Below are 288,358 nucleotides of genomic sequence, written 5' to 3'. Positions count from 1 at the left end.
CCAGGGAGGGCTGAGACTGGATCCCTGGAGGCGGGGGAGCCAGAGGCATGTCTGGGCCAGGGGGGAGGAGTGGCGGGGTGAGGGGGTAGAGGGGGGACTGGCAAAGACTTGGCCTCAGGGGGCTCCCAGGACCCCAGATCCCAGAGCCAGACCGAGCGGGCTGGGTGCAGGGATGGCAGGGCCAGGACTTGGGGTACCCCAGACTCACTGTGTGATGTGACCTTAGGCAAGTCCCACTCATGGGCCTCAGTTTCTTCATTTGCAAAGTCAAAAGATGGTTTAGATGAATCAAAGATCCTTCTAACCCTTTTGGTTCAGATCCTGGTTGGCACTGCCTCGGGTGAGGCTGGGTGGGGTGGGGTGAGAGGTTTGTTGGAGTCATTTGGGCATCAGCACTCACCGCCCCTTTGTCATACTTCTGTGACAACCTGGGGAGGTGAAGCCATCTCTTTCTTAGTAAGAATGCTGAGCGTTAAGAGCAGAGGCTTTGCAGATGGACAGACCTGGGTTCTCATGTTGGCTCTGTCTTCTTATTAGTTGGGTGAATTTGGGCAAATCACTTAATCTCTCTGAGCCTCAGTTATCTCGTCTGGGAAATGGGAATAAAATCACCTATCTCCTAGAGCTCTTATGAAGATTATGTGGGAATAACTTCTATAAAATTCAGGCAATATGGGGGAGTTCTTACTGTGAACTGGGTGCTGCACAAGGAATGGGCTTTTGAGGCTCTCTGTCATCAGGACGGGAGGCTCAGGTGAAAGGAAGGGTGGGGACAGAGCCCACAGTCCTGCACTTGTCATCATGCACAGGCTTCCAAGAAAGGGCCCCGGTTTCCCGCATCCTCTTCCTGCTGTGCACTGGCTAGGGGCTTCAGGAGTTTGAACTCAGCTGGTTTTTGTCACAGGGCCTGTGGAGGTGCCAGCTCAACCACAGGGGGGCTGCAGGCAGAGTGTGGGGCTGCTGGAGAGAACAGCGAGGTTCACAGAACGCTTCTGGTGAGGAGGGGGATACAAGCCGGATGGGTGACAGCCTTCCATGCGTTAGTTGTGAAGAAAGGGCGGTAAAATGTGGTCTTGGAGAAAAGGCATCGCCACTCACCGGGGTGTGTTAGGTGAGGGGCACCACAGCATGAGGCACTGCAGGAGGCCGTAGGGTTCATCTTATCGAGTCCCTGACTTTGATTATGGGGAAACTGAGACTCAGAGAGGGAGAGAACCTTGCCCGGTATCACCCATCATGTTAGCGCCAGAGCTGGGGCTGTGCCTGCACTCGTGGACCCTCCTCCGCTCTCCCCGTTAAGCACCAAGCAGATATCTTCCAGCCCTTCTGCCATCAGACCTCAAAGAAGGATGCCTTGACTGCAGCAGAAAGGACGTGGGTCACTGACGGGAAGAAACCTCTTGACCTGGCACTGAGGTCATCAAGTCTGACATTCCCATTTTGCAGATGAGAACACTGAGGTCCAAGAAAATGAAAAGACTAGCAGAAGGTTGCCCAGTGTCTGAGCCCAGAGCTCTTCTAGTTACGCCGCTTCCATGCAGCTTCTCTGGGGTCAGACACGCTATGTGGCCACGGGATAAAGGCAAATGCGCTTGAGAAAGGAACAGAGGACGGAAAGACAAAGCAGAAGAACGAAAGACAGAACTGTTACTCCCAGGACCGTGATTTTCCTTCTAGGCTTTCTTTCTTGACGTGTCTGTCGTCCGCTGCTTGGAGCTGTTCTGCTGACAGCCTGCCTTGCCCTCCCTGAGGAAGGAGACAATAGCCAGATCCGTTGGTCTCAGTTCCACTGGCAAGGCTGAGTGAAAGAAAGTCAATATTTGCCCAGTGGCAAAGGACAGGAAATAAGTCTGACTTGGGATGAGGGTTGTGGGGGGGGGGGGGGGGGGGGGGAAGTGATTCTGAAAAGGAAGGTTGCAGAGTATTGGGCCTCCCGTGTGAGCACTTGACTTCTAAAGGAGCCTTTGGGTTTACTGCATTAAATAACCCTTTGTATCTCGGACAGCTTCCGGCCCCATCCGCAGGCACTGTCCTCCTGGCAGCGCTGATCCCTAATAAATTTCCCCTATTGTTTGCAGCTGACGCCTCCCCAGCTTTCGGCTCCCTGGAGAAATGGGACTTTTAAAGCTTTTGCAGAGAGGCCTCGGAGCAGATGGCCCATTGAGCAAAGCTCAGGCAGAGAGCCGCGCAGAAGCTGCGAGAAAGGCTCGCTTCCTTATCTGGGCCCCTGAGCCCAGGGAAAGATGTGGAAAAAGTCCTTGGCAGGTCAGGAGAGGCTGTGAATGATTCCCCCTCACCCCCCATGCCTTTGTTTTGTTATCTTTCCTTTTTATTTTTTTCCTCTGCCTCCTGCTTCCTCTGGGTCCTGAAGTTGAGTAGGGGCTGGGGGGAGGAGGGCTGAAGCCCCCAGCCTTTCCTCAACTGAAATGAAATTCTTGAACCCGCGGCAGCTGCCGGCTGCTTTAATGGCTTTTGTGATTGCTGTGTTGCTCATGGAGTCGCATCTTAGGGATTTAACAAAGGGTGCATTTGCAAGCAGAAGGCTCCCCGTCTGAGGCGACGGGGCTATACTGCAGCAGGAAGGGCTCATGTAAGGTGTGAGGTACAAGGGAGGACTTCCCATGCTGGGGACTCACCAGCCCTCGGTGAATCTGCTAGGGGGAGACAGCGGGGGTGGGGGGGGGCGGGTGGATCCATCCAGCTCACTCCCCACTCTGGGAGTGAGCTAGCTTTCTTACCTGCCGCCGAAGAGGCTTCCTGGACTAAACATGGTGCCATGGCTCCCAAACTGATCAGCAGGACTGGTAGTCCCTGGAGACCATAGAGCCAGCGTGACCTCCCATCCCAGGGTGGCCAGCTCTGCCGGCAGCTGTGGGCTTGGGGCTGAGTGACTGAGCCTGGGTGGGGGGTGGTGGGGGAGAGAAGGAGGGTCCTGGGCTTCTACCCAGCCAGCCCCACACCCACAGGGGATACTGCAGTATTATAAGCAGCTAGGAGGCAGGAGAGTCCCTCCCAGCTGCTGCTCACCGTGGGGCCGGCCAGGGCTCCCAGCTCCCAGCCTGCCTTCAGCCTGCTCCCTACTGCTTGGCTGGGGCTGGGACTCAGCTGCTCAGAGACAGATTGCAGCCTGTCCCCAGCCCCCTCCTCCCCCCCAGCACACGGCCCCTGGGCAAGAGCACAGCCCAGCTTCCCTGCAGCGGATTTCCTGCAACTATGCTCCGTCTTGAGCAGACTTTCTGAGCCTGCCGTGGACCTTAGCCCATCTTTTTAGGTGGACTTGGAGCATATAGTTCCTCGTACCCCATAGATACTTGGCACTGTTGTGCAGTGGTCGAGAGCTCAGGTGCCAGGGTGCCAGGTTGCCTGGGTTCAAATCCCAACTCCACTGGGATCTTGTTGTTTAAACACCTGGTACTCAATTTCTTCATCTTTAACATGGAGTTAAATTCGTTGGTATGCCTTAGGGTTGATATAAGGATTGAGTGTATTAATATTTATATTAAAAGCTCTAAGAATAGTGAGTACCTGGCATGCGGTGCTAATAAAGATTTAGCTATTGTTGGGGAGCTTGGGTGGCTCAGTCCGTTAAGCATCCGGCTCTTAATTTCCGGCTCAGGTCATGATCTCACAGTCTGAGATCGAGCCCCGCATCGGGCTCTGCGAGGACAGTGCAGAGCCTGCTTGGGATTCTCTCTCTGCCCCTCTCTCTCTCTGTCTGCCCCCTCCTCAGAATAAATAAACATTAAAAAAAAGATTTAGCTATTGTTATGGTGTTTCTTAAAACTGAACGGGGCAATTTGTAGAAAAAGAAATGTAACACTGGAGCTAGGGGTGGGGTGAGGCAGGGGTGTAACTGTATTTGAATAGAAGGATCTGGAATCCAGCGAATTCACTGCTAAATTGGTCCCATTTGAAAATGTGGAGAAGGATGACTGTCCCTGTCACCTTTTCCAAGTCATCCTGGGAAGTGAGGTGGGTGATGATAGTCTGAAAAAACCAGTCGGCCTGGAGGATGCACACATCGGTGTCTTCCTGTCACCGTGTAGGACACATGCATGTGGGACATGTGGGACACATGCAGGCTTCCTGGCTGAGGCTCTGGCCTGTTGGACCTTCTACAAATGGCACCAAACCCAGTGGGCCGCTCTCCCAGGGAGGCCCCTCGGACTCCGGGTGACTCTGGGCTGAATCTGGTCTCTCTGTGTCTGCTCTTTTCCATTTGGCCGGGAAAAGGGGTGGTGGTTTTGTGTCTCCACAAGCTTCTTAGCGGTGGGGCAGGAGTGTTTCTAGACACAGGCCATAGTTGTGCAAGCAGAGAACAGGAGGGCTGGAGAGAACATCTCCTTGAAGCCGGAACACCCTGGCCAGGAACCCCAGACAGACCGTGGTGATGCCTTCCCTTGGGGGGGCCAAAGCAGGCAGCTCTTCCTCCTCCTACCCTCGGCCAGGCTATCTGCAGGGCAGAGCAGGCAGGGAAGGGGGCTGCCTGGAAGCAGGGCATCGACTCGACGTCACATTCAGTACCTGTCCTGCCAAGTAAGTCAGGGACCCTGGTTGATAGCGCTTTTGTCCCCTCCCTCATCTGTCTCCTTCCCAGCGTGGGACATGGTGCCCGCCTGACCTGCTGATAGTACTGGGTTGATGATTAGGCCAGGGGTCTCAGGTGTTGTCACCAGAGTTCTCTGCTGAAGACCACAGGGATCCCAGGCCAGCTGCTGAGTGATGCCCTCAGTCCTCCCGGGCTGGTCATCTGGGGTGAGTGGCAGGTATGGAGAGGGGAGGCCACTTTATTTCAGAATTACTCAGGGCCTTGGAAATGTCGCCTCTGGAGCCCTCCTCAGAGCTTCTTTCCAAATATCATTTTACCAAGAGCCCCAGAGATGAGGTTGCTTTGCCAAGGTCACCTCCAAAGTCAGCCGTGAGCTCATGCCTCAGAGTCCACTGTATTTCATCTGCTCCATTTTCCCCAGGCTTCCTAAAGAAGGCATTGGGCATTGGCTAGAAATGCAGGGTCCCAGCCTGGTGCCTATCTCCTGTGACCTTGGCCTTGACCTCAAATTTCCCTGTACCTCATACCTCTGGAAGTTGGAAGGACTTAGATTAGATAGCAAAGAGAATTTGCTGAGTAGCCTTGCCAGGGGTGGGAATGGAAGATTTTCCCAAGACATTTGGGAGTCCAGGCTGGATTAGGTCTTAGCAGAAGCTTCAGGAAAGAGCCCTGGACTTGGAGTCCAATAACACAAAGCCCGAAGTCAGATCCTGCAACCTGCTAGCCGTACTGGGGCAGGTGCTGGATCTCTTTGAACCTCATCGCCCTCCCTCCCCAAATGTGATCAGACACTCCTTACTTTATAGGGGGCATATCTATTTTTTACTTAAAAAAGAAAAGATGTATCGAGATATTCACATACCACACAATTCACCCCTTTAAAGTGCACGATTCGGTGGTTTTTAGTACAGTCACAGAGTTGTGCAAACTGCCACCACAATCTAATTTCAGAACATTTTTTTTCCCACCTCAAAGAGAAAAACTGTACACATTAGCAGTCATTCCCCTATTCTTCCTTTCCTCAAGCCTTAACCAAATGATAATCTATTGCCTGCCTCTATACATCTGTCTCTTTGGAACATTTCGTATAAATAGAATCGTATAATATACGTTCTTTTGTGTCTGGCTTCTTTTCCTTACATCATGTGGTCAGGGCTCCTCCGTGGTGCACCAGGCATCACTATCTCCTTTCTATTTACTGCTGAATAATATTCTGTTGTATGGATGTACCACAGCGAGTTATCCTTTTATCAGTTGATGGACCTTTGGGTTGGATTTTGACTATTATGAACTATTACAAGTGCGATGAACATTCATGTAAAGGTTTTGTTTTGTTTTGTTTTTTAAGTAATCTCTACACCCAACGTGGGGCTTGAACTTACAACCCTGAGATCAAGAGTTGCACGCTGTACTCACGGACCCAGCCAGGCGCCTTTCATGTAAAGACTTTTGAGAGAACATATATTTTCATTTCTCTTGGGTACGTACCGAGGAGTGGAATTGCTGGGTCAAATGGTATAGTTTTTTGTTTTGTTTTTTTTCATTCAAAATAAGTTTTATATCTTAGGTAGCCTTTATTTATTTTTTTTCTGCCAAATTTTTCTTTAAATCCTAGTTAGTTCACATACAGTGCAATATTGGGTTCAGGAGTAGAACTCAGTGATTCATCAATTCAAATGGTGTACTTATTTTGAAAGCTCACTTTTATCAGACCCTGTTCTAAGTATTTTATATGGATTATCTCCTTATACTCTATAAAGTAGGTACAATTATTAGCCTCATGTTACAGAATGAGGTTCAGAGACATCAAATAACTTGTCCAAGGACACTCAGCTAACAGAGCCAGGACTTGAGCCGGACAGTCTGGTGGTAGCTCTTTTACCACCTTGCTTCTATATGCGAGTAAACGGGATAACGTACGAGAGTGTTGCCAGTAGATACTCAATAAGTGTTGCATCCTGGGAAAGATGACCAGACGCCCCGCATTCCTCTGTCTGACCTGTTGTGTGGCTGTAGGAACCTCTGTGTCCCTTTGAGCCTCTGTCCAGTTCCTCCCAGTATATAAAGCGTTTCAGTGTGGAATTTAAGAGGCAGGGTCAGGGTGTGGGAAGTGCAGTGTAGTGGAAAGTGTCCTGGATTCTAGCTCTGACTCTCTCACGGACTTGAAAGCAATCTCCCTTCTCTGGGCCTTGGTTTCCCCATTGTTCAGTGAGGGGCTGGAGTAATTGACCCTGAGGTGCCTTGCAGCTCTTGTGTCCTATGTAAGTTCCATCCTGTCTCCTCAGCAGTCCTAGCCCCCCCCCCCCCGGGGGGGGGGGCGGGAAGTGAAGCCTGGAGTACAAGTCCAGGGTCTCAGGTCACTGTGGGTGCTCAGACTTCCCCCACTCAGTGTGTTAACAGGCCAGGTTGGGGGCTGAGTCAGGTGGTGGGCGAGACCTCCCACCCCCTTCATCATAGAGCCCTTGTCGTGGGCCGGGGACCTTCTCCTATGATCCAAGCCAGGAAAGAGCCATTTGACCTCCATACCTCCCCACCTCCTTCTTGGTTACCCTTCTCCGGACTCCTGCACTTCTGAAATCCGGCTCCCTAGGGTCAACGCGGCCCTCGCACCTGTCAACTACCCAGCTGGCTTCTGGTGCTTGGCCCCACCTCCCGGTTTGGGAGTGTTTATGGCAAAGTGCTGAGCACGTGGTAAGTGCCCTGTGTCAGTTGACTCTGAATCTGGTTCCCCTGGTCTTGCGCCTTTTTCAGTGAGAGCGTTAATTGTGTTTTCCAAGCCCAATCTGGCACCACTGAGCAAGGCAGCCGCAGTTATTCTGCGTCCTCCATCCAGCGCCACCACCTTTCCCAGGCCTTCCCTTTACTCCTCATTCCCCGCTTCCTGGAACCTGCTGGTCAGAGGTCCTGCTGCAGCCCCAGTACGTAATGGATAGTGCATTTAACTCTATGCGGTGGGGACCAGTGGCATTTCTATCTCGTGAAAGAGGAGCCCGGTCCAGGATAGGGGAGTGCCTTCTCCGAGGTCACCATGCTGGCAGGTGGCAGCGGGAGGGTTTGAGCAAAGGCTGTCTAGTCCCAAAGCCTGCACAGCAGGCTAATAAGAGACCTTTGGTATAAAGGCCTTTGGAGGGATGCACAGATCCAGGGAAACCAAGTAGAGTATCTCTGAGCAGGTGGCCTCTGAATTCCTCCAGGGCAGGCATGTGTCAGTGTGTCTTATCTTTTTTTACCTCTGCCAGGAGCTCAGTGATCCTCCGGGCCTCACCTTCTCCTGGCCCAGCGGGGCGTGGCATCTCCGACAGGGTCCCGCCCCTAGCTTACCCAGAGAATTCGGGTGATGGCTGAGCAGCCTTCCTTACACTGGCGATGGCTTCAGCGTCTCCAGGGTTTGCTGTCCCTGCCTTTGGTGTGCCGAGCTGGAGTTTCGGTCCCCAGCGCCCCTCCCCCCAATGCCTGCATGCCTCACTATTTTTAAGCTCCGTGGGCTTAATGAGCTGCCTGCCATGACACGTCTTCAGCATTCACCTTTTTCTCTAATGAACCTCAGAGAGCTAAGCTGGCTCCCTTTTCACTTGACAACCACCCCCAACTGGGAGGCCAGAGCTGGGCTGTTGCCCACCTGGGTCCAGGCTCCACTCACGAGGACTCACCCTGCGGTGTGCCCCTAAACTCCCCTGGTGGTGGCAACATCGGAATCCAGCACCCCCGCCCCCCCACCCCCGGACCTGGCCTCTTCCAGATGTGCTGTCCTTTGTCCTGTGTTCCCCCCATCCTACCCCAACCCCTGTCAAAAACCCAGAAACGGCAAAATTTAAACCGCCAAACCATTAAATAGTATTTAGCAAGGGTTTATGATGCATTTAAGAACAGTTCGTGAACTGAGAGCTCTTAAATTCAAATACTGGCAAGAAGCTCAGGGACAGGACAGCACAGGACGGCTTATCAAATGGGAAGGAAATACTTTACTCTTTACCTCAAGTGCTTATTACCGTGGGGGTTTCCGCTTGGCAGGGGCTTGGTTAAAGATGATTATCTTATACCATTTTTAGGAAGAACGACTTGGTTTTGTGTTGTTGTTTTTTTTTTTTATGATTATCAGAGGCATTCACAAGAACTAATCTAAGTTAAAATTTGCTTGTGTTCATGAAATAAGCTAGATTCAGTTTTGCTGATGTGGCCTAAATGGTCTTGTCTGCTCAGGGAATTCTCGAGTCCGGTCTCCATTTTGTATTTAATTTCAGCATCCCCGAGCCATCCCTACACGAGTGTGGCGTGTTATAAAGAGGACTGTTGAGCTCCCCCATGGACTTGGATGGTGGCCTTCCTTGGGGACGAAGTGCCTGGAGAGCTGGCAGGGCCTGGACGAATGAGGCCAATTGACAGTGAGGGGTGGGACGGAGGGGTCAGAGATTTGGAGACTCACAAGGTTGGAGACGGGACCTTGAACTTCATCTAGGCCGACGCTGTGTCCCCTGTCTATGGCCTCCCTTCTAGTGGTTCCTAATCTCAGCCTGAACACCCTTTGTGACGGGGCACTTGTTACCTCACGGAACATCCTGTCAGGATTTTTGGCAGCGCTATGTAGAACTCCTCCCTCATTTTGAGGCTGAATCTGTTCTCCCCACCATGAGATGGGGGAGCCCCCAGCAGAGGAAGAGCTCAGCTTCTGCTCCAGCCACACTGCTGGAGTCGGAGAGAGGAAGTGGAAGGTCCGCGGCGCGGGGTCCGGGGCACGGGCTGAAGGAACTGCGCTGTGGTCCTCACCTTGGAGGTGACGTTGCTCGGGGGAGCGGGCACCAAGAAGAGGCGAGAGGGCTGGTAGAGAAAACTGAAGTCAGATGCCTGAAGCCCTTCCTGCTTCAGGTGTGTGGCATCTTGAATATGTGGCAGAAAATTAGAAATACCGAAACAGACCAGCTCCATATGGGGAAAAGATTAAATGCTGCCTCCCGCGCCAGGGACCGGGGGTCTGATGGGAGCCACACCAGGAGTTCCAGTTAAAGCTTTAACCTGGGGCCACCCCGCAGGGAGACCGAAACCCCTGGAAACTCTCCGACCAAGCCCGAGGATGTCACTGGCTTAGAAGACCACGGAACTGGGAATGAACTCTGTGGCCGTGGGCAAGTCACTTCCTCCCTCTGGCTCTCAGCGTCTTCTGCTGTGACATGTGTTGCGTGTGGACCTTCAGAAATGATGCGGGCGGCTGGGCGCCGAGGTTGCAGGATGCTGTGCATGAGGGCGGCTGGGCTTCATCCAGGCCCGCGCTCTGCGGGGCTCGGTGCCACCGGTTGTATGAAGGGGAGGATCCTCTGTCCGCTTCCTTCCGGCCTCGGGCAGAGAGCTGGACACCTGTGCATTGTATACCTGGCTACCGCAGGGCCCATTCTCCGTGTGCTTGGCAATGGTGAGTGTAGAGCGATGCTTCAGCTCCCGTGAGAGAAAGCCTAGAGGCCTCTGGTGTCCTGGGCCAGGGAGGCTGTCCTGCCCCAGGTCTGGCTCTGTGGAGTACGTCCCAGAAGGCGGGGTCTCTCGAGGCGCCTGGGCGGCTCAGTTGCCTAAGTGTCCGACTTCGGCTCAGGTCATGATCTCACGGTTCGTGGGTTCGAGCCCCGCGTGGGGCTCTGTGCTGACAGCTTGGAGCCTGGAGCCTGCTTTGGATTCTGTGTCTCCCGCTTTCTCTCTGCCCCTCCCCCACTTGTGCACATGCTCTTTCTCTCTGAAATATGAATAAAGTTAAAACGTAACATTAAAAAAAAAAAAAAAAAAAAAAAAAGAAGGTGGGGTCTCTCAAGCCAAGGGCAGTGTCGTGCTGTACCACCTACCTACCAGCCAAGGTCAGCTGTCATTCCAGCACCTTCCAGGGTCATGGTGGTGAGTGGTCCCACCCTGTCTTACAGTTGTCAGAAACCCACCCCGGCCCTCTCTGCCAGATTTCTTGCCTAGAACTGTCCAGCCCTTTCTAAGCCCACCCCCATATCCCCGGCTCAGGGTTCCTTTCCAGGAAGCCTCCCCAGAGTGGTGCTTCTTGGCTCTTTATGCCTTCGCTCCACGGTCTCTCAGCAGGATCACCTGCACCTCACGGGGGAAGCAGGTGGGCCACCTGGTGCCCGGTGCCCTGGGCAGGGCCCACGGTAGCTCCCACAGCAGCCGTCTAGTCAAGCTCTTGCGGACCAAAGGGAGCACGTAAATGCCGGGCTGGAGCACCGACCACAGGCAGATCAGCTCGGAGAGCTTTCTCTTCTGCCCATTCTTAGTTCTGTTTGATCGCAGTATAGTTTAGATTCAATAGCGCGCACGACTTACTGGTACGTTCTCCTGCACAAGCACCCCAAAAGCCGCCTGTGTCCCCTGCCCTGTCACTGCCCACCACTGTCTCACCTCTGTCACCACAGGTTAGTTTTCTCTTCTTCCTGGCTGTCCTTCCACCCTTGGCTGTTCTTCATGATGCCTTGCATTTCACCTTTTCCTGCGAATCCTCTGAATGTTGATGTTCCCCAGAGCCTGTCTCTGGTTTCCTTCTCCCCGGGAGACTGTTCTCCCGCCGCCATCCCCCTGCACCCTGCCCGGCCACCTGTGCTAATGACTCCCAGACATCACTTCTCCCTATAGCCCCCATTCTGAGCAGCACACCGGCCCACCAGCCACCTGCGGGACGTCACGGCCACTTGGTGGCCCAGTGGCATGGCTAGGATGCGGCTGGGATGTCCTTGGGCATCAGTACGACCTTGCCTCGTTGCCTCCGAGCTCTGTCACTGCAGAATGGGAGTGGTGGCCGGAGGAAGAAGAGCCTGACTCTTCTAGCTTCTGTGGGGAGAACCCTGTCAGACCCCGCACAGAAGAATTTGAAAACTTGAGCAAACAAAATGGAGCCCCAGTGGGCCCAGTCCGAGAGGTGGGCCGATGCTGAGTGATGGACAGCGTGAGCGTGTGTGAGGGCGGGTTGGAGGTGGGGTGGGGGGGCTCGTCTGGACACAGGACAGTGCAGTGGCTCAGAGACAGGAATCAGCCCAGAGATGGCCTTAAAAGGCTGGCTGGGCTGGAGTTGAGGGTACAGGACGGGGAAGCATGGTTTATTAAGAGAGGCCTGGCTGCCAGCACAGAGGCCTGCAGTCTCCAGGAAGTACAGAGAAGGGTGCTGAGCTCAACCTGGGCCACAGTATGGTGTTTAGGAGAAGCCCACCCGCCCCCTAGAGCTACCCCTGTGTGCTCCTTGTGGCTCCCAGCCCCTGAGGAACAGGCTATGCGCACAATAACTTGCTTTACGTTCATCGTCTCCGAGCCTCACAAGCCTATGAGGCAGGTACTGTTCTCATTCTCACTTTACAGATGGAGGAGCAAGACCCAGAGAGGTTAAGCTACCTGCCCAAGTTCACAGGGCTGCAAGCGGCAGAGCTGAGACTCGAAGCCAGGTCTGTCGGACCCAGGGGCCAGGCGCTCATCTGCGCCACGTGGCTGCCCCCCAGGCTTGACCTGGCTCCCGTTTCCTCGCTGGTTCTGCCTCCCAGGTTTGGATCCACAGAGAATCCAAGTTGGACTTTCCAACTTGGAATTTTCCCGTATCTCTTCCCTCCTCCAGCCTGTTGGCATTTTGAGGACATGGCTTGCCCCTGTGGGCCGCTGTTTCCCATGTCTGTTCTGGCTCCCAGGTCAGGCAGGAGAAAGTTGGCTTCTTTGGGGAATATAATTGTGCCCCCGGGATTTGCATGACCCACTTTAGTTTGTGGAGACCATGAGCTGTCAGAGGTGTTGGCGGTAATGGGCATCTTCATTGGAAAAGTGAAGGGCACATCTTTTTCCCCAAGGGCCTGTCCGGCCTCTGGGAGGAAGGAGGCATTTGTGGAAATGGGGGGAACAGACTGCATCCGCCTTGGCTGAGCCCCTCCCGGGTGCTGGTTCCCATCTCCCACTGAGGGCACACTGGGCTCCCCAGACTTCTGACTGTCCCAGCTCCCTCCTTGGCCCCAGATGAAATACTCTGCTACCTGAGGGTATAGTTCTTTCCATCCTGTGGGGAAGAGGAAACTGGACACAGTGTGAGTAAGCAACCTCTCTTACCCCGCTTAGCCTCGGTTTCCTCATCTATAAAATGGGAATAATAGTATCTACCTTACACGACTGAGCATGAAATGAAATTCAGTGAGGCATTTACTAGAACCTCAGGGAAGGTTTCCTTCCTTTCTCTTGGCACACACCCCCACCCCGTGGGCCCAGGGCCTTCGGGATATCTCTCCCCCACAATGAGTCCCGTGATACAGGGCTGTTTGTTAGGAAGGAAAGAGCCCTGGGCTGGATGCCAGGAAGTCAAGGTTCAAGTTCACAGTGAGTGCTTGGGTAAGTTGATTTCTGAGCCTCAGTGGTCTCTTGTCATGGGGAGGATCCCATCTGCTCCCTGAGAAGGCCTGAGTTTGTCCTCTTCCTCGAGGACAGGGCTGAGTTCTAGTCATCTCGTGTTCCCAGCACTTAGCGCTGACAGGGTTGGATGTGAGGGCTGACTTCTGTCTGGCCCGCAAAAGTGAGAGAAGTAATCTTCAGGCCCTTCCCCGGCCCTAGACTCTCGGGAGGTCTGAACCGCAAGGGACTCCCTTTCCCAAGGAAGAAGCCCCAGGGAACAGTCTGCCCAAAGGCTGCCGTCGTCTTGTCCTTGTTGAACAGTCCATGCCAGCAGGCTTGCCCACCCCAGACCAATGACCGTTCGGGCCCCGGGGTGGGGGGTCTGGCCTTGACAGGCACGCCCCCAGCTTCCGTGTCTCTCTCCTCCCTTCTGAAGAAGGGGGGCTTGATGGACGTGGTTGCTGGAGGGGAGGGTGCAGTACCTGGTGAGACCCCCACCTTCTCAGTTCCCTGCTGCCAAGCTCAGGGCTCAGGGCCGGTGGGGCCTGGCAGGAAATACAGAGGCAGACAAGACACGTTCCACCTATAGCCCTCACCATCCACAGGGAGCCAAGCCGCTCACGCAAGTAAGTCTGGCACGGGCAGGAGTGGTGCAGTGTCTCTGGGAGGAGAATCCCCAGGGCCTCAGGCTCTCCGGCCTCATGCCCTCCAAAGTGCCCCTCGCTTCCTGGCTGGTGTCGCAGCCTCCTTCCCGGGACGTGAGGCCTGACCTTGTGCCCCTCAGCCAGCCCCACTGAGGAGAAGCGAGGAGAAAAACCACATGTGTCCAGGGCACATTGTGACTGATTTCATTCTCACGGTGCTCTGGGGGGACAGGCACCCTGCCCTGTCTTTGTAGCTGAGGAAATGATACCTGAAGCCCAAGCCCATCTCCCAGGGTTGCTGAGCTCTGGGCACCAGGTTCCAACTCAGCCTGTGTTCCAAAGTCCACGTTCTCCTCACCACACTGGCACCCCTCGTGAGGCTCACGCTCAGAGGCTGAGTCTTCGAGCATCTCAGAAGGTCCCCAGACCACTCTGGGAGGTGCAAAGGCACTTTCCAAAGCGTGGAAGTGTCGAAGGGGAGAGGCACCAGGTCTCCTGATGCCTCCTTCGGGTCCTACACCCCGCCAGGAAGCAGGGGACTGACAAGAGGTGACCGTGATGCTGTGGGGGGCGGGGGGTTGCTGGGGGCCTGCCGTCTCTCCCGCCTCCAAGGCTCTGTGGCCCTTCAAGGTGACCCACGCTGGAGTCTGTCCCCGCTCGCTATTAAGTACGGGGTCTTCACATGTCACCCCCCAGTTCCTGGACAAGCGGTGTGGTCTGACACCCCCAGTTCCCTCTTCCCAGGGCTTCTCGCGTCCCTGCAGGTGGCTCTGTGGCACACACATTTGCTCGCTTGTGTAGACACACGTTCACAGTGCCGTGCAAGTGTGTTAGCAGTCACAACACACACGTGCACACACGCAGAACCTTCCCGGCACCCCCTTCCCTATCCTGTTCCTTCACTGGCTGCTGTCGCCCCAGTCGCCTGGGCCTGAGAGATGCAGAAACTCTCTCCTCTTACAGCCGCTGAGCAAACACGGCCGTGCCGCGGTTCCGCTCCATCACTCGGCTAATGGAGCCTTCTGCCAGTTGCCCACCTCCTCCTTTCCAGGCCGTGAGCGTTGACTGGGGCCTAGGAGGCAGTCATCCTGGGCTGGGGGGAGCCCACTTCCCTGCCGGGGCGAAGATGGGGCCATGGCAGGCTGCAGGCTCCTGGACAGACAGGAGCCCTGTCAGCCAGGCCCCAGGGAGGAGGCTCCTGGGTCTCTAAACTTCTCCCTCGGGGGCCACCTAGGACCCCTGCCACCCTGCTGTGGCTCCCCGCCCCTGCCTGCTCCTTCTCTCCCCCGCCACCCCCACCACCCCCACCACACACTCACATTTGCACGCTCACCCCCTCCGACACTCTCAGAAACACATCACACGCACTCACCCCACACCTCCACACTCACACACTCCAATTAAAAGACTTTTGCGTTCAGCCTGAGCCTCTCACCCCCGGTCCCTTAGCGGGGCTCCCTTAGCGGGGCCGTGCTTAGCAGAGCTAGTGTGTTCAAAGATTGTAACATTTAGTCGGGAAGAAGATGCATCAATTTTTAATGGTTTTCAGCTCAAAATGAAGATGTGCATTCGCCACGAAGGATAACAGGGGACCGTGCTGGAAAGGACGGTGCCGGTCACATGCGGCACAGCAGGGATCCCATTGATTTGTGTCAGATCATCACTGCTGAGCCGCAAGGGCTCCTCTTCCCTGAGCGTGCTGCGCAAAGCAGCGGCCCCCTCCCTGGCCTGGGTCCCGCCCTTGTGCCCCACACTCACGGCACACTCGAAGTCTCCATGACACTTTGGGGGGCAGGCCTCTGCACCCCCTCTGCACCAGGCAGCCTGGGGCCCTGCTGGTCCCTAAGCTTTCGTGTATATTCCCACTCAGTCACCCGTCCAGGATCCCCCCACCCTTCCTGGCCTGTTCCCAAGTATCCTGACACCCAACCCATGGAAGACCTCTCCTCCGCCCCAGGAGAGCTGCCCACAGGTTTGGGAGACACTGTCGGGTGCTGGGCAGTGGGGGTTCTGGATGAAGGCCCAGGATTCTGAGTCTTGGGAGAAGGGCCCCGTAGGCCGCCCTGGGCTGGCCAGAGTGGCCGGAGGTGACTCAGCAGCTTTTCCCCCTGCTGGAGTGAGCTGCTATAGTCTTCACTCCCTGCGGGAAGTCTGGACTCTTCCCCCAATGCGGGGGTCCCCTGTCCTGGTCCCGGCTGGGGTCTTGGCGGGGGTGGCAGAGGGAAGTGGGACCCCAGGGGCCTGGCCTGATGGGGGGGGGCATCCCTGCCCTCCACCGCCGCACCCCCTGCACCCGGCTATCGGCTGTCGTTAACCAAAGATGAACTGGAACCCGTGGGCTTGCAGGGGGTGGAGGGAGGGGGGCACCAAGAGCAGGGAGTCAGGGACTGGACGGCTCACGCCGCTCTGCCCCCACTTGCCGCGATACTTGTGAGACATGAGATAACTCACGTCCCTTTGGGGCCTGTTTCCTCATTGTTCAGATGGGGGGTTTGGGCTGCATTGTCAGCCGGGTGCCCTCAGCGCTCACAGTCCAGGGCTTAATTCATCTGTGATGGAAGAATATCCCCGCCCTGAGTCTAGGTTCAGAGACAAGTACCCTGTGGGCGGGTGTGCAGGGCTGCAGCGTTCCAGGGGCCTCACACAGGAGCCCCCTGCCTTCGTCATCACAGGCCAGCAGAGTGGGGTGGTTGACTTACGGATGTGCCAGGAGACCGGCCCAAGGTCACGCACAGCGATTGAGTGCTGGAATGAGGACTCAGTCCCGGCCGTCACATCCTGTGCTTCAGAGCTATGACCTCTGCCCAGGGCCTCCTCTCAGTGGACTGGGATTTACTGATCTCAGCCTAGGGGCAAAAGAAAGAAAACGAGCGTCATTGCAGCGGGAGAGATTGAAGTCAGACACTGGGAAGGACTTTTCTAGCTCTCCGGAACTGTGGAGTGGGTAGCTGCCCCGGAGCTAGTCAAGAGCAGGCCCTGCCTCGCTCTACCAGCAGTGACAACCTTGTTCCAAAGTGCAGGTGCATGTGGCCCGACCCGGGAAGGCTCATCAGGCCTTGGTACACAAGGAGCTCACAGACATGGGTAATTTATTTTCCCAATGAGCTAGAAAAATAATTCATTAAAACTTTATCCTCTGCCTCCCGGGACCAAATGTCGGACTGGAGCCTGGGTTCAAAAAACAAAGAAATGCACTTACCCTTAGGCATTGATCTTTTTAGCCTGCTAGCTTTGGTGAGAGGCATCTTGCTGGTTAACCTATTTCCATCTCATTACTTTGGTTTCCGCAACTACAACATGAGGAGAGATTAAGTAAGTTAGCTCCCCATTATCTGTATTAATGGAGGCCAGGCCTGAGTGTGATAATCTGCAGAAGTGTATGGTCCCCAGATCATATTGACTTGGTTTGGAGTGGGAGTTGGTAGCGAGTGTGTGTGTGTGTGTGTGTGTGTGTGTGCGTGCACATGCACACACATGCACATGTGCTTTTGGTGAGGGGTGGGGATCAAACTTACTCATGTTTGTTGTGGGGTCAGAATCCGATTTTTTTTTTTTAACTTTTTTTTTTAATGTGTATTTATTTTTGAGACAGAGAGAGACCGAGCATGAACGGGGGAGGGTCAGAGAGAGAGAGAGACACAGAATCTGAAACAGGCTCCAGGCTCTGAGCTGTCAGCACAGAGCCCGACGCGGGGCTCGAACTCGCGGACTGAGAGATCACGACCTGAGCCGAAGTCGGACGCTTAACCGACTGAGCCACCCAGGCGCCCCCCGATTTTTTTTTTTAAGGTGGTATCTGATATGAAGTGCTGGGATAGTTGAAAGGGCAGAAATTACCTTTTTTTTGGTATTTTTATGTAATTTATTTTTTAATTTGCCTCCAAGTTAGTTAGCATATAGTGCAACAATGATTTCAGGAGTAGATTCCTTAAAGGGCAGAAATTACTTTTTTTTTTTTTTAATTTTTTTTTTTTCAACGTTTATTTATTTTTGGGACAGAGAGAGACAGAGCATGAACGGGGGAGGGGCAGAGAGAGAGGGAGACACAGAATCGGAAACAGGCTCCAGGCTCTGAGCTGTCAGCACAGAGCCCGACGCGGGGCTCGAACTCGCGGACTGAGAGATCACGACCTGAGCCGAAGTCGGACGCTTAACCGACTGAGCCACCCAGGCGCCCCCCGATTTTTTTTTTTTAAGGTGGTATCTGATATGAAGTGCTGGGATAGTTGAAAGGGCAGAAATTACCTTTTTTTTGGTATTTTTATGTAATTTATTTTTTAATTTGCCTCCAAGTTAGTTAGCATATAGTGCAACAATGATTTCAGGAGTAGATTCCTTAAAGGGCAGAAATTACTTTTTTTTTTTTTTAATTTTTTTTTTTCAACGTTTATTTATTTTTGGGACAGAGAGAGACAGAGCATGAACGGGGGAGGGGCAGAGAGAGAGGGAGACACAGAATCGGAAACAGGCTCCAGGCTCTGAGCAGTCAGCACAGAGCCCGACGCGGGGCTCGAACTCACGGACCGCGAGATCGTGACCTGGCTGAAGTCGGACGCTTAACCGACTGCGCCACCCAGGCGCCCCAGAAATTACTTTTAAAAAAAAAAATGTTTATTCATTTTTGAGAGAGAGAGAGAGAGAGTGAGCGGGCACAGGCATGAGTGGGGGGGGGGGCAGAGAGAGGCGGGTGACAGAGGGTCCCAAGCAGGCTCTGCACTGATAGCAGAGAGCCTGATGCGGGGCTCAAACTCACAAGCCATTAGCTTATGACCTGAGCCAGAGTTGGACTCTGAACAGACTGGGCCACCCAGGCGCCCCAAGTATCTGATTTAAAAAAAAATTTTTTTAATGTTTATTTATTTTTGAGAGAGACAGAGCACAAGTGGGGGAGGGGCAGAGAGAAAGGGAGACACGGAATCCGAAGCAGGCTCCAGGCTCTCAACTGTCAGCACAGAGCCCGACGCGGGGCTTGAACTCACGACCTGTGAGATCATGACCTGAGCCGAAGTCGGACGCTCAACCGACTGAGCCACCCAGGCGCCCCAAACCCCAAGAATCTGATTTTGAAGGGAGTCTCATCTGGGAGGATATCAGTGGAACCCAGAAGCCAGCTGGAGGCGAGTGTGGGGCTTTAGAGCTCCTGACCCATTCTAGGGCACAGGAGAAGCAGGGTGAGGAAGCAGGGTGGCCTCTGGGCAAGGCAGGGAATGTCTTGACGATGCCTCCCAGTCTGGGGCAAGTTAGGCGACTCCTGGCTGAGCTGCATAAGCCCCTCATTTGTTCTCTCTCTTGTGAGGCTGGGAACTGGGCTCCTGATTCCGAAGCACCGCGGGGAGGGGGAGGGGACAGGCAGATATATTTGTGTGGTTCGAAATCACAGAAATACAGAAGGGTTCGCAGTGAAATATGTGCCAACTACTCCTTCCCAACTCCCCTCCCCTGGAGCAACAGCCAATGTCACCAGCTCCCTGTGCGTCTTTCCAGAGCCAGTCTGTGAATATCTCAGCACGTATATACACACAGCTCCCCCCTTTCCCCACAGATATTATGCTTAACTCGTGTGCATATTCATTTTTTGGTTAACATTCTCTTGAGATCATTCCACATCAGCACCCAGAGAGTAAAGCCCTGGAGCACCTCCACGATGCTCCCGCATCAGCTGACCACGAGCAGAGCAAAGGTCCTAAAAGCAGAGCATCCGGGAGCTTATGGGAGTGGGTGGGAGGCCGGCTCACGCCACCTTCTGCAACTAGTCTAACCCCCTTCCATCCTACCTGACAGGTTATGGTCAATGGTGTCTCCCTTTAGACACAAGGATTACCGCTCGGCTCTGAGCAACCTCTCGGTGTTTGGAGTCAAGGGGATGCAGCCTCCAGACACAGGCTGTTTTCATTTGTTAGGACGCCCTGCCTGGGTGTACCCCAAGGCTCTCGGTGCATATGACCCTTTTAAAACCCACCGGTGGGCCTGCTTCCTGCCCTGCTTCAGGCCTCTTCCTCTGGGTTGGTCCTATGGTGACAGAGAGAAAAAGGGATAAGATAAAGGATTCAATCAGGTCGTCGCTAGCCCTCCACCTCCTGCCCCGCCACCAGGCCAAACGTGGCCGTTCCCCCTGCCAGAGGGGGCCAGAGGCAGCTAGCTAGTGCTCGGAGATCCCAGCGTGATCCCAAGCGTGTAAGGATCCTTAGACCACACACACCACCTCTCCTGGCCCTGTTCACCCGAGCCCGGCCCCTCCTGGTGCAGCCACTTCCAACAGCCAGGGTGTTCAGCAAAGCTTGGCTGAAATGGCCGTATCGTTGCTTTTCTCAGTGACGGTGCAGGGGTGAGGGAGGACGGTAAAGCCTAAAGCCGGGGGAGGACGTCGGGGAGGGGTACGTGCAGGGGGGGAGGGCTAGGTGAGTGGTGGCTGCAGCCCAGAGTGGGACTGACTTCCCCTGAGGAGAGACGCAGAGGCCAGGGCACCCAGAACTGTCACAGGAGCCAAGTGGTCACCCTGGACAGACAGACAGGTGGATGGCAGCCAGAGGGCTAGGGGAGGAGGTCCTGCATGGACTCTCCGCTCTAGCTACCTCCCTAGCTTCCGCTCCACCCCTGCTCCTCACTGGGGGAGACCCTGCCTTCCTGAGCCACCCCAGAGGCCTGTCCCCCAGCCCCACCCCCGGGGGGGGGGTGGGATAGGGATCCGGAGAGCAGGAGACTTGGCCTCAGGCAAACTTAGGCTCCAGTCTTGATGCTGACTGTCCAGCAGGCACTTAGCTGAGCGGAATGTGCCTTGTCTCTGAATTGGAGCTCACAACGGTGCCCTCCCAGACGGATTAACCGAGAACAAGAACAGAGACTTAACTGATTATTAAGTGTGTCGCACCTGTGGTTTCCTTCTGCGGCCTTTGCTGGGAGCCAGGTGGAGGGCACTGTCCAGGTGCACAGAGCCTTCAAGGCTTAGTTTACTTCCAACCACTGGTCTTGGACTTTTGCTTCCCCTGGCAAGTCTTTCTGACTTCTTAGAACCTCGTTTTCCAGTGTGGCTACTGACCACCTGCATCAACGTGAGCCAGGGTGCTTGTTGTTAACCTGCGGGTTCCCCGGGCCACACTTCCAACCCGCTGAGCGAGGCTTTGAGGGCGAGGTGTTGTGGGGGGGGTGGTCTGCACTTCGACAAGCTTCCCAGGGGCTCCCCAGGAACGAGACCCTGCCTCATCCCTTCCCCTGTCTGTCTGCTCCTTGCTGGGTCTCCCGGCCCCTCCCCCCCTTCAGACCTTGACCCCTCCCGCTGCAGGCGCAAAAAAGGCGCCCCCCCCCCGCGCCCCCCCCCCCCCCGGCCTGTCTCCCAGGTGTCCTGGTTTTGGTGTCACGGCACCTTGCAGCCGTCCCTGCCTGATGATGCCATTTCATGCTTTCCTGCTCGGGTGATTCTGACCAGACAGAGGAGTTCAGTCTGTGCCGGGAGCCCCTGGAGCCTCAAATCATTTATCATCCTCAACCCTTCCAGCTGGCTGCCTTCCCCAGGACTGCAGCCTGAGCCACCAGAGAGGCCAAGACAGCTGTAAATCCCTGAGGATTTGACTTTTCCTCCTTGCCATGCTTGTCTCCACTTGTGCTCCGACGCAGGAAGCCTGCATTCTAGCGTGGGGAAGAGTCCTGGAGACGGAGGAGGCAGCTGTGCTGCAGGGGAAGGAACTGGATGGGGTTCCAGAGACTTAGATTCTGCCCCCAGCGCTGCCAGCAGCCCGGGCTGTGTGGCCTTGGACGAGGCACTTCACCTCTCTGGGCCTCTGTTTTCCGCAGGAGTCTTGGGAACTGGTGCCAAGTTTTCAACAGCTTGTTTCCTTAGCTTCCGGTGGACTGAGGAGGGAAGAAGAAACTGGCCCCTTGGGCTTACCCAAGAGGGAACATAAAAGTCGTTTTTATTTATTTATTTATTTATTTATTTATTTATTTATTTTTTAATCTTTTTTTAAATGTTTATTTATTTTCGAGACAGAGAGAGACAGAGCATGAACGGGGGAGGGTCAGAGAGAGGGAGACACAGAATCTGAAAGAGGCTCCAGGCTCTGAGTTGCCAGCACAGAGCCCGACGCGGGGCTCGAACTCACGGACCGCGAGATCGTGACCTGAGCTGAAGTCGGACGCTTAACCGACTGAGCCACCCAGGCGCCCCAAAAGTTGTTTTTAGAAACGCTTAGGAAATGGTTGGTGATGTCACAAGCATTCACAACTGCACGAGGTCTGAGGCACGATAGCCCAGGCATCGCGGACGTGAGGGGTGCGCGACTCATCCATTTCCCGAGGATATTTTTTGAGAGCCTGCTGTGTGCTAGTCAGAAATGCCTACATTCGTGAGTCTTAAAGTCGAGTGAGTGGAGACACAGATAAAATGTGTGGTGTGTCTGTTGGTGATAAGTGCTGTGCAGAAGACGAAATAAAGGGGGGCTGAGATGCCAGTGGTTGGTGGGAGTTTGCCTTTTCAAAAATGGTCATCACGATGACCTCGCTGCGCTGAACACACAGCTGTGTGGAGGCCTGCAGGGAAGAGTGTTTCAGGCCGAGGGAACAGCAGGTGCCAAGGCTCTGAGTTAAGGGTGTGCTTGGCATGAGTGAAGATCTGGAAGGAGGCCAGCGAGGCAGAGGAGGGAAGGAAGAGAACCAGGGGGGAGGAGCGAGGGCACGGGGCTGACTGTGCAGGGCCTTGAAAACTTCTGTGAGGACTGGGTACTTTGAGGGAAGTAAGCCGCTGTAGGGTTTTGTTTTAGTAATAGGACTGCTCTGCCTGCTGGGCTGAAAACAGACTTGAGACAGACAAGAGGGAAAGAGGAAAGACCGGCTAGGAGCCTCCCATCATCCTTGTCCTGATAGAAAGGCCCCCTGAGAATGGTGGGCCGCAGAAGGCCCCAGGGTGGTTCAGAGGGGCAGAAGGGCTTGGAGGGTTCTCTGGAGGGCACCGTGGGGTCTTGAGGTGGGGGGAAAAGGGCTTGCTCGGCTTTCTCTCTTTTTACATTTTTTAAACTCCCTCGACTCTGGAAAAGATGCAGAAGAGCTAAGGGATAAGGGTCATTGAGTCACATCGGAGGGAGCGTCTCCCGAGAAGAAATGCCCAAAGGGCAGCCTTGGAAAGATGAGAAGCACTTCTCAATGCTCTGGGCAGGTTCGGGCCGTGGAAAGGGCACTCACCATCCCCATTCACCTTAGCCTCAGCTGAAGGCGTTAGGAATGCAGACTCCGTTTGACAGTTCAGCGGTCTAAGATTAGAGAGGTAAAAGAAACCATCCAGGGTCCAACGGCTCATAAGGGAATGTGCCTGACCCCGTAGCACGAGAAGCCGGCTGCAAAGGCAGAGGGTGGATGGACGGCTCGCGGAACCGTGGACACCGCCACTCACTGGTGCCGACTTTGGAGTCTCATCACGCACACGCACGGGTGCACACACGCACATGCTCCCCAGGCCTCGCGGGGAGCGCCCTGGACCCAGCCTGGTGACTTGGAGCGGCTAGATCGAGTCTTAACAAGCCTGTGGAAAGAGCCCTGGGTCCGAGTCCTAGGCATTAATGCACCGGGTGGCCCTGGAAGGATGGGCTCCAGTGTCATCTGCAAAATGACATAACGTGTCCAGTGGTCTAGAGTCTGTGTCCTGCTCATTCCTTTTTTCATCACATACCACATGTTTACTGAATGCCTCTCATATGTCAGACAGTCTGGTATCTGCTAGGGCAGGGTCAGCAAAATTTTTCTTCAAGGGCCAGACAGTAAAGACACGAGGCTTTTCAGGCCATACAACGTCGGTCACACCTAGTCAACTCTGTTGTTGTAGCGCAAAAGCAGCCAGAGAGAATGTGTCAAGGGATGAGTGTGGCTGTGTTCCAATATAACTTTATTTACAAAAATCAGGCCGTGGGCCCCATGGGGCCCGTGGGTCATAGTTTGCCAACCCCTGTGCCAGGGCCACGGCAGTAAACAACGCACGTGTGGTCTCTGCTTAAATACAATCACAAGCTGTGTAAGTGCTGTGAAGGTAAGGACAGAGCTATGAAAACATATCAGGCCTCAATCTGGGGGCGGTGGTGGCAGGAGGCACGAGTGGGAGGAGGGGCCGTTTGAGCTGAGCCGAGCAAGACGTGCAGGCATTAGCTCAGTGAAGTTGGGGGGTGGGCCGCAGCATGTACCAAGGCCCTGTAGCGTGTGTGTTGGTGGGAGCAGAACATCTGTATTAGAAGAGAGAAAAAAAGCCATGTGTGGTTGGTATTTGAGACTCAGGGCAGGGGAAGAGGAAATGATGATGCTGGATACAGGACACGAGGGCCTGGTAGGCCACCTTCAGGATTGTGGCTTATGTCCCTGGGATGGCTTTTACCCATAGTGACATGATCAGATTCATGTTTTAGGAAGATTGCTTTGGTGGCACCTGCAGAACTGATTGGAGGTGAGCAGGAGGAAACAGAGTATGGGTAGAATGGGTATATCGAGGGCCCAGCTGGACCTCTGGGCCTGGAGCTCAGGAGTGAGTCGGGCTTTGGCAGCCCTCAGAATGGGGATGTGGCTGAGGCCAGGGTGTGCAAGAAGTCACCCGGGGGGGGGGGGGGGGGGGGGACTTGGCCTGGGAAGAGAAGCCTTGGGGGCAAACCTTGAGGCAAGCGATGGAATCCGAATTATGATGAAAATCAGGAGTGGTTGGAAGTGAACATGAGAGAAGTCAAAAACAACCAAACGAAAAGCTCTGCTGGGTTTAGTGAGTGACCCTGACGACTGTGCAGAGAGCCACTTCAGTGGAGTGATGAGGCAGAAGTCACAGTGTGGGCGCTGAGGAGAGAGAGTTGGGGGCGAGGAAATGGAGACCATTGGTGGAGTGTGACCCTGAAGGGAAGAGGAGACTGATGCAGCTGAATGAGGAGGGGTGGGGAGGCTCTTCATTGCTTGGCTGGTGGTATTTTAAAATGGGAAGAACTTGGGGCGCCTGGGTGGCGCAGTCGGTTAAGCGTCCGACTTCAGCCAGGTCACGATCTCGCGGTCCGTGAGTTCGAGCCCCGCGTCAGGCTCTGGGCTGATGGCTCAGAGCCTGGAGCCTGTTTCCGATTCTGTGTCTCCCTCTCTCTCTGCCCCTCCCCCGTTCATGCTCTGTCTCTCTCTGTCCCAAAAATAAATAAACGTTGAAAAAAAATTTTTTTTAAAAATAAATAAATAAAATGGGAAGAACTGAGCAGAGGGAACCTTTCTGATGCCCAACCTTTCCTGTTCCTGTCTTTGTTTGTTTGTTATTTGCACATTTCAGTCGTTTTGTATCACTCAATAACTGCCAACTCGTAAAAATATGGTAGTGGCTCAGATGAAAACATTCACTGTTCTAAAATAATCACTGAGCATACAAACAACTTTTCATAAAAGTGTGTCCTCTACCATCTGAGAGGTTGTGTGGTCTAGAGGAAAATCGCACTGGGCAGGCATTAGGAGACCCGGTTACCAGTCCCAATATGCTATAGGTCAACCAGTCCCTAATAGGATTTCTCCAGGAGCGGTGTTTTGCCAGGTGAGTGATGGTGCCTCCGGGAGGTCAAGGAGATTTCTGGAGGAAGAACAGTCTAGGCTGTAAATGCAAAAGCTGTGAGTTTGTTCGGTGAGCCTGTGACTGGCAGCAAGAAGGCCAACATGGCAGGAGCTGAGCGGCTGAGAGCAGAAGTGTTAGGAAATGCATTTGGGGGGCTAGCCAGGGGCCAGAGGCCAGACCATGCAGAGATTTTATCTAAGTGTGATGAGAAGCCATTGGAGGGTTTAAAATAAATGGATCTGGCTGCAGTGCAGAGATTAGACTAAGCAGAGGAGAGTGGAAAGCTTCCAGATAGGTGGCTATTGTAAGACTTCAGGTAGAGGGGTGGGAAGTGGCTGAATTTGGAAAACATTGCGAGTGGAGCTGAGAAGTTTGCAGATGCCTTGCAGGTGGGGGTGATGGCAGGAGAGAAGCTTAGGATGACCCCAAATACTTTCTAGATGTGTAGCTGAGCAGGTGGGCCCTGAATCTATAGACCCCATCCATCTCTGGGCACATGGCCCTGAACCTGCCTTTTTAAAAAACATTTATTTATTTTTGAGAGACAGAGAGAGACAGAGCATGAGTGGGGAGGGGCAGAGAGAGAGGGAGACACAGAATCCGAAGCAGGCTCCAGGCTCTGAGCTGTCAGCACAGAGCCCGATGCAGGGCTCGAACTCACAAACCATGAGATCATGACCTGAGATGAAGTTGGACTCTTAACCGACTGAGCCACCCAGGCAGCCCTGAACCTGCCTTTTATCAAGAGCCACGTTCTCAAGCATCTTCGTTATTCCCCTGCTATCTGGGCAGCTTTGTCCTCATGTCTTATGTTAGTGGTGGATTTAAAAGGGCCTTCCAGGCACCAGGCCCTGGAAAAGCCACTGATCTGTGCCGCTGCTTTATTAACAGCCCTATGTTCCCTCCGAGTAGCTGTATGTCATTCCCCTCTGGTGATTCCCCTGGAACACTGGAGAATCTTTCATGGGAACTTGGGGATGACAAGACATCCATTATTGACTGTTTTAAACTCTTTCCCCTTCCCTCTGGAGTCATGGTGCATTCTAGGCTTTTCCTCACTGCCACCGAAGTGCAATTTTCAAGATGTAAATTTGTACACATTACCTGCATCCTTAAAACCCTCTGACAGCTTCCCATTTCTCTTTGGGTAAAGACAAAACTCTTTGCCATGGCCTGTGAGGTTATGTGCCTGGGCCAATCTGGCCCACTCTGCCAGCCCCATTTTGACCCATGCTCCTTTCACTCTGGTCTCCTTTTAAGGTTCTGTACTAATCATACTGCTTCCCACCTCAGGGACTTTGCACATGCTGTTCTCTCTGTTTAGGCTGCTTATTCCTCTCTTCCTCGCCTGGATACTTCCCAGTATCCTTCAGGTCTCAGTCCGTTCCTCAGGAAAGCAATTTTTCTCTCCCAGATTAGGTCGCATATGCCCCATTATAAACTCATACCGCCAAAGATACCAAAGAATCTCTCCTTTTTGGCATTTCTCAGAATTACAATCTTACATTCACTTATGTGCAGTTATTTAATCCACTTTATGGTAAGTTCCACAAGGGAAGCATATGAGTTCAATAAATTTGTTGAATGAATGAATGAATGAATGGCTGTCACATTTGCCCTCTCTCCTCCGTCCCCTACATTCCTATTCTCATCTGGGTCCGTGTCATCTCTGGCTGGTCTGTTGAACCAGCCCCCTCCTGGCCCCCAGCCCCAGCCCCACCTCCTCCAATGCCTGTGGAGCTATCTTCCCATAGCTCTACTTTTAACAGAGCAGGCCACTCCTCTGCCTTAAATGAATGCTACCACAGTAATATTTTTTACTAGCAAAAACTTGGAAACCATCTAAGTGTTTAATAGCAGAATATTAAACAAATATGGTACTTCCTTGTAATGGGTATTATTTAGCTATTCAATAATAAAGGAAATTTTTAGTGATAAAGGAGAAGACTGATAAAATCTTATGTTAACAAAAGGTAGAATGTCGAATTACATGTAATCTGGTCTCAACATGTAAAGCACACTCTGAAAATCTGTTATAAAATGCTAACCCGAGTTATCTCTGGATGGTAAAATTATGGGCAGCTTGTCTTTCAACCTCTTTTCCTCTGTTTTCCAGAGATGTTGATGTAGATTGGAGGCAGGGATGATGACAGCCGGAATGTGATAGAGACATGCAGAGAATCTAGGCAGAGTGAGGTCATGGAAGAAGTTAAGGAAAAGAGAGGCTCGAGAAAGAGTCTTTGATAGTAGAATATTGCCTCCTTCCTGGAGTTGTGCAGTTGGATTTAAACGAGATATATGAAAGTGATTAGGTTTACAGGCTTTGGAGTCAGGCTGACTGGCTTAAATGTCTAAATGACCTTGGGAACCTCCATTTCCATATCTGTTAAATGGGAATAATAATCAAACATTAGGCTGTTGTTTGGATTAGAGGCGATCATGCACAGTGGCTGGCACATATAAGTACTAACTTAATGATAACTGTTATTGTTGTTTTACCACAGTTGTTAATATTATGTTATTATATTATGTTAATATTATGAGAAATATCTTTGAATTATAATGGGATTCTTAATAGTCTTTAGCTTTTGAAGAGTGTTCCCCAGTCCTTTGGGCAGAGCTTTCTGCACTTGGACCTCTGGGTTGTTCATCTGCTCCCATCATCCCCTCTCATCTGCAGTGATCCCCTCTGCCGCCATGAGGAACATCTTCAAGAGGAACCAGGAGCCCATTGTGGCTCCTGCCACCACCACCGCCACAATGTCAACTGGGCTCTTAGACAACTCTACCGAGAGTGGGGGCGCTGGGGAGAGTAAGGAGGACATGTTTGCCAAGCTGAAGGAGAAATTCTTCAATGAAATCCAGAAGATCCCCTGTGAGTGTCCCAGGTGGCTGAGAGGGCAGGGCAAGGCCAGGGTCAGTGCAAGGCCTTATGGGCAGGGCAGAGCTGAGGAAGGGTGGGGAACACCCCTGAGATGTGATTGGCTGAATGTTTGGATTCCAGGATGGATTATTTGGGGAGCCCCTTCAGGAATGGGGGGTGCCTGGCACTAATAAGGGGAACAAGGAGGCTTTTGTGCCCCCGTCTCCTAAGGGGGAAGAAAGTTCTTACAACTTAGAAAACTGTCAAAATATGAAACCGAAAGAAGATGAAAAATTAGGAAACAGAAGCCATTGTTGAAGTTTCCCAGTCACACTTTGAAACTACCTTAGTTTGGAAGACAGAAAATATGCCCCCCACCCCTGCTTTCTGAATTCTTGGCAGTGGCTGTTTAGGAGTCACCAGACATTAAGGGGAGCAGCCCTATCAGTGGGAGATGGTTCTTCAGGACCATGGAGAGCAGCCAGGGCCCATCCCCAATTATTTGAGCTCTGCAAAGCCAAGCTGTCTAGGTCCTTAAGGAGCTGGCCTTCTGGCTTAGGTCAGCCCTCTCAAGCCTGGGCATAAGGAATGGGTCAAAGGAGCTCTTCCTACACCTGGGTCAGATAAGGACCATCCCATTCTTTCCAATATAAGCCAGTTTTCCGTAGATCAAATGAGTCAAAACCCAATAGAGCCAAACTGACGTTCTTCCTTGTTATACACCTGACTGCTACCTCTCAGTTAGTAGGCTGTATCCATAAGGACGGTAGGCTCAGGAGAGAACAAGTATTAACGAAAAGGCATGCAAAGTATAGGCAAGTTGCATGTAAATCACTCATGGGTGTGTGGTTAAAAAATGTAGAGTGTGGACATTGGGGTTCATCTCTCCCCCCCATTTTTGCTGATGCTTTGGGGTCAGGGACTATAAGGCAGAGCACTGCTGACTTCTGGGGTCCTCTCTGTGGGCAGTACCACCCTGGGCACTGATCGCCATTGCTGTGGTCGCTGGCCTCCTGCTCCTCACCTGCTGCTTCTGTATCTGTAAGAAGTGCTGCTGTAAGAAGAAGAAGAACAAGAAGGAGAAGGGCAAGGGCATGAAGAATGCCATGAATATGAAGGACATGAAAGGGGGCCAGGTAGGAGAAGACAGTGGTGGGGGGAACTGAGAGGGGCCCAGCCCAGGCATTCCAGGTGCTGAAAGGTGAAGCAAAGGCTTCTGGGCTGTTCTACAGCCAAACCGGCTTCCCTCCTTAGAATGCCACATGACCCTCCCTATTGGCTACATCCCTAGTAAAATGTTGTCTACCCATCCCACAGTGGAAAGGGGGGGGGCTTTTTCATGTGTGATCATGGATGCATCCTTGAAAAGACAGAGGAAGAGCATAATATACTGACTCCCCCGCCAAAGAGGCTATTGGGACAAAATGTTGGAAAGAGAGACCCTCCAACCTGCCAGGAAGTCACCATGGGAGTGACCCTGTGTTTTCCTGCCAGAGACTAGAGGACAAAATCTCACTGGAGGCACCTATTTGGTTGGGGTGGGTGGGGAATCAGATGGGGTAAAAGAATGGTCCTGAGGCACCAAGACCAGGGCCAAGGGGAATCCATCTCTTGTCATGTAATAATTTGGTTTATTTACCCCTGTTTTGGGGGTGTTAATCGGACTGGAAAAGTCCTTTGATAAACCCAAGTGCTTCCTTCTTAATGTTTAAGTTTACAAAGGCTTCTCTGTGCTTCTCTTTTGCCCACATCTGTTCTGAGAGTGACTAGGAGAAGTCTCTTGCTCAAGGAATCAATATGGAGGATGGCAGGAAGGGTCTGATCTCAAGAAGTCAACCAGAGATTAAAATGGCCTTTGAGTGCTGTGTGTGTGTGTGTGTGTGTGTGTGTGTGTGTGCCTGAAGCCTGCAGTGCAAAGTCAGGGAAGGGGGACCCCCAAGAACGATCTGGGTGTAGCCCGACCTGGTCTCACCAGGTGGCTGTGACTTCAGGGGCTGGTCTGAGATGTAGGATGTTTTCTTACATCACTTTCTTCCTTCTCTTCTTACCTCTGGGGACTCACCCTGCTCCTGAATTCCTGGAATGCACTTCTGGTAAGTCTAGCCTAGAATGGGTGGGGCCTGAGCTGGGGGAACTTTTGGGGAGGAGCTAACAAGGGAAGCACCCCTCCCCCACCTCAAGAAGTCTAGAGCATTGGTGCAGCACCTGGTCTCATAGCACTGTGTCTTGAAGGGAGAGAGGCACACCAAAACCAGAACTGGGTCTTCCAGACACGGTCTGGGGTTCTGAGGGGCTGTCTGGGGGCTTTGAGGAGCTGTGCAGAATCAAGCCCCTGCACAGTGCCACATTCCTTCCTGTTGCCCTGCACCAGCTCTGAGTCAGGGTCTGCACAGGTGGGCTGGCTTCCTGATGCCCCTGCGCCAAGCCACGTGGCTCCATTCTCTCTTAACTCGCCCCTCCTTTCCTCCAGCCTTCACAGGATGACGACGATGCAGAGACAGGCCTGACTGAGGGAGAAGGTGAAGGAGAGGAGGAGAAAGAGCCAGAGAATCTGGGAAAACTGCAGTTTTCCCTGGACTATGATTTCCAGGCCAACCAGGTGTGAGGGTGGGGCTTGGCGGCAAAGTGGGGGATGGGACAGAGGGCTGGGTGGGAGGGAGATAGAAACAACTCCACACTCCCACAGCCCTCACCCCCACTTTGGCCCATAGGCATTTCTCCTTTCCATGGAGTGGGGTGGGCTGGAAACCGCAGGCAGGTACCCCTGAACATTGACTCTGCCTTGGCCACCAGCCTGCTCTAGAGAAGGTTCCCTGGCCCAGATTGGCATCCACCAACCTTGGGCAAATCAGTTGCCCTTTAAGCTACTGCTTCTCCTGATGTCATTCCAGATTCCTGGGGGTGGAGATGGAGACCAGTCTTGCTCTCTAGCACCAGCCTGTTCCCACCTCCCCAGCTGCCCACCTCTGGTGGTGGTGGTGGGGGAGTTGGTGGGTGCTGGGTCTAGGGCCAGGGCTGGTGTTAGAGCAGTCCTGAGACTCAAGGCCCTCCCTCACTCTCTCCACAGCTTACCGTCGGCGTTCTGCAGGCTGCTGAATTGCCTGCCCTGGACATGGGAGGCACCTCAGACCCTTATGTCAAAGTCTTCCTTCTTCCAGACAAGAAGAAGAAATATGAGACCAAAGTCCATCGGAAGACATTGAACCCTGCCTTCAATGAAACCTTCACCTTCAAGGTGATGTGGGCTGGAAGGATAATGCCACGTCCCTCCCTGATCCCAATTCTGCTGAGAGTTCTACAGACCTTTCCTTGGTTCTTAGCTGTGGCTAAGGCCCTGGAATGAGCTCAGGCTGGAACAATGGCAGGCTGGACTGTGGGCTTATGTGTGAGGTCACTGCTCAGCCTCCTGTAGGACTGGGACATTCCCCTCCCCCCCATCCAGTCTGCTCCCCCAGAGCCTGAGGTCTTCTCTCTGTCTCTACAGACTCACCAGGAGTCCTGCAGGGTAGTAGGAGCAGAGCTCTAACCAAAGGATCTGCCCACAGAAGCCTCTGGAGGTGCATGAGTTGGCTTTGACCCCTGTCTGATCTTGCTTGTGCCCTTCAGGTGCCATACCAGGAGCTAGGAGGCAAAACCCTGGTGATGGCCATCTACGACTTTGACCGCTTCTCCAAACATGACATCATTGGCGAGGTTAAGGTGCCTATGAACACCGTGGACCTTGGCCAGCCCATCGAGGAGTGGAGAGACCTGCAGGGCGGGGAGAAGGAAGAGGTGAGAGCAGAGACCGTGTGGAAGATAAGTGTGGCTGCCCACCTGGGCCGCCACCTATTGGCACGAGATGGTAGGCTTTAGAGTTGGGTGAACTGGGTTAGGACCCTAGCTCCACAACCCCACCTGTGTGACCCTGGGCACATCACTTAATCTCTTTAGATCTAGATTGTCTCCTGTAGTGTTTTTGCAGATGAGAATTACTTATCTCTGTAATGCACCTGGCATCCAGTAGGTGTTCAAGTAAAGGAGAACACCATTATTATTTTTACTCCTAAGTTTCTGCTGTCACTTAGGGCCACCAGTTTGTGACTTCGTGCCTCAGTTTACCCACAAGGAAAGCCCACATTTATCTTAAAAGATTCTCAGCATGGGGGCTTGTCCTCCCAACAACCGCTACGGCTTCAAGCACTTACCCAACACTTATTGGGCACCTACTGTGTGCCAAATATTCCATTTTAGCCACTGCTCCTTCCAAGCATCGGTCATGTGTCTTGGCCAAGCCCCTGCTGTGTGGCCAGCTCAGTACCAGGTGGTAATGGAGGGGGCGAGAAGGGACGCTGAAGTCACCCTTCCTTACCTTGGGGCTCATGCTGTGTGAAAGCAGGGCTGGCACACTCGAGCCGGGATATTGGCCTGAGCGACCTGGTCTCTGAGAAGCTTGACTCTGGCATGATGTGGGCAGAGCTCTTAGAAACCAGGAGTCCAGCAGGTTTCGTCCTGCCCCCAGGGCTAAATTGTTGTGGGACTTTGTGGGAGTCTCACTGGTCACAAAGAACCCTTGCCTTATCTCCATGAAGGTGTTGCACTGACAGCACATAAGAGAAGGGACACACTGTGCTTTGAAGACCACAGGTCACACTGCGAGTGGAATGGTCGACAGGGGGCTATCGAAAGGGTTGGGAGTAATCAGGGAGGAAGGCTTCCGAGATACTCGCTTTCCCAGTGTCCTTGGAAATGAACCCTTGGGTACCATGCCCAGCCTCCTTTCCATCTCCCCTTGGCCTGGGGTGGGAGCCCGACCATGCCCCGCGTGTGTCCAGATCCATCCAGAAGTCACTCGCACATTCCTGCCCACAGCCTGTACTCTGCTCCCCTCACTCCTAAGGGCATGGCTCCTGCAGCATCACTCTCAGGGGCTTTGTTGAACTGCAGCAGGAGGCCCTGCGACCTTCTCCAACATCACAGATGTGGGGACTGGGGACTGAGAGGGCTGGGGATACACCACCGCCTTGCTAGTCTTGACAAGATGGGGGTCCGCCGTACTAGAGGCAGTGGGCTGGCTAAGATGACCCTGGGTCCTGCTCTTCCCCCTGGACAGCCAGAGAAGTTGGGCGACATCTGCACCTCCCTGCGCTACGTGCCCACGGCTGGGAAGCTCACTGTCTGTATCCTGGAGGCCAAGAACCTGAAGAAGATGGACGTAGGTGGCCTTTCAGGTACATGCAGAACTTCTGGCTGCCATTGGGTGGCACCAGCGAGCCGGTCACTGGCCTGAGTTCTCTGTTCACATACCCGTTGTAAGAGCACTTTCCGGCCCTGGGATACAGAGAGTATCTCCGAGCAGCTGTGGGTCTGAGCGCAGGACTGTGGAGCCGGAGATGTCTGACTTTCCCTCCTTTCTCCACGGGTCCCCTGCCCCCACTCTGATCTGCTGGGCAGTATAAGCCATGGAGAGAAGGACCAGAGAAACTTGTGTAGGAAAGCTTGCCTCTGTCACGTGCCACAGTCCGGAACACTTCTCCGGGAGGCGCTCTGCTGGCCCTACCCTGGAAGGGGACTTGGGGGGTGGAGGAGCACACGGAGCGGGGCCAGCCCACAGCACAGGGTTCTGGTGGGACAGCGGAGCACGCACTTTCCCGAGAATCAGGCCTGTGCCTGGGCTTCAACTGGTGGGGCTGGCTGCCGGCTCTGTCACTGATCCGCTGTGTGACTGGGGGCACATCACTTCACTTCTGTGAGCCTGGGTTGCTCATCTGCGAGGTCAGGAGGATTGGATTGAATCGGGGATGGCAGATGTGTGTGGTGCCTTCAGCACTCCTCTGTCCCCTGCGTAGGACAGATATCACCAAGCGACCCCCTCACTCTTTCTAGACAAGGCCTTACTTAGTCTCAGGAATGTCCCCAGTGTAATGCTCCAGGCGTTACACGAGGCCACAACCAATCAGCCCGAGGTGGTCCTTGAAGCGAAACCTTTTTGCCGCCCCTGAACTGGACGCTTACTCTGCTGCTTTTGGACTCAGCGGCCCATGCCTTAGGGCTTGCTGGGTGCCTGGCCTTGGTGGGGTGGGTGCTCTAAGTACGTTCGGTGGGAGGGTGGGGCACTAAGGGTGCCTTTCCGGGGCCGGGATTCTCCCTGCACAGACCCCTACGTGAAGATCCACCTGATGCAGAATGGGAAGAGGCTCAAGAAGAAGAAGACGACGGTGAAGAAGAAGACCCTGAACCCCTACTTCAACGAGTCCTTCAGCTTTGAGATCCCCTTCGAGCAGATTCAGGTGCTCGGGTTTGTGGGCCTGGGGGCACAGCAGTGGGGGCATGAGGGAACTCACCCAGACGCCTCGAGCCACCTCGCTCGCCCTGGTGGGAAGGGCTCTGACTCTCATGGTGCCGTCCTGGGTCCTCCTTCCCGGGGCCCCTGCCAGAAAGGGCTTCCCCCTTTTCTGAGATGAACAAGAACCACTCCAAGCCATCCTACCCATCATTCCTTGGGAACTGCGAGGTACACGGGCGTTCAGTGGGCCTGTGAGGTTGGAGCTGCCGGGGAGGTAGGGGTATAGCCTCGTCCTCTTCCCGCTCCTCCTGGTGCAGCCGCTTCCTGCCTTGGCCAGCCTTCTCCCACTTCTGCTGCCCCCTGGGTCTGCTCCCAGGTACCCCTCTGCCCCCTTCCTCTCTCCTCTTCCCCTCCATCCTTCCCTTCTCTACTGTCTCCTTCCTTCCTCCTACCAGCAAGCTCGGTAAGTGTTGGAGGTGAGGTCTGTTTTTCACCATGAGGGGGCATGAGTGAGATCTGAATGTGGCAGGACCAGACACCCACCGAGCTGTCTGGAATTGCAGAGTGCTGGATCCTCTTGGAGTCTTGGACCCTCCCTCTTTGGAGTGAGCTGCTCCTTCCTCCCTTCCTCTCCCTCCCTTCCCCCCCCACCCCCCCCCCCAGCCCCCAGGACTGGGAGGCGAAGGTGTCAAGGGAATCTCAACGATAATGTTAGACCAAGAGAAGTCCTTGTGGAAAACTTAAGATAGACATGAAGTGTACTGGCCAGGAGTTTCAAGTTCAACACGCCAAAAGCCAACATCATGATCTTCCCCAAACCCCTTCCCCTTCCCCCGCCCACACCCCAAACCTGCTTCGTCTGCATTCTCTTTTCAAGTGACAAACCTCGGCATCATCTTAGACCCCCTACCCTTTTTCCTTTCTCATTTACCCAACATGCTTTGCTGAGCATTCCCTAAGCGCCTCCCTAGGAACTGGCTAGGTGCTGGAGAAGCATGTGCAGAAGACATAGTCCTTGCTCTCGAGGGCGTCACCGTCGCGAGGGGGAGCAGGGACAGGCCATTGAAACAGGTGAGGCTTCCTGGACAAGCTTGGTCCTAAAGGTGGAGCTTGAGTAGCCTGAGTGGGCTGTGGGGCAGGATGAAGAAAGGTCCCGAGTGTCACCTCGGCCAGTCCAACTGACACCAAGTCCTTTTGATTCTCTCCCCTCAGTGCCTCTCCAGCCTGGCCCCTGCTTTCATTCCCACCGCCCCACCTTGGTTCAGGCATTCACTACCCAGCCCCCACAGCTCCCCCCTCGGCCCCCAGCCGGCCTCCCCACCTGTCAGTCCCCATCCTCCTCCAGTGAATCTCCCGCCTCGATGTGAGGGGTCTCTTCCTGAAATATCCATGCCACTCCTCCCAGGAGTCTTTGGGAGCTCCCTGTTGCTTGCCTGAAGAACAAAAGGCACACTCCTTAGCTGACCCCACCCTGCACAGCCCACCCTGCTGACCCCATTTCCTGCCTGGTTCTTCTCACACTCAACCTCAGTGACTCTGAACTTCTTCTGTTTCCAAGATACCAAGTGCACACTTCTATTTCTATGCCTCCGCCCAGGCTCCTCTTGCTTCTTGGGATTCTCTTCTGTCTCTGCCTAGAGAAGTCCTCAGCCTTCACCTTCCAGTTTCTATGTCACCTCCTTGGTGAAGCCTTTCTTGATTGACCCGAGGAGGACTGTCGCCTCGCCTGAGTTCCTATAGTACCTTGTGCTTACCTCTCTAGCAGAACCTGCATCACTTTGTGTTGTAAATTTCTGAGTATGGGTCTACTGCTTTCGTTAAGGTGAAGTACTCCTCTTCCCTTGTCTTCACCGCCCTCCACTTCCAGGCACTCAACAGTGGCTGGAGCACAGCACGTGCTGGGTAAGTGCCTACTGGTAGGGAGAAAGGCTGTTTCCAGAACGTGCAGCCTTTGCCTCCCTTTAAGTTCAGTCTTGGAAGTAAGTTCAGAGATAGAAGCAAGCCGCCCTGGGAGGCCTCTCCTTGCGGGGCATTTGGAGTAGAGGATAGAGGAGGAGAAGTTTGGTCACGGGATCGTGCGTTTCCACCTGCCAACTCCCTCCCTCCCTCCTCTGTTTCCCCGCAGAAAGTCCAGGTGGTGGTCACTGTGCTGGACTATGACAAGCTGGGCAAGAACGAAGCCATTGGCAAGATCTTCGTGGGCAGCAACGCCACGGGCACAGAGCTGCGGCACTGGTCTGACATGCTGGCCAACCCCCGGAGGCCCATCGCCCAGTGGCACTCGCTCAAGCCCGAGGAAGAGGTGGACGCGCTTCTGGGCAAGAACAAGTAGGCAGCAGTGGCCGGGATCCTGCGCCGTTACAGACACTGACAAGATCCAGAGCTATCAATACCTCAGTTATGCAACCTTAGAGGTTTTCTTTCTCATTTGTTTGTGGTTGTGTCCTTGTTTTTCCTTCCTTTATCTCTTTTGAGAGACCAACTTCCCTCTGATGGCTGTGTGAGGAGAGTCCCCTAACAGGTGAAAGAGAAGCCTGGCTCTTTTCATCATCCCAGGAGCTGTCCTTGCTGCATGCCCTGTCACGTTTCCCTCTCACTCTTTCAAAGCTTCACTTGAACCTCACCCTGAGTGAGGCCCTGTTTCAGCAGAGAGTCACAGCACTTCCTGTGTTTTGAGTGTTCTGGACCAACAAAATGGCAGCACATCCTGTTTCCTGACAGGGAAGGCAACACAGTGGCCTATGATGTGTGTGTGTGTGTGTGTGTGTGTGTGCGTGTGTGTGTGTGTGTTGGAGCATCTCTCTGCATTCCTGGGATGAACCACGGACAGTGAAGTTGTGTGGGAAGAGAAGGCTCTTCGGGGACCCTGAAGTGAAGAGACGTCCACTGTCTAAGTGGGAGATCTTCCGTCAGCTCGTGGAGAGGGCTCAGGATCCTGGTCGGGTGCCAGAAGCTTCCATACTCTTTGTGGGTGGCTATTTGGGAGGCAAGATGTGGAGACTGGACTTGTCCAGAACTAGGACCAAAAACCTGATGCCGTCATAGACTTCCTCTCGTCAGGCCTTGTTTCCCCACAAGTGTGGTGTCTGGGACATTCGTGGACATGAACTATTCACTAGATTGGTTAGACTCTAACAGGGACCATCAGTCCTGGGACCTCACTGTTGTTGACAGTTAAACGTCAAACTATGAAGAAAGAAGACCCATTACCTAGAAAGACCAAATGAAACTCCTGGATCTTCTTTACCCCCTTCCAGTGGGAAACACAGATGCTTTCTCCCTTTCCAGCATATAAGCTCTGCGGTTCATTTGCATTTTTCCCCCATCATGCTTTTGCTTCTGTTTTCTCTTTTAATCTAAGTGGAGCAACACTATCTGAAGACTGTTTTCTGTACAGAGCCAGAGACTCTAAAAAGAAGGTTTGAATTCTTGTCCCCCTGAGGTCCAGGTAAGAAGGGGGAGGATGGTGGAGAGACGGCAGAGATTTCCCGGATGAGATAGGTGGGGGTGCTGAGATCCGTGCCCCCCCGGCTCCCACTCCTCTGCCTTCCATGCCAGATAGTTGTGGGTAGCTGACGTGGCCCAGGGAGACCTGTGGGGAGGCCCCATCCTACTATTCCTTGGGGAGGCGTCTCTCTATGAATGCCAAGAAGCAGGACATCCATTCCAAATGGGTGGTGGAGGACACCTGCCGGGGTTTCTACCCCACGCTCGGTTGTGTCCCTTTCCCTCTTCACCTTTTGTCCCCAGCATTGATAAAAAGCCATATATACGTTAGTCAAGTTTGCACTGAGCCTCCTTCCAAACCTTCAGCCTGGGCAGGAGAGTCAGGTCCCACATGACCTAAGGCCGGCACCACTTCCTTTCACCCCTTTCTCCCACCCTTGCCTCCCTTCCTTCAGCCTCTCTCTTCCATCCATGAAGCCCTCAGGCCCTTGCCATTTCTTCGCCACAGAATACTCATAGCTTCCCCAAAGCTTGGGGATCTCTCTCTTTCCCAGCAAAAATGGCAGCACTTCCTGTCCTGTCACATCGGGACCACCTCAGTTTTCTATAGGTACCTGAGACAGACGGACAGTGTTAGAGAGACTCAGGGTTTGAGGGTCCAGAGCATTTTTTTATTTTATTAAAAGAAAGGAAATGGGTTTTTTTTTTTTGTTTCTGCTGTGCCATGTGTTTTGATTAGAGCAAGGAATGAGGGAACACCTCCGCCAGAAACAGACTGGGAAGCAGGGCTGAACCTTGCCCATCTCTCAGAGACCCTTCTCCTCCTTGCTAGTGGCCCTTGGCACATGGGAGGTCGTATTTTACTGGAGCCTGTGTGAGTTTGGGTGTGTACTTAATGATGAGAAGGTAAGACTCTGACAAGGACTATGAGCTTTGGTCCTCGGGACCAGAGTTGTGGTCCTGGTGGAGAGTTGTAGGAAAATGGGGTGCCTTCAGAACCCAGCTGACTGCAGAGTAGGATGTCCTGCTATGGGCATCAGGAGTCACTGGGCTCTTCTCCAGTCTCCAGAGCTGTGAGGTTTTGGTGCTTTCTCAGGGTCTCTCTCCCCACCATATCCCACAAACCTTGCTCAGAGGATTGTCCATCTTGTTTTCCTTACCTTCATTCTTTTGCCCTTTCCCGATGGGCTTCCTACCGCCTGAGATTCTTCTCAGCCCATGAACCTGATTCAGCCCTTCCAGAGCCCGAGATTTGCCACTCTCCTGATGGGGAGGAAAAGAAATGGTGGGCACCCCTAGGTGGTGTGGGTGTCCATGTGCCAAGAGACAGGGGCTGGATTTTGTTACTCTGGGCCCACCTCTAGTGAGCAGGTGGGGACAGGTTGCTGAGAGACTGAGTGTTGTTGGCATTGGTGTAGAGCCAGGGCGAGACCTGTGTGTGGGCAATCATTCCCCCACCCCTGCACCCCACCTAGGTTCTGGCTGGTCCTGAAATGGGTGCTTGGCCCAAATGAGCCATCCTAGTCAAGGCATCTATCCAGCTCCGTGAACTAGGCAGGTAAACTTAGAGTCGTGAGTTTTCTACACCTGAGGGCTGATGTTACTCTAACTCTGGAGCATCATTCTGAACCCTCATTGCCATGCAGGTTTATTTCTGGAGACGTTAGGGTGGGCTGTAGGCCCTAATTAGGAGCTAGGGTTTGACTAGAGAAGGGTTCTGGAGGCCTCTGTGGTTATGAGTTTCCCGTCTATTCCAGGCAGGAAATAGCGTAGAAGAGATTTTTTTTCCAAAGGGACTGAGACCACAAAGACTCAAACCCAATCCCACCCGGAAATGGGGTGAAGCCAGAAAACTCGGGCTTCTTTCTCCTTGAATAATCATCCCAGAGGGGAAACTAACTCCGCCAGAGCCACAGGCAGATTGTTGGTCTTTGAAAGTGGAAGCTGAGGCCTGGGGACAGCCGGGTAGAGAACCCTCGGGCAGCCCCAGACAGTGAGCGAGCAGATGCTTGGCGTGAACGAGAAATGACTTGGCAGGGGTCCCTCAGGTGGAGGACGGGACAGCAGGGATTAGAGCACAGTCTCAGGTGATGATCTTTTTTTTTCTTCCCAGGCAACCATACATGGTTGTGTTTCTGCAGAATCAGTTTGGGATGATTTTGCTGGCCCAGGGCTTCAGCGAGAGAGGAGAGAGGGGTTGCCTCAGTCCCTCCTGTGGGTAAAACCAGCTCCCTGACAAACCTGCCTCCATGCAGCGGGGTGGTGGTGGGTGAGCAGAGAGGTTAAGAAACTCCCCTGGGGTCGCAAGTGAGAGATTCCACGATCCTTTAATGTATGCTAACTCTCGGTCTCACCCAACCATATACAGAGAGAGGCTGTCTTTTGGTGTCCCCCCCACCCCCATAAAGGTAGGAAGAAATCGAGCCAAGACCTGCCCTCCCACCCTCCACTCTGTCCCTTCTACCCTCCCCCTTCCCACCTCAGGCTGGTCGGGGGCCCTGTCTCCGAGCCCTGCATGGTGGCAGGCAGCAAAGGATCCCAAGGCCTGGTCTTGGTGGCCCAGAGCCCCATGACATGGTTGTCAGATTGGGCAAACAAAAATACAAGATACCCAGTTAAATTTGAATTTCGGGTAAACAGAAAATAATTTTAAGGCTAAGTATGGCCTAGGCAGAATTTGGGACATACTACGCCAAAAGTGATGTGTTGTTTACCCGGGGTTCAAATGCAACTGGCCGTCCTGTGTTTTATCTGGCACCCCTATTCTATGACCATTTGTCCCCTCTGCTCCCCCCCCACTCAGTCCCAGGGGGCCAGAGACTGGTCACCAAGGATCTTACTGCTTTTCGAGCTGCAACATTGAGAAGGGGACACTGTGACTTGAAGACACACGAATATACTTTATTTTTGAAGCGACAACAAAACAAGACCCTTCTGAAGCCATTCGAGCCTCATCTGACCCCTTCCGTGTGCATTTAGTTATCTATAAAAGACGATAGTGACCTATAAACATATGAACCGAGTCTTGTCTACTCAACATGCATGTCTCTTTCTGTAAATAGCCGCATGGCCGTGCCCCTAACCCCTAACCCCTAACCCCTGACCTCAGACCCATTTCACACCACTCGTTGAGGCTGCCCCTTCGATTTTATGTCACGTAAAGTCTTTGTCCCCAAGCCCCACCCGGTCTCACCCCATCGGGAATCCCCCAGTGGGAGCCGTCGGCGGTGGGGGGGAGTCGGCTTCCGGCTCTGGCACCAGCCCTGCCTTCAGGGACGTGGGACGACCACCGGTGCCCTGAAGGCCCGTCCGTCCCCACTGCCCGCCGCACATCTGCCTGCAGAGCTGACCCTCCGTGTACCGTGCACCGTGTCCAGCCGGGTGTCTGGTGTCCCGGTGGCTTCCGTGTCCTGCGTGTGTGTGTGTGTGGTGTGCCCCTTCCTCCCACTGTTTGAATTAACTGAAAAGCCATAAAGGGGGCCTCCTGCTGGAGACCGCCCTCGGTTCCTCCCAGGAGCCCCCCGTGTCCCTCTGACTGGCTCCCCACAGAACACTTGTGAAGGGCTCACCTGTTGTCACCCCTCCTGCTCTCTCAGCCCCACGTCATGAGGACGGATGGTGTCCGGGGGTTCCGGCAGGGCCCCAGGAGACGTCCCCCCTGACCCTGCCCGAGCGGGCTCCCTCCACCTGGGTTTGACAGTCCAACTCCGTTTCCCCCCTGCGCGTGGACAGGGCAGTGGTGGGGACGCCATAGTTTTGGGTACCTTTCCTAAGGGCGCCGAGGAGGCAACCAGGATTTTCAGAAGCAGCTAGTCAGCGGCTCGGGTTCCCATTACCATCTGGCTTTGACAGACCCAGCCCCGCGTATGTGACACCGCGGGGTCGGGGTGTGTGGGTGGCGAGGGAGGAGGGTCTCTTGGGGGGACACCGGAGAACGCCGTGGGTTATGCCCTTCCCGCCGTGTCCCCTCCCTCAGGCTGACAGAGAGCGCCCCAGAGTGGGCAGCTGAGGGTTGCCAGGGCTCCTTTGAGAGTGGTGGGCAGGTCTGGCCCCCCCAGACCCTCCTGTCAGCTCCCCAGGGCAGCCCCAGCCAGGAGCACCCAGTGGTAAGAGGTGCTGAGAGGGACGTGCAGCTCCCGGCCCCCGGGGCGCCGATGAGGGCAGACGACTCGTGGGAATAATGCCAGGAGGCCTCAGGCATGGCGACTAGTAAGCACGAGGAAGAAGAGAGACGGGAACAGGAGGAGGACAAGGCCAAAGGCTGCGAGGTGACTGTGTATGCTCCAGCGTGCAGAAGCCCCAGGGATCTTTGCGCTGGGGACCATCTCCGGGTGGGCTGGGATCAGGAGCTTGGAGGGGTGGAGGGACGAAGTGTCTAACCTCTTTCTGGCTCTCTCCGGGACCCTCCCACTGTTCACACCCACAATGCAGGCAAGAATTGAGGGGATCTGGCCTGGGGAGGTGGCAGAGAAGTGTGCGTGGGGCCGGAGAGGGGGTCTCTCCATCCAGCCCTCCTCAGCCATCAGGACTCGAGGAGGACCCTCTTCAAAGAAGCCTGGCTAGAAGTTCTGCCCTGACTCCTCCCCATCTAAGGACTGGATTTGCTGCTTTCTGAAATCCCAGGGATCTGAAAACTTCAAAACCAGGGTGGGCAGACCCTCGTCTGCCCCAGGTCGCCCCTGGAATGCATCGGCCCCACCAGGAACACTGCCTTTGTCTTCATAGGAAGGACTCATGTACAGCCCTGCCCCCTCTCCGCCCGCCGTCCCCGCCCTATGCTTGGCAATGCTCTCCACACCCCCCCTTATGTGGACTCTGTTCTTGTCCGATCTCTTGTCAAATTGTTATTTTGTAATGAGCTGCGTCTCCTTATTAAAGAAATGAGCTGAAAGAAACCTGGGGGTGGGGGCTGTCTCTAGTTTTTGCTGGGCTGGGGGGAGGGGGCAGGCAGGAGCTGCCTCATGAGGGTGGGTGAGGGTGAGGGTCTGGCCTCTAGCCCAGCATCTTCCTTCAGGGAAGCAGTACAAGAGGCCTGAGACCCATTCTCTTCTTGGGGACGCACCCCATGATGGGTGGTGGGGCACACATACCCTCACGACAGCTTTCTGGGGGCAGGACTGTGGTGCTGGGGAATGCATTGTGGGAGGTTGAGGGATGGACCAGGCCCTTGATTTCTTTCCATGGGGCCTGGGCTTGGGGAACAGCCACAGTCTGAGCGCTACACAAGGAAGCTGGGCCTGGGGAAGGGGAATTTGAAGAGTGAGAATGTTTTTTTTTAATGTGTTTATTTTTGAAAGAGAGAGTGTGAGCGTGAGCGGGGGAGGGGCAGAGAGAGAGGGAGACGTGGAATCGGAAGCAGGCTCCAGGCTCTGAGCTGTCAGCACAGAGCCCGACTCGGGGCTCGAACTCACAAACCGTGAGGTCATGACCTGAGCGGAAGTCGGACGCTTAACCGACTGAGCCACGCAGGCGCCCCAGGAAAATCTGTTTTGCAGAGTGTCCAGTTATCAAGAATGAGGACGCAGCAGGCCCGTGTTCACTCATATGCCTCTGCCTAGTTCAGTAGTTCAGTTCCGGTTTTTAAAAGAATGAAGTTTCAGTCCCCAAAACGAGTCTCTCAAGGTTTTACACAGGCTCACCACCCCCCAAGAGCCGGAAAGGGTTAAGCTCCTTCCTCAGTTCCCTCCACAGCCCGTGGCCCTGTCTCCTGGTCTTGAAGACAGGCGAGCCTCTGCCATTTTGTGAGCTTAGCCCAGGCTGAGATCCCAGCTCTGTGTAACGACAGCCAGGTGGGAGTGGGGCCTCCGGGCCCAGGCTGGGGCTGGCCGGTAAGGTCCAGGCACAGATCTGGTCTTGCTGCTTTAGTTCCTGAGCAGGGTAGGCTGGGTGGCCCAGTAAGGTGAGGGGCAGGAGCCTGCTCAGCCCAGGGACTGGGGATTTGTCCAAGGCGACTCTCCTGAGAACGTGAGCTCTCCGCCGTGGGCCCGTCCCCTCTGAAGACTGGACCACTTGGCCGCTAGGGGATACTCCAGCTCTGCCTACCTCAGGTCCAGCAGGGGTGGGGTGGGGGGAGGGGTGGGGGCAGGAATCCAGAAAGAGAGAGGACACTTGCTGTTTAGAAGGCCCTCGCATCACACACGCTGCTTTGCCTCTGTTTCGGGCCCCAGGGCAGGTCTGAACTCTTCAACCATGACATCATGTGTGTTCTGTTGCTGCTTGGGCTACAAGCAGCTGGGTGACAGCAAGGGAAAAGAATCTTTCCTCCCCGACTCCCTGTGCTTGCGCCAAGTCAGTGACCAGGGATTTCTGCTTGGCAGAATGCACAGGGCTGAGAAAGCCAGAGGCAGGGCTTGCTGGATGGAGAAACCAGACCCGAACGTTGGCCGAGCGAGGTCAGACCTGGCCTCCCACCTGCCAAGGCTGCCAGCGGGCCTGAGCAGCCTCCTCCCTTTGCATGGCTCCTTTGTTGGGAGCTTGGATTTAACCTCCGATAACCCCCAAGTTAGCTACCTTTGTAGTCTGAAGCTACAGAGTGGTTTTGGCTCTTTTGAGTCAAACAGTGACCTAGGGAGGGCCATTATGTATATGGCAGAGAGCTAAGGGTGAGAGCCGGGAGACCTCCAGGAGCCCAAGAAAGCTACCGCCTCTCTAGCCCTCTTTTGTCCATACGCAAGAGTGCATTAGTGTCCATCTAGCCTGCCTCCACACCTGTCAGTGAGCCTTGCTCTCTTTAAAGAAATAACCATATTTCTAGTCACTCGACACTGGGAATCTTGATTTCTTCTAATGGTTCTTTTGAACCTCCAATCTAGGCTTTTCCTGGGCCCGACTCCAGAGACCCTGCTCTCAAGGACAGTGATTCACTTGCGGCTCTTCCTGGGACAGAGGCAGGAGGGGGAAGCCCCCAAGTATTGGAAGGGGCTGCCCCAGATGGGAGATTCTATAAACCCATTTCCTGAACTGTGCAGACGTAGTCACAAAGTTAAAACACGGTTTTATTTACTCATTTATAAATATGGTTGTGTTTACAGGCATCATATAGATGTGAATATTATTATTCCCAAACTTTCAAACACAGAATACTTAATACTATATAATAACAACCAGTAAAACAAAATCATTCATCTCAGGGTTGAAAGGCCACTCAAAATTGCATAAAAATACATTCAATTCACAAAGCGAATCTGGCTCCCCTCCCTAAATGCCCCTAGCCCGCCCCAGGTGTATTTACAAGGGACTGAAATTAATCCACACAACTCAGCTGGAAACGTTACTTCTGGCGCTTGAACTGCGGTGGAAGTGAGGTCGGGAGTGAAGAGTGGAGTGAGTGGAGAAGACACAAAATTCAACCCTGAAAATGGGAGAGGCATGAAGACCCCAGAGTGGTTCTTATAAGCTCTTCTCGCCCCTATCTGATCAAGGTCAAGGCAGAGGGAAGAACGGAGGGAGGGAAGCCATAAAGACAAAGACTGAGTCTGAATGGCGTAAGTCCGTACATTCTCCGAGAGCAGGGAGTGCATGGGCAAAACATGTTCCCTCCCTCTTCAGGGAGATGATGGCCCTACTTAGGTGCCAGCTAGGTGGCAGGCCCGATCGTTCAAGGGCTCAAGGGACACTAACTAGAAGCAGAGTTATTGTGGATTTGTGCATCCTTCCAGAACCCTCTCCTACCCCTGCTGGTGTTCTGTGCTTGAGCCCCTACGTCCTTCTTCCTCTAATGGCTCATTATTTGGCCTTCTTCACCAGAGGACACACTGGGATCTGTCCCAGGCTTCAGTGGTGTGGGAGGGAGAAAAGGCAAGGTCAGATATGTTAAGGTGAGAGTCTAGTAAATGCTGACATCACATGTCCCTGTTCAGGATCTGCACTCATCCCCCAACTCTGGTTTTGTGGGACTTCAGAGGCTCATACAGGCTCACTGCAGTCACTGTGCCTTTCCTGAATCTTCTCCTGCAAGGCAGCAATGGGCTGAAGTTTTCTTCTGAGAAGACACTCTGTCTCTAGCTGGAAATAGTCAAAACTCTCAGAACAAAAACTAGACATGGCTACCCATGGTCTCTCTGGCCAGTCTGTGGAGAAGTCGAACAGGCCCGCCATTCAAACCTCATTTCCGAGAGGCCATTAGCACAGCCAGGCACCTCTGAAACTAGAAGAGGGTGGTGGTGGTGGTGGTAGTAGTTGTTGGCGTATGGAACTCCTCCAGGAATCATGGCTGATTTGTGGAAAACCTCCTCCCCTAAGTACCATCAGCTCCAAGTGAGAAAAGCAAAGAACAAAGAATGGAGGAAGCTGAGAGAGGAAGGGTGAATGGTATGTTTTCCCGGGGGGAGGGGGAGAAGGACATAAGAGCACCCTCATGTTACTTTAAGGGGACACCCAAGAAGTTTATTGGAAGCATGAGGGGGAAATTTGGAGAAATAACGGAAAGTATCACTCTGGAAGAATCACAGTCCAAAATGATAAGCAGATGGGAGAATGGCTCAGGGAGAAGTCCTTTAGGGGACTGGAAGGGCAGGGGGAAAGCAAAATATAAGAATGAACAGGACAATACACTTGGATAAAACTGGTTCATCAAGAATATGCCAGACTTCCTTCTGAAAGCTCTGTGCTAGCAAATGTGCATGTGTATGCACACAGGCTAGAAGCCAGAGTGCTCTCCAAATTGTTAAACCTCTTTAGGTAAGATCATTCGTCAATTCATCACTCATCGGTGGTGCCTGTCTGTAAACACAGCCTCTTATTACAGTTCTTCCTGAGGAGGGGCTTCCGGGACACTGGGTTGCAAGCCACACTAGGTACAATTTGACGCTCACCCACAAATCTCAAAGGACAAGTGAATGCGTCTCTTCCCCTGTAGTCGTTGGCAGGCTAGTCAAGATTCTCGATTTGGTTTTTCTCCGTCCCCAGAGACCACCTCCTTCCTGAGTAGCTGTGACAATAACAGTTCCTGGGCAGCAGCGAAGTTGATCTGTTTTCCAATCTAATCAGAACACAAGCGATCAATAGCTGTTCCCTGATAGGGTCCACTGCTCCCAAGCAATGTCGATACCCATTAGGGAAGCTGATTAAAATCTGCGCTCCGCTGGGGGCCAAAGGATGAGGGCACCAGAGAGCCAGCACTCATTCCCCTGCATGCGGCTCCGCGGCTCAGTGACCCCTTCCTCTGCGGCTGGCGGCCTCCACACTGCTCTTTGTTCTGCCTTCTTCCCACCTTCCCACTGCAGCTCATGGCCACCTCCCCTTTCAGGGTCTCTGTCCTTCCACTCTGCTCACACCCGGTCCTGCAGGAGGCTTGTCAGGGCTCAGTGCTGTTCTATGCAATACGACTGTGTGGACTTAGGGTCTAAAGCTTTTACTGCCCTGGTAGAGTGCTCCTGCAGACCTGCTTAAAGGAAGGACCATCGTGAACAGCACTGGAACGTCCTACTTCTAGTCCAGAATCCAGAGGAGCTCAACAGAACTAAAGGCTGAGGTTCTCACTGAGGAAAATTCTCTTGCTGCTACAGGGCAGAATTTAAGACTATGAGCAAGCTGGTGCTAAGCAGAAAGGCAATGTCTGCTCTTTGGATGCGAACGGCCATGTAGACCACATTCGAGAAGGTGGAGGAAATCTATGAAGGAGCAGCTCTATTTCCTATTAAAACAATTTGTCCAAAGGCTGCCTGCCACAAATTGCTTTCTATCCATTTCCCCATGAGCTCCAATTTCCACCTCTGCAGGTTTTAATATTCTTACCCAGCCATTAGGAGGGAAAGCAATTGCCAACACCATTCAATTACCCTCAGTATTAAATTCACTTTCTAACAAGGATGAGAAGCCAACCTTGACTTGCTGATGTTAAAACAGTTTGAATCCAGAAGAAACCAAGAATTTTTGCCCTTGGAAAGAGCAAAAATTCTGAGTGTAAGAAATATTCTGAAATTCCTAGGTATAAACAAATCACGGAATCCGAAGCCTAGAAGGGATCTCAAGGATCATCAGTCCAACCGCCATTTGCAGACAGGGAAGGTGCCTTTCCCAAGGTCCCAAGAGTTGGCCCTCGAATCCGATGTTCTGACTCCTAGGGGCTTATCCCTTCATGTTGCCTTATTCTGCCCTCAAAGCTGTCTTGCTTATTGGGTCAGAAGAATCACATCCTTTGATGGGTTGAAATCTGCCTTAAAAACCAGCATGGAGGGGCGCCTGGGTGGCTCAGTCGGTTAAGTGTCCGACTTCGGCTCAGGTCATGATCTTGCAGTCCGTGAGTTCAAGCCCCGCGTCGGGCTCTGTGCTGACAACTCAGAGCCTGGAGCCTGTTTCAGATTCTGTGTCACCCTCTCTCTCTGACCCTCCCCCATTCATGCTCTGTCTCTCTCTGTCTCAAAAATAAATAAACGTTAAAAAAAAAAATAAAAAAAAAACCAGCATGAAGACCAAGATCTGCAGTTACAGTTGGGCCTAGATTTGGGCAGGGACCACCAATAATTGACAACTGTGTGTCTAAAGTTAGGTGCAGTGTTAGCACAAACAACGGCCCCTGAGAATGGCTGGAAGAGGAGGACACCAGCCGGGGTCCATGTAGTGTGACGTCCTTAAGCTCTAGTGGAAATGGTGGCTCACTGGGTGGGGTGGAATTAGGTGTCCCCCCTGCCTATTGGCTCAGTTGCCGAATCCTTTACACACTTTCCCTTTTGTGGTGCAAAGCAGCCTGGAGGCCGAATAGCTGACAACACATTAAATAGCTCTCTCATGTCCATGCCGCTTCTGCTCACCTTGCACCCACCACCGCACACGGAGGGCACCCGCGTCGCCAGGACCTTCTCCTGTGCCAGCGGCCGGGGTTGAAACGCTGGCCATTCTCGGAGGGGAGGCAGTGTATCTGTCTGTCTGGTGAGGAGAGGCTGCACTGGGGCCAGAAATCCAGAGACCGAACCAATTGCATGGCCTTGAGAGTTTCTTTTCTCATCTCTGGCTCAGTTAAAAGCCCCTGATAGCAAAACAGTTCACACACATTTTTGTGGGATTCATAGGCTGATACGTGGGGTTTCAGCCTTCTTGGAACTGCCCAATAAGCACGTTTTGTTTTGGGCAGGGAAAGCATGTGAAATGATCCAAACCAGAGATCTGAAGCCTCCTTCCACCAGTGGCCTCAGACAGCAATGCATGCATCTTGGTCTCAAACATGGAATGGGGGACAGGAAGGCCCAGAAGAGAAGAGAACACATCCTGCTGTTGGATAGGACACGGCAGGGAGGTTCCAGGAAATTTCAAGTGAGACTGCCCAAAAGAGAATTCAGTGCACTGAATAAGCCCAGGGCAGGTCTATTCTTTAGATTCTTTCAAGGCAACACCCCAAGATTTGCATAACCCTGTTGCACTAGAGACCGGGACTGGGGTCAGAGGCCATCATGCCCAAGAGCTATCTGGAAAAGAATAAGCAGCCCTTGAAAGACAAATAGGCAACGCAGTGAAACTTCAGCCAGAGAATCTCTGGAATGGCCAAACCATTACTCCCAAAGGTGTGGCTTGGTTTTGAAAAATATCAAATTAATGAGAACAGAGGATATAAAGCTGTACTGAGAACCTTCTCTTCGTCATTCTGATATTTCATGTAAAGACTAAAGTGACACAGCCGGGCCCCAAATTGTTGGCCAGACCGGCAGTGTTCATGCAGCTTTGAGCTACCTGGGGTGCTCACGGGCATCCAAACCAGCAGGTTGAGGACAGAAGTTCTGTGGCCACCAGAGGGACCAACAGCACAAGAGAAGGGAGGCCTGCTGTGGCTGGCACCCAGGGTGCACAGCTGGTCATCAGGTCTCTAACCATCACTCCTGGGGCTTCCAGTCAATCCAACTGTGAAGAAAGGGTGTTTTATTTTCTGGAAAGGGACCAGAATTCAGAGTCTATCTGTCTAATAAAATTAATTGCATAAGAGAGAGTGCCTGAAATTACCTAGCGTGGTTTACACTTTCATGAGCTCTTGGCCATAGAATTCAATATTCCTGAGATTGAGAAGCTTGTTAATTTTTCATCACAAGGAAAACTTTTCTGGCAAGAAAAGGCATCTTTAATGTGAAAGGGCTGTGTGAAGCAGCAGGGGCATAACACCACCCTAAGAGTTTTTAGATTCTGTCCCACGCTTTTGAAAGACACAAACAGATCTGAGGGAACTCTCTGTAACCCCCTTTACCCTGTCTATCTAACGGAAGAGGGTCAAAATGTTTTCCTAATAATTCTTTTTCTGAGAAGGAGGCAGCAACCACCCCCATCCCTTGCCCAACGTCCAGGATGTGCCAGGAGAACCAATTACTCAACACCTTGTGTTGATTTCCCCTCTCCCTAGAATGAAGGAGATGTTTATAGTGGAAGCGAGGAAACATTTTACTCTAATTTAGCATTCCCTGAGAACTGAGTGCACAGCGCTCCCATGATCATACAAAATCCTAATCAGTAGCAGCTTCTCTTGGAAAATAGTTGGAAATGGAAGAGAGACTTCTGTATACTCTAAAAATGGGGTTTTGCCAGGGGAGACATATTTCCTATTTTGGAATTAGGATCTTGAATTATAGCCTCTGGTTTAAAGAGCATGTAATGTTTCAAAGAGCCATGGAGAACTATATTGTCATTTTCTGGAAAGAAATAAAAAATGGACAGAGGTAGTATATGTTAAGAGAATGGATCACTCAAAGCGCTGAATATCACGGGCAGCTCTAAAATGAGGAGAATTTAAATGACTTGCACACTCAAAATAAACGAACCAAGGGAGAATACCAATAAAGAGCAAATACGTTGAGTATTAATATTGGGTCATCACCAAGGACCAATGGTTTAATTTTGTGCTAATGGAGTATCTGTCCAGGTCTGGGCATATTTTAAAAGGCTGTTTTTTTCCAAGAGACGACAGACGAGATGTGACAGACAGGAAAAGTATGCCATGTGGGGAGTGCCCCAAAGGACTGGGGAAACATCAGCTGGAAGTAAGGTTAAGGGGAGATCCCCGCCTCCACATATCTGAAGGGTTGTCACATCAAAGGGCAGTACTGTACAACGTGGAGAATCCACAGGCAGACCTTAACTCATGTTAGGAAAAACTTTCTGGTTATCAGAGTTGCCCAACTTCCAAGGATTAAGTGCACAGCCACCAGGGAACACCTGACCGTGGTATGTGTGTGTGTGTGTGTGCGGGGGGGGGGGGGTCCCTGTGACACAACAACCAAAAGCTCCATCATACGATCTCTGGGCTTTGCCAAAGATTCCATGACTCTCATGAATGGGTTGGAAGGATCTCATCACTTTCAACCTCTGTTAAGAAGTCATTGTTCCTGCTGGCTTCTAAGGAAACAAAGGTCTCTCCCCTAAATCTAGCCCCCAGAAACAGTCGCATTCACCACCATTATCACAGCACGATGGGCTGCCATCTTGTACCTTCTTTGTCACGAGGTTGCAAGTGTCCCCAGCTACTCTACTTTACACCATATATGTCTTTCCAACCTGCTTTCACTCCCTAGTCTACCTCCCATCAATCTACCCTCCTCAGCTCCCATGCCTCCTTGCGAGGACTTCCTTTTTCATTAGGAGCAGGTGCCAGAGTGAAGAGAGGAAAACAAGGTCAAAAGGAGGTGAGGCGGAATGGGATGTTCAGAGCCCAGATTTTCTACTAAAGAAACTCACTGTGTAGGGAAAACACGTAGGAGATGAGAACAGTGGGCTGACGTTTATGCCATGGTCTGGCTTTTCAGTGAGAAGGCCGGTGGTGCTGCCACCAAGGCAATTCTTCTGGTCTCCAGAGTGCCCCAGGAGAAATGACCTTCCGTAATGGCCAAAGGCAAGGGAGGTCAGATGCTCCGTTCTAGCTTTTACACCATGTGGTGAGGTGGTGGAGGGGAGACAGAAAGAAAAATAAAAGGATAGGAAGGAAAGGAATAAATGAAGCCAGGGTCATCTGAGCCCTGGGGAAGGGGACGAGGCATGAGGGAGGAGTAGGAGTTAAGACTAGTCAGGGATGTTACTGGGTTGTTGATAGAAAAAGTAACAGTAACACCAGCAAGGAGTTAGAGAAAAGTCAGTTCCTGAGGTGAAGACTAGCAGAGACCTTCAATGCAGAGTCACTGTCACCTTGAATCTAATGGAAACACAGCTCCAGAAGCTGTCGGATAATTTTGCCAACATCCTGTTTCTCTTGGCATCCCAGACAGGATCCTGGAGTGGCCACCATAAGACTCACCTATATCAGAGGACACTGGAAGACGTGAAAGGCTGTGGGGTACTGGTTTGGGTAGAGGCCTTACATGTTTGGACCAAATCCAATGTGGACAAGTAGCTGAGCAGCAGGAAGTTGGGGTCCACAGCTGAGCCTGGTGTACTCCCCAAGGCCTTCTCCAGATGGCTCGAATGGCTCCAATTATCACAATCATGCTTCAATTAAAACTGTCATAAAACTCAGGGGGTGGGGGTATAGGAGGAACAGGGCACTGAGAGTGCAGAGGAAATGTACAGTGCAGAGAAGGTGACTGGAAGAGGGGCAGAAAGAAGTGGTCCTTCCACCAAAACATTCACTTCTTTTGGTTGGAAGACAATGGCTGGAAAAGAGGCATGGGGGCAGCAAATGCCGTCCTATCCCTCCTAAATCTGGAGCCTAGTCTATTTGGACAGTTTGCTGATGACTCTGATGAGGGCACCATTTTCATCTTTCAGCCTCTGGTTGTCGGATTTCAGTTCTGTTAACACCTGTAGGTGACAGAGGGAAAGGTGTGTTAGAGCTTGGCATGATCAACTCCTCTACCCTCCCTGACCAGACCAGGCCAGCCCAGTGGGCGGGGCCTTTGGAGGCAGCTGATACAGTGAAGTGTCACCATGCCTTCTCCCAGGGATGAACTTCCCCTGAAGCTTCCTACTTATTGAGTTGGTGATGCTCATATTAAGGGAGACCACAGCCCCTCCATCTTTTGAACTAGCATATTTAGCAGTATCTTATTTCTTTGTATGCAGGCTTCATGTTCCGCACCACGTATCCTTTCATTCTCCTGAATCAGTAACTGTTTTCATTGGTTCGTGCCCTTGAACTCACTTCAAGTCTGGAGAAACTGGGGAGAATGCCAAAGTGAGCTGCTAGGGGCACAGGGAAGAAATTTAGAAAGGAGCATTGGGTCAACTAAAAGAGTCAAAGACAGACACTGCTCCACACCGCATCAAAAATAGGAATGCAGGGGAGAGGGGGCACAGCTCGGCTTTCTGTCACACCCACAAGTTGATTTAAGGTCCTCCTTCTAGTGCCTTCTGTGATAAAAGCCACCAAAATTCTTGCTGGTCATACTACACACATCCACTTTCAACCACTAAACCCAGGGGGCTTACAGATTTGGCCATCACAGAGCTGTGAAGCACAATGAGTGGTGGGTGTATGTTTAATAATCCTTGCCCAAAGCTCCCCAGTGGTAGTTACCAAGGGATACCAGGGTGCCTTATTAGCAATTTTAGGGAATGGTGTTACAAATCCAGGAAACAGGTGCTTTGGGGGATGGGGGAATAGAGGTTTCAATTCTATTGCAAAACAAAGAAAAATAGCAGCCTTAGTTTTCAATCTTTGCAAAACAAAAGCAAAGTAGCAGCCCCAAGCCCCAGTCTGGATATCCAAGTCTTTATATTGTAAACAGGCACTCTGACAGGTATGTGCCGCATCTAAAAACCATAATGGGATGTTGATGAGGATGTAGTTTATGTGCGGGCCCTGGTGGCAGTTTAGGGAGACTTAGGTTAGAGGGTAAGCACATCTTCACTGTGAAGGCTACAAAAATCCACATCTATTCGATACAAAAGTGCTTTGATGGATTCGTCATCAAACCAGTGGGACTCCTGCAGCAGGTGAGGTCTCTAGTAAAGGATGGCCTGGGCTCAGGTGTCATGAGGCCAGTTTCATTCTAGTTCTGGCTCTGCTATTAACCGCTTAGGGGATCTGACTGTACCTCAAGAAATAGAATTTTCGTTTCTTCAATCTCTTACGGAGGATGTAGATTAAATGATACAAATACATATGTGTATGCGCACATGTTTGTATCACAGAGACGAAAGGATTTGTATTAATGGAACAAAAAGAAAACAGTATTGAATATCCATACTGTGGAAGGCACTGGACCAGAGGCTCTCACTCCCATGGTCTCATTAGTACCTCATGAGTCTGTGATACAGTTGCTATCCTTATGTCTACAAATGAGGAAATGAAGAATTTTGTAACTAGTCCAAAGTACCCAGCTATTAAATGGCAAAGCTGATACTGAGCCCCTGTGTGCCTGATTCCGAAGATTATTCTTTCATAACAGAGGTCACGTGGGGGTGGAAAACAAAACACCAGAAGCCCAGAAATTCCAGCACTGTCACTGTCATTAACAATCTCTATTACTTTAAGCAAACTCAATTTCTCTGAGTTTCCAGTTTTGTGTCTAAAAAGAATAATCATTTCTGCCCCAGTCGCTCATCAAGCAGGGACTCTGTGAGGGCCCCAGGAGGTCCTGGATGTGAAGTGTGCTGATATACATAATGTGCTCTGCGGCACTCAGGACTCCAACTACCATATGAGTCCTCCCGCGAGAATGGGATGGCAAACAGCTAAACTACAAATCTTACTAAAAAGACTTTCATCCAGAAAATATCAAAATAAAGTTTTGGTCCTCTGACCCTACCTCTTCAACCTCCAACCTAATCAAAGCTGCCCTGGCTGCTCTCCTCCGTGCCTCTATCCCTGTGGCCTTGACTACCAGAACTCAGTGCTAGCAAACTCATTCCAAGAAGACTTTTAGAAAAAATCAGCCAGGATGGCCTCACAATGCTTTACCTTCCCATCTGCTCTCCAATGGCCCCATCCTGGGTCCTGCAGCCTGCAGACTCTGAAAGTCATATTTCCATAATAGGATTCCATAGGTGGGGGTGGGGGTAGGGAGGGTACGGGGAGAAGCTATACATGTCAATAGATTTCATTTCCCTGCCAGCAGCCCATCAAATCAGAACTGAGCTGACCCCTCCCTGCTTTTTAAATGTATAAACAACTCGTTGAACCTTGATGATTTATTTCCGCGTGAAGAACTCAATTCTTTAAAAAAAAAAAAAAATTGGACAAGGCAATTTCCCAGCTGCAATATACTACAACTGACATCTTGAGGGAGTGTCAAAAAGTCCAAGAAGTGGAATGTAGAAATCAAGGCGGGGGGGGGGGGGGGAGTCTCATAAACTTGACTCTCAAAAGAGAGAGGAGGAAATGAGCAGTGTTATCTGATATTCACTTGAAGTTAAAGAATGATTAAATAAGAACACATGTGGAAGCACTGTACAAGTATGAGGTTTAACAAAGCTTTATCATTTCAACCCCCTGGATGTCAGCTTTCTTAATTTCTTTTTTTCTTTCCTCTTTCTTTCTTTCTTTCTTTCTTTCTTTCTTTCTCTCTTTCTTTCTCTTTCTTTCTTCCTTCCTTCCTTCCTTCCTTCCTTCCTTCCTTCCTTCCTTCCTTCCTTTCTTTCTTTCTCTTTTCTTTCTTTCTTTTAATTTACATCCAAGTTAGCATATAGTGCAACAATGATTTCAGGGGTAGATTCCTGAATGCCCCTTACCCATTTAGCCCATCCCCCCTCCCACAACCCCTCCAGTAACCCTCTGTTTGTTCTCCATATTTAAGAGGCTCTTATGTTTTGTCCCCGTCCTGTTTTTACATTATTTTTGCTTCCCTTCCCTATGTTCGTCTGTTTTGTCTTTTAAAGCCCTCATATGAGTGAAGTGATATGATATTTGCCTTTCTCTGATTTTGCTTCACATAATACCCTCTAGTTCCATCTACCAGCTTTCTAATTTCTAAATTTCCAGTTTATCATAGTTTGACGGTAAGTTATCCTGGGCAAATAAAATTATGTACATGTGTTTTCCCAAATATTACTTCATACAGCCTTCGATGAGGAATGTGTTGAAGAGGGAGAGGATATAAGGGTCTGAGACCCAGGGCAAGGCTAGCTGAAGGCTGACGGGGGCTCAGAAGGCGCTGTGCCCAGGCTGCTTTGCTTCTGACTACTCGGGAAGTGGGAAGGAAGTCCGTCCCACTGCTCACATTCTGTTGGAAGTAGCCTGTACTGCACACCGAAGCAAGATGATTTCCCTAGTGGATTATTAACAAAACAAAACAAAAACAAAAAACAAAAAAAGGCAGGGCCAACTCTCTGGACCACACTGTCAGTTTGGCTGAGTTATCCAATCTTTCCTTCTGGTAGGGGTCGGCAAGCGTTTTCTGTAAAGGTCCAGATAATAAATATCTCAGGGTTTGCAAGCCACATGGTCTCTGCTCCAACTATTCAACTCTGCTCTTGTAGCACAAAAGTACTTATGAACATAAGGTTAAGATATAAACAAATGAGCATGGCTCAGGTCCAATGAAACTATTTTTGGACACCAAGATTTGATTCCATGTATTTTCATGTGTCGTGAAATATTATCCTTTTTCTTTTTTCCGCCAAGTGTTTGTATGGCTCACGGGCATACTGATGGGCCACAGTCTGCTGACCTGTTACAGAAGGTCATATACTATGTAACAGTTCCTTTACGCGGTGAAAGCTTTTGGGAGGTAAATGGCTGTTTGGAAGTGAACCTCCACCAGGGAAGTCAAGAGTGCTGAGGAAGCAGAATGTCCTTCATCCTTTAGCTGCAATGGTGGGGCCACACTGTCGTTGTTTAATAGACTCTTGCACTGTTTAGGCCATATGCTTAACAAATGGCTAAAACTCTGTGCCAAATATGCAGACAGCTAATGTCACAGTGGTTGAGGGCTTGGGTTCTGGAACTGACCTATTTGGTTTGAACTTTGAGGGACTCTGGGCAGGTTATTCAAACTATAACTCGTTTTTCCCCCATATGTAAAATGATTGTTCTGGGGAACAAGTGAGAAAAAGCATATAAAGTGCTATGCATGGGCCTTAACAAATGACAAATGTTAACTTTACTCACTGCTGAAAGCACAGATCTAGTTTTGCCCTATATCCTATACTATCTTGCACAAAGAAGGAACTAAAAATAACTGGGACATCTTCTGTGGGTCCCTTGTTCACCCCCATCAAATTTTCCCATAATCCTGAGGCTTATCTTAAAGCACGGAGTTTGGACCTTACAGGGCACTCAGTAAGTAGGGTAACTAAGCCGCTTGGTGTGCCAGGCCGTGGTGTCCCTGCCCTTTCAATTTCTTTGTGTGTGTGACAGCAGCTACAGCAGGATATTAGCCCAGCCCTTATGGCAGTTTGGGTGCTGCAGATCTAGTGGGTATTAGTTGCCAGCTACTGACCCTGAAGGCACAAGTGAATAGGCAGAGAAAAGAACAGGCGTTGGTCAGGACTAATTAGACTGTTGCTGAAAATTAAAAACTCATCTCAGGGGGTGAAACTGCTCAGCAGTGGTGACCCCATCACACCATCGCTGGGTAGGAAAACAAGTGATCTGTGAGCTTGTCTTTCAGACCGACATCCAGAGAAAGGCTCCAGTTTACCAAACAAATTTTTTTGGTTCTCGGTTGAAAATAAATCCCCGCTCTCTGCTCCACTGACTGTCATCAACTTTGCAAAGCTACCCCCATTAGGGAAGGTCTTGCTGTGTGAGGGTCTCATTTATAAAAGCTGTGTTCTGCTTCACAGCCCACACACTGGCTAGGGGTGGGGTTGAGGGACACATCCCTAAGGCACCGAGATTTGTGGCAGGGATCAGAGTGCTGCCTCCCGAGAGGGGGAAGAAAGCAAAGATTACTGCAGAAGGGAGGCAAAGAATGCCTAACCAGTTCTACTCAAATGGTGGGATGGGCGGTGATTTTGCTGGTCATGGAGCTCTAGCCTTCAGTGCTAGTCGTCCCCATCCAGCATGCTGTCAGATGCAAAGACTTAGTTCTGTCTGGTATCCAAAGGGCCATTTTCAATCCTGGTTTCACAAAAGAATCAACAGTGGAGGCTTGAAAAAATATTGATGCCTGGGTCTCAACCTGGACCGCTGATTTTTGGGGGTGTGGGGGTGGTGGGCCCAGACACTACACACAGCAAAACTCCCAGCCGAGGTTGAGAGCGCCTGCCTTTGCTTACCCCAGGCCCAGCTACATTTGGGAGTCTAGGACCAACCCCAACTGCTCTAGTGATCAGGTTGCACTTGGGCTGCTGCTGAGAAAGTTCAATCTCAATTTGGCAATGACCCCACCAAAGAAATCTGTATATACACACAGGTACGTGCATACGTATGTGTATATCTATGTGTAGCCAAGTAAGCGAATCCATATTCAGTCTCCAGGGGAGGAAAAGGTGATGTGGTGATCTTACCAAAAGGACCACCAGCCCAGGCAAGGTTTCCCCCACTGCCTCCCTTGACCTCGGCTATTACGTCCCACTCTGTTTCTCAGTCCTGGCTCTTTCCATTTCCAGATGACCGACCTTTGTAGGCACTCGCATATGGAGGCTTGGATGGAGGGGGATGAGCACAGGGCTTCTGGGCCCAACAAGAAGACTGAACGTGCCTGGAGTGGTGGAGGAGGAAAGTGAGGTGGAGAAGAGGGGTAAGAACTAGAGCTCCTGGGTTTCCGAGGACTCGACGGACTCCGAGAGTCGGGCCACAACTCGGGTCAGGGCCCTGTTCTCAGCCTGCAGTTGCTCGTTCATCTGCTTCAAGGTTTGAATCTGTTTTAGCTGGTGGAGGTTCTGTAGAGTGAAACATGGAGGGGACAGACACACAAGAGAGAGAGAGAGACAAGACAGACCAGAGGAGATAAAAGTAGGACAAAGAAATCACGTGACTTTTTGTTTTTGTTTTTAGTTGGCATGCAAGAAAGGAAATGAGAAAGGCAGGAGTAATGGTGGGGGTGGGAGGAGGGATAATGGAGAGAAGCACCAACGAGGGGGAGAGCCGGGCCTATGATTCCTGGCTAAGGTCTCACTATGCTGAAGATCAGCCATCTGAATACAACCACCAGGCTCTCAAATAGCACACCTGGATGGCTTTTGAGAAGGACAGCCCACCATGTGGCTTGGGGCCTTCTCAACAGGTTTAACATGGCTGAGCCATGGCCTTGGGGCCCCTTCTTCATCATCATTGGGACCTGGAGTTCAGGACTCGGTGTGTTCCCAAATCCAGCTACTGCCCTTTTCTTTCTCCCTCCTCTTATCTTGGCCCCCTACTCCTACTTGTTCTCTTTCTGGGTCCTTCTCTTACCTCATTTATTTTTTAATTTAAGAAATAAAACAAGGAAAATAAAAGAGGGGCTGTTGTTCAAGAGTTTTCTGTACAAGGCATGTACTGTTTAGGAGGGTGAAGTGGCACATAAACCAGCAGCTGTCAGGTGGTCCTCTAACCTGTTTTGTGGGATGCTTCACTAACCCTGCTAGCTCTCCACTGCAGTCTGGAAGCTTGTTCCAGGACCCAAGAACTGCCAACCCACCTTTGACCTGCTGTACAACTACCTGCAACACGAAATTCACAGCTAACTGTGCTCTCTTTGTCCCAGCTCATGAAGAGGCTGGGAGCTGCTTCAAAGTGTTCACATACAGATTCATCCTCTGAAAATCACAGCTGTGCACAAAAGTTGGAGAAATCATAAATGCCCACGATAACGGAATTGGTTGGACTGATGTACTAGTCCAGACTTCACTATTTGTAAGTGTTGCAAATGGAACAGAACAACCAGCCCCCAGATATTTTTCCTAACACCTCATATCCTCTAAAGGACCTAAAGACTTCAATAAATGGCATTATATCATAGGCCTGCTTACTGTCACTTGTCCTTTCCTAAGTGGTCATCTGGACTGACCCTGTAACTGAGACCATGAGCTCTTTGGGAGGAGGAAAATGATTTCATTATGCAAATGGAGCTTCACAGAGGAAGGTGAAAAATCCTGTGGGTTACAGTGACTACGAACCAGAGAGAAGTCTCTCGTACCCACACAGATGCGAAGGACAGAAATGAAGGATTAGTGGAGTTATAGTTGGAAGTGAAGAAGCAAGAAAATGAAAGGTAGCATGAAGGGGAAAAAACAGTGAAAAGGAAAAACAAGCAGAGACAAACTGCTCAATAGCTCTTTCCCCAAAGAGGGAGAATGAGCACCTTGGAAAAAAGGTTGAGCAGCCAAACACTTCCACGTAGCCATTGAAGGGCAGGGACCAAGCAATGCTCTTTACCCTCTGCAAGCATCTCGGCCACGAAGAGGACTGAGATCAGAGGAGATCATGGTGCAGCATATGGAAATATTTAAAGAAATGGGCAGGGACCAAACATAAGAACCAATGGAAAGTCCCTGGCTCTCACCCTTCTTTGGTGTTGACATTGGACCAAAGCTTTCAACATAATCATTGTCATTATATAAAGTGGTCCTTGCCTCCTAGGGAATAATATTAAAGACATAAACTATGAAAATTATTCAATCTAACATGTGAGTACAAGCAGATCGAGGTGGAAGGATTTGGAAGTTATCAGCATGAGGGAGAGAGGCAGGAAACAATCTTGTGGAATGTTCCATAGGAAAGAGTACTGAAAACAAGGCACGGCAAGTAGGAGGGAAGGGCAGGGCACAGACCAGGGTGGGCAAGGGCAGGATCAGCTAGTGATATTTCTAGAGTGAGTAAAAATAAAAATTCCAAGACCAATCTAAAAGGGCAGTGGCTGCTGGGCCCCTCATGCAAGGACCTGGGAAAGGGAAGAGAAGGTCTGGAAAGGAGGCTGATGCTGAATGGAGGATGCAGTAGAAAAGTCCTTGGGTCTGATGTGGGCAAGACCAAGTGCAGCCTAGCACAGCTCACGCTGACATGCACGCCTGTCAGAGGCTGGCATATAATCCTACTCCATCCCAGGATCTGAGTGGAGTTTGTCCTGGGAAGAATTCATAAATACTTACCTTTCAAGTATGGCCAGAAAGGCACAACCCGTGTCACAAGCACAGAGCCTCACATACACCTGGATGAGCCCCTCTCATGGTTCATTTCACCTGGCCTTTGTACTTTATTTGCCAGAGTCACAAAAACAGGCACCAGAGTCACTTTCTGTCCTCGAGCACCTACTTTATCTTCAGGGTTCACTGGAGGTCAATTCTCAACCTGCTCCCTACTGATTGCTCCAAGAGGTTTGAGCATCTGTATGAACCAAATATGCAACAGGCATGGGGTCTAACTGGTCCTTAGTTCAACTGGGCCCCAGATTCGACAAGACAGTTACCTGTGCTGTTGCCTGACTACCTAGAACACACAGATTTTGCCCACTGATCATTCCCAAGATGTTGATTACCATAAACTGTAGCCTGGATGAAGAAGGACTTGAAGGCTAACCAAGCAGCTTCTTAGACTCCTTTAAGGCCAGTGATACCAATTTTATGATGTCTGTATCTATATATCTGAAGTTTTTGCCTATCTGAAGGTACAAACACAAGCATCCTGAAATTGGTGCTGACTGCGAGGCTTGTATGTCCCTCCCCTTTTGTCCTCTAGGGGGAGCTGGACGATTTGTAAACCTGGTATTAGGCTTTGATGTAAGCAAAGGGTATTTAGGGGCTTTAGAACTTGCAGGTGTTTCTTCATTTGACTTTGCAACTGGTAATAAAGAATAATGGAAACTGACTGGATTGATTTTTTTAACTAAAAAAACAAACAAAAAGCAGTTTCAAATTGGTGTACCTATTGGCCTGAGGTCTAAATAATCAGGATCTGGCTCCACTTGATGATTTAAACTGAATTTGAAGCTGGCTGGCAAGTAACTCATGGCTGAGAGTGCCAACGCTTTCTTTCTTTCTCTCTCTCTCTTCCTTCCTTCCTTTTTTTTTTTTTTTTTTTTTTTAAATGTAGGCTTCATGCCCAGTGTGGAGCCCAATGTGGGGCTTCAACTCCCGACCCTGAGATCAAGACTTGAGCTGAGATCAAGAGTAGGACGCTTACTCGACTGAGCCACCCGGGCACCCTTGGAGCAAACGCTTTCATGTATTATGATCTCTACTGAGGAAAGAAAGGAACTTGTGGCCTAGTTTAGGAAATCATAGCCTGATAGGATAGGGAGAAAGAAATACGTAAGCCTGTCTCAACCCATAGGACTGAGAGCAAATAGAACCACTGAAGGGGCTCTCATACTTGGCAATTAGAATTGGAATGGAGATAAAGAAGGGCCTCCACTGCCCCAATTTGGGACTTTCTGGGTCTTTGTGTGTGGGCCTGGGTGGATGTGGTGCAGAGTTCTGTGACTAGTGGGTATGGGCTGGTTTTGGGCTCCTGGGTACTCATTAGAAGGCACCAGCTTTGGCCTCGTTTACATGTTCCTGATCAGCATTTAGGCTATTCTTTAATGAGTACCACTGACAGCTGCTTAACAGCAGAGTACAGATGGCATAGCTCAAGGGGTTTCAAAAATGGTGGAGCCCCCAGTGCAACCAAGAGCTGTGGACATTCGTTCATCAAGAACTGTTTAGCTTTACTAACATACTGCTCTAGATGGGAGAGAATACTTATGTGTGGTAGGTGAGGTAAGTCTGGAAAAAGCAGAAGATGGAGAAGCTAATGGTGTTGGATCATCCTGTTTTTAGCATCTCAGGAGAATCATTTCTTATTTAAGTGCCACTTTTTGGAGATATAAGTAGGTATTGTTTGAAATTCTATGTGAATGTGATCAATTATAGCCTTGGAATGGCAACAACAGAACTCAAGGGCAAGGCTTGCCACATCTCCTTCATTCTGGAATTATAAAGAGTTACAGGACTATCGGCACTGCATCTTGTGTAAACTTTTACCTTGTCAGGTCCTGAGAAGTTTTCAGTAAATAATCAACTTTTTTGGCCATTGGAATAATAAACGTCTCTCCTAAAGCGCTCCAATTGTATATTAGGGATGCTTGCTCACAGAAAGGGATTTGGGGGTCTGCCTCATTATTACCCCAGTGCTTCTGGTTCCCAGGTTAGAAAAAAACAACCAAATAAACCCCTGTGTTTCACCAGATGAATGCTTTGTATCACACGTCATAAAATAAGATCCTTGAAGGAAAAAAAAAAAAAAGCCAAGCAAGCGCTAGGTGATTATGGGCATGTGGCATCACGCCCCCACAGGGCTCAGATGCTCCCAAATCATAGCCAGGTGGCTACCCCGAGCAGCTCTATATTCCCTGCTGCTCTACATCCCCTTTTCAAGGCAGCGAATTGACTCTTCTGGGTAGGTTACCAGTTCTTAGCACTCAAAACTGCCTATGATGGCAGTTGCTCGTTAAAGTGGCTAATGGAGATGATGGTCACTGTAGGTCATGGCGAAGAGAGAGAGGAAAGCAGTGAGCCATGAAGTGTCGCTGGTGGCATGAGCTAATTCTAGTGGGAGAATCCCGAATATTACTGAATGTTGCAGGGGAAATGGACCGGGGCAGAAAATCGACATGCAAATTAATCTGCATTCCACTGCAGAATGTCTCAAACTGTGTTCCTTCCAGCAAAGGGCTGAGACAGGGAGGGACACCAGGCAGGAGAGTCTCTGGCCATGTTGAGCCTTCCCTAGGCACCTAGTGTGAGGCCTGGGAAGCTGGAAACCTTGTTTTAGCCTTTGTACCCAGCCCCTTGAGGGGCAAGTTATTGCTTGGAAAACCTTAGAAGTTCAACTTAATTTTGTCTCCAGCCTGCCAGACACCTCTCCTTCAACCAAAGGCAGCACTGGCTCCCAGAAGGGCCTTGAGGTGTCCACAGTGGATGCTGCGTGAACCGAGAGAGTCTACGAAATGGCTGAGGAGAGGTGCTCGGCAACTCTACACATCGTCTCTTCTTGAGGGGGTTGAGGGGTGGCCCTATGCTCAACCACCCAGTCCTGGCAGGCACTCAGAGAAGGGGCACACAAAGGGAGAAAGGAGAGTTCTCCATACCTTCATCTCCTCCTCCATCTCGGACATTTTCCGCTCCAAGGCTCTCCTCTCCTGTTTAGAAACAACGAAACTGTTGAACATCTACTGGGCTTAGAAGGGAGTCAAAATGCTGCCTTCCAGCTACCACGTGATCAGCAGCGTCATGTCTCAGGCAAACTTCAGGCAGGAGACTAAGCACTGTCTGATCCGTGGATGAAACTACTTCACTGAGAGAAATCACACGATCTAAATCTCCCATCAGACGATTAGAAGATATACAAATGGTAGAACCAGGGTACTCAGGGCTATTCTGTGGAAGCTGAAGATTTTGTGGAATTTCAAATGACTGCAAGTGACCAAGACCCTTGCTCTCTAATAACATAAAGTCATCATTATTTTCAGCAACTCTCCCTCAAATTCCTAAGAAACTGCTTCTACCATGATGGGGAGCAGATGGTGAGTGGGGAAGTAGCCATCATTGTCTATGAAGAAATAGCACCCCTCCCCCTAACCCATTTCTTTCCCAGCAACTGACTCCTGATTTAGCTTCAACTTGATGAAGATTCCTTGATTAGATGAGATAGCAAGGAGGTTTTGTTACAGGCCAAGGAAATAAAATATAAAACTTTGCTGCTTTCCAAATTAAACAGGAGAGATGGGAACATATTATACCCTTAGGGTCACGTCACAGCTAGGGTTCATCAATAAATCTGAGTTTTCCCAATCCAAGAATGTCAAATACTAGAAAAATATTCTGAATGCAGTCGGGAGGAGGTCAGCAATTGAACCAGAACCCCCCCACCCCCACCCTCAGAGAATGTAAAAGATTCTGCCAGCTCATATTTCAAGTTATAAAACCTAAATCAATGGCAGAGGGTCCTGCTGAAACTTCCTTTCTGTTCAAGGCGATGGGAAGGGTAAAGAGACCTTGGTCCTGGGTGTGTACATGTGTGCTGATTTACAGTAAACCAAAATACACTGTAGGGGTGTGTGTGTGTGTGTGTGTGTGTGTGTGTGTGTTCATGTGTGTGTCCGGTCCTGTCTATACGCCAAACCAATGCATGAAATGACCTTCCGAGGACCCTTTCCACTCCAAGACTCTAATACGTGAAAAGTACTGACCATCTGAAGAAGCCAAAAGGACTAGCAATCAAATTGCTGTCCAGAGTCATACAAAAAGAATTTATTATCAAGCTGGGAATGGAATGTGGCAGAACTCCCGCCTTCTTAAGATGAACTTTTTCCACTGGCATGAACAACAAAGTCAGAGAAACTGAGATGAAACAGAGGGGAGAGAAACACACACGTACCCGTTTCTCCATCTCCAGCATCGACGATCGGTCAGAGGTCTTTTCTTGTTTCTGCTAGTGCAAATTGAAGAAAAACAGTGGTCACTTAGGTTGTCTCAGGGTCACTAGGAAGCCCAGTCTGGTTCGGCTTCACCATTGGACATCCAGATATAGATGCCAGGGCTTTGGGCTCTCACTGTGACTGAGGCCCCTAGTAGACAGATTCTGGTAGATCTCGAAGCCTAACGTTATCGCCTCTCTGAAGTTTACAGGATTCCCACTGGGGAGCGGAAAGCAGCAGTAGTGTTCCTTGAAACTTAACACTGCCACAAATGCAAAGACATTACCAAAACACACACACAAACACTTGCTAGGTCTTCAACACAACTATCTTCTTATACCTCACCACCCCCTCCCTTCCTCTTTTCTGTGAGTCATCTTACGACCCAGGGGAAATGAAAAGTGGCTTTTCTTCTTTGAAAGCTAGACACTCATGAGCTTGAGTGTCTAAGCCCTATGGCACTCTTCTTCCTTTTTTTTTTTTTTTTTTAAATATTTATTTATTTTTGAGATGGAGGTTTAACCGACTGAGCCACCCAGGAGGCCCTCGCATGGCACTCTTCTAAGCAATGCCTTTGCACTCTATTCTTTCTGCTTTGGGCACTGAGGCTGTTTTTCTTTTAAAGTCGTGGTTTTCACGTGTGGGTGGGCCTCCAGGGCTTCCAAGGAGCCCACTCATGGAACCGCCCTGCTTTGAACTCCACAGTTCCACTCTTATCTGTTTTGTATATTGAGCTTCCAGGTAAGGTAAGATTTTATCTGAACAAAAGATTAGAACATCTTATTGTTATTATTTCAGAACGTCTTTGACTGTCATTATAAATTTTACAGAAATGCTAAAAGATTTAGCCACCGTAGCTAAACAGTAGAATAACTTCAGGTAGTGAGTGACTCTTAAACGAGGAATGGAAATGAACCCTTACGTTCCTTTTGGCCTTAGCATTATAAGATTTCCTATAATTAAGAAACACAGGTGATTATTTTTATTTTGTCTAGTACTATGCACAGACAATATTTAACAAATATAGAAAGTATGCTGGTCTTCTTGCAGAAACTTCTTAGTAACTTTCAAAATACTAAGGAGTAGCTAGAACTAACAGTAAAACTCTTGCTTCCTGGCTCCTGTCCTGGGCTTTCACCTTCTGTTCTGAAGGTCATGGCTGTCTGCCTTGACACTGAATCTACTATGAAGCGGAAGGAAAAGCAAAAAGGCAAAAGTAGATGCTGGAGCTCGTTTATATCCTCGTCAGCCTGTGAAGCACAGAAGCCGTACTGATTTCACTATTTCATTTAGTTCACTTCTACAAAGAACTAGGTTTTTTTTGTTTTTTAAATCTCAACCCCCTTAGAGTTAGGGTGGAACTTTTATGTAAAACGTCATGTGTGTCCATGTGGTAACTGTCTCCCTACAATGTGCGAGGCTGACAGGCCCTCCTCCTCTCTGTCCTGCCAAACGGCTCCATTTGCGGTAAACAGCAGAGACCTGGTTTGCAGCACCATTATTTCTTCCGAATTTCAATAACTTGTATTTGGCAAAACTAAGTATATTCTGACACACCCAGCAAAGCAGTTGGCTAGAAAGTAAATCATTTTCCCCAGTGACTGGAAGGGCTGGTTTTATTTTCAGTGTCCTCTGTGCAAGTCAGTGTCAGCAGCTTGTTAGACTGCTCACTGCTCTGAAGCGCAAGCTGGTGGAAAAGCCAAGAACCCCTAAAGGTCAAGAAATGTGCTGTCAGAAGAGGGCTTCTGGACAGAGTGGGGAGCCGGTGACAGTGGGTCCTCCTGTGGTTCCTCACATGACTGCTCCCCAGTTTTCTGTAAAATAGCCCCAGTAATTCCTGATCAGAAGCAGCATACAATCTGTATTAATTAATCATTGCTAATTGGTGGCACTCTTCAGAGTAAAAGTCAGTCCTGGGAATCTTCTGAGGGTGTACAGTGAATGAGACGTTTTGCCTGGCTCAGTAATGTTGGGGTCAAAATACACCCTTGAGGTTTATTTAGTTCTGTCCCCCTGCCTCGTGTGTGTGTGTGTGTGTGTTTCCTTTTGGATGGAGACCCACTTTTCTTGTCCTACTAAACCACTTTATGCCCAGCTGTCATCTGTGCTGCAGTTGGTCTTACAAATCCCCAGCACAAGAGGCATGCTCAGCTATTATAACCAGGCAGAGGGGGTGCCTCTTCCAAACTGACAGGTGGCTCACAGGCCAGGCCATTCGTTGTGCACCTGACCAAACCCTTCTCTGGAAAATGTGGGTGCGTGGCTGTCCTGTTGAAATTCCAAGCAGTTCCGTGATGCTGGCTTCCAAGTGCTGGCTCGTCCCGCTCCGGAGGAATTGCAACAGGATGTTCAGAGGGCACTGAACCACCCCTGCCCCCACACCCTACGTATCCAGTATGGTACAATCCTAGCGTTTTAGTCTTTGCTTTTGGATTATATCAGAACTACAAGCCATCTCTGGTTTTCATTTATGCTTTCCCAGTAAAGAGTCGGTTTTTACCTCAGTTCAGCTTTCAAAATTCTTAGTCCTGGGCATTCCAGGAGGGCAATAACTCAATAGGTTTCCTGTTAACTCAGCAATAACCCAAGATAGCACTTGTTTCAGCTTTCAGCTGCGGCGTCGGCCACACTGTTGATGAGGTTATTGCCTCCAGTGCCCTCCAGAGTGTCACCTAATTAAGTCAGGCCTGGCAGTAAAAGGAAAGGGTTTATCTGGTCTGTTTGCCACTAATATTCCTTATTCCTCGGCTGGAAAACACTGGTGACTCGAGGAGGTAACATATACTTTGGGACCTGGTCGCGTGTTCTAACAACACTTGTGTCCTTGATTTCTTATATGACCTACGCAAGCCACTTATTTGTCTAGGCCTAATTTGCTACCTCTCTGTACTGGGTTTAATGGTGTCTTCTTCATTCCTCTCTAGGAGGTGACTGTAGATAAACTGGACTGAAACATGATGATCAAGACAGGAGACCCTGTCTAGGACTAATCTTGTGATGCTGACTGATACTTTTCTACTAAGAAATCAATCAGTAGATAGTCCATAATATTAATTATTAGCATTCAGGCCATTAGGAATTGTTAGTGCAGGAATTTTCCATTTTAAGTTAAATGCTGATTGAACCCTGAAATCAAATTAGAATCTAAGAGGCTTCTGTCTCCCTGTCTCTGAGGAGGGTCAATCTTAGTTCTGTATTACTCCCCACCTCTAGCCCCCTAGGTTACTTTGCCTCCTCATACTCACCCCTGCCGCCCAATCTTTTTCTTCTTCTTCTCCCTTACCTGGGCCATCTTCTCAAGCTTGGACTTTATATCTGCTAGCTCTAGCTGGGCCTCTTGAAGTTTTGTTTTCAGTTTTTGGTTTTCGGTTAGGGCACTCTCGTAGAGCTGAGGGGAGGGAAAGAGAATCGGGTCACCTACTAGGCACGCCTCCCAGAATTAGAACCCACTCAGTTTCATCATATGAGAAACCCCCCAAACCATCACTGTGGGGCAGATGGAGAAAATCTAGGAAACAGAATACATTCAGCCAACTGGTTTCTTGCTTCATAACACTGAAGTCCCAGGTCCCGAACACAAATACAATGGCTTCAATAATGTTAGTCTCTGGGGGAAAAATAGCCATTGTGGTTCCCCATACAAAGAGAATTATTTTTTTTAGAGCTGGCCTAGCGTGTATATTGATTTCAGTCAGGTTCTGCTTAACACAACATTAACAAAACAAACATTTCTAACAAAAATGGTTTTCTCCTCTGGTATCTAAGCACTTGAAAGGGAAGGTTTTAAAGTCTGCCCTGGGTGCTAGGTACTCTTCTGCAAGAACCAAAGGAAATGAACTGTAAAGTGTTTTAAACCCCCTCCAAACCAGATTACCATGTACTGTCATCAAGAAGTATTCGGTTTGGCATTCACAGGACCTCATGAAAAGCATGTGTTCGTTAATAGTACCAGAGTCTACCAAATGATTCTCTGGGGCTCAGACACACAGCATGACTTTTATTTCCCCTTTCTACAATTGTCAATCTTCACTTTTTCCTACACCTCAACATATCTGATTCTAGGCATATATTTACTGCACTAAAAACAATACACGGAGTGGTCTTTAGGAAGCTGGTGGAGAGGTGGAGCAAACCGAGAACCTGAAAGGAATTAGATGCTACTGTTTGTCATGTAAACACCTTTTCTTCTGCCTCATCAGAACTACACTCATTTTTCTACATTGGGGAAAAGGCCAAAAGGTCTGCACGTCGTAACCGAAGAACAGACAAGTTGACAAGGGATCCTACTTTTTTATAATCCCTGTTGGTGTCCTCTTCCGCGCGGCTGCTCAAGCTGGCGAGGCGGGCCTCCCGTGCCTCCCGTCGGGCTCTTGCTGAAGCCCGGTCACGGTCACCATAAGAATCGCTGCTGGTAGGGTTGCTACCTCCTGATTCCAACCTGTGGGAGACACGTTAAAGGTAAACATTGGTTTTGAGAACAAAGAAATCGGATGAAGATAATGCTTAAGGGTAGTTTAACCCCCTTTCTAAGAAGCACTTGAATGCTCTGGCTGGAAACAACGCATGTTCCTTCCCTGAACCTCCCTCCTGTTCTCGGACTTCGGGGCTAAGCTGCGACAGCTTGGAGGAGGCTGTCATTTGCCAAGAATGGAGCTTACTTGAAAAGTCGGTGGTTTGGACCCATGTGCTGGCTTAAATCTTAGAGCTTTTCAAATTAGTTTAGGGTTGAACGGCTTTCCTCAAGAGTGAGCTTTTAAAAGCAGAAGTTTCTTGGATCTCAATGGCTCTTAGAAAATGATTCCAATGAACTTTCAATGAGTCAGAAACATATGGCCCCGGAGTTCTGAGCTGGAGGGTGGATGGGGGAGGAACGGAAACGAGGGCATGGTACGTACATTTTGTGAGGTGCACTGCAGGTTTGTTGGAATCTCAAGCATTTCAGGGTACCACCACCGTGCCCAAACAGCTGTTTTCTACCCTCCATTCTATATTCCACATTGAGACTGTTGGGCTATGATGAGGATTTCTACATCTTGCAGCAACTGAGCTCTGAGAGTGGATGGTAGTTCATTTTCAGTAGTGGTAAGTGCATGAAGGGCAGGGTCTGTCAGCTGATTATCCATTTAAGTGCACAACTATCATCCTGATTCTTCGCACTGGCTTACGTTTTTCTCAGACTCTGTTCTTGCCAAATGAAAATGTGGCACACAAGACTGCTATGTACAAACCAGCCCTGGAGAGCTCTATATCCCCAAACGGGGACGGTCTGAACAGTCACGGCTGGGGAACTTCCATCTGAGGTCTCTGTCCTGTGGTAGCTATTGCCAAAGTTGGGGCTGGGGGAGCTGAAATAAGTATTAAAAGAAGTAGACGAGCAATAAGGAGGACACAGTGGGGAGAGGCAAAGCTCCTAATGACATTAATGATCGCTCTGTCTTACAGAGATGGTAAGCCCTACACCATTCTTCACAACTTTGTTGCTTCTTATGCTTCATTAAAAAAAAAAAAAATGTAAATAGAAACCTCCTTACTGACTTTTCTGATTATAAAAGCAATACATGCTTGTAGAAAAATTTAAGTAGTACCAAAGTATCTAACATAGGAAGTGAAAGTCACTCCATAATCCTGCCTAAGAAATAACCCACTATTAACAGTTTACTTCGTATCCGTGCAAAAGGTTAAACACATAAATATGTTACAATATATATTGCTGTAAATAAAATCACATAATACATACAGTTGTCTAACTTTCTTTCTCCTCCCTACACTGATCATTATTCCTGGAAGCATCTTACTGTGTAAGTAAACATACATCTGCCTCATTAAAAACAAAATGACTGCACAGTCTTCCACCGTACTGCTGTATGATCATTTAATTCTCTACTGATAGACATCTAGATTATTTTGATGATGCTGTAGTGAGAAGACTGGTCTATAAATCTTAGTGCATTTGTCCATTTATTTTCTTTGGATAAAATTTTAGAAGTGAAACTCTTTAATCAAGGGGTAAGTATATTTTCCCACTTTTTATTTCTGTTTATGGCACCTTTTACTAGCAGAGATTTTAAATTTCATGTAACTAAATTTGACAATTTTTACCTGCCTGGGAGTGTCTCTCCTATATAAAGATTATAAATATTCTCTTCTACTGTTTTTGTAGTAAAATCTTTGTCTCTTAAAAACTGTAATCCATCTGGAATCTGGTTTTGTTTTTGTTTATTTGGTATGGCTTCAGGGAAGGATCTACTTTCCCAAACAGAGAGTCAATTGTCCCAATGATTACTTATTAGATAACTCTTCCCCTGCTGAACTGGAAAATCACCTGATGCACAATGACTCTGGGGGGGCTACCTGCTGTGTTCCATTAATATCTTTGTTTATTCTTGAACTAGTACCTCACTGTCTTAACCATTATTTTTATAGCACATGTTGAGGTCTGTAGGGAAAGTCTCTTTTCATGAATGGCCATTATAATGTACCAGAATTCACAAAAAAATTAACTATAGCAAAATACTATTCCGCACCAATTTTACAAAACTAATTTTCTGCTAGGTTAGATGTAAATTATTTATCTTCAGTTGGTGCCTGGTGAGAGGGTAAGCAGGAGCAGAATGCATGCAAGCTGATACATTTTGAAATACACTATTAAGGTAGAACCAGCTCAATTATCAAACAAATCAAGACTCATTTGCTCTATGCTATCCCATAAATACATCTTCTCTCAGTCTCTTCTTAATTTCTCTATCAGAGGAGCAGTGGAAAAAGAGAGATTCATACTTTTGGCTCTACAGTCTTTATTCTTTTTCGTTTTGTACTTCAGGAAGATGAGTTTTGTACCCTTAGATGCTAGGTGAAAAATTACAGAGGATCATGCCTCAAACTCTGATAGGCTTCCTTAAGATTTCAGCAATTGCAAAACAGCTCTTTAGTTCATTCAATAAATTATTACTGAGCACCATCTAGGTACAAGGAATTGTGTTAGATCCACTATTAAATGACAGTATCTAATAATCTCAATTCAGGCATCTCCCCTGCAAGCACCATGAACTACCAGATTAGGTTAATAGCCTCTTCTCTCTGTTCCTAATACCTGTCCATACTTCTATCTTGGCCCTCATGAAAGGTGAGGATAGCATTTTATTCATGTTGTTACCCCCACACAGGGCCTGGTAGGTGCTTTAGGAAAATTAACATAGTGGAAATATACAAAATGAAGTGGAAGTAGGAGAATATGAAGGAGGAGGTGAGTTGAAAAGGCACTGCATTAACTTAGGCAGGAAATAATAAAAGTATGAACTACTTTGGTGGCTGAGGAAATGAAGAGGAAGGAAAGGATGTGAGAAATACAACTACACTATATAAAGCTAAGTTTAATTAGACATGCACTTCTCACAAGTATTAAGCATGCATATAAAATAGGGAAAGGTCTTACCTAGAAAGTCTTTCATGCTAGAGAAAGGAAGAGACAAAACAAAAACAAAACCAGCATTAGAAAGGGACTGATAATTATTATTTCCATTTATAAATGCACTTTTCAAATCAGACGTCTCAACTTCACAGTTGCAGATAGGGGTGCAATTTAAGAAAAGCAATTCAACTGACTGCACAAAAGGCTACTTAGCTCACTAGATTTGAGACTTTGGGGGAGAGCATCTTTTTTAACTGGAAGTCAGCAAACTGTCAACTGACCAAAAACTACACTGTCTACCCCTATCCACCACATGACCAGCATCCTTGTGTTCTAGGAGGGACCAATTTTCTATATGGCATTTAACCTCTCTGGATATCAATATCCATTCTGTTAACTTCCTTCAGTTCACCAACCTCCAACCCTGCCCTGAGTGAATACTGCAGTCTAGAAATATTAAAACTCAGGACAGTTCCTGGCTTTATCCTACATCTCTAGTAAAAGAAGATGAGTGAGAGGGTGCAGGGAGGGGGAAATCCCATCCTTGTCCCTAGGATGTTGGTTAAAAATTGAAAAGAATAAGAGAGTACTCTGAAGTCTCAGAAGAAAGGAATTTTAGGGGCGCCTGGGTGGCTCAGTCGGTTAAGCGTCCGACTTCGGCTCAGGTCATGATCTCACGGTCTGTGAGTTCGAGCCCCGCGTCGGGCTCTGTGCTGACCACTCAGAGTCTGGAGCCTGTTTCAGATTCTGTGTCTCCCTCTCTCTCTGCCCGTCCCCTGTTCATGCTCTGTCTCTCTCTGTCTCAAAAATAAATAAACATTAAAAAAAAAAAATTAAAAAAAAAAAGAAGAAAGGAATTTTATAGATGCAAACTCTCAGCTTGGTTATCTATCTACGGTCACTGTAAATAACAAGAAATGATTATGTTGATATGTTACATTTTTAAAAATCATAGATGACTGTGACACTCGTTTCCACTTTTTTTTTTTTTTTTTTGAGGAACTCAGGCAAGTAAAAACTCAGTTGATTTGAATATATTTACTTATTTCCTCTTTGGAGGTACGGAGGAACAACCAAGTCCTCAAGCACACACAAAAGAAGGAAGAAGAGAAACAAAGGCCTGATAATCTATAAAATGAATAATAAATCCTTCAACTACTGAGGAGCTACTCCAAGACACTGCTTTGCTGAAGCGTTAAAGTCCCTGGAAACCACTGGTTTGTCAACCAACACAGCATGACACTGCAATATGCCACCCCCAAAGCTGTCCAGAAGTGTGGTGCAACAGCACATCTGACTAAAGAGGGACCAAACAGGTAAGCTTGCTGAAAGGTGGAATTCTCTCTCTAAATCAGAGGTTGTATTCACCAGAATTCTTTCATGTACTTTTTAAAAATGTGCACATCTCAACCTCAATCCTAGAGATTCTCTTTCTGTAGGTCTAGAGTAGGGCCTGCATACACATATTTATTAAAAAGTCCCCCAGGTGATTCTGTTGTACAGCCCTAGTCAAGCACCATTGTACTAAATAAAGGCTTTTTAACGTGAGGATGTGCCCCATTTGAGCTGGGGAAGCCAGTAAGAAAAGTATATGGTGTCTCTTTAACATTCTCATGCACTTGGAGTTGAGTATACGAAAACTTGCAAATCTGGAATTCAGGAATTTCCCTGTCTCATATTTATAGCTAAGCTTCAGTGAGAGTCATATGCGTATCCTGCACTATCAATTGCTAACTTATCAACACTAACTAAGGTTTTTTTCTCTTACCTGAAGCCTATTTTCAAATAAGAAATGAAATTTTAATCCCCTCCCAAGAATTACTTAATGGATAAAAATTCTTCAAGTTTGCCCAAGTAAAACTGAAATGCTGGACTATTGGCTTTGCCCACTCACCAGCTTAGTGATAAGATCCAGCCTTTAAGGCATCTGGGTGAATTTGAATTCACATTGCAGGAAAACTGTAAATTGTGACATGCCAAAGATTCATGAATTAAGAATGGACTCCACATGAGCAATGTTAAGGGTCTACTGAATTTAAGAACTCACTGCATGCAGGGGTGCCTGGGTGGCTCAGTGGGTTAAGCATCTGACTCCTGGTTTTGGCTCAGGTCATGATCTCACAGCTTCATGGGTTCAAGCCCCATGTTGGGCTTTGCGCTGGCAGCTTGGAGCCTGCTTGGGATTCTATCTCTCTCCCCCCTCTCTGCCCCTCCACCACTCATGCTGTCTCTGTCTCCCTCAAAATAAATAAATAAACTTAAAAAAAAAGAACCCACTGTGTGCAGAGCCCTGTAGAAGAGGCACCAAGGAAGAATAAACAGAATCAGCTGCATGACAGAGTCAGGAGAGCACCATGAACATAATAAACACGCTCGTCTGAAGCAATGTAGGGAAAACATGTGAGTAAGTGCTAAGGAGGTAACAGTGGTAACCAGTGGGATCCAGCTACAAAGGCTTCCAAAAAGTCACGAATTTTAAGATAAGGTTACAGAAATACAAACACGTACATACACACGTTTTAAAAAAACATGTTGTTATGGGCGGGGGGGGGGGGGGAGGGGGTTCCTTATCTGTGATCCATGCACTTATTCCCAGTTACATCCTCAGGGCCTACAGTGCAAGAACATGATAGGTGCTCAGTAAAGACTCACTGAACTAAACTGCTAATGCTTCTGGGAAGAAGCGTGGTATCGTTGGCTGCACCTGAGTTCTAATTGTTGCTCTGACATCTTACTATGTGACCTTGAGCAAGTTACCACTTACTCTTACAGTAAGAACTAAATGTGATAGTTATAAAAGGAAGCGCGTTCTTAAAATGTCAGCTTCCTCTCCTGTCCTCCCTCCCCTCCCTACCCCATTCCCTTTTTGGTTGTAAAAATACTATATTGGCTGCTGGGTTAGAGTAGCAAGTTAACTTAGGACCTTTGATGCAGGGAATTGTGCTCACAACCAAATGAAACAATTTAGGAGACCATTTACTTTCTCTTGCTGCTTCTAGGCAGAACTGCCTCTTTCAAACTTCATTATCCATATGGGAGAATAATTATTATTAATTTTTTTTCCTTGGGAGAACCATTTGTGTCAGTTTCTCCAAAGACATTTCACACCATCTCTCAGGTATGGAAAGAGACCTATTTACAATCCAACTGCTCTGCCTTGTGCCGTCTTTTGCTTCTTCCTACTGAAATATAAGTCTATCTTGCATGGTGTGCACTAAGGCCACCATGTGGCCTTACTGAAAAATCATGTTTATTTATTGATTTTTTTATTCCTAAAATGTGGGACTTCACTTGAAAATGTGTTAGTTTCCTCTTTGCAAATATCTAATTTGTTGGGTAGGATTTTAGCTACATTTTCAGCTTCAAGTTGGCAGGCCAGCAGTGTAGACTCTGGCAGTTGCCAGCACAGTGAAGAAACAGTGTTTCTTTTCACTAAGACAAGGACATTGGGATTTTACCAGGTATCCATCTTAGCCGTGATATATATATATATATATATATATATATATATATATATATAAAATAGCCATTTATACATATATAAATGGTTAGCATGCTAACCATTTCCACTGATTTATTCCTATAAGAAGGACATGTGATTAACCTTTTTTCATTTAGAATGGTCTGGAAGCACTATGAAGCTATTTATGTCCTGTCATCACACCCAACAAAATTCTCAGATACGTGACGGGATGGTAGGGCTGTGTGTACCCGCATGGCCTCCACTAAGGAGGCTGATACAAAAAATGAACACTTAAAAACAAAAAATCGGTTAGAGCTACCAAGCAGCCATCAGGTTTCTGCATGTGAAAAGGTAGATTCCACAGGGTTTTCAAGAGGCCTAGACTAATGTCTCCACAGATGACAGCATGTAGGGGAAGGTAATACAAAGGGTGCTCCAACCTGGGTGCTCCAACCTGTGCTTGTCCTACTCGTTCTTGTCCCCATGGGCATGCTTGCAGGACAGGTTTCCCACAGACAGCCACTTAAGAAGCTGATGAATGACACTGGTTTCTGGCTGCGAGGAGGTAGCAAATATCACAGTCTGTTGTTTATCATTGTTTTTAAGGCAGGTTAAGATTTGTGTTATCAATTGATTTTGGGGTGAACTTTAATAAACAATGTCTGGGTGATGAGTGATCCAGTAGACATGAGAGTAGACAATGTGCCTAGATCCAGATATCAGAGGAAGCAGGACTTTTTTTTTTTTTAATTTTTTTCAGCGTTTATTTATTTTTGGGACAGAGAGAGACAGAGCATGAACGGGGGAGGGGCAGAGAGAGAGGGAGACACAGAATCGGAAACAGGCTCCAGGCTCTGAGCCATCAGCCCAGAGCCCGACTCGGGGCTCGAACTCACGGACCGCGAGATCGTGACCTGGCTGAAGTCGGACGCTCAACCGACTGCGCCACCCAGGCGCCCCGGAAGCAGGACTTCTTAAAAAATATTTATTCATTTTGCATAAAAATGAGGAGGAGGGGCAGAGAGAAAGGGAGAGAGAATCCCAGACAGTGAGAATCTGCACTATTAGCATGGAGCCCAATGCAGGGCTCAGTCTCACAAACCATGGGATCATGACCTGAGCCAAAATCCAAAGTTGGATACTTAACTGACTGAGCTACGTATACGCCCTGAAAGTATGATTTCTTTAAAAAAAAAAAAAAAAAAAAAAAAAAAATATATATATATATATATATATATATATATATATATATATATTTATTTATTTATTTTTGAGAGGGAGAGACAGAGTGAGCAGGGGAGGGGCAAAGAGAGAGGTAGAGAGAGAATCCAAGCAGGCTCTGCACTGTCAACATGGAGCCCAATGTCAGGCTTGAACTCACAAACCATGACATCATGACCTGAGTTGAAACCAAGAATCGGCTGCTGAACCAACTGAGCCACCCAGGGGCCCTCCAAAAGTAGGACTTCTTAATCCTTGAGCTATCCTCACTACTTCTGATGTTTCTCCCCCACCCCCCACCCATGCTTTTACCTGACTTTTGGAGCTATCTGGAATCCTTGGGTTTTTTTAAATTGTTGTTTTCAAGGGCTACCTTAGCTATGTCCTGGGAAGGTCAACCCAACCAATTACAGGAGAATATATAAACCTCATGAATGGAGATGTGGATGCAGTAAGAGGTAGCGTATTACCATAACACAGTATCATTTCAAAGAAGGAAGATAACTGGGATTTCTAAAGACGATGGTTTTCTCATTGTAATAGAAATTAGCTCGAGTGTTCCTGTAGGGCTGAAAGGCAAGCCAGCTTAAAAGTATACAGGATTTAGAGCTCAATCCCCCAGCTTCTGATAAAATGACTTAGGTTTTTAGGTCATACTTTCTCATTTTCACTGGTGGAATACCTCTAGAAACTATTGCTTTGCTTGGCTTCTTGGTATTCTAGATAATCTGGTATCTGATAAAAACAACAACAACAACAACAACAACAACAACACTAGTTAGATTTAGGGAGAGAAAAGTTTGGGTTTCTTGGGTGAAAGGAACAGAGTTGCTGAATTGGTGGAGACTTAACTTCAATTTTCCCTCTTTATCCTGCTGTCAATCAAACTAAGCACAGTTCACTGTTACCCTGACACTGCTTCTCATTCTAAAAGGCTGACTGCCATCCCTGCAGGGAGTCTAGTGAGTGAATGGGGAGAGCGGGAGACAAGATAGAGTGGGAGTTTGCCTAAGTGGTCTCAGGGGAACAGTGAGCCAGGAAGTGACATCCTAAGAGGTGAGCAGAACACAGGCTAGGGAAATGAACAGTGAAGGTTCTCCCAGAGAAGATTCTAAGAAGCCAGCCTACTGGGCAGCAAATAAGGAGAGGTCCTACAACACAGGGCTCAGGGACCCCGGCCAAATCTAGGATCCTTTGGAAGCTAGGAATGTGAGTTCCTCTTACCTGTGTTCTGGCAATAGCCCTATTTTTCTCTGTAGGCTCTCTTTTAAAAACAGAACAGTTATTCTTGTTCTATTCTTTCAATAGGGTCTAAAGAGCTTATCTGTACATGACGACACCATATATTTTAGAGAAGGCATGAGTTTTCTATCCTATTTGCAGGTTAACACATACATGTATTATGTCACATGCTCTAGTCAGGAAGTCTTAGAAGGAACTTCTCTAAGTATTTTAGTTAAAGATTGTTGCTCTACCTTCTCCTGAAGACAAATGAATGACGGCCATTAAGGCGGTATTCTTCAGTGTGTCTGAACTAGATAAAAACTGTTCACAGAAGAAATTACTTTCACAGCTTTTATGGCTCAACTGGGGGCATTAGATATTGTGAATGAGACCCTGGAGCAGAAGAGACTACAAGTTGCTCAGAAACCAGTATGAATACAGAAAACAGAGATAAAAAAAAATGATTAGATAGACCATAGTTTTTAAAAAATGCTCTAAAACCAAGAAGCAGGCTCTCTCCTTTCATGCCTCATGAAATTCTCCCACAGTAATCTCATTGGTTGGGACCTGTTTCTAATAAAAGAACAGAGTGAAGATCGCCAATAATTCAGATGGCAATCCTGGAAAGGGACAGGAACCAGGCCGGTTTTGATTTGTGAAATGTGTAGGGCTCTCAAAACACCAGAGACTGGCTTAGAAAAATCCCACAAAAGCTTTTAACTTGAAAGTTATCGGGAGTTCAGGAAGGCACATAATTAAAACCAAACTCCTTTGACCAAGTTTAAAATAAAATTGTGGCTCTGGAAAGCTGGGCCCAAGGGAAAGGAATGAGACCAAGTCACATGTCCACTGCCAAGACTGAAACGGGTTTAACTTATGTTCTTTTGGAGTTAGGGCCTGACCCCACAGTGATGGGAAAAAATCTCCTATTTACATTTTCCCTGAAAGGGACTAAGCAGAAAGAACATTTTATATCATGTTCTCGTGCACTAGCTGAGCCAGGGGAAACAATTTGAGCTATTCTGGGATGGCCTACAGAGAACCAGCCTTTCCCTTCGGTGTTCTCAGATTAATGACTGATGATGAACAAATCAAGGATGGGAGTGTGGCTGCAACATGGACCTTTCAGATTTGTAGGGCTACTGCACATCTATTCATTATCTGAGCTAATTGCAAAGTAATGTAATTCTATAACTTCTTGAGTTTAAGGACCATTCTGGTTTCCTACATACGCCTAGGAGAGACACAAAGGTTTTTTTAAGCTTTCTACCTTAAGGGAAGAATATAACCTTTATAACTCAAACAGATGGGGTTCTTGAGAAACTTGAGAGTCTCCTGGTATCCAATTGTGAAAGGGATCTTTCTGAGTCTCTGTTGTTTCTGAGTCTCTGTTTGGAGATCCTGCTTAATTTGGAAATATAAAAGGGGGTGGGATAAAATTTTTCAAGATTTACATACAGATGCGATAGCAGAGGTCAGTGATGGGGAGGTCTGTATCAGGTTTTATTCCTCCACATCAAAAAAACCCGAATAATTCCTTAATATCATCAAATATTTCAATTGCATTAGATTTCTATTGCTGCTGTGACAAATATAATAAATACAGTGGCTCAAAACATCCGTTTATTGTCTCACAGGTTTTGTAGGTCAGAAGTCCAGCACTGCTCTACTGGGGAACCCTGCACTGCTCAGGTTCTCCCCAGACAGAAATCAAGGTGTCTGCTGGATGGATTCTGATCTGGAGGCTCTGGGGAAGAGTCTGCTTTTAAGATCGTTCAGGGTGTTGGCAGAATCCTGTTTCTTGTGGCTGTAGGTCTTAGATCTCCGTTTCCTTGCTGGCTGTCAGCGGGTGGCTGCTCACTGCTCCTAGAGGGGCCCACATTCCTTCCCATGTGGTCCCTTCCGTCTTCAGGCCAACAGCGGCACACTGAGTCCTTTCCACACTTCACATTTCCCTGGCTTCCCCTTCTGTCATCAACCAAGAAAGCTCTCTGCTTTTAAGGGGTCATGTGATTAGATCAGGCCCACCTAGAAAATATCTCCCTGTCTTTAGGTTGATTGTGCCACATAACATAATCATAGGAGAACTACCTCACCATATTTATGGACTCTGGAGATTAGGCCAGGACACTGCTGGGGAGTCATTTTAGAACTCCAACTACCACAAGGATCCCCTTTAAAAAAAACATGGTTTTATAGTTTATAACTTCTTCAAAGTAAGAAATGTCAAGAGTATATGGCCAATTAACTACAGCTGGGTGATCATATGCATTCACAGTTAGAATAATGCTGAAAGCACAGACTTATGCTGGAGAAAAGTGTGCATCTGTGTATGCAGCTGTGTGTTAGAGTATACTTCCAAGCAAAATTTAGCTTTTAAAAATATTAAATTACATATAACTTTATCATATTATGCTCCTCGATTTATCTTTCCCAATTACTTAATACATAGGGAACAAAACGAACAAGAAATACAGTACTTAACATTCAGTTTATATCATAAATATCTCTGAAAAATATTATTGCCCGACTGTGACTATCCAATGTAATCTTGCATGTAGAATTGAGATGATATAATGCCACCTCATGTTACTCTAGTACACCTCACTTTGTTTCAAAAGATAAATCATTGTTTACTAAATTACAGAAATAGACATCTTTGTTAAATCTATAGATCACGCTACCTAAATATTATTGGAATTTTACAGTTCTTAGTATCTTTCTTTTTATTTAGTTTTGAGAGAGAAAGAGAGAGCATGCACACATATGCATGTACAGCAGAGGAGTGGCAGAGGGACACAGGGAGAGAGAAAATCCTAAGCACGCTCCACTCTGAAAGAGTGGAGCCCGACATGGGGCTCAATTGCATGAACCATGAGATCATGACCTGCACTGAAATCAAGAGTCAGATGCTTAACTGACTGAACCACCCAGGTGCTCCTGTAGTTCTGCTTTTGTGCAGGCCTATACCTTTTCTTTGTCGATATTCCTAGCTATTGAAGAATTTCTAGATTTTTTGGAACTCACATATCACACTTATTATGGAAGGAAATTTACGAATATACTAAGGCCTCTCTAAAATATCCAGGGCAAGCCATCTTTTTTTTTATTTTTATTTTTTTTTCAACATTTATTTTTGGGACAGAGAGAGACAGAGCATGAACGGGGGAGGGGCAGAGAGAGAGGGAGACACAGAATTGGAAACAGGCTCCAGGCTCTGAGCCATCAGCCCAGAGCCTGACGCGGGGCTCGAACTCACGGACCGCGAGATCGTGACCTGGCTGAAGTCGGACGCTTAACCGACTGCGCCACCCAGGTGCCCGTAAGCCATCTTATATTTAAGATAATTCATAAACTGTTATGATCCAAGAATATGTCTGAAGGCTCAGGCCCCTTCTCTATCTAGCCTTTCACATGCTGCACACCACATGATGAAAATGAGAATGAGTAGCTCTAAAACTTGTGACTCTAGCACGTGGGCCACATATCTCACATTTAACACATATTTTTCCTTTCCCCATAGCTCAAGTTTTAGGTCCATACTGCTGAGCACAGCCACCTGAAACTACGGCAGCCCATGAAATACATTCAGATGATTTTAAAAAACCAGGCTTAGAGAACACATGAGAAGAGATGCCTGATCATCCCCCCCCCGCCAATATTGTTAGTATTGCATGTAATAAGTCATAAATTTAGAAGCCTCTAAGTCAGTTTCCAGCTCTCAGCCTACTCCTCTGTTAAAGTTCTTCAACAGATGCTGTTACTGACCACCACTACACCTCTTTTGGGCATTAAGGTTTCCATTCCCAAAGCCTGGGAAGAGATGGATTTTTTTTTTTTTTTTTTTTTTACACGGTATATATCGTGTAGTGGCCTGTTTAGGTAGCAGTTATTTTAAATTTGGTGAATCAAAACCTTTGCAAAGGGGTTAGTGAGGCTCTCCAGACCTCACATTTCAAGAGGAAATAAATACTTGGGAAACTAAATAACAATAAGGCAAAACTTTTTACTTCTAAGTAGGTCCCACACAAGGTCAGGGACTTTCTTCGTTCTTAGCCTTTTCTCTTTCTGTCCCCACAGAAGCTCAATTTTAACTCACATACTTTAGAGCTATAGATACATGAGCAAATTGAAATAAACAGATATCTGAATTGTCTTGGGAAGACCTATGGTTGGCCTTCATTGCAGAAATGGGGATTTCTAGTATGTGTCCTCTGACTCCTTTCCAAGTGGCCAAATGGGGTAGGAACAGAGAGATCAAATGTTAATTAGGCAGTAGTGTTCATTCCTTATATTTATATTAAGTGTCTTTGTGTGCCCAGCTCTGTGAGCGATACTTAGAGGAATAATATGGATATTTGCAAGGGTGCCTGGATGGCCCAGTTGGCTAAGCATCCAATTTTTGATTTCAGCTTAGGTCTTGATCTCATGGTTCCTGAGATCCAGCCCTACATCATGCTCCACACTGAAAGAGTGGAGTCTACTTGGGATTCTCTCTCTCTCTCCCTCTCTCTCTGCCCCTCCCTTGCTTGCATTCTCTAAACAAACAACTAAGTAGACTTAAAAAAAATTTAAAAATGGGTATCTGCAGAATCTAAGACATGGCTCTCTGATCTCAAAGAGCCTTCTTTGAGGAGGAAAGATAAGTATATCCATAAAACAATGAGAGTGATGCAAGAAAGCGATCCAACACTAGACTTTCTGCTACATATGGCAAATAAAAAAGTAGGCAGAAAAGAGAGAAACCAGTCCTGACTAGAAATATTCAGCAAGGCTTCGTGAAAAGAACAGGCCTAACGAGGTGGTCATGAAGACAGACACTATCATGAGTGATTTATAAGATGGGACCTTGTTAGGGTCACAGTTATCGCAAAGTGATACTGGAAGCTCTAGAAGATAAAGAACTGAAGCTTTTCTTGATTCTGCCACTAAATTTGACATTTTATACCCCTCAAATGGATTTTAGGTCTTCAGATGCATAAGATTCTTTGGATTTATGGGGCTAAATTTTGCTCCCAGAACAAAACAAGTATTTTACAATGAAGAAATTTGGGAGAGGGGATGTATTTGCAATTTGTTTGATTTTTGGCAGGAGAAGGGTCCCTCAGATAAGGAAAACTTCAGTAATTCAGGCTCTTCAAATTCAGGACTTGTTATAATTTAACAAGTCCTGAATTCAAGCATATTTTTGTGCCATCTGTTTAAAAATTACTTTAAAAGCAAATTAATAGCATAAACAAAATAAGAGAAATGACTTCACTTAAAAGGATCTACTTTTGAGCACTGATACATGGCCTTAGAGTAACTACTTATGCACAGTTAATACACTCACTAAAAATTCTAGACTATAACCCTTTAAGGGTATAGATCTTTGCTCCTTAGCAACAGTTTTATCATAAACACTTAAAAATAATAAACTTATACTTATTTTGAGGCGATGCAAAATTCTTACTTTTTACTAATTTATATTTGTTTCTTCCTAAATTATGCTGTGAAGTTTTTCCTCCTTTAAATAAAGTTTAATGGTCACAATCTCTCTTTTTGAAATAGATTCAGTAGTCAGGGATAGTAACAATAATTCAGGAGCTATTTAATGGAGACATGGTAGTTTTATTGGATTGGCTACACAGCTTACTGGTTAAACGCTCCAGCACAATTATATTCATTATTTAACTTCTCCCTGCCTCAGTGCCTTCATCAGTAAAGTGGTGGAAACGGTACCCAGTGTTTAATGTTATCAAAAACACTAAATGAGACAATAAACGTAAGGGCTTGACACTGTGCCTGGCATATAGTAAATGTTCTATAAATATTTAGCTATTGATATTCCTACAGTTTTCTCTGTTTTTCCATTCTCTCTCATTCCTCTTTGGTCTTTTGGCTCTGCCAATGCTTGTTGGCTGCAAGAGTAATAAGCTCGAACAAATTCCTTGGCACTCAAGCAAAGGGTTTTGATTATTTGTAGATTTTGATTATCCAGGCTAATTCCTACTTACCCTTTTTCACCTACAGACATTTAAGGTCATTATTTTACTGTCTGGATAGTTACACTCTCTTCCAGATAACCAACCACGTGAAGTCAATAAACGCAAAAGTGTAACAACTCCTGTATGAAAATGTTGCTTTCATAATGAACTATACAGAGGTTAAAGTCCAGACATACTCTCAGTATCTTTATCTAATCATTGAACTGGTAGAACCCCCTGCATTGTGTAACCAAAGACTGTTGTGCTGAGAAAACCCCTGGTTGTGGATAACTGCTATTCACTGCGTAACAGGTTGAGAACAGAAACAAAAAGGGGCTGAAAAAGAATAAAAGGCAGATGAAAGCCAACTCTAGTTGCTTCCCTTGGGTCTTCTGATAATTGGTTGTCCGCTCACACAAATATTATGAGATTGAGAAAGAGAAGTAAAAAACACTGCTGATTAAATTGGGAACTTTTTCAAATTTGAAAAACCACCCCAGGTCACACAGCTGATTATGCACTGAAAACAAAACTAGAACCCTAAACTCTTAACTGACCCTAAACTGATCTAAATTTCTGGGTTCTTTGGGAACTAAAGAAATAAACAAACAATATATAAACATTATACATACATACATACATATATATATACACGCACACAAACAATATTATTATTATATAAACAATATATATAAAATATATATAATATATAAACAATATATATAAATAAAGAACCAAACAAACAATATATAATACCTGCTTTCCCGCATGTGACTCCAGCGATAACCGAATAGGAAAAACCATGGGAAGCCACACACCTCTATCTGCTTGTTGTTACTACCTACACCGCCAGCCCCAAGGTATTATCCTCAGCTTTTTCCTTATGCTACATCTACTTCTTAGACAAGCTCACCACTCCCATGGCTTAATCATAAATATCAATGTTTTCAGCCCATAATATTCTCCTGAGGGTTAGACCAATAACTTCCTAGATATCACTATCTAAATGTTCCAAAGTACCTCTAATTCAACATATCCAAAAGTGAAATCGTTTCTCCACCTCACACCTTTTTTTCCCTCCCGCATATGCCAACTAAGTTTTGTCATGCCATCTTCTAAAGAGTCATCTAAACCAGAGACCTGGGAGTCACCCTTGATTCTGCCTCTCCAGGCTCATCCTTACCCCCATTTTATTAATCCCCAACTCTTGTCAGTTCTGCCTTCTAAACAGCTGAATGCTTCTCTGTACTGCCTGAAGAATGTCTCTGTTCAGGACCTTATCATTTCTCAACTGGAGTACAGCATTTGGGGCAACTGACTTAACCCCCAGGCCCTGCCTCTATAATCTAGCCTCCATAGATGCCAGAAATCTCCCTCAAATAAGCAACTGATCACAGCAATTTTACTTCAGCTTTTCAATCCTTTATCTACAGGATAACTCCCCAAATCCTTAGAGTGACATACTAAGAACACATATGACATGGCCCCTGCTATGTCTCCAACTTCATTTCCTATTATACTCCTAAACATATCTTTTGTTCTAGCCACATTGATCTGCAGCTCAAAATAATTCTATACTTTCTCATATATTTTTTCCACTTTTGTAATGCAATTTCCTTCTTTTTTAACCACCAAGCCTCTACTGTTCTTTAAACATCAGCTTAATGTATTTACCACTTGACTGACCTCCTAAGACAAAAACACCCTGTACTTAATTTTTGTTTTTATCTCCCCAATTAGACTGTAGGGGACTATAAATTTCATTTCTGAATCCCAGTGTCCAGTATACAGCCTATTGCATAGCAGATGCTCATGAATGTTAATTGTGGGATGATTCAAAATAAAGTAGCTGGCCTTGATAAACATTTATCATGGAACAAGAAGACTGGAGGGCCAAGGGTAGAACAGGGTTTGCATCTCTGTGTTGTCACCTGGAAATTCCAGGAAAGGAACCAATACCTTCAAAACTCCCTGTCTTTCTGGTCGAGAAACCATGACTTCAGATGCCATCTCATCCAGCTTTATGTAGAACATGGGTTAACTACTCTACTGTTTATCCAAGATTCCAGATAGGGAAACTGCTTTTGTTTTTATGGGTTCTACCACTCTTGCATAGAAGATTCCTTGGTTACAGAATTACTGCATTGATTTTTCTTGAGTGGAATTTAAAAAAAAGAAAAAAAAAAGAAATGAAACAGATACACTAGTGGTTTTAATGAGAAAGAGAAAAAATGGTTAACAGATTGCATCCTTAATAGCCTTATTCACCCAGACAAACGTTTCTCATTCTATGACAATGGATTATAAAGTAAAAATGAATTCTGGATTGGTAGTGCCCAGATGCAGTATGAGAGGTAGAAAGGATAAGATAATAAATACACTAGGGGTGCCAGGGTGGCTCAGCTGGTTAAGTGGCAACTCTTGATTTCGGCTCAGGTCACGATCTCACGGTTCGTGGGTTTGAGCCCCGCATCGGGTGCTGTGCTCACAGCATGGAGCCTGCTTCAGATCCTCTGTCTACCTCTCTCTCTTTTTCAAAAATAAATAAATGTTAAAAATATTTTTTAAGAGATAATACATACACTAAAGAACTGTTTGGTGTTTGCCACAGGAGAGCAGAAAGGACATGCAAAGAATGACTATCAATGCTGACAGTCTGGAAGGCTAAGACGCAGAATGGAGCCTGTTAACCCGAGTGGCCACATAGACAAGGTCTCGGGAAAGCAGCAATCCTTCAACACTCACTTGTTTATCAAATGTTCTCTGATTAGTTTGTAGAGCTGGTTATAAAACAAGTTGGTTAGTTGTTCTTTTTATTTATATTAATGGCTGGAGTGAAAAACATTATGTAAAATCTTTGTATGATTTTCAGTTGAGATATAAATCCTGAAGGAGTAGCAATCCAGATTAAATGGGAAAATGCTACTGATTTTGTTTTATAGATACAGGTCCAATCCTATTATCGTAAATACCAACCAATTCAAGAAAATCTGTCTAATTAAAAGATTCCCAGGTTTCAGCTGATGACCTACTTATTTCAAGATGATTCAATATAATAAATATCAACTAAGCAATACAATTTGGACATTCTTTAGTATTGTTATCTTTGGATAGGCCTGTATTAAAAATATTTTGTTAAATTAGCAAATAATTTGAGAGTATTGACCAATGATTACCTGGCTCTTGCTTTCAAGTTGATTTAAAACTGCTAAACCATCTAAATTGATTAATTTCTAAGTTAAAAGAATTTATATACTTGAGACCCAATAATATAAACAGTGACTAAAAACCATGAGCCAGAGGGGCACCTGCGTGGCTCAGTCAGTTAAGCATCAGACTTTGGCTCAGGTCATGATTTCACAGTTTGTGGGTTCGAGCCCTGCATTGGGCTCTGTGCTAACAGCTCAGAGCCTGGAACCTGCTTCTAATTCTGTGTCTCCCTCTCTCTCTGCCCCTACCCCACTCACGCTCTCTCTCCCCAAAATAAATAAACATTTATAAAAAAATTAAGAAAAAAACCCCATGAACTAGAGGTGTCTAACATATTTACAGTTCAGAATTATTTTTTTAATGTTGGAAAATTACATCAAAAGGAAGCTTTTCTACTAATTGTGTTAACCTGGCACATCAGGTGGTTGCTTCAGAGTATGAGAACAGAAGCTAAGCCTTCAAAATCTCGTAAATAAATACCTGGTGTGGTTTCTATTAGAAATCTGAATGAACCTGGAAGTTGTTCTGCTTTCCCTGAGCAAGAAAATCAGAGATGAGTAGATCCGTTACTCAGGGAGCTCCCCACATTTTAGAGACAAAAGAGATGTTGAACTAGAGTGAACCTAGTGTGGAAGCCAAAAGACTTGTTAAACAAAGTTATTTCACTACCCACGGTCAACAGAGACCAAAACCGCAATATTAGGAGCCTACCACTTAGAAGAGCCATTTTAGTGGAGGATGGGGGCGGGGGGGGGGGTTGGGGATACTAAAAGAATAAATGATGGATATTTTCTTTATGGGAAAAGAGGTATGTATTTTTAAAAACCATGTTTAACAGTGCGATTTTGTGTTCAGAGAATGAAAAGTACTATTTTTGAAATACGAACCAGAGAAAGTAAACAAAATCTTAGCTGGCAAGACACATACTACCTTCCATATATAAGTGATTTTTTTATTAGGGAGGATACTAGTTGTACAACCTCTAGGCAAGCATTAGAGTTTTATACTATTAAAAAGGGTCCTAGGGGCTCCTGAGTGGCTCAGTCGGTTAAGCGTCTGACTCTTGGTTTCGGCTCAGGTCATGATCTCATGATTTGTGAGTTTGAGCCCTGCATTGGGCTCTGCACTGACAGTGCGAAGTCTGCTTGGGATTCTCTCTCTCCCCACTCTCTCTGCCCCTACCCCAATTGCGCACTCTCTCTCTCAAAATAAACTTAAAAAAAAAAAAAAAAGAAAACGATCCCAGCTTACTGAGTACAGAAACACTGAATTACATAATGTTAAAAGTATCAGAAGCTTCTGAGAGTTTAAAAGTAAAGGTAGGTAAGATCAAGTTTTCTAGTACTGACAAATAATCCTACTATTTGTTTTCTCAAGTTACAAATAATACCTGTTTGAGTTGCAGTTTATAGTTTGCCCATCATGCTTCTTGAACATTGACTAAGAGAAAGGTGTCCAAATACTCTTCCGTGTGAATAGCCACTCTTTAAGTTTCCTTTGAGGGCATTTTCCTTATATGGAAGCACTTAATATTTAGCCTCTTTAACAACAGTTAAGAAAAAACCATAAATATTTATACACTGGCTCAAGATTTCAATGTTTGTCTTGAAGAATGTTGGCTCCAGAGGCTACACCTCTTTGTGCAATTTCTAGCAAAAAACCGAAAGTGCACAAGTGAAGTTTGAGGGGAGTGAGAGTTGTTCTGATCTTAACTCTGAAATGTGCACAGACATTTCCCAGTCTCTTTAGTCAAGCATTTCTGCCTCTGAGAGAAATATGAAGACCTGTAGCCCACACGGTCTCAGGCTCTGTGGGGTCCGTGGTTCATAGGCTCTAGGATTTGAGAATCAGGCGTGGGAGATTCAGGATAGCCTGTCAATTCCCTCCCTTGGTCTGTAGCTGCTGCCTGCCTCCTTCCTGCAATTTGTTTCCTGGGTCCTCATTATGCCTGAATTTTGGATTCCCACAGCTACCCACGCTTTTAACTGTCATCTGTGACCCTAGCATGTCCTTAACCTTCAAGTACATTTGATATGTAATCCAGTGTTGTGGATAAATATGGGTTTTGGAGCCAGAGAGACTGGGCTCTACTGCTTGTTGCTGGCTGACTGATGTGGGTAAGCGGATTTTCTTCCATGTATCTCAGTTTCCTCAGACATAAAATGGTCACAGCAACACCCACCTTTCAGGGTGACTGAGGATTAAATGAGGTAAGGAAAATGAAGTGGCCGTCAGTTAAGTAACCAGGCATCAGAAGGCATATGAGCCCAACATCACCACCACAACACTAGGTGTTAAAGAGCACCACGTACTGAGTTAAGAGGGGGGATGGTCATAGTATCCAAAACCAGTTTGTAAGCAGCACCCCAACTAGTCAGTACATGAGAGGAAACTAGGCTACAGGGGAATCGTAGGAGATAAATCTTAGTTTTATAGCCCGTTCAGAGTGTCAACAGCCTCCAAATTAGTCTCACATACCTTTCACTCTCTCAGACAGTAAAGACACCAGCAACGTAATGGAACATGAATGATATGCGAAAACCAACACTCTCTATAGTACAGCCTCAGGCCATGTGGACCTGGAAGTTGGTTACAGTAAGCAGATGCTATTATGGGAATCCACAGCCGCTGACCACTACAATTGGGAAGTAGTCTCTTATTAAGGCCATTCACATTTTGGTTTCCTGTAACCCAAATTTTCAATTTCTCTCCCACTGTGACCTCTGTCTAAAAAGTCAGGGATGGGGGGGATGGTGGAAGGAGGGTGGAAAGGGTGGATGGCAGCTCTCAGGACCGAGACAAGAAGAAAACACTGTTTAACTGTAAAGAAGAAATGCACTCAAACAGGGAAAAAAGGGGAGGGGTGTCACCAGACAGATTTTGTTGAATGTTCGCGAGCCATCTCATGCACTGCCCTGGGCACGCTGGTTACAGTGGTGAGAAGTGCTAACAATGGGCTCTTTACACCAAAAGGTATTGCTGATTGGGCAAGAGGGAGGGGAACAAAGGGAAACACTAACTGAAGTAAAAGCGCTCCATTTTGTGGACCTCATTTGGTAGCCACCAAAAAGTACCCAACAGCTGCCGAGGAGGAAGCATTCTGTGGCTTCTTCGAAAAGAAAGGCACGCCGTCCTAAGCGTTGAAGAAACTGTCCCCGGACTCAGCGATGGTGGCACTGGGGCCTCCTAGTCCACTCACAACAAGAACTTATGAATGAAATAGCTTTTTAACAAAATGCTGAAGATCCCTAGCTGATGTCCGAGACCAACATGCCACATACCAAATTCTACTCCATGGTAATTTGCCCCATGAGAAAGACATTGAAAATGAATATAAAATAAAAGAAACACAATAGTCAATTCAGGTTTCTTGCAGATTTTTTCCCCACAGCTCCCCAAATAAGGAAGCTATGACCACCGTACTACTTACTCTGTACATATACTACAGCACAACCTTGTTCCCTAAGAAGGAGCTCTACCTTGCCCGCTACCTAATATGCCCATCAGGGTTCCCATCACTGCTATGGTAGCACTCCTTGCTTTTGTCAGTTTCCTACAGGGGAAGACACTGAATCAGATGTAAATCACTTGTACAGAAACATTCACTAGAGGAGAAAAAAAAAAATCTCAAATGGATCTGCCTGGGGTATTACAAACACTTCCACACAGCTGGTTGTCAATAGCCAGGAGTCATTTAGAACTTTAGAAGCACAAAGTTTCCTGAGGGTGACTGAGAAGTAAAGACTCCAAGTATTTTTTTCTCTCTCTTTATCACTCAGTGGACACACAAAATAGGCAAAGGTATACACTCTCTCATATACACACCTACACAAATGTTCATGAGGAACTTGCCCATAACTGAAGTTTAACATCTATAGTTTCATGGCCATTTGGGAGCTTTATCTCTGGAAATGTAGTATTTGACCCACACAAAAAAACAAACAGGAAACGGAGCAATTAAAAACAGCCACAGAAATTAAGAAACGCCTGTAGGATATAGTGACAAGGACTCTAAAATCGTACTGTTAGGCAGCTTACAACTGACAGTTAAAAGCTAAAATACAGAAACCGTAGTCTTGCATATTTAAGTCTGCTTTTACTTAAGACTACAGTAAGTATTATGAACCACAACCTCTTGCAGAAAAGCTCACAGGGTCTTTACTTGCAATTTTTTTCTCCTCTACTGATTCCCATATGCTCTGAAATGCCTTTGCTCTAAACCTAACTCCCCAAGTTACATATACGTTTTCCATCTCTGACCCAACTAAGAACATACGTAAATAAAAACTGCTTACTCGGAGCGTCTTGGCAGTCGGGGAGGGAGATGCTGGGGGGAGAATCAGACTGAGACTTCCTATTCCGAGTGAATTCTTTACTTCGGGCATATAAAGAGGACATGATTCCTCAGGATGTAGACAGACACTCAACCACTGGATTCTTCACACAAAGCTGAGAAGTGCCCCTGCAGGTTACCCTCACAGAATCTCTCCTTTTAGTTGATGCAAGAAGACTTTGGATAGAACTAAATAAAGGATTAAAAGCCACCCTGTAAATTATAGTCTTGCGCTCTAAGCCAGTCCACAGTGAAACAGAGTCTGAGAGGCGTGCTCCATCAATATTTTCAGTTCAGCTTCAACCACAAGTGTCCAGGACTTGTAGCTTACGGTGAGGGTGCTGTGCTGAGCCACACCTTTTATGCCTAGATTGAGTCCTTGATTCTCCCAAAAGGACACTTCTTATTGAGACTTGCTCCCCAGTAAAACCTGAGTCTAGGTTCCCGATGACACCAGATTAAATCCCAGAGGAAAGATGACCTTGGATCCTGTCGGAGACGAGCCTGGGACGAACTACCATCGCTTTATCCAGAGGGAAGAAATAGAAATCCTCTGGAAATCATGCCGTCTTTCCTTAGCTGGACTCCACTGGGCTGGAAGGGGTTTAGAACTGCTGTGATAAATTCAGGTTAAACAACTCAAAAAAACCCCCCAAAAACAAAAAAACTACAAATAAGGAACCAAGAGTTTATGAGAAGGAAGCCGTCTGAGGAAGTCAAGTTTCCCTGAGTCCTCCCAGACGAAGCTGCTTTTACATATAAACACTCACAGTCATACACACATCTTTTCCCCTCCCCTCTTCTATTTTCTGACATTCCAAATCCCTATTCGCTCAGCGAGGAATGCTGGAGAAGAGCCAAGGGCAAAGATTCACTTTCAACTCAGAATTCGGGTTGCCACTTGCAGGAAGAAAAGAAAGCCTGCCAGCTTCTAGGAATAAAGGGAGGCTCTTTGGGGACATGCTCAGGGGCAAAGCCCACCAACCTTCTGGTATCCACTGCTTCGGCGGGAGTAAGCAGCACGTTCAACGGCGGACTTCTCTGAACAGTTTGCTAAATATCAGATGGGGACTTTTCAACTTCTGGATCTCTTAAGTAACAAAGCCCTGACAGACACATCAGTCAAAGCACCCTTCAGGCCCTTTGTTTCATTAATGACCTGTCGTTCTTGCCGCACCACAAGGAAGCCCAGCAAACTGAAACTTTGGCCCACAGCAAAGGAAGCTCTCTGTATATTGCAGACTTTAATGGCTGAGTCTCTAAGTATACAGCTTACCAGAGTTTTCTGAAACACCGTAATCAGGGAAGACCAAATGGGAAAGGGGTTACAGGTAAGGGAAAAGAAGGGGTCAGAAATGAAGAGGGAAAACAGAGACAGTAGCAGAAATGCAAGACCACAGGACTGAGTTACCCACAGGGAAAATTAAGAGTAAAAAGAAAGGAATTTATTTGCTTGGTGTTGAAGGTTTTTGGATTTGGCCTTGAAACATCTCAAATTTAATCTTTTGCACTCTGTTGTCATCACTACCCTATCCAACATTTCTAGGCCAAATGCTTTCTAAGCCAATGGGTTTATCCCCAAAGTAACAACTCACTTCTCTCTGGGCTCTTGGAAACTCTATCCTGCTCTCCCTTTTCCTACGTGAAATTTATACTTTTTCCTTCAAATCTTCCTAGCATGCCACTCTTTTTTCCTCTAATTATCTTGATATCTTCATTATTCTTATGACAAATTTTGTTAAATTAATGAAGGGAAGTGATCAGCTATTTGGGGGTTGGTCTGAGGAATACAGGTTGACAAGGGTTTATAAGAGCACCTGGGCGGCCTCAGTTGCTTGAATGTCCTACTCTTGATTTTTGGCTTCGGTCATGGTCCCAGGGTGGTGGAGTGAGCACTGTATTGGGCTCAGTGCTAGGCATGGTGCCTGCTTGGGATCTCTCTCTCTTTCCCTTTGCCCCTCTCCCCAACTCATGTACTCTCTCTCTAAATAAATAAAATAAATAAAATAAAATAAATAAAATAAAATAAAATAGGCTTTAATTCATTCCCAATCTAAAAACTTAAGACTGATCAATTCCACCACAACCAGATTATACTGTGTCTGAAAGGCCAGTTATTTTGGGAATTCAGGTCTATGAATCTTACGTTTTAGATCCTACTTATACAGTTAATCTCATCTGATAAGAATGAGTTTTTCTCTATTAGATCTCTTCACCTAGAAAAGAAATATTGATGTAAATCTAAATAGTAACATTCCCACAGCAAGCATGATTGTCTAGGGAAGGATTAAGGAGGGATACTTTTTCACTATCTAGAATGAAAGCTACCAGGTTACATTATTCCTCAAAGAAATGGCAAGAACAAGTCTGATCAGTTTCCTGACATGTTTCTGTAGGTTTATACAATGATTTCATTTCTCATTGGCAACTGAAGAGGAAACGTAAAAGCCTGTTACTCCCAATTATTATTCCTGTCTCTTTTCACTTCTATCTTACATCTAATTCTAGGCAGTACTAACAATGGTAAACTCTCTTATATTTTAAAGTGTTTTTAACATACATTATCTCACTTGATCCTCTCAATGCTGACAGGCAGTAACCTGGTCTAGTTAGGAGATTGGCTTTATATAGGGGAGTTGAGCCAATAAACATATTGAGGGTAATGGGACCTAGATTTCTCAATCTTGGAGAAGGAAGGTATAAATAAGAAAAAGGTAAAGCTAGAATAAACCTTGTGATGATATGCAGGATTGAAGGTATCAGTGTGAACCAGTGATTTTCAATATATGCCGACATAAGTAACTAGAGATGTAAGTGTGTGTGTGTGTGTATGTGTGTGTGTGTGCGCGCACGCGTGTGTCTAAGTGAATGCATCTATATGTGTATTTCCTAGCTCTCTCCACTGCCGAGATGGGGGAAGAGCAACACTCCAGTAGCATTTCACACACCTAGTGCCCAGATCATCGTTTCCACATGTACTCTCCAATAAAAGGAACACGGCTCCCTGAGAATGGCTAATTCCAGAGCTGGGGCAGGGAAAGAAAATGAGCCTGGGTCTCTTATGTCAGAAAATAAGGAAGCACTTTAACAATAATGGGAACATAACAAAGGACATGGAGGACCTGCTTAAAAAGCCAACTTGAGATAAACTGAGCATCAAAATAAATAATGACAGTGAAAAGTTATAACCCACTGAACAAAAAGGAGTCCGTGAACACACATTAATATAAATAAATGAGGAGAGAAAGTTCTTCCTTACAATAGAATACCTAATAATAATTGTAAAGGAGTAATGAAATTAAAAAAAAATCACCATTGGCAAACACCAATGTAAAGTCAATCCAAGGAAGGAACATTAGTGGATACCAAAGCTAGTAGGTTAACACAGGATGAGGAACTGGATTTTACATAATCTCAAGTATCGCCTATTAATCACAAAAGTGGAAAAGGGAGATGTACTGTGGAGAAACCTAGCAGACACCATCTTACTCAAGTGGCAAAGGTCAACACTACCAGTAGTGGGGCAGATTGTTAGGGCATAATGAAAAGCAAAGGACTGCTTCTGTAACATTGTCGTAGAAAATGCATAAATTGGTCTACTTAAGAGGAAACACTGGGCCCAAACTGAGGGACATACTTGACAGGCCTGTCATCTTAAAATATCAAGGTCATGAAAAGCAAGGAAAGACTGACTAAAGAGGACATGAGAATCAGGTCTAATGTGTGATCCCGTATTGGATCCTTCTGCTACAAAGAACATTATTGGGACAACCTGGTTAAAAACGACTGTGGTCTCTGGGTGAAGGATATACCAGAGTTCTCTGTACTATTCTTAAAATATTTGAAATTGTTTCAAAATAAGAAGTTAAAAAAAAAAAACCCAGTTCTTTCATACTACAAGGGTGGGAAATGGGCCAAATGAGATAACTTCTTTTAACTCCAGAGAACTCTTGAAAGACAGTCTCTCATTACAGATATAATTAAGACGGTGTTCACCAAAGAACTGGTTTTCTAATGGCAGTAAGCAATCACTTGGGCTAAAACATAATGACTATGAACTAAGATCATTAGATGGCCATGAATCAATTTCGTGGTTCACATCGATCAATAGAATGTGAAACAGAACAGCAAATATGATAGCACATGACACAGAATAGAGTAAGGGAAGGCTTTCATGGAACCCGTTGTTTTAGTTAGGCATAATACGTTTATAAGCATTACTGGGTCACAGTGTAAAATGCATTCTTTTTTTTTTTAACTGTTTATTTGTTTTTGAGAGACAGAGACAGGGGAGAAGAGGGAGAGAGGGAGAGGGGGAGAGGGAGAGAGAGAGAGAGAGAGAGGCAGAGAGAAAGGGGGACAGAGGATCCAAAGCAGGCTCTGTGCTGACAACGGAGAGTCTGATGTGGGGCTCGAACTCTCAAAATACGAGATCATGACCTAAGCCAAAGTCGGACACGTAAACAAATGAGCCACCCAGACACCCCTAAAATGCATTTCTTATTGTGGGTCATGTCAAAAAAGTTTGAAAGTCAAGAACAAAGAGCTAGTACAAGTCCTTTGGTGGTGAGAAGAGAAAGAACAGTTTCTACTCTGGCATGACAGGAGGAGAATTATCTCATCCTTGAGTTATCAAACTGGCAAAGGATAGGTGCTTTGAACTAAATTTGACCCAGTATTACACTGCTTCATCAGTAAAATCTGAAAACGCTATAAAAAGTCATTACTTATTCTGCAAAATTTGGGATCTGGTGGACAAAAACCAGACAGAATGATTTTGTTATGATTGATACAATTCCCAGAAGCATCTCTAGTGTCAGACTGTCAGACTTTCACCACACAAATATTCAGACTACTCAAATGCACCCTGCAAATCCTCTGTGTGTTCTATGGCATGACTGGAGAGTCCTTGAATGTCACTGAAGGGCTTTCACTAGAGGAACCAGTATACTCCTGACTATCAGGTCAAAAAAGCATGTTTGGAATTCCAACTCTTTCTTCCTAGTTGAAGAATATGGTTTCCCCCCTTTCCCCAATAAACTGATAATTCAAGATCAATCAACAGTGTTTATTACAACATGAAGGGGGAGACCGTAGTTAGAATTTGTAAGCATATTACACTTTGGGTATCAAACATGGCATTAGTATTAAGTTCACAGAAAAAAACATTTTATTCTGCTTGCTGTATTTGCTATTCAACTGAGACCGGTAGCCTGCAAAAGGGTCCTGATATTTATCCAGGATAGATAAAGTAATTAAAAATATTTCTTTAAAAACTTCATCTTGGGGCGCCTGGGTGGCTCAGTCGGTTGAGCGTCCGACTTCGGCTCAGGTCATGATCTCGCACTCCGTGGGTTCAAGCCCCGCATTGGGCTCTGTGCTGACAGCTCGGAGCCTGGAGCCTGCTTCGGATTCTGTGTCTCCCTCTCTCTCTGGCCCTCCCCCCGTTCATGCTCTGTCTCTCTCTCTGTCTCAAAAGTAAATGAATGTTAAAAATAAATAAATTAAAAAAAAAAACTTCATCTGGTAAAGATTTTGAGTAGGGCAAGGATTAAGAGTATAGAAGGTCAGACAGAATGTGAAAGCACAGGTAAAACAATAGCCAGCTAGAAAGAACATCATTTGCTCTTTGGCTCTGAGCCAAACTAAGTTTTAAAACTTTCTGAGGGTAGAGCATACAAATATAAATGGGTGTGCAGTGGAAGGGGGTAGATATACCCGCAAAATGGTATATTAGCTATGAACAACTTCTAGAAGTAAACCTCATAATTCTATTAGATTGTAAAACCCGGAGGCTTTATATTATCATTCTGCAAGTCATGCAAAATCTAATTTCTTGGAATTAGTTACATTTAAAATTAAAATGATCTCAGAGTGGTTTCCCAATCTCAAATGTTCCCTATCTATATTTTTCAAGTTCTTTTGTTACAAAAAAGAAAACAGGACAACAGAATAAAGTTCTGAAGTGCTTCTGGCTAAGAGATCATAAAAGACCCTCTCCATTAGCACTTGTGAATGTCAGAATCGAGTCCAAACTATGAGATGGGTAAGTCAATAAGTAAATGTTGTATGACTGTAGCCAGAAACTTCAGCCCTAGACTTTTCTGATGGGGCCCCAAACATGAAACTCAATCATCTAGAACTGCAATTCTAAAATTCTATTTTTGGCATAATGCCAAAAGAATCTTTACCAACACCCATTTCATCAGATATAGCAAAAGTATAGGAAAGTTCTTCTTGGAAAGTAAGTATGGCTTCCAAACCACAAGGTCTTTAAAGCCTAAAGGAGATTGTTAAATTAGCAGACATTACCTAGTCTTTCAAAAATTCTTATGCTGCTTCCTCCAAATCAAATTTTTTGGTAGCTTAGTTTAAAACTTCTGAGTAGTCACAATACACAGTATTTTAGTTCAGATTTTGGAAAGAAAGTAATGAGTCAAATATGACAATTAAGAAGTATAAGTAGTTTAAGATCCCTGTGCCTCCTTTTGGAACTAAGAGTTTGAAACAGAGCAATAATTTTCAGTCCCATTTATGAATATAAGTGCCAAAGAAAATACTTTTATTTTCAATCATCAATTGACACTTTTCTTACATCAATCCATCTAACCCTATTAAGTACTTACTCCATGCAACATACTATTAGGGTTATATAAAATTCTTTAAGACATGATTACTATCTTCAAAGAGATTACAGGATATCTCAAGATTTACATAACTGCAAAGCGAGGGCTCCATACTGCTAAAATTAACAACACTACAATCATCTCATACCAGTCAGAATGGCTATTATAAAAAAATACAAGAAATAACAAGTGTTGGCGAGAATGTGAAGAAAAGGGAACCCTCGTGCACTGTTGGTGGGAATGTAAATTGGTACAGCCACTATGGAAAACAGTATGGAGGTTCCTCAAAAACTTAAAAGCAAAAATGCCATATAATCCAGTAATTCCATTGATGTAACTCATGGAAAGAAAATGAAAACACTATTTTAAAAAGATATATGCACCCCTGTGTTTATTGTAGCATTACTTACAATAGCCAAGATATGGAGGCAGCCTAAGTGTCCATAGAGAGATGAATGCATACAGAAGTGGGGTATGTATATACAATGGAATATTACTCAGCCATAAAAAAGAATGAACTGTTGTCATTTGTGATAACATGGACAGACCTAGAGGGTACTATGCAAAGTGAATTAAGTCAGAGAAAGAGAAATACCATACGATTTCACTTACATGTGGAATCTAAAAAAACAAAACAGGGCACCTGGGTGTCTCAGTCAGTTGAGCATCTGACTTCAGCTCAGATCGTGATCTCATGCTTTGTGAGTTCAAGCCCCACCTCAGGCTTTGAGCTGATAGCACGGAGCCTGCTTTAGATTCTCTGCCTCCCTCTTTCTGTGTTCCTCCTCTGCTAGCACTCTTTCTCAAAAATAAGCATAATAAAATAAAATAAAACAAAATAAAGTAAAGTAAAATAAAATAAAATAAAATAAAATAAATAAAATAAAATAAAACAAAACAGAAACAGATTCATAAACACAGAGAACAAGCCGGTGGTTGCCAGGAGAGAGGGTGGTAGAGGGATAGGCAAAACAGGTGAGGGAGGTTAAGAGGCACAAACTTCCAGTTATAAACTAAATCACAGAGATGAAAAGTCCAGTCGAGGGAACACAGTCAATAATGCCGTATTAACCTTGTGTGGTGATCGGTGGGGACCATACTTCCTGTGGTGAGCACAGCATAATGTACAGAATTGTCAAGCCACTGTGCCGCACACTTGAAACCCATATAACATGGTATGCCAACTATACTTCAATTAAAGAAAAAAGAATTATAAGCACAAAAAACAAACAAACAAAAAACCCAGTCAAGCCATACTCTTCCATACGTTCTTAAGTAATCTAATTTCATACTGAACAAATAAGGTGCTTTTAAAGGAGACCACCAATAGCTCACAGCCAAGTCTGAAGAACAGAGTGCAGAAGAGCTGCATTTACCATTCCATGTATTTATACTGTGGTTTTTATTACTGGCACCTAGAGGAGCCACACGCATTATTTGAGGGATAAAGGGCGTATGTGAGAAGTTCTGAAGAGAACAGGAAGTTCTTTGTCACGTGACTCCTTTGTCCTTCCATTTTCCATCTTAATCCTCATTTTTAATTTATATGTTACGAAAATCTTCCCCCTTCTTGGGGGGGGGTAGGGAAGATCAATGATGTGAACTCATGTTTAATGATTTCTCCTGTGTAGATGATTCTGAGTGAGGTAGAAATACTAGGGATTTTACCACAAAATGAGTCTCTTACCCTCAACTTCTCCTTTGAAATGAATCATTCTAGAGTGAAGTATCAGCCTTATTCCAATATACGGAAATAAAGAGCAGAAAGAAGCCATGCAATTTTTTCCACCTAATAGAGGGCTTCTGACATGTGTTCTTTATGAAAAAGCAATAAAAGCTAAAAAATCAGAACAAACAAAACACATTCACTGAAAACTCTGGTGGGTCGCTTAGGGGTGAGGGAAAGAGACAGTGCCATTTTCAGGTACAAGGCAGTAACACAGAAGCAAAGTAAGATAAGACCCACAAGTTGCTGAGCATGAAGTTCACTAATTTTTATTAGTCTACAAAACGTTCCCCATTGCCCTTATATACTTAAATAATATGCCAGTATTATAAAAGTTTAAATCTCAGAAACTCACTTAAGGATAAGGGATTATATAGGCCCTTTGAGAAACCTGTCCCAGAATTGGTTTATAGGTTTAGTGTTTTGCAACGAAATTTAAACTGAGCAACGACTAAAAAAAAAAGGTGAACAGAAGTGAAAAGCTACCTCCTTTTTATGTAATAACTTATGCAGCTTTTCCTCCACTCACACTTTCTTTCTAGGCCTCACCAGATACAAACAGCCAAAAGTAAAGATAGAGGGGGCAACTCAGAAGCTGAGCTAAGGTTTTCTTTCCTTTTTTTTTTTTTAAGTTTATTTATTTATTTTGAGGGAGAGAGGGCATGTGCCCATAAATGCACAAGCAGGGGAGGGACAGAGAGAGAGGAGAGAGAGAGAATCAGCGTGAGCCCGGAAGTGGGGCTCGATCCCACAAACCGTGAGGTCATGATCATGATCCGAGCCAAAATCAAGAGTTGGATGCTTAACTGATTGAGCCACCCAGGTGCTCCTGAGCAGAGGTTTTCAAGGGTGAAGGTGGGAGTGGGGGCAATACTGCCTCAGGGGCATTTGCAAATAATGTAAGGACGATGGTTCTCACAAAGACTGGAGGGTGCTATCAGCATTTAGCAAGCCAGGATCAGGGACACTCATGTCCTACAACACTCTAGGCAGAGTGTCATCATTATGATGAAGTAATTACTCTGCTAAAATGCTCACAGGGCTCTGATGAGAAAAAATGCTGCAAATGATCAAGAGCACTAACAGAGCAAATTACATCTTTTTTGATTAGCTTAGAAGTAGCCCAAAGGGCTTTATAGGTTACATGGCTGGTTAAACACTGAATAAGTAGCTTATAAGAGTATGACTTATCTAAAACTTTTGTTAGAACTTACTACAACTATAGATGTTCAGGAAAGAGTTGTTTAAAAAAGTTGTTTATCTCAATAAGGTTGCTTTAAAAAGTCAAGGAGAAAGATGTTGAATACTACCATAGTTTTATAATACTATAAAATAATTATATTTTAGAGTATCCTTTAAAATACATTTGTTTAGTGCGTAAAGATATGTTTGATATTTATGTTGTGCTTGTAATCTGTGTGTCAGGCAAAACACACTACCATCTGGTGGCATGTCTAAAACGTAGGCTCAGTATTTAGGAACAGTGAGCTTCTTGATAGTGAAACCTATACTTAAAGGTATAAAATCAGAGAACCATCATAAGCTGTGAGTAGTAGAAGCCTATAAAAATAAATTACAAACATAAAGGTTCAGAAAGTCTCTTAAGTTCAAGTGTTTTTAACTATCATCAGCCGGATTTAGTTACTTTTTATATTTTGGTAATTGTTCTTTAAAGCCTATAATTGGCTGAATGCTCCACTGGTTGGTAAGAAAAGGAAAATATTTCCCATTATTGTAGTTGGCAGAGTTTAAGGAAGAAAGCCATTACTGTACTAAGAAAAGCAATCTATGTATGGATCAGTAGAAGTTTTAATTCTTCAGCTACTTTCCTAATTGTGAATTATAGTTGGTTCAGAAATAAAGTCTACTCCATTCATCTAAGTTTACTGAGAACCCTCCTTCCTTAGCATTAAAAATGTAGTTACAAACTCAACACTTAATTTTCTTATTTTTTAAAAGTTTACTTATTTTGAGAGAAAGGAATGAGAGGAGGAGGAGAGAGAGAGAGAGAGAGCGAGAGCGAGCTTTGCGAGCATGCATGAGCAGGGGAGGGGAAGAGAGGGAGGTAGAGAGAATCCCAAGCAGGCACTGCACTGTCAGCCTGGAGCCTGATGCAGGGCTTTGAACTCACCAACCCATGAGATCATGACCCAGAGCTGAAACCAGGAGTTGGATGCTTAATCAACTGAGCAACCCAGGTGCCACAACATCTAATTTCTTATAATAGTACAAGTCCCAGAAAAGTACATAAACAAACATTCCTAGTCTACGGTGAACTGGTATACACACTTTCTGCTTTGCAGATGCTGTTGACATATACAGTGTAAATGTTTGTCCATATGCTTTAGGAGTTGTCTATATACCATCTATATATGCTTTATGTCCATGCTCTCAGTTAAAAATACTTCAAGATAGTTGAAAATGGAAGACGCCATTGAACTGCTAGGTTTAGTTTTTAATGCTCTCATTTCTCTTTTGCTCAAATTATTTTCTTCTGTGCCAACTGAATCCTCTCAATATCTAAATTTTTCCTTTTTCTGCCTCTCTCATTTCCACTGGACATAAGTTTGCCCCTTCGCTAGAGTTCTGCCAAAAGAAGTTTAAGCTTTTGTGCAGGCTAAACAGAACAGCTATAACTCTGAAGATGACATAAAAGTTTCTCCCTGTGCCTAAGATACAAGAGATTTAAAAAAAAAAAGCCATTCATTACAGAGAAAAAGTTGAAGATAAAATATATCACAGGAGAGTACTATTTTTTGTCCAGTTAATCTTGCCCATGGCAGGTAAAGAACAGTCTATGTGCTATTTAATAAGAAGTCCATTTCAAACTCCCACAGTATAATCTAACAGAAACACAGCTCCTTCAGTCAGCCATGGGGGAGGGGGGAAACAACTCCCAGGGTACGCAAGTAAGGTCCTGTCAACCCTGTCTTCCCACATTGCAATGCCAATGTAATTACACACAAATACAATTATGCCGAGGCAAACACTGTTGCAGAGTGTAAGAGCTACATATGCATTCTCTAAGAAACACAACTTGTGAGGCCCATGAAGCATGGCAATGTTTGTGGCAAACAGGACCAATGTGGGGATCAAAGTAATTAGATTCTTGGAGTCTGCTGCTTAGTATGCAATTTGGGAAAGAACTAAGCTCCATGATGACTGACTGACTGGCATACATTGAACCACATACATATTGTTTGTTTTAGCACAAAGGACATATAAGAACTAATATTTGAGTGCCCTGGGCTCTGTTTCTAATCAGTTTGCAAGATTCTGCATGTAATGTTACTATCTGGTTAGTTAATTTGGGTGGTGCTAATAATGTGTTATTGGAGTTAAGTTCACAGTCTCTATATGTTTAGTTAGCACATATTTAAACAAACAAAACAACAAATAAAATACCCCTCTTCCATACCACAGACTATTGGTGACCTGGCTATCTTACAAATACATACTACTGTTCCTAATACAGACTGAGTGGCAATATACAACACCTGTCATTAAACTGGAATCAAAACTCCAAGAGCAAAGCGTATCTGTTTTTAACCACTCAGACGGATGATCACAAAGTCTGGTGTTCCAATCAGTGAAACTTGCACCACCTAGGTATAATTAGTTGAATGTCCTTTTTTGTTAATTTTTAATGTTCTGAGTATAATTGATACCCAATGTTACAACAGTTCATGCGTACAACATAACGATTTGTTAGGTTTACATATTATGCTATGTTCACCACAAGTGCAGCTACCATTTATCCCGATACATCACTATTAAAATCATTGACTATATTCCTTATCCTGTGCCTTTTATTCCCATGATATATTCCTTCCATAACTGGAAGCTTGTATCTTTCCAACACTTTTCCCCTCTGGCAACCATCAGTTGTTCCTAGTACTTACAGTCTGATTCTGGTTTTTGTTTTCTTACTCATTTGTTGTTGGCTTTTATTTTTTATATTTCCACTTATGAGTGAAATCATATGGTATTTGTCTTGCTTTTTCGGTCTGACTTATTTACTTAGCATAATATTCTCTAGGTCCACCCATGTTGTTTCAAACGGCTCAATCTCATCTATTTTCATGGCTGCATAATATTCCATCGTGTATATATACATATACATACACACACATACACCCCATATCTTCCTTATCTGTTCATCTATTGATGGACACTTAGGCTGCTTCCATGCTTTCCTTGGCTATTGTAAATTAATGCTGCAATGAACATAGGAGTGCATGCATCTTTTCAAATTAATGTTTTGTTTTCTTTGGTTAAGTACCCCAATAGTAGAATTGTTGAATCATATATTTATTTTTAATTTTTTGAGTAACTTCCATACCATTTTCCACAGTGGCTATACCAACTGACATTCCCATCAACAATGTATGAGGGTTCCTTTTTCTCTATATCCTTGCCAACACTTGTTATTTTGTGTGTTTTTGATTTCAGCTATTCTAACAGGTATAAGGTGATATTGTGGTTTTGATTTGCATTTCCTTGATGATTACTAATGCTGAACATCTTTTCCTTGTCTGTTGGCTATCTGTATGTCTTCTTTGGAAAAATGTCTATTCAGGTCCTCTGCCAATTTTTTGTTAAAAAAAATTTTTTTTAATGTTATTTTTTGAGAGAGAGAGCATGAGTGGGGTGGTGGGGGGCACGGAGAGGGGGACAGAGGATCCAAAGCAGGCTCTGTAATGACAGCAGTGAGCCGGATGTGGAGCTCAAACCTGCAAACTGTGAGATCATGACCCAAGTCAAAGTCAGACGCTCCACCAACTGAGCCACCCAGGTGCCCAGCCCCCTTTTTAAAATAATTTTTAAAAGTTTATTTTATATATTTTTGACAGAGAGAGAAAGAGAGAGAAAGAGTAAGGACAGAGAGAGGGAGAGAGAGAATACCAAGCAGCCTCCATGCTGTCAATGTGGAGCCCAATGTGGGGCTTGAACCCACAAACCGGTGAGATCATGACCTGAGCCAAAATCTTAGAGTCAGATGCTTAACCAACTGAGCCACTCAGGTGCCTCTCCTCTGCCCATTTTCAAATCTGATTGTTTCTTTTGGTGTGGGTTGTGTAACTTCTTTACATATTTTGGATATTAAGCCCTTATTGGATATATCATTTGCAAACATCTTCTCCCATTCAGTAGGTTGTCTTTTTGTTTGGTTTGATTGGTTTCCTTTGCTGTGCAAAAAACATTTTATTTTGATGTAGTCCCAATTGTTTATTTTTACCTTTGTTTCCTCTGCCTTAGGAGACATAGCTAGGAAATGTTATTATGGCCAATGTCAGAGAAATTACTGCCTGCAAATCTCTTCTAGGACTTTATGGTTTCAGATCTCACATTTAGGTCTTTAATGCATTTTAATTAGGCAAATATCTTTATTGTTCTAGTCCTTGGTCCTCTTCTCTTTCTATATTGTCTTCCCTCCATGTCATATAGTCTTATGGCTTTCCACTATGTCATATAGTCTTATGGCTTTAAATACCATCTAAATGCTCCAAAGATGCAAAAAAGATGCAAAAGGACTGTCAATTTTTCCAGTTGGATATCTAATAGATATCTTAAACTTAACATACCTAAAACTGGATTCCTGATTTTCCTCCCCAACCTTCGTCATCTGCAGATTGCCCCATGTCAATTGATAGCAACTGTATCTTTCCAATTGCTCAGACCAATAGACTTTGGAGTCATCTTTCCCTCACACCTCACATATTCAGAATCTTATCAACTCTCAGAACCTCCCACCATTGCCACATGATCCAAGCTCCCATTATCTCTTGCCTGGATTACTTTAATAGTTCCCAGCTCATAAACTTGTCTCAAGTCAAATCTCAATGCAGCAGCTACAATGATTCTTTATATATAATATATATATATATATATATATAGTATCACACACACACACACACACACACACTATATATAGTATAGTATATATATAGTATATACTATAGTCTATATCTAGATATTAGTATATATAATATATGTATATATAAATATTTTTATATATGTAATATTTATATACTTATATTATATATTTTTAAATTCTATAAACTTAGTGATTCATCACTTACCTATAACACCAGTACTCATCCCAACAAGTGACCTCCTTAATGCTCATCACCTATTTAGCCCACTCCCCCCAACTCCCCTCCCCGCAACCCTCAGGTTTGTTCTCTGTATTTCAGCATTTCTTATGGTTTGCCTCCCTCTCTGTTTTTTTATTATAAATTTTTTAAAATTTATTTTGGGAGTGAGAAGAGATAGAGTGCTAGCAGGTGTGCATGAGTGCACACAAGTAGGGGAGGGGCAGAGAGGCAGAAGGAGAGAAAATCTCAAGCAGTCCTCTGCACTGCCAATGTGGAGCCTTACATGTGGATTGAACCCACGAACCACGAGATCATGACCTGAGCTGAAGTTGGATGCTAACTGACTGAGCTACGAGGTGTACCCCACCTCTGTTTTTATCTTATTTTTCCTTCCCTTCCCCTATGTTCATCTGTTTTGTTTCTTTTAAAATTTAAGTCAGATCATGTCCACTCTACTCAAAATCCTGCAATGGTTCTTCATTTTCCTCAGAGTAAAAGACAAAGGCTTACAATACCCTATACCCACACGATCTGATTCTCTTTCCTACTATTCTTCTCTATAACTTCTTATATGTGCCAGTACTTTCCCACCCTATGGCCTTTGATCTAGCTGTTTCCTCTGCTGGAACACTCTTCCTCCAGATATCTTCGTGACTCTTCAGCTTCTTCAATCTTTGTTCAAATCTCAGTCTGTCAACAAGGGGATTCAGACAACCTACTTGATACTACAACCAGGATCCTTTCCACCAATCCTCCTGGTCTAACTCTTTTATTTCAAACTGCATCTATCAGTGTCTAACTTGTTATATACTTATTATGTTTGTTGTTCACTTCCCTGCCCCCTCTTCCTACGCCCTACTAGAATGTTAAGCTTCATGAGGCCAGGATCTTTGTTTATCTTGTTGACCAATGTATTCCAAGTGCCTAGGGCAATGTTTGGCAAATATCAGGCATTCAATAAATATTTGGTGAATAAATGAGTGAATGTTGATTTTAAATTTAATGTGATCCCCATGGGGTACACATTCCGTATGTACTTATATCTATTGGATCAAGCTGGTTAATTATGTTCTTCAAATCCTTTATGTCCTTATGTATTTTTGCCCGTTTGACATTAGTTTCTGAGACAGGTATGTTAAAATCTGCAACTCTGGAATGTCGAATATACCATTTCCATGCTATTCTGTCAGCTTTTGGTTTATAAATTTTGAACCTATATTTTCAGTATCTATAGTCCATTATTTTATATCTTCTTTGTGGATTGTTCCTTCTTTACAAGTAAGAAATATCTTCCTTCCTATAATTTGATGATTTTTCTTGAAATTACCTTTTGATGGAAATTAATGTTGCCATATCAGTTTTTTTCTGGGTATTTGCATGCAATTTTCCCCATATGTTTTTACCTCTTCAGTGTCATTTGAAGACCACATATAGTAAGTAGAATAATCTATGTCTCTCTGGCTTTGTAGATGAATTTATATTCATTATGATTACTTACTATTTTATATTTCCTATTTACTCTGTTTTCCCTTTGCTTCTTTTATCTCTTTTCCTGCCTTCTATTGAATTGAGTAAATAAATTTTAAAAATTACCTATTTTTTCCAGGGGTGCCTGGCTGGTGCAGTTGGAAGAGCATGCGACTCTTAATCTCAGGGTCATGAGTTCAAGCCCCATGTTGGGTGTAGAGACTACTTAAATAAGTAATTAAATACACTTAACTTTTTTTAAAATTATGTATATTTCCACTACTGATTCAGGAGTTGTACCTTCTATTTATATACTTCTGTTATTTTAGTGGTTATTCCTACATTTAATATATGTATTTAAATATATTTTTCCTTTAAAAGTCTATAAAGCTAATCAGATTCCTCTCTACTCAAAACAAGGGCCTTCGCATACTTTATATCCTTAACACATTGTGGTTGCTTGAATTTTAGATCCATCTTTTTTATGTGTAAAAGAAAAAAATTAGCTTTATTACCCTATTTTAATACTTTTTGTTTCTAGTATTCCACTGCTTTCTGCATGTACTTTTTTTTTTTTTGCTGAAGAACATCCTTTGGTTCTTTCATTAGCAAGAGTTTGGGTGTTTAGAAGTTAGCCCTATGTATCTGCAAATGCCTTTATTTTGCTCTTGCATATGGAAATCACTGCATAGAACTGTAGGTTCATAACTGTTTTTCCACAGCACTTTGAAGATACTGTTTTCTGGTACCTACTGTTGCCAGAGCCTAACGCCAATTTGACTACTATTCTGTAGATACATTACCTATATCTTTTCTTAGCATTTAAAAATTTTCTCTATATCATTAACATCCTACAATTCATTATGGAAATTATTATTAATTATTGGTTTATTTATCGTGCTTTACAGGTGAGGTTTTTCTATTCTGAGGACTCCTGCCTTCATGGATTAATACTCAACTGCACTCGTCATTATTATTATTATTCCTCTTTTTCATTCTCTCTCTCTCTCTTTCTCTCTGCTCCTTTGTGCCTCCTGGCAGATGTGTGCTCGAGTTCCTCAAGCTATCTTCCCCATCTTAATTCTCTTTCATGTTTCCTACCTCCATCTCTACGCTGCATTCTGAAAGATTTTCTCCATCGTATTTTCCAGTTTACTAATTTTTCTCTTAAGCTGTAACAGTATGCTGCACAGTCTATCTCTTCTGTTATTCAATACTGTAGTATTTTTTTTCATTTCAATATTACATTTTTCACTTCCAAAATTTCTACGTGGTTCTTTTTCACATCTTTCTGTTCTTGTTTCATTACCTGTTATTCTTGTTTTATGGGATCTAACTTCTTTTGTATGTTGAGAATTTTAACTTTATTTTAAAAATTTTATTTTAAAAATTATTTTCAGACAGAGAAAGAGTACAAGTGCGTGTGCAAGTGGGGGAGGGGCAGAGGATGGGGGTGGGGGAGAATCCCGTGGGTTTGATCCCAGGAACTGTGAAATAATGACCTGAGTGGAAACCAAGAGTTGGATGCTTAACCGACTGAGCCACCCAGGCACCCTAGAGAATTTTAACTTATTTTAAAACCCTCTTTAGATTGCTCTATTATCTTTTTTCTCAGGTATAAATTCTCTGTTTTTCATGGTCCTAAATTTTCTGAATTCTTTGTAATGTTTTGAGTACTCAATTTTTATGATTGTTTTAAAATACAAGTACCTGTCTCTATAGGGTAGTTTTAAGTTGCCTCAGCTTAGGCCTGATAAGATGCTGGTCTTAAACCAGATCTTAAATTGACAGCTCTGGGTTCTATGTTGAGTGAGTCCTTGTGCGTGCTTGCTTGCTGCCTCTGGCTGCTCCTCCTTATTTCTGGTCAGGCACAAGCAGTGTATTTCTGTGATGCTCCTGGGATGAGCTGAACTAACCCAGCCCCCATCTGCAGATAGCATTGTGGGTTCCTGGCTCCTGGATTCATGCTCTCAGTAGGCAGAATCCTTGCAAAAAAACCCTGACCCAATTGCCTATATCCACTTATAGCTCCCTTACCAGAGTGACTTTTCTCTCCACTATTGGCCCAAAGAGACTTTCTTTCTTAAGTATTATTGTGTATTTTTAAAAATCTTTAAAAAAAATATTTACCCATTACTTTTTTTTCTTTACAAAATCAATTTATCTGGTCTTTATTTTTTTACTTTTTCCCTTTTAAAAATTGTTATTTATTTTTGAGAGGGAACATATGTTGGGGAGGGGCAGAGAAGTAGGGGGTGGGGGCAGAGGATCTGAAGCAGGCTCTACGCTGATAGCAGAGAGCCCCATGTGAGGTTTGAACTCACAAACCAGGAGATCATGACCTGAGCCAAAGTTGGACGCTTAACCAACTGAGCCACCCAGGTGCCCCTCTTTTCTTCCCTTCTTGTCTCTGTTCTTCCTTTACAATCTTATGCTCCTGAAGAAAATGAGTCTACTTTTTAAATTATGGTTTTTATATTGCTATTAATACGAGGGATTTAAAAAAGAAAATTTTACTAATATTTAATATGTATAATGTCCTCTCCTTTCCCCAACTCTGCCTACAAAATGGAATTGAGTGAGTCTCAATTCCATCTATACAATTCACTGAGACACATCTATACAATTCACTGAGAAAACATTTTGATAGACGTTTCCCCTTTGCATCTTAGCTGACTTCACTGCCTGGGGACAAGATGTACCACTTACAATGTATATTGGGGAAATAAAATTCCTTCTCCTATGCCTGCGATGGTATATTATTTACCGTACTGAGGAGTGACAGATTAACTACAGGATGCCCAATTAAATCTGAATTTTACATAAAGAAGAAATGTTTCTGGTATAAATGTGTGTCTCAAGTACTGCATGGGACATACACTAAAAATTAGTATTTGTAATTTGAAATTCAAATTTAACTGAGTGTCCTGTACTTTTATTTGCCAAATCTAGTAACCCTCACTGCACACAAAAATAAGGAAGTGTGGATTACTTGCAATGTGAGAAATATTTTTTGATCATGCAGGTTTTTGTGGAGTTTTCATCTATAACTTGAATGAACTATTGCTTGAGACTTCGATTAAACAAATTGCTCTGATGATTGACACTTACCTTGATGACAACCCAGGTATGGGGGTTTCTTCTCTAAATCTTAAGGATTGTTACTTTGGTTCTGTACCCATGTCTGTTGGCCCTTTTGGTAAAACTCAAATTTACATTTTAATAGTACTGGGCCAGACACAGCTATTATCATAGAAAATGTGTTAGGACTATAAAGAGTCTGGATTTCTCAAAATTTCTCCTTGGCTCTTCCATCACTACCAAAATGGGAATTTTGTTGGAAAAGAAAGGATGTATCCTACATCACAAACTTCAGAAACCAGCTGAAGGAGAAATACGTCAGAGAAAGACAAAGGTCATATGATTTCACTCATATGTAGAATCTAAGAACCAAAACAGATGAACACAGGGGAAGGGAAGGAAAAATAAGACAAAAACAGAGAGGGAGGCAAACCATAGAGACTCCCAAATACAGAGAACAAACCAAAGCTTGCTGGAGGGGAGAAGGGTGTAGGGAAGGGCGAAATGGGTGATGGGCACCCACTGGGATGAGCACTGGGTGTTATATGCAAGCGATTAATCACTAAACTCCACTCCTGAAATCATTATACTATATGTCAACTAACTTGGATTTAAATGTTTAAAAGTTAAAAAATTAAAAAGAAAAAAAAGAAACAAGCTGAAACTGGGAGTTAGCAGCCTATTCCCATTCCCTGTGGTTTTCATCTTTACTCTTCCCAGAATATTGATTTCACTCTTTTCCTTGCAGATTCTTGTCGGCTTCTCATTCCACATGATAAAACAGGGGCACCCCAAAATTCTAATTGTATATGTACAGGTACACTCACAACCAAAGCCTTCATATCATTTCCAATTCCCTAAGAATAAAAAATATCACTGTCTCAACATGGAACAGATGAACACCTCCATGTTAATAAGCTATGGTCAGGGCTGGTGTTACCCATTATATGGTTAGCTGATGGTGGTTTACTCTTGGAGAGTAGCACCTGGTTCTGTTTCCCATCTCATCTCTTAAATGTCAAGTTTTCTCTTCGCTCCTTTGCCCTTTTTTCTCTCCAGGTTTTCTCAATGAACCCATGGTTTTCCAGCATCAGCTCAATTGCTTCCAGAGAGTTCCTGAGGAGTGCCCCATTCTTCATGGACTTTTCATTACTTCTTAATTTTGTATTGAGAGGGACAGGATTCAGTATCCTTACTCTGCCATCCTGAGTCCTAGAGTAGCTTTTACTTTTTAATGTTTATTTTTGAGAGAGAGAAAGAGTATGAGTCGAGAGGGGCAGAGAGAGAGAGAGAGAGAGAGAGAGAGAGAGAGAGAGAGAGAGAGAGAATCTGAAACAGGCTCCAGACTCCGAGCCGTCAGCACAGAGCCTGACACAGGGCTCAAACTCATGAACCATGAGATCATGACTTGAGCCGAAGTCAGACGCCCAACCGACTGAGCCACCCAGGTGCCCCACTTTTACTTTTTAAATAATAGTTCAATTCTCTTAACCCCACCAGTCTGTAGTCATTAGCAAATACATCCAAGGTTCAAAATCAAAGTTGACCGTAGTAGAGGAATATTCTGATTATTTGGAAGTAGTTTGCATTGAAATAAACAACAGATACACTGAAAAATCAGAAATGGAGGGAAGTTGATTTTAAAAAGGTAAGAAACTTGGGACAGCAGCAGACATTATTGTAGACCTTGTGTATAAACTCTACCACTGTTTTCCATAAATGGAATCAGACTGAGCAAAAGAAAAGGGTGCTTTCCACAGCACTAGGCCCAGCACTGCAGCCAGCAGAGTCCTGTAATAAGCACCACCTGCACTCCTACACCTGGAAGACAGCCATCAGCACAGTGGAAAGAATGCTGGTCTGGGAATTCAGAACTGTTCTAGCTCATTCTCTGCCACTACGCTATTGTACAGCATAGGTTAAGTCTTGATCCCTTTTGGGGCCCCAGGTATTTTATCTGTAAAATAAGGGAGTTGGGCTAGAATAGCTTCCAAAGTACCTTCCAGAAATAATTTTCTGTGATCTCAACAGTTTGGTACTTTGTAAGTATGCTGAGTCCTCCATTCTTCAGTTTGCTAAGTAAATAACCTGCCAGGTACAGGAAGAAAAGCATGCATTCCTGAGATCAGTCTTCAAGAATGGAGACTCACCATCAGCAGACACGTGGCATTGTCTGATCACCACTCTGCAAAGGAACAGCCTACTGGTGCCTAGTGACGGGATGAAGTTTCCGTGTGGGTGTAGACACAATCTAAGTTTTAAATAGAGAAAAGCAAACCAACCCAGACCAAAACAGAACCCCTACACACAGTCTCAGGCACAGCAGAAGAAAACATGTCTTTTCTACAAACATGTCTGTCACTGACAGTTGAGAAGACAATAAAAATAAATCGCATACTGAGCATATCAAAGCGCAGAGAGGGACAAAAGTAAGCAGCAGGCAGCAAAGTCATAGGATGTGAGCGGTCTGACCTTGCACACTGTAAAGTCTGCACAGCCAGAAATTTCATGTGAATAGAAATGCAGGGAAGAGAATCAGGAAGGAAAGAGAAAAGTTGGAGTTCGACTGAAAAGAAGGACGAATGGATTAAGAATGTAAAAATTGGGCTAAGGTGGCAAGGAAAACTCAGTAATAAATCTCAGAGTTTCTCAGAGCGTTGACTATGGTTCCAGTGTGAATTTATATGAACTACTTAATTTCACGACATTACACTAAAGACAAGTAGATTCCAACTTGGGAGGTGTGAAGGATGGAGAAATAGCATATAACCAGCCCCGAACCCAAGCAGTCTTCAGATAACATTCTAGAGACATTTCTAAAAACAAAAACAAAACACATTCATTGAAAGGCACCTTACCATCCACACTGCTACACGTGAGGCTCAGTACATTGCATCTACAGTGCTGTTTGTGTGAACGATATTAGGGGTGGGGTGGGTGCCCAGTAGATTTCGTAACTCCACTATCCAATACTTCCACTCCATCAGAAACACGCAACCCATCACCAGCCAGGGAAAAAATGCTCTGGCAAAATTCCCACTCGGTTCAAGCAGTCTTCACTTGCAGGCAAGCCTTCACTTTCTGAAGTTTGTGTGGCCAAAGCATTTAAGTAAAAAACAAGAAGAGAAAAAGAAAAAAAAGAAACAAGTAACAGGGGAGCATTAAGGAAAGTAGAAAAAAGCCAGTCATATTTAGTCTCACCTTAGAAACACAATCACTGTTAACACTGTGGTGACTGTACCCCTGGTCTTTTTACTTGGGCCTGGGTATCCTCTATACCTCCTATTACATATATGATTGTGGATCTAGTTCATTCACTAATCTTTTATCATAAGCATTTACCCAGGCTATTACACTATCTTTGTAACTCATTTTTAAATGGTCGCCTCATACTCTCATCTGTTCCAAGGAAACACTCCGAAATGGCTAGTAGGGAACAGTAAAGCAAACTATGATTCATAGTATTCCATTGCATGGATGAATCATAGTTTACTTAACTGCTGCCAGAATACTGGACATTTAGGTTGTTTCCAATTTTTCCACTGTTACAAATAACTAAATGGACTCAATTTGTTTTGTTAAATAGTACCTAGCAAACAGCTTTCCATATAATAGGTACTCAAGTATTTATTGAGTGAATAAACGTTTATAGAGCTACATACATACAATATATCCTGTGACAAAAATCTCTGTATATAAAGCTTCCCTTGACCCTTTTTATATTTAGGACTGTTTCTTAGTGAAAGATTTCCATAAGTGGAAATTCTGTATCAGTTTGGGGCTTTTCATAGTTTGACAATTTGCTTTCTGAAAAGGAAGTATTAACTTGCATTCTCAACAGTAAAATATGAGAAGGCCCATTTCATTATACTCTCACCTGAACTGAGCATTATTTTTTTTACCTATGTTGGTTAGTAAAAAACAAAAAAACAAAAAACAAAAAAACCCCAAAACACTACTTCATTACAATACTAATTCATAGTTTTGAATACTAGTGAGGTTATATACTTCCCCTTATAGATGTTAAATAGTTGTCCATTTTGAAATAGTTTTCCAATAATCACTGCTATCTAAATCAAATTTATTCTCTGAAGCTCAGTGGTAGGTTACAGTACAAAAACATTTTTAGGAAGTAAATTCTGGAAGAACTTTCTTTAAGAAACTAACCTGAATATATAGCTGAGAACAGCTTATTCATAACCTACTTGTTATTATACTGCAATGTGCATTTATTAATGGTAAAGTTGGAAGCTAAAACTCTCAGTTCTTGACTTTTCTCTAATATTTCTTTGTTACATAACTTTGTTTTGTTTGTGATATTTTTCTGGGGTAATAACATAACTGAGGAGGGGGAAAGCTGGGAGGAAAAAGTTCCCATACTATTCTTCTGGAATTTTTCTTTTAGGAAGCCACAACTGCACTCTATCGAACTTCTTTAGCTAAGATAATCTTGAGGTGGCTTAGCAGAACTTTATCAAACTTGAATCAGGCTTTCTCTCTGACGGCACTCCGTAAACAAGTGAAACACAAAAAAAGGGAGAAACACAGTCAGAGAAAACATGGTAGGTCTGGACAACATTACCAGTAATGAGAACATGACGATGACTGACAATCACATCTCACTAGCTAATCCAATAACTAACTCCTTTCATAATTGCTAGCATAATGTGGAAAATGCTCCTCTGGGGTAGAAGAATATTTGCTTTTCATTCCTTCAAAATATGCTTGCAGGATCAGGCAAGAATGTTGATCTATCGTCTGTTCTCAACAAGGGGAAGAAGCAGAAATGTGGAATAAGGATTGTTAGGAGGAAGCCCAATTCAGAGTAAAGCATGGAACCAGAAAGTCATCACAATCTGCCAAATGATAGGATGATTAGATATGTTTGAACTCTTCAAGGCTTTATGAAGACTTTTTCTTTTCTTTTCTTTTCTTTTCTTTTCTTTTCTTTTCTTTTCTTTTCTTTTTTTTTAACAGCAAACTATTTTGGAGCTCTGCCCACAAAGCAAATGGCTACTAACCAGATGCTATTAACCCCCAGGAAATTTATCAAAATCATTATTGCAGTGGATCACAAAGAGAAGGTACCACTGCTTCAGTGCCATCCAGGCCACCAAACTGTTCGCACTAGCCAGCAAAATCTCCTTATTGCCAAATCCACTGGGTACTTCGGGGGTTCTCAGACTCTGTGTGGATTACAGAATCAAACTGGATTCTGTAGGGTAGCTATAGTTTGTCTTTCCAGCACTTTATCCCTTTCTCTTCTTTTGGTAACAGAACGCTTTCTTTCATCCTGTGGGGAACCGGTCCAAGTAGCTGACCCTCTCCTAACCCCACCCCTACAAAAAGTGGGAGCCGCTGCTACTGCTTCCTCATTATCACTACCATCACTACTGTTGTCGTTATCATTATCATTACAATCACCGTGGTAGCTAACATTTATTGAGTGCTTACCGTGTTTAGGCACTGTCGGTAAGTTTTATCCGCATTATCTCATTTAAAGAAATGACCTATGTGATAGCTACCATTATTTCTCACATGTTAGAGTTAGGGAAACTGAGGCACAGAGGAGTATGTAATTTGCCCAAGGTTATACAATAAGTCACAGAACAGGGATTTGAACTCAAATAACTTGGTTCCAGAGTTCTGGATCTTAACCACTGTGCTTCACTGCCCCTCTAACCAACTAACCTCTGGCTACAGAAATTGCTTCAGGCAAGTCTACCTGACCAAAGCCAAGTCAACTGGATATATGGACACTAGGATAGAGAAGGTATTCTTCCTCTGTGGTCTATACAACAAGGAGGCAGAGCTCTGATGACCAAGTTTTAGCCTCCTGCACTTAGCTATGCCTGACACCAACCTGGATCAATGTGCAGATATCCCAGTTACATAGCCTTTTGCTTGAGCTATATGAAATTAAGTTCTGTCATCTAGAGTCCCTGAAACTTTTCACTTCCTTTTTTGGTCGAACATATTCTTTCCTCGCTCTTTTCCTGCTCTGACCATTTCCTCTCAGATCTCTTTCATGGGACCTTTCCTCCTCGGCATATCCCTTAAGCACTGGTGTGGCCCAGGCTCTGTTCTAAACTGTCTATTCTTATTTTTTCACAGCAGTGCTCCTCCTTAGCATCCCACAGACGTTCTGATAGGTCTCCCCTGGGGATGGGCTCCTTTTGCCTTTCCTGCTTCAGAATCACTGTGATACTGACCCATGGTCATTTGAGTGCATCCCTGACAACACTGGGGAAGAAAAAAAGCTGAGAACCAACTGCTCTACAAGTTATTCTTGGAAAATATCCTCCCTTTCATAATTTAAAACTATTACCAACAGGCTGCTGCCCCTCTAAATTTTTATTTCTAGCCCCAGAACCTCCCCACACTTCAGGCCCGTGTATCGAATTGCCTATAGCATATTTAATTTCGTATGTCTGACAGGTACCTCAAAGTCAGTACATCCAAAAGCAAAAGCATCTTCATCACAAACATGTTCTTCCTCCTGAATTCTCAATCTCATTATTAGTATATTATTCATGCAGTCATCAAAACTGGAAACATGAATGTCATTAATTGGACTGTTCTACAAATCTTCATAAAGACATACCTAAATACTAGATATTCTGCTAGATCCTGGAAAGTTAACATAATGAACAAGAAACAGATGTTACTTTTAAGGATTTTTGTTTAATTGGCAAATATAATAATAGTAACAATTATCACTGTATATTACAGGTTAATTCTAGATACTGAGGAGAACCTAGTCTACTCTGAAGAGGGGGTCAAAGGAAGGGTTCCTGGAGGCCCCAGGTGGGCCATAACCTAAAACATGAATGGGTGTTAAAAAGGGAAGTGGGGAGAGGAAGAGGCAATAAAGTAGGAGGAAGAGCATTCCAGGAAATGGGAATAACGTGTGTGAAAGCTCAAAGACATGGGGGGGAGGGGGGGGCGGGTTGGCGGCAGGGAAAGACTGGTGAAGTACTATTATACTAGCAGCTATTGTTTAACAAACACTTGCTAAGGCCGGGCACTATTTAAAGTGAAATACATTGTTATGGCCGTCCTTACATTAAGCCTACAAGATAGGGATAACAATCTCATTTTTACAGCCGATTAAAGCACTTTTACAATTCGGAGAGGTTAAATTTCTTTTTTAAGACCTTACAGCTAATAAGAGATGGAAGTAGCTTTGGACCTAGGTCTTCCGGCTCCAAAGCCAATACCGTGTCTACCAATCCATGCATCTTCTCAACCACTGTAGACTCTTCTTTATATTCACTCTCCACACCAGTAAAATATCAAATCCTACGGAGTTTTCGTATTTCTTAGGTTCCTCCCATTCAAACCATACTTAGCATTAGTTACCTAGTTCATTACCTTTCATTGGGACACTAATAGGCTCTAATTGCTCTCTAGGTATAAAAAAAAAAAAGTGTGTGTGTGTGTGTGTGTGTGTGTGAGAGAGAGAGAGAGAGAGAGAGAGACAGAGACAGAGACAGAGACAGAGAGACAGAAAGTCAGATCATAACTACTTCATTTTTCCCACATGAGACCCACCAATTTATCTGTATATGCTCTCCTGGTCCAATGGAAGAAATATTCCTGTTTTTGTCTAGAGCCAGCCCTGGAATAATCTAGGGCATAATCATAGACTCTTTTCCTTTCTTTATGTTCTTTTCTGGAGAGATCTCACCCAGTCCACCATCTCTAGGTATCATCTCTAAGGCACTGACTCTCAAATATCTTTATTTCTAGCTCTATTGTCTCCCATGAACACCAGATTCCTATGTTCAACTGCCTACATGATATCTCAACTTGTATGTCTAACAGGAATACCTCCTGGCCCATTAAAATGTGAGTATTATGAGGGGCAGGAACATTGTCTACCTTATACATTTCTGTATCCCTAATGCATAATGCTTGACATATACTAGGTGATAATAACTTTGTTGACTAAATAAATGTATGCTGCTATGTAAGCAAAAGACTTCCTGAATGGAACTGGACTGTCTTAGAGGGCCTTTAATAATTTGGTTCTCTGTGGGTTAAATGTCCATTTCTGGAGGAGAGGAAGGAGTAGAGATTGGCTCTAAGTCCCTTCAGGGGGCCATAGTTAATGACTCTTTAATGATGACCTACCTGGGATATTAGTAATCCCTAAATATTATACCTCTAGGAACAGTCTTTGTCAAATTTGCCTGTTAAGAATCACCTGGGAGACTTCTATTACAATATAGATTCGTAAGCTTTTCACTCTCTACCACCACATCCCCTCCTAAATCAGAATCTCAAAGGAAGAGGCCTGAAAATCTATATTATAAACAAATGACCCCAATGATTCTTACTGACAAGTTTGAGGAAGACTACTATAGAAGCTTTACCTATTAGGTAATTATTATTGAAAATGGCTCCGCTTGCTGGATAGCGGTATCCAAACTTGCCCTTAGCTCTAAGTCAAACACCCCAGAATTATTATTATGATTATAATATAATTAATATAATATAATTATGATTATAAGTTGCTTGAATAATATGGCATTAGTTTTATTCCAGAGAGCTAGAGGTCACAAGTGACTGGAGAGACTCCTCAGACAACATATCATACATTAGGCAGACCTTTATTCTATAGAAAGGATCTTGTTTTGTTTACTTGGCACAAAATTAATTGTGCCAATCCATCACTGATTCCCATACGTGGTGTGAGTCTTTACTATGACATATCACTGTCAGCTCTCATCCTTTTTCCTTTTCAAATTTTTCCTTAAAGTTGTTCAATAACCAGAATCCACTCCAAAAATCCACTCCTCTTAACCATCATTTCAAGTAAGCCCAAGGTCAAAGCTTTGAAGATTTCTTTCACCCCTCCATAAATCTCCCCAAATTCTTCTTACATATGTACTGCAGACTGAAAGTTAACAAGGCAAGAAAACCTAATAAACTCCATAACCTACTCCTGACTAAGGAATTCAAATGACAACCAACAATTAAAATGAATGACAGGTACCCTTCCAAGAATCTGTGAGCCTTAAAGGCATGGCCATAACCTAAAAAGCAGAATTTCTCAAGTGTCAAGTGATCACATATCCCCAAACTATCATTTTAGCCAACCTCAAAGTCAGGTCTTTGGGAGGGAAGAAGGGATAGGATCAGATGAAAAAAGCAGATAGGGATATATTAGGAGAATCAACCATTTCAGACTTTCTCCACTTGTGGCGAGCAGAGCATAACATATAGTCTTGTTGAATTACCATGTTGTATACCTGAAACTAATGTAACATGGTGTGTCAACAACACTTCAATAAAAAGATTAAAAAATGTTTAGGAAAGAAAAGAGGTAATGAACTAAGATAGAACAGAGAAACTACTTTAAAATGACATAGAAGAAACTCCCTCCTTTACTCCTTCATCCAGGAATCTTTATAGCTTGTTTTCTGCAGCATGACCAAAACTGATGCTTTTCCAAGTGAGGACAACAATGTGTATCCCCCTAAATGAATGACTTCCCTGACCCCACAAAGTGTCAATAATATTAAAGAATCAGAGCAATTGGAAAAAGGCTGAATTACCAGAAAAGTGCTTAGATGAGAGCAAACTGACATTTGGAGTCATGTTTACATCAGCAAACATTTATGAATCTGTAACCAAGAGCAGAGGCTGGCAAACTGTGGCCCGGGCTGTAGGCCAAATCCAGCCCACCAACCTGCTTTTATAAATAAAGTTTTATTGGAACATAGCCATTCTATTTATTGACAGATTGTCTATTGGTTACTTTCCCACTATAATAGCAAAGTTGAGTAGTTGCAACAGACTACACAGACCACAAAGTAGATAATAATTACAATCAGGCCCTTTATTATTATTATTATTTTTTAATCAGGCCCTTTATATAAAGTGTTTACTAAGCCCTGACCTAGAGTGTTATGTACCAAAGATGAAGATTAAGCTGGCCCTGCTGTCGCTGGAGGGCCAACACATACTACTGGAGAACAGGCAAAGACATTTGCCCTCCCCATGACCTCGGAAAGGCAATGTTGACCCTCACAAGAGCCAACAAGCAGCTATACTAGTCACTTGGAGAAATGAGAAACTAAGCATTCAGTTACCACGGATAGCCCCATGTTCTACCAATTGGGTATATCACTTTTTTTTATGTTTATTTATTTTTGAGAGAGAGAGAGACAGAGCATGAGCCGGGGGAGGGGCAGAGAGAGAGGGAGACACAGAATCTGAAGCAGGCTCCAGGTTCCGAGCTGTCAGCACAGAGCTCAATGCGGGGCTTGAACCCACAAATTGTGAGATCATGACCTGTGCCGAAGTTGGACACTTAACCAACTGAGCCACCCAGGCTCCCCTTGGGTATATCACTTTTGAAAGTCCCCCAGCACCTAAGTAATTTTAGTTTGAACTACTAACTTGCCAATGTTTTTTTTTTTTTTTTAATTGGGGCATAAATGAAATGCATTATATTAGTTTCAGGTGTACAACATGATGATTAGATATTTGTATACATTGCAAAATAAATACCCCAATAAGTCCAGTTAATAATCTGTCACCATACATAGCTACAGAATTTTTTTCCTTATCATGAGAACTTTTTAAGATTTATTCTTTAGCAACTTTCAAACATGAGACACAGCATTATAAACTATAGTTTCCATGCTGTTTGTTATGTCTCCATGACTTATGCCAATGGTTTCAAAAATGTCCCTCCTTTCTTCTCAGTAGTCAATAACACTGGCATAGTTTAAGGTATAAGAGCTCAGGGTTTAAGAAAACAAAACATTTTTAAAGCATTAAAAAAGCCAAGTATTTTCAAAAGCACATACTGTTAAGTCACATCTGTGTGAACATTTAAGTATCTTGAAAAATCATATTTGGATATAAAGCCACGTTTTTTCTGTGAAAGAAATTCACGTCACTACATGGTTGCTGATTCTTGAACTTGTTTCATTGAAAACTGAGATGGTATAGAGAAAATTAAGACGGGCAGATTGTACAGATTTATCGTTACATTTTCACCCCAACTACCCTACCTTTTAGGTCCTACCAAAGTAAGACCTTTACAGGCAACATCTGTTAGTGCCTTGAGGGCAACATTCCTGCTGGGGCAAATCTAGAAACACTCCATTTGCTGAAAAAGAGCTGCAAATCCCACACTAAGCTTTTTACCTCAATCATGGGGCTAGAACTCTGACATTAGCTAAGCCTAAGCCATGGTTAAAGCTCTCTAGCCATGCTATCAACAGAGAAATGAATACTTTCATAACTAAGGTAACCCCTAGACTCCAACAGAAAGAGGAACAATTATTCCTAGAGGTTCTCTGTAATCAAAGCCATCATAGGACTGACTATTTTGATAAAAGAGTTGAACCCAAGTGCTTTGAAGACAACATTATGAGATTGTCATCCTGGTAATGATGGGGTCCCAGGAATTCTCCGGTTGGAAATGATCCTTTTCTTTTTTTTTTTTAATTTTTTTTTTTCAAATGATCCTTTTCTTAAAAATGCCATTAGTCGATCCTGAATATGTTTAAAAAAAAAAAAAAAAAAAAAAAAACAACTTCGCAAAAGCACCAACAGAAAGTTCACCAGAATGTTAAACAGTAATTTCTTCTGAGTGGTATTTTTGGGCAATTTTTCTTATTCTTTACAGCACAAAGAGTCCTCTTTCATAATAAATATTTCTAATACCTCTTCCAATCTTTACTATCCTGAAATAAAATTCATAGACATAAAACTTAGCTAAAATTGTTTTAAAAATCAAATAAACTCTGAAGAAAAACAAAAGGAATATATAATGAAATATGTATTTCAATGCATAAATTCTTGGGCCAATAACACTAGAAGTTATAATGAAGTAGTCAGAGGCTTAGACTCATCATAGGTCATCATGAAGGTAGAAGTCACATGCACATCTGTAGAATGTTTTAGAACAATGCCATTATACAAGTGGCCCTGCTGTCAGGAATGAATAAAACTAAAACTACAGTTTTTCCTCAGTTTACATGGTAGTTGAATTTTTAGATTCTCTCTGCCATAAAATGGAAGTTTACACATAAAATCAAGTTTGGTTTTGGACTTTTTCATCCATGACTGTCCAGGGAGACAGCTGAAAGTCAAGGAAGCTGCAGGACAACTGTTATATGGGACCTATTAGGACAGGTAGTATCTCTGGGCCCTGTCAACTAAATGCATCCCCCATCACTGTGACCCCTAAAAGTACCCGCACGAATATTTATAACCTCTAGAAATGCTCCTGCTTTTTTTGAGAAGCACTGCTTTATACTTTTCTATACTTCATATATTTTCTATAATGAAATATATTACTTTTATAATCATAAAAAAATTCCAGCAGAGTTTCAAGCTCATCAGTGTCCCTCCAACAAAGAGACAGAAGGTCATGGGTCACTAACACAAACTAATACCTTGAAGGCAATCAGAGGCAGAAGAAAGATTTGGAAGAAAAGTAAATGGTCAAGGGTTAACTGTACCGTCCCTTAGTAGTTGATAAACCTTCCACATCTTTGGATAAGAAGTTTGAGCAAAGCCCAAACAGATACCTTGAAGGTCAATTTATTCTATCTTAAAAAAGATTTCTGACTAGAGCAGAATTCACTGATGTAATGGGACAGTGGGTCCAAAAATTACAGGGTCCCAAAGGAATACATGTGAGCTTTGATTACTGAGATTTCCTTGGCAACAGCACGACCTAAAATTAATAGAGTCCTTAAAAGGAAGATGCCAAAAGAAACTTCGTTGGTTTATACAGCTTGGGCTAGAACAAGGCACAGTGTGACCCATATATAGAAAATCACAGCATCTGCAGTATTTTAAGAAGCTACAGTCACAAAGCAAGAGCAAATGTACAGTGAAAGGAAAGATCCTTCCAGGCTTATATGGAGTCAACCACTAGAGAAGAGTCTTCAGTGCACATTGGATAGAAGGCAGCTTCCCACACACAGAGCTGGTTGGCTGCCATGTCTCAATCTTCATCTTTTTCCTTGGGACTGCCCACTGTCATCAATTGTACAAATCCGGGACAGCTTGCTTTTCTTCATGAGAATGCTTGCCAACTCCCAGAGGCTGGCTATGACAGCGCTGTTTATAACAGCCATCGCTTATTAAATATATCCTTATAAGCATTTTTATATAACCAAATTTCTCAGACTTCTCAAAACCTTCTCATTCTGGGGACAAACTACCCTGTTCCCTTCGTCTTTTTTTTTTTTTTTTTTTTCTTATCTGGCTACAGATAAAGAGGCTAAGGGAGGAAAATCTGTATTTTCTTATCCTTTCACTTGATTAAAAAGAGACTTGCTTTCACAAGATTGTGGCTGTTATATTTATATGGTATGCTGTGAAAAATATTACTTTGCTACATAAATAACTAACCCTGATAGCTCTGACAGCTTACCTTCGGTGTCTTTAAACTTAGTCAAACTGTTGTTCCCTCTCAACAGTGCAGTCTTGTCAGGGGACATACCTTACCATATTAGGTAATCAAGCCCCGAGAGAGGAGAAGCAAAACAGTCCTAGGATTTTACCTAAAAGGAGAATGGCAAAGATACTGCCCAGTGGCGGAGAGCAGACAGAAAATCACTGGATGCCCTCCAGCAGATTAAGGGGCTTCACGAGATTAAGTAACAAGATTAAAAAAAAATACTGCTTGAGAGAGGAAAGAGGATCCAGCAAATAGCCAGAAGCAAAGTTGTAAAAAATTAGAGCTTACAGGCAAAGGGGCTATTATTTACCCAAAGAAAGGGGGGGGGGGGAGAGCGGGGTAAAGATCTATGAAACTAGAATTGTTGGAAATCCCTGCAGAAAAAGATAAACAGGAGGGCAACTGAGGCATAGAAATGAAAGCCTGCTTGACTAACAGAAATATGCAGGACTTGATTTGATCAGGGGCTCAGTTTCTAGCAGAAATGGAAACATTTAGTTCTTGTTTCTTCCCTTTCTCCTCATCACTTGTTCCCCCTACTTCAGCAACCCCTCTTAAGATTTATTTATCAAAATTCATCAGGTACATTTATAAAAACATATACTGGAGTTATATAGGAGCCTGGGCTACTTCTCTGACTCTCCAAATAATTAATTCTTTGTGGATAAATTAATAAATAACTTCAAAATCACATGATTCTAAGGTCAATGGATGTATTCCAAAAGCCTTACTCTGATGCAGATTGAACCTGCAGATTTGGAAAACAGTATGAATGAATTTCGATCGTCTCTATTTAAGTGTATTTATTCATGTTCACTTTATGACTTTAGGAGGTAGCTACCATGACTATCCCTACTTTACAGATGAGGAAACTGAAGTATACAGCAGTTAAGCAACTTATCCAAAGTAGTTCAGTGGCCCAAGGAGTCTACCTAGCTCCTGGGTCTGCACTCTTACCCACTATGCTATATTGCTTGTCGTAACAGTATATCACATGAGATATAGAACAGATAGAAAGATTCCCCTGAAGGTAGTACAACTGCCATGGACTAGGAACCCAGCGATGTGATCCTGGCAAGTTACTTAATCTCTCTGGACCTCAGCTGTTATCTTTAAAATGAGATGTTTAACTAGTTACCTAGAAGTTTAAGACTCTTTCAGTTCTAAAATTCAGTCTATAATTGCCATTGTAGACATTACAGAGCTAACTCAGAGTTTAGCATCTGGTAACACTCAGAAATAAGTTTTCAAAGAAACCCTCTTATTCGTAAGTGAAATGGAAGTGCTAGTTATTCAAAGATATAATAAAGCTGAGGAAAATCAGGCAAAGCAAAGGGGACCAAAAGCTGAGTGAACTTAAAAGATCACCTGCAAAGATGGTTAATCAATAGAATTCTTCTGATTAAACAAAAAAGCCCTAGTCATATTCCCAGAGCTAACTACTAAGATTCATCAGTTCTTCCCCTTTGTGGTTCTTCCCCTTCTCACATTTGAGTTTGGGAGTGTCCCAGGACTCTGTCTTTGGATTTCTTCTCCGTCTGCTTTTATTCTCTTGTGATCTCATTCCATCTCCTGGTTTTAAATACAATCTATACATTTATTGACATTCAGTTCATATGTCCAGTCTGGACCACTCATCTGAACTCCAGACTCCTACTGCTAAGTCTTCTCTTGACATTTCCATGTGGATGTCAATCAGACATTAAATTTAACACTCCTAAAACCCAAACCACATGTCTGCTCTCCCCCCACCAAATCCATTCCTTCCACAGTCATCTCTATTTCAGTGAACGAAAACTCCATTCTTTCAGTTGCCTTAGCTAAAAGTTTTGGTGTCCACCTTGATCATTACCCCTGCCATTTTTTTTCACCTTATATCCAATCCAGCAGCAAATTTCATTGGTTCCAATTTCAAACTATATGCTAAATATGAAAACTTCTCAGCAGCTTTACTACCCATTCTCACTTTGGTCTAAATCACCATAAGTTTTTCCCTGGATGATTTGTAATAGCCTCCTAACTAATGTTCCTGCTTCCACCCGGATCCATTTAGAGTATATCCTCCAAATAGTAGGCAGAGGAACTCCTTCAAATATTAAGTATAATCATGTCACTCTTCTGCTCAAGACTCTACAGGGGCTACCCACTCATTCTGATCAAAAGCCAGAGCCTTTCCAATGACTTATCAGTCTCTGCCTTTGGGCCCTTCTGCTCATTCTGCTCTACCACACTGGTCTTTTCACCTGTCCTCAAGCACGTCAGCTGTGCTTCTGCCTCAGAATCTTTGCAAGTGCTGTTCCCCCTGTCTAAACTCTCTATTCCCATATGTCCACATGGCACCCCATCTTACTTCCTTTCATTCTAGGCTCAGATGATGCTTTCTCAGCAAGGTCTATCCTGACCACCCTACTTATAATGTCAACTTCCTATCCCACTCAGGCACTTCTGATTCCTTCCTATCCTACTCTACATGGGTTTTCCAAAAACACTCATCACCTTTTCACACACTATTTACTTCACACGCTTACTTATTTTATTTATTGTCCATCTCTTCCACTAGAATGTAAACTCCTTAAGAGCAGGGCTTTTTGTTCATTGTTGCATCTCCAGTATCTGGAAAATTGCCTGACTATAATAGGTACCTTAATGTACTTGTTCAGCAAGTAAATGAGAGGAAGGTTATAGAGGAGAAGGCAGGACAGAATGGGAAATGCATTTAGTCACTTTTGGTAGTAGAGACATTCCTGGCGCCAAGTGGCTCCAAAGGCAAGTTTTATTTTCTATTAAAGCTTAGTTCAAAACCAAGTTTTGGCAGCAAATTTCTATACGCTTCTATCTTTTATTTCATTTGGAAATCTTACATTTAATGGCTTACTTCCTTTGGTACACTTTATCAACACATCTCTCCACTAGCATGCCACAGCCTTCCAAGGCACATACCTTAATATCCATGAATTAGTAATCCTTAACAATATCTCCTTTACCAATGCATTTTGAGGGGTGATGAGCAATCCAGATCTACTATTCCACCTGGACTGGGAAAACTAACATTGCTAGTTTTGAGGGTGAGGTTTCAGTGATTCTGTTCAGCTGACTTGCCTAAAAGCAACAGGGCTGGAGCATAGGGATGCTGAGGGAGGCATCTTGTACGGAAATTCTTACTTCATGAAAGATAAAAGTACCTATCTATTGTCAAGGACAACAGAGGACACTGATATTCTACCCACTGACTGCAATCTTGATACTCAGAGTAGGCTTTTTAGTCATCCTTCAAGGAGAAATTCCTTCACTTAAGGAAGTGAGATACTTCTAGCAAGTCATTTGGAACATATAATCTGTTGAGTAAAAAAACCAAATGGATAAATAGGGAATGCAGAAGGATGTAAGCCCCAATTTCAAGTCTGTTTCACTAAAATCAAATAAAAGGTTCCCTGATGCAGGGGTACAGGGTGTTCAACCAACAGAGTCTTCATGTCCCTGAATACTTCTTAACTTCTTTGGGTCTCAGTGTTCTTAACTATAACACGAGGTCCCTAACTGAAGTTATCTCAAAATTCCCAAAAGCTGGGAGGCAAGTAACTTACTACACAAGCAGTGTTCTTTCAAAATCCCTTTTAAAACAAAAGAAGCTGTCTACTGTTCAGCTTCTTTAGGGCACCATTCTGTTCATCAGCATCTTTTCTGTTGACCACTTGTGCCCTCTAGTGATAAATATATTATACAACAGAATTGGCTTGGCAAACAGTCTGCTCCAGAGGAGTAAATGGGGGGAAAACAGCAAGAATGCAGTAGATAAACTCAGTGTTAAGCAAAAGAAAGGCAGGCCAAAGAGGTAGGTAAAAAAAGATGGAAAGAGCCAAATGGCCATCACTTTCTGCAGTGTGCCAACGACTGTGCCTTCCAGAACAAACATTCAGTGCAATTACCTCTAGTAAAGAATACAAACACAGTCCTGAATATGTAATTTTTTTCACGTATCACTGGACTACCCTTCTTCCTCACATTAAGATCTAGATACAGTTTCTTTTTTCACTTAGCGAGATAATGGATATATTAAGACTTCTGGGAAATATCTACTACATACCTATGTGAATAATTAACAGATGTGCTTTAAACACACATGTCAAGGAGGTGCTAAGACATTATATATTCATTGCCAGTCTCACCTGTCCATGGATTTTCCAATGGAAATGGGTTTCTGACTAAAACTATGTAGTATGCTGGGCTTAAGCAAATCCCCAGCCTTCTAAGTATCATTCCTTGGTGTCCCCACCATAAAAATGCACGACGGTCTTTCTCTTAACACATAATTGATAACAAATATCAGGGCCCTTCCTGGCAATAAATCTTATCTGTGTATAAGTGCTGGTTACATTTTTCTAGCATGGGTGCACAAAAAGAAATGTATTTCAACAATACCAACTGGGATTCAGGTTAAACAATAGAAAGGTCTTCTTAACCATGCTGTTGTTACTGATACATGGGTGAGAGGTCAAAGAATCTTCTTCTGAAATCTTTAAAAGGAGGAAACAAAATCTGTACTTAATTCTAACCTGACTGGAACACAAGATAGGGATAATAACTAGTAAAGTTTCCTTTCTACTCCTAAAATGAAATATGACTGTATGTTTCATATGAAATGCAAGGACAGGCAATACTAATCCATGGTGATAGGAATCAGAAGAGTGGTTGCTCTTGGGACAGGGAAGGGAGCATGAGGGAACTTTTCAAGGTGATGGAAAAGTTCTATATCTTAATTCGAGTGGTCTTTACATTGGTGTATACAACTGTCAAAACTCATCAAATAGTACACTTAAGTCTGTGCAGTTTATTGATTGTGAATTATACTCAAATAATATACATTCGAGATATATATTATATATGCCAGTCTTGGGAAGAAAAGGAAGAGGAAGGGGAAGAAGGGACAATGGGAGAAGGAAAGAGGGGAGAAGAAGAGGTGAGAGAGGGAGAGGAAGGAAGAGGAGGAAGGAAGGAAGGGAAGAGGAAGAGACAATATCATATATATATATGTATATAATATATACATTATCATATATGTGTGTGTGTATATATATAATATATAATATATATATATGCCATAGTCTTGGGAAGAATTACCTTTAAAGAAAAACCTTTAAAAATAATAGATTCTGCCATACTTCAGGAATAGGCTAAGAAAGAGAAGGGTGCTGTCATGACCTCAATAGCATATATAGTTTCACTGAACCAGAAACCAAGAAAAGAAGGAACCGCCCTGCCTTCTCAGCAGTATCCATGCTGATTAGCTAACAGTGCCATTTCAACAGAATGCCCCCTCCTTTGGCTGGCTCAATTCCACTGCCTGATGGAAAGACACGGAAGATGGGGAGAAAGAATGGTCCTAAGATATTACTGATCGCCTTGAAGTAGAATTGCAGCAATTTACACTGGGCCATGGCCAGGCCTATTGCTCTGTGGATCCATATGATGATAATGGCATCATGCCTGCTAGTGTTAGAAGAGAGTACTTGGGAGAAGAACAGTTAAGTGTGTTTTTTTTTTTTTTTTTCTTCTTCAGTTAAGTAATGTTAAAGTTGTAACCCAATCTAACAGAAGCCAGACAAGACTAGGGCTGGGCTGGTTGTGCTCACCTGGGCTGGCCTACCTCCCCTCACACAGTCTGCAGCCCGAGGAGATGGTGGGGCCCAGATGGGTGTTTCATTGAAATAAACTTGAGTCATCAATCAAGCAAATGTATGCCTTTTAAAGGATTCCTCACCCTGCGCTGACTTGTCACCAGTCTTTCCTTCTACGTGGCTGGTGGGGATGCAGGTGGGCCTGTACCAACTCTGGCTTGCCGGCATACATTCAAAGTGACCATTCTAGAGATAACAGACTATTTATTCTTCTCTAAGGATTCACATTGGAGTTGGCTTGACACATGGTAGACACTAGTAGATGCCTCAAGCAACTGGATGAGTGAAATGTTTCTCAGTCCGACAAATGACTTTCACATCAAACCTCAGTAGTCTCTGCGATTCCTCACCAATCAGAAAATCCTTTCTAGAATTTTCAGTCAACTGTCCTAAAATGAACTTCTCTGGGAAGCACTGCATCAAGAACATCTTAGCTTTCCTTACCTGGTGCCCTATGTTAGGATTTTCCCATGCCAAGTGCTTTGGAAAGGTGGAGACACAGATTTTCACTGACAAAAGACATTGTGTCACAACAAAAGCCGTCCTTGTTGGTATTCCCTTTATGGATTTAAATGGCCTCTGTAACCCTCAAGGGATTACAGTTCATTGCAGTGCTCTATAATCTATTATGCAGATCCTCTCTTTAGGTATCTTATAATTCCCCAAAGCAACTTTCCTACATCCACTCTGGGTCTCCAAAAGCCTTTCCCAGCCCCCCTTGAAGAACTGAAGAATTACTGTTATTTGTGCATGCAAATAACACACACACATACACACACACACACACACACACACACTCACACATCCTGCTCCAACAGAACCTCTTTTGTGCTATTTCCACCTGACACAGCTCATCTTTGTGAAGTCACCTAGCTTCAACCAAGAGTAGGCAATTCCCACCTGTGTCACCATTAGTCACCTGGGCATTGCTTTTTGGAAGGCCACTACTGACTGTTTTGGATCTTGACTAAAATATAGGCAGGTCAATGGCATAATATAGTATTTTTATCTCTTCTGCTAAGAATGAGTTAGTTGTCAATTTTCAGGATGGGTTATCAAATACATTCTGAGAACATACTTTCAACTAACTGTAGGGTACGAGAAGGCCATCTTTTTACATAATTTCCAATAAAAATGTACATATAGTCTCAATTCATTTAGTCAAAACCACATTCCTTCCTGAACAACAGTACTAATAAGGGAACCACTAACTTTCTGTCATGTTTGAGTGGCTTTCAGGAACCTGGAGTTTCAAGAAAGCTGGGCCCGGGCTACGCACCACAGAGAAAAGTTGGATGCTAGGCTGGAGTTGTAGAAGATCCAAGGGTTTAATCTTATTTCAAAGTCAAATATAAGTAGCTTTTGGATTGTGTAATGTTTGCATTCTTCACATTTATGTTCCTTTCTATATATAAGTGTAGATCCATAAGAGAAATAGTATAACTCTTCAATTTTCTTCCAAAGATTTCCAAGTACTTTCTATAATCCAATAACATATTCACAGGAGAGAAAAAAGACAGATCCTACAACTGTGTGAGAAATCAGCAGAAGGCATAGAGAAACGCAGGAAACTTGCTCAAGAGCATGGGCATTGTTACAGCAACTGAGACAATACCACCAACCAACACCCGCCACATCTCTCAGAGCGATGTCTACCTCCAAACTCTCCCTCAATGCAAATCTGCATAGGGCCTGCTCTTTTCTATTAAAAGTGTATGCACATGAGAAAGGCTGAACCAAAAGGGACAGGCCTCACTGACTTGCCACTTACCAGTGCTGCTTTTACTTCTTCAGACACGTCAGTTTCATCTTCCTAAAAAGGAAGGAGGGAGAAAAACAAGAGGACCATGGTCACAGACATCCTTGAAAGCAACAAGGTCAGCTCCCATCAATTATGCATCTTGGCATTTCAAACATAGGCAATGAGAACTGACTGCCAAGTGATGCTCTGTTACTGCTGCTTTTAACAGCCGCCAAAGGCAGACAGCTTAGGAATATTGCCTGTCATTAAAAACGTCAAATAAGCCATAGCTGGAAAAGGGGGGTCATTAAGAAAGACAGACTTTATTTCATCTCTGTCAATAGTTATCTGTTTGGTCCTATAAAAATGAGATACTTTTCGGGGTGCCTCGGTGGCTCAGTTGGTTAAGCGTGCGACTCTTGATTTCAGCTCAGGTCTTGATCTCGTGGTCATGAGATCGAGCCTTGTGTCAGGCTCTGCGCTGACAGCACACAGCCTGTTTGATTCTCTTTCGCCTTCTCTCTCTCAAAATAAATAAAAAATAAATTTGAAAAGCTTTTTTTTAAAAAAAAAAGAGATACTTTTACCTAAAAAATAGTTTCTAACAGATGACTATATACCGTCTCATTTCTTGTCTCACTGAATGGTTCATCTAACTTTCAAATGATCATTGGTATTCAGGGACCTCCTGATTATTGGTCACTTGAATTTTTAAAATGCCAATAACAGGGGTGCCTGGGTGGCTCACCTGGTTGATTTGCGCTCAGGTCATGATCTCACACTTCATGAGATCTAGCCTTGAGACAGGCTCTGCACTGACAGCATGGAGCCTGCTTGGAATTCTCTCTCTCTCTTTCTGCCCTCCCCACTACCACCCTGCTTGCACACGCGTGATCTCTCTCTCTCTCTCTCTCCCAAAACAAATAAACAAACATTTTTAAAAATGCCAATAACAAAGCTGAGTGAGAAGGGTATAGAAGAGGGGTTCCTGGGTGGCTCAGTTGGTTAAACATCCAACTCTTGGTTTCGGCTCAGGTCATATCTCACGGTTCCTGGGTTTGAGCCCCACCTCAGGCTCCATGCTGACAGCATGAGGCCTGCTTGGGATTCTTTCTCCCTCTCTCTCTGTCCCCCCTTGTTCACTCTCTCTCTCTCTCTCGCTCTCAAAATAAATTTTGTTTATTTATTTACTTTGAGAGACAGAGAGCGAGCAGGAGAGGGGTAGAGAGAGAGGGAGAGAGAGCATCCCAAGCAGGCTCCACACTGTCAGCACAGAGCCCAACATGGGGCTCAAGCTCATGACCCATGAGATGATGACCTGAGCCGACAGCAAGAGTCAGATGCTTAACTGCCTGAGCCACCCAGGTGCTCCTCAAAATTTTTTTAATAACTTCTCTTAAATAAATAAACTTAAAAAAAAGAGAGAAGGGTATAGAACAAGAGGGCGAATTAAAGTACTGAATGTGTGTTTGCAGTTAGTAAGCACTGGTACATTTGTCTTTATTTTAAAGCCAAAGTTAATCTAGTTCATATTGTTTCTTTTCTCCTCCAAAAGAGTAAAATTGAGTCAGATGAACTTGTGTTACAAACAGATTTTAAGCTCCCTGAAATTCTTGTAATGCTCCTAAAGTATTTTGTTAGAGTCTCTGCTCATATGTGATATTAAGATATTGTTGTCTACCTGCATGACTTTTGGGCAATATTAGGGAGAACGGCTGATATTTGACAAGCTTATTCCCTTGTTATATTTGCTTACATGGTTGTTGTTGATTCTCAGTTTTTTTCATTCTTCACCAATTATTTACTGAGTGCCTACTATGTGCCTGGTACTACTGTTCTAGGCAGTGGGCATGCAGCCAAGAATACACCAAACGAGTCCCACACTAGGTGAGTCTTCTCTTTCCTCAGTAATGTGTCTTGATAATCTGCAAGATTTATGGGACCACATGAGGGTCTCTCTTTTTTAAAGTCAACATAAAGGACAACAGCCACGGGTGATGTGATATGTCCCAGCATGGACCAATCCACTCACATCCTTTGTCCAGAAATTGATGCCTGTGCCTCTTCGTCGTTCCTTGGGCCTCCTCCTCTCACGGATGGACAGTCTATTAGAGGACTGATCATCCACATCTGCATCTTCACTCTCTGGCCAGAGATAAAACAAAGTGTGATCTTAGGAATCTGGGGCAGGCACACTAGCAAGGAGCCTGCATATTCTGAAGCTCCACATACCATTTTTGTCCATTTCTTTTGCAACTGCAGTGTTTGTGGTGGTCTCTGAACTCTCAGAGTCAGGGACTGAAGATCTGCTTGTCCGTAGCAAATGGGAACTGGTGTAGAGAGTGGGTCTTGATGCAGAAGGAGACACTGGTGTTGTGGGTTTGTCTGGCTGAGCTGAATACCTCAGGCGACGATAGACAGGCTGGAAATAATCCACAGGGTGAGATGTTAGAGGTCAAGTCCAACCAAATGATAAGGAGAGCAGGCTTCTTAAAGAAGGGCTTGTTTTCTATACCAAGATGCTTACTAATAGTAGATGCTCAATAAATAGCCACTGAGCTGAACTACAGTTAGTTAGCCAGAAAGGAAACAGCTTCTGGATTCCTATTCTGATAATACCATCATGTTGATAGCAGCCCAGCCAGGAAAATTTTTCCTAAATCGACCAAAGGGCACGAGGTAACACTAATCTTGTTAATAAAAATTCCTTTGATTTTGGAATGAAAATAAGAAGAATGGTGGCCTTTTCAAGATGGAGCACTGAAAGGCAAGGTTTTAGTAGAAAAATTAGAAGTTCAGGAATATGAAGAAACAATACAGTTACCTGAGAACAGAGACCAAATCTAAGCATTCTGCAAATTTTTGAATATTCTACCGAACTGCCATAATAGGCTTACTGAAACTTAAAAAAATTCCCATTTTTCCCTTTGAACCTTTTTTCCCAACGAAAAAGACAGAGTCTGATAATAAGCCTTAACTTGGTTTATTACAGATGCACAGACAATTATTGCTACATGTAGAGATTGTATACTTTTTTGTTTATAAAGACAGAAGCAATAAAATACAGTAAGCTTTGGAATCCGACAGAACTTGGTTCAAATTCTAGCTTCAGCACTTACTAGCTGTGTGGCCTTGAATAAGTTACTTAACTTCTCTGAGCCTCAGGTTCCTCATATGTAAAAGAGGGATAATATCTTCCTTAGAGAGGGCTGTGAGGATTATATGAGATCATGTACGTTAGGTGCTTAGAACAGTAGCTAGTAATAAGTACTCAATAAACAAATAAACAGTAGCAGATAAAAAAAAAAACAGAAAAAAACCAAAATAACCTTAGTTAGTTGATACAGCTTAGCCATTCAGCAATGGACCAAGGGGATTCCTTTCTCCTCTAACTATGGTAATGGTAAAATTTAACATCCCAATTGAGACACTTCTCAGAGTGAAGATGAATGGTATCGCTAATTACAGAGATAACAGGTGTAATATGAACCATCCGAGGTAAACCGGGAGGAGTTACGGTCACCCTAAACATAACCCTATTTGAGAAAGGGAACAGAAGTTAACATGTCTACCTCAATAGTGACATCTTGTGGCATGGGACTGAGTGGTGCTTTGTAAAATCAGGTTTGTAGGAGTCTAGAGAACAACATAATCATGGCTGAGAGAGCACTCTGGAGCCTGACTGGCTATGTTCAAGTTCTTGTTTAACCGCTTCTCATCCGTGTGAAACACTGGGCAAGTTAGTTAACCTCTTTGTGACTCAATTTCCTCATATTTAAAGTGAGGGCTCAGAGGGCTGTTTGAGGATTAGATGAATTAATACATATGAAGGAGCTGAAATAATGCCCAGGATACAGTAAACACTCAATAAATCCTCACATTTCTATTTGTATTTTTATTATATTGTAACCTCTCTTTTTAGGATAGAAAGACGTCACTAGTTTAAGAATTAGTTAGCTAAACTTACTGAGGTAATCATTTCACTATAAATATCAAACCATCATGTTGTGCACCTAAAACTAATAAAATGTTATGTGTCAGCATTTCAATGAAACCGGATAAAAAATAAGCATTAGTTAACTCCAAGAGGAAACAAGTGATCACTTAAGGACTGATAGCTTGAGTTCTTTCAGTCACACGAGTTGCCAACTAGAGACAGACATTATCAGTGTCTTCTAGGAGTTGTCCACGATAAAGCAGCACAGCGCTTGACTGATCAGTGAGGAAGGGATTCCCCACGTTAATGTCCCTGCTTTTAGCACAGTACATGCCCGCAAAAGTGACTTACCTCCTCATCCAGACTCCCGCCCCAGGGTTGACGGCTCTCGCCAGCTTCCTTTGCCGGGACTGCTGAGGGCTCATGCTTCTCTGTGCTTCCCTCAAGCCCTTCAGTGCCCGCAGGCTTCTGGCTAGGCTGCTCCTGAGCTTGCCGTTCTGCCCTCGACCGGCTGAATGTCCTTTCTGCTTCTTGAAGGTCCGTGAGTGTCACGCCCTGGGAAAACGGCACAAGGTCAGGGAAGTTTCACTCTAACCAAGGAATAACTCTTAATAAATGAGCAGGGAAACCGCCTTAAAGATCTGGTAGTACCAAAGTCTAGTATCAAAGCTCCCCAAATGCATGAGGCCATTTCAAGCAAGATATGCTTAAAAATGAACACCTCAGTGTGCAAAGAGCCCAGCCTGAGTCTAGGTACCTTTTTTTTTTTTTTTTTTTTTAATTTTTTTCAACGTTTTTTATTTATTTTTGGGACAGAGAGAGACAGAGCATGAACGGGGGAGGGCGGGAGAGAGAGAGGGAGACACAGAATCGGAAGCAGGCTCCAGGCTCCGAGCCATCAGCCCAGAGCCCGACGCGGGGCTCGAACCCACGGACCGCGAGATCGTGACCTGGCTGAAGTCGGACGCTTAACCGACTGCGCCACCCAGGCGCCCCTCTAGGTACCTTTCAAATGCAATACTTAGCTTTCCACTTTGAGTTCCAGGAAACAGGGCAACATTGATGCCCGTCTGTTGTAGATGTACTTCTCTCATACCCCTAGTTTGCAACATCTTTGTTTGAAAGCTCCATACCCTCCCAAGAGAAAATAGTTGTCAAGAGAGATTCTCTGAAGAGCAGATACTAGAAAAACTTAATTTTACTTATGGGAAGAAAAACCAGCTCCAAAAAGGTGAAAGTTCAGAGCCAGGCTAGAACAACAACAAAAGCCAGCCAACCAAAAACATGACACGACCTAAACTAGCTTTACTCTAAGATGATTTTCTAAGTAACTCCAGGAATGTCACACAGAAACTTTCCAATAATTGATATTTCCCTCAGGCTCTCAGGAGCAGCCATACGGAAGAAAAGCAATTAGGAGGCATCTGTAGAAAAAGGGAGAAAGAGAGTAAGGACCAGAGTGAACGGATTCTAACTCAAGCAGTTATATGCTCAAGTCCTCAGGAGATGGGAGTTCTAAAGCTGGAAGGTAGTTGAGCAGGTACTATATCCACAACTTGTTTGTTTGTTTTTAAACTAATCATGAATTTAGTCACTCACTCTCTTAATAAATTACTAAGTGTCTTTAAGCACTGGAACTACAAAGACAAAATGGTTCCTGTACTCAAGAACCTTTTAATCTAGTGGAAAAGCCATAAGAAAGCAGTTGGGTATAATGGAATTGTGAGGTTTAAGACAGAATATATGATCCACCAAATTCCGTTTCTGAGAATTTACTCAAAAGAAGTGAAAGCAGGGTCTCAGAGAGATCATTTGTTTGCCCACGTTCATAGCGGTATTATTCACAACATACAAACGGTGGAAGCAACTGAAGTGTCCACCGGCAGATGAGTGAATAAACAAAATGTGGTATATACAGAGGAATATCATTCATCCTTAAAAAAGAATGAAATACTGATACATATGCCACAACTTGAATGAACCTAGAAGACATTATGCTAAGTGAAATAAGCCAGCCACCAGAGGACAAACACTGGATGATGCCACTTGTATGAAGTACTTAGGTTAGTAAATTCATAGACATAAGAAGTAGGATGGTGGCTGCCAGAAGCTGGGGGGGAGAGACGGAATTATTGTTGAATGGGTGTGGAGTTTCGGTTTGGGAAGATAAGAAATGTACTGGAGACAGACGGTGGTAACAGTTGCAAAATAATGTGAATTACTTAATGCCACTGAACCACACACTTGAAAAATGGTTAAAGTGGTAAATTGTATGCTTTGTATATTTTACCACAAGAAACTAAACCAAAACCAAAAAATTATCGTCAGTCTTGGTCCTCATGGAGGTTACATTCCAAGAGGGGAAAACAGAGAAATAATAATCAAGCAAAAATAAAACAACAGCTGTCATAATTACTATAAAGGAAGGATACTTAGCCTATTTGGGGAAGGTCAGGGAAGACAAGGGTACCTTTGTGGCTATTTATAAAGTCCCCTTTTCAGTCCTCAGCTTTCTTACTTGACCTCTGTAGTATTTAAAACTGTTACCTTCACCTTTTACCTGGAAACTGACTTTCTCTCTCTCTTTTTTTTTTTTTTTTTTTTGAGAGAGTGCTAGCAGGGGATGGGCAGAGAGAAAGGGAGACAAAGAATCCAAAACAAGCTCCGTGCTGTCAGCACAAAGCCCGAAGCTTTGTGGGCTCGAAGCTACCAACGGCAAGATCATGACCTGAGCTGAAGTCGGATGCTCAACCGACTGAGCCACCCAGGGGCCCCTGGAAACTGACTTTTCATTTACTTCTATACCGTTACTACTTCCTGGTTTACTTTCATCTCTCTGGCTCCTCCTTTTAATTGTGCTTCATCAGCTCATCGTCCTCTGCTTCCTTAATGCCAATTCACAGCTTTCTCTCCCTTCTCCTCACCACTGCATACTGCGTTCAAGGTCTTGGTACTCCCAGCTTGGACTACTGTAATAGTTTCCTAACTGGTCTTCTAGTTTCCTGGCTTCACAAACATACTTTTGCCTACCACTCCCATCAGTTCTCTGCATGGTGGACTTCCACAAAATATAACACAGATTATATCGGGCTCTTCCCTACTTCAATGGCTCCCTTAGGAATTTTCTTCTTTTAAAAACATTTATTGAAACAAACTCACATATCATAAAACCCACCGTTTAAAAGTACAGGCATACCTCAGAGATATTGAGGGTTTGATTCCAGACCACTGTGATAAAGGGAGTATCACAATACAGCCAGTCAAACAAATTTTCTGGTTTCTTGGTGCATATAAAAGTTATGTTTACACTACGTTGTGGTCTATTAATTGTGCAACAGCATTATGTTCAAAAAACAATGTATATACCTTAATTAAAAAATACTGCTAAAAAAATGCTAACAATCATCTGAGCTTTTCAGTGAGTCATAATCTTTTTGCTGGTGGAGGGTCATGCCTTTATGTTAACGGCTGCTGACTGATCAGGGTGGCTGTGGCAATTTCTTACAATACGACAACAATGAAGGAAATGTGCTGCGTGGGTTGACTCTTGCTTTCATGAACAATTTTTCTGAAGCATGCGATACTGTTTGATAGCATCTTACTCACAGTAGAACTGCTTTCAAAATTGGACTCAATCCTCTCAAACCCTGCCACTGCTTTATCAACTAAGCTTAGATAGTATTCTAAATCCTTTGTTGTCATTTCAATAATCTTCACGGCATCTTCACCAGGAGTAGATTCCATCTCAAGAAACAACTTTTTTCGCTCACCCATAAGAAGCAACTCCTCATCTGTTCAAGTTTTATCATGAGATCACAGCCTTTCATCCTGTCTTCAGGCTCCACAGCTAACTCTAGTTCTCTTGCTATTTCCACATCTGCAGTTATGCATCTCACTGAACTCTGAACTTTCAATTTGTGTGTGTGTGTGTATGTATATGTATACACACACACACACACACACACACACACACACACACACACACACATATATAGACAGTACCTGCAAAGTGCAATAAAATGAGGTCTGCCTGTATACAAGGCAGTGATTTTTAGCATATTCACAGACTTGTACAACCATCATCACCATTTCATTTCAGAACATTTTACCACCCCAGAAAGAAACTCCACGTTCATCAGCAGCCCCTCCCCATCCCTCCTTCTCTCCCACCCCTGGCAACCACTAATCTATTTTCTCTTTCTCTGGCTTTGCCTATTCTGGGTATTTTCATATAAATGGAATCATGTCTGGTTTCTTTCACTTAACATAAGGTTTTCTTAAGGTTCACACACATTGTAGCATTAACATGTATGAGTACTTCATTTCTTTCTATTGCCAAATAATATTCTACTGTATGAATATATAACATTTCGTTTACCCGTTTCTCTGTTAACGGAAATTTGTATTCTTTTTTTTTCTCCAGTTACGTTAACTGCTTAATTTATCTGGTCTGCTCAAAGGTTCAGCTTGTGCCCACTACCACTATGCCTGCTAAGGAGAGCTGAGGCACAACCAGCCACATAATGCTAAACCTTGCTGTAGCTGGGAGCCCAGGACTCAACTCTACAGCAAGCCTGCAAGCTCCACACATGGAGTTTGGTATGCGTAGCAAGTTAACTCTACCCAGAGTTCAGAGATGACCCTAAATTTGGGATTTGGGCTACTGTGAATAATGCTGTTATAAACATCTATGTACAAGTTTTTGTGTGGACATATGTTTTAGTTTTCCTTGAGTAGATACCTAAGAGTAGAATTGCTACATCGTATGGTATCTGTATATATAACATTTTGAGGAAGTGCCAAACTGTTCTTCTTTAGGGATCTTAAGATGTGGGTGGCCCCTTAAGCACAAATGGAATGATGAGTCTTGTGAAGGAAAGGAGATAAACCTGCTCTGAACCTGGAGATATAAAAGTGAGAGTGGGTAGGTGTAGCTATAACTTCATCTGATACCACGTAGTGTAAGATTTAAGACAGGTGAAAACTTTTACTACAGTGGCTGGAATAAGGCTCTCATCTTACTGTTTTTTCATCATAGCTCCAACAGAAAGGAAGATAGACAAAATGACATAAAAAAGAAGGTCACACTCACTTGAGTAGACCTTCGAGTCTGCCGAGCTTGTCTGGAGCGTGCTTTCCGTAAAGATTCTGCTTCCTCATCCCGTACAGGAGTCAGATATGACCTGCAAAGAAAAAAAGTAATACCAGAAGTAAGATCTTTGCTACCTGTACTTGAGGAATGACAAGGGACTTCCACATACTGAAGTGATTTCTACACTCTAGGAATGAATTTGGGCAGAATCAAAATGATAGAAACGCTATCAGTGAAAATGGCATAATCCAACACATTACTTTTAAATGTATTACTTTTCATGCAGAATCATGTCATCTGTGAAATGAGAATTTCATTTCTTCTTTCCCTACCCTTATAATTTTTATTCTTTTCTTGATTTAATGCCCTGGCCAGAACCTCCAGGACATGTTGAAAAGGAGTAATGATAGTAAGTTTCCATGCTTTGTTCCTGCCTTCAGAGAGAAAAAGCATTCAGCATTTTATTACTGTGATGTTTAAGATTTCTGTAGACACTGCTTCTCAATTAATTAATTGAGAAGTTAATCAATTATTTTTTAATCAGTGTGTGTCAAACTTATCACATGTGTTTCTTCCCCATATATTGAGATTATTATCATTTTCCTTCTTTTTTTGTTACTAAGGTGAATCACATTGAATAATTTTTGAATGATAAAATAACCTTGAATTCTTAGGATAAGCTCAACTTGGCCATGATGCATCATATTTTTTTAAGAAAATATTTTATTTTATTATTTTTTTTAAGTAAGCTCTATGTCCAATTTGGGACTTGAACTCACAGCCTTGAGATCAAGAATCACATGTTCTAGGGGAGCCTGGGTGCGCAGTCGGTTTAAGCGTCCGGCTTCAGCCAGGTCACGATCTCGCGGTCCGTGGGTTCGAGCCCCGCGTCGGGCTCTGGGCTGATGGCTCAGAGGCCTGGAGCCTGTTTCCGATCTGTGTCTCCCTCTCTCTCTGCCCCCTCCCCCGTTCATGCTCTGTCTCTCTCTGTCCCAAAAATAAATAAACGTTGAAAAAAAAAATTTTAAAAAAGAATCACATGTTCATCGAACGAGGTCAGCCCGGTACCCTATACAGATTGACTTTTAATAAAGTCAGTATTATTTAATTTAGGATTCTCCATCCCTGTTTATTAGAGAAATTGGTCTATAATTTTCCCTTCTTATAACACTGGGCAAGTCTAGAAATTAAGGTATAAAAGTTAAGAAGTGTTTTCTCCTTGTCGATTTTCTATAAGAATTTATGTAAGATTAGGGTTGTTTCCTCCTGGACTAATTAGTAAAGTGCCACAATGAAGACGTCTGGATTTTAAGTGTTCTTTTAAAATTTTTTTTTAACAGTTATTTATTTTTGAGACACAAAGCATGAGCGGGGGAGGGGAAGACAGAGAGGGAGACACAATCCAAGCAGGCTCCAGGCTCCAAGCTGTCAGCAGAGCCTTGATGTGGGGCTGGAACTCACCAACCATGAGATCATGACCCTAGCTGAAGTCAGATGCTCAACCGACTGAGCCACCCAGGCGCCCCTTAAGTGTTCCTTATGGGAGGTTTTAAATGGGGGGTTCAATTTCTTTGATTGATTTAGTTAGGCCTAGTCAGATGTTCTGTTTTGGTAGTATTTGTTTTTCAAAGAACTTTATATTTTTACATTTAGTGGCACAAAATTGTTCATAAAATTCTTATAGTATATTTAAAACATTTTTTTTAATGTTTATTTTTGAAGCAGAGAGAGACAGAGAGTGAGTGGGGGAGGAGCATAAGACAGGGAGACAGAAACTGAAGCAGGCTCCAGGCTCTGAGCTGTCAGCACAGAGCCTGACATGGGGCTCGAACCCACGAACCATGAGATCATGACCTGAGCTGAAGTTGGACACTTAACCAACTGAGCCACCCCAGGTGCCCAATTCTTATAGTATATTTTAATTGTCATTTTAGTATCTGTAGCAATGATTCTCAAATTCTTTGGTCTCAGGACCCTTTTACATTTTTAAAAATTACCTGAGGACCCCCGAAGAACTTTGTTTATGTGTATCTTTAATATTTACCTTAGCAGAAATTTAAAAAATATGCACTTATGTATTTAAAAATAATCAGCCCTATTACAAAAAGTTACATCAATAACTTATCTTTTATGAAAATAACTGTATTTTCTAAAACAAAAAATTTAGCAAGAGTCTTTATTTCATTTTTATAAATTTTCTTTAGTGCTGGCTTAATAGGAGATAGCTGGATTTTCATACATGCTTCATTCAATATGTTGCAATATGGTGTTTCAGTTAAAATATATAAAGAATATCAGTCTAGCACAGGTTTGTAGTTGGAAAAGGACAGGAGTATTATAATAGCTGGTAATTATGGACATTTTTCCTTGATACTATACCAAAACTGAAGTGGTAGTTTCTTAAAGATTAGCAACAATGTGGAATCTGAAACCATGTTAATTTATTGGTCTATTGGTCTATCTTGCACTTTGAATGGACCTTCTTACCCATGCATGACTTCGAGTTATTGTATACTGGTCCTTTGGAAAACATTGGTGCAGATCTTCCAAATGGTGACACATTTATTACAGAATAATAATTTTATAAGTCACATTCGGTAACATAGGGGGTAAGTTCCTTGACGTTGGCCTTGGCAATGATTTTTTCGGATTTGATACCAAAAGCAAAGGCAACAAAAGCAAAAATAAATAAGTAGGACTATATCAAACTAAAAAGCTTCTGCACAGCAAAGCAAACCATCAACAAAATGAAACGGCAACTTACAGAATGGAAGAAACTATTGGCAAATCATATATCTGAAAAGGGATTACTGTCCCAAATAAAGAACTCATACAAATCAAGAGGGGGAGAAAAATCTGATCTCACTTACATGTGAAATATTAAAAAAAAAAAAAAAAAACCAACCTCAGAGATATGGAGAACTGATTTGTAGTTAACAGAGGCAGGGAGTAGAAGGTGGGCAAAGTAGGTGAACCTGCTCAAAAGGTACAAACTTTCGTTTATAAGATTAGTAAGTCCTGGGTATATACAGTATGGTGACTATAATTTACAAATGCGTTATTATGTATTTGAAATGTTAAGAGAGTAATTTTAAAAGTTCTTATCACGGGGCGCCTGGGTGGCGCAGTCGGTTGAGCGTCCGACTTCAGCCAGGTCACGATCTCGCGGTCCGTGAGTTCGAGCCCCGCGTCAGGCTCTGGGCTGATGGCTCGGAGCCTGGAGCCTGTTTCCGATTCTGTGTCTCCCTTTCTCTCTGCCCCTCCCCCGTTCATGCTCTGTCTCTCTCTGTCCCACAAATAAACGTTGAAAAAAAAAATTAAAAAAAAAAAAAAATAAAAAAAAAAATAAAAGTTCTTATCATGAGGAAAAAATTGTAATTATGTGTGATGATGGATGTTAACTACACTTAGTTGTGATCATTTTATATTTATTAAATTACTAAGTTTTACACCTAAAACTAATACAATGTTATATGTCAATTATATCTCAATAAAAATAATGGAAAATAAAACATAAAAATCATTCTTAATATCACCTTTAATATTTTATTAAACATTTTTTTTAATTATTTTATTTTTTTAGAGGGGAGGGTAGAGGGGGAGAGAGAGAAAATCTTAAGCAGGCTCCATGCTCAGGAGGAGCCCGACACAGGGCTCGATCCCATTACCCTGAGATTATGACCTGAGCCAAAATCCAGACCTGGAAGCTCAACCGACTGAGCCACCCAGGTGCCCCCACCTTTGAACTTAAGACAGTCTTTAAATATTGGGAAGCAGCAGTCAATAATACCACTCATAATGGGCAGACACAAGTTACCAAAATTCTAATTTCTGCTTGAAATTTAAAGTTTTATAGTTGGCAACAAATACTTTGTGACAGTCTCACTTTGTTCATTTTCAAGAAAATGTCTGCTGAATACCCAAGTCTGGAAAACCATAGCCTTCCCAGTCATTCTTTCAAGTAAAAATGGTATTCCAGGATAAAAGTAGTCAGTTCTTTTTTCTTCCTCTGGACTCCAATTATATCTACGTTAGATCTTACTGGCCATGATCTATTCATTTATTTTGCTTTTTCTGTATTTCCCATCCTTTTCTCTCTCTGGGTTTCATTCTGGATATGTATTTCTTTTTTAAAGTTTTATTTATTTAAATTGTTTCTAGATGCAATGTAGGGCTTGAACTCACAACCCTGAGAACAAGAGTAGCACACTCTTTCAACGGAGCCAGCCAAGTGCCCCCATTCTGGATATTTTCTACTGTCTATCTAACTAGTTTAGACTAGTTTAAAGTCCATGTCTGATAACATCAATATCTGGATCTTTTGTTATTGTTTATTTTTCTTAGTCTTTTGGTAAATCAGTCTTTTGGTAAATTTGGTATGTCTGCTAATTTCTGAATTAATGCCAAATATTTTTTAAAATATTTGAATACATGTCTTTATAAGGAAAATTATAAGTGCGGGAAGTTGCCTTCTGGACCATTTTCACATTATCTGAGAGATGCAGTTTAAACAATAAAAAATATAGTATTTATCACATTTATTATTTTTATTTGAGAGAGAGAGAAAGAGGAGCACATGAGTGGGGGAGAGGGTGAGGGAGGAGGAGAGAGGGGGGAGAGAGAGAGAGAGAGAGAGAGAGAGAGAGAGAGAGAGAGAGAGAGAGAGAGAATCTCAAGCAGGCTCCACTCTGAGCATGGAGGAGACTCAATCCCACAACCCGGGGATCATGACCTAAGCAGAAATCAAGAGTCAGACCCTCAACTGACTGAGCCACCCAGTATTTATCACATTTAACACTGAACCCATCACTCCTCAGAAACTGAGAGTCCAGCAAGGTTGAGTATAACAGTCAAACACCTTTAATGAAAAATGTAGTGATAACTTGCAGCTCTGAAAGATGTCACCCTCCAGAGAGGATATTCTTTTCCTCTGGCAGTTAGGTTAAGGAAGTGATTCTCAAACTTTCATCTACATCAGAATTATTTAGGGGGTTTGTGAAATACAAATTGCTAGGCTCTACCCCTAAAAGTCCTGTTTCAGTAGGTCTGGAGTAGGGGCCGAGAATTTGCATTTCTAGTTAGATTTCTGTGATGCTTCTGACATCACACTTTGAGAACTACAGGGCCAAGACAAATGACCTTAATCTACTTTGAGATTGAGATGACTGGAAGATAGCCTTCAGTCTTTGCAAGGGCTGGTCTATTTCTGGTAAGCCTTTACTTCTAGAATGTAGCCCATCAGTGGTCCCAGATGAAGGTATGGGGCCCCTCTTCCTGAACTCTAGTTCCCTCAGCTCCATGAGACTACTGAAAATCCTGCCCAGTGTCTTAGCCTTATTGCTACGGCTTTACTACTCAGCAAATGCCTCAAGGGGAAAAGCACAGACAAATGCTGGATTCACCTCTTTTTGATTTCCTTCTCTCCGGGATCTTGATCCCTCAAGTCCTCAATTCCTTAATCCAATATCTTCAAAGATACTTGTTAATATTTGTCCAGTTTTTTTAGTTATTCTCAGTGAGAGGAGTTTGTATACTAGATAGGCCATGGCCTGAAGCAGAAGTCCCCAACCAAGCTATTCATTCATTCATTCATTCATTCATTCATTTATTCATTCATTCATGTAGACTCCATGCCCAATGTGGGGCGTGAACTCAGCACTCTGAGATCAAGAGTCACATGTTCTACTGACTGAGCCAGCCAGGAGTCCCCAAGCTTCCCTCAACATAGATTAGTAAACGGGAATTCTGATACATTTGTCAATCCACTGTAAATTTGGTATATTTGAGTCCTTCCTTAATATGCTCCTCTCCTCTGGGTGAAATGAAAAAAATTAAGTCTCCAAATTTACAAAGCTGTGGACCAGACCCTGGAACTGATGACCACACTAAGGACTAACTCTCTATGAAATTCTGCCTCAGTTACCAACCAGCCTACTCACATGTCATTTCTACCTGCAAAATATATAGACCATCACCATTATACTTAATTTTTGACTGTTAAAAAAATCTTCAGCTGGTCTACTATAAACTCACCAGTTGAATTTCTAATTCCAATTATTAAATTTTCAGTTCTAGAATTTCTACTTGATTCTTTTTAAAATAGATTACAGTTCTTTGTTGAAATTTCCCATCTTCTATTTTCTTAACGATATTAACCATAGTTAGTTTAAAGTCCACTATCTACTATCTATGCATAGTAGATAGGAGCCACAGTGAAAGCAAAAAGCTTCAAACTGGCTTATCCCACTGCCTGCTCTAGGGTTTAATAGAATGAGAGAAACAGTGTTAGTAAAAGCAGGTCTGGTAGGTAAGATCAATAACATTTTACCTGAGTTGAAGTCTTGAATATTTGAAGTCATATATGTTTTTCATGGAAACATTAGAAAACAGACAAAAATGTAAAAACAAAAATAAATGAGAATTCCACCACATGAAAATAACCCATTTTCATTCTATAACATATATGTCTGGATTGTTATCTATGTATATATCTATGTATTTAGGTTTTGTTAGTGAGTATCACGTATACTATTTCGTTACCTGTGTCAATATGAAATGTTTATGATTTAAGTTGAAAAAAAAATCTAAAGACAAAACCCAGAAAACTCCAGTACTTGAATCTATAAATATTTTTGAGGAAGGAAGAAACATTTTCATTCATTTTTCTTTACCTAGATGTGTTTTCCAAGGTTCACAAAGTGATGCACCTGACCACAGCTGCCTTGAGGACGCACTAGGGTTTTGGTAGAGCCCAAGTCCTTGTACTTTCTAAAGTCTAGACCCTGTGGTGAGCAAACTCTGGTCATGAGCCAAATCTGGCCTGCCATATTTTTGTAAAGTTTTACCTAACTGCGGCAACAGAGTTTAATATTTGCAAAGAACACAAAATAGCCTGCAAAGCCTAAAATATTCACTATCTGGCCTTTACAGAAAAAATTTGGCAACTCCTACACTAGGCCAGACCCACACTGAACACACCTTGCTCTCTCTGAGAAGCAAGCATTTGAGCCATCCATGAAATCTGAGTGCTATACGATTTCTATGAATCCTTATTGCTATGAAAAGAAGATAGGTCTGTGTTCACAATACAGTATAATAGAAAGTATAACAGAATCCATGGCTTTAACATATACCTCTGGCTCTCTTACATCTAGATAAAACTAGGCTAATGTCCCCAGTTCAGTGGCATAGAAAGGAATTCCAATGCCAAAATCCTTTGATTACTGTATCTGTCTACTATGTTTCCTTGAGGGCAGGAAGCATTTTTCTTTGTATTCACTATGACTTTGAGGTTGCATAATCAAATTCAAATTTGATTTGAATTCAAATAATTACAGAAATTAGCATGACTACCCAAAAATAATTTGTCCTCTGCATCTAAAATCCATAGGGTCCCTTTGTATACCACAGATGGACTAATTTTGCTCCAAGAAGCTGTGTAAACAAGATGCCTAGCAAATCACCAGTGAACATGAAGAAAGTCACAATAAATAGAAGACCTAAAATATCTTCTGACAAGGACAGTGTAGTGATAAAGTATCCTGACATGGGACTCAAATTGCTTACTAGATAATCTTGGATAAACTATTTAAGTACTCTAAACCCAAGTTTCTTATACAACAAGGATATTAATAGCTGTAACAGATATTAGCAGGTATAGACAGGGTTGTTGGGAAGATTAAAGAAAAAGCATACGAAGTACTTAGAACACTCGCTGGCACAGAGTAGGTACTTAGTACAGCTTAGCCGCTGCTGCTACCTGAGCACCACCACTCCTCCCATTACATTATTCTCAATACTTCATTAAAAGCTCAGCAGTGGTATTTTGGAAAAGAAAGGCTGGGTGTACTGTAATATCGATCCCATCTAATCTAATAAAGGAGTTCCCCTTAATTATTTTTACCAGAAATGGATAATTCATTTGGAAGAGGTCTTAATTCCCTTGAAAATATTCTCCATGAAGGTTCAAAGAGCTATCTAAGTAAAATAAAACTACTTTAAGTAGAAGAATGAAAGAGAAATTGCCAGGATCTCCAAGGCAAGAACAAAAGCTGGTTTCCCTAGAATGATGGAATAAAATTTTTGTCTGGAATTACCAACAGGAAATTGATTTTTGAAATAGCTTTAAGGAGTCCTATATCTAAAATCTGCACTGAACAGAGAGGGTGCTTAAAAGGTTAGCTTCAAACAGGGAAGGACCACGTTGAGTATGTGTCTTTTATAGCACTTGTGAGGCCGTGGTCATTAATTACAGAATAATTAATGGTCTTTTAAGACAGCTTTTAATTCCTTGGACTACATCCTATGTATAAGGATACATAGATAAAGGTATTCCAGAAAGGTCAAAAAGAACTGCTTCAACATCCATCTGGGAGTACACATAGCTAGCTAGCTATAGGAGAAGGCGACAATTTAGAGGAATAACAGAATCATAAACCTGTGGCTAGAGGCTTTATGACGTCAAGAAGTCATCTGATTTAGGGGAGCCTGGGTGGCTCAATCAATTAAGCATCTGACTTCAGCTCCTGTCATGATGTCACAGTTTGTGGGTTTGAGCCCCACATTGGTCTCCTCACTGACAGTGTGGAGCCTGCTTGGGATTCTCATTCCCTCTCACTCTGCCCCTCCCCTACTCACGCTTTCTCTCTCTCAAAAATAAATAAACTTAAAAAAAGTCACCTGATTTAATTCTAAGACTTCACCTAGAGATGTCAGATTCCTGTTTTGTCAGATGAGTTGATCAAAGCCTAAGGAAACATTAACATACTTACCTAAGGTCACAATGCTATTCAGCCACAGACCTAAAGGGGCTATAACCATGGTCTCCTGCTTCCAGTACAATGTTTCTTATCTTACAGCCCTGCAATTCCACCCAGGACCATGCTATCCTAATTATGAGGATTTATGGATAAGACATTTCTTTTTCCAAATCTAGCAATATCAGGAATTAGTGAATAAAGATGTCTGCCTTGCATTAGACTTCTCCTACCTTCCCCTGGTGTCTCCCAAAAGTATACCATAATCAACACTCTATCTTGGCAAAGAATGGTTTTTATATTTTCAGAGGTTGCTACCAACATGTGTCATAAAAAAACTGTAAGTGACAGGTGATATGAGGGACTAAATTCTCCTTCAGAGGATGTAGTTGACTCTACACTTGCCAGGGCCCTATCAGGTAGGTTTTAGGTCAAGTTCTCCTTGCTATTTCTAATTGGGTATGGGATGCTAACACTGTGGTACAGTAGAAAGAACACATAACTGAGTTCTAGTTTTAGTTCTGCCATTAACTATTTGTTTGGCGTTAAGAGAATCATTTAATTTCTGGTACCTTAGCTTCTTCACTTACAAAATGAAGGGTAAGTCTATAGTTTTAAGGTCCCATGTAGCTTTAAATCACAGTGAATCCATATTTATGCTGCTTCTAGACAAATAGCCTCTAAGTCTTCTCACTAAAATGCTCATTCATTGGTTCTGGTCAGATAATAAATTTCCTGTATCCTATAGGTCATTTTCTTTGGTACAGTCCAACAGAACTTTGTATGATAATGGAAAAGTTGTGTAATTTTTAATTAAATTAAATCTAAATAGCCACACATGGCTACCGGCTACCATATTGGACAGCACAGCCCCAGAAGTCTTGAGAATCCAATTAAGGGATGTTATCACCAAACTCTCTCCTTAAACTTGAAAACTCGATTCAGCTCATACAACATAAGCCTAACAGAATGCAGTTTGTCAGCCAGCTAAGTTTAAAACCAATTGATTTTATTTTCTTCTCAAAGATTAAGTTCCCATTTTCTTCTGTGCTTCTCAGAGGCATTATTACATTAATTTTGCATTTTTATATGTGGCACTTTTAAGTTGTATAACGTAGTGCTTAAAGATACCATATCTTTAAGATATTTATAGATACGGCAAATAGGATCAAGCTCACAGATACAGCACACTTCAGAGATACTTTTTTCCTTACGGCAGCATTTATACTCTGCTAACCCCATATGCCTCACCCCGAACCACCCTGCTTTCCCTCTGCCCCCTTTACAAAGAGAGCGCCGAGAAAACAGACTGTTACCTCCTCGCGCAGGCCTGCATAGCAGAATGAAGGTCAAAAGATGTGTGGAGACGAATAGCAAGAAAGGTAAGTGGCTGCTGGGCAGGACTGCAGTCTCAGCACCCGGTCTCCCTTGGAAACTAGAAAAGGCTTGCACTTCCACTGCTATCCAGCAAGCCAGAGGCAAAGCTTGCAATTTGCTAAGAACCTGCTACTAAGAAGGAGGAGGAAAGGAAGGGGAGGAGAAAAGGCAGGGAAAGCAAAATCTTGGGGCTCAGTAGAGCCAATGCTGTTAATAGTGCCCAAAATATCATCCCATTAGATGCATATTTTATACACTGTACCAAACCAATCAATACTACTTCTCATTTCATAGAGAGGGGAGGGGGAACTCTCTCCTTCATGTGAAAGAAGATAGAGTTAGAGAGATGCAGCTTTCTCATTCTGGATATGATTTCATCTGCCCTTGGGCTATCCTAGTTGCTGCATCTACCCAAGTAGGCTGTAAATACTGCCTCACTAGAGGCTCAGGCCCAGCCAACTGGCAAATGTCAACAGTGGTAAAGAGAGAGACAAAAACAACACATGACAGACAAATGCAGGGACAAATTTCAGATCTGGCATAGATGGCTTAAAGCTAAATAGAGGGAGAGTGTAAGTATTGCTCGATCGGAGAAGCTAATAACTACAGATCCGAAAGACTTCTAGATGTGATTTGTGTCACATATCAGGATATGATCTGATGTCACAGCTTAGGGACAACTGTATTCAGAAAGTGCTCCTGTGACATATTCTCCTCTCTAGTTCAACACTGAGATCAGAGCTAAAGTTTAAGCAAGGAATCAAAGCTACAACTCCGCTAATCAGAATAATTATTTAAAAAGGAGAGAGGATTTCCCTTGGCTAAATGAAGCATTTCCTGAATCCTTTAGAGCAGTAGTTCTCAACAGGGAATAATTCCACGCCCCCCCCCCCAGGGGATAATGACAAAGAATGATCTGGCTCAAAATGTCAATAGTGTCAAGGTTGCAAACTTTTTCTGTAAAGGGCCAGATAGCATATCTTTCAGGCTTTACAACGCTACTCAACAACTCCACTGTAGGGCCAAAGCAGTCATGGGCGACATATAAACGAAACGAATGGGCAAGCCTGTGCTACAAAGGCAGAATTGAGCAGTTGCAGCAGAAACCATATGGCCCACAAAGCCCCACATATTTACTGTCTGGCCCTTTACAGAAAAAGTCTGATCCCTGCTCTAAACTCTTAAGTTATATAGCACCGAACTACAGCTCAGAGGACACCTTTTGCTTTACAAACAATGTGAGTCTGGTGTTTCTGTGACCTAGCTTTGATAAGTACTGTATCACCTTGAATTCTTGTACTTCTGAACATTTGTTCCATTAAAAACACTCCAGCATCAAGTGCCAAAGCCAGTTTCACAAATGACAATGTTTTATGCATGTAGGTCACTCGACAGTTAGTTCATTGGTCAGACAGGTGTTAGGGAGGCCAAGAATGGCAGATTCAGGTGCCAAAAGCGCAAGTGCTGCTTTATTTCATACCCACAGGCTGTACCAACAGGGCTTGGCCAACTGTCTCGAATATTTATTACTAACTACAAAATAGACCAGGTCAACTTCAGCACCACCACTAAATTTTTTCTTTTAAGAAAAAAATTCAAGAAAGTCAACACACAAAATATTCATGGCAAGAATCCAAATATAAAAAAATAGGGGAAACAATTGAGTAGATTATGGAATATCCATAAGACACTTCCAGACACTGGAAGACAAACTAAAAATTACCACAGATACATAACTTGCAAAATATTAGTATCTTGAATATGTAAAGAACTTATACCAATTTAAAAAAAAGACCAAAAACCCAAGAAAAAATAATTAACAAAGCATATAATCAGGGAATTTGCAAAACAGGAAATCCCCAAAGTCTATAAACATAAGAGAAAATGTTCAGTTTCACTTAACGATCATGAAATGCAAATTAAAACAAGGAGAAACCACTTCATCTTCCTTAGATTGGCAAAAGCAAAAACCACTGACATTATCAAGTATAACATTAGTTGTAAAGAAGTAAAAACTCTCATACACTGCTGGCGAGTGTAAACAAGAGAGCCAACCTGGCATCTCAAGTAAAGACGTACTCACTCTTTACATCCAGAAATTCCATTTGAAAATAAACACCCTTGAGAAACTGTTACACATTTAGATAAGGAAACATGAACAAGAACGTACACAGCAGTATAATTAATTAGTATTAGAGGAAGAAAGAAAGAAAGAAAGAAAGAAAGAAAGAAAGAAAGAAAGAAAGAAAGAAAGAAAAAGAAAGATGACCTAAATGTCCAAGAGCAGACAAAAAATAAAACCAAACTGTGGTATATTTACACAATGGACTAAAGTGAGCATTCAAAATGAACAAAAAAATGCTAAGTAAAAACAGCAGGTTTCAGAATGATATGTACACAATACAATTCATATAAGGAACAAAAACATGTAAAAGTCGTAATGTGTGTATACATAAAAAGAATAGTAACTAATAAAACTTTGCAAATGGTTTTACCAAATTCAGTATAGTGACCACTTCTAGGGAGGGAGTCCAGGGGATGATACCGGGGAGACATACACAGGGGCCTCAGCTATATTTTTAATATTTTATTTAAAAAAACACTGAAGCTGGGGTGCCTGGGTGGCTAAGTTGGTTGGGCGGCCAACTTTGGCTCAGCTCATGATCTCATGGTTCTGGGTTCGAGCCCCTTGTCGGGCTCTGTGCTGACAGCTCAGCGCCTGGAGCCTGCTTCCGATTCTGTGTCTCCCTCTCTCTCTGCCCCTCCCCCACTTACACACTGTCTCTCTCTCTCTCTCTCTCTCCCCCACTTTCTCTCTCTCTCTCTCAAAAATAAACAAACGTTAAAAAAAATTTTTAAAAACACTGAAGCTAATATAGCCAGGGCTTGACTAGGCCAGAAAACTGGTATGTTGGGTATTTGTAATATTTAATAATAATATTTTAATAAGAAAAAAATACAGCATAATCTCAAAATCAATGCAACATATAAGGATGTTAGCAGAGATATTGCTGAATGGTAAGATTATAGATAACTTCTATTTTCTACTTAAAATATTCATATTGTAGAAGATTTTATAAACTTTAAGAACGTTCAAAACTGATCATTAATATTCCAAGGACTGTTTCAAGCAGTAAGATGTACTTACTTATATTCCACACTTAGAAAAAAACCTTTTATTGTCATAGTCAACAGTGACATAGAAAGCACAGGTACTTTCTATGATATACTAAAGTAACATAAATATTTCTGAAAAAAATGCCCTTGGTCAACCTTAGAACAGAGAAGGAATGAGAGTTTAGGTTCAAGAAGGAGGCCTGTGTTAGCAGCTGGTGGGCTCTAAATACTAAGGTCAGTCGACTCACGCACTCCTCTCACCCACTCCAGAAACTGGCCTCCAGCTGCTGTAACCATGAGTATGGCCTACCTTAGGAAAAAAGGGGGCACCTGGGAAATAGAAAGAACACCCAAACCTGTGGGTTTTTAGCCCTTATTGGACAGTAACATACTCATACCAATGAGATTTAAACTGTCATCTTTTCCCAAGGGGGGGGGGGAGGGGGGGAATAATTACATATAACAAAATTTTGCCATCAGGTTCAGAGATTTCTGGACTTTTCTGAAGCTCGGGTTAAAAAGAGAAGGGTCTAGAATGGAAGAACTCCTTAAAGGACCCAAATCAGATTTATCTTCAGGAAGGCCTATAAAACAGATCAATTATCTTCCCTATCCAATCACCCCACTTTTCAGATGACTCAGATTCCTGTAATTAAGACTCAGTAGCACTTTTTATTTTTTTTATTTTTTTATTTTTTAGGTTCCATTGTCTTTTTTTTATGTTTCTTTCTTTCTTTCTTTCTTTCTTTCTTTCTTTCTTTTTAATATATGAAATTTATTGTCAAATTGGTTTCCATACAACACCCAGTGTTCATCCCAAAAGATGCCCTCTTCAATGCCCATCACCTACTCTCCCCTCCTTCCCACCCCCCATCAACCCTCAGTTTGTTTTCAGTTTTTAAGAGTCTCTTATGCTTTGGCTCTCTTCCACTCTAACCTCTTTTTTTTTTTTTTTTCCTTCCCCTCCCCCATGGGTTTCTGTTAAGTTTCTCAGGATCCACATAAGAGTGAACACATATGGTATCTGTCTTTCTCTGTATGGCTTATTTCACTTAGCATCACACTCTCCAGTTCCATCCACGTTGCTACAAAGGGCCATATTTCATTCTTTCTCATTGCCACATAGTACTCCATTGTGTATATAAACCACAATTTCTTTATCCATTCATCAGTTGATGGACATTTAGGCTTTTTCCACAATTTGGCTATTGTTGAGAGTGCTGCTATAAACATTGGGGTACAAGTGCCCCTATGCATCAGTACTCCTGTATCCCTTGGGTAAATTCCTAGCAGTGACAGTAGCACTTTTTAAAAGTCAGGTTTCCTGAGGTATAATTTACACACAGTAAAATTTGCCCTAAAAAGTATACAGGTCTATGAGTTATGAGTTTTCACAAGTGCATTTTAACCATCACCACAATCAAGATATAGAACAGTTCCATCACCCCCCAAAATTTTCATGCCTCTTTGTAGTCAGGCTCACCCAAGTCCCAGCCTAAGGAGAATTTTTTCATAATTACACAAAAGCTTTAAAACTTGCTATTGAAGGAATGCACTGACTTTTTCATTCACACTAAAAAGTAGTATGTAGGGGCACCTAAGAGGCTCAATCAGTTAAGCATCTGTCTGACTCTGTATTTTGGCTGGGGTCATGATCTCACAGACTGTGGGATCGAGCCCTACACTGGGCTCTGTGTCGACAGCACCTAGCCTGCTTGGGATTCTCACTCTCCCTCTCTCTCTGCCCCTCCCCCACTCACACAGTTGCTCGAAGTAAATAAGTAAACTTTAAAAAAAAGTGATATATAAACCAACTAACTGCTCTAGCCCACTAAATTAGGTGTTAGCCTAACAAAAATGAGCCTAAGATCTAGTGAAAATAAAATTCCTTATATTCTATCTACTACTGGCCACTCTTTAAGTTTCACGAAAGAGGGGGCTATTTTTTTTTTAATTTTTTTTTCAACGTTTATTTATTTTTGGGACAGAGAGAGACAGAGCATGAACGGGGGAGGGGCAGAGAGAGAGGGAGACACAGAATCGGAAACAGGCTCCAGGCTCCGAGCCATCAGCCCAGAGCCTGACGCGGGGCTCGAACTCATGGACCGCGAGATCGTGACCTGGCTGAAGTCGGACGCTTAACCGACTGCGCCACCCAGGCGCCCCGAGAGGGGGCTATTTTTTATTTGTCATTACATCATTAACATTTAGCACTGTACCTAGACAAAGTAGGTGCTCTGACATGATTACTGAACTGAATTAAGGTTATGAAGGAAATTCACAGTCTGAGTTGGTCCCAATTACTTATTCATTTATTTACCATTTTAAAAGCTTGGTCAGCAGTGTGTTGGTCCATTCATTCATTTTCTTCCTTCCATTTAATCAACAATTTTCCCATCCTACACTGGTTTTTTTTGTTTTTACCTACTCCAGATACTGTATTTCAAAAGAAAGAAGTGCTGATTTCCAGCAGGATCTTGTGATATATAAAGTAGTGATAATTAAGATTTAAGATAAGAAATGCCATGCCATAAAGAGATCATATTTTGGATAGGAAACCCAGTATTATCTGCGGGGTGAGAAGTAAAAATAAAGGAGGTGATCTGAAACGAATCTGAAGAGACCGGGAAGAGGCTTCCTAAAAAACGAGGTGGGGGACAACATTGCTTATGGCACCATTCTCGGATTCCCAGCAGGAGAGTGCATTGCAGAGGATGGACTGGGAGGAGGGGCCAGGGGGGAAGAAGGCCAAGGCCAAGGGTCCAGCTGGGAGGGCTGGAGTTAACAGAGAGAAGTGTGGATGGAGAGGAGAGGGTAGGTTTGAAGGATTCTTGAGAATGACACACAGGACTTGGTGAGAAGTAAAAGTCTAGGCTTCTAGTTTCATTTCTAAGTTTCTCAATTGGGTGACACTTATGCAGAATCACTGACAAAGATTTTTTATAATACATGAAAACAGACCTCTCTCTCTAGCCTTTTTAGGTCAGAGGGAAGGGAATGGTTTGGTTTGTTTATACTCTCTTTCTATAGAGGACTCAAGAACTCTTCAAGAAATGTGCATCTGTAACAATACTTTACTTTGATGAGGAAATATGGGGGAAAGGAAAACAGTGGCCAGAAATGGCTATCATTAGGTGTCAGGCACTATTCTAAGCAAGCGCTTTCCATACAGTGTCATGAAGCTCAGCAGAGAGGTCTGGGCTAGAAATACAGACAAGAATGATAGCTGAGGCGACTGGAGTGGACAAGACCAGCTAGAGAGTCCTGAGAAAGGAAAAGAAGGAAGCCTGAGGAATAATACGTAAAGTGTTTGCCGAAGCAAACAGGCTAAAAAGGACACAAACAAAGAGGAGAGAGGACAGAAGTGAGCCAAGAAAGAATGGCATGTCAGGAGTCAAGGTAAAAATAAAGATTTAAGAAGGCAGAAGCCAACATCGTAACGTGCTGTTGGGAGTTCAAGGCAAAAAAATGAAGTGAATAAGGAATCTGATCATTAGGAACGCCACAGGGCCCTTTGCTAGAGCAATTTCACTGGACAGGCGAGTGGGGCAGGATTTCTATTTTAACAGACTGAGGAGTGAATAAGAGGCTAGGAAGTGAAATGAGAGGGCTTTTCAAGAGTAAAAGGCAGAGTGAGACATGGTAACCCCAGAGGGCGGTACAGTGCCAAAGGCAAGTCTATTAAGATGGGAGAGACAAGCACCTATCAAGGACAAACAAAATCTTTGTGCAGGAGTACTTTTGTCATAGATATAGCTCAGCTTGCAGCTCTGCTTCCCATTACTAATGAATTTTGTGTGCCAAATAGTTTTTCTTTTAAACATGGTAAGCTTCATTATAAAGGAATGTGTTTCTTCACTGGCTTCCTTGAGCTATTGCTATATTTTATTTACATGTCAGCGAGCAGTGAGCCACTTTCGGCACAAGTGCACCAGACTTGTGAATCACATTCAATTTCCCTATTTCAGGTTAGAAGACGAATATTTATTCAGAGGAAACAAATTAAAGAGCTGGGTCAGTATACTACCCAGGATTAACTAAGAGGCTCTGAGGAAGAGGGAAAAAAGTGGTTTAAAGACGAACCAGAAACAAGGAATCATTCAGGTAATTGCTGTCATCCAGTTCCAACTTTTAAATGTTTCTTAAAATAGAAATAAACCTGCCCATGGCTCTGGAATTCTCCCAAAACTTCTTATATCCCGCATCCTCATAAAATACTGACTAAGCCAGGGGACCTACAAGACAACTTCTCATTTGTTTCCCCCAAACCCTTATTTCCTATTTCGATTTCAGAGAGGACAGAAAGTTTTCAATTTGCTTTATCTTCAGAAGTGGTATCTCCCAAGGCAAATACTCTTTTCCTAGAAGTTTTTTTCTTCCCTTCAAAAAATACCAAGAGATTGTAACCACTGTGTTCAATTAAAGCTAGCTTATGGTATGGAACAACCCAACTAAGACCGAGCCCTGGCATACCAGGGCTCAGTTGTGTACAGAAAGCATGGGCTTTGAAGTCCAAGAGACCTGGTTTTGAATCCTGGTTTTTTTATTTACTAGCTCTGTGGCTGTGGGCAGGTTCCATAATCCATCCTAGCCTTAATTTTCTTGTATCTTTTAAGAAAATAATATTATTTATCTCACAAAACGATGACCATTAAGTGCATCTAGGAGGGTACTGACATATAACATAACAAGCTTTCAAAAGTATGAATCCTCTTACCCCCTTTAAACCTTTCATATTCAACCAACTCAAATTCTATCTAAACTGGCTTCATGAAGTCCTTTCTAACCTCTCCATCCTACATCATTCACCTTCTCTGAACTCCTAATACACCTGAACACAATTTTGCACTCAAGGATATATTATTCCTTAATGTACACCCGTGGTTTACCATGTGTATATTTGACGCCCTTGATCTTCAAGGCACAACCTAGGACATATCTCTTTCTTATTATACCCATGGCTGTCAACATAATGCTGAGCACATAAATGGTCAGACAGTCTCTGAATCCTGTGATTTTAGGATCCAATATTACCTGCGAATGTCCTAACTCCACTGATCAACCAATTAAGAAACGGAAACTAAAGAAGTTAAATGGCTTGCTTGAGAAGGCAGAAATCGAGTGCTCAGCTGGAGAGTAACTCGGTCTCTTGCCTTGCAGCCCAGCAGCCTGCTGCCCTCTTGTGAAGAAGCATCACAGCAAAGTCCACAAAGGGCCTCCATATACTAGAAAAAGTCTGCACTCTCTATATTAAAACATTTAACAAGGAATGGGGTAAAAATGCTTACCTGCAACCTTTCCTAACACAAAAGAGTCTTTGGGAGCGGTGCACAAAGTAGACCGACTGACGTTCTGCTGCTGCCATCTTCTGGACGCGGAAGATTACTACCTGGGGGCTCCTTTTCACTGAGAAACCATTTCATTCAATAAATATTTACCCGACACCTACTATGTATTAGGCTCTGTGGTATGAACAACAACAGCAACAACAATAAAAAGCACCCTCAAGAAGCTCACGATGTAGTCATGAAGAGAGACAATTTAATGAATCAGTTAAACCAGTTCTAAGAAAAGTGCTACTGAAGAACACTGAGGAGAGAATACTGATCAGGCTGGAGCTGGGGAAGCACGGTAGCCAGTGGTGGGGTTTAACCTGCAGATGTTCTTAAAGGATGAATAGAATTTTGTTCACCAGGGAAGATGACAGAAGGCCATTCCAGAAAGTCGAGCACAGACAAAGAGAGGCATAAAAGCAGAACATGTTCACGAAATTGAGTTTTCTACCTGAGTACATAAAATGATGCAAATACAAAAATCCAAGAAGAGTAGAGAGAGGGTGATAAGAAAAGTAGAACAGTATAGCTCTTGGTAGGCTGAGTTCAAAGAGTCTAATGAATAGTCTCTCTACAGGGTTGAAAGGACTACCCATCAGATTAGATACCTTCTATACTGCTTGGCTCAGCACGGTTTTGAATTCTGTCTAGAAACTGGTCCTTTGAACATAAAAGATCAATTAGGAAACATCTCATCTTATAGGTATGGGAAAACATTTACTTCCATGAAGATTCAATGTGACTGTACAGTTTGTGGTATGCAAACAGCTTTCACTCAGACCTCAAGACCTCAATGAGCTAGTCTCTGTGTTTTGTAATTTCCTGTTCAAAGGCCAGCCCCAGGAGCAGTCTTACCCTTCATTTACCTAAACCAGCTTCTCCCTGTAATTGCCCTACATATCCAACACATTGTTTCTTTGTTTTATTTACTTAATATATATTACATATATTTAAAAATTTTAAAGATATAAAGAATACAACCACCGTCTGTGTACTTTCATCCAACTTTAGAATACATTACCGGGGCGCCCGGGTGGCTCAATTGGTTAAGCATCTGACTTCGGCTCAGTTCATAATCTCATGGTTTGAGGATTCGTGCTGTCAGCACAGAGCCCACTTTGGATCCTCTGTCTCCCCCTCTCTCTCTCTCTCTGCCCCTCCCCTTCTCATGTTCTCTCTCTCTCCCTCTCTCAAAAACAAATAATAAACATCAAAAAAAAAAAAAAACAAAAAAAAAACCCACTACATTACCAGTATCGGTTTCCTTTTAAAAAGAGAAGCATGTTTCTACTTTTTGAAATTCTTAATCGTCCTCTGCTACCCTAACCTCCTGGGTGGGATCCTTAAGTCAGTGTACGTGTTTAAATACTTTAGGAATATCGGGGCAACTGGGTGGCTCAGTCAGTTAAGCATCTGACTCGATTTCGTTGCAGGTCATGATCTTGTGGTCCATGAATTTGAGGCCTGCGTTGAGCTCTGTGCTAACAGCTCAGAACCTAGAGCCTGCTTCAGATTCTGTGTCTCCCTCTCTCTCTCTGCCCCTCCCCTGCTCACACTCTCTCTCTCTCAAAAATAAAACATTAAAAAAATAATAGTAAATAAAAATCTTTAAAATTAATAATAAATTCTTTACGAATATGAAGAAACAACAAAGAAGTTCTAAACCAGTTATTCTGAACACCATACATCTTATTCTTACACATTCACCCTCTCCTGCTGCTCTCCCGACCACACCACCACCAAAACAATGTATGCAATCAAGTCAGCTTCCCAGAGGACCATCAGGAAGAGGACTGAGAGCAGAAACACACATCTAGGATATCAAAGCCATCAAGCAAAGACATTTTACCTGCTGCTTCTGCTATTCCATGCCCAGTACCTCCCGATGTCTCAACTCAGCACACCGAGAGTTAGCTTCCAAACACAGATGTTAGTAAACTATGTGGCAGAGGCTTGTTTCCATTTCTCAGAACACAAAGATCAACTTCCTGTGCCTCGGATTTCCATAAAACCAGGAACAGAAAAGAACTCCACTGCCAGATCAAATCATTCTAGGGGAGAGCAGGTCAAGCTACCTCAGACACACCTTGCAGCACACCTGTGCGGCAGCTTCCCAGAAGCTGGGAATTTTCAACAAGCAGGTGGCCACCCCTCTGGTTGTCCTTCCCTAGTAACCTAGTAAACACCAGAGCTCATTTTATGAGATTGTTACAAGTGGCTGTCTTTTTCTAACGTGGGAAAATCAACTGGTAGGAGAGACAGGGGGAGGGGGTTTGAGAGAGAGCACAAAAGTTCGGTCCCTCCCACATGTCACCAATACTCACAGCTCTGAAAAAAGAACCACTTTATCAGAAGGAGATTAACTGTAAAAACATAGCTGATAAGGGCTTTGAGTAGCAGGTGTTAGGTGACTGCTCACTTTACGCTGAAGTGGTTGGGGAATTAGGACAGAACCACCAGAGCCTCTGCTGCATCAGGGAACAGATTCTGGTCCCTTCTTTGGAATGCGAGTGTCCCAAAGGGGAGGGGGAACATTTAAAACCTCCACTCCTGAGCTGTTAAGTGGTGTGCTGAGGAATTATGTGACAAATGCCACTGTCTCTGGAAAACGAAGTGAGTTTGTGTCTCAGTAGCTGTGTTTAGCAACAGAAATACAGGAAAAAGATAACAGACTTGGAAATTCAAGGCCCTTAAGTCTTCATGTAGTATCTCTCAACAGGCCTCATCCAGGTCCTTTCCCAGAACAGTTCAGTGGAGCTAAATGATCTTAGTGTTATTTTTAAACAGCTTTATTGAGATAAAATTCACATACCGGGTTAAGCATTATCATTCAGTGGTTTTCAGTATATCCACAGTTATGTAATTATCACCATAATCAATTTAAAAATATTTCCATCACCCCAAAAGAAACCACATATGCATTAGCAGTCACTTTCCACTTCGTGTTTTTAAATATAGATCAACAGCATCATTCTCACTGGCTGAACAGTACCACACTGCATCACATCTAAAATATTGTCAATCGCAAGACGCACAGCCACTTTACCACAAAAGAAACAAAAAGCAGTGCCAATCACACATGCTTTTCATCACCTTTTCATCACTTGATTTAACAGTTATTGAAAGCAATCTTTTTTTCCATTTTTTAAAATATAATTTATTGTCAAATTGGCTTCCGTGCAACACCCAGTGCTCATCCCAACAAGTGGTCTCCTCGATGCCCATCACCCACTTTCCCCTCTCCCCCACCCCCCATCAACCCTTAGTTTGTTCTCTGTATTTAAGAGTCTCTTGTGGTTTGCCTCCCTCCCTCTCTGTTTGTAACTTTTTTTTTTTTACCCTTCCCTTCCCCCATGGTCTACTGTTAAGTTTCTCAAGATCCACATATGAGTGAAAACACATGGTATCTATCTTTCTCTGACTGACTTATTCCACTTAGCGTAACACCCTCCAGTTCCATCCATGTTGCTGCAAATGGCATGATCATTTGCAAGCTAATAGAATAACTAATTTCATTCTTTCTCATTGCCAAGTAGTATTCCATCATATATATAAACCACTTCTTCTTTATCCATTCATCAGTTTATGGACATTTAGACTCTTTCCATAATTTGCGTATTGTTGAAAGCGCTGCTATAAACATTGGGATACATGTTGAAAACAATCTTTTAGACTTATTTAGACATATTTTGTACCAGCAATGCACATAACTCCATGGAAGTAACAGAACACCTATGACTAAATTCACACACGTGCAGGAATGGTGATTAGCAGTAAGACATGATGATTTCAGAGATACTGAAATGTGAAAAATGTTCACCCTAGAATCAACAGTATCAAATATTACACAGTATGGAGCGTCCTTGGTTACAAAACAACAGAAACTGACCTCACTAACTTAGGAAAGGAATCACACAAGCACAATCCATATAAGCTAACAGAATAACTAATCATCTAAGCAACCCCCAAACCCCTAGAATGGCAATATAGTAGAAAATATATCTACTGCTATATACATTTCATTTTCTTCCTGTTCCATAGTCATAGTTAGGAGGGAGATCAGTTTCAATAAAGAAAAACTTAGTAAATTCAGAATTTTTTCAGTCTTTTAGATATAGAAGGAAAATACTTATTTTAGAACCAAAATTGAGAGAGTAGAGGAGCTGGGGAATCTCTTTCTAGAGTACTTTTTCCATTTGACAACTGCCTGTCTTTAGCTTGAGACAGTGAGATGAGTCAAATGACTTTAAAAAACCATGACTCAGTGTTTAATTACTTGGTTTAAATTTCTAACATTTCAAAGATGATGCCAAATTAATTTGCTGACAGCTTCACATTAGCAGGAATAACTACCTAGCGTATAAAGACCCCAAGGGATTCAAGAAGGCCAATAAGTGTGGTGTATATGACTCAGTCAATACTGACCATATCCTGACCAAGCAGAGTTGCATGTGGGCTGGTTGGGAAAGAGAAACAATTATAGCTTCTTGTGGAGAAAAACTATTTTAGCCGTTTCTATAAAGAAAATAAAGGGCACCAATAAAAAAGATGTAAAATTCAGGGCTGGGTTGAGAGATGGAAAAAGCTAGAGGAGAAACAGAGCAAGAGCATCAAAGGCAGACGCTATCAGACTCTAATATTAGCCAAGGGAACTGTTTACATTTTTGTTGCTAAGGAAAACTTGGAGCTTTGGAAAATGAACCGAACCACTACACTATTGTGACAGTTGCCGCTTGGCTCTGATATCCCTACAGAGTTATCTGCCAACTGCTTGCCACTTGCCATTTCTGTCCTGCCGTCTGCCGGTCAAGTCAACCCCTTTACAATCAGATGACCCTGTTGGATTCTATAATCCTCAGGGGCATTCCAAAGACTGGAAGGCAGTGATTACAGTGCCTTACAGGTAGACTGTTGCATTCTGGGCTACAGATTAAGATGGAAGGGCCCCCGAATCAAAACCTTTATTCTTAAGTCCAAAAGAAGAAATGGTTAGTGAGTTCAGTGACAAGGGAAAAAGAGGCTTGGGTGATGATCTCCACTGCAAATCACTCCATGCTTTTTAGGGTCTCAGTATTTCCATTTGTAAAATAGGAGCTTAACGCCTATTCTTTCCATCATGTAAAGAGAATACATTTGAGCACACTTGAGCTTTTCAGGAAAGAAAACAAAAGGAACTTTGTAAATCCAAAATCATGCCCTTCTCAAAAGTAATAAACCACTTCAGAAGTCCTGCCCTGAGTTTATGTAGCAAAATCATAGATTATCTAAAATCCTGCACACTTTGAATCTCTTGACTCTTGTGTTTATTCTTCAGCCATCTTCACAGACTTACATCATAAGAGACTGTTGTCCCTGAATTAATTTTTTTTTCAAGCTCTCTCCTTTCCCTGCCCTCCTTATAATGGTAACACTTTATCACTCTGGAACTTTGGAAAATACAGAAAAAAAAAAAAAAAGAAAATAGAAATTACTCATAATCCCTCCCCAGAAAAATCTAGTGTTAAGATTTCCATGTTTATTCTATTTGGTATCACAATGTATTTTTTTGTATCTAGCTCAGTCCATTTATTAACGTAACTACTATTATATAACGTTAACAAACTGACTGAAAGAACACAGCGTGTAAAGCTGAGACTGATCATGAAAGGCCTGCACACACCCATTTATCCCTTCTTAGGACCAAACATTCTCAGAAAAGAAAAGCCAGCTGTACAGGTTTAATGGTGAGACCCACTCCCCAGTCCCCGTGCTCTAATTACACTGCAATAGAGATTCTTTCTGAGAGGTGACTTCTCCACTGGTTAGGTCTTGCTGTGGCCAGTTTTAAAGCCCCATTTACCCCAGTGCTCACTAATTGTTTCAAATTGGACCTGTGAACGCGGGCTTCAGGCCTCTATCATGGTTCCCAGCAGGAGTCCAAATGCCTCCACAATGAGCTGATTACACAGAAAGCTGCAGCTTCAAGAGAAGAATTAGCACCCAGCATGCTCTTTCAGAAGGAAAATTTAGCTGTTTTCAAAACATGTGATTTTTTTTTTCTTTCAGCTTGTGTTTGTCTAGAGGGAGAAATTCCAAATGGCTTTAATTCTGTAAAGGCTTAAATGGTATGTTTTATTTGATCAAGTCATTCCCCAGCTGAAAATACTTCAGTGGTATTCCATAGCTCTGCAAACAGAAGTTCAAGTTTCTCAGCATAGCACAATAACAAACATCTACATGATCTCGTTCCTGCCTACCTCTCTAACTCCACAATTTCCAAAGTATACCCAGTGGAATACCAGTCTTGGGTTTCTGTGAAAAAAACAAACAAACAAACAAACAAACAAACTATTCGATGGACACAGAAATTCGGGAAATGCTGCAAATTCTAACAAGCCCACGCTCCCCTCTCCACCGCCCCCCCCCCCAAGAGAAATTATCCTGAGAAGGCTTTTGAATAATCCTGTTTAACTTCGTTTAACCCATTCTTTCACAAACTCATTTGGCCACAGGCTGCTTTTTTTTTTTTTTTTTTCAAATCATCTAAATCTATTTCACATAGACACTTTCAGAAATGCTACACTGGCCTTGCTTTCTCCCAGCTTTGGGCATATTGAACTTGTTCCCTGAATTTCTCCTGTTCCCTCTAAAATATCATCCTCTTATTACCATTTATAGTTCACTTCTAGTTGCCTTCAGAATTCACCTGCAGCCACCTCCTCTAGCACACGTTCTCTGTCACCCTACTCGGTTGAATTTAGATTCCCCTTCTTTGTGCCACAATATCAATCTATACATATCTTTACCAGAGCACTTAACAATGGACGATATTATGTGATTTATTTGCCTTCCCACAATAGATAAAGTTAAGCTCCTCAAGGACAGGAAAGATGTTTTTCTTTGACCTTGTATCTTTAACCACTGTGCCTGCCACATGGCAGGCTCTTAATGGTTGTTAGGTGCTTTATATACACGGCTTCCCATTTAAATGGGAGTCTATATAGATACAACACATCTATAAAATCTTTTATTCTAGGAACCACTTCTGACTAAATTACCATTTTTATAGATGTGTCTGTCTATCTTTAGTATAATTGGTCACTTCTAATTATTGGTTCCAATTTAAATAATAGTTTGAGGTTTCTGTTCTGCATTCAAAACTTCTATTAAATACTGACCTGCATGTAATACTTCTAAGAATATATCTGAGAAGCTGCGTCTGTTAGCTCTGTCACAGTGATTCATTTCCTTCAGTGTTTATAAGGTTCTATGCAAGTTTGTCTTTGGTAGGCAATTGTTTTATAGGAACCCCTTGTACCCTGGTTTGTCGATGTGTTTCTTCATGGTGGCTTTAAATTGCTTGTGCCAACAGCCCCAGTTTCAAGAGTGCAGACCTAATTTCTATGTTAAGCTCTTGGCTTGGGATTTCCACACTATATAGGGCGTAAAAATTACCCACAAATGATTTTTCTGTCCCTGTTCAAACCCTTGGATAAGCCCCATCCTTGACACTTCTTTAGGCCATAGACAAAGTACCCTTTTCATGAATTGGGCAGTCTTTTGAGAGCTCCAGCTTCTCTTAGTTACAGCTCCTAGCCTACTCAAGTCCAAAGCCATGCTTCCTACATCCATACACCTCATGAAAATCTGAGCCTCCAAATTCTAAGGTCTACTACATTAGCCACTTCATTTTTTTTTTTTTTTTTTTTTTTTTTTTTTTTTTTACCTAGCAGTTCCCTTTCACTTTTCTGAACTCACCTATATTTTCCTATGTTTGTAATGGGAAAGGGGTCCTTATAAATCCATCTACCATGTTACTAGAACTTCTTTCTTAAATAAATTTTGAGTCCATTCACTTTTCTCTATCTCTTTTACTACTATCTCAGTGCAAGCCACGTTCTCTCTTATGCAACTTTCTTCTGCAATGGTCTCCTTCCTGGTCATCTCACATCTACTGCTGTCCATCCTTCCCCTGTCCAATCCATATGGAATACTATAACCAGAGTTTGAAAGCCAGAATTTTAAAAAATGTAAGTCAGATCATGTTATCTTTTTGCTTCAAATCTTCTATTGGCATATTACCTGGCAATTTGACTCCTAGGTATATACCCAAGAGAAATAAGAACATATGTCCACACAAAAACTTGTACATGAATGTTTATGGTAACATTACTCAAATAGCCAAAAGGTGGAAAGAATCCAAATGTCCACCAACTTATGAATAGCAAAGAAAACTCAGTATACGCGCACAATGAAACAGTGTTTGGCCATAAAAAAGAATAAAGTGCTGATACATGCCATGCTTCAACATGGATGAACCTTGAAAACATTATTCTAAGTGAAAGAAGATAGTCACAAAAGACCACATATTGATTCCATTTTTATGAAATGTCCAGAATAGGCAACTCTATAGAAATAGAAAGGAGATCAGTGGTTGCTAAGGTCTAGAAAATGGGGAGATGGGGTGGGAGTAGGGGGGGACAATAACTAAAGGGTATGAGATTTCTTTTTAAGGTGATAAAAATGTTCTAAAATTGTGGTAAAGGATGCACATATCTGTGAATATACTAAAAGTGACCGAATTGGACATCTTAAATTATATGGTATATAAATTTTATCTTTATAAAGCTGTTAAAAAAAATTCTTCCAGTAACTCAACATGGTTCTTAACATATAAATCCAAAATTTTTGTCCTTGGCTGTAAGACTTTGCATTATATAGCTCCTACTTATTCCTCAAGCCTCACCTTAGACTGCTCTTTCCCTAACTCTCTACAATGTCTTCTTTCAGATTCTCCAAAGGATCAAGCACCTTCCTACCTTAGTGTCTGTCTTTCCAACAACCATATTTTCTGCCTGGAATGCTTACCCCTTCCCTTGGCTATATTTGTCCTACAGATCTCAATTTGAGCAGGATACTCTTAGGATAACCGTCTCTGATCCTGCAGGAAAAGGGGAGTCTTCCGTAGGCAGATCTTCTGTAAAACTGTCATAACAACTCATACTACCTCTTCATAGTATATATCACAATTATTTGTTTAATGTTTGTTTTTCTTCACTAGCATATTTGTTTCCCAAGGGCTAAGGCTGTTCTTGTTTATGGATGTATCACCTGGGTTTTTTTATAGTACTTTGCAATGACAAATGCTCAATAAATATTTTGACAAGAATGAATGTTAATGACTGAGTCCAACAGCTCTTTATCTAATAACTTCCTATTTACTTATCTTGTATCATTACCCTATTTAACTTCTCTAATTAAATATTATTTGTTATCTAATAAATATCTAGTATCTTGTTTATTATGTTGCACCATCCTGAAAATGCACTTGATATACCACATTCACATAATTCACTGAAATTTTGATTTATTCTTATATTTATATTCTTTTATTCTTCTATTTGCTGCTCCTTGAGGAATTGTGTCCTAGTGATAATATGCAGTACATAGTAGCTAATCAATAAATATTTGTAGCCTAAATAAAACTCCTAAAACAAAATTAAAATCTGTAGCAGGTGCTATCTTATTGTTCATACGTTATAAAAATCCCAGAAGACAGTAACTGTCTCTCTAGATTTCTCTAAATAATGATACATGCAACTAAGTATTTAATAATGTGATTTGATTAAAAACCTGACTTACCCATCCTTTCAGGGATCATGATCTTAATGATGAATTTAACTCATTTTACTCGTCTCAGCCCAGAAGGATTTTTCAAAGGGAGTTTTTCTCAGCTAATGAAAATATTACTTTTGCATTTATTCCTAGATGAAACTAATAGTATCTAAATTATAACTGAGCTATTAAATTTATAAGCATTAAATATTCAAGATTGATTTATTAAAATTTCCTTGGCTGGAAACCAACTAAGAGATGATGCTCTGCAATCTGTTAAACCAGAAAATGGACTTTCTCCAACTTTTATATAAAGAAATGAAAAAAAGAAAGGAAGGAAAGAAAGGAAGGAAAAGAAAGGAAGAAGAGAAACACTATTTTTCAATTCACTTAACATCTCCCTTCCACTTCTTCTCAACTTGTGTTTTAGAACTGTTTTTATAATAAACAAACATCTAAACAGTTTAATTCAAGGGGTGCCTGGGTGGCTCAGTCGGTTAAATGTCTGACTTTAGCTCAGGTCATGATCTCACAGTTCGTGAGGTCAAGCCCCATGTCGAGCTCTTTGGTGTCAGCACAGAGCCTGCTTTGGATCCTCTGTCCCCTTCTCTCTCTGCCCGTCCCCAATTTCCGCTCTCTTTCTTTCTCAAGAATTATAAATTTGGGGTGCCTGGGTGGTTCATTCGGTTAAGTGTCTGACTTCGGCTCAGATCATGATCTCACGGCTCGTGGGTTCGAGCTCCATGTCGTGCTCTGTGCTAACAGTTCAGAGCTTAGGGCCTGGAGCCTGCTCTGGATTCTGTGTCCTTCTCTGCACTCTGTCTCTATCTCTCAATAATAAATAAACGTTAAAAAAATTTTTTTAAAAGAATTATAAATTAAAGTAAGTTTAACTTGTATCTTATAGACGGTAAGACTTCTTGATTTATTACGCATATAGACATTTCTAGTGCTTAAAAACTTAAGCATGGCTTGAGTTTTTAAAACAGCCAGATGGAGGGCACTCTATTTTTTACACTTTTTTAGGTGGAGAAAAAGTCCTATTCTTGGTTACATCTTCCAAGGTCTCTTAAAACTGACAACCAAAAAGTTATTCTTAGATTCTACCTGAAATCTCTCCTAGGCCAATTCATGACTGCTCTCTCATAATTTTTCTCTAAAGAAACTGTAGAGTAACCAGTCATTATCCTTCTACCATGTCATCACATACTATGCACTTCCTTTTCTGGTATTCTTAAATTAATTAAAACTTTATATCCTAGCTTTATCTCTCTGAGCCTTTTATCATGCCACTGCTTTTCCTTGCTGCCAGAGAAATCTTCACGGACTCCTCAGAACAAAACAAAAGATCCTTCTCTGTGCTTCATGTTCTCCATCACAAAATGGGGAAATAATGCCTGACCATGATTTCTCTTATAAGAAGAATAGAAAAAAGATATGCCTCTATTCATAACAGAATAAGTATCTTTATTAAATGATCAGAAATAATTAAGATCTTTGCCAAAAATCTCCCGGAGGCAAAACACAAAACCCAAACTATAATATAAAGATCTACTTTCATAAATGTATTTGGGATTAGGGGAAAGACTTCACACCCACCGCTGTATCTCCTACCTCAAAGCAGAACCCCACAAATGAAATCAGTACATAACATACCTCCTCTTCTCCCTGGCTTCCACAGAGGAGTCTGTTCCAGGAGTGGAGAGCAGAGTGGCAGTTGTAACCCCATTGGCAGTGTTAGGTGGAGGGCGATTAGTGATCACACAGAGCGGGGTGCTGGAAGAGACATTGTCTGCTGTTTTCTCTGCTGTTGAGTCAGCCTGTGATTTGTAAGGAGTCCTGAAACAAAACAAAACAAAACAAAACAAAACAAAAAAACCCAAAAACACAAGCAGAAAGAGAATGGTCAGGCATGCTACATCACAAAGCACTAGCACACAAAAGGCTGGAGGTAAGTTTAACTACAGAATCTTCTTGCTCAGATTTTGTTTGTTGGTTGACTTTTTTAATTCTGAGCTCTTAAATCTTAGAACAGTATGATGATACATTTAAGTCTGATATCCTCTGCACAAAGAGTTCTGTTTCATGAACATTTTTTTTTTTTTTTGCCTGAGATTAAAAATTTTTTTAAAAATTAGCTAGGGCACCAGGCAAGATAGTAACATATGCAAGACTGCTTTAAATGATTCCTGAGTACCATCTGGTCTCCACACACGCATACAGAAGCAGGGTCTCTCCACACACATGAAAACAACACTAAAGTCACTTACGATATTAGTCTCCACCTGCCCCTTAATTCTTGGCAGTGAGAGTCTTTGTGGTAGTCCTCAGCCTAGATTAGATGACCATCTTCTTGGATTCCAGAGATATTTGATAAATACAACCTCAGTATGTTCAGTTCTCTTGCACCTAGCTCAGCAACTGCTTTCTTCCCATTTAACCAAATGCCTAATTGTCTGTATTCTTAAGTGCACACATGAGCAACAGGAATAAAAACTATTAAGATTCTATATGTAACCTTAACTACAGATTTTCCAACAGCAAGCTGTATAATTAAACTCATTTACATGAAAACAAGATCTTTGTTTCTTAACAAAGAGTTGAGAGCAACCATTGGCTCTCCACCCAAAAAGCTATCATTTGTGATGTCACAGCTTGTTGCTGGGGTAACAGAGATCCAAAATTGATATTCACAGAGATGGGAAAAGCAATGAAAATAATGAATGCTAAAAATCTGTTTTTTTCACCTACTCAGAATTACCAGAAATGCTTCTAAGTAGCTATAAGCTCATTTTCAAATAATCACATCATTAGAATAAGCTTGAAAGCAATAATCAGATTGTAAAAATCTAAATATGGTACCTATATATGCAAATATAAAAATAGAACAGTTTTGAAGTGGTATCTAAAAAACACAAGCCACTTCTCCAGGAGCAATTAATGACTCAGAAAAAAGGTGAAATTAAATTCCTCAGACTTATAAGATGTATAAGTCTACAGGACATGCTAATAAAATTAGCCAGAAACAAAGCTATAAAAAATTACACTTATCAAAACCTTACCTAAAATTCTTTCTAGGTTAATATCATGTTTTGTTCTCTCTGCAATTTTTCCTGCTGTAGAAATGCCAAGGATTTTATTTTAATAAATTACAGGATAGGACTTGTACTATTATTTTGAAATGCGGAATAATTTTATAAGTAGTTTGTTAGGAGCAGAACAGGAAAAGCTCCAGAGCAGGGGCCAGAGGCTCTGGAACCATGTGGGGCTACCTTTTAGCCAAGTTAACTTCTCTAGTCTCTTCATCTGTAAAATGGGGATAATGGTACCTTAATGTGTAGGGGTCTTGTGATAATTAAATAAAATAACGTATGTAGAACACTTAGTATACAGCCCTGAATAACACATAAGCTCCGTGGAAACAAAATAGTGAAAGAGACAGGAGCTCTGACATGGACAAATCTAGGTTCAACCCCTGCCTCAGTTTCTTACTAGATGTGTGACCTTGGGCAGGTGATTAAGTTTTGGGTCTCAGCTTCCATATCTATAAAGTGAGAATGGTATTTCATATACTGGAGGCCTCTTTATAAACAATACACGTGTGCCTGAGATAGCTAGTTGCCTAACCCATATTCATTTTCCTTTTTTCTCCTTACTAACAGAACCCATATATTATTGAGAGAAGCAACATATGTAGTTAACAATTCATATTTTCCAAAGTCTCCCTGGCTGCTAGAGGCAGCCAGTGAGATATAAGCATAATCTCAGTTTAAAGGCATTCCCTCTTTGTGCATTTCCCCCTTTCTTCCTTCTTCCTGTCTAGAAGGCAGTCATGACAGCTAGAGCTTCAGCATCTATTTTGCGCCATGAGACAACCATGGAAATGGAAGCCATAATCTAAGGACTGTGAAGCAGAAAGACAGAAAGATTCAGGATTCTTTAATGACTCTGAAGTTGTGGTGGTACCTCTGCCTATTTCTGGACTTTCTTAAGTGAGAGAATAAAAAATACACCTTTATCATATTTAAGCCTCAATTATTTGGATTTACTGTTACATGAGTGTAAACCGAATGCTTGTGTAATTTTTGTACAGTATTTAAGCCAATGCTTGGCACATGATAGGGTTCAACAAATGGTAGCTGTTACTGGTTTTTCCTAGTCCCAGCTCTTAATAATCCAGTAACCTCTCTGCGTCAGTTTCTTCATCTATGGGCATAATATTTAGTATGCCTGTGCAGATGAACTCTTAAGAGAACCTAATAAATTTCTACAAAATTGTACAGTATTATTATTAACAATCCATCATGAGCCTATCCCTCCTGGCTAAACAAATGATCACCACTTATTTTAGGGAAAGAGTTCTAATAAACAGACAAATATCAGTGAAGCACCACCATCAGCAGTGTTCTTGCGGCAACACTATCATATTTATGTTTTTCATTTTCTTTGTATCAGTTCTAGAAGCGAGACCCCAAAAAGAGGTCCCTTTGCCCTGCCCCAAAGTGAAAAGGTCTCTGACCACATATAAAGGGTTGAAAGCCACAGTCAAAATCACAGCTAAAGTCCCACTGCGCTTTCGTGACAAAGCCCCGCCCATGCTGCCTCCCTGCTTCCCCTTACACGGAGTAGACACCACTGCCCCGGAACAAAGTTCACACAAACACAAATCTCTTCCTTCCCCCTGTGTTTCCAGCAAAATGCTCTCACTGGCTGGGAATTTTCAGAAAGCTATAGGAAGCTTTTGGAACATGAGTTAGCTTTCCTTCTGATTTGGGTTGGTATACCATCCTCCAAAAACAGAGTAAATAGAAGAGATTCCTATGCACGATTATAGGAAAATTAATGTCAGTGAAGTATGAGGATATTTTTAGTCTGTGCTTTACCATAATAGGATGACCCTTACATTGTAACCACACGAAAGCAGTCATTTTAAGTTGATGCCTAAACACCCAGTACAGAGATATGTACCCTATGATTATTCAATGAGCAACTGTTGGCTGGCTAATACTAGTCAAAACAAAAGCATCCCTGTTAAATTATAGACATTTTCACAGGAATTCACACTTGCTTCCACAGTGACAAAGTCTCTTTGGTTCAAATCTCATATGTGTATCCAGAGGCGTTAGTTTTGATGACTGTAACTCAAATGGCTCCAAGAAGCCTTACCTGCCATGGTGTACAGATGCAGTAGTGTTTGCACTGATTGGTGCAGGGCAAGAAGAGGCAGGTTGCCACTTGCTGCCCCGAGAGGTAGATGAACCAATGGTAATGGGTGAGGTAGCAGGAGATGAATTGCGATTGGCTGAAATGTAGGGACTTGTGGGGTCACTACTTCTACCAAATGAAGCACTGCAAAACAGTACACAGTCACTTTCTTCAGGACGTGCTGCTCACCCACCATTTCCCAGCACCACCTTCCCCCCAGATTGTGCATTAAAAGGAATGTAGACCAAAGAGAGGGTATGGCAACTGGGAAGTGGAGTGACCAACTCCAGCTAGAGCTGGGTCACTGGCAGCAAGCAGGCATCTGTCAATCATCCAAAAGAGTGAAGGAATGGGGAGGAGAGATAATATGCAATAAGAGAGAGCAGAAGAGTAGTATATTGGAATAGAATACAGGCTAAGAAAAAGAAATATTAGGAAACAGAATAATCGTATTAGAAAAAGTAATTCCCGACAAACCCCAAGGCAAAAAATCATGCAACCCCAAATGTCTACCTGATACAGAAGTAGCCCCGCAGAAGCTAAAGTAAGACCAAGAATTTGGAGAGGTTTCGGAGTAGAAATTTCAAATTAAAGAGTGGAAAGGAATAAAAAGCTCTGTGGGAGGAAAACACATCTCTGAGAACCGTGGTTATTTAGCCTCAAACAAACACATCTTTGGGAGGATTCCAAGGCTGAAGTCTAGAAAGTAATATTGCATGGGCAATAGAAGGCAACTTTTTCTTGTTTCAAATGAAGATAAGTAGGAACCACCTCAACTGAAGTAAAAAAAATTATTTGGGTTAGAATTTAAAAAAAAACAAAAACTCCTTGACTATTACAGTAATGACACACTACAGGGGTGAGCAAAATAAGCTATGAAATCTTCTTTGGTAACGATGCATTTTACAGGGACATAGGAAAGGATTTCTGCCTAAGGACAAGAGGTGAACTAGAAAATGGAAAGTATGCTGAGGTCCAGCACAGCCCAAGGCTGCCAAATATCTTCTTGTGCTTTCTTTTTAAATTAGTGATAGCATATGATTCTTCCCTTTTGAAAAGATCATAAAATGAGATTTTATACAATCAAAAAATGCTTATGGGGCACCTGGGTGGCTCACTGGGTTGAATGTCCAACTCTCGATTTTGGCTCAGGTCATGATCTCATCATGATCTCATGGTTTGTGGGACTGAGCCCTGCGTTGGGTTCCATGCTGACAGTGCAGAGCCTGCTTGGGATTCTCTCTCCCTCTCTCTGCCCCTCCCCCACTCACCCACACATGCATTCTCTTTCTCTCTCTCTCAAAATAAATAAATTTTAAAAAATGCTTAAAGGGTGATAGAGGTTTGGAAATCCAAAGCATGAAGCAAGTTGTAGATCTTTTTTCAAAAAGCACTCACATTATTAAGCATGCTTTCCACCCTAAACAGAGGCAGTCCCTTTCTCTTCTGTTTACCATAATTATGCCAAACTACATCTAACCAGATGCTACTCATTCAATCCATTTGTTAATGATTTGGATCATGAAAAAGAACAACTCTACCCTACCACAGTGTAACTACGTGTTAGGAAATTAAAAGGCAGCTGTTTCTCTTTCCTAGATCTAGAACATCGTTTTCTTCGAAAAGTTTTCTTGGTCTTGGATGCAACTATGAGGAGTAATAATGTATCTAGATGGATTAAGGCCGTAGCCTTGAAGACAAAGAGGTGATAGTTTCATTGAGCCAAAAACACTGAGTTTGTATACTGAATAAAGCTTCAGTGAGATCACTGAACTATACTTGTGTACCTTCAAAGTTGAGCCTTTTCTTACAGGATGTGTCTGCAGAACTTAAAGACCATTAAAAGGCAACAGTGGCTGTTTGTTTTATAGGTCACCAGTTCCCATGTTCTTATATTAACTAGTTGATAAGATTCTTTTGATCAAGTGGGAATAAGTTTTGAACCCAAATACATAGTTTATAACAAAAGGCCGTTTCTAGGGCAGCCAACCAATCATCTATAAAACCTAAAGATGAAGCCCATGGCATGAAGAGGCAGTTGGAGGGGCTGAGTAAATGAAAGTGAAGAAAGAATTCAAAGTAAGCAATGAGAATCAGATTCTTCCACATCAGCAGCAAAGTTCAAATTAATATACTAATTAAGTATATCTTATAGCTTAATGGCTCTGGCAAAGGTGCTTTGCTTGCTGGCTGGTACATGGCAAAGAAATAATTGCAGAAAAGACAATATAGATGAGAAAAGGGAAGGAAACCCAAGTACCTTCTCTGCACCAAACTTGCGAGTTTCTCATCTTGATGGATCTGAGGGCCATTAAAGTCATAAAAAAAAAAAAAGACTCAAGTCCCTAAATTAACAGGCTTCAATTAATGAAACTTCTTTAATGCAATACAAAACTGTCCCCATTACCCTCCCCCCTCACCACCCTACAGGGTCCCTCCCTTCCTCCCCACGAAAATGTAACGAGATGAGAACTAGTCGAGTTTTAGAAAAAGGAAAGCTAGCTACTGGACAAAAGTGATTTAAATTCAGTCCTACTCAGAGATTACTAGAAGTCACTTTCCAGTTGAAGACTTTAATAGGACTGAGAGGAGAGAGCATAAATTCAGATCTGTCTGTGGTAAGATTTTGGAATTAGCTTACCTTAACTCAGTTAGGAAAATAAATTAATGTTAATTTAAAATTAGTCAAGGCGTTACTCCCAAGAAATCTAAAAGTAATCCATTTTTTGATTCATTTTTGTGGTGCTAATTGGATATAAAACGACATGCAATTATGACCCATATACCCATGGCCAGAGTGAAGAAAAATCATCTCCCACCCCTGGGAGCCTGGTACCTTTTCAAGTAGGTTGATACATAGGTGGATGGAACAGCTGTCTGCGGAGTTTCCTTTCCCTTCGCTTCATCTCTCCACAGCTGCCGAGTATAGGACCCACTCCTCACTAGATTGACAGCTGATTCTCTGTAGAGGCACAAAAGAAAAACAAAACAGAACACTGATTCCTACCACCAGTTTTGTCCCCGATACAGTGCAAGCTGGGAGAGAAGAGCCAGAGAAAGAAAATGTAATATGGCTGAGGAAATAGATACATTTTCAAGTAATACTCTGTTTTATATACCTGTTTTCTTTATGGATAGAGGAGGAGTCTAGTATTACTGTCTGCTTTCTCTTATCAACTTCAAAGCTAACTAATTTCAATAGGTACCAAATCCTTATGTCAAAGATCTCCCACTCTTTTGTAATGAGAAGTCACTTTTGTCTCTCCTTTAAAGGGTTTTACAAAGCAATAGGTTGTTCATAAGTAAGCAGAGAAGAGGATGGTGGGGAAGATAAAGTCTGTCACAGAGCAAGAGGTAACTACCACAGAAGAGGAAACGGAAGAAATTGCTGGAAGCCTATTTAGTGTTACAAATAATAAGCCATCCAGGAAAGGACTACAGTAGGATTTCTAATCCATAATTGTTCCCTCAGGGCTGTGGCTACAAAAGCTGTGGGTCTCCATCTTTCATAAAGCTCTCCAGAATAGTTCTTCTCAAACTTTAATGTGCATGTGAATCACCCAGAGAATTTTGTTAAAATGCAGATTCTGATTCAGCAGGTCTGAGGTGGGACCTGAGATTCTGCATTACTAACGTGCTTCCAGGTGACATCAGTGCTGCTGGTGGGGAGGACCCCACCTCGAAATGCAAGGTTCTAGGTCAGGCTCTGCTCCGAGAGGCAGCAGTACTTCAAAATCCTCACATTCATTTTAACCGATGAGGAAGACTTGAAATCTTTTCTACATACAAATTAGAAGTTGATCACTAATTAAATAACAATATTTCTGGTGTTTACTATGGAACAGGTCATGTGCCAGGCGCTAGGGGGTCCTTGCAAAACTAGACAGACACAACCCTACCTTTCCAGAGCCTGCTGGTGTACCAGAATGAATTCACCCTCAGCAGGGTCAGGGAAGACTTCCTAAAGACAATAATATCTAAGCTGAAGTGAGAGCCCGAAGGGCAGAGAACTGGCAAGGCAAGTGAGTAAAGGCTGGGAGGTGTGCTAAGCAGAAGGGAAAAACAATTCATGATGTGCTAAGGGCACCTGTGGAAAGACAGCAGCAGAGTGATGGCCAAGACATCACCATGCCTAGCAAAGTTCAAGAGGACCATCTTTGGGCCTGTATCAGGATTACCTGTTCTCCTTTTCTTCGACGTCACTTGTGTTGCTGAGCCTCCGGGGTGCTAGTGAACTAAAATAGCTCTTGTTTTCTCTCTCCTGTAAAATCAAAACAAGTAAAGCACAGAGGAGGTACAACACAATACTGATTCAGTGTAACATTTTGGGTAAAAAGCAGAACTTAATATACATATATAATCTTATTTCTATATCCAATACCAATTCCGGTTTGAGTGGTATTACAAAAGGTTAGCTTTCAAAGGCTAATTCCTACTTTTCCTCCATTAAAAACCAATATGTAGGGAAATAATTCTCGTGGGAAAAGCCAGGATGATCAAATAAGGAAAACAGCAGCACAAATTACACACAGCAGCAGCCTTGCAAAGAGAGACAGAGCCTTTGAAAAGCCACAGACAGAAAGCTCCCCTCTCAAGTTCTTGATGAAATAAGTCTTATTTCTTCCCCAGTCTATCTTCTCGTGGAAATGCAGCTTCACATACAACAAATATGCTGCGGAATTAACCCAACCAATACGCCTCACCCCCTGGAGGAGTCTCCAGAAACACAATATCGAGCAAAGGGACTCGGATTACAAGAAGACCTGACCCCAGAGAAGAACATCAAGTGAGCCCTAGAAAATCTGGAACCAAAAGGTACGAAATAAAAATGCACTGATGGTGGATGATTACGTAGATGAGCTGTTTGTGAAGTTAGCCTGATCATATATCTAGTAATGAAAAGAATGAGACATTTAAACATTTTTCTTTAAGTGCTAATTTGCCTGAGCTTCATTAGGATTGAAAGCCCAGCTAAAGAACTTTGCTTTTAAACACTGAAAGAATATATCACTAGTATTGGCTTAAGGGAGCCTTTTAGGCCATACCCAAATTTTTATGTTTCTAATTTTTTTTTACCCTAGGTAAGGAGGGTAAGGAAGAATGAACATAAGGTATGCCAAAAGGTAAAGCATTTTTCCCTTTTATTGGCTGGGTAATAGCAAAAAAATAGCCACTGGATTAAACTACCATTGTGCCATCTCCTTCTAAAGACTCTGTACTTCCAGAATCAAATTAGGGACCAGAAAACACTTTCATGTGTTTCTACGACTGAATTTTCACAGAAGGGAACTGCCCTGGAGTTCTCCCATACCCCGCCTAAACGGCACCTTATCTTTGTTGTCCAGCAGAGCAGAAATCCGAGGACTTGATGATGACCGGTAGACAGAAGAGCCTCGGTCCCTTAGAGCTTCCCTGGAATTGGCCACCTCACTCAGCATGTTGTGGCTGCCAGTTTTTCTGAGTCCCAGTCTCCACGAAGAAGGAGATTCATCTTTGGGCTCTTCCGGCTTGTTAAAAAGGCTGGAGGAGAACTATGAGGGAAGAAGCAAAGAAAAGAAAAAAGAAAAGAGAAGAAAAGAAAAGAAGAGAAGGGGGAAAAAGGTCTTGATGATTCTTTTCAGTCTATTTGCCTTTCCCCACACTTAACTAAGTTCAGTGAGGCAATATAAGGCAGTTCAAGGAGGACAAATACATGGCAGGCTTTCGGCCAGTGTCGCCTTCCTCACCTGGCAGACGCTAATAACCTCTCAAGGCTCCCTTTCTCCCCGAGCCAGAAATAGCCTTAGATTTGTAACACAGACAGAGTTGCTCTCTGAGAAATTAAACACTATTTGCTCTCTTAGCAATGAATGCTGACCTAGAACACCAGGAGATCCACATTCTAGTAAAAGCCTCTACTCTTGCTTGATTCACTGGGTAACTGAATATAGGACATTTTACTTTTCTAGGTCTCAACATGCTCATCTATAAAATGGTGTTAATGAGCTTAATTCCTTCTTATAATGTGTGGAGACTGGAAAACACAGAGGAGCCAACGTATAAATATGATTTAAGGTACTGTGATAAGACCGTGGGAAATTGATGTAAGTGAATACTAATAAAAATACTAAAAGCCACTCCACTCAAATTCTAATTGTTTATTTCAAGAAAATAGTTTATTTGATCTTGGCCATGTGTTTCAGATTTCACTGAGCAGCCAAATTAAAAAAGAAAAAAAAATGGTAGAAGTCACAGAGTTGCCATCTTTTAGATTATTGCCAGGAGAACATCTTTCAAAAACATCATTACCATTTCCATCACCATCATTTCATTAAAAAAAGAAAAACATTTTAACATCAGAAAAGAAAGCTTTCTGGAAAGCTTACAGCGTCTTTAATTACCTCATTTTACCATAAACCACAGAAAACATCACAGACTTAGTGTTAGCCTAAAGACCAGTCGGGGAACAACTGGTCTTTACAGCAGGAAAGTAGTCCTTTCCTGGGATCGGGGACCCCTCCGCAAGATGGCTATGGTCTTTCTCCAGCTATCAGGCCACCTTTACTGCCTGGAGTAGCGAAAATGCAATGGAACCATTAAATCACTCACCTCCAGCTCACACTCAGATTTTCTCTTTTTAATTAGTCACCTGAATGTACGTATTTATGTACTCCTTCCAACTTTAGAGGCTCAATCATGTCAACTCTTTACAAGTCACCCTGATTCTGAGAGGAAAAATGTTTTTCCCAGCATTATTTTAGCCAAGTGGAATACATCTGTGTCTCTCTCTCCCTCTCCTTCTCCCTGTGTGTGTGTGTGTGTGTGTGTGTGTGTGTGTATGTATATATTTAAGTAGGCTCTATGCCCAATGTGGGGCTTGAACACATGACCCTGAAGTCATGAGTCACATGCTCCACCGACTGAGCCAGCCAGGTGCTCATGTATTTTTTTTTACTTAGTATTTTTATTTTATTTATTTTTTAAATGTTTATTTTTGAGAGAGACAGAGAGAGAGAGACAGAGACAGAGGGAGAGAGGGAGGGAAAGGCAGAGAGAGAAATGGACAGAGGATCCGAAGTGGGCTCTGCGCTGACAGAAACAAGCCCGATGCGGGGCTCAAACTCACAAACCATGAGGTCATGACCCGAGCCAAAGTTGGACGCTCAACCAACTGAGCCACCCAGGTGCCCCAATTGAGTAATTTTCTTTTTAAAACAATAAGAAGTCTAGTCACACCTAGAAGCAGTGGGAGTATGTGAGGTATAGCTAAATGACCGGATGATGAGTGAGGGCTGTGTTCTATCTGAAACATCTCTACGGATTCACAACGATGCTCTTAGGAATAATAAGTAACCAGACCTTTGTTTCCTCATCTCCACAATGATATCACAATCCTGTCTTTTCAATTCATGAGGTACTAAGAAGATCAGTAAGTTAGTATCTATAAAACCAGAGTTTTTTCATCAGCTTTCTTCCCAAGAACTCAGATCAATTCTTAACCTCAAAACTAACTGTTTACTTTGTAAAGCAGAGTCATTATTCAAGTCCGTCTCACTGATTAGAAGCATCTCAGAGGCCTGGGCCGAGTAGCAGGAGGAGATGTCCCTGGTATTTCAACAAGTTCTTTCTACCTCTGCTCACTACTCATCATAAAGACTTTACTTATTAAAGTAAAATTTTAAACAAGAAATAAGAAAGGATAGAAGTCCTCAAGTCAATTAATACCGAATGCTAGGTATTTTCCTAGCCTAGTCTGAGATTTACATATATTTACCTTAGCCTTAGATATGAAGAAAATAGGCAATTGACAAAATGTCTTAGGTCCAGATTACTATATCCTATGTTATCTAAACACATTGTAGCCAAATTTGTTTGGTGATGGATTTGTGGTTTTTGTGAGCAATGTTATAAATGCAATTATATGTGCCCACTCTCCAATTCCATACCCTGAAGTCCTAATCCCCAACGTGACTATATTTGGAGACAAGGAGTCTGTCCGCAAACTAGGAAGAGAGTCCTTACTAGGAACTGAGTCAGCTAGCACCGTGATCTTGAACATCCTAGACTCCAGAATTGTGAGAAATAGATTTCTATTGTTTAAAGGCACCCGGTTGGTGGTATTTTGTTATAGCAAACTAAGCAGACTAAGACAGGCAAGAATCTATCTGGATTATCTTGCAAGAATGTATCTCTAAGGCCTTTCAAACTGTATGTTAGGATAGTAGGGGAAATATAATATTCAAATTAATTCCAAAATACTCACTCTCCTGGCTGAAGAGGCAGAGAAGGTATTCTGAGCTGGTGCTGGTATCTGTTCCGTAATAATACTCTTGCTTTCAGAGTTGGAATGGTTGTCAATGGTTTCTGGTTTTTTATCTATTATTTAAGACAAGAGAAGCAAGAAGTGCAAGTATGAAAATCTTATCTGTGTATATGTATGCACTTTTCTGCTAACAGAAAAGGGTTACCTATTATCAAAACAGATTATTAGGGCTATGTAATGCTTGGACTCAAACAAAAATGAAATCTCCAGCAACTATTGCCAAAAGGAAATAAACTCAATGGTATTCCTTTCTTGGTAGGCTCTAATTCCTTGATATATAACAGAAAACTTTCTCCATATTGTGTATCATACATAAAACTCATCAGTATGTACATACTAAGAATCTACTCTGTTTTGGGAAGTTGGGCAGGAAAAACCAGATAAGATCTTGCTTTCTAGGTAATTACAATCAAGAAAAGGGATAAGATGCATAATAATAATAGCAACGACACAAGCTCATATATAAGTTAGGTGCTAAATTGGTTGATTCAGATTAAACAGGGCTTTATGAGTTCAGAGTAAACCCTCTGAGGGAGGAAACAACAAGGAAAGATGCCATAGAGAAAGCTGGAAGACAAATACCAATTGGCAGGAGAAAGAAATGCTATGAGTAATGACTCTGAAATCAAAATACATCTGTTGGTCAGTAAATTTAAGTCTAAGCAAGACTAATTTAAGCAGGCCTAATTAAAGTAATGAATATTCTTGGGATTACAATAGGAAATAAAGGGAGAAAGGATTACAGAAGATATTATAAGGTAAACCATAGAACTATAGTAGGTGAAGCCTCTTAATAAACAGGAATACTTCGTCTTATAGGGCCATCAAGTGGAAATCTTGTCTGTCTCATTCACTGTTATATATCAGATAACCAGTACAGAGCCTGCACCTAGTAGGTGTGCTGGGGCCTTCTGATCTATGTACTCTGGAAACAGAGTCCCAGAGTAACCCACCTATGAATTATGTGACAATTTTTAAATTTTCTTTTTAACTTTTATTTATTTTTGAGAGACAGAGACAGAGACAGAGCATGAATGGGGGAGGGGCAGAGAGAGAGGGAGACACAGAATCCGAAGCAGGCTCCAGGCTCTGAGCTGTCAGCACAGAGCCCGACGTGGGGCTTGAACCCATGAACTGTGAGATCATGACCTGAGCCAAAGTCAGATGCTTAACCAACTGAGCCACCCAGGAACCCCGAATTATGTGACAATTTTAAGTCACATCCCAGCTGTGTGACACTGGGCAAATTACTTAACATATCTGAACCTCTATTTTCCTCACTGGCTAATCAGAGATTTAATTCTTGCCAATAAGTTGCTATAAACACTAGAGACAAGGAGTGGCTGGGTGGCTCAGTCTGTTGAGCGTCTGACTTCAGCTCACATCATGATCTCGTGGCTCGTGAGTTCGAGCCCCACATCAGGCTTTGCGCTGACAGCCTGGAGCCTGCTTCGGATTCTGTGTCTCCCTCTCTCTCTGCCCCTCCTCCCACTCATGCTCTGTCTCTCAAAAATAAATAAACATTAAAAAAAAAAGACTAGAGACGATGTGTTTAAACTGCACAGCTCAATGTCTGGCCATAATGAGTCCCTAGTTATTAATGCTATCATTTTTTTTTGTGGTTATTGTGAATATTCAAGGCATTCTTTAAGTATTACCTGAGAATCTCTATCCCCAGGATATATACCTTCCTAGCCAAATGCAACAGACCATTACAGTAAGAAACTCCCAATGAATCTATAACCCTGTGTAGTGACCTCTCAAATTGACTCTGGGCTTGGCAATGTGACTTTCTATGGCCACTGGGACGTTAGCAAATGTGACATAAGCAGAGGCTTGGAAAGTGCTTGTACACTGAGTCTTGCTCTTTCTACTTGTGGAATCCGACTGACGTATGAAGAAGCAGTGGCTAGTCTCCCTGATGATAAGAGAAACACTTGCTTCAAACATCCTAACCAAACACCAGAAAGGTGAGCAAGGCTATCCAGGACCAGCCATCCCCTAGCTGACTTACCAACTGACCACCAACACATAACTAAGTCCAGTATTATTACATGGGGGAGAGAACAGCCATCCTAGTGAAGCCCTTCCCAAATTGCCAACTCCTAGAACTGGGTCCATAAAAATGGTTGTTTTAAGCACCACTAAATTTGGGGATGGCTTGTTATTCAGCAATAGATAACTAATATACCAAATGTTTAAGCCAAATAAATAAAAGAGGAAAATAGAAATCCAAATCAAACAGCTTACATTCACCTCAAAATAGAATTAGTATTCTTTACAAATACATTTATATGTAAGACATACGAAAACTGTCATTTTATGAGGTTGTATCTATGGACCTTTAAAAACAGGATAAATGCAAAACCAAATCCAGGATAAATGCATTCAACAAATACCTGTTCAGTACATACATAATGTGTCAGGCATCATTTGGAAAGGTTTAGACATAATCCAGTTCCCCAAATTCTTCCAACATATATATATATATTTATTGAGCACCCCAGCATGTAGAAGGAAGGCCCTGTGCCAGGCTTTATGGAAGACAGAAAGATAAACAAGACACACAATACATTTCAGTGCTTCTGAAACTGGTTGGTAGGGGAAGAACAGAGGAGATGAGAAAGAAATAAATGGAAATAACACTCTTAGTGTAAGTAATAAAAAAGAGATTCAAACGAATAGTTACCAGTCAGAGGAGGGAAGAAACACTTGTATCTGTGATGATAAGGCTTCATAAAGGAAGTTGATTTGAGCTGGGCTTTGAGACATGAGTAAAACTTCAAATGGCAGAAATGAGCACGGTGGCTTGCTGCAACCATCTGGCTTCTGCCTACGTCAGGCTCCTGAAACTGCTCAGATTACCGGTGACTCCCTAATTGCTGTCTCTTTCTTGATCTCTCCCTTCCCACTCCTACCCTGGCTTTTCTGATGCAGAAATACATACTCTGGTTTTCCTCAACCTTTCTGACCATACCTTCTTTGCCTCCTTTACTTCCTAAACACACCATTCTTTTTTGTAACATCTTTTCTCTACAATCTCTCCTGTGGGAAATCTCATCTTTTCTACAGCTTTAGCTGTCACTTTTTAGGCAGATAATTTCTTTTTTTTTTAATGAATATACCTTATTGTCAAATTGGCTTGCATACCAACACCCAGAACTCATCCCAACAAGTGCCCTCCTCAATGCCCATCACACATTTTCTCCTTTCCCCTAAACCCCATCTACCCTCAGTTTTTTTTCTGTATTTAAGAGTCTCTTGTGGTTTGCTTCCCTCCCTCTCTGTTTGTAACTATTTTCCCTCTTCCCTTCCCCCATGGTTTTCTGTTCAGTTTCTCAAGATCCACATATGAGTGAAAACATATGATATCTGTCTTTCTCTGACTGACTTATTTCACTCAGCATAACACCTTCCAGTTCCATCCACATTGCTGCATGATTTCATTCTTTCTCATTTTAGGCAAATAATTTCTATATTTCATTCTGCCCCTGCTACTCTGAGGAGTCCCAGACCAAAGTTAGGATCTTAGACATGCCACTTGCCAGGTATGAGACCCAATCTGCCTAACCTCCTACAGGGTCAATTTCCCATGATAATACAGTGATGATGATATGTATCTCAAAATATGTGGTTGTAAGTGCATTGCAGAGTAAAAAAGCACTACATAAATGTAAAGTGTCGTTATAATCCCCCAAACTAAGTACAATCTTTCTTTTTTTAATTGAAATGTTTATTTATTTTTGAGAGAGAAGGAGAAAGAACAGGAGCAGGAGGAGAAGGGGCAGAGAGAGAGAGGGAGACAGAGGATTCAAAGCGGGCTTTGTGCTGACAGCAGAGAGCCTGATGTGGGGCTCGAACTTACAAACCGTGAGATCATGACCTGAGCCGAAATCAGACCCTTAACCCACTGAGCCACCCAGGCGCCTAAATACAATCTTTCTTACTAGTGAATACCACTGACTACACTTATCTCTGTCATGTGGCATGTATTTGATTCATGTATCTGCCTTCCTATTCCCCTGTATCTCCTAGATGTGTTCAACAAAAGCATTTAATGAATGTGAATGCTTGTCCTGTGCCTGGCATCTCACAGAGACCTAGTTACGAGTAAATGATAAACTAGAGTTCCCAGCCGAGATGAGGAGTGCTACAACACAGATAAGTAAAAAGTGTTAGAAGGATACAAACAGGGGAGCGATTATCATGGGGTGGGAGAACAGTGAAGTGGTCCGTTCCTTTTCAGCTTCTTGTATAGGAAAACTAAAGAAAGGCTTCTTCAGTGTGGTAAATCCCATGGTTTCTCACAGAAATCACTCAATAAGCACTTGATGGCCAGAAATGAATTCGAAGACACAAATACATGTCCAGGGATAGGAAAGCTCAGGGCATGTTTGGGGAAACCAAACAATCCAGCGTGGCTAGTGGATGATGCTGCCTAGGCCCTGGAAAGCACTGGAAAGGTGGGCTGGAGATGGATTATGAAAGATCTTAAAGGTCAGGTGACGGGGTTTGGGATTACTCCACAGGCAAAGCCATGGGTGAGGAAGGTGATCGTAGACAGTTTCTGGACAGGGGTGTAGCATCACCCCTGCCAAAGGGTGCTGTGGGTGTTTGACTCCAACAAGCAATGTAGAGATGGGCTGCAGGGCACCAGAGACCTGAGGCATGGGTACATACCACAAAACAATGATAGAAGTTCAGGTAGCTCCCTCCCATTCTTCTAATAGCTTGGTAGCCAACAAAGTGATCTAGCACAGAGCAAGACCAGATAGTAATACCTGAAGCCTAAGACATGTAAGTACTCAAAAAATAGTAAAAACATAAAAAAGATGAGTACTTACAAATTTTGATAGGTACTACACCAGCATTTCCAGAGTAGGCTATGCCTACTTAATAACAGAAATTCAAGGCTCCATGAGTAAAAGGTCATCTCCCATGCTACCAACTTAGCTAGTGCTTATCTTCTCTGCACAGTCAATGGTCTCTAATTGCCTTTGGTGACATTCGATGAGCTAATACTAATACTACCAATACAAGCCAGTGAGCTCAGGACACAAGTACGGTAAAATCTTAGTTATCATGAACTTCCAATTATCCATGAGAGCTATTGTGTTGCTTTTGAACCTCTATTGAGTAAAACCCAGTATTTATCTCCTCAGCATTTGCCTGACTGTATATCAAAACCTATGGGTGATTTTATAGCATGCTGATCTGACCATGTTTAGCAGCTCCCTCTCACTGTTGGGGGTCCTGTCTTGCCATATGATAAACTCAAGAAGTACCACATGAAGCATAAAGAGTCATAAAGGTAAATATGATTTTGTTCCTTCTTGAATCCCCAGCTCAGGAATTGAAGGAGCTTCACATAATCAGAAGGAAAAATAAAAAGATCTTGGGATTCTGTTTAGGGAATCAAATGAACCTGAAAACTAAATGCAAATTTTCACCAGTTGGTTAAAGAGACTTGACCAAATGTGCCTCTGCAAGACCTCATCTCCTCAGTCTCTTAGCATAGTGAGGTTTGGAATCTGGTCTCTCAATCCCACCAACCCGAGGTCAGACAGATGGTTCCTTTACATACACAAGAATTTTTTGTGCACCTTATCATATGGCTACATAGAAACTCGTACACATATTTCTAACATAGCTCACAGCTTTTACAACCGAGCTTTTACTCAAAATTGGATATCTTATCTTTGAAAACTAAACTTAAAGCTCTTTTTGGAGCCCTCTGAGGTCTCCTACCTGTGATAAGCAGTGATCTCCTTGCATTATGGAAACAGGATCTTTGCATTACCTGCCTCCTTCTCGGTTTCTGACTCAGAAGCTTCATCTTCACCTTCCTCCTCCTCTGAGCTGGAGCTGCTGGACTCTTTGCTTTCTTCCTCCATTTCTTGGGACTTGGGTATCTCTTCTTCATAGAGCATCTTCTCTTTGCTAAATTAAAAAAGACGATTTGAGTGCAATTCAGAAATGGCAAACTATTCAAGTTCATTGATAATCACGCATAAAGAGAACAAGTCTATAAACCTCTGTGTAGAAGGGGTAATAGAAATACATCAAATTCTTCTCAATTCTAAATTTTTTTGGATCTTTGGGTTTTTGCAGACTAAGGTTTAGTATTTAATTTCAGAATATGACTTAAGCAGATTTCACCTGTTCAACACACAGGAAAAAGGAAGGCTATGAATCTTGATGGTGATGAAGCAAGCAAATATGTTTTAAAAGCCATTTAATAAATGTTTACTGAGTGCTTATTACATGCCAGAAATCATGCCAGGCCCTGGAATGGTGGTGAACAAAACACACATGGGCCCTGAGTTCACAGAACATATAGTTAGGGATGCAATGAGGACTAGGAACCCCTAAGCCAGGGGGGAAAATGTTGCACACAGTCTCAATTAATTTCTAAATGTAAAACACATTCATCCATCCTCAGTGTTTCCCCATATCTCAGTGCCACCTCCTTGCCCCTCAAAGATTCAAACACAGTTTCTTTACTATATAAATTCTCAAGCTAAGTATGTCACACACACATAGCACCCACACACAGCAGAGCTCATCACATTTCGCAAGCTCTGAATGTCTTACTTCTTAAAGAGTCCACTCTGCAACTTGCTGTTCAGGTCTGACTCAATGAGCTTATTCCGTGTCTCTTTTTCACTTCGAAGCTTGAAATTGAGAAAACAGAGAAAAGGAGGGAAGTTAACTACTGGTAAAAATTAGCAACAATGAGAACTCAAAATGGTACTATCATTCTGAAGAAGACAGGACCAAAACCAAAAAGAAAGAACTGAGAAAAAGAGAAACACATCAGTTGGGTCTCTTTAGAAGACAATGACAGAGAACAATCTTCATCCAAGGTAGGAGAAAAAGCATAGGGTTAGAGGTTCAATAAAACTGCCCATATGAAATATCCAAACCCAATCTTCAAAAAAAGCCTGGCTTCTAGGGGCACCTGGCTGGCTCAGTCGGAAGGGCATGTGACTCTTGATCTGGGGGTCATGACTTCGAGCCCCACGTTGGGTATAGAGATTAATAAAAAAAAATAAATAAACTTAAAACAAAAAAAAAAAGAAAGAAAGCCTGGCTTCTAGTAGACTAGGAAAAAAAAAAAAAAGGAAGGAACTCTGAAATAATTCTTTATGACCACATACTGAATTAGGTCGGCAATAGTACTAAAGGGGATATAAGCCCTTAGAATAAATCATCTGGTCCTTAGATACATGCTCTGCACAAAAAGTGTTTATATCCCTGGACCCCAAAGTTAGGCATGGGGCAAAGATAAGCACCATTCCCAACATAGAAATGTTATTCAGTGAAAACATTATTTATGTTCAAAAACCAAACCATGCTGGGAAAAGGGTACACAGAAACTCTCTATATTATTTTTGCAACTTCTATGTGAGTCTAAAAATTATTTCAGAATAAAAAGTTTTAAAAAAAACAACAAAAACCAGGGGCACCGGGTGGCTCATTTGGTTGAGCATCCAACTCTTGGTTTTGGCTCAGGTCATGATCTGAGAGATCAAGCCCCAAGTCAGGGTCTGCACTGACAGCACAGAGCTTGTTTGGGATTCTTTCTCTCTCTCTCTCTGCCTCTCCCCTGCTCATGCTCTCTTACTCTCAAAATAAATAAATGGACTTAAAAAAAAACACCACCACCAAACTATGCAAAGTATACATCTTAGGAAGGTTGCTGCTGCTAAACAACAGCACCAATACTGTGTTTGCAAAGTCCTAAGTTTTAGTTTCGATTCCAGTTGCTCACTAAAGAAAACAAAACGAACTGGAAGTTGTGTTTGTCTGAGCCGTACATATGCAATTTTCCAACTAAGCCTTGAGGTAACGAGGATTTTCACTCTACCGGTGCAGATGTGGTGAACATGGGTGAGGTGAGACATGGCTGGTCTGTGCCATCAGTGAACTATATAGAGTTCTTTCTTTCAGAGCTGCTCTACGTTTCTCTTACTGGTGCTAAACTTGAGTTCACATGCCCTGAGCCACAATCATGCGAAGGAAAGCTAGTGATTTTTTTCTGTCCCACTCTGTTCAAACATCAACCCTGATCATCAATAACTGATCTTTATTCTCTTTGCCCAAATCACTCATCCCACTTATGGGTAGAAAATGTAAATTATTTACAGTTTGTCTTTATATTGGGTGGGTTTTCTCATTCCGCAGTCTATACGTGGGTACCGGTCTCCTATGTAGCACTAAGCAACAGAATGGTACGTGCAGCCAAACAATAAAAGATTTAGAATGAGAAGGGAGAAGTGGATTGAATTCTGGATATCTGATGAATGCTGAATAAGTATGAGTCATTGACCAAGTACTGTCCAATGCCAAAAGGCAGTTTTAGTTTTGTGGCCTTGTTTGCTTTTTCAGAAAGAAATATATTCCTTTCTGTAGTGAATTTACTTTAAATAAAGATGTCCTTCCAGTCAATAGGGGAGAAAAAAGTGAATGAGATGTCCTCTACCCTGGTACTCCCTATTTGGAAAAAACTGATTTGAACATACCACATTCACTTTCTAGAACTCAAGGGTAATTATTAGCTTATTGTTCTTGTCATCTTTTTAAAAATAGATTTTATTTTATTTTCTTAATGTTTGCTTATTTTTGAGAGAGAGGGGGGAAAAACAGGAGCAGGGGTGGAGGGTGCAGAAAGAAAGGGGGACAGAAGGTCCAAAGTGGGTTCTGCACTAACAGCACAGAGCCTGATGTGGGGCTCGAACTCATGAATCATGAGATCATGACCTGAGCTGAAGTCAGATGCTTAACCAACTGAGCTACCCAGGCGCCCCTGTTCTTGTCATTTTTGACTTTCAGGTGCTTGAAGGCTATCTTATGATGAGTAAACTTTAACAACAATGGTTTTTGGAATATCTTCTAACAGACTATTGCTAGTCCCTGAAGGGAATAATGATCATCTCTGAAATGCAGATATGTCCATTTCAGCTCTCAGTAGACAACTAAAACAAGTGATTGAGATATCTGCAGTGGACTGCATTGTTATAAAAGCTTTAGAAATACATGTTTATTTATTTATTTTTCAGAGAGAGAGAGAGGGAGCGAGTGAGCAAGCGCCAGTGGGAGAGGGGCTGGGAGAGGGAGAGAGAGAATCCCAAGCAGGCTCCACACTGTCAGCACAGAGCCCAACTTGGGGCTCGAACCCACAAACCACGAGATCATGACCTGAGCTGAAATCAGGAGTTGGACACTTAACCACCCAGGTGCCCCCATTGTTACACTGTTACAAAAGCTTTAAAAGCATTAACTGAAGACTCACCACATTCTGCTTCTTCTGGAGCATCTCCAAGTGCTCCACAAGACCCTCATCAGCCACATCAAATGGTGTTTGGCCCTGGCAGAGAAAAGGGGTACCATGATCAACAGAAAACAGAAATAGTGATCACGTGACTTTATGAGAAAACTATTCAATACTCACTTTATGCCTTTGTTCCAATTGATAGCTGCTTCCCTAAAATCTATTCTGCATTATAACAATGCCTTCAACTAGCACAGAGGAAGAAACAAAACAAGGAACAGCAAGTCCTTTAAATACAAGTTTTTATAGTTTGTAAAACAGTATTGAGGAAAGCATCACATCATCTCTAATGCTTTATTGCCTTTTGGCAAATAATCAATTGAAGTTTCTCCTTGTACCTGTTCTAAAATGGTCTTAATTGCTCTGATAAATTCGATAAGGGGCTCAGAAGGAGATTCAGGGCACATGTCATCTCCGTTGAAGTGAGAGAAGGGTATTTTTTTTAGGAAATGTCAGCACAATTTAGGACGCTAACCCACAATCTGAGAGAAAGCTGGGTTCAGGAGAGATGTGAGGCAGGTAAGAACATTTACTAAATAAAAAGCCATGTCTCTGGATTCCTAGAAAATCAGTATTGTTGGGATAGGAGTTCCAAGGCTTCTAAAGTTGCTTGACATGAGGCTCAACAACACTATTTTCAGCCAGAGACAAGGATCTTTGTCATTATAATGTTTTTTCAGTGACTGGATGTGAGTAGAGCTCAGCTATTAAAAGTCTTCGAATTAAAAATGAAGCAAAATAACATCTTTCATACTTCACCACAAACAATAGCCTTAGGACTTCCAATGCTCATTTTTGCCAAGGGCAAATATCTTTTTTTCCTGTTTATTTTAGGGCCTTCAACATAAATAGAATCAGAATGCTAGGTCAGTAGAGTTTTATTTAACATAGCAAACCTCTCTGTGTGGATAATGAGGCAGGGGGGAGGGAGGAGGATGTGGGGAGCAGAGCCATAGCTGCCTGTGACGTATGTTTCCCTGGACAGTGAGCCTGGCCATTTAACTGAGACTTTAAGTTTTTGTTCTAGAGACCCAGCCACCAATCTCACTGCCCTTTTAGAAGGTCGGGCATACTAACCAGTTTGTTCCTGATATCCATATCACAGAGTGCTTCCGCCAGGATGGAGCAAGCCTCCTTCACACCCCAGTGCGCAGCAGCATGGAGGGGAGTCCAGCCATCATAATCCTGAACATTGAGTTCATAGCCAGCCTGGATTAAAAGTCTAAGAAGAAAACCCCAAACAAGATATTTATACCCTCTATATTATAGTTTTCTGCCACATAAACTATCACCTAATTGATATTTCAGATTTTGGCCCTGAACCACTGGGGTCTTGTGATTATTTCTGTCCTCTAAGGCAGAGCTCAGGTTTCATAGTTGCTACACTGAAAACCAATCATACAGAACAGTTATCAACCCTCTCTTAAAGGTCCTATGGCACTTCCTAGGCACACCCATGTTGCACCATGGATGCAAACGTTTAGAAAGGTGTATACCTTTGAGATTAACCAAAGCCTAATTAATTATATTAGCCAAACCACATAATTCTGTTACAAGGTGTGTTTTCCACTTCTAGTGCAGGAAGGAAGAAACATATAAAGTGAGAACTCAATTCTCTTCAGGGCACTTTACTTACTACCTTTCTAGTTGGTCTTTCCAGGACCCTGTACGTTTTACTGTAGGCTGCCACACTTCCAGCCCTGCAAAGTATCTGCAGGGACTTCGTGCTAACTACAAAGCTATAATCTGTGTGCAAGGAGGAAGAAAGGTAGGACTCCTGAGGTCCCAAACTGCACTGGCCTGAATGAGGTTCCCTTTATCACGGGCCTCCAGACACAAAGAACTCCAGAGAACGTCAACCAGGCCAGGGAAACCCCACGGTGGGTGGAATATGAAGCACTGGAAGAGTCTGGCCACGACTACACAGACAGTGCTATTAGCTACCCACGATTTGGGAAAGCCTGTCAACAGTAAGCACCAAGAGCTACATTCAGCATGTGTGGATGTAAGGAAAAATGGAACAGGCAGACGAGTAGAAACTAAATCCCTCATGTAAGTTAAACTCTCCTAGTCTAGCTGGACACTGCACACTCAGTATCTGTAAAGTTCATCTAAAGAGCCAAAGAAATGATCTGTGCCCAAAAAGGACCAAAATGACCTGACAGAAATGATTCTGTCCTGTATTACCTGACACCAAAGGTGAAGATTGCAGGGAAAGTAGTGATAAACCAAGAGAGGTCATGTAAGGTCATCTCTTAGGCCAGTCTACCTCAACTCTGTTTTCTATCATGCACGTCAGTGAGAAGCTAAAGTGATAGTAGGAGTGTGGGAAACCATCTATGGATTCATATCAGCAAAACATAAGAAAAGACTGCATGATCAGAGAGGAAAACAACAAAGAAAGAATTGCATCACAGTTGAAAATCGAATTCACCCCCTGCTTCCAAAACCCAGCTCGTTTTCTCCCAGTCTACCAAATTCCTGATTGATGTAAATGCACCATACCTGAGGACCTCAGAGTAGCCCTTGGCAGCCGCCACATGGAGGGCTGTGGCCCCTGAACGAGGCTGCCTTACATCTTCTATTTTCCCACTGTTGAGCCACTGGCGGGCATCCTGTAACATCTGTTGTTCTTCTTCTTTTCTTGACTGCTCTAGATCAACTCCTGCAGAAACCAGATAGCCAGCATTACTGTAGGTCCATTTAAATCTGACAGGATATTTTCCTTAGGTTCTAAACACATCATAAATAAAACCACAAATAACAGTTTAGTCACCAAGTTGGGTATTCATCAAGTTTACTCCTTATTTAGAAGAGCAATGGCATTTATACACATATTAGTAGTTTTACCAGGGTTAAATCTTCATTTTAAATACTATGTGATGGCAGTTCCATTAAAGGAACGTGCTTAAACTTGTTTTCAATTTTAAGAACATAAAGACCAAAAGAACATTAGTTTTGTATTATAATATTTGCACAATGCTGTACACTTCAAAGACCTTCTACATGTTATACCGTTTTAGTTGGCCAATAATCCTTTGAGGTAAATATAACAAATTACTATCACTATTTAACAGATGAGGAAATAAGCATAGAAAGGTGAGGTGCCTTTGCTCAAGGCCACAAAATACATCAGAGCTGCCACTAGAACTCTGATATCCTAGGTCTCTGTCTGTTGCTCTTTTCCACTTACTACACCATAAGATTGGCAACCAAAAATCTTGGTTTCATGGGGCATCTGGATGGCAGTCGGTTGAGCGTCCGACTTTGGCTCAGGTCATGATCTCAAGGTCTGTAAGTTCAAGCCCCAATCGGGCTACCTGCTGTCAGCCTGTCAGTCCAGAGCCCACTTTGGATCCTCTGTCCCCTCTCTCTGCTTCTCCCCCACTTACACTCCCCCCAAAATAAATAAGTATTTTTTTAAAAAATCTTGGTTTCAGGTATGATATACTTTAAAAAAATAATCTACCTCTAATGTTCAATTCCGTATGAAGGGAAATATACTGACCTGAAGCTATAGAATCTAGAGTAGCTGAGTAGGTCACGTGTAGTTAAACTTCCAAGGGAATTTAGCTTTTGTTTCACTTTAAAACATTATGGAGGAACTCCCAAAAGTTCCTCCTTTTAGCCACCAACTCTCCAACATCTGTGCCAGTGAAAAGGGACAAGGGTGGGCATTCCCCCTTATATAAGATAATTACATGTCCCAAATACAAACACACCCATCCAAAGAGTTTTATACCCACAAGCAGGCTTTCTCTGTGTTTGGTCTACTCTCTTCCAACTCACTTCCTAAATGAGAACCTGTGAACTATCCAAGGATTATCTGTCTGATTTGGGGGGGACAGACAGGGTGAAAGGGTAAGCAATTTATTTTATTTCTTTTTTCCCAGTGTCACTGAGATACGATAGATATATAATACTATGTAAGTTAATTTTTACAACATGTTGATTTGACACTGACATACTGCAAAATGATCACTACAATAAAGTTAGTTAACAACCGCATCACCTCCCAAAATTACCATTTCTTTTTTGTGCTGGGAACATTTAAGATCGCCTAGCAACTTTCAAGTTCATAATAGAGTATTGTTAATTACAGTTACCATGCTGTACATTAGATCTCCAGAACTTATTTTATAACCGGAAGTCTGTACCCTTTCTTTGACCAATATCTCCCCATTCATCCCCACCCCCAGCCCCCCGGACACCACTATTCCACTCTCCATTTCTATGATATCATACAATATTTGTTTCTTTCTTTGTCTGACTTATTTCACTTAGCATAACGCCCTTATTTCACTTAGCATAAGGCCTATCCATGTTGTACAGAGCAATATTTCCTCCTTTCTCATGGCTGAATAATATTCCATTATATACACACACACACATATATATACACATATATATGTATGGTATATATATATACATATATATGTACGTTATATATATATGTATGTTATATATATATATACATACATACGTGTGTGTGTGTGTATATATATATATATATATATATATATAATCTTTATCCATTCATCCATAGAATGACACTTAGGTTCCTTCCATATCTTGGCTATTGTGAATAATGATGCATTGAAAATGGGAGTACAGGTTTCTCTTTAAGATCTTACTTTTGGGGCGCCTGGGTGGTGCAGTCGGTTAAGCGTCCGACTTCAGCCAGGTCACGATCTTGCGGTCCGTGAGTTCGAGCCCCGCGTCAGGCTCTGGGCTGATGGCTCAGAGCCTGGAGCCTGTTTCCGATTCTGTGTCTCCCTCTCTCTCTGCCCCTCCCCCGTTCATGCTCTGTCTCTCTCTGTCCCAAAAATAAATAAACGTTGAAAAAAAAAAAAAAAGATCTTACTTTTATTTCCTTTGGATATATACCATGAAGTGGAACTGCTGGATCATATGGCAGTACTATTTTTAATTTTTTGAGGAAATTCCATACAGTTTTCCATAGTGACTGTACTAATATACATTCACACCAAATGTGTACAAGAGTTCCCTTTCCTCCACAGCCTCACCAACACTATTTCTTGTCTTTTTGATGATAGCCATTCAAACAGGTGTAAGGTGATATCTCACAGTGGTTTTGATTTGCATTTCCCTGATGATTAGTGCTATTGAACATTTTCTCATAACCTGTTGGCTATTTGTATGTCTTCTTTGAAAAAACGTCTATCCAGTTCCTCTGCCCATTTTTAAAAATTTTATTTAATTTATTGTTTTAACTTACATCCAAATTAGTTAGCATATAGTGCAACGATGATTTCAGGAGTAGATTCCTTAATGCCCCTTACCCATTTAGCCCATCCCCCCTCCCACAACCCCTCCAGTAACCCTCTGTTTGTTCTCCATATTTAAGAGCCTCTTATGTTTTGTCCCCCTCCCTGTTTTTATATGATTTTTGCTTCCCTTCCCTTATGTTCATCTGTCTTGTATCTTAAAGCCCTCATATGAGTGAAGTCATATGATATTTGTCTTTCTCTGACTAATTTCGCTTAGCATAATACCCTTTAATTCCATCCACGTAGTTGCAAATGGCAAGATTTCATTCTTTCTGATTGCCAAGTAATACTCCATTGTGTGTGTGTGTGTGTGTGTGTGTACGCATACACCTCATTTTCTTTATCCATTCATCCATCAATAGACATTTGGGCTCTTTCCATACTTTGGCTATTGTTGATAGTGCTGCTATAAACATTGGGGTGCATGTGTCCCTTCAAAACAGCACACCTGTATCACTTGGATAAATACCTAGTAGTGCAATTGCTCGGTCGTAAGGTAGTTCTATTTTTTTTTATTTTTTTTATTTTTTTTTATTTTTTTAAATTTTTTTTTTCAACATTTATTTTTGGGACAGAGAGAGACAGAGCATGAATGGGGGAGGGGCAGAGAGAGAGGGAGACACAGAATCGGAAACAGGCTCCAGGCTCTGAGCCATCAGCCCAGAGCCTGACGCGGGGCTCGAACTCACGGACCGCAAGATCGTGACCTGGCTGAAGTCGGACGCTTAACCGACTGCGCCACCCAGGCGCCCCAAGGTAGTTCTATTTTTAATTTTTAATTTTTCTATTTTTAATTTTAATTGTTTTCCAGAGTAGCTGCACCCAGTTTGCATTCCCACCAGCGGTTCAAAAGAGATCCTCTTTCTCTGCATCCTCGCCAACATCTGTTGTTGCCTGAGTTATTAATGTTAGCCATTCTGACAGGTGTGAGGTGGTATCTCATTGTGGTTTTGATTTGTATTTCCCTGATGGTAAGTGATATTAAGCATTTTATCATGTGTCGGTTGGCTATCTGGATGTCTTTTTTGGAGAAGTATCTATTCATGTCTTTTGCCCATTTCTTTACTGGATTATTTGTTTTTTGGGTGTTGAGTTTGATAAGTTCTTTATAAATTTTGGATCCTAACCCTTTATCTGATATGTCGTTTGCAAATACTTTCTTCCATTCTGTCAGTTGCCTTTTAGTTTTGCTGACTGTTCCCTTCGCTCTGCAGAAGCTTTTTATTTTGATGAGGTCCGAGTAGTTCATTTTTGTTTTTGTTTCCTTTGCCTCCAGAGACGTGTTGAGTAAGAAGTTGCTGCGGCCAAGGTCAAAGAGACCTGCTTTCTCCTCGAGGATTTTGATCCTCTGCCCATTTTTTAAAGTTTATTTATTTATTTTGAGAGAAGAGAGCATGCGTGCATGTGCAGGGGAAGAGCAGAGGGGGAGAGAGAGGATCTCAAGCAGGTTCCATGCTGTCAGCGCAGAGCCCATTGTGGGGCTTGATCCCACAAACTGCAAGATCGTGACCTGAGTCGAGATCGCGACCTGACTCAAAATCAAGAGTCAGACATTTAACCGACTGAGCCACCCAGGTGCCCCCATATATGGACTTTATAATGTTGAGGTACAATCTTTCTATATCCAGTTTGTTCAAATTTTTATCATGAAACGTTGTTGTCTTTTGTCAAATGCTTTTTCTGCATCTGTTGAAATGATCATGCAATTTTTACCTTTCATTCTATTGTTGTATATCATATTTATGTATATTGAACCATCCTTGATTTTCAGAGGTAAATCCCACTTGCTAATAGTGTATTAGCTTTCTTGTGCTGTTGAATTTGGTTTACTAATATTCTGTTGAGAATTTCTGCATCTACATTCATCAGGGATATTGGCCTATAGTTTCCCTTTCTTGTACTGTCCTTATCTGGCTTTGATATAATGATAAAGCTGTCCTCATAAAATGAATTTGAGGACGTTCCCTCCTCTTCAATTTTTTTGAAAGAGTTTGAGAAAGCTTGGTATGTATTCTTCTTTAAATGTTTGGTAGAATTCACCAGAGAAACCACATGGTTTTGAGATTTTCTTGTTGTTTATTGACTCAATCTCCTTGTTATCGATGTGTTCAGATTTTCTATTTTTTCCCGATTCAGTCTTGGTAGGTTGTATATTTCTAGGAATTTATCCATTTCTTCTAGGTTATCCAATTTGTTGGCATAGTTGTTCACAGTAGCCTCTTATGATGTTTTGCACTTCTGTGGTATCAGTTGTAATACCTCTTCTTTCATTTGATTTTATTTATTTCAGTCTTTTTTTTCTTAGTCTAGCTAAAGGTTTGTCAATTTTATTTATCTCTTCAAAAAAACAGCTCTTAGTTTCATTGATCTTTTCTATTGTTTTTTTCTGGTCCCTGTTTCACTTATTTCTGCTCTGCTCTTTGTTATTTCCTTCCTTCTGCTAACTTTGGGCTTAGTTTCTTCCTTTTTCTAGTTCTCTGAGATGTAAAGGTGAGTTGTATATTTAAGATTATTTCTTTTCTCCTAATGTAAGCATTTGTCACTATAAACTTCCCTCTAAGAAAAGCTTTTGTTGCATGTAAAACATGTTTTAACATGTTGTATTTCCATTTCTGTTTGTTTTAAGATATTTTTAAAATTTTTAAAATTTTTATTTTTTTGAGAGACAGAGCACGAACAGGGGAGGGGCAGAGAGAGAGGGAGACACAGAATCTGAAGCAAGCTCTAGGCTCTGTGCTATTAGCACAGAGCCTGACATGGGGCTTGAACTCATGAACCATGAGATCGTGACCTGAGCCAAAGTTGGAGCCCAACTGACTGAGCCACCTAGGTGCCCTTCAAGATGTTTTTAAATTTTTCCTTTGATTTCTTCTTTGACCCACTGGTTGTTCAGTAACATGTTGTTTAATCCCCACATATTTGTGAATTTTCCAGTTTTCCTCCTGTTATTGATGGAATGTTCTGTATATGTCTATTAGGTCCATAGGGTCTAAAGTATAGCTCAAGTCCAATGTTTCCTTGTTGGTTTTCTGTTTGGATGACCTATCCATTGTTGAAAGTGGGGTACTAAAGTCCCCCTATTGTCAAAATAGACAATAATACAATAAATCTATTTTTCCTTCAGATCTGTCAGTATTTATTTAATACATTTAGGTGTTCCAAAGTTGGGTGCATATGTATTTATGACTGTTACACCTTCTTGTTGGATTGAAAGGAGTATCTAATTTATAACATACCAGAATTCCATGGAAAGAGTGAACTGTCATGCTGCAAAGTTAAGCATACGTTTGAATACCTCTTCCAACAGAGCATATTCCTTAACTGAAGAGTCAGAAATCAAAATAGAAAAGTTTGTTTCTTAAAGCTATTTTTAAAATCTCAGTTTGTTTAAAAAAAAAGTTTTTGTACACTGTGATGCCAATCTTAGGATAAGGCTGAGTGGGACTGAATGGTAAACTAAGTATAAAGTTCTTTAATTCAAAGGGCACAAAAATTATACACAGGAAGGCAGTAAAAACAAGTATTTACTGCCCTAGAACATCATTATTTTAAGGTAGGCATTGGCATATTTTCCATAAAAAGCCAGATATCAAGTATTTTCAGCTTCGTGAGCCATTCAGTCTGTTCAAGTCTTCTGTGGTAGTGCAAATGCAGCTTTGGGTGTTATGTAAACAAATGGATGTGGCCAGAATTGGCCTGCCTGTTCTAAAGGATCACATCAGGAAAGGCCACTGGAGCTAAATCTTTTGGCATAAGTGCAGACTGTGGGTAAGGCAGTTTCATGGAAAGACTAAAATTCACTATCAATCAGGTCCACAAAGTTTCTTGATGGTTCTAGTAAACTTCCTAAAACCTGTCCTCCCTGCTATCTATTTGCAATATATTTTTTTAAAAGAACCTAGAGACCTTCAGAAAAATTCTGGCTTATTCTCTGATATGGATTCTTCTGAAAATTAAGTAATAACAGAATTTGGCCCATATTCAAATTTATATTATATATCATCCTTTCTTTAGATGTCATAATGTCTAGCAAAATCCAATACCATGTATACTCAGAAATGTTCATGCTCCTCGTCAGTCCAATTTGTATTATCAAAATCATCAGGTCACTCCCAACTATGCAATGGGTATACATCCTCAGCTATGTCAAAAACAAGGAATGACTGCTCATCCTTTTGGCATTTGAACCATTCTTATGTGAATTCTTAAGAGGACACACAACACTGGTAATTGATGACTAATACTGTGCAGACAGATCTAATCCTCTCCTATCATATGATGATGAAAAGCTCTTTACGGCAAATGGATTATTTTCTAAGTGGCAATGTTTGAGAGTCTCTCCTGGCCCCCTCTAATTGCTTAGTTTTTTTACCTTGCTTCTTCACTTGTTCCAGAAGAAGATCCTTCATGGCAGGCTCTTCTGCAAGGTCAGAGGGGACTTCACCTTCACTATTCACAATACCCACACTGGCTCCATGGTTAATGAAATACCTGTGTAGACAAGATCCAGGATCTATATTATCTGTCAATCTGATATCAATTTAAACGCATGCATATGAGTGAGGCCACTGTTTTGAGGTTTTAAATATGGTCCCAGATGATGTGTTCCATTATTAATTTCTAACTCCATTAACCTTCAATAATTAGGACTGGAAGTGTCTCTATTTCCTGATGAACAATGCCAACAAACAAGATTTCTTTCACACTCATAGTCCTAACTTCCACCCTCTCACTCTTATTGGATAGCAAGAGACTTTCTAAATACCATAAGGAAGACATACAGCTCTAAGAATTCACCTACCATCCCTGAGGTCCAAACAGATTCCCAAAAGGATTTATTACACTTGTAATATCGAGAATGAGAGCTCTCAGAAGGTATGTAAAGAAGTAATTCTCACAAAACTTTCTCAATGCCACACTAGAATATATTAAGTAGTGCTGGGGTATGAAAATAGAAAAATAATGAATTAAAATGTGCATGAATCTGTGTAAATCGTGTCTCCACAATACCTCTCTCTTCAACCATACCATCTACATGAAACCTTCTACACTCTACAAGGAAACTAAATTACTAAAGAAATAAATAGTTAAATTCTAAATAGATTCTGTATTGAAATGCAATACTCAATTCTGAGGAAGAAAGGTCTGATAATTAAAAAAAAATTTTTTTAATGTTTTATTTATTTTTGAGACAGAGAGAGACAGAGCATGAGCAGGGGAGGGGCGGAGAGAGAGGGAGACACAGAATCTGAAGCAGGGTCCAGGCTCCAAGCTGTCGGCACAGAGCCCGACACGGGGCTCGAGCTCACAAACCGCGAGATCATGACCTGAGCCAAAGTCAGACGCTTAACCGACTGAGCCACCCAGGCACCCCAGGTCTGATAATTTTAATAGCTTAAATGGATCTTTTTTGATTTCCGAAGTGCTTTCACATAAAATTACATAATGAGTCAGATAATTTTATGAAGTAGACAATATGGGTAGTACTACCTCCACAAGAAATTGAGGCTCATCTATGTTGAGTAATTTTCTTAAAATCACATAGGTGGCAAATGACAGAGGTGACGGCCCCAGTCTTCCATCTTCAAGTCTAGTTCATCTGTTCACTAGATCAAGGTGCTTTGGGGCCAGTGAGAATCCCAGTAATGCTAGGAACTCTAACAAATATTCAAAAGTATTTAAAGGAGAAAAACAAAACTATTTAAATCAGATTTCAACAATTTGGTGAACATTTATTGGACCCCTACTATGTTTAAGGCATCACATTTTAGATACCATAGGAGATTTTCAAAAGATAATCAATATATGGTCATTCTCTCTTCAGAGAGTTAGCAAAAGAGAAAGAATTAATGAAGACTACATTAAAATCATGTTTTTGCTTTCTTAGTGCCTAGTACATGGTATAACAGAGCCTCAATAAATGTTTTTAATTTATAGATCAATTGCACATATATAAAGTGCAAACGCATTCACAATTCATCTGATTTCAGCGGTCTCTGTCCTTCCCTCAGTCTCAGAGGAAGACAGACTTTTTTCAATTCAAAGGTTAATATCCTCTCTTTGCATTCTTAGTTCTATCAAGTACCAATCCTCTGTCCATCAATTACTCCTTCATTTCTATATATTCAATACCTTCTCTCTTCTGGTTCCTCAACTTCAGGCCAGGGGAACATTCAACTACAACTGAAAAATCACCCTGAAAAATCAAAATGGAAATAATCTACACAGTAAGCTCTCAATAAAAGCTTTTTGTAGTGAACTATACCCTATACTCTCATCAAATTGGACCACTTAATGTTCCCAAACACATCCCACTCTTACTCAGCTCTCCTCCAAAGCTTAAGTAGTTTCCTCTAACCGAATGAAACACCCTCTCTTTATCCTTTCCCTTCTAGAAACTTTCCATATCTTTCAAGGTCCATTTAAAATTCTTTTGCCTTCATGTAGCCTTTGCCTGTTCTCAACAACTGAACTTTCTGTCTTCTTCCTAAAACTCCACCCTCTCCCCTGATCCCTCCCCAGCGCTAATTCTGGACCTCTGCCATGACACTATTGATGCCACTGCCCAATCAGGCTGAAAGCTACCTGAGGGCAAGAACTGTGTCTTCCTCACTGTTATCATTGCCAGAACATCGTGACATCATCTCTCTTCTCTTGGCACTCCATAAATATTACCTGAAATAAATGAAACATCTTAACTACTGTGTTCTGACATCTATTCAATCTCTTATTGGATCAGTCACAGTGTCACTTGGTTATACAGGCCTCTCTGTTTTTCCCTTTTCGGACATGTTCTTATGCCAATAATCAAGAAAACTCATTTCTAGAAAGCAATCTGGCTCACTATGACTCAGGGATTACTGTTAAGCAAAGCTTCCTTCCTAGACCATTTTTAGGGGAAAAAAAGTAAAAACCTGCTTAGTTTCACACTTTTACCTGTATAAGAATAAATATCAATCTATAGAGTAATATTTACTTTACCCCTGAGAATCTTTATAGTTATCCAGAGACTCAGAAATACCAACTAGCAAAATAAATATGCCCTTTAGAAAATAAAGCCTCCCTATTCTTCCTTACTCATCACTAATATATTAGTAAAAATACTAATATCTAAAGGAGGAAGAAAGAAAATTTAATGTGTTTAAAAACTCAGAATAAATTAACATCCCAATAAACTATAAAGCCAAACTAAATGCTGTACCCTTGGGTCAATCTGCTGCTTCTAAGTTAAACACTTACTGGTAATAAAAATATAAAACATCCTGCTAACTATCAGTAAGCCTGAACTCAAATTAAAATGAGAAAAATAATAGCCTCCAAACCTGTTTTTAAAAACATATCATACCGAGTTCAAATATGAGACAAAAAGATAATGGAACATGAAATCGAATGCAGTTGGAGTCTTCCTAGAAAGCTAATCTGCCTTTTATTTGTCTCTACTCCCTTGAAATTTGGAATTCTGATGATTCTGAGGATAAGAATGCAAAATTTAAGATACCAAAAAAAGACAAAATGACCAAGGGCTAATCTTATCTGAAACATTGTTCACAGGCCCAAAGGTAAAGTAACCAAAATGAGTAATATAAGCAGTGAGGTTTTTTTTCCATTGTACAGAAAATAATGCTACATAATGCAAATAAATAAATAATTTCAAGATCAAACTTTCTCATAATGATATGCACAATGAAAGATAAATTAAAGAAAGCCATCCCTACCACCACCTCACCCATGCAACAAATTCTAGTCTAGATCATCTCTCTCCTGGTCAGACTTTCATTTGACTAATGAGTAATAATTTGTATGAGGAAATAGTAACTCTCACTGATTCCTTTCACTCAAGGTAATATTTATTTGGGCAGGAGATGGTTAAATTTTGAACTTATTTCCAAAGGAACCGTGTTCATCCAGAAAGATGAATTAAAGAAACCACTGTAAAAAAGCATTTACAATCATTCTCTGTACTCAGCTTCACAAAAAGAGAAAAAAGAAAGAGACTCCATGGATAATGCCAACACAAGTGATCCTAATTCTAAGCATGAGCTCTGCTAGTTACCTGCCAACGGAAAAAAAGTGAAATTCTTGGATGTAATGAGATTTGGCAACTCAGAAATCACAAACAAGCCACCTGAACAAATAATGAAATATAAAAAATGAGGTGCTAACATGTTCTATAACTATTTCTTAGACAAATTTTTTAAGTAAAAATTGAAATCTAGGAGGAAGCCAACTTAACTCTTAGACATCAGATTGTTGGCATTAGTGGGTAAGGCTGAGAATCAGAGCCTTTTCTAGGAGACTCTGAGAAGAGGACAGTCTAAGGGATGAAGAGGTGACTGAGAACAGGGTAAAGAACCAAGACTGAAGAAAACTGCATTGTTTGCTTCTGTTGGCTTTGGGGCCGATCCCGTTGTCCACTTTTTAGAACAAGCAGCCCAGTCAAACACCAGTGCTGCTGCCTAGTGTTTCTCTGGCTCTGACTCTCCCTTTGTTTAACTTCTCCCACTGAGCATCCTGGCTCGAAAGCAAAACAGAGACACAGGCTCTCCCCCAGGAAACCTGGGTAAATCAGATTCTGCGGGAAGCCATTCCCAAGCCTCTACATAGCTGCCAACATAATTCTCCCTGCTGTTTGTGGAATAAGAGAAATATAATAGAGCTCTAATTATATGGAAAAGGGTCTTAAAACAAGCATCTGATTTTCAAAGGATCACAGAATATCATTTTATTTAGTGAATTTACCTTATCAACCTAAATTTACTCTCATCTCTAGAAAACACTCAGTTGCCTCATTTTAAAGATGTTTCAACTGCCGAAGTCTCTTTCCTATTTAAAAATAACTGGGACACCTGGGTGGCTCAGTCGGTTAGGCATCCAACTTCGGCTCTGGTCATGATCTACAGTCCATGGGTTCGAGCCGTGTGTCAGGCTCTGTGCTGACTGCTCAGAGCCTCAAGCCTGCTTCAGATTCTGTGTCTCCCTCTCTGCCCCTCCCTGGCTCACACTCTGTCTCCTTCTCTCTCAAAAATAAATAAACATTTAAAAAAGTTAAAAAAAATAAAAATAAAAATAACCTTGGGTGGCTGGCTGGCTCAGTCAGTGGAGCATGCAACTCTTGATCTCGGGGTCGTGACTTAGACCATGTTGGGCATAGAAACTACTTTAAAATAAATAAACAAACAAATAAAATAAAAATAAATTTCATTCCTTCATTTAACACTTATTTAGTACCTCTTACATCCTAGATACCATGTGGTCAGGATTCTTCTGCCCAAGGCAAGGGCAACTAGTTGTCATGGAGGTCAGGAGCTACTTGTGTGTCTTAATAAACATACCATTCAACTAATGTGGAGAACAAACACATGCCAATCCCTACCCTTCCTCTGTTCCATGTTTAGGCTCAGCTCATTCTTCTGCTATTAACCATATGGGTATTATGATCAGTATGTCAGGCATTCTCCACCTTCATTTGTACTGAACACTGATTTTTTTCTTCTTTTTTTTGATGTTCATTTATTTATTTTTGAGATAGAGAGAGAGCAGGGGAGGGACAGAGAGAGGAGACAGCAGACAGAGAATCCCACGGAGGCTTTGCACTGTCCACACAGAGCTTGATGCGGGGCTCAGACTCACAAACCGTGAGCTCATGACCTGAACCAAAATCAAGAATCGGATGCTTAACCAACTGAGCCACCTAGGCACCCCACTGATGTTTTTCTTAAGCAATAAAACAAGTTTACAAGGAAGTCCAGAAAAAATTTCTAGGCCTGCCCACATATGTTATAGTTGCTCAAAAAGTGACCCAGATAGTGCAACAGACAGAAGCCACCTCTAAGTATGCCAAAATGTATCAGTTTCCTGAAAATAGAAGCAAACAAAAAATTTCAACTGAAAAACTGGATTTAGCAGCTATATATAAAAAATAGTATCAATTATTCCTTAAAAATGATTCATCTTCCTGCTTTTATAATTTGTAATAGAAATTACAACTGTTTATGAATTCAAAGTTTTAAGAGAAGAAAAGAAGGCTATTCCTACAAAGAGTCCAAGCCCACACACTCACTCTGCTATGTTGAGATAGCCACAGGAAGCTGCTGCATGAAGGGGTGTCCAGCCCTCGTTGTCCTGCTGGTTTACATTGGCTCTGTTCTCCACCAGAAACTTCACCATGTCCAAATTTTCATCAATACAGGCCTGAAAAGAAAAGTCCATTCATTCACTCGACAAGTACTTATTGAGTTCTACTACGTGCCAGACACTGCTCTGGGCACTGACAATACTTTAGTTGTAATGATATATTAATTTCTATTTCTTGCAATTGCTGATACCAGCGTCCAGAGGGTGACTTGTAAGCTTTGTAATCTTATGCAAACCCCTGAATTGTCTTCAATATTCCAGCTGTGAAACAGGTATAATGACACCTAATCTTATTTATAGTACTATCAGGATTAACTGTGAAAGTGATTTCTAAAGTACTTCAAATTGCTGAGCTGTTTCATCATCATACTATAAAAAAGAGGACACGTTAGAAACTACTAATTGGCTTATGACTTTTAAAACAAAATAGTCGTACAGAATCAAATGCAATTTCCTCAGTGGGAAGCTATAGTTTAAGATTCTAGGGTTGCCAAACAATCCCCGCTTTGGTGAGAAAGGATGAGGTGATCACTTCAAACTGAAGAAACGTATTTTCTTTTCATGTATTTTCTGAATGGCTCCAACCAATATGGCGGAGTATGTTTGTAGTTATGGGTAGTTATAGGGATCCTTAGCTGCCCATCACACAGCAACAATTAGGAGACACAGCCACAAATAGCAATGAGATCTGCAGACCAAAAGGCTGTCTTAATAAATGTACAGAATAAAAAGGATCAGTGCCTGCATTGATAAAGGTAATCATTATCAGGGCTTTTATCGTTCCAAAACAGTTGGAATAATTCAGAACCTAGAAACAAATGAGACTCCTATTTTTAATGTCACAAAGTAAGAAAAATCCATTCACACGGTTTCAGATTCTGCAATGCAACCAATATTTAAGAAACTACTACTTGTTGGGAGTTTGAGTATATAATATCCAAGAAGAGTACCCACAATTGTCTGTACAGGCTATTAAAATACTCCTCCCTTTTCTAAATATATATAAGGGACTTAAGTAGTATACATCTTACCAAGAGAACTTATGGGAACTCCCTCCAGAGATAAACCTCATGTCAATACTGCCTGGAAGCAGGGGCATGGATGAACAAAGGTTGATGCACTCTGGATGAAAATTTAACTGAGTAACCCTAGTTACAAAAAGCACCTTTGTTCATTTTTCCCATTTGATACTCTTTTTACAGTTACTGAGATTAGCTAACATATCAGCCTAGATTTGATCTGATGCAATGGAATATATTCCTTTAACCTGACCTCTGGAAGCCAAATGACTTTTACAGCCACAATTCATAATGGTCTCTTTTTCAATAAGTAGCTCTAAAAGTTACATTTCTTCTGTGTGTTCTCTTGGGTTTATCAACTTCTACAAGCATTCCTAATTTATTTTTTACTTCTTTACCATGTAGAATACTTCATTATTATTATCACTAAATTCTTCTCATATATTGCATGTCTGCCAGCCTGCAAACCCCATAGAGTAAGATTTGGCCAAATCATTGCAGAGTACCTTGCGAAAAACTGTTAACAAAGACTTTTAAGTGAAAGGATGGAAACGGGCACTTTTAAGAAAGGTACTGAAGTCCAAGGAGAAGAAAGTGTCGTGCCCATGTAATAACAAAGGCCTGTATCACGAAGGTCAAATGTGCCATCGTAACCTGCGTTAAAACAGCTGGGTCAACTGCTTCCTGCCTGGTTGCAAAATTTCTTTAGCTCAACAGTCTAAAAACTTAGCTCCAATGGCCACACCACCACCAGGCAGACTTTTGGAAGCCAATGTTTTCAAGATCATTCTTTGCTCTTTGATGATGACAGCAACCAAATCCCAGGGGGCCTAAAATAAGCCCAGTGAGTCCAGGTACGAAACAGGAGAAACTTCTCTTTCCTTTCCTCTTATTTCTCTCCCTTCCTTTTCTTAATCTCCCTCACTCTATCACCACTTCAGTTTTATTTTTCAGTTTTGTGATATTTTCGTCTATAAATCTGAAATTCTTGAAAGAGTATTTTTAGAAGAATGACATTGTGACGATGTTTGGGAAGACAATAACAAAAAGCTGGCCTGATCTGCAATGTAATTTGGCAGATCATCAATCTCCAAAGAATCCTCTCAAATAAAATAAAGTAGGTCAAGAGTGAAATTATCCCCCATATCGTCCACAAAGTGAAGGAGAGTATATTGTTAAAAACATCAGCTTTGAAGCCAGACAGCCCTGGGATTGCATACCAGCTCTGCCAATGCGGATAACCTTGAGTAAGGTATGTAACCTGAGTATCAGTGTACTCATCTACAGCATGAGAATACCACCTACCTCATGGGCTTTTGTGGCATTGTTGTTGTTTTTAAGCCACCAGTTTAACAAATAGCAACTTCTTGTAGAGAAAGCACAAACTGTACTAACTCCTCACCCATCACTGCCCTCCCCCACCTCCAGTATCTTCTAGGAGGAAGGCAGTTTGGTTAAAAATGTCTTTGAACTGTCAGGATTTTAGAGCTTGCTTATCAAGCCTGACTTCAAAAAATTCCCTTTCTAGGGTAAAGGATCCTGCAGGTTCCCAAATTCAGGAACAATGTGAATAAAATAGTATGTATCAATGGTTAAGCTGAAAGAGAATCATCCTCAGAGACATTCAACAGAGTTGTAGGGCACTCGCTCTCATGAAATATCTTGGAGTGACTATTCTCTGTTCTTTTTTGTTTCGGTCTCCAGAAGAAGGAATATGACTAAAGCCATGAAGGAGAGACAAATAATCACTGAAAACCTTCTCGAGTGAATAACGACTAAATTTAGATGCCCTTCTGCCCACTCCATCTGCAGCTGTGCTGCTGACTCATTCACGACTGAAGCCCGGTAGATGAGCAGATTCACCCATCTGTAAAACCTGGTCCAGGGCCGTGGGCTCCAACACGATGTCTCTAGGCAGAGCTGCAATGAACCTTCCAGACAGATGAGTCTTTTCCTTTCCTTGAACAGGCAAAGGATACTAAAAAAGTTTCTGATGTTACTCATGACATCACTGGGAATATTCTTCTTTGCATTTAGCCCAATTCCCTCTGCTATGGCTTATGTTCATTTCCTTCTGCTTTTCAATCCCGAGGACACACAGAATATTACTAAAATAACAAGTTCTTCTAAGCTCTTTAACAAAAGGAGATATTATTTAATTATTGGTCCAGAGAAATATTAGAAAAATTACCAGATAAGAATTTAAAGTTTCATAAAATCGGCATGTCACATTTCCTTGGCAATGACAAGCTATCTCCAAAGAAAAAGACTTGATTTCACCAATAAAATGATAAAAGAGCACTATGATCTCTATACTGTACCTAACATTGCTCTCTCTCTATATCAAAGACAAAAGTGGCTGATGGTTGATCAGTGCCAGAGTTAAATCTGGGAGTGCAGAGAAAGCCTTACAAAACAAAGCCTCCTCCATTCCCAAAATAGCCTGCAACTGTCACCACCACCAAGTGCCGCTGGCTCCAAGAGCTGACCTTGCTCGTGTATATCAGAATACTGCTAAAACTACCTACCTTTGCCCCAGAACAACTCTCTTCCCCACACACCCAGCTCCAGGTGCCAAGGCAGATGACACACTAGAAGCTGGGCTTGGGGCAGCATAACATCTACGTGTTTGGATTTTTCAGCTCACGCTTGCCTTGATTTCAACAAATCATACTGACAAAAGTGTTGGGAGATGATGACCTTTGTATTATATCCCCATTCCATACATGTCACTATTTTGTCCTTTAGCTTCTCCAAATTTACATAATTCAATAATAATTGAATAATAATTAGTATTATTAATTATATTAATACTTGATAATTAATATTATTATTTACATATAAGGTATATATTCAAAATTTATATAATCCCCCAAATTATATAATTTCAACTTCATGCTAAAAACCCTAGCTGCTTGGAGATAACAGCAAAGAGCATAATTTCTTTCACACAAACATTCATCAGCCAAACACCACATTCCTGAATCACCTATATGAACATCTCAAGTCATTGCTAGCAAAGCTAGAACATAAATTCCACTAAAGGCTACTGGTTCACTGATGTAGCCCAAACACCTAGAACAGCATTTGGCACATAATAAGCCCTCCATAGATATTTGTTAAGTGGAAGAATAAATGCCCAAATGCATAGAAAGTCACATTTTCTGTACATTTAGTTGATTCTCAGATATCTAGAATCACCCAAAGACCTGTCTAGGATGCCAAGGTGACTCCACCAAAATCATATAGCACATCCATGTATGGACTAGGGCCAGGTCAAGGATGTTATATATTGCTGCCTCCCATCCATTTTGTATTGTCCATGTATCTCTTTTCCAGTGGTGTAGTGTGTTAAATGGTGGCCCCCCAAAAGCTATGCCCATATCCTAGTTCCTGAAACCTATGAATGTACCTTACTCGGAAAGGGGTCTCTGCAGATATAATTAAGGATGTTGAGATGACAAGGTCATCCTGAATTATCAAAGTGGGCCCTAACTCTAGTGACAAGTGTCCTTATAAGAGGCAGGAAGGGGGAAATTTGAAATAGCCCAATGGGAGGAGGCAATGCGACCACAGAGACAGAGACTGAGGTGATAATGGCCACAAGTCAAGGAATGCTGACAGTCACCAGAAGCTGGAAGAGGCAAAGAACAAATATTCCCTTAGAACCTACAGAGGGAGTGTGGCCTTCACAACACCTGAGTTCCCCACATCTAGCCTCCAGATTATCAATTCTAGCCTGTGCAATAATAGATTTCTGTTTGTAAAGTTAAGCCACCACATTTACAGTAATTTGTTACTAAAGCCACAGAAAACTAACACAATTGGCAGAGAATAGGAAGTCAGAACCTGAAGGGTCTGCCTCATCCTTATTCCTTGGTATTGATGAAAATTAGAGCTGTGATTCACCCCTTCTTTGCCAGATGAAAAGTGGTCAAAACATTAATTATATCACTTTTTAAAAGACAACTACATTTAATAGAAAGTTCTAGAACACCCCCCCCCCGCCCCAATCATTAGTCCAAATAGCAAATGCCTTGAAAGACCTGACTGCGGTTCTCACGTTAAGTATTTTGCTGAAAGTATTCTGGCTGCTGACTGAAACTGAAACTAGGATGGCAGTACTGATGAGGAGTTTGCTCTGAAACCCAACATTTCAAAGCTCAAAGTCCCCCTGCTCCAGTGAGGTCGCCTCCTCACAGAACAAGAATGTATACCAGTAAATTAACGGTGGTAAAGGAGTTAGTAAATTTAGAAATCTCAATCATCAACAGATCATCACTATGAGAGGGCTTTAATATATTAGTAGTTAAGACAGATCCAAATGCTTGAGTCACTCCTTCCAAGTACCTGTCTCTCTATTCCAATCATGTCATGACATAGTATAACTACTACTCAAGTGAGAATCAGAATAGCATTCTGCTCCAACATGACAGGTGACTCCAGCAACTGTCAGCCCTGTGTGAAAGACTCACAACCCCACTGGCATAGACAGTTTGGCTCCCAGGTGGTGAGAACTATATCTGATTATGTACTCAGTGGTCAGGCAGGCTCTGGATACTGATCTGTAGCCTTTCAGGAGAGATAGCCAAGAGAAACAGCAGAAGTAAAGAATGTTCCATGGAGTGTCATACCGATTAAGATTGTGTTCTCAGTAAATTGGCATAGTACCCACAAGACTGTAAACGTTTACAATTTGGGACCAGAAAACACCTTCCTTCAGTCAAGAGCAAGTATCATATTGCCTAAAGGTTGACAATATTTAGATATCAAAAATATGTTCATTCTGGATGCCAATAAAGCCTACTCTAAAATGTCCCAAGGCCTGACCCTTCAAATGTTGCCTTCAACCTTCTGCATTCTCCATGCATTTATCCACTTGAATGAAGAAAGACCCATTACGTTGTCTTACAGGTATTAGTTTGGCAGCTTTGTACCATACAAGGTTATACACATCTGACCTACCTCTTGTTAGATCAAGACAGGTTTTTATAAAGTTGAGTAGAAGGAGAAAGGGCTCAGGAAATGGAAGCAGCATCTTCTTAAAGTCCATGGTTACTCTTCAAACAGAACTTTTAGAGTTCCAATGTCCAAATCTCTGTTTCATTACTCGTTGATAATCCTGATTTTGAGGAACAATAAATGAGGCCTAGTAATTATGGTAAAAATCTCAAGCATGAGTTCCTCTCAGGTCAAAAGAGTGTCCACAGCTTGTAGATACTTCTACAGAAATAAGAAAGCCCTTGCTGAGGTTATTTTCTTACAAATTCTGCACATAAGAGCTGAGGCACACTAAGTATTGGGATGATTCATCTTAACAGACTTGATCAAAAGTTCCTTGGAAAAAGCATATTACAACAAGGATGTAAAAGGAAAGAACATGGTAGTTAAAGCAATAAACACTAGGACTTTTCATGTTACAGATGGAGAAACTAGTCCCAGAAAAGTTAAGTGACTTATTTAAGGTCACATATTCAGAACCACCTAAATGTTTTCTACTTACCAATTTAGAGGCATCCAAAATAGAGTTCATGGGCCAGTCTCCAGATACCACTTGGCTCATGGAACATTTTTAATACCTGATACTATCTTCCTAAAAATAACTTTGCTTTAGCATATATAGGGTAAACTGATATTAGTCTAACTCTCCAATAATTTCATATGAGGAATGTGGTCAATTGGCTGAGTTGAGTTGGTCACTCTTGACGAAGACTAAATGCAAAACACAAAGATCCCATTAAAGTGCTTTGGTTACCACTCTGTTTATTAACATGAGTCTGGATTAGAAACCTCCCTCATATCTTGGCTACCTGTCTTAACCACAGCCCCCCAAAGGTCTATTCTGCTGCCAACTTGGCATGTAGAGTAAATTGCTGTCCCAGGGAGAAGGATTTTACTATTTAACTCCAGATCATTCCGTGCCCATAAACAAGTGTTTCATAAGCCGCAAGAGTACGGCCTGAAAGCTATGGCACGGGCAGTGCTCCATAGCTGTCAAGTAAGCCTTGTGAAAAGAAGAAAGGCAATTCTGGGATCTGAGTTAGGTAAGGAGTAAAAGCGACAAAGAAATTACAGGAAGACTGAATTCTCATAAAGCATAAATCAATACAGCAAATTTTATCCCTAAAAGGAGATACTGAAACAAGAGGTTACTATTTTCCCAGCACATTTGATTTCCATCAAGAGTTTTACACAGGCAAAGCTGGTTCTATGAGAATCCATATCACTTACTGGCATGTCTCCCCACACGTAGGGTCCCCTACCCAGTACAGTGCACTGGTTAAGAGGGCACACTACGGAATAAAGACTTCCTGGGCTCCAATCCCAGGTCTAGTGGTTAGTAGTGTTGTATTCTTAAAACAAATTACCTAGTATGCTTCAATTCCCTCATCGATAAAATTATCATACCAATCATGGTACCTACTTCATGGGGTTACGAGTGAGCTAATGGACATAAAAACACTTAGTGTCCAGCATATGGGCAAATACCATGAAAGTGTTAGCTGCTGTTAGTATTATTATTACTACTACTACTTCCTCCTCCACCACCACCACCACTACCCTTGTCTGTAAGACTCAGCAGGAACATTCCTTTTCACACAAGACAGGGCAAGAATTACATACTTAAATATAAATACAGCATAGTCTCTATGTACGTTCTAGTAGGTGCAACAGACCACAGTCAGGTTCTATTAACAAGAGAAGGAAGTAAATTAAAAGGATTAGAGGAAAGGGAAGACAATGAGCCAGGAGTGGAAGAATGACTCCTACAGCTGGCAAAGGAAATTCAAGGGCTGCCTACTGGGTTTTGCCATAACAGAGTCACGGCTACAGAGGGGTCCATCAAGTCTATTGTTAGCACAGGCAGAAAATCTGAGAAGACAGATTTAAGTTCCGGATCTGACACTGACTCACATTACCAAAGAACAGGTTAAGAATTTATCTTAGTAATATGCTCCTTGACTGTGAAGTATCTTTCCATTTATTCATGTAACAAACATTTACTGATGCTTATACTACGCCAGACATAGTCCTCAAGGGGAGATAAAGGAATCAGAGATGAAGAAGGCTTTACCATTTAGTGGTAGAAAGAGGTATGTAAATGATACACGCCAACAGAAATCATACTCTAATATAAAATGAGTGATATGTACAAAGTATTATAACACAGAGAAAGAAGTCACTAACTTTGGGGGTAACAGGGAACATTTCAGAGAATGGATATTATTCACCTAACTTATAAAAGGGAAGGAGTCAGCCAGTTTAAAAAAGCAGGGATGAAGAAAACCAGAAGCAAAGGGAACAGCAATATTGGAGAAAAGGAAAAGGTCTGGAGAAAAGAAAAAAAAAAAGACAGTTTTTTGGAATGGTGAGAGGTTTGGCATGTATGTACTCAGATGGGGGTGAGGGCACACATGAAAATCTGAATAGGGCTTCATTTGCCATACTGATGAATGTTCATGGGAGATGGAAGGAAGAAAGACGGGTAGGATAGATTGGCAGCAGTGAAAGTCCTTATACCTCGTGATAAAGAGTTTAACTTTTACTCTGAAGGCAACAGGGAGATGCTGAGTTTTTTAAACCAGAATTGCATCTTAAGAATGATAACTGTGGGGGTACCCGGGTGGCTCAGTCGGTGAAGCATCTGACTTCAGCTCACGTCATGATCTCATGGTCTGTGGTTTGAGCCCCACGTTGGGCTCTGTGCTGACAGCTCGGAGCCGGGAGCCTGCTTCGGATTCTGCGTGTGTGTCTCTCTCTGACTCTCTCTCTTTCCCTCTCAAGAAATAAACATTAAAAAAAAAAAAAAAGAATGGTAACTGTAGTGGGAATATGAACATTGAACTGCTGGCAGGAAAAACTCACAACAAAGACACCACTGAGAAAATTATAATCAAGGGCTAGAGAGGATGAGGTCTTGAAGTGAAATATTAGCAGTAGAGACATTGAGGAGGGGACAGACTTGAAAAGAAGCCTCCCTGAAGCAGAAGGGACAGTGTAGCTGATTTGAATGCCTACAGTGAAAAAGGATAAGATTTTTGAGAGCTTAGGACCCTGGGTAGACTGCGACACCACTTAGCCAAAACAGGGAATATAAGGAAGTCTTAGAAGTCTTTTCTGTTGCTGATTCCTACCTAGTGCTAATTTCTGTTAAAGCCTGAGTGACTTATATCCAGGAACTACATCTGAGCAGCAAGATAGCATGTACTGCTTGCTGCCCTTTCCCTATTAAATAATCCTAAAGTGAGCCCAGGGAAAACATGCCAACCAGCCCAACCTCACAGCTGTTCTTAGGCCCTCCCCCCGCCCCCCAGCAAAGCTTCGTTGTTGGGTCAGTGTCATGAATACGGTGGCATGGTCCTGGCACAGCATTACTGTACAGGAGCCCACAGAACAGGGGAATCGAGGTTACGGTAGAAAGCTTCAGCTACTGCTGGAATCTCTTCAGAGTCACATGTTAGTGATAACAATGGTGACTTTACAACCCAAGAGAACACCTCCAATTTTTCCTCTAAAATTAAAATCTTTGGGATAGAAGAAGGTTGGTAAATTAGAAGCATTTTGTTTTGCCCTTGTGGTATTTTAAAAATAATGATTTTTCACATTAAAAATTTCACATTCAAGATTTTTAAAAAATTAGAGTATCTGGGGGCGCCTGGGTGGCTCAGTCAGTAAGCGTCCAACTCTTGATTTTGGCTCAGGTCATGATCTCATGGTTTGTGGGATTGAGCCCCCCTGTCAGCGTGGACCCTGCTTGGGATTCTCTGTCTCCTCTCTGCCCCTGCCCTTCTCACTCTTCCTTTAGTGCTCTCTCTCAAAATAAACTTAAAAAAACAAAAACAAAAACAAAAAAAAACACAAGGTACCTGGGTAGCTCAGTCAATTAAGCATCCAACTTCAGCTCAGGTTATGATCTCATGGTTCATGGGTTTGAGCCCCCACATCAGGCTCTGTGCTGACAACACAGAGCCTAGAGCCTGCTTCGGATCCTCTGTCTCCCTGTCTCTCTGTCCCTCCCCTGTTCACATGCATGCACACTCTCGTTCTCTCTCAAAAATAAATGAACATTAAAAAAAAATTAGAATATCTGACAATGCAAAGAAACAATTAGTTGAAGTTGAGCAGCAGTTACCTTCTCTAAGCAGAGCATGAGTACCTGACGCCCCACACCCCACCATTCTCTACTGTTTTATACCTATGCTGCTTTATCAAGTTATATTACTTGCCCATCCTCTTTAGGCATTCTTCCCAAATATTTTATTATGAAAATGTTTGAACATACAGAAAAGTTGAAAGAATTTCACAGTGAATACCGATTTACCCTAACGTGACCTGTAGTCCACCATTAACACTGTGCTATACTTCATCAGGTGTCCATCCCATTGCAGACATTCTTAATAATGTCCCCAAATACCTCACAAACATGTCATTAGCAAGAGTTCAAAACTTGTTTGGAGTACTCTTTTTCTTTTGAAGTAAAATTTACATACAGTGAGAAGCACAGATCTTAAGTACACATTCACTGAGTTTTGATAAATGTATACACTTGTGCTATCCATCACCTCAGGCATTTCAGCATCCCTGAGGCATCTAACCCCTGGGACACAGAAATGTTTTCCTACACTGCTCTGACCTCAGCACTGTCAGTGGCCAAGGAAATGTTGGCTATCAGTGGAAATATAGTTGACCTCTCTTAAGGTAGCATCATATTTCTGCTGGGCCTTAACAGACCAAATCTGGGTATAATCAATTTTGCTGATAATATGAATTCACTATTGGGGCTGAAAGAGAAGGCACTAATGGTTAAGACTTTAGAAATCTAAATAACTTGTTTTTTCCTGAAAGCATCAAGCTCAATAATATAAGTAACGTGGCCTACAGTTTAATCCTCAGACCGCTATATCCTAGATATAGGATAGTGGAATGAATAATAAAGAGCAACAGATAAGACAAACATCCCTTGAGGTCACACCTAGAAGAGTTACACTTCACTCTCCCTGACTAGCTTGATGGTAGTGCGGAGGTCACCAGGAAAGCTCCTGTTATTTACTGATTAAGAGGCAACATTCCCGGGATGCCTGGGTGGCTCAGTCGGTTAAGCGTATGACTTCGGTTCAGGTCATGATCTCACGGTTTGTAGGTTCGGGTCCTGCATCGGGCTGGATGCAGCAGCATCGGGCTGCTCTGTGCTGACTGCTCAAAGCCTGGAGCCTGCTTCAGATTCTGTCTCTCTCTGCCCCTCCCTAGTTCATGCTCTGTCTTTCAAAAATGAATAAATGTAAAAAGATGTTTTTTTTTTAAAAAGAGGCAGTATTCCTAAGCTCAAGAAAAGACCAAGAATAGCAAAAAGTAAAAACTTCACCTTTTAAAGGTAGAATAATGGGGAAGTGAAAACCTAAAAAAAGGATTCAAAATTTACTGTTAAGTCAAAGACTTTCCATGTAGCCCAACAATGCAATTGCATCCCTTTATGGAAACGAAAATGAGAAATGCCCCGTCTCCTTTGATGGTAAGTGCTTACTTATCTGAAATCAAATACAAGCCTCCTGAAGCACTTCACTGGCAGTGTGCTCAGAATAAAGTTGAACGTTGCCAAGACAAAGAATTTCAGACACTGTTGCAGAGGTGCTGAAGGTTAAGGAAAGAGTGTGTGTTACCTTGTTCTTTCAATCTATCTCAACTGTCTCATCTATGGAGTGGCCTTGAGCCCCAGCTCTGAGCAACTGTATATCTAGGACAGAGGTAGAGGGCAAATTTCAGAACAGAATGAGGGACATTACAAGACACTGTACAAGCAAAAGAGTGTAACTTTAATGTCACAGCCCATCCCAGTCTTCCTACAATAGAGTTTCCTGGCTGTATGATAGAAAGCACCACCAAACTTAACCTTCCTTTCATTTCAGGGTTGACAGGAGGACACATGAGATAACAAATATGAAAACAGATTTTTAAAAAGGTAAGTAGTACATAAATCCAACTATTGCTATCAATGCACGCTCTCTGTGTTATTTTAGAAAACAAACTGAGTATTTTAGGCTTTGTAGGTCATATACACTCTTGCAGATACTCATCTCTGCCACCATAGTATGAAAGCAGCCTTACATAATACTACACCAATGAGTATGGTTGTGTTCCAATAAAATTTTATAGATCCTGAAATTTGAATTTCGTGGAAGTCTCACATATCACAAAATATTATTCTTCTTTTGCTGTTTTCAACTAATTAAAAATGCAAAAACCATTTTCAGCTCATAGGCTGTACAAAACCAGGTAGAGGGCTGGATCTGGCCCATGGCTATAGTGTGCTGACACCCAATTTAGAGCACTGGCAAAAAAAATTTGAGTTCAAATGCTAGCTGCGAAATTTAATGGCTATAAGACCATAGGTAAGTTACTTAACTTCTCTCTGCCTCGGTTACCTCATCTTTAAAATGGAAATAACAATAATAGTTTTCCCATAGTGTCAAGTTATGAGGACTATGTGACTTCCTATGTGTAATGTTAAGCATGTCACTGGCACAGTGTAACTGCTCATGCATGTTGCTTCTAGCTATTGCACACCATTCCCATAACAATTCTCCAAACGTGCCACACTTTCATACACCTCTATGCATTTATACCTGCCATTTCCTAAGCCTGGAAGGTACTTCCCTGCTTAGAGCTTCCACATGGTCTCAAAGACTTATTTTTTGTTTGTTTGGTTTTTTTTTTAGTCCCCTCCTCCCACAAAGACTTAGTTTAACATTACTCCTCTATGAAGCCTGCCTTGACTGTCCTTCCCAACCTAGCAGAGGTAGTCACCGCCACCTGTGTTTCTAAGGGCCTATTATAGTGCATTGCATTCTACTGTAGTTATCTCTGGCAACTTCCCAACCAGACCGGGACCTCCTTCTATGCAGACTATCTATGCCTTACTAATTGTATCCCCAGGGCCTAGAATAGTGCTCTACACACAGAAAGCATTCAATATATATTTGCTTAATGGTCTTATTAACAATACAGAACAGAACCTAATATATTTAGTGTAACTAGGATAGAAATCTCCTGGTTATATGACAAACATGTGACTGTAACTAAATATGAAAATAACTTCAAATATCCTATTTTTAGTCTAATCAATCATGTTAATATTCATCCCTAAGCATATCCAGTGAGCATCCAGTTTGTCCTGGCACAGTTAGCTGGTAGCCAACATCTCAGAATCCATACAGCAAAAATCGCAATACCAGCTTTTAGTAATACAAAAGTCCATCTCCCACCTCAATTTACACAAAATAATCTGTGTTTGGTAGTGAGTGAAAGAGGGAACTAAACAGTGAAATCTGAAATTTCCATCAACATAACACTGCATATGGCAAAAAAATAAGAAGTTAACAGAAGGGGAGCCCTTTTCTGATCCTGCTCTTAAACTCTTACAGAAATAGTCAGTGATCAAAAGGCTTCACCAAAGCCACTGAAAGAGGTATGTTTCCCTAGCCAATTAGGATCCTAACTAAAACAGAGTTACCTGGGCAACCCAAAGCACCACCCTTGCCACTCTCAGCCTGCCAGCCAGGCCAGGCAAGCTACGATACCGTGCCAGCCGATTCTGTGCCAGACACATTACCTCTGACAGAAGGTTCCTTGTGTCTGGTAATATGGAGCTAACCAGCACACCTGGCATACTACCTCTTAAATGTCAAACCTGTTTTGGAAGGGCAGGTTAGAAGGGGGAGGGACTTCAAAGTAACGAAATAGTGAACATTTCCTGAAAGGTAATTTAATGTCATCAGAATCAACCACGAAGAGGGTCCCATGAGGACTCAGATCACAGCCTGCCAGACAACACTAACATGACATAGCATGAAGTAGAAACTTTGCATTTTCTACATTAATGTCACCTTTGTAAAATCCCAGCTAGCTGCTGTGGAAGTAACATCATAACTGGTTTGTCCCTGGGTTTCCATTTTTGCTTTCTGTGCTGTGAGGGGGTGGGGGATGGTGGTGTGTACCATGCACTGGCTGAGAATTCTCAGTTTCTCCAGAGGTCTCTTTCCTCTTCTAGGCTGTGAGATCGCACACTGTGACAATCTGCCAAACTTAAGGAATAGAAAACTCAACATATAAAAGATATTTCTGTTAGGAATATGCTACATTTTTGTTATTGTCATTGTTCTTATCACTTCTATTATTATCATCATGCTCCTCCTCATCATTACCATTTTCTTCAGTGCCTGGAAATGGCTTCATGTATAGTATTTGAACACTGTTGAATCTGGTGACTCTCATGATTGCTAATTCATAACACAGTTATTCTAGATACATCAACAACTTTAAAAAAAAACTTTCTTAATGTTTTATTTACTTATTTATTTATTTAGAGAGCACATGAGTGCAAGCAAGGGAGGGGCAGAGAGAGAGAGGGAGAGAAAGAATCCCAAGCAGGCTCCACACTATCAGCACACAGCCTGATGCAGGACTCAATTTCACGAACCCCAAGATCATGACCTGAGCTGAAATCAAGAGTGGGAAGCTTAATTGACTGAGCCATCCAACTGCCCCATTTTGAGAGGGGGAGGGGCAAAGACAGAGGGAGAGAGAGTCCCAAGCAGGCTCTGCACCATCAGTGCAGAGGCCAACATGAGGCTTGAACTCACGAATCATGAAATCACGACCTGAGCTGAAACCAATAGTCAGACACTCAGTCGACTAAGCCACGCAGGTACCCCATCAACAATTTTTTTTATTCCAATACTGTAATAAAGTTGATCAGTAGGATTAAGTTTTGTTATATTTTAAAGCCAGATTAATTTCAGTGAAATAATAAAATATAAGTAAATTATAATGCCATTCTTTCTTCCAAAATACTCAAAGTTTAAATATATTCTCAGGGGTATTCCCCAAAGTCCTCCAAGGAAGGGAAAGGTGATGATATAATATATATAATAGATATTAATAATATGTAATAATGATGATGATAATAATCTTGATAGCAGCCAATGTTTTTTGAGGACTATTTGGAGCTAGACACGTGAACACGATATGGAAAAGAGAGTAGAGTGAGAAGACCCAGCACCAAGCTTTGAAAAATTCTGTCATTTAAAAACCGGGTAGAGAAGAATGTGCAAACAAGGAAGGTGTAACAAGAAGTGGGAGGAAAAGGCAAGAGAAATTTATCATGAAAGTCATAGGATAAAAAGGTTTCAAGAAGGAGAGTGGTTTATGTTGCTGAAAGTCAAGTAAAATAAAGAATGAAATGTCAGAATTAGCAATCTGAAGGTCACTGATGACCTTAGCAAGAAGTTTCAATGTAGCAATGATGCAAAATTGAGATAGGAATGGAATAAGAGTGAGGGGAAAGGAAAGCATGGATTAAGTCTTTACAAATATGGCTGAGAAAGGGAGGGAAAAGGCAGGGTGGTAACTAAAGGCCAGGAAGGGGCCCAGGGGATTTTGTTATTCCAAGATGGAAGAGATCTGCGCGTGTTTAATGACAAGTGGAAGAGTCCAAATAAAAGGAAAAGACTGAAGAGAGAGATTGAACAGTGTCTGGTTGCAGAAGAAAGGTTCCAAAACAAAGATGGGAGGATGAGCCTTAGATGGGAAGGCTGCCACTGCACTAAGAGGGAAGGAAAAGAGTGCTTCAGACTAAGGCAGATTGGTTTGGAGGTAAAAAGTTAAAGAAATTCTAATTTCTCTGTTTTCTATCTTATTTATGAAGTAGTAGTAATAATCATAATAGTAATGAAGGTGGTGGTAGGATTAATAATGCTTATATTAAATAATATTTAATAAATACATATTAATGTTAATTATATAATTGACAGAATGTTATTTATATAATTATTAGAATGGTGATTATTATAATTAACAAGTATTAATATTATTAATTTTTTAGTACTATGGGTTAAGCATTGTCTTATACATTAATTAATTTAATCCTCCTAGCAAACTTTGAAGAAGGATATTATTATTTTCACTTTTAAAAAGTTAAGCAACTTGTCCAAGGTCACATGGCTAAGCCAGCATTCAAACCCAATCAGTCTGGCTCCAAAGCTTATACTATGAGCTGCTTTATTATACCAACACTCAATTTAGAGATTTTTAACAAGTCTCAATATAAAGCTCTTTAAAGAGCTTTTTTTTGGTGCAGTGATAGAGACAAAAACCAGACCAGAGATTTTGTGGAGTGGAACACAAAGTAGTAGGAGGTAATATCTGTTGAGAAAAAAGGAGAAAATAGGTGATCAGAAGGGTGGGGAGAGTAAAGAAGTGTGAAATGATCTTTTCAGGGAAAGAAGCAATGAGTTGATACATAATGAGGTTTCCAGACAATGAGAAGGATCTATTGGAATTTGGTGACCATGAAAATAAAGTGGTATAAAAATCTGCACTATTTTGTGATTTTTAGCAACTTAGGTGTAACCACAGAGAAATCAGAATTGGGTTCATCAAGGGTTAGGACTCTGCTGGATAAGTTCAAAAATTTCAGAGAGGTAAAGAAGTAACAGGGAAAGTGTTACTGAAGTGAACACAGAACCTAAACAAGATAATAAGGGAAGCTGATAAATTAGTAAGAAAGGAGATGGGATAAGAACTGGAGGTCCCAACAAGAACTTGGTTACAAGGCAAATGACTGAACTAGAAATTATATGTTACCTTCAAAAAGCCAGATGCTTAGAGGAGAAACAGTTTTCTAGGTGAAAACTGTCATAGATGTGACTGTGGAAGTGGGTTACACAGGCAGGTAGAGGGAGAAGTCACCGAAAATGAGGAAGCTAAGAAACTATGAGGCCAAAGTGTTGGATACTCTGATAGTAATGAGACGGAGAGGAAGCTGTGAGCGAGTGGTCTTTGAAGAATGAGAGGGTAAGTAAGAAGGCGGCCTAGCCAAGTGGCATACAAATCAAAGGAGCAGAAGGTATTTTCTTTTTATAAGAGTATGGAAAGTAATGCCCAGGAAGTGAAGAACACAGATACTAATCCTACTTCCTGACACAGAGCTACATGTGATAAAACCACTCAGGAGGGCTTATGTCTATGATTGATCATAGCTGAACTAATGCTCTGCATTTCTAACTCCCACCGCAAAGATATCCACTACCATGTTTTACTATAGACTTTTTCTTCAAATTGTTTTTTTAATTTTTTTTTTAACGTTTATTTATTTTTGAGACAGAGAGAGACAGAGCATGAACAGGGGAGGGGCAGAGAGAGAGGCAGACACAGAATCTGAAACAGGCTCCAGGCTCTGAGCTGTCAGCACAGAGCCCGACGTGGGGCTCGAACTCACGGACCGTGAGATCATGACCTGAGCCGAAGTCAGACGCTTAACCGACCGAGCCACCCAGGCGCCCCTCTTCAAATTGATTTAACTAATTTGTTTAAGTAACACAAGAGTATATTTTTACTGAAAGAGTGAAAAAATTGGAAAATAAGTATCTACAGTTTGGTATATATCCTTCTAAAATGATTTCTAAACACATACTTACACAGCAACATGTTTTTACGTATCATTTAGAATTTTTAACAGCATAAATAGGGGCATATTATATGTGTTATCTGTACATTTTTCTTTTTACTTACAATATTTTTATGTTTTCCATGTTAGTAGAGGTCTACATAGGTCTACCTTTTGTTCATAACTACAAAAAATTTCCATAACATATAATTTTCCATAAACATAATTTATTTAACCATTCCCCTATTTATACAAACTTAACAGTTTTTTTTCTAATTTCTTGTTGTTATAAACAATAAACTAAAGAATATTTCTGCACAGGGGGGCCTGGGTGGCTCAGTTGGCTAAGTGTCCAACTTTGGCTCATGTCATGATCTCATGGTTTGTGGGTTCAAGCCCTGCGTTGAGCTCTAAGCTGACAGCTCAAAGCCTAGAGCCTGCTTCTGATTCTGTTTCCCTCTCTCTTTCTGCCCCTTCCTGCTCGTTCTCTCTCTCCCTCTCTCAAAAATAATAAACATTAAAAAAACCCTGGGGGGGGTCAAATAATTTGCATATATTTTTATAAATTGTTCTAAACTGCCTTCTGAAAAAAATGTACTCATTTACAAGGCAATGTTTAAAAAGAAAGCCCAGTTCCTCAATTCGATACCAATATCTATATTTGACAGAAAGAATTTTAAGATTCCTATTAAAGTACTGAATAAATATAATCAGTATTTCAATTTGCATTTTGCTGATTAATAATAAAACTCGGCAGTTTCTCATGGTTTTTGTTTAAATTTTAAAACAGCCTAAGATATAATTCACATACCATATAATTTACCCAGTTAAAGTATATAATATAATTCAATGATATGCTTACTTTTCAGTGTTTTGTTTAGGGATTTTTTTGTTTGTTTTAGTATAGCCACAGATAAGTGGATCTATCATCATAGTCAATTTAAGAAAACTTTGACGCCTCAAAAAGAAACCTCACACCCTTTTAGCTGTCAGGACCTCTCCTCCTAGCCCTAAGTAACCCCTAATGTACTTTCCATCTCCACAGAGTGCCCTATTCTGGACTTTCATATTAATGGAATCATATAATACATGGACTTTTGCGACTGACTTCTTTCACTTAGTATATGTTTTTAAGGTTCATCCAAGTTGCAACATGTGTAAGTACTTTATTCCTTTATAATATTATAATAATATTCCATTGTGTAGATATACCACATTTTGGTTATCCATAAGTTGATGAATATTTGGATTATTTCTATCTTTTGGCTATTATGAATAATGCTGCTGTACATGTTCATGTTTAAGTTTTTATGAGGACATATGTTTTCATTTATCATGGATATATACCTAGGAGTAGAACTGTTAGGTCATATGGTGATTTTATGTTTAATTGTTTGAGCAACTGCCAGACTGTTTTCCAAAGTGGCTTTACCATCTTGTATTTCCATCCAACAGTGTGAGAGTTCCAATTTCCCCACACCCTCATCAACACTGATCTGGCATTTTGATTCTAGCCATCCAGCAATCCATCAAGTGGTATCTCACTGTAATTTTGATCAAATTTCTCAGATGACTAATAATAACAAGCATATTTTCATGTGCTTTTTGGTGATTTGTGTATCTTCCTTGGAGATATGCCTGTTTAGATCCTCTACCTGTTTTTAAATTGGGATATTTGTCTTTTTATTATTGCATTGTAAGAGTGCTTTATATATCTTAGATACAAGTCTCCTCTCAGATATATGATTTGCAGTGTTTTCTCCCATTACATGCACTGTCTTTGCTCTTTCTTGTGTCCTTTCAAGAATTAAAGCTTTTAATTTTGATGAGTTCTAATTATCTATTTTTCTTTTCTTTTTCCTCTTGTTTGTTTCTCATGATTGTGGTGTCATATCTAAGAATGCTTTGTCAAATCTAAGATCATGGAAAATATTACCCCCATATTTTCCTCTAAGAGTATAGTTTTAGCTTTTGCATCCAGGTCTACGATCTATTTTGAATTAATCTTGTATATGGTATGAAGTAAAGGTCCAAGTTCATTATTTTGCATGTGACTATCCAGTTGTCACAGCACAATTTGTTGAAAAAAATATTCTTTCCTCATTGAATGGTCTTGGCACCTTTGTCAAAACTGAACTGACAATTAATGTATGGTCTTATTACTGAACTCCCAGTTCTATTCCATTGATCTATATGTCTGTTTTTGTGCCAACATCACACTGTCTTCAAATTTGAAATCAGGAAGTGTGAGCTCTCCTACTTCATTCTTCTTTTCAGAACTGTTTTGGCTATTCTTTGTCCCTTGCTATTCCATATGGGTATTAACTATACAAATAATTGTCCATTCACAGCCTTTCTTCATTTTTCTTTTGGATAAAGTTTTAAAATTGCTTATATGGGTATTAATCCTTTGATCATAAACTTTTTTCCTAGTCACCTATCTTTCAACCTTTTTTTATGGTGTCCTTTGTCATACAGAAGTTAAGTGTCATTTTATATAATATATATTTAAACATAAATATTTAAGTATACATATGTTAATATTTACCAGTATTTCCTTCTAAAAATTAGTACATTTAAAAATACACAGATAGGGGTGCCTGGGTGGTTCAGTCGGCTGTGTCCGACTTCGGCTCAGGTCATGATCTCACAGTTCGTGGGTTCGAGCTCCATGTCAGGCTCTGTGCTGACAGCTCAGAGCCTGGAGCCTGCTTCAGATTCTGTATCTCCCTCTCTCTCTCTGCCTCTCCCCCACTCACACTCTGTTTCTCTCCCTCTCTCAAAAATAAATAAACATTAAAATTAAAAAAAAAAAGAAGAAACTGGTGGGAGAGGAGGCAGTGGAAAAAGATGTATATTGTCCAGATAATATACAAACTAAATAATCCAAATGTGATTTGTTGTGATGTAGTTGTCTGATGCTAAGGAAGGTTTTCTGTAACAAACTTGTCCAATCTTTCCCTGATTTTCATAAACTTTATATGATGTTTAGTCATGCACAAACCCAAACTATCAAGCAATATTTTGCAGCTAATCACTAAGAAATCTGCAGCAATAGTCAATAGACATTTACAAATAGCATCACGCTTTGGCATTGTCTGAAAATAGTAAGCAATTATTTGAGAATCATATTAGTTTTGACCTGCCAAGTCAATGATACAAAAAATCTGACAAAATGAAAATGTGGAGCTGTAAGAACCTTCATACGCAGTTGGAGGCCATGTAAATTGGTACAGCCAAGAATTTGGAACAGCATTATCTGATAAAGATGCACACAAACATCTGATCCTTCACATAAGCCTCAGAAAAACTATAACACATTTACACATGGAACAATGAACAAGAGTGCTCACAGTAGCATTATGAGTTTTCTGTTTTTATAACATCTTCACTGAGATGTAATTCATATACCATAAAATTATTTTAAAGCATACAATTCAGCAGTTTATAGTATATTCACAGAATTGTGCAACCATTACCACCATCTAATTTCAGAACATTTCATTACCCCAGAAAGAAATCCCACATCCATTAGTCGGCACTCCCCATTCCTCCCTTGTCTAGCCTATGGCACCCACTAACCTACTTTCTATCTCTGTCTTTGTCTATTCTAGACAGTTCATACAAATGGAATCAATACACATAGGATTTTGTATCTGGTTTCTTTCACTTAGCATAATGTTTTCATGGTTCACTGAGACTGTAGCATATATCAGTACTTCATTCCTTCTAATGGCCAATCATACTCCATTATATGGATACACCACATTTGTTTATCCATACACAGGTTGATGGGCATTTGAGTTGTTTCCACTTTTTGGCTATCATGAATAATGCTGCTGTAAACATTCATGTACCAGTTTCTATGTGGACATATGTTTTCAATTATCTTGGATATATGCTCAAGAGCAGAATTGCTGGGTCATATGGTAACTTTGCACTCAATGCTTTGGGGAACTACCAGAGTGTTTTCCAAGGTGGCTACACCATTTTTGCCATCACACAAGCAATGCATGAGGTTCCAATTTCTTCATTTTGTCACCAATATTTGTTACTGCCATCTTTTTATTAAACCATCCAAATGGGTGGGAAGTAGTATCTCTTTGTAGTTTTGATTTTCATCTCCAGATTATGTTTTAGTAGCAAAACAAACCTCATCATCCTAAAAACAGTGTATATATCCATCAACAGAAGAAGATACTTTTAGTACAATTATGCGCTGGGCTACCTACCATATGACAATGTGAAGACGGGTAAGTTAGTGTCGCATGTATCAATGTGCAAATGAATAAACTAGTGCTCTGCATTATCAACAGATAAATCTTACAAATATAATATTAAATTGGAAAAAGCACATAGCAAAAGGATATGTAGAATATAGTGCCATTTATATAATTTTAAAAACATATAAAACAACATTATAAATTATTTAGGGATACATTTATATGAGGTAAAAATATAAAGACATGTTAACTATATTGCTAATAGTCTATTTCTCAAACTAGTTGGCAGTTACACAGGTACTTGTTATATTATTCTCTGCAAGGTTTGAAAGAGTTTATTAAAGATAATAAATCAATGAGAGAAAAAGTCTGGTCATTACATCTGCTGTGTGCTTTCCACTGCTACCAAGTATAAACCAATGTTAAAGACTGGGAAATAGCTGAACAGTTAAATGACATCTCATCTAAGACTTCTTAGTTTAATAAGAAACAATTCTAACAAGCAATAGGGCTTCTTCCTATCCAAAATTCAAGCCCTAAAAGAATCTGTTAACCTGCATGGCTTTTAAAATATGAACAATCAGGGGCGCCTGGATGGCTCAGTTGGTTAAGCATCTGACTCTGGCTCACGTCATGATCTCATGATTTGTCAGTTCAAGCCCCGCGTTGAGCTCTATGCTGAGAGCTCAGAGACCGCAGCCTACTTCAGATTCTGTGTCTCTCTCCCTGTGCCCTCGCCCTCTCACGCTCTGTCTCTCTCTTTCTCTCAAAAGTAAATAAACATTAAAAAATATGAACAATTGGATAAATATTAAAATTGAGTAAAATTTGTACTTATTTGTCCTGGGTGAAAAAATTATGACAATTTCATTTTATTCTACAGCTATCTCTGCATAAGGAAATCAGTCTAAAAAAGTTAAGTGAATCAATAAGATTTAAACATTATTGATATCACTTATTAAATGAAAATATTATAAAGTACTCAGATTTAAGATACACTTTCACAACCTTTTTTTTTTTTTAAGTTTGTTTATTTTTGACACAGAGAGAGAGCAAGCGTGAGCTAGGGAGGGGCAGAGAGAGAGGAAGACACAGAATCCGAAGCAGGCTCCAAGCTCGGAGCTGTCAGCACAGAGCCTGACGCGGGGCTTGAACTCAAGAACCGTGAGACCATGACCTGGGCCGAAGTCGGACGCTTAACTGACTGAGCCACCCAGGCACCCCCACAACCTATCTTTTTGAAGTTGTCAAAGAAAGCCATTTCTCAAATTGAGAAATTTCTCACAGAAAACCCCAACACAAAATGCTTTGTATTTCTATACGTTTCAAGTTGGAAATTGGACTGCCAAAAAAAATAGAAAAAGAAAAAAAGTCACACTGCCTAAATTGACACAAGGTTAAAACAACTTGGAAATTTAAAAAGTAATTCCTAAAATAAAGAAACAAAATAAAATAACAAAATAAAAAGTAATTCCTATTGTATCTTGACTGTGTTGCTGTTATTACACAAATCTGCACATGTGATAAAATTACTATAACTATACATGCATACACATACAAATGAGTACACATAAATCTGATTTTAAATCTGAATAAGGTTGGGGCGCCTGGGTGGCTCAGTCAGTTAAGCGTCCAACTTCGGCTCAGGTCATGATCTCATGGTTTGTGGGTTCGAGGACTGTGTCGGGCTCGGGGCTGACAGATCAGAGTCTGGAGCCTGCTTCGGATTCTGTGTCTCCCTCTCTCTCTGCCCCTCCCCTCTTGCTCTGTTTCTGTCTCAAAAATAAATTAAACATTAAAAAAAATTTTTTTTAATCTGAATAAGGTCTATGAATTGTACCAGTGTCCATTCCCTGATTTTGATAATAGCCTATAGTTATGTAAGATGTTATTAGTGGGAGAAAACTGGGTAAAGGATTAATAGGACTTCTGTGTAAGTTTCTATGAATCTACAATTATTTCAAAATAAAAGTGTTAAAAATTCCTGGGATCTAACATGAGATACTGAGACAATAATTTGCTTATATCTCTCTGAGCTCTGCATGAGACTCCTTTATCCAGACATTTTCAATTCCACAGTTGTTGGCTTACAGATCCCCACTTCCTTTGTTTCTCCTCCTAACTTGCCACTGTTCTAATAATTCTGGCCTTTAAACTACTCACTAGCTCATGAGAGGGTAAGGAGAAAAAAGAAAGATGAAATTCTAATGATTTTAATATCTATTAGCAGATACTATAAAGGAAGGTTTTACAACTATCAGATTTCCTTTTCTTAGGCCATTTCTAGATACCACAGAAAATGACTTTCCTACTTAAAAGGAGTCTTCAAACTGGTCCTTTCTTTTTTTTTTTAATTTTTTTTTCCAACACTTTTTTATTTTTGGGACAGAGAGAGACAGAGCATGAACGGGGGAGGGGCAGAGAGAGAGAGGGAGACACAGAATCAGAAACAGGCTCCAGGCTCTGAGCCATCAGCCCAGAGCCTGACGCGGGGCTCGAACTCACGGACCGCGAGATCGTGACCTGGCTGAAGTCGGATGCTTAACCGACTGCGCCACCCAGGCGCCCCCAAACTGGTCCTTTCGAAAGCACAGAGTAGGATACACTGGTAGCTAGATGCAGTCCCCTATGAAGAAAAACAGTGATGGAAATTCACAAGTCAAAACTGGAAGCCAAGATAAGCAGCAACCTGGCTGGAGAGCACTGATCCTTGAGTCTCAGCCTAGGCTACTGGAGGCAGTTGAGGGATGAGAAAACACATACACACTCATACACACAACCATAATAAAGTTCATCGAAAGCACTCCAATACTCTTTAACACAAAGGGACAATAGTGATAATCTAGATCAGGTCAAACCAAAAGGTGTGTTTTTCTCCCTTTCTGTAGGAGTTAAAATAGATGATCAGTAGGGACTTCTGCCCCACTAAAGTTCAGAAGAGACATAGCTACTGTTCTTACATTGAGTAATTGCAGATAATCTTCAGAGCCTTTTGGGGCTTTAATAACCTGAAAAGCATGCATGTAGGTATGTATTTCACTAGTGAAATATGATTAAGGGGAATGGTATTAAGAAACAATTTATTTATCTATCAAAGACAGCAATCTATGAATAAGATAAATAAACATGGATAGTCAGTAGTAAAGCAAGTAACTGCTTTACAAATCCTAGTGATATCAGTACCCTATTACCCTTAAGTAACCATATAAAACCCTGATAAAAGGTGAGAGGGTGACTTTCAAAGACAACAGATACTGGAGACTTTAGTTCTTCAATCATTAGAACAGAACATGATTCAAATATGAACAGTTCAAAAGGAATATGTGTAACCATTTCCTTGGAGAAAAGGTCTCTCTTTTTTTTAAGTTTATTCATTTTGAGAGAGAGAGAGAGAGAGAGACAAAGAGAGTCTGAATGGGGGAAGGACAGAAAGAGAATGAGAGTGAGAGAAACAGAGACAGAGACAGAGACAGAGACAGGGAGAGAGAGAATCCCAAGCATGCTCCAGGCTGTCAGTGTGGAGCCCAGTGTGGCGCTCAATCCCAGGACCCTGAGATCATGACCTGAGCCAAAATCCAGCATCAGACACTTAACCGACTGAGCCACCCAGGTGCCCTGGAGAAGTAAAAGATCTTAAAACAAGTTCAGAGAAATAATCTATCAGGACAGATGGGAAAAATCTTGGAATAAATCAGTAACCAAAGCAGACTACAGCAAAGCAAAAAGAAAGCCTCTATGGACACTGCGAAGAGATGGCCAGGAAGGACAGAACCAGGGATAAGGTGGGTTTAAGAGTATAAAGCTGCAGAGGGAAGAGGCAGGTGTATCCCCTCTCTACAGTGGATAGAAACAAGTACAATAATCCAAAGTTCAACTTATGTTCATAGAAATTGTTTGAAACACATTTTCCTCCTTATTCACAGGTCATCATATCAACAGCAGCCCTACACTGGAAACACTAGGTGAATAATAAAACTATTTTGCCTCCCAAGTCTTCCACCTGCCACAGCATGACTTGCTCAAGAAAATCTGACAGACAGCCTATGATGCCTGAAGCTACTATGTACCTCTAAATGTTGACCGGGGGTTGACCACAATTTACAATAATAAAATTTATGCATTTGGATGCTGAATTGGAGTCCGGGGCTAAATTTTCCCCAATGTTTAAAATATAATATCTTTGATTTTAGCAGGAACAAATAAGAACTGAGAAAGGCAGTCTAGGTAATAAATTGCTGTTGGCAGCCATGAACCCAATGGAACCTAATAAAATTGCCTTAGGATAGGGCTAAACAGAAGCAAAATAGGAATCTTCTGGAGGCATTACCAGGAACTCATTAAAAGCAGAAATCATAGAGGAGACATATGACTCCTCACCCTTGTCCACAAATAATCATGAAAATATAACAGCCAGTCATAATTTCCAATCACGGTGTTGTCAGAGCTCCATAATTACATGACTACTGGATTTGGGACGGGAGAAGGGATTTCATCAACTTACTCTTATGATTTAGACCCCATAGGAAGGTGATGAGACAATTCCCTCTGGGGAATGTGTCCAGAAAAACTAGATGAGATGTTCCTCTCAGACCAGCTAAACTTCTTAAATGATTTGGTTGCTTTCCCCAGAATCTCATCAGAAAAAAATTATGATTTCTCAGATTAAAGGGATAAAAATATTTTATCTCTCTGCCTTCGTGTAAACTTAAGAATCTATTCCAAATAGGGAGGTCCTACTCCTGGAATATAACTTGATCCAACCTACAACTAATTGGACTTTACCATCCTTAGGGAATGATGAAAAATAACAGACCTGAACCCCTACAGTGGTCAGGCATTCAAGGGATGGTGTGATAGTTACATATTGGTCTTCTTTCCTCTAAAAGATGGAGATAACTGACTGAACAATGTAGAAAGAAGCCTCAATTCTGAAACTCTTTAAGATAAAATCAGGTTTTTTAAGATTTTTATTTTTCTGTTTTTCTATTTCAGACACAAATACACACCCAAGTTCTCTGTAGCAAATAACATCCCTTGTTACCCAGAACAATGCCTGACACATAGTAAAAGCTCAATAAATATGTATTTTAGTAAACACCTGGATGAATGAGCAATTAAACAGTCTCTTTCAAGACTTCCTTGGCTTCCCTGAAAACTAACTAGTTCTTCAGCTTTCCCTATGACCACTCTTTCTCTTCCCAAACATGTAAACTTTCCAAGGGTCAGACCTCAGTCTGCTCTTCCCGAAAATAACAGAATTCATTTTCTTTCAGAACTTTACTGAACACTGATTCATTAATTTAAGGAGTACAGTCAGCACTAAGGAGAAAAAGATGGTTGAGACATGCTTTCTGCTATCAGGGACTCTTGGTCTAACATAAGGAAAAGTAAATATGAATTTGTGTATGATAATATCACATGTAGTTGCTAAACTAGCACGAAGAACAAGATGTTATAAGGACAAGAAGGAAAGACAAATAAACTCTGACAAGGTAGGCTTCACAGAGAAAGTGTTATCAAAGCAGAACCTTGAAAGATTTAGTAGGGTTTTACCAAGTACAGAAGGGCAGAGAGGACAACGTAGGCAAAGAGAACAACATAAACAAATGTTCACGAGAAGTGCTCAGGAAATGGCAAGTAATAAATGAGCAGGTATGTGAATATGGTTGAGGAATAGTGGGGAAAGAAACTGATAAGATGGGTTGAAAAAATTTAGATGCCATGGAAAGAGCTAGCCTGTTTATTCTGCATGTCAATGGTTCCAAAATGCAAAATTGCATCAGAGTAACTTCAAATGCATGGAAAAAATAGATTCCTGGAGTCTACTCCCAAGCTACTGAAGTGGAATTTCCAGAGATAGGGCAGAGGCATCTGTATTTGAATGAGTATCCTAATGTGTAATAAAGTTTGGTAACCATTGACGGATTGTTTTTTTTTTGAAGGAAAGTTATATTATTAGATTGATATTTTAAAGATAACTCTGAAGGTACTATTAAAAATGGACTGGGGGTGCTTGGGTGGCTCAGCCAGTTGAGTGTCCAACTTCGGCTCAGGTCATGCATGATCTCACAGTTTGTGAGTTCAGGCTCACTGCTGCCAGGACAGACCTGCTTTGGATCCTCTGACCTCTCTTTCTCTCTGTCCCTCCCCAGCTTGTGCTCCCTCTTTCTCAAAAATAAACCATTTAAAAAAATGGATTGTAATATGTGCAAAATAAGAAAAAGGGAGACCTACAGCAGACTATGGCAACAATGCATTCATTTATTCGACAAGCATTTAAAAAAATATGTGCCTACTAGTTCACATAAGAGATGACAACTTGAACTAGGGTACCAGCAATGTTAATGGAGACAAGAAGAGAGTCAAGAGACATGAAAAAGTAGAACTGACAACTCTTGATGAGGGAAGGAAGGAAGGAAGGAAGGAAGGAAGGAAGGAAGGAAGGAACAAAGGGTGGGAAGGAGAGGAAGGAATGAAGGGAGGGAGGGAGGGAAGAAAGGAGGAAGGAAGGAAGGAAGGAAGGAAGGAAGGAAGGAAGGAAGGAAGGAAGGAAGGAAGGGAGCAAATCCCAGTTTTCATCGATGATTCCCAAATTTGGATGTGCATCAGAATAAAAGAATTCCTGGCTCCTACCCCAGACCTACTGAATCAGGTTCTTTAGAGGGTAGGACTAAGAGTTTCTATCCACCCCCCCCCCCCGCCTTTTTTTTGAGAGAGAGACAGAGAGAACAGAATCTTAAGCAGGCTCAACACCCAGCACAGAGCCTGATGTAGGGCTTGATCTCATGACCGTGAGATCATGACCTAAGCCAAAATCAAGCGTTGGACCCTTAACTGACTGAACCATCCAGGCACCCTTCAGAGTCTCTATTTTTAACACCTGCCCCCTGATGATTTTCATGCAGTCAGTTGAGCATCAATGGTGGCATTGACAAATAAGAACTAATGTCTTAGATGACTGAGTAGTTTATGAAGAGAAGAAGAGAAGGAGGAGGAGCGACAGCTTTTTGACCAGGATAAAAAACAGTTTTTCTCTGGAAATATGGAGACTGAGATAAATCTGCAAGACATGGAGATCAAGATGTCAAGTAGACAACTGGGAATACAAACCTGGAGTCCAAAGAAAAGATAAAGTCTAGAGAGGTCAGAGCTGGATAGCTGGACATCATGAATACATGGCCCTAGATGAGGCCATGGGAGTAGGTAAGGTTACAAATGGAGAAACGATAGAGAAAAAAGTGGGCTGAAGATGGAAGTCTGGAAAAAGAGTGGGCAGAGGAAGAGGAATAGAGAAGAAAGTGCAGAAGAGTGATCCAGGAGGTAAGAGGAGGATCTGGGGGGGAGGGGGCGGTTTAGAAGCCAAGGGTTGAGTTTTAATTAATAAAAGGGATCAATGGACAAAATATAAAATGGTCCAAAAGGAAAATAATTAAGAAGGTATGGCATTTAGGAAGTCTGTGGTGACCTCTGAGAAAGCAGTATCAATAGAATGGCAGGAACAGAAGTAGAAAAGTAGGTGTATACCACTACTTGAGGAGAAAGGAGAGAAAGATGAGTCAGTAGTCTGAAAGAAAGAGTTAAGACAGAAAAAGTTGTTTGGGTGGTAATTTTTATCATGTATTTTTTATTGAGGTATAACTGATATATAATAGTTTCAGGGGTACGACATGATTCAATATTTGTATATATTGCAAAATGATCACCACAATAAGTCCAGTTAATGTAGTTTTTCTTTTTTTTTTTTTTTTAAGTTTATTCATTGGAGAAAGAGAAAGAGAGTACGTGCAAGCAAAGGAGGGGCAGAGACAGAGGAACAGAGAAGCCCAAGCAGGCTGAAGTTCATGAACCATGAGACCATGACCTGAGCCAAAATCAAGTTGGATGCTTAACCAATTGAGCCAACCAAGTGCCCCTATGTTGTTTTTATTTCTGAGAATGAAGAGAACTTGAGGAATGTTAAAGAAAAGAAGAAGAAATGAGGGGAGAAGAGAGTGAAGACACAAATGAAGAGATCACTGATCTCGTAACATCCTGGGAGTAGTGGGGAAGGACGATACTGGACCCTGAAAGGAGAGGAGGAAAAATGACAACAGAAATGGTTTGGAGGTGGAGAGAAGAGTACTGGATGTGGGTTTTTTCTTGTTTGTCTTGTTTTGTTTTGTTGGTTTCCTTTGACTAGACGGTGATTTTGTCAGCTCTTAATAAGAAAGAAATAAAAGACGTGCTTAGATACAGAGCCACTAGGAATGATTAAAACATTGGTAGGTGGTAATAAAGGCCCAGATGAGGGTATTTCATTTTATTTGCTTAACAAATACATACATTAGCACTCTCTTTGTGCCAGGCAGAGTTCTGAGCACCTTACATACATTAACTCAATTATTCCTCATAACAACTCTGAGTTTGAAACTCTTACTGTCTTCATTACACATAAGATGCAACTGAGACACTCAGAAATTAAGTGACTTACATAACCAAGATTTGCACCACCAAGACTCAAATCTAGATGGTCTGGCTCTAAAGCTGTGGTTTTAGCCACTCTACTGTGCTGCCTCTTTTTTTTTTTTTTTAATATTTTATTTATCTTTGAGAGAGAGAGAGAGAGAGAGAGAGAGAGAGAGAGAGAGAGAGACCATGAGAGGGGGAGGGGCAGAGAGAGAAGGAGACAGCATCTGAAGCGGGCTCTGCACTGACAGCAGTAAGCCTGATGTGGGGCTCAAACTCATGAACTGCGAGATTATGACCTGAGCCGAAGTCGGATGCTCAACCAACTGAGCCACCCAGGCGCCCTTGTGCTGCATCTTTAATATAAAAATCTATGTTTGCCATGCAGCCAATAAGAAATACTCTACAATGTTATCTAACACTGCTGAGCGGCTTAGGAGAGCAGGATTGGGAAGAGGTGGGGTAAGTGCTGTGAATTTCACAAATTGAAGGATGTCCAGGGCACCTGTGGAAGAACAGCTGTGATGACTGCTGGACCAGGGAGTCCAGCTAATTCTGACTCCACAATCTATCTTAGACCCTAAACTCTTCTCTAAATTGCAACTGTTCAGTGCACATTAGCAGTTTGGTATCTCACAATCTTACCTGAAATTAAGAGAAAACTAAGTCCTACTCTTGCCCCATATCAGCTTCCTTTCTTGACTTCCCCATTTCTATTTACATTTTAGTGCAGAATGAAAGAGGACTGTCTTTCTCACCATTTTTCCCCCAGCACCTCGTTCAGTATGTGGCAGAGAATGCATGCTTAATAAATACTTGTTGAATTTCTGTATTATTCTCAAAATCTTAAAATTGTCTTTGACCTCTCCTTCTCCTGCTTTCTATATCCAGTAAGTCTCAATATCCTGTATTTTTCCTTTTTCTTATGTTTATTTTTTATTTATTTTTGAGGGGTGGGAGACAGATAAAATTCCAAGCAGGCTCTGTGCTATCAGCGCAGAGCCGCGATGTGGGGCTCAAAGCCCTGAACCGTGAGATCATGACCCGAGCCAAAATCAAGGGCTGGACGCCTAACCAACTGAGACATCCAGGAGCCCCAATATCCTGTATTTTTCCTAAGTGCCTATTCACATCTTACTTTCTTAGACCCTTTTCACTATTGCCATAGAGCCTATTATAATAAGCTATGGTGCATCTTAACTTTTGCTTCTCCCTCAAATCAATCTATCCAATACAATTTTATCAAATTAGTCACTTAAAATACTACTCTTCTCACATTATTCCTTTGCTCCAAAATTTTCAATCTGTTTATTTAATAAGAAGTTATGAGATGGCCAACCTGCCAGAAACAGTGCCTTTCCCAATTTCCAAGTAGTAACCTCTATTTTTTAGAACATCCATACTAATTATCCAGTCTAATCATTCCACAGTTATCCCACCTTGAACACCTAGGTTTTTTTTTTTTTTTTTTTCACGTAACTATGTCTTATCTCACCAAATGGTGTACAAGGTTCCTGAAGGAAGGGAAAGTTTCTTTTACTTTTTTTAATCCTACGAGACCTTAAGCACAGTCCAGTGGACAGGAGTACCTATTGTCCTTGACAAACAGTGTCCCAGCAATCATAAAGAGAAAGATACCAGGTTGAAGAAAATGGTCCTTGATGTACTCTGGTTTGGACTAGTATCCTAGTACATTATTTAACATTTATATTATATTGAAAACAACTTTAAAGATCCTTTCCATATTCCTTTACTACAAATAACAACCTCCAGTGTAATTTTTGTGTCAAATAAATGATAGACTAATTTTATTTAATTCATTATTTCTAAAAGAATGCAATTCATATCTTTATGTACAAGAGTGCATTTATATACCAAACCCCAAACTATGCTAAAAATATGTTTTAGTCTTATTACAACTCTTATATTTCTACCAATCCATTCAACTTATAGTTTTGATTTGCTTCCAGCTGATTTCAAAGCTGTAACACTAATGACATAGCAAACTGTCTGAACTTCGTAAAAACTTTCTACATCAGAGACACTTATTCCTAACAGTTGCACTCTTCACATTGACACACTGCCTGAAGGTCAAGGCTCTAAATTCTGCAATATTTTTAGCATCCAAAATCCTGGTTTATACTCTCCTTCTTGTTCACTTGGTCTTTAAAAGACATAAGAACATGATATTCAATTCCTAATTCCCTCTAAATCCTAACCAACCAAAGTTTAACTAATTAAAAAAATCCAAAACAGAAACAAATTACTAAGGAAAAAAAGACATACTTTGGAACAAATAAAGTTTTAAGGTTTGAATTATGAACCCTAGTCCCAATTTTGATTATTCTCATTAAATTACTGGCTGGAACAACTCACTCCCCCCTCCTTGCTACCACCCCCTGCCATGAATTCATTTGTTCATTGAACAAATATTTATTCTCAATGCCTAAAATTTAACAGATATTGTGGTAGATGCAGTTAACATAATGGCAAATAAGATGGGTAAAGTCCCTGCCCTTCCAGAGTTTAAAGTCTGGTTAAGGAAGATAGTCAATAAAATGAGAAATTCATAGGACTACATGACAAGTGCTATGACAGGAAGCCATCAATACCAAGGGAAAACACAGAAGTACCTATGGGGGAAAATACAGAATGGTAAGCTATGGGGAGGCTCCCTGGAGATAATGATGTTGAACCTGAGACCTGAAAAAGGGGTAGGCAAAGAGAGACAATAAGGATGAGAGAAGCAGAAGGAGATGTATTAAGAAGAGAACATGACATGATCCAGGAAATGAAATATAGCTGAAGTGCAGAATTCAAAGCTGGGAATGGCAAGAAGAGACACTGGAAAACAGGGCACTGGCAAACACTGGAGCATTTTAAGGAAAGTATAAAATGTTTAGCTGTTCTTGGCTGAAGTACAGGAAATGATTGGGAAGGGCAAAAGTAGAAGCAGGGAAGCTATTTAGCAAATTATTTCTGTTACTCAGGTGAGAGATAATGACAAAGCAGACTGATTTGGATTACAAGGGGTAGAATCCTCAGGATATGGTGACTGTAAGCTCATGAGAGCACCATGTCTGTTTTGTTCCCTATTACATCCTCAGTGTTAATAAGCATCCAGCCATAGTAAGTGCTAGATAAACACTGCTGAACAAATGAGTCAAGAAAATAAAGAGTTACATGGGGCGCCTGGATGGCTCAGTTGGTTAAGTGTCTGACTTCAGCTCAGGTCATGATCTCTCGGTTCGTGAGTTTGAGCCCTGCATAGGGCTGGGCTCTGTGCTGACAACTCAGAGCCTAGAGCCTGCTTCGGATTCTGTCTCTCCCTCTCTCTCTGCCCCTTCCCCGCTTGTACTCTGTCTCTCAAAAATAAATAAATGTTAAAACACACACACACACACACATTAGGAAAATAAGGAGTCACAGACGTTACTCAGGTTTCACATAACTGGATAGAGAGAGGTACCATTTACTAAGATAGGAAACACAGGAAGTGTAGCAGTTGAGTTTGAGGTACCTGTGAGCCATCCAATGACAGATAATGAGAATATAGACAGATATCAGTTACAAAGCTCAAGAGAAAAACAGATCCTGCTGGAAATGTAAAATAATGGCAGCCTCACTGCCTCAATTAAAGCTATCGTTGATAACTGGCACATTTAAAGAATACTGTGTGTGATATCATTCCAATAATCTCTTTAAACTTCCCAGGGATGGGGCGCCTGGGTGGCTCAGTAGGTTGAGCATCCAACTTCGGCTCAGGTCATGATCTCACGGTTTGTGAGTTCAAGCCCCACATCAGGCTCTATGCTGACAGCTCAGAGCCTGGAGCCTGCTTCGGATTCTGTGTCTCCTTCTCTCTCTGCCCCTCCCCCGCTCACGCTTTGTCTCACTCTGTTTCTCAAAAATAAATAAATGTAAAAAAAAATTTTTTTAATAAATAAATAAATAAAATAAACTTCCCAGGGTTATTAAATAATGGTTTTAACATCAAAAGTATAAAAAAATTAATATCCATTCTTGTTCTTTAAACCATTAGCAAATCCAGGGGCTCCTGGGTGGCTCAGTCGGTTGAGCGTCTGACTTAGGCTCAGGTCATGATCTCGCGGTTTGCGAGTTTGAGCCCTGTGTCGGGCTCTGTGCTGACAGCTCAGAGCCTGGAGCCTGCTTCAGATTCTGTGTCTCCTCCTCTCTGCCCCTCCCCTACTCATGCTCTGTCTCTCTGTCTCTCAATAATAAATAAACGTTAAAAAAATTTTGCTTAAACTATTAGCAAATCTTTAATTTCTGGACCAAAGTGGTGGTAATTCAAGCCTCTGCTTTATAAAAATCCACTAATTTGGACATTTATGGTTTATGCATACTTTTCTATATGTCTATAAAATTTTGCAATATAAAAAGGTTTTTAAAAACCTTAACAAACCAGAAATAAGAAAATTCCTTAAATTGATCAAAAGAAACTACTGAAAACAAAGTAAACATAGTTTAATGAAGAAATACTAAAGGCAGTCTCATTAAAGAAAAAAAACAGAGGCGCCTGGGTGGCTCAGTTGGTTAAGTCTCTGACTTCGGCTCAGGTCATGATCTCAAGGTTCGTGGGTTTGAGCCCCGTGTCAGGCTCTGTGGTAACAACTCAGAGCCTAGAGCCTGCTTCGGATTCTGTGTCTCCCTCTCTCTTTCTGTCTCTCTCTCTGTCTCTCTCTGTCCCTTCCTGCTCACACTCTGTCTCTCTCTCTCTCAAAAACAAATTAACATTAAAAAATTAAAAAAGAAAAAAACCAAAGATACCTTCTATCATTGTTATACTTCAATACTTTTGAGGTTCTGGTCTAAAAATGAAGACCAGAAAAGAAAGGTTTAAACCTTAGGGTCTTTGCAACAAATGATGCTGGAACAACTGGATATTCACATGCAAAAGAGTGAAGTTGGACCCCTACCTCACACCATATGAAAGGTTAATTCAAAATGGATCAAAGACCCAAATTAAGAGCTAAAACTATAAAACTTTTTTTTTTTTTAAGATTTTATTTTGGGGGTGCCTGGGTGGTGCAGTCAGTTAAGTGGCTGACTCTTCAGCTCAGGTCATGATCTCGGTTCATGAGATTGAGCTTCACATGAGGCTCAGGCTGACAGCACAGAGCCTACTTGGGATTCTCCCTTCGTCTCTCTCTGCCCCTCTCTCACTTGAGCATGCTCTCTCTCAAAATAAATGAACTAAAAAAAAAAAAAAAAAACTAAAAAAAAAAAAAATTTTATTTTTAAGTAATCTCTGCATTCAACATGGAACTTGAACTCATGACCCCATGATAAAGAGTCACATGTTCTTCCAACTGAGCCAGCCAGGTGCCCCAATCCAAGTGATTTTTTAAATTGACTTAATATTCTTTTAAGAACGGTTAGATTTACAGAAAAGCTGAGAAAGTAGAGTTCCCATATACTCATTCACCTAGTTCCTACTTTTATTAACATCTTACATTATTATAGCATATACTATAATTAATAAACTGACACTGTTATTAACTAACATCCATATATTTTATTCATATTTCCTTAATTTTTAGCTAATAGCCCCCTTCTCTTCCAGGATCTCATCCAGGATACCACATTACATTTAGTTGTCACGTCTCTTTAGGCTTTTGTTAGCTGTTGCAGTTCCTCAGACTTTGTTTTTGATGACCTTGACAGTTTTGAGGAGTACTGACTGGGTATTTTGTAGGATTTCCCATTATTGGAATTTATCTGATGTTTTTCTCTTGGAAGACTAGGTATATGGGCAACTGACATTAAAAAAATTTATTTATAAGATTTTATTTTTAAGTAATCTCTACACCCAATGTGGTGCTCAAATGTACAACCCCAAGATCAAGAATGGCACACTCCACTGACTGAGTTAGCCAGGCACTGCTAAACCTATGAAACTTTTAAAAAAAATGTTTTTATGTTTATTTAATTTTGAGAGAGACAGAGCACAAGTGGGGTGGGGCAGAGAGAGGGAGGCACAAAATCCAAAGCAGGCTCCAAAACCCACAAACTGCAAGATCATTACCTGAGCTGAAGTCAGACACTTAACCAACTGAACCACCCAGGCTCCCCAAAGTATGAAACTCTTAAAAGAAAATACAGACGTAAATTTTTGTGACCTCAGTCAAGCAATGGTTTCTTAGATATGACACTAAGAGCAAAATCAACAAAGAATTGCTAAACTGGACATCTTCAAATGTTAGCTTCTATGCCTCGTAGAAAAAAGGAAAAAAACAAAAGTCATCATTGTTAATCAATGCTAATATCTAACTGGAAAATGCATAACTTAATAAAACTGGTAAATAAATAGTTCAGTAAGAAAATCAAATAAATGATACTATTTTTTTTATTTTTTATTAAAAAAATTTTTTATAATGTTTATTTATTTTTGAGACAGAGAGAGACAGAGCATGAACGGGGGAGGGCCAGAGAGAGAGGGAGACACAGAATCCGAAGCAGGCTCCAGGCTCTGAGCTGTCAGCAGAGAGCCCGACGCAGGGCTCGAACTCATGGACCGTGAGATCATGACCTGAGCTGAAGTCAGATGCTTAACCAAATGAGCCACCCAGGCACCCCTTAAAAAATAGTTTTCCTGGGGCACCTGGGTGGCTCAGTCAGTTAAGCGACTCTTGATTTTGGCTCAGGTCATGATCTCATGGTAGTAAGATCAAGCCCTGCATCAGGCTCTGCAATGAGTGTGGAGCCTGCCTAGGATTCTCTCTCTCCCTCTCCCTTTTTCTCTGCCCCCACCCCGCTCACACGTCTCTCTTTCTCTCTCTCTCAAAACAAACAAATAAACATTAAAAAAAAAAATAGCTTTTCTAATCCAGGTACAAACTGGTGAGAAAATACAATAAGTTAAATACCATCCAGAACATCAATAAAAAGATGATACTTAGGGCACCTGGGTGGCACTCTCTCTCAAAAATAAACATTAAAAAAAATTTTTTTTTTTAAAGATGATGTCTCAGTGGGTTAAGCATCTGACTCTTGGTTTTGGTTCAGGTCATGATCTGATGGTTTGTGGGACTGAGCCCCACATCAGGCTCTGCACTGACAGTACAGAGCCTGCTTGGGATTCTCTCTCCTTCACTTTCTGCCCCTCCCCACTGCATGCACACAGTCGGTCTCTCTCTCTCTCAAAATAAATAAATAAACATTTTTTTAAAAAATGATACTTTTGACAAATGTACCACAGTTATGTAAGATGTTGATACTAGGGGAAGCTGGGTGAAGGGTATACAAGAACTTCCTGAACTATCTTTGCAACTTTCTTAGCAATCTAAAAATTTATTAAAAAAAAAAGATAACATGAAAACAAAATACAAAAAGTTAAGAACATGAAAAAGAAGTCATAGAATCATAGATTGAAAGAAAAGATTTACAATACCGATCTGACCAAGGATTTGTAACCAGAAAATATCAAGAATACCTACAAATCTACAAATCAATAATAAAAAGACCAAAAAATATTTTTAAGTGTAAAATATTTGAATCAGACAACTCTCTCTCTCTCTCTCCAAATGACAAATAAGTACATGAGAAGGTGTTTAACATCATTAGTCATCCCAAATTAAAACCGCAATGAGAGCAATATACAAACACTAGAATGGCTAATATTAAAAAGACACAACAAAAAAGACTGACAATATCAAAAATTAAGAAGGAGGTGGAGCAAACAGAACTCTCATTCATGGATAGTGCTAGTGTAAAATGGTATAACCACATTGGAAGACTGGAAGTTGTTAATAAAGTTAAAATTCCATATACTTTACAACCCAGCAATTTCATCTGTCGGTATCTACCCAAAAGAAAGGAAAACATATATCTACAAAAAGACTTATACAGTAGAACAATATTTATAGCAGCTTTATTCATAATAGAAGGAAGAGGAGGAAGAGAAAGAGAAAGAAAGAAGGAAAGAAAGAACCCAAAAGTCAATCAATATCAAGATAAATTGTGAAATATTCACAAAATGGAGTACTGCTCAGTTGTAAGAAGAATGAACTACTGATACACAAAAAATGGATAAACTTCAAAAACATGTTCAAGAAACCAAACACAAAGAAGCACATATTATATATTCCACTTTAAGAAGAGCCAAACTAACCTAGAATGATAGGAATCATAATAATGATTGCTCTGGGAAGAGTTCAAACGGGAACTTTTCAAGGGTGATGAAAATGTCCTATTTCTTGACTTGGGTGACAGTTACATGGTTTTATACATTGCCAAAAACCATCAATCTGTACATTTTGTTAAGTTTATTTATTTCCTTTGAGAGACAGAGAATTCTAAGCAGACTCCACATTGCCAGCATGAAGCCCAATGTGGGGCTCAAACTCACAAACCACAAGGTCACAACCTGAGCCAAAATCCAGAGCTGAACTCTTAACCGACTGAGCCACCCAGGTGCCCCACAAACTACATTTTTAAGATCTATGCGTTTTACTAAATGTGAAATATACCTCAACTTTTAAAAACAAGAAAATGAGGAAAGTTCATCTGAAATTTTTCAATAGATGGCCAGGGAGTGCTTTGTTGCAAAGGTAACATCTGAGTAAATATCTGTAGGAAGTGAAAAAGCAAGCCATGTGGCTATCTGATGAAGCCACATTCTAGGCACAAGGTACAGATGCAAGCCCCTTCAGCAGGAACAGCAACTGGAGTTTTTCAGAAACAAGAAGGAGGCCAATGTGGTTGGAGTGGAATGAAAAAGAAGAAAAATGAGTTCATACAGATTACATGAAGATCAGATCAAATAGTGATGGGGATCAGATCATATAGTGCCTGGTGGGTCGTGACAAGGTCTCATTAAAGATTTTGGTCTTCATCTCAAGACTAATGGAAAAATCACCTAAGTGTCTATTGAGAATCAGGCACTGTGCTCAGACAGCTTACATAAAGCTGATGTAAAATGCAAAGCTGGGACTAGAACCCAGGTATATCTTAACCATAATCTTAACCATTTTGCTATACTCAACATAATAATAATCAATCTTTACTGAGTGCTATTAATGTATTTGATCTTAAAAGCTTTCTATCAGATCTTACCAATCATATATTGTAATACAAATGGGTTACAAGGTGACACAGAGATGAAAGTTCATATTGTTATTAAAAAATGGTTTGCAACCAATACAAATTTTAAATAGGTAAAATTATATTTAATTTATATGGCTCCTTCTGTAGACTTCCTAAATTTAGAAATAATAATTTTGGCATATAAAACACCATTGCCAGAGAGCTTGCTATAGTGACTTCATAAAATAGCCCTTTCCTTGATCTTCCTATTGAATCATTTTCAGCTATATTTTAATTTTAGTCTGCACTGTTCAACACCAGTGAAGTTCTGTTTTGCATGCACATATAAAATATTTTGTTTTTCTATTTAATTTGCTCCAGTTTTCCCACATTGTTTCCAACTAGAGAGAAGATAGATGTGTCATAATTATCATCATGATCAAGATCATCAGTACTGATATGTCTGCTATCATTAGGTGTTCCTAAATAAGCCATAACTAATTTTGCTCATTTCTTGATTGTTACTTCTTGGTCTATTTATTTTTTAAATACTGATTTTCTTTTCTTATTTTTTTTTAAGATTTTATTTTTAAGTAATCTCTACACCCAACATGGAGCCTGAACTCACACCCCAAGATCGAGAGTCACACGCTCCACCAACTGAGCCAGCCAGACACTCCTATTTCTTATTTATGGATCTTAATGCTAACAATTAACCGAAGTCTGATTTTTAATAGATTTTATCATGATATGTTAAAGAGAATACAATGAATTTTTATACCAAACTACCATGTCTTCCAAGTTTACCAAGTGTGCTATATACAAATGTCATTTTCTGCACATGCCATGCCATGAAAGAGGTAGGGAAGCAATGTATCATCTCACAAAATAGACATAGAATTCTGACAATGTAAAAATCAAAGGGGCAATAGAAGGCAAAAAAGAAATCCCCTCCTCAACCCAGAATGGTATGCACCTAAGAGGCCTTTTAAAAATAAACAAAAGGTCTAGGGGTGCCTGGCTGGCTCAATCAGTGGTGACTCTTGATCTTGGGGTCATGAGTTCAAGCCCCATGTTGGGCGTAGAGCCTACTTTTAAAAAAATAAACAGAAGGTCTAAATGGAGATCAGAAAAGCAGCATAACCTAGGTAGAAAACTTGAAGCTTCTGAGTCACACAGACCTGGATTCAATGAGACTTAGGTGAGAGCAAATTACCTTCTCTGATTCTACTTCCTTATTATTAAATGGAATAATACCACCTATGTGGTAGAGTTGTTGATGTAAAAATAATTTATTTATTATTATTATTTTTTAATTTTTTTTAACGTTTATTTATTTTTGAGACAGAGAGCATGAATGGGGGAGAGGCAGAGAGAGAGGGAGACACAGAATCCGAAGCAGGCTCCAGGCTCTGAGCCATCAGCCCAGAGCCCAATGCGGGGCTCGAACTCACGGACCGCGAGATCGTGATCTGAGTTGAATTTGGATGCTTAACTGACTGAGCCAACCAGGGGCCCCTAAAAATAATTCAAAAAGCAAAATGCATAATGCAACACTTGGTGCGTGGACACTCAAGTAAACAGTGTTTGCTGTAATTATGAAATGCTGTGAGTTCTACCATGTAAAATATTTGTAAAAATCAACATAGCCTGGGAAAGAACAAAGAAAAATGAAAATAGTTGATATATCAGGGCAATATTTGTACTAACGAATTGTTTTTTTCTTTTACATAATTTTGCTTTAATGCTATGATCCTACTTAGCAATAAGTACAGACATGAATAAATTAAATGTAAAATGTGAATAATTATAGCATGAGGTTTCTACTATATTGAAGTCTGCAAAAGAGAAATAATAAGTTGTCATCCCAAAGTAATGTTGCAAACAACCACATTTTCACAGATAAAAAAGAGTATCAAGCAGAAACTGGATCATTCATTTTATAAATAAAACATTTCATTATATTTTATTTCTCCCATGCTTATGGAATTCTTTTAGCTTCTTTCTAGGCCTCGGATTATCTCATTTGTAAAGTGACAGAGGTGGATCAGATGTTGTCCTCTAATGTTCTTTTTGCTACCAAGTCCTGGAATTTGATAATCCTGTAACAAAACAAAAACATAATGGCTAGTCCTGCAACTCTGCTTTCAAGTGGCCTGGTAACAGTCTTTTACCCTAGAGTCAGTCCCCAGAGCTGGAGCCATTGCTGACTCTTCAGCCCAAAGGGAGCTGGAGAGTTTGAAAATCCACAGGACAGATAGCAAATTATTATTGACTTGGAATTGATCTTAAATTAAATTAAAAGGATGGTCATGTTCATTAGATTAGAGAAGGCTAATAAGGACTGAATTACACAAAGCTGAGGGCAAAGATTTGATAATCTAAAAATATACAAAGGCGGGGTGCCTGGATGACTCAGTTAGCTAAGCAATTTCAGTCATGATCTCACGGTTTGTGAGTTTAAGCCCCATGTTGGGCTCTGCGCTGACAGTAAGGAGTCTGCTCGGGATTCTCTCTCCCTCCCTCTCTCTCTGCCCCTCACCAATTCGTGCTCTCTGCTCTCGTGCTCTCTCTCTCTCTCTCTCAAAATAAATAAATAAACTTAAAAAAAACCTCAAAAACTAGACATTGATAAATAAATAAATAAATAAATAAATATTAAAAAATAAAAACATACAAAGGCAAATTATCGATAATGATCAATAATACCCATTTTCCACTTTTACTATGAACAGGATAATGGGAAATGGATTCAATGCTAAATGGGAGCAATATGAACCAGATTATATCTTTAAAACTATGAGTTTCCCAATAACTGCAGAATCCCTAAGGGCAGGGACTATGCCATCTTTGTATCTCAGCATCTACTATAGGATCTGGCATCTAGAAAGTACCCAGTAAGTAATTGGCCAAAAACAATTAATAAAGGATCATGCAAATTTTTAAAGATCTAAACCACAGAAGTGCAGTATAGGCAAAACAGGAATTTTCTCTTCTCTTGATATTACAAATAAATAAGATAAGAGCCTTCTTAATAACTTAGATACTGAATAGAAACAGAAACACAAAAGTCATTATATTTCTAAGTTATTTCCCTATAAAAACCTTTGAGCCTTGATCTTGTCATAGACTGACTTATAGCACAGAAAGAACTGAAATAAGGCAAATCAGAGTCTACTCTCAGCTGAAAACTGATACCAATCAAAAATATGTTTCTTATTTTAAATATCTACTAAGAACTTAAGAGTTCTAGCAGTAGGGGTGCCTGGGCAGTTCAGTTTGTTGAGCGCCTAGCTCTTGATCCCGGCTCAGGTCATGATCTCATGGTTCATGGGTTCGGGTCCCATGTCACAGGCTCTGCACTGACAGTGCAAAGGCTGCTCGGGATCTCTTCTCTCTCTCCCTCTCTCTCTGCCCCTCCTCCTCTCTCTCAAAATAAATAAACTTAAAAAAAAAAAAGAAAAAAAGGAGTTCTAGCAGTAAAATTCTCCTCATACTAGCCCAGTACGGCACTTGGTGAGACACGAATGGAAGGGCCTTCTCACTTGGGCCCATGTGCTGCAGGAGCTCTCCACCAGGTGAAACGTTTCTCAACAGTTAGAACACAGCTCAATCATCCTTCAAATCATTTTCCATTACCTCTGGTGATTTATAATGAAGTGAGTCATTCTTTTGACCTCATTTTTCTTGCTATTTACTGTCAAAGAAAAACAATCTAAACATGGGGAGGAAAATCAATACAAGAGGAGTGACCATAAAACACTGAAGCTGTGTCCAAAAGACCCAAACACAATCCACCTTGGCACTTTACAGTCATATCTTATAGCTAAGCCAATTGATTTAAAAAAGAAATAAATGAATTAAAATAGCTAACTAAAATAAGAAACCTGGCAAAAATGTTGCAGAGAAGCAGAAAGAAAGTAAACCTGCTTCCATGAAATGTTCATACAAATAAAACACAGTTCATAAAACAATACACCCTACTGTGAAATTCACCTTCAATTAGAAGGGCAAATCTCTCCTCTGCCTCAAACAGCACAACACAAAGTCAGCCAACCCAATCTCCATATAAATGTTCCAAATGTCACTTCCATTTTTTAAGATAAGCACATCATTTGCCTACCCTTGACTGCCCCAAACATGCACTTCAAATAGACACTCTTCTCTTCCTATCTTCTCCCTTATAGGGCCAGATGTCTATAAAGAAAGTCTCTCTTCTTGTGTAGCCAATTTACTCTCTTTATTTTTTAAAATTTTCTTTGGAGGCTTTCAGGCTTTCTCTTATAATGAAGGCCAAGGGCTGGTGGTTATCTTAGGGGACAAGAAACCATGTTATGAACTGGAACTTTTTTTAATGTTTTATTTATTTTTGAGAGAGAGAGACAGAGAAAGAGCATGTGAGAATATGAGAGGGGCAGAGAGAGAGGGAGACAAGAGGATCCCAAGCGAGACCTGCACTGACAGCAGAGAGCCGGATGCGGGGCTTGAACTCATGAACTGGAAGATCATGACCTGGGCCGAAGTAGGACACTTATCTAATGGAGCCACCCAGGTGCTCCACGACAGTGAACACTATTTCAAAACAAGAGGAACTTCAGTTGAGAGTTAATGAAACGGATATGAAAAGGTAATAGAGAAAGCTTACTCCATTGTGATCATCACTGACAAATATTGACACATGAAGGGTACTAATCTAAATGTGCTGAGTACCACATCAAGCCTTCCAACAGTCAATATACTATAACCTATATTAACCATTATATTCACAATGCTCATAATTTACATTATTTGATCACTGGTATCCCAATTAGAGGGTCAGCACAAGACAATGTGATGATAATTAAAAGAATGAATGAATTCCTAAAATTCAGGTGTAGTCAAGACTGGCTGGAAACATCAAAATTCTATTAGGCCACCAACGCCATTAAACCACAACGAGAGAGATAACTAGATATTATATGCCCCCTGAGAGTAATATACACCACCAGCCATGATGTACTTTTACCAAAAAATTTAAATCTGAATCAGATCAAATCTCTAGATCTGATTACCAATTTATAGAAAATATAGGAGACAAACGAACATGTTAACACTACAAGCATACAGTCAGCAAAATCCAGATTGTGGGAAACCATAGTACAAACAATCCTGTTTTTCAACAAATAAGATGCAGAGGAAAAAAGTGAGGAGGAAACTATAGATTAAGAGGGTCTTAAGGTACATATGAACCAATGCAGACCTTATGTGAATCCTAATTTAAATAAAACTGTACAAAAAAAAAAAATCTATGAACCATCAGGGAAATTTAAACACTATTGAATATTTTATAATTTTAAGGAGTAAGTGTTCAATTTTTAGGTGTGATAAAGAGATTGTGATTGTTTTTATTACATTCCCATTTTTTAGATATACATATTGAAATATTGACAAACAAAAGTATGTTATATCTGAGGCTGGATGTAAAATAATCCAGTATATTGGGGATAAGGAGAAAAGGACCTATAAATGAAATAAGATTGGCCATGAGTTGATGTTTTTAACTTTGGTTTTTTCATTTTGTTTTTGTTTTTGTTTTTTGAGTCAGGGAGAGGGGCCGAGAGAGGGAGAAAGAATCCCAAGCAGGCCATGGAGTCCGATGCGGGGCTCAAACCCACAAAACATGAGATCATGACCTGAGCTGAAACCAAGAGCCAGATGCTTAACCAACTGAACCACTCAGATGCCCTGAGTTGATAAGTCTTGGGAATTCATTTATACTATTCTCTTTACCTTTATATTTTATATTTTGAAATAATCTATAATAAAAAAGTGGTTTTTTTTTAAATGTTTATTTATCTTTGAGAGAGACAAAGACACAGCATGAGCAGGGGAGAGGCAGAGAGTGAGGGAGACACAGATTCCAAAGCAGGCTCCAAGCTGTCAGCACAGAGCCTAATATGGGGTTTGAACTCACAAACCATGAGACCATGACCTGGGCCGAAGTTATATGCTTTACTGAGCCACCCGGTTGCCCCAATTAAAAAGCTCTCTAAAAAATAAAAAGAAAATGGGTCATTAGACCAAAAATTCACACGTAACAGCCAAGTTGTATACTATATATATCACAGATGGATATTCAGAGCATGGCAATATAAAATGGCTTCCCAAAATTGCATTTAAATATAATTCCAAAAGATTGCCAGAGTATGACAATGTTTAAGATACTAGGTACAAAATCTTTTCTAAATTCTTACACAAATCCATCCCATAACTACAATGTACTACAATATTCATTAGAAGCCACATGCAGATCAATTTTCAATATTAAGAACTAAGGATTCAGTTTTCCAATTAAATTGACTCACGAAATGAATATAAACTCATCATTGCCTGATAAAACTTCAAGCCCCCCAAATTTACTCAAACTGGTTACAATCTAAAATCTAAGATTTAAGGGGTGCCTGGCTAGCTCAGTTGGTATAGCCAGCAACTCTTGATCTCCAGATTGTGAGTTTGAGCCCCACGATGGGTGCAGAGATTACTTAAAAAATAGATATATACACAATGGAATATTACTAAGCGATCAAAAAGAATGAAATCTTGCCATTTGCAACAATGTGGATGGAACTGGAATGTATTATGCTAAGGCAAAATCAGTCAGAGAAAAATAAATATCACATGATTTCACTCATATGTGGAATTTAAGAAACAAAACAGATGAACATAGGGGAAGGGAAGGAAAAATAAGATAAATACAGAGAGTGAGACAAATCATAAGAGACTCTAAAATATAGAGAACAGGGGCTCCTAGGTGGCTCAGTCAGTTAAGTGTCAAACTTTGGGTGAGGTCATGATCTCGTGGTCTGTGAGTTTGAGCCCCGCATCAGGCTCTGTGCTGACAGCTCAGAGCCTGGAGCCTGCTTCAGATTCTGTGTCTCCTTCTCTCTCTTTCTCTCTGTCTCTCCCTGCCCCTCCCCCATTCGCACTCTATGTCTCTCCCAAAAATAAATAAACATTAAAAAAAATTTTTTTTAACAGGGGCGCCTGGGTGGCGCAGTCGGTTAAGCGTCCGACTTCAGCCAGGTCACGATCTCGCGGTCCGTGAGTTCGAGCCCCGCGTCGGGCTCTGGGCTGATGGCTCGGAGCCTGGAGCCTGTTTCCGATTCTGTGTCTCCCTCTCTCTCTCTGCCCCTCCCCCCATTCATGCTCTGTCTCTCTCTGTCCCAAAAATAAATAAAAAACATTGAAAAAAATATATAATACAGGGAACAAACTGAGGGTTGCTGGAGGGGTATTGGGTCAGGGGATGGGCTAAATGGGTGATGGGCATTAAGGAGGACACTTGTTGGTATGAACACTGGGTGTTATATGTAAGTGATGACTCACTAAATTCTACTCCTGAAACCATTATTGCACTATATGTTAAAAAACTAACTTGGATTTAAATTTTTAAAAAAATAGAATTTTTAAAACAATAAAAATAAAATAAATAAAAATAAAATAAATAAAATCTAAGATTTAAAAAACAAGTTTTTACATTACATTTCAGGGGCATCTGGGTGGCTCAGACAGTAAAGTGTCTGGCTCTTGATTTTGGCTCAGGTCATGATCTCACCATGGTGAGACGGAGCCCCAGGTCAGGCTCATACAGGGTGTGAATACAGCCTGCTTAAGATTCTCTCTCCTTCTCTCTCTGCCCCTCTCTCACTATACACACTCGCTCTCTTTCACTCTCAATAAATAAATAAATAAATAAATAAATAAATAAATAACGCTTCAAAAGAGGGGGAGGGGAGAATCCCCAACACAACACATCCCCTGCCCCAACTTAACAAACTTAGTTAGCAATCCAAACGAGGTTTCAATTCCTTGCCCTATATAAAATTCTGGGTCAAGATCACTAATCTGAATTTATTATTACTCTGTTAAAACATAAAGATATATTAAAGGTCTCAAACTTCCACTTTTCACCATCTTTAAGTAGAAGTGTGTGAATCCACAAGCATAGATGAAAATAATCACAAATACGGATGAATAAAATACCCAAAACCCAGAATGCTAAAATAGAAAATCACTAGGTAGCCAATTTCCTATTATAAATGATAATAGGAACCAGCTATCCTGGAGAGCATTCCCCAAATTCTAGTTCATTTCTAAAAATGTATCAATTGCTAAGTAACAAGTAACAAGAAGTACAGTCAAGCACCAAGTAGAGATTCAACAAATGAATGTGAAAGAATAAATGGCAAAAGAAATTGTTTATTGGTACTAACCTCCCTACTACTGCTCCCCTAAGGCTGCCAGTGCTAATGAGTGGGAAATGGGCCAAACCAGAACTGGGAAATAAAATAATCTCAACTAGCTAATCAGCTCTTCAGTAATAGGAATATAACCTTTGGGGTCCAGTATCACATTTAATATTCTAAAATATTCTTAACTCATAAATAATGAAACCATTTTCATTATTTTGAACTAGCCAAAAGCTAGCTTTTTAGGAGTCTTCTCACATATTTTGGGTCCTAATTCACAGAATCATATTGATGGCAAATCTAGTTTTTTACTTCCAAAAATCAACAGAAAGATTAACTTAAGTTATCCTTAATATGAAAAAACTTCATATAATCTCCACAAAAGCCCTCAAAAACATCCTTCTATTGAAACTGTTCTTTAACGGTTATATATGACCAAATCCAACCGTTTTTGCTTTTGTTTTTTTGTTGTTGTTGTTTTGTTTTGTTTTGGTCTTCTTCTCAATTTCCTTTCACATTATTCACCATCCATTCCTTGAAACTCCTCAATATCACTGTGCTTTCTTGGTTCTCCTCTGTATTAGTTTCCTATTGCTGGTGTAACAAATTACTACAAATTTAGTAGCTTAGGGGCACCTGAGTGGCTCTGCCGGTTAAACATCCAACTTCAAGTCATGATCTCATGACTGGTGGGTTCAAGCCCTTTGTGGGGCTCTGTGCTGACAGCTCAGAGCCTGGAGCCTGCTTTGGATTCTGTGTCTCCTTCTCTCTCTGCCCCTCCCCCATGCATGCTCTGTCTCTCTCTGTCTCTCAAAAATGAACAAACATTAAAAAAATATTTTTTTAATTTAGTAGCTTAAAACAGTACATATTTATTATCTTACAGATCTGCAGATCAGAAGTCTGAACTCAGTCTCACTGGGCTAAAATCAAGTTTTCAGCAGGGCTAACTCCTTCTTGAGACTCTGAGGGGAGGCTCCATTTCCTTGTCTTTTTCAGAGGCTGCCTGCATTCCTTGGCTCACAGCCCTTTCCTCAAATCACTCCAGTCTCTTGCTTCTATCATCGCATCTACTACTGACTCTGATCTCCTGCCTGCCTCCCTCCTATAAAGACCCTTGTGATTATATTGGACTCACCTGGATAATCCAAGATAATCTTCCCATTTCAAGACCCTAAACTTAATCACATCTACAAAGTCCCTTTGCCATACAAGGTAACATATTTACAGGTTATGGGGATTAGGATATAGACATCTTTGAAGGGACATTAGTCAGCCTACCACACACTCCTATGGCTTTAATTGGAACTCTGCATCCTCTGCCTACCACCTAATTGTGTTTTTTGTTCTTCTCTTTTATATTTTCTCCTCTTGTCTTCCACACTCACTGCTTCAACTCTCACCTTTATGCTAATATCCAACTCTCTCATTTTAAATATGAGGAGACTGGACCCTATATAGGGAGGTGATGACTAGTCTTGAATCACGGATACAGTATTTCTACCTGGATGTCCTCAGAGCTCCTTGGTTCACAACTGTACTAACTCCTATATCCATCTGAATAACAAAATTCTTTCAGACTCACAGGCTAGAACTGTATTATTCTTTCCTTTCTCATCTCCATCCTCTCTGCTGGTTCTTTCTCTCTTTTTAAGTTTATCTATTTATTTTGGAGGGGAAAGGGGCAGAGAGAGAGACAGAGAGAGAGACAGAGAGAGAGACAGAGAGAGAGAGAGAGAGAGAACCCAAGCAGGTTCTGTGCTATCAGCGCAGAGCCCAACATGGGACTTGAACTCACGAACTCTCAGACCATGACCTGAACCAAAACCAAGAGTCGGATGCTTAACCAACTGACCCACCCAGGTGCTCCTCATGGTTCTTTCATCTGTGTCCTTCCATTCATTCTGAAATCCAAATGCAGCTTCATATTCCTTAATGCTGCTTTGGTTGGGTTAACTCCCCTGCTCAAACCCACAAAAGTCTTCTGCTAAGGACTCCATCAAGCATTCTTGGTCTAGTGTTTGATACTCAAAGTCCTCTAGGATGTTACCCTCACCCTTCCCTAACTCTCCAAATGCATCCATTTGGACCCCGCTGTGTCCCCTCTGCCTGCACACCAGACTTACTCCTATTTCTCTGCCCACAATGCTGCACCATCATGGACTGCCTTCCTTTGTCCCTCCACTTAGGAGTGCATCTTTGCCTGTTATCATAGAAATTATCACTCTAAAACTAATTGTTTTTTTTTAATTTATTTATCTATCTCCAAGCCAGGCTCTGAGTTCCTTGAGGGCAGAAACTATACCTATCTATCAACAAACATACACTTTAGCACACAGACAATCTGCTATTAGGTATTCAATATTAGCTATAAATTAACAATCTAATAAAATCTCTCACAAGGAAGATAATACAGTAAACCATATCCAAATGATGATATATTATTCAAACATCAAAAACTTTACTTTCAAAGCATATTCAATGATATAGGAAAACAATTACAAGGAAAATTAAGTGAAAAAACCAGGAGACAGTGTATGATACCAACTTTGTAAAGACATTCTTACACACATACATATAAACTCAATATAATGTTAAAAAAGAAATCTGAAAGGAATATACTAAAATGTTAATAGTATATTAACTATTGGAGATATACTCCAAGTAGCCTGATTTTAAATCACTCTCAATTTTTTTTATAATTTCACTTCCTAAATTTTTTAAGAATGAGAGGCAATTTAGTCCAGTAAGAGGCAACATATAGTTAAGAACACGGACTCTACAGTCAGACTGCCTGGGCTCAAATAAATTCTAGCTCTGCCATTTACTATCTGTGTGACCATGGGCAGTGTCTCAGTTTCCCCATCTCTGTAAAATCCAGACAATAATACTAATAATAATACCTTACTCATGAGCTGTTTTAAGTATTACACACAAGTTCATATATTAAAAGAACTTGGAAGAGTCCTTGGCTCAGAGTAAATACCACATAAGTGGGCGTTACAATAACTACTACTAACTACTACAGCTCCTGTTACTACTATTATTACTACAGTCATTAAAACTGACTTATCACTACGTAACTATTAGAAAGAGCTTAAATAAAAAGATAATACCAAGTACAGGAAGGATGAAGCAACTGGAACTCATACATTGCTAGTTGGAATGCAAAATGGTACAGCCACTTAAGAAGTCTGGCAGTTTCTTTTGAAGTTCATTGCCACATGACTCAGTTATCCCACTGCTAGGAATTTAACCAAAGTGAAATGAAACATATCCACACAAAAATGTGAATGCAAATGCTTCTAGCAGTTTTACTCATTATTACCCAAAACTGGAAATAATCCAGATGTCCTTCAACTGGTGAATGGATACACAAACTGTAGTACTTCCATATATATGCTGGACTACCACTCAGCAATAAAGACCACTGAGCTACTGACACATGCAACAAAATGGATGGATGTCAATGCATTCTAGCAAATGAAAGCAGCCAGATTCAAAAGGCTCCATGCTGTATGATTCATCTATATGGCACTGTGGTTATGGGAACAGAACATGGATGAATGACTGCCATGGGCTGGGGGTGGGAGGAGGAGTTGGCTACGAGGAGCACAAAGAAATCTTGGGGATAACAATAATCCTCTATATCTTGACTGAGGCGGTGGTTACACAACTGCATGTATTTGTCACAACTCACAGAACTCTACATGTAAAAAAGGTGAATTATACTGTATATACTGTATATATCCTTTAATTTAAAAAATACTTAAAAATAAAAATAAGCAAGCAATGACCTAATTTTAATTTACCAACAAAACCTGTCCAACCTTCTACCTTTAGCAGAATTATGCTTAAACTACACACACTGGCAGCTTACCTATTTAAAAATACCCACAGAGAAGACTCTATAAGCTCAAATGATAGCATATAGCTACTCTACAAGATGGATTTTAAGATCGGGGCAACAAAAATTTGGCTAGGAAACGAATAAAAGTCACTTACATCTGTACTCAAACCAAACCAAAACAAAACAAAATGGAAAAATACCCCACCATAAAAATAAGCCTATTTTTCAAATCTGGCTCTGAGGTCCACTATGGCATGGAAACTTGGGACTAATACTCATAAGGCAAGGGGCCAGGTGCCCAACATAGCCTGATGCATCATATCAACCAATCTGAAGAGTAAATGACTCAGGATGACTATTCTAGATCCACAATAATGAAGCAGCCAATAAGATTTCCTTAATCCCATATTGTCTTGGGTCCTGACACTAAGCAAAATTCAATATATAGGGTAAGGCAAAGTCATTTCACAGATGGAACTATAAGAAATAAGTAATGAACTTGGAATAAAAGAGAAACGGTTAAAGGGTGCTGGGTGACTCAGTCAGTTCAGCGTCCACCTTCGCCTCGGGTCATGATCTCATGGTTCACAAGTTCGAGCCCCATGTCGGGCCCTGTGCTGACAGCTCAGAGCCTGGAGTCTGCTTTGGATTCTGTGTCTAGTTCTCTCTTTGCCCCTCTCCCCCTCGTGCTCTGTCTCTCTCTGTCTCTCAAAAATAAATGTAAAAAAAGAGAGAGAGAGAGAGAGAGAGAGAGAGAGAGAGAGAGAGAAAGGGTTAAGAATACAAGTTTTAGGGACACCTGACTGGGTCAGTCCATACAGCACGTGACCCTTGATCCTGAGGTCATGAGTTCAAGCCCCACATTGGGCATAGAGATTTTTTTGTTGTTGTTGTTTTTTGTTTAAGTTTATTTATTTGAGAGAGAGAGAGAGAGAGCACATGGGATAGGAGAGAGTGAGAGAGAGAATCCCAAGCAGGGACTGTCAGTAAAAAGCCCAATGTGTGGCTCAACCTCATGAACTGTGAGATGGGTGACCTGAGCCGAAATCAAAAGTCAGACACTTACCTGACTGAGCCACCCAGGCACCCCTTATTTTATTTTCTTTCAAAGTTTATTTATTTATTTTGAGAAAGAGAGAGCTCGAGCGAGCAAGGGGCAGAAAGAGGGAGAAAATCCCAAGCAGGCTTCACATGGTCTGTGCAGAGTCCGATGCGGAGCTCAAACCCACGAACTGTGAGATCATCACCTGAGCCGAAGTCGGACACTTGACTGAGCCACCATGGCGCCCCGAGATTACTTTAAAACACACACACACACACACACACACACACGTTTTATTTCACCATACCTACTGGCACACATACATACTATTTATACTGAACTGAACACATTATCATCTTAGTCTTCTGCTTAACCCTGTCTCACTCTGAATATAAATTGTTCTGCCTTTCCTCCTTCCCTTCTCATCTGTTTCTATCTCCACCTTTCTTCCTGAGAAGTAGATATTTTTAATCTCCCTGAAGCTACAGGTCAGATTGGGGCAGCTCTAGAATAACAGAAAACACTAGGAGTTGAATTCCAGTCTGGGATGACCCTGAGGGTCCAAACTCGGACTCTGAGACCATTACAAAACCAACCTGAGTTTCTGAGTCAAGTATAGACTCATTCTGGTCTCTATGTGGACTCACATTAGCATCCACTACACCCAACACAAATATAAGTCCCAATAAACTATATTTTGAAGAAATAAGCAGGCATTCATTCTAACAAATCCCAGAAAATCTCTCTGAAAACAAGCACCTGTCTCTTACAGCAGCCCAACAAGATGGCAGATACAGTTTTAAGAGCTTATATCTAGACTTAGAGCACCCAAGATCATAACACTAAGGATACAAAGATAGGTGATAATAATCAACCTTGCAAAATAAATAAATAAAAATAAATTTCAAGAAGTACCACTGCACACAAAATTATTAACCCACACTTCATGCCCTATAATGTATATAAATAAATGAAATGGGAATTCCTCTGGGAGCAAAGAAATGCTTTCAAGGGTTATCAGATCAGATTAAAGCCTTTTTCATTGGTCGCCCTGGGATACTAAGAACATATACAATTTATTCACCCAAGCTTAGTTAGTCTGTATCAGTCCCCAAGACTTTCATAAGAGAAGGTCTAACCTTTGAGCTATTTCTTACCTCAGTCTATTTCAAGTATTATTAATAGGCCCCCTGGAGCTTATCATTGACTCAAGCACCTCGTGGCCTAAGCAAAGGCTGCCAAGAAAGAAAGGTCTCTAAGTCAAAAGTAGCATCAAGGCACCACAACCTGAAGTGTAAATCATCTACTTGTGACCTTGTGGGGAAAGGAGAAAAGTCAACCACCAGTATCATCTGGGGGTTTCTTCCAACATGCCAAGATGGTAATTCACAGTTGGTCAAGAGGCCATGGCCAAACAAAAGGGAGAAAGAAAGCAATTATCCTGATAATTCATATCGTGCATATATAACAGGTGGATATTTTAAATAATTCAGATAATTGTACCACTCTCCATTTCACAGAAGGACGGTCACAGAGTCAGTTGTTCAGCTACTGGCAGCTCCAGTCTCACATTTTGAATATAACCTTTTATACCTTAAGAGTTCTTCAGATCATGGAGAAACATACTGTCACTCTATGGAAACTAACTTGAGAAAGAGTTCCTGAGCCAATAAAGGCCCCTTGTCTTGGTTCAAACAAAGAGATTGTTTCTCAACATAAGATTCATTTGGCCTCAAATCTTCGAGCAGTTTAATCTTTAGCTGAATTTGTCTATTATTGAGTAAACCTATACAATTCAACTCATTGCCAGCCCCATAAACAGGGAGGAATGCCAATATTACATATGCAGGTGTTTTAAAAAACAGAACCAAACACGACTCAGAGCTGTCATCTCCTTCCTCTCCTATTTCGAAGGATTACTGAATGTGAAGAGCATACTAAGTGAGAGAAGTTGTACTTCACAATCTGGGATGGTGGTTAAGATAGAAGAAAAGGCACCAACAAGGTCAGCCTCAGGAGAAGGGAACAGAAAAGTGGTCACCTTGTATGAGAAGGAGACCTACCAGAGTAACGTCAAAGTAGGTGCTTTTCTCGGGGCATTATTAAAATGTGTATGGTAAGGACCAGGTTCAGAGAGCAGAGTCATCTTAGAAGAAACAGGGCTACTGCATTACACCAAGAAAAATACTTCGATAGAATCATGATTCAATAAAGGAACACAGGGACCAGAAAACTGGATTCTATTTATCTATCATCTATAAACCCATGAAATGGTTCCTTCCAGAATCTAGACCTCAATCTCCTAAATAAAAATTCGCCTTCTCAAAGAGTTCGGAAACTTAAAATAATGAATATGATCCTCTTAGCATATATCTTATTTATACTCAGCTTCTTATTAGGTGATATATAAAGCTCTGGAATTTAAGTCTGAAAAATCCATGCCTGAGGGCAACTTCTCTCCTTCCTAATCTTGCACAAGTAACAATTTTCTGAGCTTCAGATTCCTCATCTGTAAAATGGGAATTACAACACTACTTGCCACACCTACTTCAAGAATCACTGCTGAGATTCATATAGGGGAGAGACATATGAAAGAATTTTTAAACAGCAAAGGACCACACAAATGTTGATTGCTACCTTAGGTGGGGCACTGTTATAGCAGGAAAATAAAACAGATACAAATAGGATGAAAAGAAGTTTCCTCCATCTGAGAGAGAAGGGTTGCAAACACAGTGAGGAATAATTTTAAGCTATTGGCTGATACATTCAGTGAAGTGGTAAGACCCAAAACAGAATTATTATTTAGAAGTGGGTTCTCATGCCAACACGTTGACTTTGCACACACAACAGAAAAAGAGAAATAAGAAAGATTAAGAGTGGGTGTCCAGCTCTCAGCTCACTGAAGTAACTGATGAAGTTCCATTTGGGAAGGGAGAGTGGAGTTAGTGCTGACAGTCAGTATATATTGAACGTTACTGCATAAGTAAGAAAATTGTTGCATAAGATGAGACAAGTAAAAGTGTCATTACTAAGCACAGCATTAAGTTATCCGCAATCCATGTACTATAGCTATAGATAGGGCAAATGATTTCTATAGAAAGCTTTAGGCAAAAAGAAAGGAAAAAGGCTATTCCACAAGTATCAAACAAACATAAGTGATTCAGTAGGTTGGTTCTCCATAGGGAGCTCTTAGGGAGGTAATGCTCCTAAGAAGACGCCTATGACAATGAGGTCAGGGGTGTTCTAGGAGCCTGTAGGAGACACAAACTGTTTCTGAATCATTACAAACCAGCAAAACAAGAGGTGTGGTTTCAGAAGATCTGCTTGCCTTAACCCAATACAGGGCTTTGCTCTCTGAGTGATCGAAGATATTCTATCATAGGGTCACACAAACGGAAAACTGAATTTTCTGAGAAGGCATCAGACAAATGACGTTGACTATGCTTACACGAGTGCCGCGGTGTCCAGGCACACCAACCAGACCGAGTGAAGAAGACTAATCTATAGGGATAACACCGGAGACCAAATCATCAGTAACCATGACAACTCAAGTAGGTGGAGGGAAATACAAACACTGACCAGGCAGCTGGGTGACACTATTCCTTCAGGTAGAGACCCCGGAGTCTGAAAAAGATTTGATTAGTGGAGGAAGCTGGCCAAGAATGAAACCGACTAGCCCCAAAGGACCATGCAGGAGGGCTCGGCAGTGACACTAACACTCTCTCCATGGGCAGCCCGCAGGGGTCACAGGTTCATCGGTAGGAGACTGGACGCCCATAAAGCCGAAAAAGGAGTTACCTGGTGCAGGGCTGTCAAACCGTCCACGTTGACCGTGTTGATGTCTGCACCTCTTGCCAGAAGCTTTTTCACCTCGTCGGTGTCCCCGCTAGAGCAAGCGGCCAGGAAGACAGCACCGTCCTCGAAGCGGACTCTTGGGCTCCCGCGACGAGTCTGCGCCTGCCGCCCGGTGCCTCGTCGCTCCGCGGGTTCCTGCTCTGTCAACGAGCCCCGCCAGCGCCGAAGCTGCTCAGCCCGCCGCATTCGCGCCGACTCCGCCCGCTTCCCGCCTAGGTGCTCCAATTCTGCCATTGCTCCGGCCTCAGCAGCCGCTGCTGAAACTACCACCACTGGATTGCTATTGCTGCCCCAGTTGCCGCTGCCGCTTCCCTCAGAGCGCTTCAGCCGGGAGCAGAAGGCGGAGACCCCCGCACCGCCATCTTTACTCCTCCCGCCACTAGCACCGCCCGCACGCTCCCTCGGCTTCAACACGCAGGCGCTGCCCGCGCCTCGGGTCATCACGGGACTTGTAGTAAGAGACGGGCCCCGAGGGCAGGCCATGGCCTTGAGGGAACTACAAATCCCTGGATGCATCATTGAAGAGGCGATGACAGCCTCTCCCTACTTAGCCGCGGGACCCAGAGGGGTCACCTTTGCCCTAAAGCTGGAATTGTTTCCCGGACCGGCGTCAGCCTCTTTGGGCATTTTGGGAATTGTAGTTTATTCTTGTAGTGACTGCCGCCTAATCTTGGGTCCCTAATTATCACATCAGTCCTTTGAAGTGCAAAAGAGGCAGTAGTTATTCCTATTTTCTGTTGGGGAAAAGTAGACATAAAGTACCCGAAAGACTCAAATCTATGCCGTGGTTCTAAATTTAGAGTTTTATTTACATTATAACGTATAATACGTTAATACGTATTAATCACAGTAAACCTAAAGGTGCATGGGGAGGAGGAGCATGGATACATATACAGTGGTACATATTATACATCAATTCTTTGAATGAGACACTTACATTTTAGGCCCTAAAAAGATCCAGGAAAGGATGCATCCCAGGATAGCGGAAAGAATATAAGCTTGCAATTCAAATTGAATTGACTTCTCTAAACAAGTTACTTGATTTCTCTGAGCCTGTTTCCTTATTTGTAAAGTGGAAACAGTAACACCTCACAGAATAGTCCTGTGGACCAAATAATACATTCAAGGATACCTAGTAATATACTTGGCACATTTATGCTCACAATAAAGATTAACTTCCCTTCTTTCTCCCTCCTCCTCTTCTACCCTTATCCTGGGTCTTAAATTCTTAAGAGACAGAGTGGATACCTTGTCTTTCATGATTTCTAACCCCACCCCCCGCAATGTTACAAAACGACAACTATGGGGCATACTAAATTCCCAAGGCTGCAAACAGGACATTTTCATATTCACAGTAATGTTATAAAACCTGGTTATAAAACCTGTAAGCCTGATTTAATACCTATACCAGGGCTAAGGCCATGGACAAAATATAATTAAATGTGGTGTCCATAATGAAAGAGAACATATACAATTATTAGGTTCTGTATGTTTTCAAATAGTCTTCTGTATATATAAAATTTTTCATTAAAAATTATTACAAGTGATTAGGTCATTGTAAAGGGAAACTTTATTATATTCCATTGTGACCATTTGTGGTTGCCTCAACTTCCCCTGAGATGAATTGAGAATTAAATGAACAATGACATGCAAATGCAAAATATTATGTTTTAGAATACCATGTGCATCCACAATAGGCTTTAATTAGATATTCTTGAATACTTTATAAATATTGTCCTACTACGGCATCTTTGTGAATGGTGAATAACAATATGCATTAAATTATCAAGGGGCGTCTGGGTGGCTCTATCAGTTAAGTGCCTGACTCTTGATCTAGGCTCACGTCATGAAATCATGATTTGTAAGATCAGCCCCTCTGTGCTGAGCATGGAGCCTGCTTGGGGTTCTCTCTCTCCCTCTCCCTCTCTGTCCCTCCCCCACTTGCTCTCGTGTGCATGTGCTCTCTCTCTCAAAATAAACTGTAATAAATAAATAAAGGGGTGCCTGGGTGGTTCAGTTGGTTAAGCATCTGACTTTGGCTCAGGTCATGATCTCACCATTCATGAGTTCGAGCCCCACATCAATCTCTGCACACGTGCAAAGCCTGCTTGGGATCCTCTCTGTCCCCCTCTCTCTTTTTCTGCCTCTCCCCCACTTGTGTGCATGTTCTCTCTCTCTCTCTCTCTCTCTCTCTCTCAGGATAAATAAAAAAACTTTTAAAAAAAGGGTGCCTGGGTGGCTCATTGGGCTCTGTACTGACAGCTTGGAACCTGGAACCTGCTTGGGATTCTGTGTCTCCCTCTCTCTCTGCCCCTCCCCCACTTGCGCTCTCTCTCTCTCTCAAAAATAAACATTAAAAAAATTAAACAAAAAATAAAAATAAAATAGTTAAGATGTAATCATTTATACTTTATATAGCCTTGTTTTCCTTACTACTGTGCAATAATTTACACTCACTGTAGAACTTGTCACCCCTCTTCATCTACTGCAATTAAAAATATTCTGTATGAGGGGCACCTGGGTGGCTCAGTCGGTAGAGCGTCCGACTTCGGCTCAGGTCACGATCTCGCAGTCCGTGAATTCGAGCCCTGCGTCGGGCTCTGGGCTGATGGCTCGGAGCCTGGAGCCTGCTTCGGATTCTGTGTCTCCCTCTCTCTCTGCCCCTCCCCCGTTCATGCTCTGTCTCTCTCTGTCTCAAAAATAAATAAACGTAAAAAAAAAAAAATTTTTTTTAAAAATATTCTGTATGAGATTCATTTTGTAACTTGTCAACATTAAACCTCTTATTACAACTCAGCCTCTTGCTGATAATTAACATTTCCCACAAGCTCTCAAACAGAACTCTCCCTATAGGATAAAAGAAACACTGATATTATATCAGATAGGAAAGAATATCCAGCTAGATGCTTAACCTTCTTCAAGAAACCATCATTAACTAAACTCTGCCAATCTAGATAGAAGCCAAAAAGTAGAGAGGGGCAAGGTTTTGGCATAACACAAATTGCTGAAATCTCAGACAAATCTCTGGGCAGCAATCCATGTATACTATCTTAATATTATGTTCCTGATACACAATGGCTCCTCAAAAAAAGCATGTATTATTGAACTGTATATTTTACTGACCTAATGGTTTTCTAATAAGAATTTTTTGGGGCGCCTGGGTGGCGCAGTCGGTTAAGCGTCCGACTTCAGCCAGGTCACGATCTCGCGGTCCGTGAGTTCGAGCCCCGCGTCGGGCTCTGGGCTGATGGCTCGGAGCCTGGAGCCTGTTTCCGATTCTGTGTCTCCCTCTCTCTCTGCCCCTCCCCCGTTCGTGCTCTGTCTCTCTCTGTCCCAAAAATAAATAAACGTTGAAAAAAAAAATTTTTTAAAAAAAAAGAATTTTTTAACTGGGGTAAAATTTTCAGAGATCAGTAATGTTACATTTCTTTTGGCTGTATTATTTTCACATTCAGAATGAGGGAAGAAGACACATCTGGTGCTAGTTGTATAAATATGCTAAAATTGAGCAAGTCCAAGTTAAATCCTTTCATTCCTAAGAGGTTCACTTAAATTTCAACAGGAAGAATTCAGTCTCAACACTAGGAAGTTCCAGGAAATACTACCTTACTATATCTATTTTATTTGCTTTTGTTATCCTGAAGCCATTAGAGTGTAATGCCTTCTTTGGAGATTGTAAAGAAAAATATAAGTAACTAAGTTCCTTGGATAATTTAAGTGCATACCTACCTGGAAGGAGAGGAATGTATCTTCAGCTATGTGATTACAAAAAGCAGTAATAAGTATTATAAACCAATTAATTTAACTGGCTCAGGCAAAAAAAAAAAAAAGCCATGCCACAAAAAATAAAACAAAATTAATCTGTGTATAATGGCTCAAAAAAGTTTTTCAAAATTAAAATCATGGAAGTTTTTCTGAAACATCTTCCCCCAACCAGGAATTTCTGAGAATAAATTTATATCATCGGTCCATTAAACAAACCTGATAGTTTAGATTTACTAAAAAAAAATACTCCATATTAAAGAAAATATATTTTATATTCAAATGAGTAAACACTGACAAACAATCACAAATATGGTTTTGCTTTTAAATGTATTAAGGGAACTAGCTATGATGCATATATATTCTTGTGTGAAGAAACTTTTGTTAAGTAATTTCCCACAATACACTTAAAAAATAAATCATAATATTAGAATACTTCCTTTATAAAAGCAGTAACACCTGTATACCGTTAACAAAAATTTTTCAGCCTGGCCTCTATTCTCACCAGTTGACATACCTCCCTCTGGTGGACAAATGGAAACTGTACATTTAGCCCCTGGAGTTCTCTTTACCTTTTTTCTTTTATTCAATCCTTTCAATTTGGTTGCCAAAATTTTTGGCATTCGCTTCCTTTATGATACTATCTCTCCTTTCCACCAGACTCAACACAGTTCCTGCTTTTTCTAAGAGATGTCTTTAATATTTTTTTTAATTTTTTCTTTGAGAGAGAGTGAGAGCCAGTGCAAGAGAGGGGAAGAGGGGCAGAGGGAGCGAGAGAGAGAATCCCAAGCAGGCTCCACACGGAGCCCAATGAAGGGCTGGACCCCATGATCCGGGGATCATAACCTGAGTAGAAATCAGGAGTCAGTTGCTCAACCAACTGAGACACCCAGATGCCCCTTTAAGAGACATTTTTAAGACTCATTTCTCAGACGGGGCCTGCTTGGGATTCTCTCTTTCTTTCAAAATAAATAAAAAGAAAAAGATGTTTAAGACTCATTTCTCTTCCGAGGAAGTAATCCATTTCAATTCTGAAGATATAACTGTAATTGACATTCAATTACAATTGGGGTAGGAAGAAAATAAAGACACTGAAGGGATTTAAAAAAAAAATCAGCAGTAACATAAGCAGCCAACTCTAGAAAACACTTCATTACAATGAGGAAATACTAGCAATAAATGCAAAACCCCAGTAGTGAACTGGAATTAGGTTGAACAGTCCTAAGACTCCTTATGTTTGTAATTCATAAGCTACTTTAGTTGATTCATTCTTAAAATCAACGTGGGGATCCCCAGGGTAGAACCATGGACACAGAGCTAGTGAATATGTGGGTCTCCAGGGTAGAGGTAACATACCAGGCAGTGGGCTCCCGGAACCACGTGCTACTTAACACCATTGTGGACTACCCTAATTAACTTCCACTTGAACGCTTCCAGTGATGAAGGAATTCACTACCTCTCAAGTTTACCTGTTCTGTTCTTCAAGGTTCTAATTGCTACAGTGCTTCATTGAGCTAAATTCTGCATCGCTTTAGCTTTCATCCATTGGTCTTTGGTATGTCCTCTGAAGCAGAATTTTCCATGTGAAAGAATACTTAAATGAAGAGACGTATCACGCATTCCCTTCTCCAGTTCAAATATTTCCGGTTCCCTTCATTGCTCCTCCTATGAGGCGATTTCCAACTTCTTGCCTGCTCTGACAAAGAGAGCTGACTTCATAACAGAACTTGTCACCGCACGGGCCACACCAGTTGGTGCAGCCGGGCAGAACCTACGAGCGTCTCAGCCCTGAACGACAGCTCCGCGTAAGACATGGACGGGTGGGGTCGGAAGCGCGCTCCGATTTGAAAGCGGCGCGAGCGGAAGTCAGGTCAGAGCGCTAGCCAATAGGGCGCTGCGCTCCTCCCCCGGGCATTGCTGCGGGCCAATCGCAAGCTCCTAGGGGAGGGAGGCGGAGCCGCACCGAACTTCTGGGCTTGCGCAGGGGCGGGGAGCAGCTGCTTTGAGCGCCGCGGTGTTGCCAGTTGAGTTCGCCCAGGTAAGAGGGGAGTTTTCTGGTTGCGAGGTGGTGGAGACGCATGCCAGCGTTGGTCCCTGCGGTGCTAGGTGGAAAGGAATCCTGTTTCTGCCTAATGGAGTTTCCACTCTTCCGAAGGGAGAAGCTGGGAAAAGCGGAAGCTTTGTAGAATCTTCTGCAGCCCTTTGGTGGCCCGAGCTCCCCGAGCGCAGCAGGAAGTGTGCCCCTGGGAGAAGTATGCCTCGGGGCCACGCACAGGCGGTTCTGCCTTCTTCACCATCTGGTCCAAAGTTCACGTTTCCTTCATTAGCTACTGAAACTTTTTTTTTTATTTTTATAATTTTTTTTTTCAACGTTTATTTATTTTTGGGACAGAGAGAGACAGAGCATGAACGGGGGAGGGGCAGAGAGAGAGGGAGACACAGAATCGGAAACAGGCTCCAGGCTCTGAGCCATCAGCCCAGAGCCCGACGCGGGGCTCGAACTCACGGACCGCAAGATCGTGACCTGGCTGAAGTCGGACGCTTAACCGACTGCGCCACCCAGGCGCCCCAGCTACTGAAACTTTTTACAGGGCTGCATACTGGTAGGCATTGTAGATTAAAAAAAATTATTTTTAATTTCTTTTAATGTTTGTTTATTTTTGAGAGGGAGAGAGAGAGAGAGGGAGACACAGAATCGTCGCAGGCTCCAGGCTCCGAGCTGTCAGCATAGAGCCCGATGCGGGGCTCGAACCCACGAACTGGGAGATCTTGCCCTGAGCCGAAGTCGGGCGCTTAACCGACTGAGCCCACCGGGAGCCCCTGATTCAAAAATTTTTTTAAAAGAAAGGAAAAAAACTTACATAGATAGACTAGACCTGCCCTCAAGGCATTTTGCCCTTAGGAGGAGAGGCTGTCAGAGATGAATTACCACTCACGATGCAAGTTGGTGTGGAAGCAGAGAGGGTGACCTTTGAAAGGAGTAGAGGATTGGGATGCATTATTAGAGAAGGGCAAGAAGTGATCATTTAATGTGTATATGTCTGTAGGTATGAAAGAATGAGACCCTTGTGGGCAGCAAGAAGTCGCTGTGGCTGAAGCACAAGTTTGTGGAGAGTAGTTACTGGAAATGAAGTTGGAAATAGGCGTTGGGGTTTGATTGTAAAGAATCTTTGTGCCCAGAAAATAGTCAGTAATTAATGGCTTTTGAGCCAAGGAGTGCCATACACCAATTTGTGTTAATATCGTGAGACTGGGGTCTGGTTGAAGCAACCAGAGAAATTTCTTTAGAGAAATTGTCTGGCTTGTTCTCACCGTATACTAATCCCTTTACCATGCCTTTCCCCTGGGTTCTCATTTTATATAAAACTACACTCTGTTACTTGTGGATTCTTACTGTCCTTGCTTTCTCAGTATCTGCTTACTGAGAAAAGTAGTAAGGATCTGTATATGAAAGGTGAGGTTAATTATCTAGTAAAATAACTGCCTCCAAAAGACGATACTCTTATAATAGTTTTTTTTTTTTAATGTTTTTATTTATTTTTGAGACAGAGAGAGACAGAGCATGAGCAGGGGAGGGGCAGAGAGAGAGAGGGAGACAAAGAATCTGAAGCAGGCTCCAGGCTCCGAGCAAAAGATGATACTATTAATGGGTGCGGCTAAGGAAATTTGGAAGTACTTTAAGGAATAATTTAGGGGCACCTGGGTGGCTCAGTTGTTTAAGCGCCTGCTTCAGATTCTGTGTCTCCTTCTCTCTCTCTCTGCCCCTCCCCAACTTGCCCTCTCTCCCTCTCCTTGTCTCTCTCTCTCTCTCTCTCTCTCTCTCTCTCAAATAAAAACAAAAATTTTTAAAGAATAGTTTATATGAAAGGTTGTTGTAGTATAATTATATTTAACGATTTAATTCACTTGTAATATTATTAATCTTATTTAAGTATTTCCGGAAGAGTTTGTTAATTGTGGAGGAGCAGCAAACCTGAAGATTAGAAAAGAAAGACCCAAAGGACCAATTTATCTGCAACACAGTGCAGGAGAGTGTCTTTACCTAACCCATACACAAATTTACTTTCCTTTAAACATCCTGTGATTGAGGTAGGTGCCTCAATCTAAATTTATGATTATCATAAATAACAACCAGTTTACAATCTGTGCCCACCAGGTAATCTTCTGATTATAATTAGTTTTCCAAGTAGAAATAACTTGAGAGACTGTGTGGGATTAAAATTAAAGATTTTACTGTAGTTGTACAAATTAATTAATTGACCTTTTAATGTTTAAGCCTTTGTGAGTGAGCCTGGAACAAATTAGTACATCTAAGCCCTACTAAATCTAGGTTTACTGCCAAGTTGAGTTTTTAGTTTATAAAACTGAGAACCAGATCCTGAGGTGTATGTATTTGTGGACTTTTATGAGGTAATTCTAAAACTTCATATGGAAGAGCAGAGGATCAAGAGTAATCAAGACATTCCTGAAAAAAAAGAACAAGGTGGAGGAACTCGACTTATATCAAGTCCTATTAATAAGTTATAGTCGGGGCGCCTGGGTGGCGCAGTCGGTTAAGCATCCGACTTCAGCCAGGTCACGATCTCGCGGTCCGTGAGTTCGAGCCCCGCGTCGGGCTCTGGGCTGATGGCTCAGAGCCTGGAGCCTGTTTCCGATTCTGTGTCTCCCTCTCTCTCTGCCCCTCCCCCGTTCATGCTCTGTCTCTCTCTGTCCCAAAAATAAATAAAAAACGTTGAAAAAAAAAATTAAAAAAAAAATAAGTTATAGTAATTAAAATAGGTATTGGCTCAAAGATAATCCAATTGACCAGTGGAACAAATTGAAGAATCCCAAAACAGATCTACCCATATATGGAAATTTAATTTATGACCATATCAGCAGGGAAAGTATGGACTTTCCAATAAAAGGGATTAAGACAATTGGTTATTCATATGGAGGAAGAAATCCAAAATTGGGCCTCTACCTGACAGTATACTGAAAAAGTGATTCCCACTGGATTAAAGACTTAAATCGTAACACATTTAGAAGAATATGTAGGCAAATAGCTAAGTTTGGGGGTAGGGAAAATTTTAATACACAAAAGTATCCGTGTAAAGGAAAAGGTTTTAAAATTGATTATGTTAGAGTTCATAGTTGTGCGTCGGTTCAAAGACATCAAAAGTTTGTCAAAAGACAAACTGGCAGATGGTATATGTAACTGGTATATGTAACATCAAAAGATCCGTGTCCTTTGAATAGTAGCTAAAGGGAGAAATAGAGTTAGGAAGGGTGTTGAGTGGGTGTGGATGTGGGTGTTTGTTTTAGGTGAGAGAGATTTTGAGCATATGTGAATGTTGATGGGAAGGAGATTGGAAATACTAAAGAACTGGAAGGATGTGGAATCCAAGGTACATGGAGAAAACAGACATTTAAGCCTTTGCTTGTAAATATCTCAGAGTGAGACTACCTCCATATCATTCATTCCTTGCTTTCCTTACAAAGCTTATATGGACTTCCTCCCGCAGCTAATATTTGTCAATCCTTTTCTATGCCAGGCATGCTGAGGGTGCGGTGGGGGGTAAAATTAGACCCAGGCTCTACCTCATGAGCTTATAATTTGTCAACGGAAACAGACATTAATTGAAAACTTGTAGTGTGTTTGTTGTTTGTAGAACTTTTTTCATTATTTACACTTTATTTTTAAAATTTGCTTGCTTGAATAGATAATAAGAAGGAAATAGAAAAAGCGTAGATTCCCTTCTCAGAATGGGGATTGATATGAAGAATTTGTTTTTTACTATATTGAAGCCATCTGCTAAAAACCCCAGTCACCATTGCTGACTATTTCATGGTTGCCCCTTTTCTCCCTAGTGAATCCCAGCCAGCTCCTAGGGTGGTGCAGTGAACTGTGTGTGGTTCCTTCTGCCTGGGGACCATGCAGAGAGCTTCCCGTCTGAAGAGGGAGCTGAAGTTGTTAGCCACAGAGCCACCCCCGGGCATCACTTGCTGGCAAGATAAGGACCAAATGGATGATCTGCGAGCTCGTACGTATCACGTGTTGCCTATGATGACCCTACTGGAGATTGTGCTGAAATCTGAACATTTGTATACTCTAAAGTAGAGACCAATGGCAAGGTCAAAGTGCCCTGCCACCTTTCTAACCCTAATTTGTTTACATGTATAAAAAGATTTGCTTGACATTGCTTCTTTGGTCTTTTATTACACCTTTTGCTGACTTGTAGCCAGGATTTGGGCACCAGCTCTGAAGCAGTGTTTAGACCAAAGGTCACCATCTCAAATATCTGTGAGGCCAGACAGGAAACATAAATGATTAGAATATTGCAGTCCATACAAAACAAATCTGCAGCTTATATTTGATCTGTGGTCAGTATTGTCCAACTTCTGTTTTGATCTTCCATCTCTCCTTTGTTTGACACCATGAAACAAAGTACATGGGTACATTGGTGTCTTGCATGCGAGCTTATTAAAGCCCTGAAAGAGAATTACTGTCCTAGACCTAGCTTTTCTTTAGGACCGTCAATTTTATTAGGTCTGTATGGTGTGGTCATTTGAATCATCCAGTCACCTTTTAACTAGGTTTTTTTCTTTTAAGAAATATTAGGTGCGGCTGACACACCTTATGAAAAAGGTGTTTTCAACCTGGAAGTTATCATTCCTGAGAGGTTAGTATGAATTAGATTCTAAACTTACTAAAGCACAGTTATTGGAAGATAGAGTAATGTAGTAGAGTGTTAAATGTAGGAGTTAAAGGTCCTATGTTTTAATCCTAGTCTTAGGATTTAATGTGATCTTGGGCAAGTTATCTCTCTGGAGTTCAAATTCCTTCTCTAAAAATGGGTTAGATCACATCTAAGGCCCCTCTTTTTTTCATTGTGCTAAAACGTACGTAACATAAAATTGATCATTTAAACCACTTTAAAAAAATTTTTTTTTTCAACGTTTATTTATTTTTGGGACAGAGAGAGACAGAGCATGAACGGGGGAGTGGCAGAGAGAGAGGGAGACACAGAATCGGAAACAGGCCCCAGGCTCTGAGCCATCAGCCCAGAGCCTGACGCGGGGCTCGAACTCATGGACCGCGAGATCGTGACCTGGCTGAAGTCGGACGCTTAACCGACTGCGCCACCCAGGCGCCCCATCATTTAAACCACTTTTAAGTGTTTGGTACGGAGGCATTAAATACATTCACATTGTTATGGACCTATCACCATTCTTCATCTCCAGAACTTTGTCATTTTCCCAGACTGAAACTCCATACCCATTCATCAGTAACTTGCCAGTCCTCTCTTCCCCCAGCACCTGGCAACCACCATTCTACTTTCTGTTTCTGTGTTAAGGCCCCTTTTAATTCAGATCTCCTTCAAGGTTCTCATCGGGTGAGTTGCAGTTGTAGATTTGTGCAGAATGAGGAAGGAAAGAAATGAATGTCTGTTATGTAGACGTCTATTCACTAGGTCAGATCCTGGCCAAACTTGTTAAAGTCCTGAGAGAAGTTGCGTAATAGTCATGTGATAGATCAGTTCTGAAAATAGACTGGGAATTTTCCAAGGTTTGTGTCTCAGTAAAAAGGCATAATAACCAAATGGCAATGTATAAATCTTAATTGCATCCTGTTTTTCAAAAAACCATATGTAAAAAAAAAAAAAAGACTGGGGAGCAATTGAGGATATCTGAATAGTAGATGATATTGGAGAATAAATTTTTAATTTTTTCATAGGTATACTGGTAGCACTGCAGTTATATAGGAGAATGACCTTATTCTTGGGAGACACATGATGAAGTATTTAGAGGGTGAAGTGGCTTGATCTAGGTGGTGGGTATATGAGTGTTTTTAATGCTATTATTTCAACTTTTGTAAGTTTTCATAATAAAAATTTGAGGAGAGAAAAGTTTTGCCTGTCAAAGGCTGTCTTCCTGATTAGTCATCAGGAAACTTTATAATACATTAAGAAGCAATATTTTTTTTTTTAATTTTTTTTTCAACGTTTATTTATTTTTGGGACAGAGAGAGACAGAGCATGAACGGGGGAGGGGCAGAGAGAGAGGGAGACACAGAATCAGAAACAGGCTCCAGGCTCTGAGCCATCAGCCCAGAGCCTGATGCGGGGCTCGAACTCCCGGACCGCGAGATCGTGACCTGGCTGAAGTCGGACGCTTAACCGACTGCGCCACCCAGGCGCCCCGAGAAGCAATATTTTAATAAAAATTCTCTATTGTCCTATGCTTTCAAAGGTATCCGTTTGAACCCCCTCAGATCCGATTTCTTACTCCAATCTATCATCCAAACATTGATTCTGCTGGACGGATTTGTCTAGATGTTCTCAAATTGCCACCAAAAGTGAGTGCTGGGTAAAGGGTGGACTGTATAGCCGTCTGTGGTTCTCCTCTATATAACTTGAATTAGAGTATAACATTTTTAGTAATACACAAGTATCTGCCTATTTGTCTGTGTATAGGGTGCCTGGAGACCATCTCTCAACATTGCAACCGTGTTGACTTCTATTCAGTTGCTCATGTCCGAACCCAACCCTGATGACCCACTCATGGCAGACATAGTAAGTATCTTCTTTTCCTCTGCGGCCCATATCCTACTTTCTTTATACCTCCGACTTCATTTGTGAGGATAGCTGTGGCAGCTGCAGCTGAACCACTACAAATCATTTTTCTTTCCACTGACTCTTCTTTGATTTTGTCTCAGTCCTCCGAATTTAAATATAATAAGCCAGTCTTCCTCAAGAATGCCAGGCAGTGGACAGAGAAGCATGCAAGACAGAAAGAGAAGGTATGATGATTGTACAGTTCTGATTTTGCTCCTGTTGTTAGCCCATTAAAAGTGTATCTGTTTATAAATGTATACATGTTTATGAACTTTGCTAAGTTTGTACTGTACTCTAGAGTAGCTAATTGATCTTTTTCTCCTATTGCAACTTTCTAAATACTTATTCAGCAAAACAGCCTAGTAGTTCAAACAAAAAGGACATTTTTCCTTAATAGTTGTCATCTATTGATAACACTAGAGGGCAGGCAGCATCTGGTTAATTTTATATATATATATATATATATATATATATATATATATATATACACTTTTCAATTTAAGTTTTTTTAATTTATATCCAAATTAGCATATAGTGCAACAATGATTTCAGGAGTAGATTCCTTAGTGCCCCTTAGCCCTTTAGCCCATCCCCCCCACACCCCCTCCAGTAACCCTCTGTCTGTTCTCCATATTTATGAGTCTCTTGTTTTGTCCCCCTCCTTGTTTTTATATTATTTTTGTTTCCCTTCCCTTATGTTCATCTGTTTTGTCTCTTAAAGTCTTCATATGAGTGAAGTCATATGATATTTGTCTTTCTCTGACTAATTTCACTTAGCATAATACCCTCCAGTTCCATCCACGTAGTTGCAAATGGCAAGATTTCATTCTTTTTGATTGCCGAGTAATACTCCATTGTATATGTATACCATATCTTCTTTATCCATTCATCCATTGATGGACATTTGGGCTCTTTCCATACTTTGGCTTTTGTTGATAGTGCTGCTATAAACATTGGGGTGCATGTGTCCCTTCAAAACAGCATACCTGTATCCCTTGGATAAATACCTAGTAGTGCAATTGCTGGGTCATAGGGTAGTTCTAGTTTTAGTTTTTTGAGGAACCTCCATACTGTTTTCCAGAGTGGTTGCACCAGCTTGCACTGCCACCAACGATGCAAAAGAGATCCTCTTTCTCTGCATCCTCGCCAACATCTGTTGTTGCCTGAGTTGTTAATGTTGGCCATTCTGACAGGTGTAAGGTGGTATTTCATTGTGGTTTTGATTTGTATTTCCCTGATGATGAGTGATGTTGAGCATTTTTTCATGTGTCAGTTGGCCATCTGGATGTCTTCTTTGGAGAATTGTCTATTCATGTCTTTTGCCCATTTCTTCACTGGTTTATTTGTTTTTTGGGTGTTGAGTTTGATAAGTTCTTTATAGATTTTGGATACTAACCCTTTATCTGATATGTCGTTTGCAAATATGTTCTCCCATTCTGTAGGTTGTCTTTTAGTTTTGCTGATTGTTTCCTTCGCTATGCAGAAGATTTTTATTTTGATGGGGTCCGAGTAGTTCATTTTTGTTTTTGTTTCCCTTGCCTCCGGAGACGTGTTAAGTAAGAAGTTGCTGTGGCCAAGATCAAAGAGGTTTTTGCCTGCTTTCTCCTCGAGGATTTTGATGGCTTCCTGTCTTACATTTAGGTCTTTCATCCATTTTGAGTTTATTTTTGTTTATGGTGTAAGAAAGTGGTCCAGGTTCATTCTTCTGCATGCCGCTGTCCAGTTTTCCCAGCACCACTTACTGAAGGGTTAATTTTTTTATATATATTCTTGGGGGTAGCATGGATAAATGAGAGATGACTTAGATTCTTTTTTCAAAGTTTTCTTTTTTAATGCTGAGAAGCGACTACTGCAGAAATCAGGAAGGAGTGAGAGAGGTAGAGGAGGGAGGGGAAAATTAACATTTCTTATGGGACCATTCATGGAAGAAGGAAAATTTCCCCGATTTAAATTGATAGAACTTCCTCCTTTAACAATACAAATTGCAGGAAAACAAAGATTTGCACGTTCTGTTTCTTGCTGAGTTATAACATCCTTCAGATTGAGTTAAGTAGCAGTTACTTATGAAAAGAAACAAAAATTTAAAATATACAAAAGATTGAGGAGGATGCTTTTGGAGGGAAAATTATATACAAGAGGCAACAAAGAAGTACTTGGAAATAATATTACAGCACTTCATTGTTCTCCATCCTGGTTTTAGTGTGAACCTCCTATCTTACCGTATCTGCTCCTTTTTAGGCTGATAAGGAGGAGATGCCTGGTGATCTGCCAGAGGCTGGTGACTCAGAAGTATGCAGCACAACACAGAAAAGGAAAGCCAGGCAGCTGGGAGGCACAGGAAAGAAATTTTGCCCTGATGCTTAGGGGTTCGTCCTGGTCTATCTTAGTTAATATATTCTTTGCTAAGATGCTCTAATTTGCTTACCTTTCTTGACTGTTTGTCTTTGTATTTGTTGACATTATCATTTTTTGTATCGTCTAAAACAGACCTTGTGTATTTACATATTCTGCTCTACATAGATGCTCTGAGGGTAGTTTGTTTTATTTAGCTTGTACATACGTATTTTGAAACCTTTTAAACCTGAAAAATAAATAATCATTTAATGTTGAATGTGTGTTTATCCTGAATGTGTGTCTGGGAGCAAACTGTCCAGAAAGCTATATAATAAGAATGTTAAAATATTTGGAATTTTCTCTTTTATTTTGCCAACTTTCCAACATCACTCAGGACACTGAATGTTTGACGTAGATGTAAAATAGCTATTGGAAACAGTTCAGTTACCACTAAGCTTTAGGGATTCTGGGTTTTCAGATTTTTATTTTATTTTATTTTATTTTATTTTATTTTATTTTATTTTATCTTTAGAAGTTTTTTTTTTTTTTTAATGTTTATTTATTTTTGAGAGAGACAGAGACAGAGCTTGAGCAGGGGAGGGGTAGAGAGAGAGGGAGACACAGAATCCGAAGCAGCTCCAGGCTCTCAGCTGTCAGCACAGAGCCCGATGCAGGGCTCGAACTCACAGACCGTGAGATCATGACCTGAGCCGAAGTCGGACACCCAACCGACCGAGCCACCCAGGCACCCCGTTTTTAGAAGTTTTAATACAATGTGGGAATAAGGTAATGTACCCTTTTGTTAATTTTTTTGCAGCTTTAACTTTTTGTGATTTTTATAGCTGGTCAGAATTACTAGGGTATTGTTCAATAAATTATTGGACACCTGCTATGTACCAAGTACTGTGCTAGTGTTTTAGAATATAATGGTGAAAAATTCTGACACGAGATTAACCAAATAATCATACAAATTTAAATAAGGATTTTTGTGTCATTTTCTGTCCCTAGCTTCGTTTCATGGCAAGTACTACTCTGAACAAATAGGTGCCAAACTTGAATCCCCCACTCACAATTTTATAATATACTTGGATTTTGTTATTCTATTTAGATGACAGAGAAAACAGATTTGAAAAAGCAGAAATCAGTTGAAGTGGAAAGAGGCTGCCCATGCTGAGTGAAAGACTTTCTGAGGAATACAGATACTAGGAGTCTACCTAGAAAAATAAAGACTGTGATGTCCCTGTCCATATCCCAGTGTACCAGTTTTATCTCAGTGATTTTATACCTAGGCCAGGCACCACCCACACAAAATAGTGTATCTCTGGGGGCTCCTGGTTGGCTCAGTTGGCTGAGCATCTGACTCTTGATTTCTGCTTAGGTCATGGTCTCAGGTTCGTGAGTTTGAGACCCGCATCGGGCTCCATGCTAACAGTGCAAAGCCTGCTTGGGATTATCTCTCTCCCTCTCTCTCTGCCCCTCCCCACTCATGCCCCTCTCAAAATAAATAAATGAACTTTAAAATCGTGCCTTTCTGAATAGGTGATTTCCATTCATCCACCTCTGAGTTACCTTGTATCCTTCATTCAGCACAGCCTGCCACAAAACCTGTAGGACTCAATACCCAGAAGATAAGAAATGGGAATTTATATATTCCATGGATGACAGATGATGGCCTAAGCTGAAAATATAAATTTCTTCTGTATCCCCCACTTCATCAATTTCCAACTTCTATAGAATTCATTATTTATTTATTTATTTGATGTTTATTTTTGAGAGACAGAGACAGAGCACAAGCTGGGGAGGGACAGAGAGAAAGGGAGACACGAATCTGAAGCAGGCTCCAGGCTCCGAGCTGTCAGCACAGAGCTCTTCACAGGGCTTGAACCCATGAACCGTGAGATCATGACCTGAGCCGAAGTCAGCCACTTAACTGACTGAGCCACCCAGGTGCCTTATTTATTTATTTGTTTGTTTGTTTGTTTGTTTATTTAGATGTCCAACTTCTATAAAATTCTTTAACACATTTCTCAAAATCAGTTCTCTTTTTAAAATATTTTTTTAAATGTTTATTCATTTTGAGACAGCAAGAGAATGTGCATGCGTGGGCAGGGGAGGGGCAAGAGAGAGGGAGAGAATCCCAAGCTGTCAGCACAGAGCCTGAAGCGGGGCTCAATCTCATGAACTGTGAGATCATCACCTGAGCCAAAACCAAAAGTTGGATGCTTAACTGACTTGAGCCACCAAGGTGCCCCCAAATCAGTTCTCTTTTTAAAGCCCAGAATTGATTTTATTCCAGGCTTGTCTCCTACACTCATGCATATTTAGTTCTGATTTGGGCTTCCTAGATAACATTAGCGTATCGGTTGGGATGCTTTCAGTTGTGAGTGAAATCCAACTGGTGACCCTAACAAGGGAAGCTCTTTACCTTACTAAGTAGAAAGTCTGGGGGTAGGGGGAGCATCTGTACTGGTATGTTCAGAGGCTCAACAATACCAAGATTTCAGTCTCTTTCCATCTGCCATCCAGAGTAACAACATTGTCTTGACGCTCTGCTCCTTAAACAAAGTCCCCTTTTAGAGTGACTACTAGGGGCAAGTAGGCTTATGTACTCTCTAATTTACACCCAGCAGGCCATGGGGCAAAAATTCCTATGATTGGACCATCTTGAAACCAATCGCTGTGACCAGGGAAATGCCACATGCTGATGAGGGTGAAGCCAGAGGTGAAGTGTGAGATGAACTTAGGGAACAGTTGTAGGAAAGGAGCACCTCCCATAGGACAAACCCCCTACACAACTGATCCATCACCAAGTCTGGTCAGTTCTGCCAGCCACTTCTCTCTACCTCTTCTAACACTGGTTCAAGCTGCCATCATCCCACTTGTAGCACAGTCATAGCCTATGTCTCCTTGCCCCCAGCCTTGACCCTCTCTCTACAGTCCATTCTCACAGCAGCAAGAACAAACTTTTGATGATCTAAAAGCCAGATTTTATTTCCTTCCTTAAAACTCTCCAAGTGGTTTCCTTTAGCAATTAGGGTGGGAAAAATCCAGTCTCCTTCCCTGAGCCATAAGACATTGGTCTAGCCCCTGTTTTGCCTTATCTAGCCATCCTTATCTAGAGGCATGCCCTCTACCCCTTATCTACTCTAGCCACAGAAGCCTACTTTCAATCTCTTGAACACATCTAGCTCATTCCCCCTCCGGGGATTTCTACATTGCTCATGATGGTCTCAGCTCAAATGTAGCTGCCCCAGAAAGTCCTTGTCTATTCCATCTAAAGGAGCACGTTGACTTCCAGGCACTCGCCTATAGCCCATTACCCTGATAGACTTTATTCATAGCACTTGTTCTTACCAGAAAATGTGTCCATTTTATGCACATTGTCTGATTCCAAGTGCTGGGGATATAGTGGCAACAAGAAATTTTTCTCTCTAATTGTAATAAAAAGAGCCAAAAATGATTAGAAGTCATCTATTCATCTCTCTGACTCAGCAAGTACAGAGGACTCGGGCTAGAGAACCGAAAGAAAGAAAATGAGAATGAGAAAAGCCCAGGTCCCTAACCCCTAGCCAAAGGAACGACGGCAAGGGTTAAAAGCATGGACACTGGAGTCAACGAGACCCCAGCCAGCCCAGGCTGGGCATTATCAGTTGGTACTGCTTACCAACTGTGGGCCCCCGGTATGCTACTCAATCTTTTTGGACTTTGGGTTTCTCCCACAGAACAGGGATAATGATAGTACCTAACTCATGAGGTTGCTGTAAGCATTGACTAAGATAAGGCACATAAAGCACCCAGTACAGGGCGCAGCACGGTGCTCACATTTACTGAGTGCTTAGCTGGGGACTGGGATGGAGACAGCAGTCCAACCACAGTTCGGCCCCGAAGAGATGCTCTGCCCCTTGCCTACTCGCCCGTCTGCTCTGTTCCTAGGACAAGCAAGCTGAGCAAAGTTTCCCAGCTACAAACCCCTAATTAAAGAGGAGAGATGACATCCGTGACTGATCATATAAACATTGCAGATTCCAAGCTCCCCTCTCCTGCTGCCCCCAGTCCCTCTCCCCACCCCTCCCCAAAAACTATTTAAATAAGAACAGATTTTACCACCCACCTTGTGGGCAGTCTCTAAGCTAAGGCTGGGGACCAGCTATTTATCCTTCAGCTGCTGTGGGAATTCAACACATACAAATAAAGCTGCTTTTCCAGCCAAGTGTGTATTTTTCCATCAGCATGTGGCCCCCCTGCCCAGGTTGTCTTGTTTAGGTTGGGGTGGCCTGAGGGAGGGAAGAGCAGGGTGGGGGGTATGAGGCTGTGGTTTCAGAACCTGCTCCCCAGGATAGCTGGCTGCAGGGCAGCGTGGAGCCCCGCACAGGGCTGCGAATGAAGCCCCGGAGAGGCTGGGTTAAGCCCGGGGTGATGGACGCAGATGTGCTATGCCCAGAAACAACACATTCCACTTTTTCCTTGCTTCTTGGCCAGTCGCCCCTTGCTTCTGCCATGGCCCAGTGAGCACCCATCCCTCTCTCCAAGTCTCAGTTTCCATCACGGATGACAGGTTATCCAGTGTCTCCCTCATGCCCACCCCCATCTCCCACCCTGACCCAGGATTTCTCCCCTTCATGTGCTTTCCCTACTTGCCTTTCCCCCTGACCCCACAATCCCGTAGACTATGCCCCCTTCCTTCCACGGCCTGAGTCCTTTAACCAGGACCTTGCAATTCTGCCTCAAAAACAGGCCTGCTAAGGGATCTTTCTCCCCAAACCTCCCATCAGAGGCAACTTCTTGGGAGGAGGTTTTTGGGTTTTTTTGTTTTTTTTGTTTTTATCTATTCGCTAAGTTCTCTCCAGACCTGGGAGTTATGTTTGCGGAACCGCCCAGACACGGTCAGGTAGTGAAGTGGTCTCTTCTGGGGGGATGTCTGGGTTTCCTTCCCCTGTGAACCCACATACTTCCTGCCTGGCTTCAGGCCCCAGGTTTTCAGCCTTCCTCTCAGGAGTAGCTCTTCTGGGTACCCTTCTTTTTCCTTCTCAAGTGTCCTCAAGGCTGAGCATGCAGACAGCTCAGAGCCCCCGGACAGAACCCTCACTCTTCGGATTGGGCAAGTAATAACAACCGCAGCTAACATTTCTCCAGTCTTCCTACATGCCACCACTGCTAAGCTAAGCTCTTTACATGAAAAAATCTCTTTTAATCTTTTCAATAACATTCAGAGTTTAGGTACTATTATAATCTCCATTTTACTGATGATGAAACAGAGAGGTTAAGTAAAACCTAAGGACAACTGGCTGTTAAAGGGTAGATCTGGAATTCAAACCCAAGCGTGCCTGACTCCAGAGTCATCTTTAACAACTGTATGGGTACTGTTCCAATATTGAAACCTCTGTCTCCTCAGTTCCCCCGAGAGCAGCGGCAGGATAAGGGGCAGGTCCCCTCATTCAGTTTCCTCCTCTACAAAATGAGAAGGGAGCTAAGATGACTTCCAAGGTGTCTCCTGTGCTGCTCTTTGGCAGTTCTGTGATTCTGAAACTAACTGTGGGATCCGAGGGCAGAGCCTGCTGGTCTCAGGCTCAGTGATGAACTAACGTGAGGTTGATCTCAGCTACCCTCTCACCTGCCCTTTCCGTTCTCTCCCCTCTTCCAGCACTCTCTTGCCCTGTGACGTTTACTCCCTCGGGGCCTCCCACCCAGGACACCATCCCCATACAGCCTATCCTGACAATCCTCCTCGCTTCCTTATTCCCATTCTGCGACTGCCCTCTCCGCCCTAACAGTTGGTAAGAGGTTAGTGGGTTTATGCCTGGGCCATGGGGAGGAGGTGATCCAGGGAGGAGGGTGGCAAAGAAGCCTCTTTGCAAGTGACAGACTCTAACAATGTCATGTGAGCAAACAAACATCATTGCTTCACAAACTGAGAAGTCCAAATGTACCTTCAGGTAAGCCATTAGAAGGATGTGAGACATGAGGCCATCCTTGGACCAATCACTGTGGCCAGGGAACAGAATAAACTGAGAAGCTTGGCTCACATCCCACCTCTGGAGCCTGGAGTGGAGCCAACCCCACCCGAACAGCATGCATTAGGGAGCAGTGGGAATAGTTGCCTTTAGGAAAGTCCAATTGATGTTTCTGGAGAAAGGGAAGTGGTTCCTGGTCAGGCTAAAGCAAATGATGCCCTAGGCAAAGGGCCTAACCTGAAGGAATAAGGAACTATAATAGTGGAATTTCAACCACTGTGGTAGCCAGGGGAGGAGTTGTTACAGAAAAGAGGGTCAGGGAACTTGATGGCCCTTCAAATCTCACCACAGAAATATCTGCCCACTCTGCTTTCTTATAAAGGGAAAGGACATGCCCAAAGGGCATGACAGATCTGCTGAATTGAGTGTCAGTTCTCAGGAATATAAATGTAGCTCAGACAAGAAGCTATCTGTTGTTCTGTGTTATTTGCATCTCCTGGCCACATGCCCCTCTTAGGCTGGGAAATAGAATTTCTATGGATTCCTGAAATATGTTAATTTCTTAATTATTTTTCCCCCAACAGTAATTAATTGAGCACCTTTTTGCACAAGGCCCTATGGAAAGGACTGAGGACACCACAGTGGATAAGTCCAATATGGTCCCCGTTCTCGTGGAAACTTTCTACCAAGCCCACCCTCTGTTCTGAGAGAAGGAGCCCCTAGTCTTGCTCAAGGGACAGCTCTGAGCAGCTGTATTTTGTTCAGTGTCATCCCACATAACCATACCCATTCACATGCCACAGTTTAGTGGACCAGGACAGGTACCTGGCCTGAGTGGTCAGTCCATCAGTTGACCATTGACCTATGATTTGACCTAGTGTAGAAAAAGAAACTTGGCTAGTCAGGTTCTCACTCAATCTCTCAGGACATTACCCTGGAAAATACCAAAAGAAAAGGTAATTAGCCAGAAATGGAGGCTGAAAAGGAAGCACACAGAGGGCTTAAGGAAGAACAGGGGTCATAGTGAGGCACATGTAAGCGGAAGTTATGAATGAACACAGACTATGAGTCGAAAGAAGCAATGAGCCTGGGTAGCTCAGTAGGTTGAGAATCTGACTCTTGATTTCAGCTCAGATCATGATCTCATTTTCGTGAATTCGAGCCCAGCGTTGGACTCTGCACTAACAGCCCAGTGTCTGCTTCAGATTCTCCCCCTCTCTCTACCCCTCCCCAGCCTGCACTCTGTCTCTCTCAAAATAAACTTTTTAAAAATTAAAAGGAATTTTTAATTCACTCACTCACACCAATTACATGATCGCTGGCAAACAGTCGGATGCGGTGTCAGAGCCTGGGCCAGATCCGGGCCTTAGTGGGTTTCATCTCAGGATCTCGGACTGCACCAGCAGGTAGGTCTGGCCTGACTGAGCCTGCCCTTTTCCTGCCAGACCAGCTCCCCCTACGGCGCCGGGCCCACCTGATCATCGGTGGGCGCCCAGGCTGGTGCTTTGGGGACTGCTGGGGCCCCACGGTACGCAAACGTGCCAGACCGCGGAGGAACTCTTGGTGGATGCCACGGCACCCACCCGCGGCCCACGAAGCCCACATGCAGCATTTGATCCGGGAGGCCGCCCGGCGGGGCTGCAAGGAGCGCGTTGGGTCGATAGAGGCGCCTCGGAGAGCCAGCAGCGGCCGGGTTCAAGGCGCACCGAGGGCCTGCAGCCCAAGTGGCGGCGCCCCCTGGAGTCGCCACGTGCCCCCGCCCCTCCCCAGCGCGCAGCAGTGCCCACGAGCCTGACTCCACGGCTTCGGGAACAAGATCTAGAACTCTCCTTTGACCCAGCAATTCCACATCTGGGAACGTATCTTACAGATACACGCGTGCTAAGTGACATACATCCAACGTAACGTGTTGCAGTGTTTGTAGAAGCAAAAGATTAAGCAACTCAAATGTCCATGAGAATGAGGGAGGGTTGGTAAATACAATTTCGGATTTAAACTACTGCAAAAAAAAAGGGGGGGGGGGGAGGAAGCATTCTATACTGATAAAGATCTTTAAGCTATGTTAGTAGATAACATAGATGAAACAAGCAGAAGCAGAATCGTGGTACCTACCTTGGGCAGAAAGGAGAAGTAAGAAAATATAGGCATTTTGTTTGTATATGCATGGAGAAACTCTGGAAGGATATATAAGAAACTTACAACAGTGGTAACCAGTGAGTTTGAGAAGTGGGCAAATAGAGACTGTTAAACGGGTGTATTTTATTTATTTTTCTTAAGTGTTATTTTTGAGAGACAAAGAGAGACAGAGCATGAGTGGGGGAGGGGCAGAGAGAGGGGGAGACACAGAACGTGAAGCAGGCTCCAGGCTCTGAGCTGTCAGCAGAGAGCCCGACGTCGGGCTAGAATCACGTACCACGAGATCATGACCTGAGCCGAAGTCAGACGCTTAATGGACTGAGCCACCCAGGTGCCCCTAAACAGGTATATTTTATTCAAACCATGTGAATGTATTCTTATTTAAAAATTAAATTTATAAAGAGGCTTTTATGTAAAAGAAGGTGAGGAGGAGCAGTTGACTGTGGTTGAGAAACCGACAGATCTCAGAACAGACCTACAGAGGGCAGTTTGCTTGCTACTGGCGGGCTCCAGGCTGACCACAAACTCCCGCTGGCTGGATCTCAGAGCGCCCTCACAACCAGAACAGCCTTCCAGGTTTAGACAGGCCGAACCCAGCCCGACTGCGTTTTCTGGTCTTAGATTTACTGAGAGTCTGCCTCCCTTGTTATTCCACACATATCCTCTTAAGGAACCTCCACTTGAGTTAGCCCCTGTGTCTCCTTGTTCTCCACCTGGTCCCAAAGGAACAGCCGAATGGTCTTTCTGGCAGTCGGGCCACCAGAATGGATGGGTTTGGAATTCTGTCTTCGGCAGGAGTGGAAGAAAGGTGCTCCTGGAGGCATTGTCTGGCCTCTCAGAAGGCCCTGACAGCAACTGGCGTCTCATTCCCAGGATTGCAGGTTTTTACTGAACCCAATCTCTTTCCCTTACCTCGAGAGGGAGCCTACCTGCTTTTCTCGGAGACATCATCACGCTCTGAAGCAAGGCTTGAAGGAGGTTTTCTGGGCAGGGAGTGGGCGAGAAAGGCCGCCCAAGGAGAGGAAAGGATGCTAGTTCTTTGGGATTCGCAGAATCCGGAAACTGCAGGAACAGGCTCTGGGTCTGAGAAGAGGCTCAGGGGCCGGGTAACAGGAAGTCCAGCTCGTTGCCTGCTTTCGTTAGATTATTCTCTACTTAACCCAGTGCCCAGCACACAAAGGGCGCTTCAACATGGGGGAGCCAAACTGATCGTGAGCCCTCTGACCTTCAAACCTGAGCCTCCTTGGCTGTGCTCCAGATGCCCCAGGACTCAGGACGGATTGAGGAAGAGCCTTGCCACTCTGATCATTCCTCTCTCGAGGAATGCAGCCCCACCTCTGGCTGCACCCCGCAGAGCCACCAGCAGCAGCAGCAGAAAACAGTTGAGGGACACACATGATACTTCACTGGTGCTTTATTATACAGAAGAATCCAAATATTTACATCTTGACAATTCTTACACTTCCCACAGCTGGAGAGGGCATGGGCCTGGAACCCAGAAGTGATATAGGGGATAAGGTGGGTATGAGAACTTGCTACACCAGAGCAGAGGTAGTTAGAGGAGATGGTGCCAGAAAGGATCAAGGATTCTAGCTACTTTCCATCATCCTCACTTATCCCGGCCTACTCATTCTTGGCAGCTCCTCCTCCTTCTCCTCCCCAATCCTTAAGCCTTTTATTCTTTCTAGAAAAGGAAAGTTGGGAAGGAGTTTGGGGAGTAAGAAGTGGGGAGAGGGAGGCAAAGAAAAGGCCCAGCTAGAGGGTCTGTTCATCCATAGTCTTCAAATCTCAGCACTGAGTTAAAGAGTTTTCCTCTTGGTGGGTACTGAGGTGCTTGACAAACCAATGGTCCACTAAAGAACTTTCTCTTCCACAAGTTGGTCTGAGGGGAGATTGTGGTTGGCACTGTTTGCCAGGGTACAACACATAGAGGCCTGGGCAGCACGTACCCAGGTCAGCAGTTCCCAACATTTCTGCCATCACAGCCCTTTGGATGGATTCGTCCCTGTGGACACCATTTTGGAAGATTTCACATGCCTCGAATTATTTGGTTTTTGATTTTGTGTTTCATCAAAGACATGGATAATCTACTGATTTATAATGGGGATAACAAAAAAGAGTAATATACTGACTTGCTAGAAAGCCAGTCAGAAACAAAGAAACTACCACCTTATTTTGGGTAAATGTACAACATCTACTAGGCTTTTTGATTAATGGAAATCGTTCATGGCAAACACCTCCACTCCCTTCCCCTATACCTCTCCTCTGTCCAGAAGGGCCAGACTTGGCAAATGCCCAGATCTTTAGGGGTAAATGATAAGATGACAGCGGTACCACCTAGAGCTTGCAGCCAAAACGCACTTTTCACAGAAGAAGCCACCTGTAGGGAACTGTTCCATCACTCCTAAACCTCTAACACATGGCCACTTCATTCCACGTTCCACTCAACACTGGCTCCCTGACTCCAAGGTGGAAA

General features: G+C 42.3%; 3 protein-coding genes across 13 annotated transcripts; 2 read left to right on the top strand and 1 right to left on the bottom strand.

The window, feature by feature from the left end:
• Positions 1–27,745: 27,745 nt before the first annotated feature.
• On the top strand, positions 27,746–40,845 carry SYT2 (synaptotagmin 2). Its single transcript, XM_032591805.1, has 8 exons — positions 27,746–27,935; positions 28,893–29,059; positions 30,403–30,522; positions 30,991–31,158; positions 31,530–31,697; positions 33,016–33,133; positions 34,059–34,192; positions 36,314–40,845. The coding sequence occupies exons 1-8, from the start codon at positions 27,758–27,760 to the stop codon at positions 36,518–36,520; spliced, it is 1,260 nt and encodes a 419-aa protein (XP_032447696.1). The 5' UTR covers positions 27,746–27,757; the 3' UTR covers positions 36,521–40,845.
• Positions 40,846–48,829: 7,984 nt separating this feature from the next.
• PPP1R12B (protein phosphatase 1 regulatory subunit 12B) lies at positions 48,830–263,493 on the bottom strand. 10 transcript variants are annotated; one of them, XM_030301922.1, is made up of 25 exons: positions 263,046–263,492; positions 206,878–207,008; positions 201,190–201,308; positions 194,032–194,191; positions 192,604–192,748; positions 191,488–191,562; positions 188,787–188,866; positions 187,993–188,132; positions 182,133–182,245; positions 179,218–179,421; positions 178,069–178,151; positions 176,727–176,852; positions 173,852–174,034; positions 170,342–170,524; positions 140,509–140,599; positions 135,768–135,971; positions 133,712–133,901; positions 133,512–133,624; positions 131,510–131,551; positions 72,235–72,251; positions 69,090–69,240; positions 68,086–68,190; positions 64,763–64,816; positions 63,474–63,524; positions 48,830–52,341 (listed from the first exon to the last, which is right to left on the bottom strand). In XM_030301922.1, exons 1-25 carry the CDS (start codon positions 263,334–263,336, stop codon positions 52,255–52,257), a joined length of 3,138 nt encoding a protein of 1,045 aa, XP_030157782.1. In that variant the 5' UTR covers positions 263,337–263,492; the 3' UTR covers positions 48,830–52,254. The 10 variants fall into 10 exon arrangements, with proteins under 10 accessions (XP_030157782.1, XP_030157784.1, XP_030157786.1 ...); XM_030301924.1 differs by having other exon boundaries at positions 64,763–64,813; positions 263,046–263,423; XM_030301926.1 differs by lacking the exon at positions 263,046–263,492 and adding an exon at positions 209,847–209,852.
• Positions 263,494–268,839: 5,346 nt separating this feature from the next.
• On the top strand, positions 268,840–278,072 carry UBE2T (ubiquitin conjugating enzyme E2 T). 2 transcript variants are annotated; one of them, XM_030303119.1, is made up of 7 exons: positions 268,840–268,902; positions 272,715–272,887; positions 273,457–273,526; positions 275,097–275,202; positions 275,321–275,419; positions 275,563–275,646; positions 277,700–278,072. In XM_030303119.1, exons 2-7 carry the CDS (start codon positions 272,779–272,781, stop codon positions 277,823–277,825), a joined length of 594 nt encoding a protein of 197 aa, XP_030158979.1. In that variant the 5' UTR covers positions 268,840–268,902; positions 272,715–272,778; the 3' UTR covers positions 277,826–278,072. The 2 variants fall into 2 exon arrangements, with proteins under 2 accessions (XP_030158979.1, XP_030158980.1); XM_030303120.1 differs by lacking the exon at positions 268,840–268,902 and adding an exon at positions 269,450–269,467.
• Positions 278,073–288,358: the final 10,286 nt, after the last annotated feature.

Source organism: Lynx canadensis, chromosome F1, assembly GCF_007474595.2.
Source record: "Lynx canadensis isolate LIC74 chromosome F1, mLynCan4.pri.v2, whole genome shotgun sequence".
NCBI classification, from domain to species: domain Eukaryota; kingdom Metazoa; phylum Chordata; class Mammalia; order Carnivora; family Felidae; genus Lynx; species Lynx canadensis.
Note: the sequence above shows the minus strand (reverse complement) of the source record. Positions and strands in the feature narration are given on the sequence as shown.

Coding starts and splice junctions, on each gene's coding strand:
- SYT2 (XM_032591805.1), top strand. CDS start 27,758: ATGAGGAACATCTTCAAGAGGAACCAGGAGCCCATTGTGGCTCCTGCC. Junction 30,523..30,990: donor ATGATTTCCAGGCCAACCAG/GTGTGAGGGTGG, acceptor CTCTCTCCACAG/CTTACCGTCGGCGTTCTGCA. Junction 31,159..31,529: donor ATGAAACCTTCACCTTCAAG/GTGATGTGGGCT, acceptor TGTGCCCTTCAG/GTGCCATACCAGGAGCTAGG.
- PPP1R12B (XM_030301931.1), bottom strand. CDS start 263,336: ATGGCAGAATTGGAGCACCTAGGCGGGAAGCGGGCGGAGTCGGCGCGA. Junction 192,749..194,031: donor GGCTACTCTGAGGTCCTCAG/GTATGGTGCATT, acceptor TTTTCTTCTTAG/ACTTTTAATCCAGGCTGGCT. Junction 179,422..182,132: donor CTGCCTCTTCAGCCAGGAGA/GTGAGTATTTTG, acceptor CTTCCCTCATAG/TTCTCCTCCAGCCTTTTTAA.
- UBE2T (XM_030303119.1), top strand. CDS start 272,779: ATGCAGAGAGCTTCCCGTCTGAAGAGGGAGCTGAAGTTGTTAGCCACA. Junction 275,420..275,562: donor ACCCACTCATGGCAGACATA/GTAAGTATCTTC, acceptor ATTTTGTCTCAG/TCCTCCGAATTTAAATATAA. Junction 275,647..277,699: donor ATGCAAGACAGAAAGAGAAG/GTATGATGATTG, acceptor GCTCCTTTTTAG/GCTGATAAGGAGGAGATGCC.